The sequence below is a fragment of the Heptranchias perlo genome, chromosome 3, assembly GCF_035084215.1.
Source record: "Heptranchias perlo isolate sHepPer1 chromosome 3, sHepPer1.hap1, whole genome shotgun sequence".
Taxonomy (NCBI): domain Eukaryota; kingdom Metazoa; phylum Chordata; class Chondrichthyes; order Hexanchiformes; family Hexanchidae; genus Heptranchias; species Heptranchias perlo.
The window spans coordinates 39,663,000-39,951,357 of NC_090327.1; the positions used below are offsets into that span (position 1 = coordinate 39,663,000).

The 288,358-nt window shown below is 44.2% G+C and overlaps 1 protein-coding gene and 1 long non-coding RNA gene across 4 annotated transcripts; one reads left to right on the forward strand and one right to left on the reverse strand.

The window, feature by feature from the left end:
• Positions 1-8,449: 8,449 nt before the first annotated feature.
• LOC137312586 (UDP-N-acetylglucosamine transporter TMEM241 homolog) lies at positions 8,450-151,480 on the reverse strand. 3 transcript variants are annotated; one of them, XM_067979118.1, is made up of 15 exons: positions 151,250-151,476; positions 145,277-145,323; positions 145,089-145,169; positions 139,472-139,553; positions 136,562-136,639; positions 130,256-130,281; positions 128,568-128,619; positions 123,089-123,137; positions 112,829-112,874; positions 103,534-103,569; positions 98,547-98,581; positions 94,065-94,134; positions 83,494-83,587; positions 43,056-43,120; positions 8,450-10,191 (listed from the first exon to the last, which is right to left on the reverse strand). In XM_067979118.1, exons 1-15 carry the CDS (start codon positions 151,313-151,315, stop codon positions 10,119-10,121), a joined length of 900 nt encoding a protein of 299 aa, XP_067835219.1. In that variant the 5' UTR covers positions 151,316-151,476; the 3' UTR covers positions 8,450-10,118. The 3 variants fall into 3 exon arrangements, with proteins under 3 accessions (XP_067835219.1, XP_067835230.1, XP_067835224.1); XM_067979129.1 differs by lacking the exon at positions 43,056-43,120 and having other exon boundaries at positions 151,250-151,479; XM_067979123.1 differs by lacking the exons at positions 8,450-10,191; positions 43,056-43,120 and adding an exon at positions 82,766-82,965 and having other exon boundaries at positions 151,250-151,480.
• Positions 151,481-218,373: 66,893 nt separating this feature from the next.
• Positions 218,374-255,039, forward strand: LOC137306157 (uncharacterized). The gene is made up of 4 exons (XR_010958828.1): positions 218,374-218,499; positions 240,756-240,786; positions 244,139-244,473; positions 254,390-255,039. It is a non-coding gene; the product is annotated as an uncharacterized lncRNA (long non-coding RNA).
• Positions 255,040-288,358: the final 33,319 nt, after the last annotated feature.

The window sequence follows — 288,358 nt, forward strand, 5'->3', positions numbered from 1 at the left end:
GCAGCTGATTTACTATCACCCAGCGATAATTATCTCTAATTAGTGCTATCACAAATGGCAATGATTAAGACTACTTGTACCAAGGATTTGCTGTTTATTTTTGCTCAGTCACTAGAGATTGCTGCTTTCAGCACCATCACACTGATTTAGGAATTGATGCAAATGTATATATTATTAACATAATATACGGAGCGGAAAGGGGATAGTTGAGGAGTTAAATTTTCACTCATTTCTGGCTACAAGTGTAAACTTGCTCAGAAAGGCATGTATGCCTTGGCTGAGCTTGCTGTTTAATCATTTCCAGACAAACCTCCAGGTTCTTTTGATTCAAAAATCATGTTGAATCACTCCAAGATTGTGGCCAGAGCCTCCACTATTTCCACCCTTACTTCCCTCGGCAACCTAGGATGCATCCCTTCCAGACCAGTTGACTTTTCTACTTTTGAGCGCTGCCAACCTTTTAAGTACTTCCTCTTTATTTTTATCCTAGCCAATTTCTCTACCCCCTCCTCCTTTTCTGTGATATTAACTTCATCCTCTTCTTTAGTGAAGACAGATACAAACTACTCATTCATTACCTCTGCCATGCCCTCTGCCTCCACAAGATAATTTCCTTTTTGGTCTCTCATCGACCCCACCTTTCCTTTGTCTATCCTCTTACTCTTTATATATTTAGAAAAGGCTTTAGCGTTCCCTTTCCGCTAATCTTTTCTCATACACTCTCAAAATTAAAATCGGCCGGGCCTCCCATTGAAATTTGGCGGCTCCCCCATGCTTTCCCCCCGGGCTTTAAAATCCACCCATTAGTTAAGTAGCAGACAGTTGCTACAGTGGAAAATACATAAGAAATAGGAATGTGCAGAGCAATGTATAATGAAAGGATGGAAACTTGTGGGTAGTACATACCAAGTTATTCATTATGAAGTCCTGGCATGCAAAGCTTTGTCAAAAATGGTGAAATGAAAATTTACCCCAAAATTTCTTGCTCTCAGTGCCATTCCTGCACAGTTCAGAGTTCCGGAAGTGTATCAGAAGCTTGCATTCATTTTCTGTATCTCGACCAATGACTGGATCAGAGTTTCAAAAAATATTGAGTTAGTACTTCTTCTCAATATCAAAATGTCTCAAAACTGACAGTTAAAATACAATAATGATAGGGTACTTTATAATAATGTTATTGTAAAATTACTCAAAATTGGGAAATAAATATCTGTGACTGCGAGCTGCTCGTCTGGGTGCACTATGTAATTTATTTGTTGTTCTTGGCTGTTCCAAGGGGGACGATGGTTTTCTGAATAAAATCAGACATATTTCTCTGATGCAATCACTAATTCAGTCTCCCAGCACAGCCAGCACCTCCCTGTGTGGACAGCCTGCCTGCCGAGGGACTAAACAGGGCTGCTGTTAAGGTTTACTGCCATTGTACCTCTTCCCTCTCGAACATTAACCAACGACAACAACAACTTGCATTTATATAGCGCCTTTAACATAGGAACATGTCCCAAGGCGCTTCACAGGAGCGTAATCAGACAAAAACTGACACCGAGCCAAAGAAGGAGATATTAGGACAGGTGGTCAAAAGTTGGTCAAAGAAGTAGATTTTAAGGTGCGCCCTAAAGGAGGAGAGAGAGATGGAGAGGCTTTGGGCCTAGATGGTACGGGGTGGGGGGGAGGGGAGAAAGGTCAGGAGAGCAATAGTGATAGGGGATTCAATAGTTAGGGGAACAGACAGGCATTTCTGCGGTCGCAGACATGATTCCAGGATGGTATGTTGCCTCCCAAATTTAGCATGGTTATGGAAAAGGACAAAGATAGAACACAAATAAAAGTTCTCAACTGGGGAAGGGCAAATTTTACTAGGCTGAGAAGTGATTTAGCAAAAGTGGACTGGAAACAGCTACTTGAAGGTAATCAGTAGGAGACATTCAAGGGGGAGATAGTGAGGGTTCAGAGCAAATATGTTCCCACAAAGAAAAAGGGTGGGAATGCCAAATCTTGAGCCCCCTGCGTGCCAAGGAGCATACAGGGTAAGATAAGGCAAAAAAGGGAAGCTTATGTCAGACACCGAGAGCTCAATACTGCAGAAAGCCTAGAGGGGTATAGAAAATGCAGGGGTGAAATTAAAAAGATTAGGAAAGCAAAGAGGGCATGAAAAAATACTGACAAGTAAAATTAAGGAAAACCCAAAGATGTTTTATAAATACATAAAGAGCAAGAGGCTAACTAAGGAAAGAGTTGGGCCTATTAGAGACCAAAAAGGTAACCTGTGTGTGGAGGCAGAAGATGGGGTATGGTTCTTAATGAATACTTTGCGTTTGTCGTCACAAAACAGAGGGACGATGCAGACATTATAGTTAAGAAGGAGGAGTGTGAAATATTGGATGGGATAAACATAGTGAAGGAGGAAATATTAAGGGGATTAGCATTTCTGAAAGTAGATAAATCACCAGGCCCGGATGAAATGTATCCCAGGCTGTTAAGAGAAGCAAGGGAAGAAATGGCGGAGGCTCTGACCATCATTTTCCAATCCTCCCTGGATACAGGCGCAGTGCCGGAGGATTGGAGGACTGCTAACATTGTACTGTTGTTTAAAAAGGGAGAAAGAGATAGACCGAGTAATTATAGGCCAGTCAGCCATACCTCAGTGGTGGGCAAATTATCGGAAACAATTCTGAGGGACGGTATAAATCGTCATTTAGAAAGGCACAGATTAATCGAGGACAGTCAGCATGGATTTGTTAAGGGAAGGTCGTGTCTGACTAACTCAATTGAATTTTTTGAGGAGGTAACAAGGAGGGTTGATGAGGGTAGCACGTTTGTAGTCTACAGATGTAGATGTAGTCTACATGGATTTTAACAAGGGTTTTGACATGGGTGACTGGTCAGAAAAGTAAAAGCCCATGGGATCCAAGGGAAAGTGGCAAATTGGATCCAAAATTGTCTCAGTAGCAGGAATCAAAGGGTAATGGTTGGCGGGTGTTTTTGTGACTGGAAGGCTGTTTCCAGTTAGATTCCACAGGGTTCAGTACTAGGTCCCTTGCTTTTTGTGGTATATATTAATGATTTAGACCAAAATATAAGGGGTATAATTAATAAGTTTGCATATGACACAAAAATTGGCCATGTGGATGATAGTGAGGAGGAAAGCTGTAGACTGCAGGAAGATATCAATGGACTGGTCAGGTGGCAGAAAGGTGGCAAATGGAATTCAATCCAGAGAAGTGTGAGGTAATGCATTTGGGGAGGGCAAACAAGGCAAGGGAGTACACAATAAATGGGAGGATACTGAGAGGTGTAGAGGAACAGAGGGACCTTGGAGTGCATGTCCACAGATCCCTGAAGGTGGTTAAAAAGGCATATGGATACTTTCCTTTATTAGCCAAGGAATAGTATATAAGAGCAGGGAGGTTATGCTAGAACAGTATAAAACACTAGTTAGGCCTCAGCTTGATACTGCATACAGTTCCGGTCACCACATTACAGGAAAGATGTGATTGCACTAGAGAGGGTACAGTGGAGATTTACAAGGATGTTGCCAGGACTGGAGAATTTTACCAATGAGGAAAGATTGGATAGGCTGGGGTTGTTTTCTTTGAAACAGAGGAAGCTGAGGAGTGATCTAATTGAGGTGTACAAAATTATGAGGGGCCTAGATAGAGTGGATAGGAAGGACCTATTTCCCTTAGCAGAGAGGTCAATGACCAGGGGGCATAGATTTAAAGTAATTGGTAGAAGGGTTAGAGGGGAGCTGAGGAGAAATTTTTCACCCAGGGGGTGGTGGGGGTCTGAAACTCACTGCCTGTAACCCTCAACTCATTTAAAAAGTACTTGGATGTGCACTTGAAGTGCCTTTAGCTACAGGGCTATGGACCAAGTGTGGAAAGTGGAATTGAGCTGGTTAGCTCTTTTTCGGTCTTCACAAACACAATGGGCCAAATGGCCTCCTTCTGTGCTGTAACGTTCTATGATTCTATGATAGACGGCTGAAGGCACAGCCGCCAATGGTGGGGTGAAGGAACAAACAAGAGATATAGGCGTCACTGAATAGTCATTAAAAACGGTTGTTGATCTTGAAATTTAGCTTTTGCCTGAGAGTTAACAATTTACCTTCTGTAATTTAGATGTATGTTCATACATTGCATTAGACACATAACGGGCTCAAAAATCTATGACTGTTCTTGCTGGAACTTCAGCTGGAATCCACCAGAATGGCTGGAAACTAGGCAGGAACTCAGTTATGCCAGGTCCCAGCTTTAAGTGGGGATTTTCCATGGCCTGTTAGGAGCAGAGCCTCCATTTGCCCCAAACACAGCCATCATCATAGGGGGAGGGCCGGGAATTAGGATTCCCTGAATTTGGAGTTCCCTTGCTCTAGGTCTTCAGTGGGATCCGGCATATGATCAGTGGAGGTATAACTGTCAGACCAGACTGACAACCAGTAGTTGTGGGGACCACCTGGGCAGTGAATGTGGCCAATAGGTTTATTGTTTAAGTTTTACAGTGTAGGCCAGGGGGGCTGGGGTGGGTGGGTGGAGAGGCATCGCTTTGTTAGTTCTGGAGCCAGCACCCTTCACCCTGGCCAGCCTCTTGGGCAGGCAGGTGCCCCAGATGTGCCCAAGTGATGCAGACACTCACTATTGGGATGCAGATCAGGGACCTGGAAAGTCCACCAGGGTCAGCGCTGGAGATTCCCGACAGGCGCACAAGATGCGCCCAATCATAGATTTTTGGGGCCATATACTCATTCAAAAACATACACTGGAAGCAACTAGTGCACTTTGCACATTGACCCATATCTGTGTTTGTACAAATTAGCTGACATGTATGAAATAAAGAACAAAGCAAAATGATTGCAATGTCATAATCAAATTTGATTAAAATTTGATTAAAATTTTGAGAAATAGGTTATTTAAAATGGTGGTCTGCTAAAGTGACAATAACTTTTGGGAGTATGTCAAAACCATCCTCACCCTGTTAAAGCAGTACATTGCAAAAAAAACTTGTACTATCTAGAGGGCAGTAAAAATATAGTGCAAGGTCTATTTAATTCTGGCAAACTGGCCCTTCACCTCCAGGACCTAGGTTTGAATCCAGCCCAGACTAATGGAATGAAAGTCTCCTCTCTCTGCTTAGTGTGTCCTAAATGAAATGAGTTTTCATAGTCCCAACCCAGTTCATAATAAGCACAGGCTCCCAGCTTAACACTGCTTTAAATTCACCGTAAATGAATCGCCTCATGAACAGAACTTATAAGGTTGGGATAGTGTCTGAAAAATGCAAATTGACCCTGATTCAGTGTGTAGTGTTCTTTTGAGGTTGGGGCTAAAATACATTGTTGGAGCAGAACAGAGAAATCTTTCCTGTGCATCTGGCTTGTGCAAAATCTGACATGAATGTTTGATGCTGAAGAGGACGGGGGGTGGGGGGGTGGGGGGGGCAGTTGAAATTAGGGCAGCGACTTACCCCCTCTGATCCCGCTGCATTCCCGCCGTGTCCCAATGTTGAGCAGCCGTCCATCAGGAAGGCAGAGGGGTCCTTCTTTAAATATGCAGACCGGGTCCCGATATGTCTCTGCATTTTCAGCATCTTCTGTTTTGATGGCAAACCCCAAGGGGCTATTAGAGAAGATCCTGGTGAAGGGAAGTGCTATTATATTAACTCACAGTAGCGCCTTTCACATCCTCAGGACATCCCAAAGTACTACACAGCCAATAAATTATTTTTGAAGTGTAGTCACTTCTGTTCCGTAGGCAAATGCAGCAGCCAATTTGCACACAATCAAAATCCCACAAACAGCAATGAGATAATGATCACTTAATTTGTTTTTGGGGCTGTTGGAGGTTGAGAGATAATTGTTGGCCAGGGCACCTCCTTTGGTTTTGTTCAGTGTCGGGGATGTTTTATGTCCACCTGAACAGGAAGAGGGGGCCTCAGTTTGGCATCTATCCAAAGACAGCACCTCTAACAGTGCAGTATTCCTTCAGTACTACAATGAAATGTCAGCTTAGAATATATGCTTAGATCCTGGAGTAGGGCTTGGACGTAAGACCGTCTAAGTCAGAGGCAAGAGTACCAACACTGAGCAAACTACTACAATGAAAGGCACTCCTATTAAGGTCTCAGGGAACCTCTAATCTTCCAATCTTTTCTTTCAGCCACAATCTTTTTTGAGCAATCTATTGTTCATTTTCATTTTACGCACAGATGTTTATCCTAATTATACCTTAAATTGCTAAACATCCCAAATTCTGTTCAATTTATTTATTCACTACGATTAAAAGTCCAATGTAGTAAACACATCTGAACCACAATATGTATTATTTCTTTTTTAATTTATTTTTTGTTTTATCTCCTTTGGAGTTTTGTATTGAGCTTCCTTTATATAAAAACTCCTTTAATTTTGACTGTAATGTTAGATTACCTACAATCACGATAGTCGCCAACTTCTTTTAAACAAGTTCAACCTCTACATACAAGGATATTGCAGTTATTCGCAAGGGGGGAAAAAATCACCAAGGAGTGGTTTCTCTTTAAGAAATCTGTAGTACGGTGCTGCCATTTTATTCAGGTGATCTTTGCCTGCTCTATTATAGAAAAGGCCTCATATTGAGCTGGTCCTGACATCCTGTTCGGTGACACTTAACCAGTTGCCACCTGTCCAGCTTTGGACTGTACGGTCAGGTGTTTCGCTTTGGAATCTCCAAAATCTAAACCGGACATCGAGGAGCTGATTTTTGTATTGGTTACACCCCGTGTGTGTCATTTCATCAGGAATAACAGAGTGGCATTTCGGTCTCCGGCCCTTTTGTGCATGACACCCATTTCCAGTGGGATTGGGTTGCAGGCATAGAATTAACTTTCAATCAGGCCTTTAAATGGGCATCCAGGAGGACCCCAATTTCAACATTAAGGCAAAGCATACACGACGCATGATAGTCCCATTTTCTCCACGTGTTTAAAGGCCTAACCAGCAGTCTTTAAAGGGACACTTGGAGGCCTCTCCCATGAGGTAAGGTTTTTTTTTAAAAAAAAGACCTCTGTGGGGCCAGGAGGAGCAGGAGTGCTCTTCCAGCCCGCTGGCAGCCCCCCCTCCCCCACCCCAGCATTAGTTCCCCCCAAACAGACCTTACCTAATGGCTGGCTGTGTGCAGCAGCCAACTGAATTTGCTCCTCACCAGACTGGCGCGCTGCAGTGGGAGTGCCCTTGGATGGCTGAACAAATGTTAATGAGGCCTGAATCTAAAAGTGGTTTGGGCCTCCTGCCTGCCATGTAGGGTGAGTGCTGCGGGCGCACCACTGATATCGCACCCGTTTGGCGTCAGACGCGAATGTCTCTTCTGTTTCATTTAACATTTACCATGGAGATAAAAAGAACAAATCTAAAATTTGCTGCTACACAAACTCTTTCAATTGAAATTAATCTTTCATTGGCTTGTTTAAGATATGATTATTACTACTGAATGCAGAGACGGTCATTTTATGGTGAGTTGCTGATAGAAAACACACATTGTGTTTTATAAAATTATTTATTGAACCATCATCATTCAGTTCGAATCAGAACAATACAAAAGTGAAGATTTTACATCAGATAAACTCCAAAGAAGTTCCTGCAACTACATCCTATTCATAAACTATAGTATGAATACAGGGGGAATATTAACTCCTGGGCTGGAAATCAGCAGGAAGCATGGGAGCTACAGTGTGAGGCCCAGTCCATTTTAATGGCCTGGCCTCAAACATCCCCCTGGCCAATTGCCTACCTAAAATGGTCATTCAGAGACAGCTTGCCTGCTATGGACCTATGAAAATTGCGTGCTTGGGGAGCTGCCAGGCCAGCAGTCAGGTAAGTCACGGGGGAAGCCCGGGGTGGAAGGGCGGATGGAACATGGGGTGAATAGGGGGGGGGCACGGGTTTGGAAGGGCGGGGGGGCACGGGTTTGGAAGGGCGGGGTGGGGCACGGGTTTGGAAGGGCGGGGGGGGCACGGGTTTGGAAGGGCGGGGGGGACACGGGTTTGGAAGGGCGGGGGGGACACGGGTTTGGAAGGGCGGGGGGGACACGGGTTTGGAAGGGCGGGGGGGACACGGGTTTGGAAGGGCGGGGGGGACACGGGTTTGGAAGGGCGGGGGGGACACGGGTTTGGAAGGGCGGGGGGGACACGGGTTTGGAAGGGCGGGGGGGGCACGGGTTTGGAAGGGCGGGGGGGCACGGGTTTGGAAGGGCGGGGGGGACACGGGTTTGGAAGGGCGGGGGGGACACGGGTTTGGAAGGGCGGGGGGGGCACGGATTTGGAAGGGCGGGGGGGGCACGGATTTGGAAGGGCGGGGGGGGCACGGGTTTGGAAGGGCGGGGGGGCACGGGTTTGGAAGGGCGGGGGGGGCACGGGTTTGGAAGGGCGGGGGGGCACGGGTTTGGAAGGGCGGGGGGGCACGGGTTTGGAAGGGCGGGGGGGCACGGGTTTGGAAGGGCGGGGGGGCACGGGTTTGGAAGGGCGGGGGGGCACGGGTTTGGAAGGGCGGGGGGGGCACGGGTTTGGAAGGGCGGGGGGGACAGGGGTTTGGAAGGGCGGGGGGGGCACGGGTTTGGAAGGGCGGGGGGGGCACGGGTTTGGAAGGGCGGGGGGGCACGGGTTTGGAAGGGCGGGGGAGCCCGGGGTGGAAGCGCACGGGGTGGAAGGGCGGGGGGTGGAAGGGCGGAGGAGCATGGGGTGGAAGCCCACGGGGTGGAAGGGCGGAGGAGCACGGGGTGGGGAGGGCGGGGGTTGGAAGGGTGGGGGAGCACAGGCTGGCAGCGGTCTAAACTTTGTGGGGTTCAGGGGAGCACTCCTGCTTCTCTGGGTCCCACAAAGATATGTTTTACACTTACCTTACAGGGCCTCCTCTCAGCAGGCAGTTCAAGTTACATCAGGGTCCTATCTAAGTGTTAAGACTTAGATTTGTATATATATATTTGTATATATTTATGAGTCAGGCAGGCGCCTCAGCTGCCCGAGAAAACAGCGATGTTAAAATGGCTGTGGGATGGGAAAGAAGCAGTAAGTGTACAGCTTGGGTTTTTAACTCCTGTTCCTGCCAGGCGGAGGGAGTTAATTCCCCCAAATGTTCAAGTTTCAATTTGAAAATAGAACTTAAGTGTGTGATCGATGGCTGTATGTTTTTTTTAAAAAGCAGTGAGTCATCTGATAATATCTGCTATACAACAAAATAAACCAATATTTAAAAAATAAGATTTATCTTATGTCGAAGTACATGCTGCAATTCCACTTTAACCCTTGGATACCAAATACATGTTTTTATAAATCATACCACCTCATTTCAAGAGTTTTGCCTCTTGGTCTTTTAAAACTTGGCTCTCCACAATATAAACAGAAGTTTAATAAGATATCATCTGTTCTTGGAAGAAAATATGTCAGTATTTACGAGAAATAAACAGAAAATTAAACTTGGCTTAACGATATCATTCAAGATATATTTGTTAATATTTTATGCACCATGATGCATCTGAAATCAAAAGCCGCATACAATTCATGAAAGACAACCCTCCCAGCAGTTTTCTTCTATTGTATCTTATTTAGCAGAGTGACTTCAGGGCAATGAGAAGGTCTATTAAAAAGCATATTCACATTTATACCTCTGGGAAAAAAACACAATCTATTTAAATGATCTTTATTTGTGTTACTTCATTGTTCACAGTAACCCTTTCTGAGGCCTTGTTGCGGGGTTGGGGCATCCAGAGGAGAGCAGTACATTTCCTGTTTCTGCTGTGAAAAGACTTCAGAGTTCCAGTTCCCAGCATGAGAAGGTAAAGCTAAAAGTGGTTCTCACACACACACTGTTGTCATCAGACACAATGCAGTTTTTTTCCTCTTTAGGTTCTCACAGGGCACAGTAAAACATTTTGTTGTCCAAAGCCTCGAGGTGAAATCTTAATCACCATGCTGTGTATGTTTTCTTCAATCGTGTCTATTTGTAGAAAGAGAGGAAAGGAGGGAAAGAGGAAAATACTTTCCCATGGAAGATTGTAACCTGCACATCATTTCCTTTTTCCGTTACATCAGGTAACTATTGAGAAATGGACTTCTAAACAAGATGATGCATGGCATCTGTCCTGGCACCATCTTCATCCCTTTATTTCTGGTCCACTTCCCTCAGCATAAACAAGTAAGGCTTCTCCAAGTACACCAACCACGAGGCTAGAAAGAGACCAAATTACATTATTAGTTCAAACTCAATCAATTGGAGGCGATAAACTGAGGTAAGGATGCAATAATCGTGGAGGACTTTAATCTTCATATAAACTGAACAAATCAAATTGGCAAAGATAGTTTGGAGGACGAGTTCATGAAATGCATTCGGGACAGTTTCCTAGAATAATACGTCGTGGAACCAACCAGGGAATGGGCTATTTTAGATCTTGTCTTGTGTAATGAGACAGGGTTAATTAGTAATCTCATAGTAAGGGATCCTCTGGGGAAAAGTGATCATAATATGACAGAATTTCACATTGAGTTCAGGAGTGACGTACTTAAGTCAGAAACTAGAGTCTTAAACTTAAATGAAGCCAATTATATAGGTATGAGGGGCGAGTTGGCTAAGGTAGATTGGGAAATTAGATTAAAAGGTATGAAAGTAGATATGCAGTGGCAGACATTTAAAGAAATATTTCAAAATTCTCAACGAACATCCATTCCATTGAGAAATAAAAACTCCAGGGGAAAAGTGGTCCATCCGTGGCTAACTAAAGAAGTTAACTATAGTATTAGATTAAAAGAAGAGGCTTATAATGTTGCCAAAAAGGGTAGTAAGCCTCAGGATTGGGAGAGTTTTAGAAACCAGTAAAGGATAACCAAAAAATTGATAAAGTGGGAGAAAATAGAATTTGAGAGTAAATTAGCAAGAAATATAAAAACAGATTGTAAGAGCTTCTACAAGTATGTAAAAAGGAACAGAGTAGCAAAAGTAAACATGGGTCCCTTAGAGGCTGAGACAGGAGAAATTATAATGGGGAATAAGGAGAGACATTAATCAAGCATTTTGTATCTGTCTTTACAGTAGAAGACACAAAAAGCATACCAGAAATGGTGGGGAACTAAGGGTCCAATCAGAGTGAGGAACTTAAATATTAGTGAAGAAAAGGTACTGAAGAAATTAAGGGGACTAAAAGCTGACAAATCCCCTGGACCCGATGGCCTATATCCTAGGGTTCTAAAAGATGTGGCTGCAGAGAAAGTGGATGTAATGGTTGTGATCTTCCAAAATTCCCTAGATTCTAGAACGGTCCCCATGGATTGGAAGGTAGCAAATATAGCACCGCTAATATAACATATAAAATTCTTAGAGGGCTCGACAGGGTAGATGCTGAGTGGCTATTTCCCCTGGCTGGAGAGTCTAGAACTAAGGGGCATAGTCGCAGGATAAGGAGTGGGCAATTTAGGACTGAGACGAGGAGGAATTTCTTCACTCAGAGGGCGGTGAATCTTTGGAATTTATGGAACTCAGTCGTTGAGTATTTTCAAGACTGAGATCAATAGATTTTTGGACTCTAAGGGAATCAAGGGATATGGGGATCAGATTGGAAAGTGGAGTTGAGGTCGAAGATCAACCATGATCTGATTGAATGGCGGAGTAGGCTCGAGAGGCCGTATGGCCTACTTCTGCTTCTATTTCTTATGTTCTTACGATACATTGGTACTTCTGGGGTGGGTGGGGGAGTATCTAGTCTCTAGTGTCAGGTTAGCACCTTGATAGCACACTGGCCTCTGAGTTAGAAGATTGTGGACTCAAGCCCCACATAATCTAGGCTGACACTTCAGTGCAGTATTGAGGGATGTAAAATAGTCCATGGCACTGTTCAATGAAGAGTAGGGGAGTTCTCCTGGCCAACATTTATTCCTCAAAAAAACACAAAGATTAATTGGTCATTTATCTAATTTGCTGTTTGTGGGATCTTGTTGTGACTACACAACAGTAGTGACTGCACTTCCAAAGTAATTTATTGGCTAGAAAGCACTTTGGACCATCTCCAACAAGAAAGAGTCTAACCACCTCCCCTTGACATTCAACGGCATTACCATCGCCGAATCCCCCACCATCAACATCCTGGGGGTCACCATTGACCAGAAACTTAACTGGACCAGCCACATAAATACTGTGGCTAGAAGGGCAGGTCAGAGGCTGGGTATTTTGCGGCAAGTGACTCACCTCCTGACTCCCCAAAGCCTTTCTACCATCTACAAGGCACAAGTCAGGAGTGTGATGAGTGCAGCTCCAACAACACTCAAGATGTTCGACACCATCCAGGACAAAACAGCCTGCTTGATTGGCACCCCATCCACCACCCTAAACATTCACTCCCTTCACCACCGGCGCACTGTGGCTGCAGTGTGTACCATCCACAGGATGCACTGCAGCAACTCGCCAAGGCTTCTTCGACAGCACCTCCCAAACCCGCGACCTCTACCACCTAGAAGGACAAGGGCAGCAGGCACATGGGAACAACACCACCTGCACGTTCCCTTCCAAGTTACACACCAGCCCGACTTGGAAATATATCGCCGTTCCTTCATCGTTGCTGGGTCAAAATGCTGGAACTCCCTTCCTAACAGTACTGTGGGAGAACCTTCACCACACGGACTGCAGCGGTTCAAGAAGGCGGCTCACCACCACCTTCTCAAGGGCAATTAGGGATGGGCAATAAATGCTGGCCTTGCTAGCGACTCCCACATCCCATGAACGAATAAAAAAAGTCATGAAAGGCACTATTTAAATGCAAGTTAGAACCATAGAATCATACTGCACAGAAGAAGGGCATTCGGCCCATCGTGCCTGTGCCAGCTCTTTTGAAAGAGCTATCCTATTAGTCCCACTCCCCCCAATCTTTCCCCATAGCCTTGCAAAAAAAAGGAAAAAGGAAAAAGAAAACCGGGTGTAAAACGAGCTGCCGATTCGCCCATTTTGCACCACTCTAAGACAAATTTATATCCCCAAGTGTTCTTCAACAGGAAATTATTTTTGTTATTCTACAACAACAAGTTGCATTTATGTAACACCTTTAACGTAGTAAAACATCACAAGGTGCTTCACAGGAATGATTTTCAAACAAAATTTGACACTGAGCCACATAAGGAGATATTAGGACAGGTGACCAAAAGCTTGGTCAAAGGGGTAGGTTTTAAGGAGCGTCTTAAAGGAGGAGAGAGAGGTGGAGAGGTTTAGGGAGGGAATTCCAGAGCTAAGGGCAGAGGCAGCTGAAGGCACGGCCGCCAATGGTGGAACGATTCTACATCTTTTTCTGTCCTGTTCTAATTCTGATTGACTCAGTAACCACTGGTGCAGTCACAGCCTGTGAACTTGGGATTTTTATAAACCGCTGGCGTAACTCAGGCATGGCTTTCAACTTGAAAGGATTGTAACAAGATTCTGGAGTTACTTTTCAGACAAGCTGCAAGTCACTGTCAGCATCACAGGCAACAGCTTACAATCATAGAATCATACAGCACAGATGGAGGCCATTCGGCTCATTGTGCCTGTGCCGGCTCTTTGAAAGAACTATCTGATTAGTTCCAATCCCCTGCTCTTTCTCCATAGGCCTGCAAATTTTTCCATTTCAAGTAGCAGATTTTCATTCAGAATTAGCAAAATAATGAAGAATCAGCACTATACTAATCATCGAATTCATCAGTTTTAACTTTGAATAATAAATTTTCTTTCTTGTTAATTCAACACAATCTGTGACTAATTTACAACAACAGCTAAATCACAGATAATTCCTTTGACCACAACATCCACAATTTAACAAGGTGATATTGTATGTCATGAGATTACAAAATATCTTTGACTTATCTCAATAGCATTTAGCTTGTAAAACCAAAAGCTGATTACTCTAAATCTTCTTACTCTAAACTGCAAATGTAGAATCTCACATACCAATATTGTATTTCTATTTAAAATGGCTAACACACAATCATACTATGGCCGTTTTAGTGTAGATTTTCTTAAATTCTTTAATCCGGGTAATCCAACTAATTGCTCCCTTCTTCCAATTTTTAAATTTAGATTACATAGAAGATGGAGAGTTCATTGCTAGATGAAGAGCATTGCAACATTCTGTTCTGTCAAACATCACGATGTATCTAATACTATATACTGCATAAATAGGTTCTTATCAATGACTACTTACCATATTCTAACTAAAGGTTAAAAAATACAGTCACCCTTGTGCTCACCTTCCACCCCACCAGCCTCTACATTCAACAGATCATCCTCCACCATTTCTGCCACCTCCAGCTCGATCCCACCACCAAACACAACTTCCCCTCACAGCATTCCAAAGGGACCGTTCCCTCCGTGATACCCTGGTCCAGTCCTCCATCAAACTCAAAACCTGCTCCCTTTCCCCTGACACCTTCCCATTCAAGTGCAGGAAATGCAACACTTTGCTCTCCCGGGGGGTATTTATCTCTCAGTTGCTCTCACTGGGGGTATTTATCGCTCAGTTGCTCTCACTGGGGGTATTTATCTCTCAGTTGCTCTCACTGGGGGTATTTATCTCTCAGTTGCTCTCACTGGGGGGTATTTATCTCTCAGTTGCTCTCACTGGGGGTATTTATCGCTCAGTTGCTCTCACTGGGGGTATTTATCTCTCAGTTGCTCTCACTGGGGGTATTTATCTCTCAGTTGCTCTCACTGGGGGTATTTATCTCTCAGTTGCTCTCACTGGGGGTATTTATCGCTCAGTTGCTCTCACTGGGGGTATTTATCTCTCAGTTGCTCTCACTGGGGGTATTTATCTCTCAGTTGCTCTCACTGGGGGTATTTATCTCTCAGTTGCTCTCACTGTGGGTATTTATCTCTCAGTTGCTCTCACTGGGGGTATTTATCTCTCAGTTGCTCTCACTGGGGGTATTTATCTCTCAGTTGCTCTCACTGGGGGTATTTATCTCTCAGTTGCTCTCACTGGGGGGTATTTATCTCTCAGTTGCTCTCACTGGGGGGTATTTATCTCTCAGTTGCTCTCCCGGGGGGTATTTATCTCTCAGTTGCTCTCACTGGGGGGTATTTATATCTCAGTTGCTCTCACTGGGGGGTATTTATATCTCAGTTGCTCTCACTGGGGGTATTTATCGTTCAGTTGCTCTCACTGGGGGTATTTATCTCTCAGTTGCTCTCACTGGGGGTATTTATCTCTCAGTTGCTCTCACTGGGGGTATTTATCTCTCAGTTGCTCTCACTGGGGGTATTTATCGCTCAGTTGCTCTCACTGGGGGTATTTATCTCTCAGTTGCTCTCACTGGGGGTATTTATCTCTCAGTTGCTCTCACTGGGGGTATTTATCTCTCAGTTGCTCTCACTGGGGGTATTTATCTCTCAGTTGCTCTCACTGGGGGTATTTATCGCTCAGTTGCTCTCACGGGGGGTATTTATCTCTCAATTGCTCTCACTGGGGGGTATTTATCTCTCAGTTGCTCTCGCTGGGGGTATTTATCTCAGTTGCTCTCACTGGGGGTATTTATCTCAGTTGCTCTCGCTGGGGGTATTTATCTCTCAGTTGCTCTCACTGGGGGGTATTTATCTCTCAGTTGCTCTCACTGGGGGTATTTATCTCAGTTGCTCTCGCTGGGGGGTATTTATCTCTCAGTTGCTCTCACTGGGGGGTATTTATCTCTCAGTTACTCTCACTGGGGGGTATTTATCTCTCAGTTGCTCTCACGGGGGGTATTTATCTCTCAGTTGCTCTCACTGGGGGTATTTATCTCTCAGTTGCTCTCACGGGGGGTATTTATCGCTCAGTTGCTCTCACTGGGGGTATTTATCTCAGTTGCTCTCGCCGGGGGTATTTATCTCTCAGTTGCTCTCACTGGGGGGTATTTATCTCTCAGTTGCTCTCACGCGGGGTATTTATCTCTCAGTTGCTCTCACGGGGGGTATTTATCGCTCAGTTGCTCTCACTGGGCGTATTTATCTCAGTTGCTCTCACGGGGGGTATTTATCTCTCAATTGCTCTCACTGGGGGGTATTTATCTCTCAGTTGCTCTCGCTGGGGGTATTTATCTCAGTTGATCTCGCTGGGGGGTATTTATCTCTCAGTTGCTCTCACTGGGGGGTATTTATCTCTCAGTTGCTCTCACGGGGGGTATTTATCTCTCAGTTGCTCTCACGGGGGGTATTTATCGCTCAGTTGCTCTCACTGGGGGTATTTATCTCAGTTGCTCTCACGGGGGTATTTATCGCTCAGTTGCTCTCACTGGGGGGTATTTATCTCTCAGTTGCTCTCACGGGGGGTATTTATCTCTCAGTTGCTCTCACTGGGGGTATTTATCTCAGTTGCTCTCACTGGGGGTATTTATCTCAGTTGCTCTCACGGGGGGTATTTATCGCTCAGTTGCTCTCACTGGGGGTATTTATCTCAGTTGCTCTCGCCAGGGGTATTTATCTCTCAGTTGCTCTCACTGGGGGGTATTTATCTCTCAGTTGCTCTCACTGGGGGTATTTATCTCTCAGTTGCTCTCACGGGGGGTATTTATCGCTCAGTTGCTCTCACTGGGGGTATTTATCTCAGTTGCTCTCGCCGGGGGTATTTATCTCTCAGTTGCTCTCACTGGGGGGTATTTATCTCTCAGTTGCTCTCACGGGGGGTATTTATCTCTCAGTCGCTCTCACGGGGGGTATTTATCGCTCAGTTGCTCTCACTGGGGGTATTTATCTCAGTTGCTCTCACGGGGGGTATTTATCGCTCAGTTGCTTTCACTGGGGGGTATTTATCTCTCAGTTGCTCTCACGGGGGGTATTTATCTCTCAGTTGCTCTCACTGGGGGTATTTATCTCAGTTGCTCTCACGGGGGGTATTTATCGCTCAGTTGCTCTCACTGGGGGGTATTTATCTCTCAGTTGCTCTCACTGGGGGTATTTATCTCTCAGTTGCTCTCACTGGGGGTATTTATCTCAGCCTGGGAGAATCTCTGAATGTTACGCATTCTTGAAAGTGTTTCCAAGGAGCTACACAGTAAACAATGAGTTTCGGCCTGAGTCGGAAGGGGGAATCTGCAGCTCTGGCCTGGCCAGTCATTTAGAGAGAGATAGAAAATCTGCTGGTTCCTAGCAACCTCTCGGCCACAGGAATCTGCAGTACTGACATCAGTCTTTGGCTTGCAGATCAGCCATGATCTAATTGAATGGCGGAACTGGCTCGAGGGGCTGAATGGCCTACTCATGTTCCCATGTTACATTCCAATGAAATACTGGCTTTGAGCTGTTCTGCCTGAAATTAAGGGAGCACTAAAGATGATATAACCAGCAACTTTGAAATTGACGTTAATGCAAATAGCTAATGGCTTTTGCTTTTTGGCCGATATAAGTGACTGCGCGTTTTTAACGTGGACGTTTTAAGTGGTGGGGACTGTAGTAGCAAACTAGAAGTGCTTTATGAATGAGTTCTCAAGGGCTGAGCAAATCTTCACTACATTCCCTTTAACTGCCGTAATGCTGTTACTGCTTTCTGCCAAACTAGCAGTTTTTACGAATTCATTCAAAGACAATAACTAAAATGGGTGAAAAATTCTGGTAGATATGCCTCCAACTTTTATTTCAAGCAAAACATATTTTCAAAGAGTAAGAAGGAATGCAATGAACAATATATGAATTACATTTCTGAACTGTTCTGGACTCTAACCCAACAGCAAGCATTTTTTAAACTGCCAGTACAGTATTTATATTAAGCAGGCATTGTATGAATGATTACATCTCACAAATCTGGTACAAATAGCAAGAGATTTAAATTTCACAAGCAGAACTACATTTACAACTCCACTGAAAATTTGGAAAGTTTTTTTGGCAGTTTTATATCTGGTATTTGCTGGTTTGATTTTCCCCACAAACTAGTATCAAAATCTTGCCTTTTTTTATTGTCTAGAACTCTGCAACTAACATTTTGACTGGTTTGAGAAAACTAAAACACTATAATCTGTTGAAGGTCCCTAACCTTTAGAAGATGACAATGATATACATGTAAAGCTAGTTCTTCATGCTGCATGGCTTTTCATGTGAAATGATTCTTGCTCACTACTAGTGGTGTAAAAACACTATTGTTTGCAAAAACCCAGATGTTGGTGCTAAGTCCCATCTTGCTCCACTGTGATATTATTCAGACAAGTAATCAAGCTCCCTCAACTATTGCATTTTCCTGCAAAGTTGACATACAACTGCTGCTTGCAATTCATTAATTTGCTTCTCCGCCTCCAAAACATCTTGCTTGACATAAAACAATCCATCTGGAGCAGTCGACTTTTTGGCTTCTGCAAAGTTGTGATTCTCATATTCAACTAGAACTGGGTGTATGAGGTGACATAATAAACAAACATACATGCAAATAGGTAGTGATCGCTACAATATGCCTTTGGAATTACTTTTTATAATCTGACTGGGAGTAGTGGTGTATAGAGAATTGAACCATAATGGCATCAGGCCTGATCCCAAGGTGCCTTATCTCAATAAACCATCGTGCCGGGTCCTGTACTGCATATATAATCACATGTACAGTGACCACAGTATATTAAAAAAATCTTTTTTCAAGTAAGAAAAGTTTTGTGGATGCCTACACTTTACAAGGTTGTGTTAGTAGTTTCCTACTTTCTGATGGAAGCTCCTGTCAATTTGGAGCAACTGGTGTAATGATCATATCGTGGAGAGTTCATGGATAGTGGGAATAAACAACTTGCACTGCTTTTATTTTATTATTTGTAAGTGGCATGTTCATAAGCTGCAGTAATGCTTACAATCCAGTCTACCCACAGATAACAGGATCAGCAAACTGATTTATCCAACTACTACATGTTGTGTAACTGCACCCTATGTTGGCATAAATATAAACAATGATTACGCTATGGTGTAAATGATGTGCTTCTTTTTCTTCAAAATATAAATCTTAGTGACTGTATTTGTGTTTTTTGTTGACAGTTCTGCTTTGTGAAAAGCCCCTTTTTAAAATCTACTCGTAGTTTCTTTTTACATTTAAAGTTTAATTTGGCCTCTCCTCCTTCCAGCCTCACATTTCAATATGTAGTCATACAAATTGTTATCCTCTGAATACCATGGATAAGATAAGCCATTCAACTCCTCAACTTCCCATTTGGAATGAGCATACCTGCCCCTTATATTTTGAACCCTTTCCATGTCGTACAACAGCAACCTCTCACAGATCCTCTGACCAGAGGAGATTGGTCACATAAAGATAAATGATAAGACTCTCGAGTTACATTTCCTTTACATCAATAGGTCTCCTGGTTTCTCTCTCTTTCTCTTTTATTTTGAAGTAAATGGTTAGTCATAACAAAAATTGTAACAACAAGCTTGGTTTAAAGAAAAACATTCACAACACTAGGCCCATAACCCAAACACAATAAAAGTTGAAAAAGTGAAAAATGCTGGTACGGTTCATGTATTAAGAGTCATAGGCCAGAATTTTCCATCCCATTGGTGGGTTTGTGATGGGGCAGTTCAAACACCTGCCAATGGGAAACTGCCACTAACCCGCCACAATTTCCTCCCAGAACCCCATTAGCCATTAGCAGGTGGTTTGGAGGCCAGAAAACCACCTTTCCTTGGCTTACTTCCACTGGGAGGAAGGAGAATACAGTTCTGGTAAGATTGCACCCAGTTAAAGCGCAACAACATTTATCAGCAAAATGGAAAAAAGAGATGGTGCAGCACCACCTTTCCCAGAATTTCATGATGTTTCCATGAAAGTCTTATTGGAGCAAGTTTGGCATTGTCCACACGGGGCAGCAACAAAGAATGCTTGGTAGAAGGTGGTAACATATGTTAATGCTGTCAGTCAGGAAGAACAACTGATAAGCATAAGAAACTAATGAGATGCAAGTACCATTTGCACCACAAAGTGCCAGGCAATCCCCATCCCCAACAAGGGAGAGTCTAACCACCTCCCCATGATATTTAATGGCTTTACCATTGCTGAATCCCCCACCATCAACACCCTGGGGGTCACCATTGACCAGAAACTTAACTCGACCAGCCACATAAATACTGTGGCTACGAGAGCAGGTCAGAGGCTGGATATTCTGCGGTAAGTGGCTCACCTCCTGACTCCCCAAAGCCTCTCCACTACCTTCAAGGAACAAGTCAGGAGTGTGATGGAATACTCTCCAATCGCCTGGATGTGTGCAACTGCAACAACACTCAAGAAGCTCAACACCATCCAGGTCCACTTGATTGGCACCCCATCCATCAACTCCCTCCACCGCCGGCGTACTGTGGCTGCAGTGTGTACTGTCTACAGGGTGCACTGCAGCAACTCGCCAAGGCTTGTTCGACAGCACCTCCCAAACCCGCATCTCCACCACCTAGTAGGACAAGGGCAGCAGGTACATGGAAGAACCATCACTTCCAAGTTCCCCTACTAGCCATCCCGACTTGGACACATATCGCCGTTTCTTCATCTTTGCTGGGTCAAAATTCTGGAACTCCTTACCTAACAGCAACGTGGGAGCACCGTCACCACACAGACTGCAGCTGTTCAAGACGGCAGCTCACCACCACCTTCTCAACAGCAACTAAGAATGAGCAATAAATGCTGGCCTTGCTAGCAACGCCCATATCCCGAGAAGGAATAAAAAAAAAGTATTAGAGACCTCAGTGTAAAATAGGGCTGACAAGCAGAATGTTATATGAAGTAGCATCCAAACACAAATGGCACAACGAGTTTCCTCCCCTCACACTATCTTACAGTCCTTTGAATGCTTACCATACATGGCCATTCTAGAGCAGTGCAAACTTTATTAGTCACAAATAATTAGCCAAAAATAATGCTTCTATGTTAGTATAGCTGCATGATGCATATAGATGTAATCGTATCCATTGTGGGCAGCACAGTAGCACTTGATTATCATAGTAGGTATAGCACAGGAGGCAATTCAGCCCATCGTGCCTGTGCTGGCTCTTTGAAAGAGCTATCCAATTAGTCCCATTCCACTGCTCTTTCCCCATAGCCCTGTAAACTTTTTCCCTTCCAGAATTTTGACCCAGCAAAGATGAAGGAACGGCGATATATGTCCAAGTCGGAATGGCTAGTAGGGGAACTTGGAAGTGATGGTTCTTCCATGTACCTGCTGCCCTTGTCCTACTAGGTGGTGGAGATGCGGGTTTGGGAGGTGCTGTCGAACAAGCCTTGGCGAGTTGCTGCAGTGCACCCTGTAGACAGTACACACTGCAGCCACAGTACGCCGGCGGTGGAGGGAGTTGATGGATGGGGTGCCAATCAAGTGGACCTGGATGGTGTTGAGCTTCTTGAGTGTTTATCTAATTCCCTTTTGAAAGTTACTATTGAATCTGCTTCCTCCACCCTTTCAGGCAGTACATTCCAGAACATTACAACTCACTGCGTAAAAAAATGTTTCCTCATGTCGCCTCTGGCTCTTTCGCTGATCACCTTAAATCTGTGTCCTCTGGTTACTGATCCTTCTGCCACTGGAAACAGTTTCTCCTTATTTATTCTGTCAAATTTCCCCTTAACCTTATGAACATATGAACTTGATGGGCAAGAAAAGGCCAGCTGGTTCATCAAGCCTGGCCCACACCATGATGACCAGACCATCATGGCTAAACACTTCTTCTCTCCCCCGACCTCCCACCCCTCACAGCCATGTAATCTCCTGAGATAGGCAAAAAACAGAAAAAACCCACGGCCAATAAGGGAAAAAATACTCTGTAAAATTCCTCTCCCACACCCTCAGGCGATTGAAACTAGTCCAGAAGATCACATGGACCAAGTGTTATTTATAAAGACAAATACCGTCCATATGATACGATCTCTGCCCCAGTCAGGAACTGGTCCAGCTGCCTCTTGAAGGCATGCAGAGAGTCAGCATCCACCACACCAGCCGGCAGCGCATCCAGAGGCTCACTACTCTCTGGGAAAAGAAGAACCACCTAACATCCAGTCTATTCCTACTCTTCCATTGTTTAAACTCGTGTGCCCTGGTCCTCCCCAACCTACTAAACTGGAATAATCTATCAATGGAGATGCTATCCAGCCCTTTAATTATTTTATAGACCTCTAAGTCCATGCTGCTCTAAAGTAAATAGACCAACGTCCTTGAGCCTATCTGAGTAGCTGAAGTTCTTTAAGCTAGGAATCATTCTTATAGCTCTCCTCTGGACCTTTTCCAAAGCTGCTATATCACCCAACATGTGGGGGGACCAAAACTGGACACAGTACTCTAGATGCGATCTGACCAGCGACCTGTATAGTGTCAAAATGGTGTCCTTTGATTTATAATGAATGGCTCTATTAATACAACCCATTACCTTGTTAGCTTTACCTACAGTTTCTCTACATTGGTCTTGAAGCTTTAGTGATCTATGCACAATAACACCAAGATCTTTTTGTCGCTCAACCTCTTTCAGTATTGTCCCGTGTATTCTGTGTTGGCCCTACCAACATGCATAACACTACATTTATCTAAATTAAACGCCATTTACCAATGTGTGGTCCACTCCCCGAACACATCTAATTTTTTTTGGATTTGATTGCATTCCTCTACTGTTAATGACTTGGACTTGGGTGTACAGGGCACAATTTCAAAATGTGCAGATGACACAAAACTTGGAAGTGTAGTGAACAGTGAGGAAGATAGCGATAGACTTCACCTCTATTGTTTCTTAACTCTAACCAAATTTATTCTGTCCTTGACCCCTCCAGGACATCCTCTCTCTCCAGCACTGGAATATTCTCCTTAATCAATACTGCCACCCACCCCTCCTTTCTTTCTTTCCTTCCCTATCTTTCCTCAACACCTTGTATCCAGGAATATTTAGTACCCAATCCTGTCCTTTTTTGAGCCAGATCTCCGTTATCGCCATAACATCATATTCCCATGTGGCTATTTGCACCTGCAGCTCACCAACCTTGTTTACCATGCTTTGTGCATTTACACACATGCACTGCAAACCAGTCTTAGACTTTCCTGTACTCTCTCTCAGTCTAATCCCATCTAATACCGTACTATTTCTTGCTCTAGTGCTATCTTTCTCTCCCGATCCTTTGTGTCCCTTGTTTCTCCTTTCTAATACTACATCCTGGTGCCCATCCCCTTTCCAAATTAGTTTAACCCCCTCCCCCCTAACACTAGCGAACCTCCCGGCGAGGACATTGGTCCCATCTCCATTGAGGTGCAACCTTTCCGACCTGTGCAGGTCCCACCTCCCCCAGAACTGGTCCCAATGCCCCAGGAATCTAACGCCCTCCCTCCTGCAACATCTGTCTAGCCACGCATTCATCTGCTCTATCCTCCTATTTCTACATTCACTAGCGCGTGGCACTGGGAGTAATCCGGTGATTACTACCTTTGAGGTCCTGCTTGTTAATCTCTTTCCTAACTCCTTAAAATCTGCCTGCAGGACCTCATCCCTCTTTCTACATATGTCATTGGTACCGATATGGACCACGACCTTTGGCTGTTCACCCTCCCCTTCCAGAATGTTCTGCAGCTGCTCAGTGACATCCTTGACCCTGGAACCAGGGAGGCAACATACGATCCTGGAATCAAGTCTGTGGCCGCAGTAACGCCTGTCTAGTCCCTTAACTATAGAATTCCCTATCAGTATTGCTCTCCTGACCTATCTCAACCCCCCCCACCCAACGTACAGCTGAGCCACCCATGGTGCTATGGTCTTGGCTCTGGCTACACTCCGCAGAGGAACCCTCTCCCTCACCAGTATTACTGAATACTCGTTAGAGAGCGAGATGCACTCAGAGGACTCCTGCACTACCTGCCTGGTTCCCCTTGTCTGTCTGGCGGTCACCCAGTCCCTCTCTGCCTGCACTCTCTTAAGCTGTGGGGTGACCACCTCATGAAACGTGCTATCCACATAGCTCTCAAGTCTGTTACTTTCCTCCACATTACTACATTTCCGAGTTTCGTGTCATCTGCAAACTTTGAAATTATACCCTCTATACCCAAGTCCAGGTCATTAATATATATATCAAAAAAAGCAGTGGTCCTAATACTGACCCCTGGGGAACACCACTCTATACCTCCCTCCAGTCTGAAAAACAACCTTTCATCACTACTCTCTGCTTTCTGTCCCCTATCCAATTTTGTATCCATGCTGCCACTGTCCCTTTAATCCCATGGGCTTTAATTTTGCTAACAAGCCTATTATGTGGTACTTTATCAAATGTCTTTTGAAAGTCCATAAACACATCAACTGCACTACCCTCATCAACCCTGTCCGTTACTTCATCAAAGAACTCAATCAAGTTAGTCAAACACGATTTTCCTTTAACAAATCCATGCTGACTTTCATTTATTAGCCCATTCTTTTCCGAGTGCCAATTAATTTTGTCCCGGAATATTGTCTCTAAAAATTGCCCCATCACCGACGTTAGGCTGACTGGCCTGTAATTGCCGGGTTTATCCCTCTCACCTTTTTGAACAGGGGTAAGATTTGCAATCCTCCAGTCCTCCGGCACGATCCCCATATTTAAGGAGGATTGGAAGATTGTGGCCAGAGCGTCCACAACTTCCACCCCTACTTCCCTCAGTAACCGAGGATGCAGCCAACCTGGACCGGGTGACTTTTCCCACTTTGAGTACTGTCAATCTTTTAAGTACCTCCTCTTTATCTATTTTTAACCTATCCAATATCGCCACTACCACCTCCTTTACTGCTACAGTGGCAGCATCCTCTTCTCTAGTGAAGACGGACGTGAAGTATTCATTTAGTAACTCAACCATGCCCTTTGCCTCCACAAGAAGATCTCCTTTTTTGTCCCTAATCGGTCCCACCCTTCCTTTGACTACCCTTTTACTATTTATATGTTTATGAAAGACTTTTCGGTTCTCTTTTATGTTAGCCGCTAATCTATTCTCATACTCTCTCTTTGCCCCTCTTATTCCCTTTTTTAGATCTCCTCTGTACTTTCTGTATTCAGCCTGGTTCTCTACTGTATTATGAACCTTACATTCGTCATAAGCCTCCTTTCTCTGTTTTATTTTAATCTCTGTATCTTTAGTCATCCAGGGAGCACTAGCGTTGGATGACCATCCTTCCCCCTCGTAGGGATGTGTCTACTCTGTACCCGAACCAACTCCTCCTTGAAGGCCTCCCATTGTTCAGTTACTGTTTTGCCTACCAATTTTTGATTCCAATCCATCTGGGCAAGATCCCTGAAATTTGCCCTCCTCCAGTTAAGCATTTTCACATTTGATTGTTCCTTGTCCTTTTCCATAACTATCCTAAACCTAATGATATTATGATCAGGAGGATAAACAGCGACTGTGAGACTGTTCCCCAAATGCTCCCCCACTGTATCATGCTCCATCTGCCTCATTTCATTCCCCAGAACTAGATCCAACATTGTTTCCTTCCTGGTTGGGCTGGAAACACACTGTTCCAGAAAGTTCTCTTGAACACATTTCAGGAATTCCATCTCCTTTTTGCTCCTCACACTATTACTGTCCTGTCTATATTGGGATAATTGAAGTCCCCCACTATCACTACTCCATTGTTCTTGCTTCTTTCTCTAATTTGCCTGCAAATTTGCTCCTCTATCTCCTTCCCACTATTTGGTAGCCTATAGGATACACCCAGTAGCGTAACAGCTCCTCGCATGTTCCTTAATTCTAACCAAATAGATTCTGTCTTTGACCCCTCAACTACATCATCCCTTTCCAGTGCTATAATAGTTTCTTTGATCAATATTGCCACCCTCCCTCCTTTCTTTCCTTCCCTATCTTTCCTGAATACCTTGTAGCCAGGAATATTAAGTACCCAATCCTCCCCTGCTTTGAGCCAGGTCTCTGTTAATGCCACTGTATCACAGTCGCTGTTTATCCTCCTGATTATTTCAACGTCTCACTTTTTCTTCCCTGTTTTCAGGACAAGGCTGCACTTAATAGGCAGGTGAAAACCCACATGGGAGGATGGCTCCATAACTTACATCGCTTGAGTGACATTGAGGAGACTACCCTCCAGAATAGTGGATAAAAGAGCAAAGAGGGAGTAGGGGGTGGTGAAATCAGAGGCCTACCCCCAGCTCAGCACTGATACCATCCTTCTCTTTATTGTTCTCATTCTTCTCACCTACTTACTCAGTCACCAGTACATACAATGAGCATAATACAGTCTGAGTCATTCTGCAGTAAGCCATATTTAAATGTTATCGTGACAGCATCGTCTTCTCTTTCTCCACAGGAACTTGTACAGAAGTTGAGTGGTCCAGACCTGCTGAACATCTCTCAGAATCCAGCATCATTCACTCCTACCCACTCAAGTAACTCAGGTACATCAGCTGGGGATTTAGAAAGTGAGAGACTGGGATACGATGAGTGATGCACAAAGGAAAGCTACACTAGTAGCAAGAAGAGAAGCAGGAACCAGCTGTCCAAAGGGCCAGCTCATGCCAATTCTCAGCTATTGAGCCTGGGGATTCGGACCTGAAAGGGCCTACTTTTAAAAGGATGCTTTCTGAGCACAGAACTTTGATAAGAGTCATTGGAAACTATGCCAAACAAACTGCAACAGCGGAAAGCTAGTGCGGAGAAGACCACTATCCACAGTAACGTGCTGTGGTGATCGCCGGATTCCCAGCATTGCAGGCCAATTTGAAGCCAACTTCATGGGCATCTACAGCAGCATTGCCACTGGCACAGGCCTTAAGGCCCATCTTATTGTCCCTCATGAATGCACAGACTGCTGCTTTAGCGGCTTGGGCTCCAAAATATTACTGAATACAATTGTTGTACCAGAAGCTACTTGTACAATCACCACTATCGTACTAGCCAGATACATATTCACCTTCACCATCACAATTTAGTGAATTACTGGAACATGGGAGATTCCTTAACTAATATGCATGGCAATCAGATTTTCTGGAACCTCCTGTTAGTCATGCTCATCTTAAACGATGATTGGAGCCATATAATGACTAAAATTCATGTTGCTGTCTTCTTGCTCGGTTTGATGAAGATTTTCCCCCTGTTATCAATAGCTCTAAGTTCAACTTATAAGTGAATTGTACACAGGCTCCTCAAATTACAGTGTTGCCTATTTAATGAGCTTAACTGGTGTTTTCACAGCAAGTATGCCAATCTGTTTGACATTTTAAGACTATATTTTGGGATCTGATAACATCTGCTAACCATGGACAACTGATCTGTGTGCACAGCACTACTGTTTCTAGTTGTGCTTAAAGCCATTGAAAATATTGCTGCCACCTGGATGCTGGACCCAGTTGCCCTTATCCTCAGGTACATCAACAGTTCTGATGTTATTTCAATGACTTCCTTGTCAATTTCAATAGCTGTAAACAATTTTACAACACCAAGTTATAGTCCAGCAATTTTATTTTAAATTCACAAGCTTTCGGAGGCTTCCTCCTTCGTCAGGTGAACGATGTGAAAATTTCAATAGCCACCACTATCGCTCTGCAGCAGATACAGATTAGATTGCTCAATCTCAGGCATTAACGTCTCAATCACAATATTTAAGAATTTGAGCTCTGAAACATGGGCTTTGATTTTAATCCCCCTCCCCACTCCCCCGGGTGACGGACGGAAGACGGTCAGGAGTTAAAATATCGGGATTGACCAACCTGACCCCATTACCGGCTGTTTAAATTTTTAAAAACCCAAATCAGTCCATCGACAAGGCTCCCGCAAAAGGCAGGTGGGGGCCTAATTAACATTCAAAAGTCACAGCCCGACTTAAATCTAACTGCACTTGGTGGGGTGGGGGCGTTGTGGGATTCCTGGCAGCTGATCCGAGGCGGGGGGTGCCGACTGCATAAGATAAGTATCAGGTCTGCTCCTTTTAGCACTCCTTGTGGGCCAGAAGGAGCAGGCCTGCTCCCTACAGGCCTCACAAGGAAGCCTTCGCCCTCCCCCAGCCCTGACCACTCAGCCTTCAACTCCCTCTCGATGACAGCTCTGAACCTGCAGCCTCACCCCCCGCCCCCTGAAGACAGCTCCAATCAATCAGCCTCTCCCCCCACCCCCCCAACCCGACAGCCCCGATCACTCAGCCTCACCACCCCCCTACCCACCTAACCCCGATTGCGGCCCAGAGCTTCTGCCTCCCTACTGACTGCCGGGGACCGTTCTCACGGGACTTGGGCTGCAGCCTCCTGCCGCTACTTACCACTCTTACCCGCCAGCCATGCAGCCAAGCTGGCCGCCCAAAATTGTTCAAATGAAGCCCTGCCATTAAAATCGACAGGGCCTTCAGATCCCTGGTCTTGCCTGGGTTCTTCGCCAGCTGCATGTATGTAGTGACTATGCTGTTTTGTCACATGGGGCACGTTGGTATGGTCAGTACACCGTAAGTGTGTTGGGAGAAGTACACTATTGGGGGCAGAATGATTTGACAACAGTCCCTTGGGTTTGGGGTCAGAGGACATTAACGGTCTTGTATGTATAATAATGGCCCTCATAGGGTTGGGGAAATCATTCTTTTTGTGACACATTGGACTTTGTGACACGGTAGATTTGAGCGGATTCCTATTTGAGTACTGTATCTTCAACTGAATCCCAATCGTCAACAATTGCTACAAACAAATGCCAATGACTGTACGTGTATCTGTAGTTTATAATCTATATTTATGCAGCTGGAGAACTTTGTTTACAGGGTCCCTGTGCCTTAATTTGGGTTTTGTATTCTAATCTGTGATATTGCATTCAATGATAGTGATTCATTTATACGGCTGACATTCGCAAGGCATAGACACAATTAAATTTTACATAACGGTCATCATGTGTCAAATTGACAGCGCTGTGAGGTTGGGGGGGGGGTGGGGCATAACGGTGTTTTGTAACATCAGAATGGCAACGTGATAATGCCAGGTTGTCACTCAGGGTGATGGGCAATGGTTAACATGGCAGCATATTCAACATTAGTTTACACCGTCTCGGATTTGGTCATTTATCTTATTTTCGGTTTGTGGGATCTTGCTGTGCACAGACTGGCTGCTGTGTTTGCCTACATAATGGTGATGACGCTTCACAAGTAATTCATTGGGTGTGAAATACTTTGGGATGAACTGAGGATGTGAAAAGCACCATATTAATGCAAGTTCTTTTCTTTCCATCACCAAAAGTTGATTTATTTTGTAACCAATTTGCAGTGCAGAAACTGTGACATCTTTGCCTAAGAATGATTAACCACGGGGTTTCAGTTATTGTCACAAGAAATTCAGCATTGCTGGCAGTTATTTGTAATTTATACAATAGTGCTCACTTCTGAAGGGAAAAAATGCTTTCCTGGCAGAAAAGTAAAATGTTATGCAGTATATGAAATAGGATCTAATGCTGTTTGAGGTTACAAGTAAACAGCACTATAAATCCAGTGCATCCTGGCTCTTGGGGCATTCTTCATAATTCAAATTGATGTGTACAATTTCCAATCACCAGGGAGTTCTTTTCTTTAAAGATCAATCACCCTAGCTCACTCTTGCACATCTCCTTGTTTGTCACATCATCCCTCACTAAGGGGGCTGCACCTAAACCACTTTATAAATCACTGGTTAGGCCTCAGCTGGGGTATTGTATCCAATTCTTCCACTTTAGGAAGATGTCAGAGGGTGCAGAGGAGATTTACTAGAATTGTACCAGGGAGGAGGGACTTCAGTTATGTGGAGAGATTGGAGAAACTGGGTTTGTTCTCCCCTTAACCTTCTCTACTCTGAGATTTAATAGAGGTGTTTAAAATTATGTTTTGGTAGAGTAAATAATAAGAAACAGTTTTCACTGGCAGGAAGGGATGGTAGCCAGAGGATACAGATTTAAGATAATTGGCAAAAGAACCAGAGGGGCGATGAGGAGAAATTTCTTTACTTCCAGAAAGGATGGTGGAAGCAAATTTAATTAACTTTCAAAAGGGAGTTGGATATATACTTGAGAAGGAAAAATTTGCAGAGCTATGGGGAAAGAGCAGGGGACTGATACTATTGGATAGCTCTTTCAAAGAGCCGGCACATGCACGATGGGCCGAGTGGACTCCTCCTGTGCTGTAAGTTTCTATGATTCCACTTATGCCAATTTTTAAACCAGTCACTCGGAGACTTTGCAGAGGGGAAGGGGAGAAAAGTGAAAAATAGCTTACCATTAAAATGTTTGATTTTTATATGGAAACAATCAAAAGACCTCAAAAGTTATTGTGATCAAAATAAAAACTTTCTCTGACATGTATGCAACCCTCAATTTCATAGAATCATAGAAAGTTACGGCGAAGGAGGCCATTCAGCCCATCGTATCATGCCGGCCAAAAAAGAACTATCCAGCTTAATCCCACTTTCCAGCACTTGGTCCATAGCCCTGTAGCTAAAGGCACTTCAAGTGCACATCCAAGTACTTTTTAAATGAATTGAGGGTTTCTGCCTCTCCCACCCTTTCAGGCAGTGAGTTCCAGATCCCCACGACTCTCTGGGTGAAAACATTTCTCCTCAGCTCCAATCTAATCCTTCTCCCATTTATTTTAAATCTATGCCCCCTGGTCACTGAACCCTCTGCTAAGGGAACTAGGTCCTCCTTATCCACTCTATTGATTCCAGTCATAATTTTATCGGTGTGCGGATATTACACAGTGTGCTGAGAGTTCGGTAAGTGTGGGAGTTTGGTGAAGTGGGGGAAGGAGGTGCTGCTTTGCCTTGCTTTTCCAAACTTTTCCTGCAGAGCGGTAGTGGACCTGAGAGTAGAAGACTGAGATTGTGGAATAAAAGCAGCAGCAGACCTGCACCAAGAGACAACTACTGTGCGACATCACAGGGACTTAACTCCTGGACCTAAGATAAATAAGAAGCAAAAAGTAATCCAAGTGGGACGTCACCAAGGAAGAGGTAAGTGATTGGCTGGTGAGTATTTTCCTGCTGAATTTGTCTAAGGTTAGAGTTTGTGGATTCTCTGGTCTCTGTTGTGTAGTGGGGGACTGCTGTTCAGCAAGGGCCCTTGAGTATACCTTTTTAATTGAAGTGAAATTGGTGGGATTCATTTAATTTGAATTAATTAGTTAAAGGGTAAGTCATGTCAGGACAGCCCAGCCCCGTGTTATGCTCTTCCTGCTCTATGTGGGAAATCAGGGACCCTTCCGGTGTCCCTGACGACCATGTGTGCGGGAAATGTATCCAGCTGCAGCTACTGACAAACCGCATTGCGGCACTGGAGCTGCGGATGGATTCATTATCGAGCATTCGCGATGCTGAGAACGTCGTGGGCCGGAAATAAAGGTTCTAAATTGGGGGAAGGCCGATTTTAATAGGATAAGGCAGGATCTGGCCAAAATGGACTGGGATCAGCTGCTTGTAGGAAAATCCGCATCGGAGCAATGGGAGTCTTTCAGAAGGGAGATTGAGACCATACAATGGCAACATGTTCCCGTAAAGGTCAAGGGGGGTTCCAAGAACTCCAGGGAACCTTGGATGTCAGGGGATATACGAGAATGGATTAGGAAAAAAAGGAGGGCTTTTGGCAGATACAAAAGGCTAAAGACGGAGGAAGCCCTAGAGGAGTACAAAAAGTGCAGGGGGATACTTAAAAAAGAAATTAGGAGATCAAGGAGGGGCCATGAAATAACACTGGCGAGCAAAATAAAGGAAAATCCTAAGATGTTTTATAAGTATATTAAGGGTAAGAGGATGACTAGGGAAAAAATAGGGCCCATTAGGGACAAAAATGGCAATCTGTGTGTGGAGCCGGCAGATGTAGGAGGGGTTCTAAATGAATTTTTTGCATCTGTTTTCACTATGGAGAAGGACGATGTAGACATAGAAATACGGCAGGGGGACTGTGATATACTCGAACATATTAACATCGAGCGGGAGGAGGTATTGGCGGTTTGAGCAGGCCTAAAAATGGATAAATCCCCAGGCCCGGACGAAATGTATCCCAGGCTACTGTGTGAGGCAAAGGAGGAGATTGCGGGGGCTCTGACACATATATTCAGAACCTCTCTGGCCACAGGGGATGTGCCAGAGGACTGGAGAACCGCTAATGTAATACCATTATTCAAGAAGGGGAGTAGGGAAAAACCGGGGAACTACAGGCCAGTGAGCCTAACATCAGTGGTAGGAAAATTATTGGAAAAAATTCTGAAGGACAAAATTAGTCTCCACTTGGAGAAGCAAGGATTAATCAGGGATAGTCAACATGGCTTTGTCAAGGGAAGATCATGTCTGACTAATTTGATTGAATTTTTTGAGGGGGTGACTAGGCGTGTGGATGAGGGTAACGCAGTGGATGTGGTATACATGGATTTCAGTAAGGCCTTCGATAAAGTCCCCCACAGGAGACTGGTCAAGAAGGTACGAGCCCATGGAATCCAGGGTGCCTTGGCACTTTGGATACAAAACTGGCTTAGTGGCAGAAGGCAGAGGGTGATGGTCGAAGGTTGTTTTTGTGACTGGAAGCCTGTGGCCAGTGGGGTACGACAGGGATCGGTGCTGGGTCCCTTGCTGTTTGTGGTCTACATTAATGACTTGGATATGAATGTAAAAGGTATGATCAGTAAGTTCGCTGATGATACAAAAATTGGTAGGGTGGTAAATAGCGAGGAGGATAGCCTCAGTCTGCAGGATGATATAGATGGGTTGGTCAGATGGGCGGAACAGTGGCAAATGGAATTTAACCCGGAAAAGTGCGAGGTGATGCACTTTGGAGGGACTAACAAGGCAAGGGAATACACAATGAATGGGAGGACCCTAGGCAAGACAGAGGGTCAGAGGGATCTTGGTGTGCAAGTTCACAGATCCCTGAAGGCGGCGGAACAGGTAGATAAGGTGGTAAAGAAGGCATATGGGATACTTGCCTTTATTAGCCGAGGCATAGAATATAAGAGCAAGGAGGTTATGATGGAGCTGTATAAAACACTGGTTAGGCCACAGCTGGAGTACTGTGTGCAGTTCTGGTCGCCACACTACAGGAAGGATGTGATCGCTTTGGAGAGGGTGCAGAGGAGATTCACCAGGATGTTACCAGGGCTGGAGCGCTTCAGCTATGAAGAGAGACTGGGAAGATTGGGTTTGTTTTCCTTGGAGCAGAGGAGGCTGAGGGGGGACATGATTGAGGTGTACAAAATTATGAGGGGCACAGATAGGATGGATACTAAGGAGCTTTTTCCCTTCGTTGAGGGTTCTATAACAAGGGGACATAGATTCAAGGTAAAAGGCGGGAGGTTCAGAGGGGATTTGAGAAAGAACTTTTTCACCCAGAGGGTGGTTGGAGTCTGGAACTCACTGCCTGAAAGGGTTGTGGAGGCAGGAACCCTCACAACATTCAAGAAGCATTTGGATGAGCACTTGAAATGCCATAGCATACAAGGCTACGGACCAAATGCTGGAATATGGGATTAGAGTAGACAGGGCTGATGGCCGGCGCGGACACGATGGGCTGAAGGGCCTCTATCCGTGCTGTATAACTCTATGACTCTATGACCTCATTTAAATCTCCCCTCAGCCTCCTTTGTTCCAAAGAAAACAACCCCAGCCTATCCAATCTTTTCTCATAGCTAAAATTCTGCAGCCCAGGCAACATCCTCGTAAATCTTCTCTGTACCCTCTTTGGTGCAATCACATCTTTCCTGTAATGCGGTAAACAGAACTGTACACAGTACTCAAGCTGTGGCCTAACCAATGTTTTACACAGTTCTAGCATCACCTCCTTGCTCTTATATTCTATGCCTCGGCTAATAAAGGAAAGCATCCCATATGCCTTTTTAACTACCTTATCTACCTGTCCTGCTACCTTCAGTGATCTGTGGACATGCACTCCAAGTTCCCTTTGTACCTCTACACCTCTCCGTATCCTCCCATTTATTGTGTATTCCCTTGTCTTGTTTGCCCTCCCCAAATGCATTACCTCACACTTCTCTGGATTGAATTCCATTTGCTACTTTTCTGCCCACCTGACCAGTCCATTGATATCTTCCTGCAGTCTACAGATTTCCTCCTCACTATCAACCACACGGCCATTTTTTGTATCATCTGCAAACTTCTCGATCAAGCCCCTCACATTCAAGTCCAAATCATTAATATATACCACCAAAAGCAAGGGACCTAGTACTGAGCCTTGCGGGACCCCATTAGAAACAGTCTTCCAGTTGTAAAAACACCTGTCAACCAATACCCTTTGCTTCCTGCCACTGAGCCAATTTTGGATCCAACTAGCCATTTTCCCTTGGATCCCATGGGCTTTTACCTTTTTGACCAGTCTGCTATGTGGGACCTTGTCAAAAGCCTTGCTAAAATCCATGTAGACTACATCAAATGCATTACCCTCATCGACCTCCTTGTTACCTCCTCAAAAACTTCAATCAAGTTAGTGAGACACGACCTTCCCTTAACAAATCCATGCTGACTGTTCTTGATTAACCAGTGCCTTTCTAAATGACGATTCAGCTATGATTTTTGAGGTTGAGCTGCCTAAATGTAAAACAATGCATTTCCCCCCTACCCCACCCATGTGGAGGAGTATAATCCTCCCCACATGTGGGTGAAACATCTGTGGGACATATGCACCAGAGATAGTAATGTATGGACTTGCCTAAATCTCAGGAAATCTGAAACGCATTGCTGGAAATCACACCCACACAAATTCATCAAGAAAATCAGAACGCAACCATAAACTGACCCAACCCCTGCAAAATGCAAATAAGGATTTCCCAATAGAATCATAGAATCTTACAGCACAAATGGAGGCCATTCGGCCCATTGTGCCTCTGCCAGCTCTTTGAAAGAGCTATCCAATTAGTCCCACTCCCCTGCGCTTTCCTCATAGCCCTGCAAATTTTTCATATATTTATTATATATTCAATTCCCTTATATATTCCACCACCCCTTCAGGCAGTGCATTCCAGATCATAACAACAATATATGCAGGAATTTTGATGCCTCCTAACCTAGCCAAACTCGAGGGACTGTTACTAAATCATCCTGTCCCTCCAAAAGTGCACTGTTGCTAACATACACGCAGTGTACTGATCACACCAAGGTACGCATCGAAAAGTACCATGTGACAAAACAGTACATTACCTCATACATTTTTTCATAAAGAAAATTAATACTTTTTAATTTCACTGATTTTTTTGCAAATTGATAATTTCAGATTCGTAATCTGAAGAACTGGCATGTGGTTGCATATGCACACACGCAAACTGAGAATTATTAGAAGAACAAAGTGGGAAGTTAGAAGAGATTTGTTCACAGAGTCATTAGAACATGGAATGCTTTACCACAAGTGGCTACAACTACATCATTTAAAATGATTTCAGATAAGTATTTGGAAAGGAAGAATAGAAAAGGATGTGGAGAAAGAGCAGATAAATAGGCTTAGAGTACATAGCTCTAGTTGAAAAGCTGCACTGGCATAGGAGTGATGGGCCAAGTAGCCTCCTCTGCTGTAATTTTTAAGATTCTACATGCTCATGTTGTCAGGCCCTAACAATAATCTGTCTTTTCTCTTTCAAAAGCTGATAGAATTGTTGTATAATTATTGCATTTCTGTGTTTTGTTATTGCATTATATTCAGTCCTGGTGGAGTGAAAGCAGTTACAGCATAGCTCTTCTAGCACAGTAATACTGAAACAGAACTAGAAGCAGGAACATGGAGGGTGGGGGGAAGGAACAAAGTGAAAAGAAACTCATAAAAGGTTATATACAAGATTATATATTTTTTTAAAGTTTTACTTTCCACTGCCTGAAGTCAAAGGTCATGAATAATATTTAGAGACCTGGCGGAGTGAAGCATAGTACTGCTGGCAATAGTGTCTCGCCTCAATGATTAATGCACCACTGAGTCCTTTACTTGTCATATAGCGAAGGCACATGTGCAATAAGCTTCACATAAAAACCAATGTAAAACTTTCAATGAGATTGAAGTTTTGGCATCTTTGAATCCCACAGTGATGAAATAATTGAACTCTGCAAATAAGTCCTGTAGTAATTTGCTGCTGCCATTAACTCCTTCCTATCTTCTGGCCTGCTTTGAGTGGCCAGCCTCTGAACAGTCCGTTGTTTTTAAAGCGGGCCTGGATGGACTCTGCTTAAGTGTCAATGAGAGCGCATTCTGTAGGAGTCTGGAATTACTTTTTATGGCTGATTGGCCCAGGATAAGTAAACACAGAAAATGACTGGTCTTTGCTAGTTACTGATTACTGTTTTATATAATTTTCCAGTTTGTGCACCCTCTGACCCCTCAGATCTGCACTTGATCTTCACATAAAAACAACAGGCCAAAGACCTTGAACCTATGCAATGTGTATAATATATAATTTAGGAGTAATGAGATGTCATCAGGAGACCAGCAATTTCCACCTTCTTTAAATGCCATTCATGATCTTGTGACGTTAAATGCAAAGTTTGAAAATCTCACTAGGTTTTGAATTTTAAAATGAACAGAGTGCTCTTCCTTTGAGTGCTAGCCTCAGCAGTGCACTCCAAACATGCACTGTTTATTTTGTTTGTTTCCTATCTCTTTTTCTACATGACTGTTTCAAACTTACACTTTTTTTTGTCTCCCTTCTCTCTGAGTTCAAGGTTTTCCATATTCTCATTTTTAAAAAAAAATATTGTTCAGCTGTTCACCCTCCACATCTCCGAGATCCCGCTGGCCTGTCCCCACTAGGGCCATGTGGTTTCCTGCCACCAGTTTCAGTGTATTCACTGGATTCTCCTCGCAACTTGCTCAACCCCCAGGATCTTGTGTTAAGGAAAAGAAAACTTTGCTAAGTCTGGTGGCTAGCTCCCATTAATTCACCTCAGCTGCCTGTCCTCTGCTAACCTGGCCTCCCTCGGTGCCCGTGGAGTTTTCACCCAGATCTCTCTCCACAATAATTATTGCAATGAACAAAATGGGGGCTGTTTTTCTTGAACTCCAGACACCACACTCTGCTTCTTTTCAGTTTAATTTGCCTTCTTGATAACAGCTTTTAATGCTTTTGCTGAAGCATTTTGATCAATTTAAACCAATGTTTAATTTTCACTTACTTCATTATTCTTTGTGAATGCTTATGTTTCAACATAGGGAGGCAGGGTTTGTTTTTAAGTAATAAAATTAATACTCCAAAACAATAATGCTCTCAAGCAGCAAGTGATTAAAAATACCAAGATAATACAAGTTAATTAAAATTGCAAAATGGATATGGTTAATGCAAAAGGAGCAGGAGATTTCTACATTTAGAAGGTTGACACTACCAATACCTGCAATCTGTGAATGCGGATGAGGAACAGTTTGCGCTTGGTTGCCTGATTTATATCGAATCCTAAGCCTGGATTTTAACACGGCCTGCCCGGCGCAAATGGGACAGGCGGGTAGCTAAAATGGCGGGAGGAGGGGGCTCCTGACACATTCCTCCACATGCCATTTTTACTGCCAGGTTTCCAGCAGGGTGGAGGTCGCCTGCTTCAGGCAGGCAGGGGCCTAATTAAAGTGGGAAAGTCGCGTCCTGATGATGTCATTGGCGCCTCAACGCGATTTTACCTCCAGGGATTAAGAGGCCTGCACGGTGCCGAACCCACCAGCAAAACCTGGCAGCAATCAGCATCGGGTCAGTAGTTATTTTTAACTTCTGGTCCAACAAGAAAACCTTGGGCCTTCTCTCTCCCGGACTTTCCCTCTCCCTTCTCCGGCTGTGAGAGACTGCACCGCCGCTACCCCCCCCCCCCCCACCCCCGCCACTTACCTTACCTAAAACCGTTCTTTAGGGTCCCCAGCAGCACCGGCCTCCCGCCTGATTTTCCGACCCCGCCCGTCAGCTCTTACATTATTCCCGCCAACTTTGGCAGGAGACAGTCCAGAAAAATACAAATGAGGCCCGGTAGTTAAAATGACCCAAGCCTCAGGCTCAAGTGTCCATAGGCGTTTCCACCCCACCCAGAGTTAAAATTGGGGCTCTAGTATCTGGGCTCAGTATGAAAATCCACAATATTCTATGCAGTGAAGGTATCCTATTTAAATTTCTGGCTCCTAGAATGGCACTTCCATGGAGTGAAAGTTTTAAAAAATGTTACACAAGTGCAAATTGGGATGCTGAAATTGTGCTGATATTATTGTATACTTGATGTCAAGCTATTAATACAATTAATGATGAGGGACAGGTTTATTTATCCATCAGTTGAAAGTACAGTGCTTCCAAATTGGTCTCAAAATTAAACTTTATGGTGGATTCATTTTAGATACAGAAATTCTACAATGAGGCTTGATTTTTGCAATGTTTGGGGTCACACTAACTTGTATGACATCTCTGTGGCATTCTTGCTACATTCAGGGGAATAATGAAAACAAGAACAATTCCAGACTACGTATTTTGCATCAATCTGGATTAGATTCAAATTTAGGCCCCATTGGTAAAATGGGAGCGTACAAGCTCATGGCCATCCACTCTCCTCAATGTTTTTGTTATCATAATTCTTTTCTGCCACTTTCTCAAACAGTCCTCCTTTCACACATGAATCCCTCCTTAGAGAGCAGACAGAATTCCTGCAAACAAGCCTCCAAAATGCCTGTCTTTATCCAGTCACTAAAGGTGCTTTTACTTTGGTGCATTCACATTGGATTAAGAGACTCTGGGGTAGAAATTGTTCTTGGGTGCTAGTACAAAACGGTGGGTACCACGTCCGCCGCCTGTCATATACCCTGTCTGATGTTCAGTCCCACTGACTTCAGTGGAATTGAATATCTGACGGGGAGTCTAACAGGCAGCCGAAGCAACACTGCCTATTTTGCACTAATACCCAAGACAAATTTCTACCCCTCTGTTTCAGGTGAGTAACCTTCCTGAGCTAGTCTCCCAATTTTGCACCCTGCATCAGGAACCATCTCTGTAGGGATGCCATCCTCTGTTGTACAATACGCAAACCCTGAGAGCAAACAGGCAGAACCAAATCCCCATGTTTACTGAAACAGGCAGCCTTAAACTGATGGCAGATTTGTACTCCTATATTTTCATGGGTCTACAATGCAATTTGTTCCCTGAATTTCAAGTATGGAATGCAGCCATAATCCATACTATCACATTATGGACCAGATTGGTGTATGTGGCTGCCATGGGGATCAAATCAACACCTCCTCTAGTGTAAAAATGCCTTAAGTAGTGCATGATGCGTGACCTGACGCCGTAAGATCAAGTTGCGTGTTGATCAGAAGTTGTTCAATTCAATTTGCAATACAAATTCCTATTTTAGGAGTTGGGTTGCACAGGATTTACAACACTATTTGCTTTTAACCACAAGGAGCTTTAAATCTCAGTCCATCTTCATTATTACTGACAGTTTACTTTGCACATGTTAGTCTGAGTTTGTTCTGCAAGACACATGGTTTATTGTTGTGGTAACTCAAGTGAATATTATATTTCACATCAACTTACAAACCCTGTTAGTAGAGGGGAGGATAACGGGTGGGAAAGGAGGAGGGGCGGGGAAGGAGGAGGGGCGGGAAAGGAGGAGGGGTGGGAAAGGAGGAGGGGAAAACGGGGGGGGGGGGGTGGAGAGAGGAAAACGGGGGGGGGGGGGGAAGAGAAGGAGGGAGGATAACGCGGCGGGGGGGGGCGAGATGGAGAGAGGATAACGCGGCGGGGGGGGGCGGGAGAAGAGAGGACAACGGGGGGCTAAGGTATCCGGTCTACTTGATAGTGGGTAGAAGCACTAGATCTCTGGAATGACTAATGTCAAGATGAGCAATGATGTGTTAGTACATCGCATAGAATTTCATTCCATTGCTTCTAGTCTATACCCAATACCTGGGGGTGCGGAAGAGGGATAGACTACCATACAACTGAACATGAAAGACGCCATTGGGTTGGGGAACCGGACAGCCTGACAGTTACTTCAGCCAGAGGGGTTTTTTTATTATTTAAAACCCTGTAAGTATTTATTAGCTTAAAGATCTTAGGTGAAAAATTAAAAAATTACTTTATTTTCAGTTTTAATGAACATTTTTGCACTTAACCTTGACAATGCTTAGCAAAACGTTAAGATGACAGCCAAGTTGGCACAGACAGCTTAGAAAGCTGCCCCACATGACACCTGTGAATGCACAATCAGCATGACAGGCTTACATAGCGTTTTCCATTAGAAATGGGGATATAGGATCTTATAATAGAAAACGTTGGCATACAGAGGCTGACAAAAATATATCTAATGGGGCATACAGAAAGTGTGCACAGACGCAAGGTTTTATAATATATTACTGTTGATCTCCTGTGGTATTGCATGTAGGAGTCAAGACCGGGTATAATCAGAGAATCACAGAGCACAAGAGGTGGCCATTTGGCACATCGTGTCCATGCTGGCTCTTTGAAAGAGCTATCCAATTATCACTGAGCTATCACTGCAGAAAGCAATGCAAGAGCTATCACTGCAGAAAGCATGGAGGAGTATAGAAAGGGCAGGGATGAAATCAAAAAGGAAATTAGGAAAGCAAAGAGAGGGCATGAAAAAATACTGGCAAGTAAAATCAAGGAAAACCCAAAGATGTTTTATAAATACATAAAGAGCAAGAGGATAACTAAGGTAAGAGTAGGGCCTATTAGAGACCAAAAAGGTAACCTGTGTGTGGAGGCAGAAGATGTGGGTATGGTTCTTAATGAACACTTTGTGTCTGTCTGCACAAAAGAGAGGGACGATGCAGACATTGTAGTTAAGGAGGAGGAATGTGAAATGTTGGATGGGGTAAACAGTGAGAGAGGAAATATTAAGGGGTTTATCATCCTTGAAAGTAGATAAATCGCCAGGCTCGGATGAAATGTATCCCAGGCTGCTAAGAGAAGCAAGGGAGGAAAGAGTGGAGGCTCTGACCATCACTTTCCAATCCTCTCTGGCTACAGGTGTGATGCCAGAGGACTGGAGGACTGCTAAGGTTAGACCATTGTTTAAAAAGGGAGAAAGGGATTGACTGAGTAAATACAGGCCAGTCAGCCTAACCTTGGTGGTGGGCAAATTATTGGAAACAATTCTGAGGGACAGTATTAATCATTTAGAAAGGCACAGATTAATCAAGGACAATCAGAGGGAAGGTTGTGTCTGACTAACTTGATTGAATTTTTTGAGGCGGTAACAAGGAGGGTAGCGCTTTGGATGTAGTCTACATGGATTTTAGCAAGGCTTTTGACGATGTCCCACATGGCAGACTGGTCAGAAAAGTAAATGCCCATGGGATCCAAGGGAAAGTGGCAAGTCGGATCCAGAATTTGCTCAGTGGCAGGAAGCAAAGGGTAATGGTTGACGGGTGTTTTTACACCTGGAAGGCTGTTTCTAATGGGGTCCCGCAAGGCTCACAATAAATGGGAGGATACTGAGAGGTGTAGAGGAACAAAGGGACCTTGGAGTGCATGTCCACAGATCCCTGAAGTTAGCAGGACAGGTAGATAAGGTGGTTAAAAAGGCATACAGGATACTTTCCTTTATTAGCCAAGGCATAGAATATAAGAGCAGGGATGTTGTGCTAGAACTGTATAAAACACTACTTAGGCCACAGCTTTGAGTACTGCATACAGTTCTGGTCATTGCTCATTACAGGAAAGATGTAATTGCGCTAGAGAGGATACAGAGGAGATTTACGAGGATTTTGCCAGGACTGGAGAATTTTAGCTATGAGGAAAGCTTGGACAGGCTGGGGTTGTTTTATTTGGAACAGAGGAAGCTGAGGGGTGATTTCATTGAGGTGTATAAAATTATGAGGGGCCTCAATAGAGTGGATAGGAAGGACCTATTTCCCTTAGTAGAGAGGTCAATAACCAGGGGGCATAGATTTAAAGTAATTGGTAGAAGGACTAGAGGGGAGTTGAGGAGAAATTTTTCACCTAGAGGGTGGTGGGGGTCTGGAACTCACTGCCTGAAAGGGTGGTAGAGGCAGAAACCTTCATCGCATTTAAAAAGTACTTGGATATGCGCTTGAAGTGCGGTAACCTACTAGGCTACAGACCAATAGGCTGGATTGCTGTTTCTTAGCCGGCACAGATACGATGGGCTGAATGGCCTCCTTCTGTGCCGTAAATATCTATGATTCAATTAGTCCCACTCCTTTGCTCTTTCCCCGTAGCCCTGCAAATTTCTCAATTTCAAGTATATATCCAATTCCCTTTTGTATTCCAGATCAAAACAACTCACTGTGTAAATTTTTTTCCCCCTCATTTCCCCCTTCGATTTTTTGCCAATTATCTTAAATCTGTGTTCTCTGGTTACCGACCCTTCTGCCAGTGGAAACAGTTTCTCCCGATCTATTCTATCAAAACCCCTCATAATTTTGAACACCTCTATTAAATATCCCCTCAACCTTCTATCCTCTAAGAAGAACAATCCCAGCTTCTCTAGTCTCACCACATAACTGAAGTCTCTCATGCCTGGTACCATTCTGGTAAATCTCCTCTGCATCCTCTCCAAGGCCTTCATGTGAATCTTCATGTGAAGTGGAGTTAGATGGTAGGGATAATTGCACCAAGGCACACAAATGTAATTCAGCCCCTTTTTTAAGGCATATATTCTGTCCTTTTTTGTATATTTGTCATTATAATTACTTTCCACATTTATAATGGAAACTGTCTGTGTGACCTTGTCACACTGTAATTACACCTTCCCTCCCCCCAGCGGAGGTGTTGTAGCATCACCACTGGCAGCAGGGTGTATCTATACTGTTACAAGTTTGCATAGGCAGTTTCTAGTGCCTATGGACAAACAAATTTATTACAGAAAAAAGTTAATAGGAAGTGCATGTAGTTGTAAGATTAAGATAATAGATATAGAGACGTTGCCCCTGTCCAGCACTCTTATTTTAATTCCTGCAAATATATGAGCACCATTGGGATATCACAAGATTTGTATGATATATACCTACAGTACAGTGGGCCTGTTGAGTGGCAATATATAATTACAAGGCTTTGTGACAGAAGTGCATGTACGATATAAAATATTGCGATTTAAGTATATGATGGGTAGTGTTTCAATTTTGTCTGTGAAAAAGAAAGGTTTTAAATCATTTGTTTTGTGCCAACTATAGTTCATCCTTTATATGCACATTAACTGATTGCACTGTCTCAAATGTATTTAGGTAATGAAGTGTTTACTCACCAGCAACTTGTAGGTACATTCAAAAGACTCTCAAAGACAACCAATGACGAACATGCTGCCAAAACCTAAAAACACAACAAAAAAATATTTACAGTTTTCTCCTCTCCCATCCTTCCCCCTTTCCATTGTTCTTCACCTTTGTGCCATTCTACTTGATCTGAAAGAGTGGCTGTGTAGCCTGTGCTGCGTCAAGGACCAACCTGAAGGAGTCATGTTGAACTATAACAAAAGTACTGACAATTCTTGGACTGGTCTCCTCCCCCACCTAATGATCCAGACAAGAACTGACAAATCTCACAATCACATGGGATGTGAAGCCAGTACTTTTACCACTACAATATCAAATTAACAGAGATGTTATTCTAATCATGTTTAACTAACTTGATTGAGTTTTTTGACGAGGTAACAGAGAGGGTTGATGAGGGCAATGCGGTTGATGATGTGTATATGGACTTTCAAAAGGTGTTTGATAAAGTGCCACAGAATAGACTTGTCAGCAAAATTGAAGCCCATGGAATAAAAGAAGTAGCAGCATGGCTACCACGCCAGTTAGCCTGACATCAGTTGTCGGGAAAATGCTGGAATCCATTATTAAGGAAGTGGTAACAGGGCACTTAGAAAATCATAATATGATTAGGCAGAGTCAACTGGTTCTATGAAAGGGAAATCATGTTTGACAAATTTATTAAAGTTTTTTGAGGAAGTAAGTAGCAGGGTAGATAAAGGAGAAACAGTGGATGTAATATATTTGGATTTTCAAAAGGCATTCAATAAGGTACCACGTAAAAGGTTGTTACGCAAGATAAGGGCCGATCAGGGACCAAAAAGGAGATCTACTTATGGAGGCAGAGGGCATGGCCGAGATACTAAATGAGCACTTTGCATCTGTCTTTACCAAGGAAGAAGATGCTGCCAGAGTCTCAGTAAAGGAAGATGTAGTTAAGATACTGGATGGGCTAAAAATTGATAAAGAGAAGGTACTAGAAAGGCTAACTGTACTTAAAATAGATAATTTACCTGGTTCGGATGGGATGCATTACAGGTTGCTGAGGGGAATAAGGGTGGAAATTGCAGAGGAACTCGCCATAATCTTCCAAACATCCTTAGATATGGGGGTGGTGCCAGAGGACTGGAGAATTGCAAATGTTACTCCTTTGTTCAAAAAAGGGTGTAAGGGTAAACCCAGCAACTACAGACTAGTCAGTTTCACCTCGATCGTGAGGAAACTTTTAGAAATGATAATCCGGGACAGAATTAGCGGTCACTTGGACAAGTGTGGATTGATTAGGGAAAGCCAGCACAGATTTGTTAAAGGCAAATCATGTTTAACTAACCTGATAGAGTTTTTTGATGAGGTAACAGAGAGGGTCGATAAGGGCAATGCAGTTGATGTGGTGTATGTGGACTTTCAAAAGGCGTTTGATAAAGTCTCCCATGGTAGGCTTGTCGTCAAGATTGAAGCCCATTGAATAATAAGGATATTCCAGGCTGAGCTAGATAGATTTTTGGACTCTAGGGGAATCAAGGGATATGGGGATCGGGCGAGAAAGTGGAGTTGAGGTCGAAGGTCAGCCTTGATCTTGTTGAATGGCAGAACAGGTTCCAGGAGCCGTATAGCCTACTTCTGCTCCTATTTATGTTCTTATGTTTCTTATGGATATGAAATGACAATGACCATCTCCAACAAGAGAGAGTCTAACCACCTCCCCTTGACATTCAACGGCATTACCATCGCCGAATCCCCCACCATCAACATCCTGGGGGTCACCATTGACCAGAAACTTAACTGGACCAGCCATATAAATACTGTGGCTACAAGAGTAGGTCAGAGGCTGGGTATTCTGCGGCGAGTGACTCACCTCCTGACTCCCCAAAGCATTTCCATCATCTACAAGGCACAAGTCAGGAGTGTGATGGAATACTCTCCACTTGCCTGGATGAGTGCAGGTCCAACAACACTCAAGAAGCTCAACACCATCCAGGACAAAGCAGCCCGCTTGATTGGCACCTCATCCATCACCCTAAACATTTACTCCCTTCATCACCGGCGCACAGTGGCTGCAGTGTGTACCATCCACAGGATGCACTGCAGCAACTCGCCAAGGCTTCTTCGACAGCACCTCCCAAACCCGCGACCTCTACCACCTAGAAGGACAAGAGCAGCAGGTACATGGGAACAACACCACCTGCACGTTCCCTTCCAAGTCACACACCATCCCGACTTGGAAATATATCACCGTTCCTTCATCGTCGCTGGGTCAAAATCCTGGAACTCCCTTCCTAACAGCACTGTGGGAGAACCATCACCATCTGCCATGTGTCTGCCCATGCCACCATGGACTGCAGCAGTTCAAGAAGGCGGCTCACCACCACCTTCTCAAGGGCAATTAGGGATGGGCAATAAATGCCGGCCTTGCCAGCGACGCCCACATCCCATGAACGAATAAAAAAAAAAGAAATTGGTTAAGTGACAGGAAAGAGAGAGTAGTGGTGAACGATTGTTTCTCTGTCTGGAGGGAGGTGTTCAGTAGCGTTCCCCAGAGGTCGGTCGTAGGACCTCTGCTTTTTTTTATATATATTAATGACTTGGACTTGGGTGCACAGGGCACAATTTCAAAATTTGCAGATTACACAAAACTTGGAAGTGTAGTAAACAGTGAGGAGGATAGTAATAGACTTCAAGAGGACATAGACAGGCTGGTGGCATGGGCAGACACATGGCAGATGAAATTTAATGCAGAGAAGTGTGAAATACAATCTCAGGATGCTTTTCTTATTTCTACTGGTGATTTGGTATCTTGCATGTTAGCTAATGAATACAAAGCGCATATCTTAGCATTTTTATTTTTCTAGTTTGCATTGACGTGGACTTCTGACTCACTACTGTCAACAAGAGTCCATATATTCTTTTTGCTTCCTACATTTTCCCTTTTTGAAACTCCAGCCATATTCTCACTGATGGAAAACTAATGGTAATTTTTCTAGTTTCCCGCTGTTACAGTTTAAGATCTTGCCTTAGATTTTCTGTCGAATACAGCAGTGCCAGTCCCATAAACAGTCTGAGCATTTAGCGGTATGGCCGTACTGCTCAAAATCCACCTATACCTGTGTATTCAGCTGCCTAGGCCCTAAGCTCTGGAATTCCTTCCCTAAACCTCTCTCTCTCCTCCTTTAAGTCACTCCTTAAAACCTACCTCTTTGACCAAGCTTTGGTCACCTGTTCTAATATCTCTATGTGGATCGGTGTCAAATTTTGTCTGATAATGCTGCTGTGAAGTGCCTTGGTTTTATTTTACTATGTTAAAGGTGTTATATAAATGAAAATTGTTGCTGTTGTAACCCAGGGGTGGAACAATAGTATCCCCTTGTGATCTGAACCAGATATTCGTGTCTTTCATACGTGCACTTCTCCAATCTCTTCAAAACCAGACTGAAGACATTTGATCAATCAGCATGCTGTGCTGTGGCTAGAAGCAACAATGCTGATAACCAGCATTTCTTACAATGACAACACATCTGTAATTGACTAGTAGACACACAGATTCCTCAGAGCTGAACTTTTCAGCAACTGTAACCAATTATTTTAATATCTGTACATTTAGGAATTCAAATGCATTCAGACATGATAGGAACAAAGGAATATAGGAACAGGAGTAGCCCATTCAGCGCCTTGAGCCTGTTCCGCCATTCAATTAGATCATGATGTGGAGATGTCGGTGATGGACTGGGGTTGACAATTGTAAACAATTTTACAACACCAAGTTATAGTCCAACAATTTTATTTGAAAGTCACAAGTTTTCGGAGGCTTCCTCCTTCCTCAGGGGGATATGGTAAATAACAGCCTTTTTGTTTTACACCTCAAATTAGAGTTTGAATTCAGTCTGGCAGAAAGCATAGAATTCTTCTCTCTCTGACTTTGATAAAGGCGTTTGATAAAGTGCTGTATGGTAGGCTTATCATCAAGACTGCAACCTGTGGAATAAAGAGGGCAGTAGCAACATGGATACAGAATTGGCTAAGTGACAGGACACAGAGAGTAGTAGTGAACGGTTGTTTTTTGGACTGGAGGGAGGTGTACAATGATGTTCCCGAGGGGTCGGTGCTGGGACCACTACTTTCCTTGATATATATTAATGACTTGGACTTGGGTGTACAGGGCACAATTTCAAAATTTGCAGACGACACAAAACTTGGAAGGGTGGTAAGCAGTGAGGAGGATAGTGATAGACTTCAAGAGGATATAGACAGACTGGTGAAATGGGCGGACACGTGGCAGATGAAATTTAATGCAGAAAAAGGCAAATTGATACATTTCGGTAGGAAGAACGAGGAGAGGCAATATAAACTAGAGGGCACAATTCTAAAAGGGGTACATGAACAGAGAGATCTGGGGGTATATGTGCACAAATCGTTGAAGGTGGCATGGCAGGCTGAGAAAGTGGTTAAAAAAGCATACGGGATCCTGGGCTTTATAAATATAGGTATAGAGTATAAAAGTATGGAAGTCATGATGAACCTTTATAAAACAATGGTTAGGCCACAGCTGGAGTATTGTGTCCAGTTCTGGGCACCGCACTTTAGGAAAGATGTGAAGGCCTTAGAGAGGGTGCAGAAGAGATTTACTAGAATGATTCCAGGGATGAGGGGCTTCAGTTACGTGGATAGACTGAAGAAGCTGGGGTTGTTCTCCTTGGAACAGAGATGGTTGCAAGGAGTTTTGATAGAGGTATTCAAAATCATGAAGTTTCTAGACAGAGTAGATAGAGAGAAACTGTTCCTATTGGCAGAAGGGTCAAGAACCAGAGGACATAGATTTAAGGTGATTGGTAAAAGAACTAAAGGTGACATGAGGATAAATTTTTTTTACACAGCAAGTGGTTGTGATCTGGAATGCACTGCCTGAGGGGGTGGAGGAGGCAGATTCAATCATGGCCTTCAAAAGGGAACTAGATAAGTACTTGAAAGGAAAAAATTTGCAGGGCTACGGGGATAGGGCAGGGGAGTGGGACTAGCTGGATTGCTCTTGCAGAACCGGCACGGACTTGATGGGCCGAATGGCACCCTTCCGCGCTATAACCTTTTTATGATTCTATGACTTTTAAGGATCCAAATTGAAATGAGTCAGAGTTGTCTGCATCCTTTCCAGTGGATGGGTGTTCAAAAGAAAATTCCCCATAATGTTACACTAATTGGCCAGTCTTAGAGAAACTATAATGAATGATGAGAGAAAAATGCTATACTGTAGTAGGGCATTTTTCTGAGGTTATGGAAAAGGTGTGTTTTCTGGGACAGTGTAGAGAAACCATATATTGTATCGACCCAGAACTCCAATTTTAAAAAAAATATTTGCGTACGGGATATGGGTGATGCTAGCAATGTTACATATATTGCTCATCCCTAGTTGCCCTGAGGTGGTGGTGATGGGCCTTCTTTGGGAACTGCTGTGTCCTTGTGGTAATGATGCTCCTACAATGATGCTAGGTAGGGAATTCCAGGATGTTGACCCAGTGAGAGCTGGATGTTGTAACGAGGAAAACATTTGCCATTTTCTCTCAATGATTATCTAATTTTCATTAGCATAAGATTCACAAAATTTAGGGAGATAAAAGTAGATGAGCACTTTCATTCAAATAAAGCTTCAGAACATTCATTTCCTTCCTGCTGGTTTGCAAATAAGTTATCTGATAGTTCCAGTGGTAGAATAACTGAATACCATTCAGGCAGCCTGGGTTTGAATCCTGGCTTCAATTGATATTCAAAGTCAGCTGTCAAATTCCATATCGCTTTCACTCCCTTCCTACTACAATGGAGACTTTTAAAACCCAAATTTATCACCTAACCACAACTTTTTGATTTATTTTATCTTCTCTCCTGAACAAGATAGGACTCTTTTCTCTAGAAAAGAGAAGGGTGAGGGGCTGACGTAATAGAAGTCTTTAAAATTATGAAGGGGTTTGATAGGGTAGACGTAGAGAAGATGTTTCCAATTGTGGCGGAGTCCAAAACTAGAGGACATAAATATGAGAGAGTCACTAATAAATCCAATAGGGAATTCAGGAGAAATTGCTTTACCCAGAGAGTGGTTAGAATGTGGAATTAGCTACCACATGGAGTAGCTGAGGTGAATAACATAGATGCATTAAGGGATAGCTAGGTAAGTACATGAGAGAGAAAGGAATAGAAGGATATGCTGTTAGTGTTAGATGATGTAGGCTGGGAGGAGGCTCGTGTGGAGCATAGACCAGTTGGGCCGAATGGCCTTTTTCTGCGTTGTAAATTCTATGTAATGCTTTTCAGATTTGGTGACGTCTATGCTTGGGCCTCAACAGTTCAGTTTTCTTTCACAATATTTAAAAATCTACACATCAGTGGGAGGACATTTCACTGATTCATAGCTGGATCGCTAGACAAATTCTCACAAAGTGATGAGGGTCTTCACCTCAGTCAGTGAAAAATGATCATGGCTATCTATCCTACCCCTTGTTGACTCAAACAGCATAATAACAGCAACCGCGTTCCCTGCTCAAAATATTATTGGCAGAAAAGTTCAAGGGGGGAAAAGAAAGTTTTTTAAAAAATCAAAGTATCAATCTTGAAAGCTGATCTAAAGGTTGGCTATACAGTTACATGTAGTCATTGTCTCACATTTTATTTTAACTAAGAGATGTATCCATAGAAATATAGAAAATAGGAGCAAGAGTAGGCCATTCAGCCCTTCGGGCCTGCTCTGCCATTCAAAATGATCATGGCTGATCATCTCACTCAGTACCCTGTTCCCGCTTTTTCCCCATATCCCTTGATCCCTTTAGCATTAAGAAATATATCTATCTCCTTCCTGAATATATTTAATGACTTGGCCTCCACTGCCTTCTGTGGTAGAGAATTCCACAGGTTCACCGCCCTCTGAGTGAAGAAATTTCTCCTCATCTCTGTTCTAAATGGCATACCCCGTATCCTGAGACTGTGACCCCTGGTTGTGGACTCCCCAGCCATAGGGAACATCCTCCCTGCATCTAGTCTGTCTTGTCCTGTTAGAATTTTATATGCTTCGATGAGATCACCTCTCATTCTTCTAAACTCTAGTGAATATAGGCCTAGTCGACCCAATCTCTCCTCATAGGTTAGTCCTGCCATCCTAGGAATCAGTCTGGTAAACCTTCGTTGCACTCCCTCCATGGCAAGGACATCCTTCCTCAGGTAAGGAGAACAAAACTGCACACAATACTCCAGATGTGGTCTCACTAAGGCCCTGTATGACTGCAGTAAGACATCCCTGCTCCTGTACTCAAATCCTCTTGCAATGAAGGCCAACATACCATTCGCCTTCCTAACTGCTTGCTGCACCTGAATGCTCGCTTTCAGCGACTGGTGTACAAGGATACCCAGGTCTCGTTGCACCTCCCCTTTTCCCAATCTATCACCATTCAGATAATAATCTGCCTTTCTGTTTTTACAACCAAAATGGATAACCTCACATTTATCCACGTTATACTGCATCTGCCATGTTCTTGCCCACTCACCCAACTTCTCTAAATCACATTGGAGGCTCTTTGCATCCTCCTCACAGCTCACATTCCACCCCAGCTTTGTGTCATCTGCAAACTTGGAAATGTTACATTTAGTTCCCTCATCCAAATCATTGATATATATCGTGAAAAGCTGGGGCCCAAGCACTGATCCCTGCGGTACCCCACTGGTCACTGCCTGCCACCCGGAAAAAGACCTGTTTATTCCTACTCTCTGTTTCCTGTCTGTCAACCAATTCTCAATCCATGCCAGTATATTCCTCCCAATCCCATGTGCTTTAATTTTGCACACTAACCTCTTGTGTGGGACCTTATCAAAAGCCTTCTGAAAATCTCCCCTATCTATTCTACTAGTTACATCCTCAAAAAACTCCAGTAGATTTGCTAAGCATGATTTCCCTTTCATAAATCCATGCTGACTTTGTCCAATCCCGTTAATGCCTATCACATCTTTTAGAATAGACTAGCATTTTCCCCACGACTGATTAGGCTAACTGGTCTGAAATTCCCTGTTTTTTCTCTCCCTCCTTTTTTAAATAGTGGGGTTACATTTGCCACCCTCCAATCTGTAGGAACTGTTCCAGAGTCTGTAGAATTTTGGAAGATGACCACCAATGCATCCACTATTTCCAGGGCCACTTCTTTTAGGACTCTGGGATGTAGATTATCAGGCCCTGGGGATTTGTCAGTCTTTAGCCCCATTAATTTCCCTAGCACTTTTTTTTTTACTAATACTGGTTTCCTTCAGTTCCTCCCTCACACTAGACCTTTGGTTCCCTAACATTTCTGGGAGGTTATTTGGGTCCTCCTTTGTGAAGACAGAACCAAAGTATGTGTTTAATTGTTCTGCCATTTCTTTGTTCCCCATTATAATTTCCCCCATTTCTGACTGTAAGGGACCTACATTTGTCTTCACTCCTGAATATAAAGCATTACTGGCTTCATACATTATGAAGGCAGTAATGCTTTATATTCAGGAGTGTACTGACCCAGTAACTCTAAAACAACAAAGCAGCTGGAAGCTTTAATGGGACAGTTAGGTTTTAATGCACTGAATGGCCTTTTTTCATCCTTGATTTTTCTTATGCACCAATGAGTTATGATTAGTGCTATGATTATTATACATTTATATCTATCTCATGGGTCTTCATAATTTCTGTTTATACCAGATGTTAAACAATAGTCAGTTAAAGAATTATGAGGGGAAAGCAAAGATTGGTTTAATGGTGCAATGTGTCTCTTTGTGGTTTGGTTCAGCGATGCTGGAGGCAGAGTACTCATCAGCCTGTTATTACAGAATGAGGGTTTTTAATGTTTATTCTCTGAACTATCTCTTACTCTATTGTTGTGGTTTTGGGTTTAGAATGCTTATTCTTTGAAATTCTCTTCAATTGGATTTTCAAAGGAAGTATATTTCTGGTAATTAGAACATGATATAATTTCCATTAAATATATGAAAACAAAAATCTTAGAAATAATATGCATGGCAAAAAATCAAAACAGTAATTGTTGTTGATAACTATATTAAAGACTATTGATAACACAGTATGATTATACAATATAATTGTTGTAAATAAGCTGGCAAAAGCCATGGTGACATGTTAACCAGAGTCTGGGGCCTCAGCTTTTCACTATGTATATTAATGACCTAAATGAAGGAATAGAGAATTGTATTTCAAAGTTAACAGATGACACTAAGTTGGGGGGCACAGTATGTAGTGCAGATGGGAGCAGGACTTTACAAAGGGACATAACTAGATTAAGCGAGTGGGCAAAACTGGGGTAAATGGAGCTGAATGTGGGGAAGTGAGAGATCATCCACTTTGGAGGCAAGAAAGATAAATCGGAGGAACTGTGGAGGAGCAAAGAAATTTAGGTGCCCATGTACACAAATCACTAAAAGCTAGTGGACCGATTCAAAAATCAATCAAAAGTGCTAATGGAGTGTTGGCATATATCTCAAGGGGGCTGCGGTACAAAGGGGTGGATGTTATGTCTCACTTGTATGGAGCCTTGGTCAGGCCCCATCTGGAGTACTGTGTTCAGTTTTGGGCACCACATCTCGGGAAGGATAAATTGGCCTTGGAGGGGGTGCAGAGCAGATTCACCAGAATAATACCAGGGCTTAAAGGGTTAAATTATGAGGACAGGTTGCATAAACTTGGCTTGTATTGCCTCAAGTATAGAAGACTGAGGGGTGATCTAATCGAGGTGTTTAAAATGATAAAAGGATTTGATAAGGTAGATACAGAGAAACTATTTCCTCTTGCAGAAGGGGACATAATCTTAAAATTAGAGCCAGGCCATTCAGGAGTGAAATCAGGAAGCATTTTTTCCAAACTGAAGTACTGGAAATCTGGAACTTTCTTCCCCAAAAGGCTGTGGATGTTGGGTCAATTGGTGCTGTCAAGACTGAGATCGATAGATTTTTGTTAGTTAAGAGTATCAAGGGATATGGAGCAAAAGTGGGTAAAAGGAGTTGAGATACAGATCAACCATGATCTATTTGAATGGCGGAACAGGCTCGAGGAGCTGAATGACCTATTCCTGTTTCTATGTTTCTAGAATAGGAACTACATTCAGAACGCTAAACTATCTTGCAATGCCACCTCAAAGTGTAAGATAGTTTAGCGTTCTGAATGTAGTTCCTACTCTAGAAACATAGAAACAGGAATAGGTCATTCAGCTCCTCCAGCCTGTTCCGCCATTCAATCAGATCTGTACCTCAACTCCTTTTATCCACCTCTGCTCCATATCCCTTGATACCCTTACCGATGTAGCAGCACACCAAGGTCCTTTGCTGCTCTACTATCATTTTATCTGTATTTCATTTCCTTATTCTTACTTCCAAAATGCAATATTGTTCTACATTGAACTGTATTTGACACCTATCTGCCCATCTTGCTAGCCCATCTATGTCCCCTTGTAGTCGTTCATAATCCTCATCACAATGTGGTGTTATTAGCAAATTTCAGTATTGTTCCTTGAATCCTAAGTCCAGCTCATAGTATCATAATTGGTACAGCACAGGAGGCTGCCATTCGGCCCATCATGCCTGTGCCGGCTCTTTGAAAGAGCTATCTAATTAGTCCCACTTCCCTGCTCTTTCTCCAAAGCCCTGTAAATTTTTTCCCTTCAAGTGTATATCCAATTCCCTTTTGAAAGTTACTGTTGAATCTGCTTCCACCACCCTTTCAGGCAGTGCATTCCAGATTATTACAACTCGCTGCATAAAAACATGTTTCCTCACGTCGCTTCTGGCTCTTTTGCTGATCACCTTAAATCTGTGTCCTCTGGTTACCGATCCTTCTGCCACTGGAAACAGTTTCTCCTTATTTACTCTGCCAAAACCGTTCATGATTTTGAACACCTCTATCAAATCTCCCCATAACCTTCTCTGTTCTAAGGAGAACAATCCCAGCTTCTCCACATAACTGAAGTCCCCCATTCCTGGTACCATTCTGGTAAATCTCTGCTGCACCATCTCCTTGACATCCTTCCTAAAGTGTGGTGCCTAGAATTGTACACAATATTCCAGCTGAGGCTAACTAGTGTTTTATAAAGGTTTAGCATTATCATTTATCATTTTATTAATATATGATGAAATCATCCAAACAGCAGCACATGACACAAAGGGAACAATATGGCCTATATGACCCAAACATTGCACACAGACTCAAACCAACCCCCAAGAATGAATGGGCCAACTCAGAATGGGGACACAAGGTATAAACCCCACCCACCAAGGGCAGTAACTTAATCCTTAAAGACCCTTCTCTATGTAGGCAGAACCCTTGATATGCTTCTGATCCAGGGATAGTCACTAAATTATCTTGAACTTCAGCAGCACTTTGATCCCAGAATGTGGACAACTGTACTGACAACTCGAATGTATTAAGGAGTTCTTCTGTAACAAAATTTGTGAGATAAAATTATATGGTGACTTCACAAAATATGTTTATATACTTTTTTTTGAAAAAAAGGAAGAACATTACATATTTTGCAACAATCAGCAGGCAAAATTTGGGAAATTTTGCAGAATTTTTCCTCAGGAGATTGGACACTACATGGAAACATCACCTTCAGAATGCAATTGGTCAAGGTTAACCAATGTGTGCTGTAGGTTACATGCATACATTATATCACTTGTGTGAGTTACAACTTTAGATTGATAAACTGTTCAATTGGAGTTGAGCAGACATTTTATCGTTTCATTTTCTTGGGAAGCTTAATTTTTATTTACCACATTTCCCTCAAGCTAGTGGCAATGCTAAAATGGCTAGTAAAAGGATCAGGGTTGAGAAAATTCAACAGCATTTTCTCATTCTGTAACTTCATACAGACCAATATAATTTGGCATTAATCTCAGAAACTACACCAGGCAATTCTAGCTCCACATCAGTCATCCTTGTGGTTTTGATTATGGGCCGTTTTACACTGCAAACTTACGTCCACTAGGAATTGAGTTGAGAATGTTCATAACTCTTAAGACCCTTACAGCTGAGAAAGGAGACTTTCACTCTAGTCTTGGTTGTATTAGAACTTAGGTCATAAAGTTGAAAGGATAGTGCTCAAATTCACTGTATCATTCACTCCACTTTAATACCTTTTATAACCAATGACTTCAAACTGTATGGCACATCTCCAACAGCTTTACATAACACGCTACCTTGAACTGATGAAGTCATCCATTTGTACATAACCACCCTGGAGAGTACAAATCATGTGTGTTTAAAAACACATGCAAGAAAATTGCATTTTTTATATTACAGAACTCAAATACAATAATTTCCTGCTTTTAGACCATTTCAGACAGAATTATGGGCAGCAGAGATGGGTAATAAGGCTGTAGTTTAATTTCAGGCTTTAGATAACATCACAGACCCTTGAGAACCTGGAGATCAAATTACAGCATTTAACTCAATCCCTCCCATCCATTTTTTAATATGGGAATTGGTATGATCTCAAAAATAAAAACCGTGGTAACATCAGTTACAAGTAGTAGTCAAATTACACGGGTTAGACGCTGTTTGTAACTGTGATATCATTACTGCAGAATTCTGGCACATGATTTACCTGAAGGGTATAATAAGGGAAATATTTTGCAATCAGGAAGAAAAATTAGATGAGAATCAAAGTACTTCACTATACAATTTTAACTGTAACAGTAAAACATGAATTTAAAACATTAACCTAAATAGCACTCTCATTCTGTAACTTCATACAGACTCCGTCTCATCTGCCCAATGTAAAAAAACTTCATGACTTCATAAAAATACTTGCACTAGTCAAATTTAATATCTTGATGGAATTTTTCTTGAAGAAATGGTTTCATTTGAAGCCCATGGAATTAAAGGGGCAGTGGCAGCGTGGATACGAAATTGGCTGAGAGACAGAAAGCAGAGAGTAGTAGTGAACGGTTGTTTTTAGGACTGGAAGCAAGTATACAGTTGTATCCCCTAGGGGTTGGTATTAGGACCACTGCTCTTTTTGATATATATTAATGACCTGGACTTGGGTAAAGTTTGCAGATGACACAAAGCTTGGAAATGCAGTAAAATAGGGACAGGATAATAGAAGACCTCAGGAGGACACAGACAGACTGATGAAATGGGCAGACACATGGCAGATGGAATTTAATGCAGAGAAGTGTGAAGTCATGCATTTTGGAAGGAAAAATAACGAGAGGCACTATAAACTAAATGGTACAATTTTAAAGGGGGTGGAGAAACACAGAGACCTGGGGGTTCACATACACAAATCTTTGAAGGTGACAGGAGTTGATAAAGCTGTTAAAAAAGCATACGAGGATGCTTGACTTTATAAATAGAGGCTTGGAGTACAAAAGCAAGGAAGTTATGCTAAACCTTTATAAATCACTGGTTAGACCTAAGAGTATTGTGTCTAATTTTGGACACCACATTTTAGAAATGATGTCAAGGCCTTGGAGAGGGTGCAGAGTAGAATTACTAGAATGGTACCAGGGATGAGGGATTTCAGTTTTCTGGAGAAGCTGGGATTGTTCTCCTTAGAGCAGAGAAGGTTAAGGAGAGATTTAATAGAGGTGTTCAAAATTATGAGGGGTTTTTATAGGGAGAAACTGTTTCCACTGGCAGGAGGATCAGTAACAGATTTAAAATAATTGGCAAAAATGCCGGGGGCAGATGAGGAGAAACTGTTTTACGCAGCGAGTTAGGCTGATCTGGAATGCATTGCCTGAAACGGTGGTGGAAGCAAATTCTATAGTTACTTTCAAAAGGGAATTGGATCTCTACTTAAAAAGAAAAAATTTGCAGGGCTATTGGGAAAAAGCAGGGGAGTGGGACTAATTGGTAGTGTTTTCAGAGAGCGGGCACAGGCTTGATGGGCCGAATGGCCTCCTTCTGTGCTTTATGATTCTAAGACTTGCTTGTCTAAGTGGCCAGTCTTCATGATTGAGCTAGATAGTGAATGCTGATAGCCGATTCACCTTCCTGGGACATCATATCCAAGCCTGACACTGTCCTCGACCAATGCCCAAATATACACATTTCAAGCTGGGGTCATTGGATAGCGATGGGTAGCGAAAACTACTGCTGATTTCATTGCTCTTGCCCAGTGGTGCTCAGGTCAATTGTAGTGCCCACACCACCACCACCACCCTAGCTGAAATCACCCAACTTCAGACTGTGGGTCGAACCTGGATCGAATCAGAGACTTGTGTCCCCCTGAGGTTACCCATTTGATTTGTTTTCAGTTGACCTACTGAGACACTGTAATAAACACCAATATTACTGTAATAAAGTTACACAAACATCAGGAGCAGTTTGTTACTGCAATATTAACCCTAAACTACTAAATGAAACATTACAAGCACAGGCCAGGAAGTTCCTTGGAGCTATAACTTTGCTGGAAGTATGGCAGAATCCCGCTTACACATGTAAACGGGGTTTCGGCTGCATGTTCAACAGTTAATGGCAGCGAAGCGGGAGCAACTCTGAGGAAATTCCCGGCCACAATTTTACATAAAATAAAAAAGCATCGGATCACCTTGTTATCCCTTTTCTTCCCGCTTCGCTATCTGCCTTGTTTTTCTTCATTTTAGCTTTAATTTTACTCTTTTTATGATGAAATGTCTTTTGCAAGTAAAAGCTTGCTGCTATCATCTCTTAGGAAGGTGGGAGCAAGCTTTTTCTTGCAAAAGGCATTTCACCAGCTTGAAACCAGTTGAAAGACCAAATTCTGAAAATTGATATGGTCAGTGTAACCAGATCAACATGTGACACGAAAACACATCTAAGCACAAAGAAACTGTGATTAACAATTATAAAATCATTCATAGCATTCAAGGAGTTTTAAAAAAAAAACCAGTGATTTAGTTCACAAGATAGTTATGGATGAAGAGGGCCATTTGGTCTAAGTTCACTGATCCACAAAGATCCCCTCCCCTCCCCCCATCCATTGCAACACCCAATTGATCCTTAAATGATTCCAGCATTTTTGCCTCCACTCTCCTATCCAGGAGTCTAATCAACAACAATGTGCATTCATATACTATCTTTAATGTAGGAAAAACATCCCAAGGCGCTTCACAAACCGACCATACTTACTTCATACAGGACCTTACACTTGTCAGAAACTGGAAACTTTCATTCCATCATTCCTTGGTTTAAACCCAAGACTAGTGGTAAACAAGCAGTGTCCTAAATCACACACCAGATTCCTTTGAGGTCAAATAATTGTAAGGGATAATAAGCAATATATAATGAAGACATACTCTTTTTTAAAATCATAAATCATCAATGAGATGTTTGCTATACTACAAAAAACAAGCCAACAGTTGTAGCCAAAAAATAACATTGTTATAAAAGTGAAAAACTGTACCAATTCACTCACACAGAATAGAGAGATAATGATCCAACATGCTCACATTTACCAGATTTTAAAATGGAGGGAAAAAAAACTTGGACAGCTGTTAAAGCTTTCAGAATCCGAAGCAATAAATGGAACACAGTTTATATAAGGCCCAAAACATCTTCTGAAACAACAGCCAGTAAAATAAAATATACATCTGAGTGCTACATGGGGATATACTATTTCTACTCTTTCTCCTGCACAAAAGCCTCAGGTTTTCCAATCTCAGATGAGGCAGAATTATATGGTCACAGTGAAGAGTTAGCATAGTGCAATGAAAGAATATTGTGGCTCAGTATCAAATTTTGTTTGCTAATGCTCCTGTGAAGCACCATGGGACGTTTTTACTACGTTAAAGGCACTATATAAATGCAAGTTGCTGTTGTTGACGACATGCATTATACCTGCTGTCACTGTGCACGAGGCAGGACTGTGATTCCCTAAACAGGATTCTCTTCTAGGTATTTAATGAGGAATGATTGTTTTTTTAATAAAAGGCAGAGCTTCTGGAATTTGATTAAATTGGAAAATAATTGCAAAACATGCAGCTATCAAATCAGCCTCAACATTCTTTATGGCTGTTGCCTGCAAGACCTTACGGAATAATTAAAAGTGATAGCGGTGAACAATTATCAGCGTGGAGGGGGCTATCATTTCTGCACATCACCACTTCAGGATACTAGTAATTTTTGCCAGCCAAAATTAATACCCAGCACTACCAAAGGCGTAGCATATTTTTCGCAAGTCCTTAACCCTTTCTGCACCATCAATCTACGAGTCTAAATAGCATACTTCCAAAACAAAACTACAGCTTATACAGAAAATAAAGTAGTAGCATTGTTACATTTTAAAACTTCATCCTAGTGTTGCATGTTTATGCATCACACATAGAATCGGATCCGATAGTTTAGTGTCTACTGAAGTGAGTCAAATCATGCATCAGCTTTACACTATATGCGTTGTGGGCAAGGAGAGTTTTAAAAGTGCAAATAAGTTTTAAAAAAAACAAAATGAGGCTGCAGACTGCCCAGCAGAGAGGGCAAAATAAATCAGGGCAGGGAATCATTCTGGTGATCTGGTGTTCACAACAGCCAGCAACAGGGGCAATAATTCATATGTTTGTATATATTAAAAGTCTTGCCTATAGCGACACACTTCCTAGAAGTGTCAAACTTACTTCCTGTCACACTTTAGCCACTTTGTTGACTGGTTCAAAGTAAAATATTAACAAATCAGAATTGGAGAGGAAACATTTGAATCAAAAGCAAGAAAAATGGCTAGAAAAAGAGTCAGTGCGCCTGGCATCCCTACTGCTAAAAAAATAATGTACCCTCCAACCTAACATGAGCAATGTCACAGGGGGTCTGCTAGTAATACAATATAAATGGTACGTCTGATGTCCATTTCCTGCAAATATCTGTCATACTTTTAAAAAAACGATTAAGAAATAAAGGAAGTCATTTGAAATGCACAAAGGCCCTCAGCAATTTAAAATACCTTAATTGACACAACAACTTGCATTTGTATGTTTATATGATTGCAGAAGGACCAGAATGTCTATAACCCATGACTGACCTTACCAATTATATCTTTAAAAAGGGAAAGAAAGCCAGGGTTGTGACCTGCAAACTGAAAAGCAATGACCACACCCAGACTTTGTGGTTTTAAAGAGGCAAAGCTTCACCCTAGTTGAGAATACGACATTATGCATTACACGGTATGATACTCTGCTCCTTATAAAACATTGTTGGATCCAATTTTCTGTGAGCAACCCCATGGGAGATCCACTAATACACTGAAGTCTTGCATCTCGCACTCGTTCTGTCTCAGACTTCAGATATCACACTTATCACATCTGCAAAGTTCTGTGTTGCACTTGCATCTGAATGGTTCAAATTTCATATTGATAAAATAGCAACAAATCACAACTGAACAGGAAGAAAACATACCAAAAAAAAGGGAAAAGTACGAATGAGAACTATGAATCAAACGCTGTTAAGAACGTATGAAAACATTCAAAATACACCAGCAAGAGGTTGTTAGGACCAATGAAATCACTCAATTTTTTTTGAAAATCTTTACCATCTTATTTGGATATGATGGTAATAAAAATGAGGTTGTTTAGCAAAGAAAAACATCATAATTTTTGTGAAATATTAATTTTAAGTTTACCAGAAGCACAGTTTTGATATTAGACAGTTAAGCCCCCAAATTTAAATTCTGTACCCTGTTCCTCAATGTGCTCTATTCTCTGGCTCCTTGCTTGCTCTATGCCCTAACCCCCCCCCCACCGTGTTCTACTCCCTGCTTCCTGGGCCCTGCGCTCATTGTGCTCTGCTCCTCAGTCCCCATAACCCCACCCCCCCTCACTCCCATCTTGATATACATAGTTTCCCCCTTCGTGTGCTGCTCCCTGGCTCCCTCCCAGCTATGCTCAGTTCTCCAGCCCCCACCCCACTCTGCTCTGCTCCTCGGCATCTGTTTGCGGCCTTGGAATGAGATCACGCTAAATATAGGAACATAGAAACAGGAGTAGGCCATTCAGCCCCTCGAGCCTGTTCCGCCATTCAATCAGATCATGACTGATCTGTACCACAACCCCATTTAACCGCCTTATCACTACTACATTCCAGATCCCAGACTAGCTATGCAGCAATCAGCTAGTAAAGACCTCTTCTGTCTCCTTTGAGAAGAAAATCTTGAATACATTGAATGAGTTTTGTCTACGCCCCTTTTGCACTTATGCAAGTGCTTCTTAAGCCAAAAATTTAATGTTTTCAAATTCAAGTGCCCCAATTCCCTTTCATTTTGTTGATTGGACTAACACTCCAATTATAAAAAAATCACCAGCTACACACCAAGCAAACTTGAACTGTACAATTTGTTGTACAGATGGACAAAAATTGCTTCCAGAGCAACGAACAATATTCCACATGATACCATCATTAAATTTCTCTTACATTTTTTTAAAATCGCCTCGCCAGAAGGTGCTACCTTTTATTTTGGTACAAGTCAAAGGACAACAGCTGCCCTTTGAACCTAGGCTGAGTAGCCATTCTTCACATGTGAGCCTAGAAACTGAAGCCTTGAAAATCCGTAGGGGTTTTGCCGATTCCTACTGTAACTCTGGTAGTAATCTGGCCAAACCCATTGGAAAAACAGCTCGGATACGTGGATTTTCCTGCCAGCCTTGTGAGGGATGTAACCTCCACCCATCCACCTCCATCCCCTCCATCACACACCCTTCGCTTACAACACAAATGATGACAAGCGGGTGATAACTCCCTACTTTGTTTTCCTAGTTCAGGTTGAGGGCCTGGTGTTGGACTGCAGGCTGATATGCTGAGTGAAATGAAGTGCATCAGCCTCCAGTGGGTGGTATTAGATCCCACCAGAAGAGTCTAGGTAAGGGAAGTAGCCTTAACCCAAATCTTTGAAGGTGGCAGGGCAAATTGATAAGGCGGTTAAGAAAGTGTATGGGATACTTGGCTTTGTAAATAGGGACACTGAATACAAAAACAAAGAATCACTGGTTAGGCCTCAATTGGAGTATTGTGTACAATTCTGGGCACCACACTTTAGGAAGGATGTCAAGGCCTTGGAGAAGGTATAAAGGAGGATCACCATGATGATGGACTTCAGTTATGTGGAGAGATTGGAGAAGCTGAGATTGTTCTCCTTACAGCGGAGGTGGTGAAGGGGAGACCTGATGGAGGTATTCAAATTAATGAGGGGTTTTGATAGAGCAAATAGGGAGAAACTGTTTCCTCTGGCAAATGGGTCAGTAACCAGCAGTCATAGATTTAAAATAATTGACAAAAGAACTAGAATGGAAATGAGGAGAAATTTTTTCACACAGAGGGTTGTTAATATCTGGAATGCAGTACCTGAAAGGGTGATGGAAGCAGATTCCATAGGAACTTTCAAAAGGCAATTGGACATGTACTTGAAGAGGACTCATTTGCAGGGTTATGGGAAAAGCTGGGATGTGGGACTAAATTGGACAGCTCTTTCAAACAGCCAGCATGGCCTCCTTCTGTGCTGTAAGATTCTATCCCACGAAAATATAGAGATTGGCCCATTTGCACAGGGGGATGATGGAAGACTGCACGGAATTTCGGGGAGGGGGGCGGGGGGCCTCCCCACCCCTAAAGGATGCCAGGATCGCATCCCATAGATTTTCGGAGCCCGAATGTCAGCAGGTTATTTGACTGTGTAGACATCATCAGACAAGCCTAGTTATAGCCTCACCTGATGTTGACACATGCACACTTTCCAGCAGGAATCATAGGAGAGCAACTAGGAGCCAGAACCCTGGCTGGTTTCCACCCTCCTCCCCCTTCCCAGCCTAAGGACCTTAGAGGCCAATTTTCATTGGCATTTTTTTTAAAAAAGCATTCATTCCAGTTCAGGTGCAGCTATCAGTCTTAAAGTCACAACCTTTTCACGAAGTGCATCTTAATTTCACGTCAGGATCCCGACCTGAAATAGACTTACTCACTTCATCAGTGGACATGAACTTGATGCTTTCTCAGTTTTGAACAGTACTAATGCTCATTAGGTTATGAAGGCAATTTTACAGGCACTCGTGATCTAGTACAGATCAACTCAAACAAAGCTCTGGAGCAATTTTATGGCAGATTTACCATAATAACAGTATCTCAATAAATTAGAGTCAGGAAATGGGCTTCAAGTTTTTTTTAAAAAAGAAAAGGAACATCAGACAAAAACACATTCAGACAACTTAAGTTTCAACAACAGTGATAGTTAAAAATGCATTAATAGGAATTTATTTTGGTCTTTAGGTCTAAAGGTCTTGTCCACTTCATACATCCTCTGGGAAACAAGTATTTAAAAATAAACAGTTCTCAGCCCAAATGACTAAGTAGGTACTGTCAAGACTTCTACATACTCCACCACAAGCTGGGACTGCATTCTGCAGCAGCCCACATTTTGTATGTTTATCTCCCTTTAATGATGTAATGGAAAGAAGATGACATGGTAAAGATTGCTAGAAAATATTGGTTCGGGTGCCTGAAACCTTCCATTAAAGACAATGGCTTTCATTATTCCTAAACAAGGCTCAAAATAGACAAACGTGAACAGATGGTTTTATAATTAAAAGCAAATATATCAAACTTGAAAATTACTGATATTTTAAAAGAAACTAAGTTATTCATATATAAAACATCTATAACAGAAAACATAACTTACAGTGAGTACAGTCATTTGCTAAACAGGAGTTTGTTATGCAAGGGTCTTGAGATAATTTCAAAACATGCATATTCTGCTAATCTGTAGTGTCAGCACTGCAGATCAACTGCAAAAAAGTTACACGAGTAAAAGGTGTTAATTTAAAAACACCAACAGATTTGATGCAAATCAAGCAGTTGCTACAGTAGCTAAGCAAGTTGTAAAAAGGAAAAAAAATGCAAATCTGAAATAAAAAGAAAATGCCAGAAATACATAGCAGGTCAGCCAGAATTCATATTCTGACAAAGGGCCTATACTCAATACATTAATCTGTATTTTCTCTTTACATATGCCAATGGAACTGCTGTGTAGTTCCAGCATTTTCTGTTTTAATTTTAAGTAACAAACTCTGCTCTGGTAACCTAACAATGTAAATCACCTATTCAGAAACAAATTGTTCACTTTACTGTTGCGGAGCTTTCACTGTTACTGGATCACTTTCATTTCAACTGTCTCACCCCTACAAATACTCTCAGATAGTATGGCAATGCTCAGACTACAACAGTTACTGATCTTATTCATTTGCTTTATACTCTTGCAGTTCATTTTCTTATATACACAATTACATTTTAGAATACTATGCAATGATAGTTTAGTCCCTTGGTCTTGTGATTGCCCTGGGTTAGGTACAATTCTCCCCCCACCCCCCCCACCTCCAAAAAAAGTGCACGAGTGTCATGATGCAAGCACATGAAAACTCAACCATTGAGCTCCACACTGTAAAGCTCTTTCTATGCTCGTCCACTTCTATTTCAGACTATTCTGAGCTGGACCAACCCAGACCAGTTCTTAGCAAATAGTCTCTGTGCAGTCACTGTCACCCAGCACAAAATAATCACAGCCTGCTAAACACAAAGATAGATTTTTAGACATCTTGCTTAGCTTACATTATTTATAGAAATATAGAAACTGCACCACTTTCAAAGTACCAACTGCATAGAACCCAAGAAGTTTACAGCATAACAGGCTATCTAACAGTGAGGAAGATAGTGATAGACTTCAAGCGGACATAGACAGGCTGGTGGAATGGGCAGACACGTGGCAGAGTAAAGGGTACGGTAGCATAGTGGTTATGTTACTGGACTAATAATCCAGAGGCCTGGACTAAAATCCAGAGTCACGAGTTCAAATCCCGCCACGGCAACTGGCGAATTTAAATTCAATTAATGAATTAAATTCAATTAATTAAATAAAATCTGGAATTAAAATACTAGTATCAATAATGATGGCCATGAAACTACTGGATTGTCGTAAAAACCCATCTGGTTCACTAATGTCCTTCAGGGAAGGAAACCTGCCGTCCTTACCCGGTCTGGCCAATATGTGATTCCAAACCCACAGCAATGTGGTTGATTCTTAATTGCCCTCTGAAATGGCCTAGCAAGCCACTCAGTTGTACAATCTCGCTACGAAAAGTCATAATAAGAATAAAACCGGACGGACCACCCGGCATCGGACCACTAGGCACCGGACACGACAACGGCAAAAAAACACCAAGCCCAGTCGACCCTGCAAGGTCCTCCTTACTAACATCTGGGGACTTGTGCCAAAATTGGGAGAGCTGTCCCACAGACTAGTCAAGCAACAGCCTGACATAGCCATACTCACAGAATCATACCTTTCAGACAATGTCGCAGACTCTTCCATCACCATCCCTGGGTATGTCCTGTCCCACCGGCAGGACAGACTGACCAGAGAGTGGTGGTACAGTGATCTACAGTCAGGAGGGAGTAGCCCTGGGAGTCCTCAACATTGACTCTGGACCCCATGAAATCTCATGGCATCAGGTCAAACATGGGCAAGGAAACCTCCTGCTGATTACCACCTACCGTCCTCCCTCAGCTGATGAATCAGTCCTCCTCCATGTTGAGCACCACTTGGAGGAAGCACTGAGGGTAGCAAGGGCACAAAATGTACTCTGGGTGGGGGACTTCAATGTCCATCACCAAGAGTGGCTCGGTAGCACCACTACTGACCGAGCTGGCCGAGTCCTGAAGGACATAGCTGCTAGACTGGGCCTGCGACAGGTGGTGAGCGAACCAACACGAGGGAAAAACTTACTTGACCTCGTCCTCACCAATCTACCTGTCGCAAATGCATCTGTCCATGACAGTATTGGTAGGAGTGACCACCGCACAGTCCTCGTGGAGATGAAGTCCCGTCTTCGCAGTGAGGACACCATCCAACGTGTTGTGTGGCACTACCACCGTGCTAAATGGGATAGATTCAGAACAGATCTAGCAGCTCAAAACTGGGCATCCATGAGGCGCTGTGGGCCATCAGCAGCAGCAGAATTGTATTCCACCACAATCTGTAACCTCATGGCCCGGCATATTCCTCACTCTACCATTACCAACAAGCCAGGGGATCAACCCTGGTTCAATGAGGAGTGTAGAAGAGCATACCAGCAGCAGCACCAGGCGTACCTAAAAATGAGGTGCCAACCTGGTGAAGCTACAACTCAGGACTACATGCATGCTAAACAGCGGAAGCAACATGCTATAGACAGAGCTAAGCGATTCCACAACCAACGGATCAGATCAAAGCTCTGCAGTCCTGCCACATCCAGTCGTGAATGGTGGTGGACAATTAAACAACTAACTGGAGGAGGAGGCTCTGCAAACATCCCCATCCTCAATGATGGCGGAGTCCAGCACGTGAGTGCAAAAGACAAGGCTGAAGCGTTTGCAACCATCTTCAGCCAGAAGTGCCGAGTGGATGATCCATCTCGGCCTCCTCCCGATATCCCCAACATCACAGAAGCCAGTCTTCGGCCAATTCGATTCACTCCACGTGATATCAAGAAACGGCTGAGTGCACTGGATACAGCAAAGGCTATGGGCCCCGACAACATCCCAGCTGTAGTGCTGAAGACTTGTGCTCCAGAACTAGCTGCGCCTCTAGCCAAGCTGTTCCAGTACAGCTACAACACTGGCATCTACCCGACAATGTGGAAAATTGCCGAGGTATGTCCTGTCCACAAAAAGCAGGACAAATCCAATCCGGCCAATTATAGCCCCATCAGTCTCCTCTCAATCATCAGCAAAGTGATGGAAGGTGTCGTCGACAGTGCTATCAAGCGGCACTTACTCACCAATAACCTGCTCACCGATGCTTAGTTTGGGTTCCGCCAGGACCACTCGGCTCCAGACCTCATTACAGCGTTGGTCCAAACATGGACAAAAGAGCTGAATTCCAGAGGTGAGGTGAGAGTGACTGCCCTTGACATCAAGGCAGCATTTGACCGAGTGTGGCACCAAGGAGCCCTAGTAAAACTGAAGTCAATGGGAATCAGGGGGAAAACTCTCCAGTGGCTGGAGTCATACCTAGCACAATGGAAGATGGTAGTGGTTGTTGGAGGCCAATCATCTCAGCCCCAGGACATTGCTGCAGGAGTTCTTCAGGGCAGTGTCCTAGGCCCAACCATCTTCAGCTGCTTCATCAATGACCTTCCCTCCATCATAAGGTCAGAAATGGGGATGTTCGCTGATGACTGCACAGTGTTCAGTTCCATTCGCAACCCCTCAAATAATGAAGCAGTCCGAGCCCGCATGGAGCAAGACTTGGACAACATCCAGGCTTGGGCTCATAAGTGGCAAGTAACATTCGCACCAGATAAGTGCCAGGCAATGACCATCTCCAACAAGAGAGAGTCTAACCACCTCCCCCTGACATTCAACGGCATTACCATCACCAAATCCCCCGCCATCAACATCCTGGGGGTCACCATTGACCAGAAACTTAACTGAACCAGCCATATAAATACTGTGGCTACAAGAGCAGGTCAGAGGCTGGGTATTCTGCGGCGAGTGACTCACCTCCTGACTCCCCAAAGCCTTTCCACCATCTACAAGGCACAAGTCAGGAGTGTGATGGAATACTCTCCACTTGCTTGGATGAGTGCAGCTCCAACAACACTCAAGAAGCTCGACACCATCCAAGATAAAGCAGCCCGCTTGATTGGCATCCCATCCACCACCCTAAACATTCACTCCCTTCACAACCGGCGCACTGTGGCTGTAGTGTGTACTATCCACAGGATGCACTGCAGCAACTCGCCAAGGCTTCTTCAACAGCACCTCCCAAACCCGCGACCTCTACCACCTAAAAGGACAAGAGCAGCAGGCACATGGGAACAACACCACCTGCACGTTCCCCTCCAAGTCACACACCATCCCGACTTGGAAATATATCGCCGTTCCTTCATTGTCGCTGGGTCAAAATGCTGGAACTCCCTTCCTAACAAGCACTGTGGGAGAACCGTCACCACATGGACTGCAGCGATTCAAGAAGGCGGCTCACCACCACCTTCTCGAGGGCAATTAGGGATGGGCAATAAATGCTGGCCTCGCCAGCGACGCCCACATCCCGTGAACGAATAAAAAAAAAGATGAAATTTAACACAGAAAAATGCAAAGTGATACATTTCGGTAAGAATGAGGAAAGGCAATATAAACTCGAGGGCTCAACTCTAAAAGGGGTACAGGAACAGAGAGATCTGGGGGCATATGTGCACAAATCGGGGCAGATTGAGAAATCTGGACTTTATAAGTAGAGGCATAGAGTACAAAAATATGGAAGTCTTGATGAACCTTTATAAAGTACTGGTTCGGCCACAACTGGAGTATTGTGTCCAGTTCTGGGCACCGCACTTTAGGAAAGATGTGAAGGCCTTAGAGAGGGTGCAGAAGAGATTTACTAGAATGGTTCCAGGGATGAGGGGCTTTGGTTATATGGATAGACTGGAGAAGCTGGGGTTGTTCTCCTTGGAACAGAGAAGGTTGCGAAGAGATTTGATGGAGGTATTCAAAATCATGAAGGGTCAGACAGAGTAGATAGAGAGAAACTGTTCCCATCGGCGGAAGGGTCAAGAACCAGAGGACATAGATTTAATGTGATTGGCAAAAGAACCAAAGGTGACACAAGGGAAAAATTTTTTTACACAGCGAGTGGTTAGGATCTGGAATGCACTGCCTGAGGGCATGGTGGAGGCAGATTCAATCATGGCCTTCAAAAGGGAACTGGATAAGTACTTGAAAGGAAAAAATGTGCAGGGCTACGGGGATAGGGCAGGGGGAGTGGGACTAGCTGGATTGCTCTTGCATAGAGCTGGCACGGACTCGATGAGCCAAACGGCCTCCTTCCGTGCTATAACCTTTCTATGATTCTATGATCTAGCCCACGTCTGTGCTAGATCTTTGCTAAACATAATCCCACTGTCCCGCTCTCTGTCCCAAAGCCCTTTATCTTCCTCTGCTTCAAATGTTTGTCTACTCTTTCCTTAGAAGATGCAGTAGTCTTTGCCTCAACTATTCCCTGTGGCAAAACAATTCCATTCCCCAACAACCCTCTGCATATTTTTTTGTTTCCTAACTCTGCTCTCTTTCCTAGTGACAATTTTATGCTGATCACCCTTCGTCACTCACTTCCCAACCAGAGGAGAGAGTCTTTCCCTGTTCACCCTACGAAAACCCTTCATAATTTTAAAAACCTCTATTAAATCTCCTTTTTATAATGGTGTGTCTGAAACTGCACAAAGTACTCAAAATTGTGGCCTAATCATTGCTTAATACAAATTTGCATCCTCAGTTTTCTTTGTTCTCCATGTACTTCAGCATTTATCCATTCAGTTTACACTCCAATTATTTGTAATTCCTCCCAAAATGCATTGCATCCTACTTCAAGTCCCACTCCAGAGGCCAGTGCAGTGCTGAGGGAGTGCTGCACTGTTGGAGGTTCCGTCTTTCGGATAAGATGTTAAACCGAGGCCCCGTCTGCCCTCTCAGGTGGACGTAAACGATCCCATGGGACTATTTTGAAGAGCAGGGGGTTTATCCCCGGTGTCCTGGCCAACATTTATCCCTCAACCAACACCACTAAAACAGATTATCTGGTCACTACCACACTGCTGTTTGTGGGAGCTTGCTGTGCACAAATTGGCTGCTGCCTTTCCTTCATTCCAACAGTGATTACACTTCAAAAAGTATTTCATTGATTGTAAAGCGCTTTGGGACGTGAAAGGCACTATACAAATGCAAGTCTTTCTTTCTCTGAATTAAATTGCATAGGAGAACAAAAGTGAAGCCAGCACTCACCTTTGGGATACATCACTTCCAACTCTTCTTTAATTCGAACATCCAACAATTCCAACCCTTTATTTCCTGTCAACCAACTTTCTGTTCATTTTCTCTTATACCTTATGCCTAAATTTTTGTAACAAGTCTCCTGTGAGACACCTGAGCAACTGCCTTCTGAAAATCCATACACACCACATCTACTGCATTCCCTTTATCTATACAATCAATCACTTCTTCCAAAAACTCTTACATTTGTCAAACACAATGTGCCTTTAACAAATTCATGCTGTCTGTCCTCGATTATGCCATGCATCTCAGCGCTCACTAATTTTTCTTTTAATTAAAAGCATCTTATTTTTGAAGAGAGGGGTGTGAAAGAGGTTTTGTAGAATCTTGGAAGCTCGCCAGATTTAGGTAGCTGTATATTACCATCGCTCTCCCCAGCAGTCTAAACATGGTACAGAATCAGACCCAACAGTGCACTACAACAATGTCCATTACTATCCCTGAAAAATCAATGGAAACAAACCAGCTACCAAGGTATCTCAAAAACTTTAATAAAAACATGCAAAACTATAAAAACAAATATTCTCAAAGATTCCCATTAAGAGGTGAGTACACTTGATTATTTATGTAAAATCCTCAGCCAGACCATTTAAGAAATCATAAAATACCAAATGCAGCTTTGGCTAGGATAAAGTCTGTGATCATCTCTTAGGGGACTAAAATTACAGTTGATTTAAAAGAATGAATTTAAATTTCTATAGCACCTTACGATGTCCTCAGGATGTCTCAAAAGTGCTTCATTACAATGAATAACTTGTAATTGCAGACACTATTATGCAGGCAAACGTGTCAGCCAATTTACACAATGCAAGGTCCCGCAGACAGAAAATGAAATGAATACTCCACAAAAGGAAAATCTATCACAAGTTTTAAAATCCTATTTCTCTTATAAAACCTGCTACAGTATTCTCTGATGCCTACTTAACACCATTGTGGGAGCTCCATCACCACAAATACTGCAGCAGTTCAAAGAGAAGATCTACTACCACCTTCTCAAGGCAACTAGGGATGGGCAATAAATGCTGGCCTTGTCAGTGACAGCTGTATCCAGAGAATGAATACAAAACAAAATCACAGGCCTTTTAGCTCTAATTCTATCGTTTTTAAACTTATTTCTGCAAAAGAAACTGTGATGACTTGTTTTCTTATATTATTCTTTATAAGAACTTTTCTTTGCAACACATTTGAAATCCTCAGGGTGATGGAAAAGTTGGTTTACAATCAATCTTGAGTTCTTGTAATTTAAAGGGGTACAGTGGAACCGAGTTACAGTGACCATTTTAACAAGCAGCTCAAATAATCACTATAATCGGCTGATGTGTTCAATGCTCACTGGTACTTTCAACAGCCAATTAAACGCTGGTCAGGTTCACTTCCCCAATACATTGTGAAAAGAACTTCAGTATTTTACATTTTATTCTACTCATTGCTCTCAACCCAAAATCACCATGCTAACTGAAGCAACACTCGGGACTTAGCAGCACTTTAAATACAGGCAGTGCTCCATTCAGTTGAGAGGATTGAATAAAACAAAATAAAAGTGCTAACATTCCTTTTAAAGCACTAACAACACAGTGCATCAAGGGGGAGAGGCTATGTGGTTAATTAGCTGATTGCCAGTGAGTACTCAGCAGCCCAGTGGCGTAAATTTTCTAAGCACGCACCAGCAGTGGGGAACCTTGCCCAACACCAGTGCTTAATTTAAAAATTACAGACATGATGCTTGCGATTTTCCATCCTTTGAAATGGCAACATACCCGTGAGTTTCTGGTATCTCACCGACCATGAACAGAAAAATTACGCTATTGAGTCGTCCCAGGGTCCTTTACAGTTAACCATTTAAGGCCAATTATGAATAATTAAGAACTTATTATTGTCACAACTCATTCATATACTAACGGGTGTAGATTAACAATATTACAACTGAACCAATATATTTTCACCAATAGGGAACAGTCACTGAAGTGATTAGTACAACCAAACTGCATTGATCACTAGATACTATGTTATTGTGATAATTTCAAGTAGTTTTGGAAAGCAGATTTTGATCATTGTAAGCAACTGATCGCTAAAAGTGGTGATCGGCACACACAGATTTCACTGTATAGAGTTACGGCTTGACTGATTGATCATGTTCCCGAAGCTCTTTAGTACTTTCCCCATGTGATTGAGAGGTGAAGGAAAATGAAGTAAATGGGAGGCTATTGAGCACTCTGCAGAGTAGCCAAGCTAGAGGTCAATCCTTAGCCGTTTGTTCAAAGCTGAAATCTGTTGTAAAATGTACAGACTGTGAGATCATAATCTGCAGGGAGGCAACAGACCCCAGCCATGAGCATCAGTGACAGGAAATACCTCGCTGCAGTTTACAGATAACAATGTCAGGACTTTGCATTATTTCATCTTGACAGCCCAAAAACAAAATACAATATGGCTTCTGCAAACCAATGCCCACAGGCTGAAAATAGACGTAGTGCAGACACAACTTCCTTCACTAATGCAAAAGCAGAGCAAGGCAAAGAGTGATAAAGAAGTGAGTAGGAACTCAGGCATTGACAATTTGGGAATAAACATAGCAGAAGGGGAAAGGTTACATGACTGGCTAAGACAATACAATATTCTCTCATGGGCTATACCGTCATGAGAGCAAATGGACAGAGAAAATAAAAGTACACAGAAAAGAAATTAAAACTGTCAAAAATATATTCTTTTCTTTTCCTCCCTCTAAGGAGACAGCATTAGGACCTTGATCTACTGATCATGTGGTGCAGCCTGAGTGAAGTTGAGGCAGGCTCCCTCCTATGGACAACGTAGTAAAGAATGACATAACTAGCCCGTAAGGAGAAGACGGAGTAGGTACAACAGCTAGGGCTAGGATCTGACTTCAAGCTCAATTAATGGCTAACACTGGGTTATTTCCTATTGAAAATTTCATTAGATTAGGTTTCTTTGTGATTCCAACAAAAAGAATTTGCCTTTTCTATAAAAAAAGCAAAAAATAAAATACTGCAGACATGGAAACCTGAAACAAAAACAGAAAATGCTGGGAGATACTCAGGAGGTCAGGTAGCATCAGTTGAGAAAACACAAAATAGTTGATGTTTTGGGCATAAAATCTTTCCTCAGAACATCTGTACAGAGGGACAAAGAAGCTGTGACATCTTTATCACAATTGCCAGGCCAGTGCCACAGGCGAGTACAGACGGGGTATGATGTCAGTCATGGTCTAGATGGTAGTTTACTTTTAAATTTGGAGCAAAGCTGAAGAAAGTTGTTCAAAGCATTTCTGTATTAATTAGTTCTTTCAATTTCTTTTTTATTATTTGTTCTCGTGATGTGGATGACATTGGAAAGGCAGCATTTACTACCCATCCCCAGTTGCCCGTAGAAGTTGGTAGTAGGCCTTCTCCTTGAACCACTGGGATCCTTGTAGCAATTGTGCTCCCACAGTGGTGTTAGGTAGGGCATTCCAGATATTAACCCACAGATGATAAAGGAATTGTAGTATAGGTCCAAGTCAGGAGGGTTTGCGAGGGGAACTTGCAAGGCGATGATGTTTCCACGACATTTCTTTTCCAAATTTTAAACATCTATGGTTTGGTAGCTCTTTGTTAGAATCTGGATGTTTTTCGTCCACAGTTAACTGGAATGACTAACTTTAATGAGTTTTTAAATGGGACAAAGTGGACAAATCCCATATATTATTTGCCCCCCCCAATGCAGCAATGCATATGGATTTCAAATCATAAAGGATCGTCGGTCTGTCTATAATTATCCTCTATGCAATTAAGTTAATGGGGTAGAACTTGCTCATAGTGTAAAAATTGCACAATCAAGTCTAATAATCCACTTTCCACATTATTTGAATAGTTTTTAAAAAAAAATTTGTTCATGGGATGTGGGCGTTGCTGGCGAGGCCGGCATTTATTGCCCATCCCTAATTGCCCTAGAGAAGGTGGTGGTGAGCCGCCTTCTTGAACCGCTGCAGTCCGTGTGGTGACGGTTCTCCCACAGTGCTGTTAGGAAGGGAGTTCCAGCATTTTGACCCAACGACAATGAAGGAATGGCGATATATTTCCAAATTGAGATGGTGTGTGACTTGGAGGGGTACTTGCAGGTGGTGTTGTTCCCATGTGCCTGCTGCTCTTGTCCTTCTAGGTGGTAGAGGTCGCGGGTTTGGGAGGTGCTGTCGAAGAAGCCTTGGCGAGTTGCTGCAGTGCATCCTGTGGATGGTACACACTGCAGCCACTGTGCGCCGGTGGTGAAGGGAGTGAATGTTTAGGGTGGTGGATGGGGTGCCAATCAAGCGGGCTGCTTTGTCCTGGACGGTGTTGAGCTTCTTGAGTGTTGTTGGAGCTGCACTCATCCAAGCAAGTGGAGAGTATTCCATCACACTCCTGACTTGTGCCTTGTAGATGGTGGAAAGGCTTTGGGGAGGCAGGAGGTGAGTCACTCGTCGCAGAATACCCAGCCTCTGACCTGCTCTTGTAGACACAGTATTTATATGGCTGGTCCAGTTAAGTTTCTGGTCAATGGTGACCCCCCAGGATGTTGATGGTGGGGGATTCGGCGATGGTAATGCCGTTGAATGTCAAGGAGAGGTGGTTAGACTCTCTCTTGTTGGAGATGGTCATTGCCTGGCACTTGTCTGGCGCAAATGTTACTTGCCACTCATCAGCCCAAGCCTGGATGTTGTCCAGGTCTTGCTGCATGCGGGCTCAGACTGCTTCATTATTTGAGGGGTTGCGAATGGAACTGAACACTGTGCAATCATCAGCGAACATCCCCGTTTCTGACCTTATGATGGAGGGAAGGTAATTGATGAAGCAGCTGAAGATGGTTGGGCCTAGGACACTGCCCTGAGGAACTCCGTTACAGTGAATGTGCTACTCGCCTACAGTGAGTATCTGAACTCAGGCCGTCAAAAAAATAACTTTGTTAAAAATACTTACCTGAATGTGGAGCACTACCATCAAATTTTTTCTTGTTTATTAGCAAAAGTGAATGAAGCAACATTTGGGCTTAAGCTAACTGATGTAGTTTGAAATTCCCTTAAAATATCACAACAGTCGAATACTTCACCCCTGCTTTGCTCGTAACCACATCAATACTTCCAGTAAAGTTAAAAACAGTGGATGTCCAAAGGGACTTAGGGGTTCAGGTACACAGATCATTGAAGTGTTATGAACAGGTGCAGAAAATAATCAAGAAGGCAAATGGAATGTTGGCCTTTATATCTAGAGGACTAGAGTACAAGGGGGCAGAAGTTATGCTGCAGCTATACAAAACCCTGGTTAGACCGCACCTGGAGTACTGTGAGCAGTTCTGGGCACCGCACCTTCGGAAGGACATATTGGCCTTGGAGGGAGTGCAGCGTAGGTTTACTAGAATGATACCCGGACTTCAAGGGTTAAGTTACGAGGAGGGATTACACCAATTGGGGTTGTATTCTTTCGAGTTTCGAAGGTTAAGGGGTGATCTGATCGAAGTTTATAAGATATTAAGGGGAACAGATAGGGTGGATAGAGAGAAACTATTTCCGCTGGTTGGGGATTTTAGGAGTAGGGGGCACAGTCTAAAAATTAGAGCCAGACCTTTCAGGAGCGAGATTAGAAAACATTTCTACACACAAAGGGTTGTAGAAGTTTGGAACTCTCTTCCGCAAAAGGCAATTGATACTAGCTCAATTGCTAAATTTAAATCTGAGATAGATGGCTTTTTGGCAACCAAAGGTATTAAGGGATATGGGCCAAAGGCAGGTATATGGAGTTAGATCACAGATCAGCCATGATCTTATCAAATGGCGGAGCAGGCACGAGGGGCTGAATGGCCTACTCCTGTTCCTATGTTCCTATGTTCCTACATGGAACACACTGCATCAAAAGTGCTTAAACTACTTCATGGTTTATGTCAGTGTGCATGCTATACTGGAATTTGAATGGGGAACTGATATCCTAGGAGTAATCTAGATTAAAAGATTGCTACATGCCTTAGAACAGGAATATTGTCAAAAGAAATCTGTTTATTACACTAGATAGTTAAGAACCTGTTCCAAGACTTCAACTGCAACCAAGAGAGTCAACTAGTATCATAAACCATAAGGCAAGGCACATAAAAGGCTACTGGCCTATATAAGAGGCAGGAGTCGAAGGCCCGAGAGCAGCAGTAGCGGAAGAGGAGAGTGGGAGAACGGCCTGTATAAAGGCTGGAGTCGTAGGCCAGAGAGCAGCAGCAGCGGAGGAGGAGAGTAGGAGAGCGGCCTATATAAGGTGGGAGTTGGAGGCCCGAGAGCAGCAATAGCAGAGGAGGAGCGCGGCCTGTATAAGAGGGGGGAGTTGGAGGCCTGAGAGCAGCAGTAGCGGAAGAGGAGAGTGGGAGAACGGCCTGTATAAAGGCTGGAGTCGTAGGCCAGAGAGCAGCAGCAGCGGAGGAGGAGAGTAGGAGAGCGGCCTATATAAGGTGGGAGTTGGAGGCCCGAGAGCAGCAGTAGCGGAGGAGGAGAGCGGTCTGTATAAGAGGCGGGAGTTGGAGGCCCGAGAGCAGCAGTAGCGGAGGAGGAGAGCGGTCTGTATAAGAGGTGGGAGTTGGAGGCCCGAGAGCAGCAGTAGCGGAGGAGGAGAGCGGTCTGTATAAGAGGCGGGAGTTGGAGGCCTGAGAGCAGCAGTAGCGGAGGAGGAGAGCGGTCTGTATAAGAGGCGGGAGTTGGAGGCCCGAGAGCAGCAGTAGCGGAGGAGGAGAGCGGTCTGTATAAGAGGTGGGAGTTGGAGGCCTGAGAGCAGCAGTAGCGGAGGAGGAGAGCGGTCTGTATAAGAGGTGGGAGTTGGAGGCCCGAGAGCAGCAGTAGCGGAGGAGGAGAGCGGTCTGTATAAGAGGTGGGAGTTGGAGGCCTGAGAGCAGCAGTAGCGGAGGAGGAGAGCGGTCTGTATAAGAGGTGGGAGTTGGAGGCCTGAGAGCAGCAGTAGCGGAGGAGGAGAGCAGTCTGTATAAGAGGTGGGAGTTGGAGGCCTGAGAGCAGCAAGGCGGAGGAGGAGAGCGGTCTGTATAAGAGGTGGGAGTTGGAGGCCTGAGAGCAGCAAGGCGGAGGAGGAGAGCGGTCTGTATAAGAGGTGGGAGTTGGAGGCCTGAGAGCAGCAAGGCGGAGGAGGAGAGCGGTCTGTATAAGAGGTGGGAGTTGGAGGCCTGAGAGCAGCAGTAGCGGAGGAGGAGAGCGGTCTGTATAAGAGGTGGGAGTTGGAGGCCTGAGAGCAGCAGTAGCGGAGGAGGAGAGCGGTCTGTATAAGAGGTGGGAGTTGGAGGCCCGAGAGCAGCAGTAGCGGAGGAGGAGAGCGGTCTGTATAAGAGGTGGGAGTTGGAGGCCTGAGAGCAGCAGTAGCGGAGGAGGAGAGCGGTCTGTATAAGAGGTGGGAGTTGGAGGCCTGAGAGCAGCAGTAGCGGAGGAGGAGAGCGGTCTGTATAAGAGGTGGGAGTTGGAGGCCTGAGAGCAGCAGTAGCGGAGGAGGAGAGCGGTCTGTATAAGAGGTGGGAGTTGGAGGCCTGAGAGCAGCAAGGCGGAGGAGGAGAGCGGTCTGTATAAGAGGTGGGAGTTGGAGGCCTGAGAGCAGCAAGGCGGAGGAGGAGAGCGGTCTGTATAAGAGGTGGGAGTTGGAGGCCTGAGAGCAGCAAGGCGGAGGAGGAGAGCGGTCTGTATAAGAGGTGGGAGTTGGAGGCCTGAGAGCAGCAAGGCGGAGGAGGAGAGCGGTCTGTATAAGAGGTGGGAGTTGGAGGCCTGAGAGCAGCAAGGCGGAGGAGGAGAGCGGTCTGTATAAGAGGTGGGAGTTGGAGGCCTGAGAGCAGCAAGGCGGAGGAGGAGGAGAATGGGAGCGTCAGGGAGAAAAAAAAACAAAGTGACATCAGCACGAGGGATGGAGCTGATTGGTGAGTAGCTGGAGAGTGTTTCTTTTTTTAAGTCTTTAATTTATTTTTGTTTAATTTAGTTAATAATCTAATAAATAGAGGCATGGCAGGGCACCTCAGTCCCGTCGAATACACATCCTGTGCAATGTGGGAACTCCAGGACGCATCCCCACAGGTGCAGGAAGTGTCATCAGCTAAAGGAGCTCGAGCTCTGGATTTCGGAGCTTGAGCAACAGCTGGCGTCACTACAGTGCATCCGCGAGGCTGAGAGTTTTGTGGATGGCACGTTTCAGGAAGTGGCCACCCCGCAGCTTAAGAGAGTGCAGGCAGAGAGGGACTGGATGACCGCCAGACAGACAAGGAGAACCAGGCAGGTAGTGCAGGAGTCCCCTGGAGGGCATCTCACTCTCTAATTCTGAATACTGGTGAGGGAGAGGGTTCCTCTGGGGAGTGCAGCCAGAGACAAGTCCACAGCAACATGGGTGGCTCAGCTGTACGGGGGGGGGGGGGGGGGGGAGGAGAAAGGTCAGGAGAGCAATAGTGATAGGGGATTCAACAGTTAGGGGAACAGACAGGCGTTTCTGCGGCCGCAGATGTGAATCCAGGATGGTATGTTGCCTCCCCGGTGCCAAGGTCAACGATGTCACTGAACAGCTGTGGAACATTCCGAAGGGGGAGGGTGAACAACCAGAGGTCATGGTCCATATCGGTACCAACAAAATAGGCAGAAAGAGGGATGAGGTCCTGCAAGCAGAATTTATGGAGTTAGGAAAGAAATTAAAAAGCAGGACCTCAAAAGCTAGTAATCTCACGATTACTCCCAGTGCCACGCGTTAGTGAGTATAGAAATAGGAGGATAGAGCAGATGAATGTGTGGCTGGAGAGATGGTGCAGGAGGGAGGACTTTAGATTCCTGGGGCATTGGGATCAGTTCTGGGGGAGGTGGGACCTGTACAGGCCGGACGGGTTGCACCTCAATGGAGCCGAGACCAATGTCTTCGCGGGGAGGTTCGCTAGTGCTGTGGGGGAGGGTTTAAACTAATTTGGCAGGGGGATGGGCACCGGGATGTAGGAATGGAAAGGAGAAGCAAGGTACACAAAGGATTGGGAGAGACAGATCGCACTAGAGTAAGAAATAGTACAGTATTAGATGGGAACAGATTAAGAGAGAATACAAGAAGGTCTAAGATGGGTTCACAGTGTATGTGCGTTAACGCACGCAGTGTAGTAAACAAGGTTGGAGAGCTGCAGGCGCAATTAGCCACATGGAAATATGATGTTGTGACGATAACGGAGACCTTGCTCAAAAAAGGGCAGGATTGGGTACTAAATATTAAGAATATAAGAAATAGGAGTAGTCCTTACGGCCCCTTAAGCCTGCTCCGCCATTCAATCAGATCATGGCTGATCTTCAACTTCAACTCCAACTCCACTTTCCCACCTGATCGCCATATCCCTTGATTTCCTTAGAGTCCAAAAATCTATCGATCTCAGCCTTGAATATAATCAACGATTGAGCATCCACACCCCTCTGGGGTAGAGTGTTCCAAAGATTCACAACCCTCAGTGAAGAAATTCCTCCCATCTCAGTCCTAAATGGCCGACCCCTTATCCTGAGACTATGCCCTCTACTTCTAGGGGCATATTCCTGGATACAAGTTGTTCAGGAAAGATAGGGAAGGAAAGAAAGGAGGGGAATGGCAGTATTGATTAAGGAGAATATCGCAGTGCTGGAGAGAGAGGATGTCCTTGAGGGGTCAAGGACAGAATGTATTTGGTTAGAGTTAAGAAACAACAGAGGTGCCATTACACTACTGGGTGTACTCTATAGGCCACCAACTAGTGGAAAAGATACAGAGGAACAAATCTGCAAAGAAATTACAGAGAGGTGCAAGAGCCATTCAGTAGTGATAATGGAAGAATTTCAACAATCCTAATATAGACTGGGATAGTAGTAGTGTAAAGGGCATAGAAGGGGAGAAATTTTTGAAGTATGTTCAGGAGAATTTTCTTGACTAGTACGTTTCCGGCCCAACGAGGAAGGAGACATTGCTGGATCTGGTTCTGGGGAATGAGGTGGGTCAAGTGGACCAAGTGTCAGTGGGGGAACATTTACGGAACAGCGATCATAGTAGCATAAGGTTTGGAATAGCTATGGAAAAGGACACGGACCATTCTAAAGTAAAAATACTCAATTGTGGCTACAAGAGCAGGTCAGAGGCTGGGTATTCTGTGGCGAGTGACTCACCTCCTGGCTCCCCAAAGCATTTCCACCATCTACAAGGCACAAGTCAGGAGTGTGATGGAATACTCTCCACTTGCCTGGATGAGTGCAGCTCCAACAACACTCAAGAAGCTCAACACCATCCAGGACAAAGCAGCCCGCTTGATTGGCACCTCGTCCAGCACCCTAAACATTCACTCCCTTCACCACCGGCGCACCGTGGCTGCAGTGTGTACCATCCACAGGATGCACTGCAGCAACTCGCCAAGGCTTCTTCGACAGCACCTCCCAAACCCATGACCTCTACCACCTAGAAGGACAAGAGCAGCAGGCACATGGGAACACCACCACCTGCACGTTCCCCTCCAAGTCACACATCATCCCGACTTGGAAATATATCGCCATTCCTTCATCGTCACTTGGGTCAAACTCCTGGAACTCCCTTCCTAACAGCACTGTGGGAGAACCTTCACCACACGGACTGCAGCGGTTCAAGGCGGCGGCTCACCACCACCTTCTCAAGGGCAATTAGGGATAGGCAATAAATGCTGGCCTTGTCAGTGACGCCCACATCCCATGAACGAATAAAAAAAAAACTGGAGGAGGGCCAATTTCAGTGGGATGAGACCAGATCTGGCCTGGGTAAATTGGAATAAAAGATTGTCAGGCAAAACTGCAACTGAACAATGGACAGCCTTTAAAAAGGAGACGTTTCGGGTACAGTCTAGGTACATTCCCATGAGGGGGAAAGGTAGGGCAACTAAAGCCAGAGCTCCCTGGATGAAGAGAGAGAGAGAGAGCGAGGGAGAGAGTGCGAGAGAGAGAGAGAAAGCAGAAAAAAGGGGATACGACAAGTGAGAATCAGGCTGAATATAGAAAGTTCAGTGGGGAAGCGAAATAATAGGGGCAAAGAGAGAGTATGAGAATAGACTGGCGGCCAACATAAATGGGAATCCAAAAGTCTTCTATAGGCATATAAATAGTAAACAGGTAGTAAGAGGTGGGGTGGGGCTGATTAGGGACCAAGAAGGAGATTTACGCAAGGAGGCAGAAGGCATGGCTGAGGTACTAAATGAGTACTTTGCATCTGTCTTTACCAAGGAAGAAGATGCTGCCAAAGTCACAGTAAGTGAAGAGGTAGTTGAGATACTGGATGGGCTAAAAATTGATAAAGAAGAGGTACTAGAAAGGCTGGCTGTACTTAAAGTAGATAAGTCACCCGGTCCAAATGGGATGCATCGTAGGTTGCTTAGGGAAGTAAGGACGGAAATTGCGGAGGTACTGGCCATAATCTTCCAATCCTTGGATACGGGGGTAGTGCAAGAGAACTGGAGAATTGCAAATGTTACACCCTTGTTCAAAAAAGGATGCAAGGATAAACCCGTCAACTATAGGCCAGTCAGTTTAACCTCAGTGGTGGGGAAACTTTTAGAAACAATAATCCAGGACAGAATTAACAGCCACTTGGACAAGTGGGGATTAATTAAGGAAAGCCTGCACGAATTTGTTAAAGGCAAATCATGTTTAACTAACTTGATTGAGTTTTTTGATGAGGTAACAGAGGGTTGATAAGGGCAATGCGGTTGATATATTGGAACAGAGAAGGTTGAGAGGAAATTTGACAGAGGTGTATATGGACTTCCAAAAGGCGTTTGATAAATTGCCACATAATAGGCTTGTCATCAAAGTTGGAATAAAAGAGGCAGCGGCAGCATGGATACGAAATTGGCTGAGTAACAGGAAACAGAGAGTAGTGGTGAACGGTTGTTTTTCAGACTGGAGGGAGGTGTACAGTGATGTTCCCCAGGGATCAGTACAAGGACCACTGCTTTTCTTGATATATACTAATGACTTGGACTTGGGTGCACAGGGCACAATTTCAAAATGTGCAGATGACACAAAACTTGGAAGTGTAGTGAACAGGGAGGAGGATAGTGATAGACTTCAAGAGGACATAGACAGGCTGGTGGCATGGGCAGACACGTGGCAGATGAAATTTAACTCAGAAAAGTGCGAGGTGATACATTTTAATAGAAAGAACAAAGAGAGGCAATATAAACTAAAGGGTACAATTCTAAAAGGGGTTCAGGAACAGAGAGTGGTTATGATCTGGAATGCACTGCCTGAGTTGGTGGAGGCAGATTCAATTGTGGCTTTCAAAAGGGAATTGGATAAGTACTTGAAGGGAAAAAAATTGCAGGGCTACGGGGAGAGGGTGGGGGAGTGGCACTAGCTGGATTGCTCTTAGAGAGCCAGCATGGACTCGACAGGCCGAATGGCCTTCTTCCTTGCAGTAACAATTCTATGATTCAACCCTCAGTATCATGGTCAAATACGCTCTGAGAGCTTGCATTTTAATGCAGCGGACAGAGAGGGGGCCATTTTAGTTTTGATAAAGTGAGTGTACAGCAAATCTGTGTGACTGGACTGTGGAAGCTCACTGCTTCACTGCTGTTTTTGAGCAATAAAAAAGTTCATGTAAGATTTTTATCCCTTTGCAATCTTGATCGTTCCCCTCAATAATCAATCGTTATTGTGATTCTAATTATGCCTGCGGTTTCTGGTGATTCTCAGAGGGGCAGTGCTAGTTTACCATAGCACTGTGGGAAGATATCGGTGGGCTTTTCCCTTTTATTTTCAAAAAGTACAATGCTGTGCCAAATAAGATGATAATGCATCAAGTAACAAGTACTCCGTACTGATTTTGCTGTAGATTGGCTCAGTTTAAAAAACACATAGCTACTGATAGTATGGTTGCTCTTACCTCATTACAGTGAAATCTTGCACTGAGCAAGGCAGGTTTACTAGAAATTTATATGCAGTATAACAGTCCATCTAAGGCTTTTTTTTTTCTTCCATGTGGGCTTTCAGCTTTGCATAACCTCCCTTGGCTAACAGGACATCTCTAAGGCCACCAATAACCAGATAACAGGTGGATGCAGCAGGTTTGTACTAGTTCATAGCTCCTTTCACTATGTTCCTTCAACAGAAAAAGCAGATTCACATAGCACAACTTGATTGAAACCCCAGCACTGTTTATAATAGTTCACTAGACCATAATATTGGCTTTTTATTTAGGAGACAATTTTGTTCGAAATCTAACATTTTAGATTTAATTAGTAAAATAAAGTATTCTGTATTCAATTTATTGCCTAGTGGCAAAGCAAAAGCTATCAAGCACAGTAGGCCTGCCCTAAAACAGGATTTGAATACAAAAGAGTGGTATAGTGAAGAACTGGGTTACAGAGATGGTGTTTCTTATTAGGTTCCCCATAAATAGTATGACATTTGTATAATTTTGAATGACGGATATTTAAAAAGATTGTGGTGTAATAACTGGCCAAGGACTGCCTTATAATGAATGGCAGTTAATAAGTTTGGTGTCAGATCTGAGAGTTCGGACAGTTCTGTGTATCTAATGTTCTGTGAAATGAGTTACCACGTTTGACCATTGATTAACACTCAGTTAAGTAACAACCACCCAAAGTGCAGAGTTTAATTTCCATACCTTTGTTAACAGTATCCATACACCATACCGCACTGTGGACAGATAACTCTTCACCTTTAGAGTGACCAGCATTAGGGAAACCCCCAGAATTCCACTAAATAAAAAGAAAAACAGTATTTATTGTTTTAGAAATCCTTTCATTTTACACAGAACACTGGATGTGGCACAAATACTAATTTGTTAATGTACAACTCTTTATACATTTGATGGAAAAAGAAACAAATCATTAAAATGTTGACCTCAGCTAAGCTCGGTCAAACCAAAACCAAAATTAAATTTAAACTTTCTATTTGAGCTCTATGAATCACCAAATGGATGAAGCCCCTGCCCTGTGTATTACTGAGCTATACAGGACAAAGTTTGCAGGTTCAATTCTCGCTATCGGCCAAGTACTGGGGGCATTAATTGGGGCCCTACAACAGACCTAGGCACCCTGCATTAGAAGAAAAATCTGGCAGGATTCCCGGTCCTATCATTATTCCAGCGACCCCAGTTGAAAACATACATGCGTGGAGGTCAAGTGAAGAGAGGATTGGGGTTAGCTCTGGTGCCTTCCATCTCCAAGGCCACTGTTAGCATGGATTTTGGACTGTTGAATTAAAGGCAACGATGAAGTGACAAATGGGTACATGACAGTGGTATTTACCCTAAAACCAAATGTGTAAACTGTCTGTTGTTGCTGTGCGGACTTAATTGGTTAATGTGTGTAATCAAGATTTATGATGTAAAAGCTACTGAAATCTGTATTTCAAAGGTATAAAAAAGCATGACAACCATTTTAAAGTTGAGAAGGTATATGCGTACATTGCGGAATGTCCAGCCTTCTCCCAGAGTACTTTGTCCAATAAACTGCATGTTGAATCTTTAAGTCTGATTTTTTCCCACAACAGCCACCAATAACCAGACAACAGGTGGATGCAGCAGGTTTGTACAAGTTCATAGCTCCTTACACTATGTTCCTTCAACAGAAAATTCAGATTCACATAGCACAACTTGATTGAAACCCCAGCACTGTTTATGATAGTTCACTAGACCATAATATTGGCTTTTTATTCAGCAGACAATTTTGTTAGAAATCTAACATTTTAGATTTAATTAGTAAAAAAAAGGTATTCTGCATTCAATACATTACCTAGTGGCAAAGCAAATGCTATCAGGCACAGTAGGCCTGCCCTAAAACAGGATTTGAATACAAAAGCCAGCCAACATTCCTAATTTAAACTCGTGCATCAAGAATGAAGTAGTAACAGAAAGGGTAGACAAGGGTAATGCAGATGTAATATATTTGGATTTTCAAAAGGCCTTCGGTAAGGTAGTAGACTCATGACTAAGGGCAGAACATGTGGAGTCAGGGGACAAGTAGCAGAGTGGATAGGAAGCTGGCTCCAAAACAGAAAACAGAGAGTAGGAGATAAAGATAGTTACTCAGACTTGCAAAAGGTGGGAAGTGGTGGTGTGCCACAAGGATCAGTGCTGGGACCACTGTTGTTCACCATTTATATAAACAATTTGGACTCGGGAATCGGAAGTACAATTTCAAAATTTGCGGACGTCACCAAATTGGAGAAACTTCTTTACCCAGAGAGTGGTTAGAATGTGGAACTCGCTACCACAGGGAGTAATTGAGACGACGAGCATGTGTTTATCTAGCATGGGGAAGCAAGGAATAGAAAGCTATGCTGAGAAGGTTAAATGAAGTAGGGAGGAAGGAGCTCATATGGAGCATAAACTCCGGCATGGACCTGTTGGGCTGAATGGCCTGTTTCTGTGCTGTGCATTCTATGCATGATGTGGAGATGCCGGTGATGGACTGGGGTTGACAATTGTAAACAATTTTACAACACCAAGTTATAGTCCAGCAATTTTATTTTAAATTCACAAGCTTTCGGAGACTTCCTCCTTCCTCAGGTAAATGTTCAGGAGCTCCTCGAAGCCTACGCATTTATACATATAGAACAATACATGGTGTTTACAGAATGCCCCTGCAACTGCCCGTTGCCAAGGCAATCACCGTGTTCAGACAGAGAGGTGTCACCTGCAGAACCCCCGAATACACATTCAACAAAAAAACAAACAGGAAAAAAAACAGAGAGAGGCAGAAACATCCGGAAGGCAGAGAAAGCCAGCAAATGACCCATTATATTAAAAACAGATAACATTTGTTCGCTGGTGGGGTAATGTGTAGCGTGACATGAACCCAAGATCCCGGTTGAGGCCGTCCTCATGGGTGCGGAACTTGGCTATCAATTTCTGCTCGACGATTTTGCGTTGTCGTGTGTCTCGAAGGCCGCCTTGGAGTACGCTTACCCGAAGGTCGGTGGATGAATGTCCATGACTGCTGAAGTGTTCCCCGACTGGGAGGGAACCCTCCTGTTTGGCGATTGTTGCGCGGTGTCCGTTCATCCGTTGTCGCAGCGTCTGCATGGTCTCGCCAATGTACCATGCTCTGGGGCATCCTTTCCTGCAACGTATGAGGTAGACAACGTTGGCCGAGTCACAGGAGTATGAACCATGCACCTGGTGGGTGGTGTCCTCTCGTGTGATGGTGGTATCTGTGTCGATGATCTGGCATGTCTTGCAGAGGTTACCGTGGCAAGGTTGTGTGGTGTCGTGGACGCTGTTCTCTTGAAAGCTAGGTAATTTGCTGCGAACGATGGTCTGTTTGAGGTTGGGTGGCTGTTTAAAGGCGAGTAGTGGAGGTGTGGGGATGGCCATAGCGAGGTGTTTGTCCTCATTGATGACATGTTGAAGGCTGCGGAGAACATGGCGTAGTTTCTCCGCTCCGGGGAAGTACTGGACGACAAAGGGTACTCTGTTGGTTGCGTCCCGTGTTAGTCTCCTGAGGAGGTCTATGCGATTTTTTGCTGTGGCCCGTCGGAACTGTCGATCGATGAGTCGAGCGTCATATCCCGTTCTTACTAGGGCGTCTTTCAGCGTCTGGAGGTGTCCATCGCGTTCCTCCTCGTCTGAGCAGACCCTGTGTATTCGCAGGGCCTGTCCATAGGGGATGGCCTCTTTGACGTGGTTAGGGTGGAAGCTGGAAAAGTGGAGCATCGTGAGGTTGTCCGTGGGCTTGCGGTAGAGTGAGGTGCTGAGGTGCCCGTCTTTGATGGAGATTCGTGTGTCCAAGAAAGAAACTGATTCTGAGGAGTAGTCCATGGTGAGCTTGATGGTGGGATGGAACTTGTTGATGTTATCGTGTAGTCTCTTTAGTGATTCCTTGCCGTGGGTCCATAGAAAGAAAATGTCGTCGATGTATCTGGTGTATAGTGTTGGTTGGAGGTCTTGTGCAGTGAAGAAGTCCTGCTCGAACTTGTGCATGAAAATGTTGGCGTATTGGGGTGCGAATTTGGTCCCCATGGCTGTTCCGTGTGTTTGGGTAAAGAACTGGTTATCGAAGGTGAAGACATTGTGATCCAGGATGAAGCGGATGAGTTGTAGGATGGCTTCCGGAGATTGGCTGTTGTTGGTGTTGAGTATTGATGCTGTCGCAGAGATGCCGTCATCGTGGGGGATACTGGTGTATAGTGCCTCTCTAGGTCATTCTATGCAATTCTATGTGGATTTTAGAAAGGCTTTTGACAAGGTCCCACATGGCAGACTGGTCAAAAAAGTAAAAGCCGATGGGATCCAAGGGAAAGTGGCAAGTTGGATCCAAAATTGGCTCAGTGGCAGGAAGCAAAGGATAATGGTTGAAGGGTGTTTTTGTGACTCGGAGGCTATTACCACTGGGGTTCCGCAGGACTCAGTACTAGGTCCCTTGCTTTTTGTGCTGTATATCAATGATTTAGACTTAAATGTAGGGGGCATGATTAAGAAGTTTGTAGATGATACAAAAATTGGCCGTGTGGTTGATAGTGAGGAGGATAGCTGTAGACTGCAGGAAGATATCAATGGACTGGTCAGGTGGGCAGAAAAGTGGCAAATGGAATTCAATCCGGAGAAGTGTGAGGCAATGCATTTGGGGAGGGCAAACAAGGCAAGGGAATACATAATAAATGGGAGGATACTGAGAGGCGTAGAGGAAGTGAGGGACCTTAGAGTGCATGTCCACAGATCCCTGAAGGTAGCAGGACAGGTAGATAAGGTGGTTAAGGCGGCAAATGGGATAACTTCCTTTATTAGCCGAAGCGTAGAATATAAGACCAGGGAGGTAATGATAAAACTGTATAAAACACCACTTAGGCCACAGCTTGAGTACTGTGTACTGTTCTGGTCACCACATTATAGGAAAGATATGATTGCACTAGGGAGGGTACAGAGGAGATTTATGAGGATGTTGCCAGGACTGGAGAATTTTAGCTATGAGGAAAGATTGGATAGGCTGGGGTTGTTCTCTTTGGAACAGAGGAGGCTGAGGGGAGATTTAATTGAGATGTATAAAATTATGAGGGGCCCAGAAAGAGTGCATAGGAAGGACCTATTTCTGATAGCAGAGAGGTCAATAACCAGGGGGCATAGATTTAAAGTAATTGGTAGAAGGATTAGAGGGGAGTTGAGGAGAAATTTTTTCACCCAGAGGGTGGTGGGGTCTGGAACTTACTGCCTGAAAGGGTGGTTGAGGCAGAAACCCTCATCGCATTTAAAAAGTACTCGGATATGTACTCGAGGTGCCGTAACCTACAAGGCTACGGACCAAGAGCTGGAAAGTGGGATTAGGCTGGATAGCTCTTTTTCAGCCGGCACAGACACGATGGGCCGAATGGCCTCCTTCTGCGCTGTAAATTTCTATGAACCTATAAACCTAGTAAAGATGCAGCATCGGTTCTATGGTTGAGTGTTGAGAAAATGTTGAGCACACATTACAGAAAGTCAAGATTTTAAAATAGTTTATACAAAAACATGTGTGGGATGTACAAACATAAAAGAATTTCCACATGAACAGGCTTTTTGGAAAAGAAATCAGACATGCAAGTTAAGAATACTAAGGAAATGCTTATGCCAAATAGTGAAAACCTATGCTGCAGAATTCAGAAACAGTCTGTTTGATCCACAGATGTATTTTCAGCACTTTCTGGATGAATTCTGAAATTGATTTTGTTTTGGATACGAAACTAAATCAACTGTAAAAATGTTAAATTGCTTTTAAACGTCTTTGTTGTCTACATTACTCCACGACACCCCTGCACGGTCAGGTTGGAGCTCCAAGGAAATCTGTAGCTTTTGCGGCCCCACCCAATCACATGCCCGCCCAGAGTTCATGACATTACTCTTCGGCTTGAGTGCATGTTCTCACTGAAACTCTGCCCTTTGCTGCAGTTGCCACGTTATGAGGACTGGTTGTCTGTGCCGCCAATCCCACAGTTTCCTGTCACTGCTAACTTGAAATACAAGGAAAGGGAGAGTCATCGTTCTGGAGATGATCGGCATGAGCCCACTGAATGGGCCAATTCAACATTTGTACAGGGCTTGCAGCCAAGAAAAATCTTAACTGGGAGCCAAAAATTGACTTCTAGACTCCAGGTTACCCACCTGAGTATTGTTCTCATTAAATATTAGTAAATTCTTCCATATAATTTTAACTTAAAATTATGGAATATGATTCATTCTCCCTCTGGCTTTTAGGAGACCTGTGACAATTGTCTTTTGGGGAGTCATTTAAAAAAAAACTTGTAATGTAATCCCTTTGTAAAATATAATTTCTGTATGGCTTCCAAAGACAGCATTATAATAGGGTGGAGTGGAGGTCTCCTGTATTAAAGAGTCATTTAAAATAAAAAGGCTGGTTCCTGCCAGAAACGATGAAGTAAATGTTTTCAAGGGTACTCTGAAGAAAAGCACACAAAAAGTGTTGTTTAGTCAGAAAACATTATTGAGAAAGATTTCCTTTCAGCAAAACTCAGTTACTACCAAAACAGGAAGTGATAGTCGGCAAGAGAACAGAGTTCTGCCAGTGCCTCCACCATTTCTCAACAGTGTGCTACACCCAGTGTTTGAAATGCAGATCATTCTCGCTGCTTTCCTTCCCCCTTCGATTCAATATATACCACGATTCTAGCTATTTCTCACCAAAGGGTAATGTGATGAACTCTGGGCGGGCACGTGTTCGTGCGGGGCTTTCCTTGGAGCTCCAACCTGACCGTGCGGGGCTTTCCTTGGAGCTCCAACCTGACCGTGCGGGGCTTTCCTTGGAGCTCCAACCTGACCGTGCGGGGCTTTCCTTGGAGCTCCAACCTGACCGTGCGGGGCTTTCCTTGGAGCTCCAACCTGACCGTGTGGGGCTTTCCTTGGAGCTCCAACCTGACCGTGCGGGGCTTTCCTTAGGAGCTCCAACCTGACCGTGCGGGGCTTTCCTTGGAGCTCCAACCTGACCGTGCGGGGCTTTCCTTGGAGCTCCAACCTGACCGTGCGGGGCTTTCCTTGGAGCTCCAACCTGAGCGTGCGGGGCTTTCCTTGGAGCTCCAACCTGACCGTGCGGGGCTTTCCTTGGAGCTCCAACCTGACCGCGCGGGGCTTTCCTTGGAGCTCCAACCTGACCGTGCGGGGCTTTCCTTAGGAGCTCCAACCTGACCGTGTGGGGCTTTCCTTGGAGCTCCAACCTGACCGTGCGGGGCTTTCCTTGGAGCTCCAACCTGACCGTGCGGGGCTTTCCTTGGAGCTCCAACCTGACCGTGCGGGGCTTTCCTTGGAGCTCCAACCTGACCGTGCGGGGATGTTGTGGAGTGATGTAGACAACAAAGCAATTTAACATTTTTACAGTTGATTTAGTTTCGTATCCAAAACAAAACCAAATTCAACATTCAGCCAGAAAGTGCTGAAAATAAGTCAATTGTTGAAATACTGTTGCAAATCAATGAAAGATTTCTTTTGGACGCTAGGCTGTGAAAATTTAAGTGTATTTACCTGTCATCTTTTGTCCCTTCCTTTAGATCCCACAACACCATGCATCTATAACTTAATGAATCAGGCAGACAAAACAGATAGGACTCCAAAGGATTAATCCACGATTTAACCAGTGTCTGCTCTTTATTGGTTCAGCATACACCATCTTCAAATCGTGCCTCCTAGTGGTTTGGATGGGATCAAAATCTTCCCAGTGGAAGAATCCCGGTCACAAGTCGATGTCAAATCAAACAATTTTGTGAGCATCGCTTATCAGGACCCGCATTTTGCAGATTCAGTCACTTGGAGCAGTTGTGTCAGGAGCTGTGAATGTGGCAATAGGGCAGTGAATGTGCATTAGAACATAGACAAATCTTCCCCTATATTTTGGCACAATGGCCTAAATTTTTACTCGGAACCGAGAAGACGGCAGGTCGGGGGGGTTGAATTCCTGATGGGAAACCCGGAAGTACGGAATTCCCAGACGTTCTTACGATTTTGACGTAAGAACATCTTTTATTTTTTTTTGCCGGTTTCCCGCCCGACAGGCCAGGCTAATTGACAGGCTGGCCTCAGTCAGACAGGAGAAGTGGAAGGATGCAGATGCGAGAATCTTGGAGGTTTCGGCGGGGGGTGGGGGGGGGGGGGGGCGGAGATCGTTGCAGGGGTCGGAGATCGTGGCGGGGATTGGAGGGAGGTGTCGGTCGCTGCAGGTAGGCTTGTTGGGCCTGGGGGAAGCACTCCTGCTCCTCCAGGCCCCCAAACAGTACAATAAAGGCACTCACCTGCAGTTTCGGAAGTGAAGTAGACTACCCGGGAATCCCAGCCCCCAGGAGTTAAAAACAAAAAGGCTGTAAAAATGGAGGCCTGCAGCCTCCTTGAAAGCATTCAGTGACTGACTCGTCTCCTGTGAGCAGGTTGGTCGCCCACCCCTCGTCCGTTAAAACTGGAAATGGACGGGTTGGAGGCGGGTTTAAGATTTTTACCGCCCCGCCCCATCTGTTTATCCGAGTTAAAATTTAGGCCAATGTCTTTCCTCAGATTCTTATTTGTGACTGTAAATCTCACACCTCTGATTTACCTAATATTGACAGCCGTGCCTCGGAGACCCAGGTTCGAATCCACCCCAAAATGATGGGATGAAAGTCTGCCATCTCTCTGCTGACTGCAAAGGTCCTATATGAAATGCTTTTGGGAATCACAAGCTGAGCTAATACAGGGCAGATACTGGTTGAAGGATCTCAGCCTCACTTGCCTGTTTGGCTCATTAGTTGCATCTAGTCAATAAAAATTAGCCTTTCATTTATTTGGGTCAATATTTCAACAACTGAGTCATGAAACCTATCGTGAGAAATTGCCACAACTGTGAGACAAAGTAAATAATGAGGGGTTAAAAAAGCAGTAAAAATTATCTGCATTTCACAAATGGAGCACCAAACTGCCTATAATTTGGAAGTAAATAGACAATCTCATTCTAAGTTGCCATAGAGGTGACAGGTGTTGAGAGTGTAAAAGTTCACATCGAAGCATTAGTGGGTACTGTTCTGAATTAGTGATTAAGGTACACTGTTGAGCGTTTAACTCTACAGCTGGCTATACTTAATTTGGGAATGCTTGAAACGGATACTCGGTGACAAACATAAAAAAAATGTTCCATTCCCCACCACTGAAATTCCTCAAATTTAGTAGGCACAGTTCACCCCCCAAAAATAAAAGCACTACACATGTCTCCTGGTGAACAGGGTAATTGCGATGATTTTTTTTAAATAATAAATTTTAATGCAACTTTTTTCTTAAGTTCTATTCATTTCATGAAAAAACCATAACAATTTAAATTTACAGTAATTCTCCTTGTGGGATGCTGCTACAACAAAGTCAATGCTCATCTCAGCCCCAATTTAAAAACATCAAAACGTCTCTTTTCAGTCTTCTCTCCCAACTCTTCTGCTACAGCTCAGTGTCAGTATCTAACTAGGAAGTACTTTTGGAACATTTATGAAAGGCACTAGATAAACATAAGCCTTTGCTCCTGCTCACTGCCCAGTGAGAGAAAGCAAGGGAAGGCTATTAAGAAGCAGAGTCATCCTAGCTTCTGTACAGCGAGTATTTAAAGTCATGGAGCTGCAGTTTTTTTGTTTTAGTTTTCCTGTTGGGAGTGTATCTGGCCTTCATTCAGTAATTGCCTAGAGTGACAGGTTCGGAAATCTGAAGTTCAGTATGTGGGGAACTGCGGTGCAGTGCATCAGGCCGTCGCCGCGCGGCGCAGTGCATCAGGCCATTCTAGAGAGAGGCCCTTGAGCAAGACACTGCTTTGAATTGTAGATTCCGACAAAAGGACAAAAAAGTTAACGAACGACACCGGTCTAAATGGCACCTTCGTCCCGCCATTGGTTGCAGCGTTCAGCTGCTCTACTATCTGGAACTTTCTTCCCAAACCCCTCCACCTTTAAAAACCTTCTCGACACCTACCCGCCACCACCACCCCATCCCCCCAACCCCAAGTAAGCTTTTGTTCACTCCTCCTAATCTCTCTCCCCATTGCTTGCGTCTGTTCCCTTGTTCTCTGTAAAGCACCTTGGTACGTTTTCTACCTTAAAAGGTGCTATGTAAATACATTATTTAAAGCATTTCTCTGCACTCAACAGTATGATTTCTGCCTTTTCCAGCATGTTGATGTTATACTATGACTTGACCTCACAACAACAACGGGGTATAGATGATTAAACCCACTTCAATTTGAACTGGGTAACTCAAGTCAGTTGCACATCTTACTCAAACCAAAAAGACCTGGGTTTTGAATCTCAAAAGGGTTCACTCAGCCTTTCATCTTTTCAAGGTGGATAAAATGAGTACTTTACTATGTATTAGGATGTGGAGAGAAAACAGAAGACCGCACAGTGCTTACTACCTGACCACCGTATCAGCTCTCAGACACACTCGATCAGCAATGGAAGAAAGGGTCAGCATTGCATCCAATTGACTGTGGATGCACATTCCTGCTCACTGGCAGCTCGACTGCATTCCCTATGTGACTTGCGATACAGTTACAGGCACTTTAAGCTATGTGTCATTTTATTCACTCCAGCTGATCTAGACGGAGGTGATAAGCCCACTGAATTTTTTTTTCTCAAAATCAGAAATGATCCGGGTTTGCTGAAAAGGACTTGACACAGATGCATGGAAAATTGAAGTGAACTCCTCAGAATGAAGGCCTTTTTTTTAATATGGGAAAGGAAGAAACACTTTTTTCAATATATCAGGTATAATAGAGGCAGGGCCAAAAATTTTTTTTATTCGTTCATGGGATGTGGGCGTTGCTGGCGAGGCCGGCATTTATTGCCCGTCCCTAATTGCCCTCGAGAAGGTGGTGGTGAACCGCCTACTTGAACCGCTGCAGTCCGTGTGGTGAAGGTTCTCCCACAGTACTGTTAGGTAGGGAGTTCCAGGATTTTCATCCAGCGACGATGAAGGAATGGCAATATATCTCCAAGTCGGGATGGTGTGTGATTTGGAGAGGAACGTGCAGGTGGTGTTGTTCCCAGTATTACCAGTAATAATTTTCATAAGCTCCACAGTATGCTATACAAAGAAACCGCAGAAACAATAAGTTCTAGTTCCCACTGTTTATAAAAAGGAGAGTTTCACCTTTGATCATCCATTGAGGAATTGTATATAGAAGCAACAAAGTCTATTTGTGAATGAACAAACGTGCCAACTTTGGCTAAGCAAGATAACAGATCGAGTATTACCTTACGCAACAGCCACTGTGAAATCGGTAAGAATAGAGGAATGGGAACTCCAAGGCACCAAAAGCATCACCTGGGAACAAAAAGGAAAACTTCTGTCAAAACAGTTTGTAGATATTCAAGCCTTTATATCAATGCAAATGTTATTTAATAATGGATTTATAACATGAGACAAGAATTTGCCACTGCAGTGCACCAAAATAATTATTTTCTTGGAGTCATAAAAAATGCACAATTGGACATTCTGGATTAGGCTTTTTATTACTGCCCATCATGTAGCACAAAACTGAATTTCAAAATGTAGAATGTGGGTGTGGGTGTCTTGTGTTGCATTTTATTACAGGGATACGAGTCAAGAACAGAATTGCAAAGGGAGCTACTGCCATTGCACATTTTGTCCGATATTGTTGTAATTTTACATGTTTTGCGTATGAATCAAAATTTAAACTGGTGCAAGAAAAAATCATGGCCCAGAATTTCCAGAGGGTTCCACAGATCTCCTGGTGTAACATCAGCAGAAACTCTGGAGAAATGGTATAAACGGCCATTTTCTCTACTGGTTCCTCCATGGAAATTCCAGGCACTTCTCCTACGTGGGAATTAAATACCTTTCCTTCTTTCATACAGTGACACCAACAAACACTCTCATAGCCAGGTACAGCTCATGTTGGATGAAGTGAAGGCTCCTTGTACAGTGATATCAAGAAACGGCTGAGTGCACTGGATACAGCAAAGGCTACGGGCCCTGACAACATCCCAGTTGTAGTGCTGAAGACTTGACCTCCTGAACTCTGGCCAAGCAGTTCCAGTACAGCTACAACACTGGCATCTACCCGACAAAGTGGAAAATTGCCTAGGTATCTCCTGTCCACAAAATGCAGGACAAATCCAATCCAGCCGATTACTGCCCCATCAGTCTACTCTCAATCATCAGCAAGTGATGGAAGGTGTCATCGACGGTGCTATCAAGCGGCACTTACTCACCAATAACCAGCTCACCGATGCTCAGTTTGGGTTCCACCAGGACCACTTGGCTCCAGGCCTCATTACAGCCTTGGTCCAAACACAGACAAAAGAGCTGAATTCCAGAGGTGAGGTGAGAGTGACTGCCCTTGAAATCAAGGCAGCATTTGAGCGAGTGTGGTATCAACGAGCCCTATAAGACCATAAGAGATAGGAGCAGGAGTAGGCCATTCGGCCCCTCGAGCCTGCTCCGCCATTTAATGAGATCATGGCTGATCTGATTTTTATCTCAACTCCACTTTCCCGCCCTTTCCCCATATCCTTTGACTCCCTTGCTGATCAAAAATTTGTCTAACTCAGCCTTGAATGTATTCAATGACTCAGCCTCCACAGCTTTTTGGGGTAAAGAATTCCAAAGATTCACGACCTTCTGGGAGAAGAAATTCCTCTTCATTTCCGTCTTAAACAGGTGACCCCTTATTCTGAGACTATGCCCCCTAGTTTTAGATTCCCCCATGAGGGGTAACATCCTCTCAGCATCTACTCTATCGAGTCCCCTCAGAATCTTGTATGTTTCAATAAGATCTCCTCTCATTCTTCTAAACTCCAATGAGTATAGACCCAATCCGTTCAATCTTTCCTCATAAGACAACCCTTCCATACCCAGAATCAACCTAGTGAACCTTCTCTGAACTGCCTCTAATGCAAGTATGTCCTTCCTTAAATAAGGACACCAGAACTGTACGCAGTACTCCAGGTGTGGTCTCACCAGCACCCTGTACAGTTGTAGCATGACTTCCCTGCTTTGATACTCCATCCCCCTAGAAATAAAGGTCAATATTCCGTTTGCCTTCTGGATTACCTGCTGCACCTGTATGTTGACTTTCTGTGTTTCATGTACGAGGACACCCAGATCCCACTGTACTGCAGCATTTTGTCGTAAAATGGAAGTCAATGGAAATCAGGGGGAAAACTTTCCATTGGCTGGAGTCATACCTAGCACAAAGGAAGATCGCAGTGGTCGTTGGAGGCCAATCGTCTCAGCCCCAGGGCATCGCTGCAGGAGTTCCTCAGGGCAGTGTCCTAGGCCCAAGGTTATTGCTTCATCAATAACCTTCCCTCCATCATAAGGTCAGAAGTGAGGTTGTTTGCCGATGGTTGCACAGCGTTCAGCTCCATTCGCAACCTCTCAGATAACGAAGCAGTCCGTGCAGGTGCAAGACCTGGACAACATCCAGGCTTGGGCTGATAAGCGCCAAGCAACATTCGCGCCAGACAAGTGCCAGGCAATGACCATCTCCAACAGAGAGAGTCTAACCACCTCCCCTTGACATTCAACGGCATTACCATCAACGAATCCCCCACCACCAACATCCTGGAGGTCACCATTGACCAGAAACTTTTCTGGACCAGCCATATAAATACTGTGGCTACTAGAGCAGGTCAGAGGCTGGGTATTCTGCAGTGAGTGACTCACCCCCTGACTCCCCAAAGCCTTTCCACCATCTACAAGTCAGGAGTGTGATGGAATACTCTCCACTTGCCTGGATGAGTGCAGCTCCAACAACACTCAAGAAGCTCGACACCATCCAGGACGACCTCTACCACCTAGAAGGACAAGAGCAGCAAGCACATGGGAACAACACCACCTGCGCATTCCCCTCCAAGTCACACACCATCCTGACTTGGAAATATATCGCTGTTCCTTCATCGTCACTGGGTCAAAATCCTGGAACTCCCTACCTAACAGCACCGCAGGAGAACCTTCACCACACAGACTGCAACGGTTCAAGTAGGCGACTCACCGCCACCTTCTCAAGGGCAATTAGGGATGGGCAATAAATGCTGGCATTGCCAGCGACGCCCACATCCCATGAATGAATTAAAAAAGTGCCTAATTTCAGAATATCCCTCTGCTACACCAATACAATTTTTCTTTTTCCTCGGATCTTTATTTATGGAGTGAGATCTCTCAACTACTGCCAGATTATAGAAGGATTTGCGTTCTGAATTTATTGGAGTCTGCCCGCTCCTATTTTATTTAGGATCTTTAAGAAACGCTGAAGGAGGGAGCACCTCAGACATTTTAGACTGCATCTGAAAGGTCATCTGGGTGAAAGAACAGTGTTCTAACCCAATGACCTTAATAAGAGTGAGCTGCAGAAAGTCATATGTAGTGCAAAGCTTCCCTTACAGTGCTTCCAATGTATTAACGCTCCTTCACCCACTGCAGTAGTGTGTTGTTTTGTTTTTCTTAGCAGCTAGTTTAAATAAAGTGAAATTACTCAGTTATTGCCAAAGTGACAAGTACACAACTGTAGAATTACATTCACCGCATTGGTCATGTACTTATCCATATGATGCAACTAAAGCACAGAACGTAACTCACATAATGTCTGTGAAACAATAGCACCGATTTTGACGCCGGTGTAGAGTGCAGCGGGCAGGGCATGAGGCGAGCAGCAAGCTCACATCACGGTGCCGTATGAGGCCTGGTGAGATTTTAACTCCCGGGCCTCACTTCCAAATTTGAGGTTGGACTCCTGTCCAAATCTGATGGTAATCAGTAGGTGGCCAGCAGGTGGGAGCGGGATTTCAGGCGGTAGAAGGGCACTGTTGAGGGTGCATGAGAATGGTTCCCAACACTAAGGCAAGTGGTTAAGGAGTGTTGGGAGGTTGTTTGCGGGGGCGGGAGGGGGTAAGCCCAGATAGGGGAGGCCCTAGGTTTCCTTGCAGGGCCCAGGGGAGCACTGCTCCTCCACCTGGTATACAAGGAAACCATAAAAAAATTAAGAAATAATTTACCCTTCTGAGCTTCTTCTAGCCCTGATCCTGTTTGATGCCGGGTTTCTCTGGCGGCGTTGGCACCGGTTGAGACTCTCACGATTGCGAGTTAAAATCTCGTCATGGTCCTATTTGTGTCATGGGATCCCGGGGTTTGCATATTTATGAGGTTCTTGTCTGTCGATGCCTCCCAAAACCCGGTGCTTAAACTGGTGGCAGGCAGGAGCGCAGCATGAACTGGGAGATAAGTACTCTGCCCCCATTTTCACCCTCCACATGCCCTGTTTTCATTGAGCGCGGGGGTTTAAAATCGGGGTTAACGTAACTGTTGCATTTCAGGCTTTCAGTGTCCATAATCACACTCGAAATGGGGAACTATGTTGAGGAAGGATCAGGCCCACTCCATTACTCTAAGTGTGAGAGAGGGCTGTCCTCTTACATTTCAATGTCATTTTCCCTTCATTTTTATGTTGTGATTTTTCATTCATTGTGTGATGTGAGTAAAGTGCAACATTTGAAAATCTATGCCACATAAATGCTTAAATCCCTTTAAAACTACAAAAATGTGCACTGCAGGAATCTAAAGCAGGGTAAATGGACTACTTGAAAGAGAACAGAATGAAACTATTTGTTAAATGATCTAAACATGAAAGTGAAAAATATTGTTAAAAATACTTCCAATTTCTGTTAACATTGGTTTTAAAATGAAAGTTTCTTTAAATAAAACAGGACATGTACCTGATGGATGAGCAGCAAAGGCCAATAACACCACACTGGAATCAGAGCAAAGATAAAGAATAAGTTGCAAAACTATCCATTGCTTTCACTTACTATAAAGCAATACTAAAACCTTACTGCAGTCATGTAGCTCATCGGTCATTGTTTTGATTAAATAGTAAGACAGTAATTTGGGAAGCAGAGACGGAGAGTTAGTTGGAACGCAGGATATTTTATGCAGTGCAAAGAGAGGCTAGGAGACATGAAACTGAAGCACAATTGCACCATCATTGGTGGGAGGGTGCAATAATAATGACAAGTTTATAAAGGCAGTTTCCATCATAAATATGGACAATGGAATTTATAATGGCAAACAGTTGACACAAAAGTGCGACAAAGTGTGACAACGGAGTAAATTTCTATAGACAGGAAGTGCACGCAGACATAAAACTTTTATATAAATTTTATAAATAAATATTAAAAAATATATATATCTTGAGAGAGATTGAGATTTGACAAAATGTTAGTTGGTCACCCTGTTGTATTGGTTCAAGGAATAGAACTGTGACAGGTGGGTGAGTTTGTCCCTCTCCCCCTTTTATTGATATATTAACTTTGCACTGCATCGACATCATGGCCGTGAAGCAAACCTGGCTGATGGGTGATGATACCTTCCCCCTTAATGAAGCCTCGCCGCCTGGCTATATCTTCCACCGCTTGCTCTGCCTAGACCACCGCGGTGGCGGTGTGGCCCTTATCACCAAATTACTCTTGGTCTGTCTCCCTACTCCTTCTCTTCTCTTTGAAGATCTCACCTTGTTCCACCCCTCTCGCCTCTCCTTTAAAATCATCGTTCTCTACCACCCACCCAAGTACCACGCCAAGGTTCTCAGAGAGATATCTTCACTGCTTTTCTCCCTCAGCATCTGCACCGAGCAACTTCTCATCGGTGATTTCAACCTACATCTCAACTCTGAGTTCACTGTCATCCTATCCTCCCTTAATCTCTCCCTCCATATAAAGTCCCCTACCCATATTCACGACTACCCCCTCGACCTTGCCATCTCACGTGGCCTCTTTACTCCCATCGTATAAATCACGGATAAGGCCATCTCTGATCACTTCCTTGTATCCCTCTCCACTCACATCCCCCTCCCCCTCCCAACCCCACTTCCTTCTGTGTCCGTCCCTGGAAAAAACTCTCCCCCAAGTCAATAACAATGACACTTTCAAATTCCCAACTGTTTAGCCTTTGACCCTCCATTCACCACGACATTTCTGCAGCTACCGATCTGCATAATCACAGCCTCACCTCCACCTTTGATACCCTTGTCCCCATTAAAACTATTACTCTCTCTCTCGCCCTGGATGTTCCCCCTGTTACGGCCCTCATCTCCGCTTCCTTAAGTCCAAGGGATGCAGTTTTGAATGCTTATGGCTGATAACTGGTTTAGCCGTTCATTGCCAGATCTGGCTGGACCACATAAAGCACTATCGGGTCCTGCCAAAACTGCTCACTATTCCAGGATCATCCTGGAATGCAGAGATAACCCCGGGCTTCTCTTCTCCACTGCAAACCATCTTCTTAAATCCCTCTCCCCTGTCCCCTCCACCCTCACCTCCAACGAAAAGTGCGAGGAGCTGATGAACATCTTTGTCATTAAGATTGAGACCATCCGTTCAGCTGCCTCTGCCGCTTCATTCCCTTCCGCTAGCCCACCAAGCCAAACTTCCCCTTAGGATCCCCCCTGCCCTAGCCCTGAACTCGCATCTTTCTCTAGTTTCTCTCAACGCCTCATGCCCTGTCAGAGTTCATCTTGACCACAAGACTCACCTCCTGCTCCCTCATCCCTATTCCCACTAAACTGCTTACCGCCCATCTTCCCTTCCTGGCCCCCCTGATACTGTTAACAATTCCCTCTCCTCAGGTACTGTCCCCCATCATACCCCTCCTCAAAAAACTCACCCTTGACCACTCTGTGCTTGCAAACTACCGCCCCATCTCCAACCTCCCTTTCCTTTCCAAAGTCCTTGAACGTGTTGTTGCCTCCCAATTCCGTGCCCATCTTGCCCACAACTCCATGATTGAATCCCTTCAATCAGGTTTCCACCCCTGCCACAGTACCGAAACGGCCCTTAACAAAGTCACAAATGACATCCTATGTGACTGTGACGATGGTAAACTATCCCTCTTCACCCTTCTCGACCTGTCTGCAGCCTTTGACATGGTTGACTATACCATCCTCCTCCAACGCCTCTCCTCCGTTGTCCAGTTAGGTGGGACTGCGCTCGCCTGGTTCCATTCTTATCTATCCAGTCATAGCCACAGAATCACCTGCAATGGTTTCTCTTCCCACTCCGTTACCTCTGGAGTCTCCCAAGGATCTATCCTTGGCCCTCTCCTATTTCTCATCAACATGCTGCCCCTCAGCGACATCATCCGAAAACACGTCAGATTCCACATGTACGCTGACGACACCCAGCTCTACCTCACAACCACCTCACTCAACCCCTCCACTGTCTCTCCTTTGTCACATTGCTTGTCTGACATACAGTACTGGAAGAGCAAAAATTTCCTCTAAATATTGGGAAGACAGAAGCCATTGTCTTTGGTCCCCACCACAAACTCCATTCCCTAGCTACCGACTCTATCCCTCTCCCTGGCCACTATTTAAGGCTGAACCAGACAGTTCACAACCTGGGTGTCGTATATGACCCTGAGATAAGCTTCCGACCACATATCTGCTCCATCACCAGGACTGCCTACTTCCACCTCCGTAACATCGCCCGTCTCCGTCGCTGCCTCAGTTCATCTGCTGCTAAAACCCGCATCCATGCCTTTGTTACCTCCAGACTCGACTATTCCAATGCTCTCCCTGCCGGTCTCCCATCTCCTATCCTCCATAAACTTAAGCTCATCCAAAATTCTGCTGCCCGTATCCTTAGTCACACCAAGTCCCGTTCACCCATCACCCCGTGCTCACTGACCTACATTGGCTCCCGGTCTAGGAACGCCTTGATTTTAAAATTCTCATCATTGTTTTCAAATCCCTCCATGGCCTCGTCCCTCCCTATCGCTGTAACCTCCTCCAGCCCTACAACCCTCCGAGATCTCTGTGCTCCTCCAATTCTTGCCTCTTGCATATCCCCGATTTTAATCACTCCACCATTGGCAGCCATGCCTTGAGCTGCCTAGGCCCTTAGCTCTGGAATTCCCGCCGTAAATCTTGTTGCTGTCTATCTCTCTCTCCTCCTTCAGTCAAAACTCAAGCAAACACTAAGACTCAGTGGACTGGGGACCAGGACCAAACTAGATCACTGAAGGAACATTTAAATAACTTCAAAACAAGACTGAAAGGATGACCTAATCGAGCTTAAATAAGAGGCTGCCTATTGTAGATTGTAGGCCTATATTTTCATTTTATTTTAAACCTAAAAAGCAGGATATGAAACGGTGTAATTTAAAGAAATCATTATAAGTCACTGACCATCTACTCTGTCATTAGATACTGTGATGGACAGACATTGAACAGTTACTGCCTGCTGTTACCAGATGATGGGCAATGTCTGAAAAAGGTTTCCAGTAGCGATGACACTGAAGTACCTGCATCATAAGCATACTGCTGGACAGACACAGACTCAACATGATAAAGTATTGATGGAAACAAGTTCTAGAAATCATACAAAAAAAAAGAAAATGTGACAGGAAGCAATGTACACACAAAAATGGTAAGATCACTACAAAATACAAAAAAGGAAGAAAGAAAGAAGAGGGAAAAAAAAGAAACTTGCATTTATAAAAGTACCTTTCGCATCTACAAAACACCCAGAGCTGGACCAACGGAGGAGAGTTGTTGCAAGAAGATGGCTGCAGAGAGGTCGAGGAGGGATAGTGCGCCATGGTCACAGTCACAGGGGTAAGGTCTATTTCAGTGCCCTGGGAAGGGTGGGAACCTGATTGGGGAAATTCAAGCAGAGAAATGGGCTCAGACACAACAACATGTTCCTCTGGCGAGGAAAGGGAGGTTGGAGATGGGGCAGTAATTTGCAAGGACAATGGGGCAGAGGGTGTTTTTTTTTGAGGAGGTGGGGGTGGGGGGGGGGAGGGGTCATGGCAGCAATCTCGAAAGTGTCTGAGGAGAGGGGACCGTTTACAATGTCAGGTTGGGTCTCACGCCACATCCTGAAATTGTGCTTAAAAAAATACAAAGCAAATTTGCACCACAGTTTGAAAGGCAAGAAACATTTTACGGTTGTGGATGATAATGTGAAGACGTTTGCGCCAGCCCCATTATTTTCCTTCTCTTTTTCCACTACGTTATAAAGTAACAGGCTACACAAAGCATGAAGGAGTTAGGAAACAGTTATGTTTAACATGGGCTACACACTTGTTTTTATTTGTGTCTAATTTGTCTCAGAAATGTCACAACAAAACGTTTGGAGAACAGGTAACTTTTAAACCCCTCTCCCATGATGGTTCAGTGGGTAAATGTACTCTCCAGTATTGTAATGAGCCATACAGACCAGGAGGACCAAGGTTCAATGGTTTTGGTGTACTGAGTTAGCTGGTCTGTGCTTGGGCAGCAATCAAGTAATTACAAATTCATCTCAACATCATCAGGCTCGGAAAAGAGGGGGTGGGGTGCGGTGGGAGGATGGGGAAGGTAGTCTTCGTGTTAGTGATTGCTATCTAGTGATCCGCGATGGAAAGTGTATATGTCTCCAGTGAGGCCAGGGTTGTTCTTGGCTTTGATCCCCCAGCCCATTATAGCAAATAGCCTGCCACTCACTGTGCAGGCTCATATGAAGAATAGCCACTTGGGCAAGGTATCAGAGGTCTGTCACTGGCCACTGTACATTACTTGGCAGGAGTCAAGTGCAAGGAGAAGAAAAATTGGTAGGAACAAAAAGAGAACCTGACGATCTTCAATTTCTTGGAATCTGAAAAGTTTACTGGTGTAAAATTGTACACAAACTAGGTGCTTTTAGTAGTCACAGTGATATTTACCTGTATAAGTAGTTTAGGTACTGCTGCTCAAGGTCACTGAAAGAGAAAAAAAGAGAAAAAGTCAGTATCTTAAAGCTGATAACACCTGCAGACATTAGAGGCCGTGTCAAGGTTGCACAAAGTGGATAATGAATCACACATTCCACTGTCAAACCCTTCATTAGTGATGGAATTTTAATACTAAAACACGATTTGTAATACTGTGTTTCTGGAATATAATGGAGTGAGTAATGTTCCTTAGTTCCCATTAGAATCTTTTCATTGCACAACTCTGACGAGGTAACGTGTTTCTGGGGGAAAGAGGGCTGGGTTTGTTCACGTGATGTCACAGTAATGGACAAACATCCTTCAACAAATAGGTCAATAAAAAAAAGTATTGCATGGTTACGATGCATGAAGGAAAGAAAATTTAACATAATGCGGAACTTTACTAGGAAATCATAAAACATTTGGATTTGGTGCCACTGAACCTAGTAATGCATTCAGTTTTTCCCACTAGTAAAACCTTTGAAGAAGTGGTTCTACATGGAGTTCTTGACCTTAACAACACTGCATGGGAAGGCCCCAGTCACCACCTCATGGCCAGTTAGGAGTGGCACTAGTGGAATCCTAGCTGTAGGCTGCCCAACCTGCCCCTTTGGCTGCAGAAGCCCAAGCCATGATTTATGTGGGGAGATACAGGAAAAAGAGGTTGCAAACCCTTCACTGGAGAGCAACTGTCCCTCAAGTAAGTTTTTTTTGAAGACTACTACATTATTGACCACAACGGGAACTGGCTTTTTAAATAACACATTTTTCTCGCTCCAATTTGCTCCCTTCCTCTCCCACTGGTGTTGATTCCTAGCTGGACTACATTTCAAGGATGCCAGTTACCTTTTGGTGCCTCACCCAAGTGACCATCATGTGTGAGCCTCGACAGTGAGTGCTGCACATCTGTTCAACCATTGGGGGCATCAGACCCTGTCCTCACCTGACATCTATACACTGAAGAGTTTCTGAACATAACAGGGTTGACTTTTCCAGAAGATATCAAATCCAAGCCCAATTAAGCTGTAGCACCACTATATTCGATTGGATATGCATTACAAGGCCTGTCACGATAACGTATTCATTTAAACCATTTTTACAAGGGGGTGACGTTCCACAGATATTGCAGCCCCCTTGAAACCTCACACAAACTTCCACTCTTCAAGTGTTGGCAAGCTGTTTGTGTGACATTATCCTACTCTAATGTCCTCATACTTTTCAGCAGGTATATCAATAAAGGTGACCAATAGTGGAAACCCTGGCTAATTTATTCCCTCCCTTACTTGGGGGACCAATGATGCAATCTGTTACACCCATACTGACTCCCTAGCTGGGATCAGCTACGAGCACAGAACAGAGACCGATCCTGAGACCTTCCTGGTCTGTATGGCTGATTTACCCAATTAAGCAATTAGGAGAAACCGTGGCTTTTGTCAAAAAAAAGCTACAATTTCTATAGCTTCAGGCTAGGACTGCTACTGTGATTTTTTTTAAAAACTCGTTCATGGGATGTGGGCATCGCTGGCGAGGCTGGCATTTATTGCCCATCCCTAATTGCCCTAGAGAAGGTGGTGGTGAGCCGCCTTCTTGAACCGCTGCAGTCCGTGTGGTGAAGGTTCTCCCACAGTGCTGTTAGGAAGGGAGTTCCAGGATTTTGACCCAGCGATATATTTCCAAGTCGGGATGGTGTGTAACTTGGAAGGGAACGTGCAGATGTTGTTGTTCCCATGTGCCTGCTGCCCTTGTCCTTCTAGGTGTTGAGAGATTGCGGGTTTGGGAGATGCTGTCGAAGAAGCCTTGGCGAGTTGCTGCAGTGTATCCTGTGGATGGTACACACTGCAGCCACGGTGCGCTGGTGGAGAAGGGAGTGAATGTTTAGTGGGGTGGACCAAGCAGGCTGCTTTGTCCTGGATGGTGTCGAGCTTCTTGAGTGTTGTTGGAGCTGCACTCATCCAGGCAAGTAGAGAGTATTCCATCACACTCCTAACTTGTGCCTTGTAGATGGTGGAAAGGCTTTGGGGAGTCAGGAGGTGAGTCACTCGCCGCAGAATACCCAGCCTCTGACCTGCTCTTGTAGCCACAGTATTTAGTTACTTGGGGCACCAATGATGCAATCTGTTGCACCCATACCGACTCCCTAACTGGGATCAGCTACGAGCACAGTATCCAGTTAAGTTTCTGGTCAATGGTGACCCACAGGATATTGATGGTGGGGGATTCGGCAATGGTAATGCCGTTGAATGTCAAGGGGAGATGGTTAGACTCTCTCTTGTTGGAGATAGTCATTGCCTGGCACTTGTCTGGCGCAAATGTTACTTGCCACTTATCAGCCCAAGCCTGGATGTTGTCCAGGTCTTGCTGTATGCAGGCACGGACTGCTTCATTATCTGAGGGGTTGTGAATGGAACTGAACACTGTGCAATCATCGGCAAACATCCCCATTTCTGACGTTATGATGGAGGAAAGGTCATTGATGTGAGATAAAGAAAAAAGAAAAAAGCAGGAAAATATTAGTTCGGAGTACAATTATTTATTATTAAACGAGGAATGCTTTAGAACAAGTAACAATTGAGGGAAAGGTTATATCATTTAAAATGTAATTGGATAAATATTTGAAAAGGAAGAATATAAATGAATATGGGGAAAGAGCAGGCAAATGGGATTCGACAGCTTCAACTGCCCCATCCTACTCTCTCAGTGACTTTACCACCCAGCGCGCCCGATGAGGTCTAATCGTGCTAAGCTCCTTCCCGTCTCAATCACCCATCCCAGCGCTGACCCTGTGGACTCTGCCAGCAGATCAGCTAGCACCGCCCCTCTCTGCATCTCCCTCCAGAATGTCCGTTCACTTGCGAACAAGGCCCTTGCCATCCATGAGCTTATTGTGGATAATTGCACCGACATCAAGGCCTTGACAGAAACCTGGCTGACAGGTGATGACACTTTCCCCCTTAATGAAGCCTCTCAGGCTGGCTATTTCTTCCACCACTGTCCCACCCAGACCGCCCTGGTGGCGGTGTGGCCCTTATCGCCAAATCACACCTTGTCTGTCCCCCTACTCCTCTGGCACCTTCTCTTCCTTTGAGCATCTCACCTTGTTCCACTCCCTCGTTAGCCACCCAAGTACCACGCCAAGTTTCTCACCGAGATATCTTCACTGCTTTCCTCCCTCAGCATCTGCGCCGAGTGACTTCTCATCCTCGGTAATCTCAACCTCAACCTCAACCTCAATTCATCATACTCTCTCTGCTGAGTTCACTGCCCTCCCATTCTCCCTTAACCTCTCCCTCCATATAAACACCCCTACCCATATTCACGGCCACCTCCTTGACCTTTCCATCTCACGTGGCCTCTCTATCCCCATCGTGTCAATCACAGATAAGGCCATCTCTGATCACTTCCTTGTATCCCTCGTCCACCTCCCAACCCCACTTCCTTCTGTGCTTGCCCCTAGCAAAAACCCTCCTCCAAGTCACTTACAACTGCACTTTCAAATTTCCAACTGTCTAGCCTTTGGCCCTCCATTCACCGCGATATTTCTGCAGCTACCGATCTGTTCTATCACACCCTCACCTCCACCTTTATGCCCTTGTCCCTATTAAAGCCATTACTCTCTCTCACTCTGGTATGGCCCTCATCTCTGCTCCCTTAAGGCCAAGGGACGCAGACTTAAATGTTTATGGCGGACAACTGGTTTAGCCTTTCATCGCCAGATCTGGCTGGACCACATAAAGCACTATCGGGTCCTGCTCTCCCCTGCCAAAACTGCTCACTATTCTAGGATCATCCTGGAATGCAAAGATAACCACTGGCTTCTCTTTACTATAAAACATCTTCTTAAACACCTCTCCCCTGCCTCCTCCACCCTCACCTCCAACAAGTGCGAGGAGCTCATAGACTTCTTTATCACTAAGATAGAGACTATCCGTTCAGCTGCCTCTGCTGCTTCCCTCCTTTCCCCTAGCCCACCAAGCCAAACTTCCCCTACAATTCACCCCTGCCATTGCCCCGAACTCCCATCTCTCTTTAGTTTCTCTCCTATATCCCCTCGTGCCCACCGAGTTCATCATGACCACAAGTCCCACCTTCTGCTCCTCGACCCTATTCCCACCAAACTGCTGACTACCCAACTTCTCTTCAGGGCTCCCGTGTTAGCTGATATTGTTAACAGTTCCCTCTCCTCAGGTACTGTCCCCTTCCCCTTCAAATCTGTTGTCAGCAGACCTCTCCTCAAGAAACCCACCCCTGTCCCCTCTGTCCTTGCAAACTACCACTCCATCTCTAACCACCCTTTCCTCTCCAAAGTTCTTGAACGTGTTGTCACCACACAAATCCATGCCCATCTTGCCCATAACTCCATATTTGAATCTTGCCAATCAGGTTTCCATCCCTGCCACAGTACTGAAATGGCCCTTATCAAAGTCACAAATGACATCCTATGTGACTGTGACCATGGTAAACTATCCCTCCTCATCCTTCTTGATCTGTCTGCAGCCTTTGACACAGTTGACCAGGCCATTCTCCTCCGTCGTCCAGCTGGGTGGGACTGCGCTCGCCTGGTTCCATTCTTATCTATCCAATCATAGCCAGAGAATTACCTGCAATAGCTTCTCTTCCTGCTCCATTACCTCTGGAGTCCCCCATGGGTCTATCCTTGCCCCCCCTCCTATTTCTCATCAATATGCTGCCCCTTGGTGACATCATCCGAAAACACAAATTCAGGTTCCACACGTAGACTGACGACATCCAGCTCTACCTCAACACCACCTCTTCAACCCCTCCACTGTCTCTCAATTATCACGCTGCTTGGCTGACATCCAGTACTGGATGTGCAAAAATTTCCATCAACTAAATATTGGGAAGACCGAAGCCACTGTCTTTATTCCTCGCCCCAATTCTGTTCCCTAGCACTGACTCCATCCCTCTCCCTGGCCACTGTTTGAGGCTGAAGCAGACCGTTTGTACCCTTGGCATCCTATCTGACCCTGAGATGAGCTTCCAACCACATATCCGTTCCATCACCAAGACAGTCTACTTCCACCTCTGTAGCATCGCCCATCTCTGCCCCTGCTTCAGCTCATCTGCTGCTGAAAACCTCATCCATGCCTTTGTTATCTCCAGACTTGACTATTCCAATGTTCTCCTGGCCAGCCTCCCATCTTCCACCCTCTGTAAACCTGAGCTCATCAAAAATTCTGCTGTCTGTATCCTAACACGCACCAAGTCCCGTGCACCTATCACCCCTATGCTCACTGACCTACATTGGTTCCCGGTCTGGGAATGCCTCTATTTTAAAATTCTTATCTTGGTTTTCAAATCAATTAGATGCAGCAATGTGGGGGGAGGGGGTCTAGGATTGTTCTGGACAGGTGACTTAAGATGGGATCAATGTCCTTCCTAATGTATTTTGTAATCTAGCATAGTAGATTCAATAGTCTTCTCTCCTCTAAATACTGTGATTTACTGAAGATGACTATCTCGGTGAATCAGAACTCAGTACTGAGATTAAATAACTGCACCAGAGGACTACATCTACATTTGTTACCATTTCACAAATATCTTGACACTTACGAATGAAGCTTTTTAATCTCTGACAAAGGGAAAAGTGATCCACCCGTGGCTAACTAAAGAAGTTAAGGATAGTATTAGATTAAAAGAAGAGGCCTATAATGTTGCCAAGAAGAGTAGTAAGCCTTAGGATTGGGAGAGTTTTAGAAACCAGCAAAGGACGATCAAAAATTGATGGGAGAAAATAGAATATGAAAATAAACTAGCAAGAAATTGTAAGAGCTTCTACAAGTATATAAAAAGGAAGAGAGTAGCAAAAGTAAATGTTGGTCCCTTAGAGGCTAAGACAGGAGAAATTATAATGGGGCATCAGGAAATGGCAGATGCGTTAAACAAATATTTTGTATCTGTCTTCACAGTAGAAGACACAAAAAACAGACCAGAAATAGTGGGAACCAAGGGTCAAAGGAGATTGAGGAACTTAAAGTAATTAATATCAGTAGAGAAAAAGTACTTGAGAAACTAATGGGACTAAAAGCTGATAAATCCCCTGGACCTGATGGCCTACATCAGAGGGTTCTAAAAGAGGTGGCTGCAGAGATAGTGGATGCATTGGTTGTGATCTTCCAAAATTCCCTAGATTCTAGAATGGTCCCAGCAGATTGGAAGACAGCAAATGTGACCCCGCTATTCAAGAAAGGAGGGAGAGAAAAAACAGGAAACTATAGGCTAGTTAGCCTGACATCAGTTGTCGGGAAAATGCTGGAATCCATTATTAAGGAAGTGGTAACAGGGCACTTATAAAATCATAATATGATTAGGCAGAGTCAACATGGTTTTATGAAAGGGAAATCGTGTTTGACAAATCTATTAGAGTTTTTTGAGGATGTAACTAGCAGGCTACATAAAGGGGAATCAATGGATGTTGCATATTTGGATTTTCAAAAGGCATTCGATAAGGTGCCACATAAAAGCTGTTACACAAGATAAGGGCTCATGGGGTTGAGGGTAACATTAGCATGGTTAGAGGATTGGTTAACCCTCAGAAAAAAAGAGTAGGGATAAACGGGTTATTTTCAGGCTGGCAGGCTCCAACTAGTGGGGTGCCGCAAGGATCGGTGCTTGGGCCTCAGCTATTTACAATCTATTTAATGACTTAGATGAAGGGATCGAGTGTAATGTATCCAATTTTGCTGACGATACAAAGTTAGGTGGGAAAGTAAGCTGTGAGGAGGACGCAAAGAGTCTGCAAAAGAATATAGACAGGTTAAGTGAGTGGCAGATGGAGTATAATGTGGGAAAATGTGAGGTTATTCACTTTGGTAGGAAGAATAGAAAAACAGAATATTTTTTAAATGGTGAGAAACTATTAAATGCTGGTGTTCAAAGAGACTTGGGTGCTCTCGTACAAGAAACACAAAAAGTTGGCATGCAGGTACAGCAGGCAATTAGGAAAGCAAAGAGAATGTTTTTTTTTTATTCATTCATGGGATGTGGGTGTCGCTGGCAATGTCGGCATTTATTGCCCATCCCTAATTGCCCTTGAGAAGGTGGTGGTGAGCCACCTTCTTGAACCGCTGTAGTCCGTGAGGTGAAGGTTCTCCCACAGTGCTGTTAGGAAGGGAGTGCCAGGATTTTGACCCAGCGATGATGAAGGAACGGCGATATATTTCCAAGTCGGGATGGTGCGAGACTTGGAGGGGAACATGCAGGTGGTGTTGTTCCCATGTACCTGCTGCTCTTGTCCTTCTAGGTGGTAGAGGTCGCGGGTTTGGGAGGTGCTGTCGAAGAAGCCTTGGCGAGTTGCTGCAGTGCATTCTGTGGATGGTACACACTGCAGCCACTGTGCGCCGGTGGTGAAGGGAGTGAATGTTTAGGGTGGATGGGGTGCCAGTCAAGTGAGCTGCTTTGTCCTGGATGGTATCGAGCTTTTTGAGTGTTGTTGGAGCTGCACTCATCCAGTCAAGTGGAGAGTTTTCCATCACACTCCTGACTTGTGCCTTGTAGATGGTGGAAAGGCTTTGGGGAGTCAGGAGGTGAGTCACTCGCTGCAGGATACCCAGCCTCTGACTTGCTCTTGTAGCCACAGTATTTATATGGCTGGTCCAGTTAAGTTTCTGGTCAATGGTGACCTCCAGGAAGATGATGGTAGGGGATTCAGCGATGGTAATGCCGTTGAATGTCAAGGAGAGGTGGTTAGACTCTCTCTTGTTGGAGATGGTCATTGCCTGGCCCTTGTCTGGCACAAATATTACTTGCCACTTATGAGCCCAAGCCTGGATGTTGTCCAGGTCTTGCTGCATGCGGGCTTGGACTGCTTCATTATTTGAGGGGTTGCAAATGGAACTGAATACTGTGCAATCATCAGCGAACATCCCCATTTCTGACCTCATGATGGAGGGAAGGTCATTGATGAAGCAGCTGAAGATGGTTGGGCCTAGGACACTGCCCTGAGGAACTCCTGCAGCAATGCCCTGGGGCTGAGATGATTGGCCTCCAACAACCACTACCATCTTCCTGCGTGCTAGGTATGACTCCAGCCACTGGAGAGTTTTCCCCCTGATTCCCATTGACTTCAATTTTACTAGGGCTCCTGGGTGCCACACTCGGTCAAATGCTGCCTTGATGTCAAGGGCAGTCACTCTCAACTCACCTCTGGAATTCAGCTCTTTTGTCCATGTTTGGACCAAGGCTGTATTGAGGTCTGGAGCCGAGTGGTCCTGGTGGAACCCAAACTGAGCATCAGTGAGCAGGTTATTGGTGAGCAAGTGCCGCTTGATAGCACTGTCGATGAAACCTTCCATCACTTTGCTGATGATCGAGAGTAGACTGATGGGGCGGTAATTGGCCGGACTGGATTTGTCCTGCTTTTTGTGGACAGGGCATACCTGGGCAATTTTCCACATTGTCGGGTAGATGCCAGTGTTGTAGCTGTACTGGAACAGCTTGGCTGGGGTTGGAGTACAAAAGTAAGGAAGTCTTACTACAATTGTACAGGGCTTTGGGGTACCTCATCTGGAGTACTGCGTACAGTTTTGGTCTCCTTATCTAAAGGAAGGATATACTTGCCTTAGAGACAGTACAGTGAAGGTTCACTAGGTTAATTCCTGGAATGAGAGGGTTGTCCAATGAGGCGAGGTTTAGAAGAATGAGAGGTGATCTATTTGAAATATAAGATTATGAGGGGACTTGGCAGGGTAGATGCTGAGAGGTTGTTTCCCATGGCTGGAGAATCTAGAACAAGGGGGCATAGTCGCAGGATAAGGGGTCAGCCAGTCAAGACGGAGATGAGGAGGAATTTCTTCACTCAGAGCGTTGTGATTTTCAGGAATCTGTGGCTGCTGAGTCATTGAATATATCCAAGGCTCAGATGGACAGATTTCTGGACTCTAGGGGAAATCAAGAGATATGGGGATCGGGCAGGAAAGTGGAGTTGAGGTCGAAGATCAGCCATGATCTGTTTGAATGGCGGAGCAGGCTCGAGGGGCCATATAGCCTACTCCTGCTCCTATTTCTTATGTTCTTAAAGATAAGTAATTCATTGTTTGAAATGATTTAAGGCATTTCAACATGATAAGGAGCCATATAAATGCAAATATATCATTATTAAATAAACAGGAGCTGAAGGGATTCAATTGTTACCTGTTCTATCCAATATTATTCTCCTTATCTACCAAGGTTGCGAATGCTACTGTACCAGGAGAGTACAGCTGAAGGGTTTTGCTGACCTGTGTGCGTGCAACAGTCTGTACAACTTTACCTTAATGAACAAGATTTTGGTAACTTCTGAAATACTTTGTATCCACCTGTAGCACAAAGAGAACATGGACAGTAAACTGCACTCTTTTAAACATCACATTATTTCATTGAAAAATTGAAACTTGAGTTTTGCTGGTAAATTAAACTTTATCTGCTGTGTACTTATTATTTCATTACAAACAGTAGCTAGACAAAAGTGCAGTGTGGCAAAAGCAGTTTGGTGCTTGTAGAGCTGTGTGACAAATGTAAGTGAGGAATGAGTACATCCATTGTGGCAATTTTAACAAACTGCTGACATTAAAAGAGCAAGAAATTATTAACTATTGTTAGTTCAAACACAACACACATGCTGTGTCTACAGATGAACTTTCAGTTAAATATGTCCCTGATGCAATGTATAGTTCCAATGTACCACGTGCAAATAATTTACAAGCACATACTCTAAGTTGAAATACTGTGCAGTACTGAGGGAGTGCTGCATCATTAGAGATGCTGTCCTTCGACGACAACAACAACTTGCATTTATATAGCGCCTTTAACATAGTAAAATGTCCCAAGGTGCTTCACAGTAGCATTATCAGACAAAATCTGACACCGAGCCATAGAAGAGATATTAGGACATGTGACCAAAAGGTTGGACAAAGAGTTAGGTATTAAGGATTGACTTAAAGGAGGAGGGGAGAGACATAGAAAGGCAGAGAGGTTTAGGGAGAGAGTTCCAGAGCTTAGGGCCGAGGCAGCGGAAGGCACGGCCGCCAATGGAAATCGGAGACATGCAAGAGGCCAGAATTGGAGGAGCGCGTAGATCCGGAAGGTTGTAGGGCTGGAGGCGGTCACAGAAATAAGGAGGGGCGAGGCCATGGAGTGATTTGAACACAAGGATGAGAATTTTAAAATCCAGGCATTGCCAGACCGGGAGTCAATGTAGGTCAGCGAGCACAGGGTGATGGATGAATGGGACTTGGTGAGTTAAGATACGGGCAGCAGAGTTTTGAGTGAGCTCAAGTTTATGGAGGTAAATGTTAAAGATTCCATGGCACAATTTGAAGAAGAGTGTTTTCCCTGGGGTCCCAGCCAACATTTTACCTCAACCAACGCCACCAGTGATAGATACTGCACATAAAAAGCAATTCATTGTATGCAAAGTGCTTTGAGGCATTTATGAGAGATGTAATTAAGTGTTGTATAAATGCAAGTCTGTCCTTCTTTTACACAAGATCTCTGACACCCATTACAGACATGATCCAAACACCACACTTAAACTAGTGTTATAAACCAAGACTGAAGCTCCCCAGATGGTGAATGTGTAAACGCATTGCCAATATGGCACTGATACAGACTAAGTAGATCCCAGGTTTGATCCTTGGTCTGCAGGCAGCAGAAGGGGTGGGGGTGGGTACAACTGTCTGTGTTCCATCAGGGTTGGAAGGGGGTAAATTTGCTATGGTCCCCACTCCTGACGGACATGTGGCTCTGAAATCTGGATTGGGTTCATCTGTACCGTACACTCATTGTGTGTAGACTCACAGAAGAAGAATGGTTATTAAAATGGGGCACTGGAGAGCTGCTGATGGCCAGAGAACCAAACCTTAACAAGAGTAACTGCTTTCCGTGAGGATGACACATATAGAGAACAGAATATAAATGTGGGGTCTGGTGTCTCACTCACACACACACACACACACACACACACACACACACAGTTATACTGTCCGTCCGCAGGCAGTGGAACCCAGTTTCACCAGAGTCTCAGAACACAAATCAATTGCTTCAGGAGTTAAGCTTTTACTGCAAGGGTTAGTGCTAGGGTCATTTTTATTTACAATGAAAACAGAAAATGCTGGAAATACACAGCTGACCAGTCAGGATCTGTTAAAAAAAACTCTTCTGCTGAAGGCTATACAACCAAAACATTAACCTGTCTTTTCTCTTTACAGATACCATTTCCAGCATTTCTTTCTCTATTTACAATTTACATAAATGATTTCAAAATCGGGTCAGAAATAAAACTGTCTATATTTGCTAATCAGGGCAAGTGGGAGGGGGAAGGAGGGGTTGAAAAGAACAGGGAAGAGAATCTAGATAGATTGGAGGACTGTGTGGACAAGTGGAAGATATTTTTGAATGTAGATAAATTCAAAGCGATGAAACTGAAAAAGGAGAATAAGCAGTGGGAATATAAGGTGAAGAGTCATAAATTGGAGGGCATAACACAGGAGAGCAATTGAGGATACTGATGGATAGTTGTTTTAAACTATTAATGCAGAGTGCAACAGCAGTAAAAAAAGGTAAAAAGGTGTTGGGGAAATTAGGCAGAGGGATAGAACATACATCCTGGGTACAAAGGTGAGCTTCTATGGAGCACTGGTTCAAGATCCCCCATGGAACTGTGCAAAATTTTAGTCACATGTGGGAACATCACAGCTTTGGAGAAGACAGAGGAGTGGAGCCAAACTGTTTAACACGGTAAAGCACCCAAGCTATGAGGAGAGAGCAAAGAAGCTGGCAATATTTAGCCACGAGAAAAGGCACTTTAGAGGTTTTCAAAAATTCTAAGGTGTATAAATAAACTAACCCTAATAATGTTTGACATGATCAGAAAGCATGTGACCAGGGGCATGGACTCAAACACAAGAGGGAAGGTGAACAAATAGGTTAAATTTGTATTGAGGTTGGTAAATGTGTGGAACAGCTCAAGAAGACAGTAGAGGTGAATAGTTTCTGAAAATTAAAGAAGGAGCTGGCAAAAAGTACAAGAGACACTCTAACAATTGTATTTTCCAGTCCTGTGCCTTCCTACTTGCTGCATCCAAAAACCTGCTCATGCATACCCAAAGTTGAACTAAATTTCACAGGAAATGGGAATGTCCAGTGTGTACAGCCAGTTTCACCTACATGTACAAACATTCGATATACTTACCAGAACAGGACTAATCGGGCCAGAATAGGGTTAGTTTTTCTACTGGGAAGTAGATATGAACATTCCCATCTATGTCATACACCATGGTGTACACTGGCTCCTAAGTCACTCTGCTGGCTTTACCAATTATAATGGAGATAGCACAGTCTTGCAGCAAAACTAAGCCCTTTACCTGAAAGCACTGACCTCCTCCGGAGTACATGTGGGAACATCACAGCTTTGGAGAAGACAGGAATGGAGCCAAACTGCTTTCCAGGGTAAAGCACCCAAGCTATGAGTAGAGAGCAAAGAAGCTGGCAATATTTAGCCACGGCATTATATGGCTTCCAAGTACCAGGTTTAGGGATGGGCAATAAATGCCGGCCTCACCAGCGACACCCACATCCCATGAATGAATAAAAAAAGGTTTTTGTCCAAGTGGCCATTCTTCATGTACGAGTTGAGACAGCAGTCCATTCAACAGTGGAAATCACAACCAAGCCCAATTTGGTCACCCAATATCCACTATCCAACAGGTATCACTGGACAATGATCAAGAATGGGAACACTTGCTGATTTTTCCCCTTCCTAGTCCAGAGCTACTGAGGCCGATTGCAATATGTAAAATATTGCTCAAGTGGAATCAGCTTACTCAGCATCACATTATGGTTTTTGTGTCAAACTTATTCTGTTAGGGGAGTAACTTTGATGCAAAATCTATTAAGATGCAGGCATTAAAAGGAAGATCTAGAACCATGACAAAACCTTCCTTAATTATCCAGTCTTTTAAACAGTCAATGAGTGCCACCACCCTACCTCATCTGGAGACAACAGCGCATCCCAGCAGTCTCACCACTTGTGCGTAAAGTGTGAATTCTGCTGTAGCTCTTCTCCTTTCCCCTTTCCCCCTTCCCCCATTTTGTTTGGACTGAACTGCGGAAGGAGCGATTACACGGCTGCAGTAGAAAGATCTGAAAATACTTGTTTTCATCGCGAGTTCGTAGAGATTCTGATCCAGGCACAATAAGGTTTCTTGGCAAACTGGCTGCGTATTTATCAGGTTTCCGTGGGACCGTGTTTAACAAACAGGTGGGTGCAGGCCAGTACTCTTTATTGGTTGGATTTATTGCGGTACTGATTTTTTAAATCAAGGTGCGCACATGTTAAACCAAAAATGAGATCTTCAGAAGCAGCTCTGTATTTAAAAGGAACTCTTCAGGCTCAACTTCTGTTGAATATGTAGGTACACCTCAGTTAGCCAGTTTCTAGGACTCATCCATTTTATCTATAAAGTACAAGGTGGATTTTCCACCCACCAGCAAGTAGCTGCAGAAAATGAAACTATCAATCTAGTCATACTTTCAGATTACAATAAAATAGATTTTGCTAGTAATTAAACAAGAGGTATCGTATGGGTTTTAAATCATCTTCCCTTCTCTCCTGAAGGCGCCAACTCATGACAGCATACAACTCTACAAGTACCAGCTTTGCAGTGCTTCATTTAAGTGGCCATTTTTCTTCTCATGGCCGAGACAGTGAAAGCTAGCAGATAATTTGATCGTGGCGAGCATCTCAGCCAAGCTCGATCTTGTCCACATACACTTGCTTTTCTGGTGGACATAAAAAATCCCATGGCACTATTTCAAAGATGAGCTGGGGTGTTCTCCCCGGTGTCCTGGCCAATATTATCCCTCAAACAACATTACTAAAACAGATTATCTGGTCATCACATTGCTGATTGTGGGATCTCGCTGTGCACAAATTGGCTGCCGTGTTTCCTACATTATAACAGCGACTACACTTTAAAAGTACTTCAATAGCTGTAAAGTGTTTTGGGATGTCCTGAGGCCATGAAAGGCGCTATATAAATACAAGTCTCTCTTTTTTTCTTTTTGCAAAGATCACCATCTAACAACAAAGAGCATTCACCCTACCAATCTTTCCCTTCCCCAGGTGCCAAAGCCAACTGTGATGCCCTTCTGCCCTTCCGACTGAGATCATTGACTGAGGTTTAAACCGAGAAGCTTCCCAGTTTCTTTCAGCCCAGTATCGCACCATGTGGTATATTTCCCTTGAAGCATCAGGGGAATTATTGCAATGTATTTCAACCGGCAGTAAACAGTGTGACAATATCAGGTGACCAAAGAGCCAAAACTTCTTTTTCCAAAATTGAATAATGATCCCTACCAACCAGTAGAAATTGTGCAGCTCAGGACCTGGGTTTTATATTAATGCTAAAGCAATAAAAGGGAATTAGTGTCAGAGGCTAGATGTTGAAAAATTGTGCGCATTGAATACAAGTCTGGAATCTGAAGATATCTTTGAAGATGCTGATTAAACATTATGTGGGGGAGGGAAGATCCTGTTGGAATTCGACTGTTTATAATAAATGCAAAAACAACAAATGAATTTCCTTCTTCACTTGCTGCCCACTGGAAGAAAAAAAAAGGTTGTACTTCACTTCAGTGCACACCTCCTGCTACCTAATCCACAGGACGGCTCTCGATTTTTGTCTGATTTATGCCTCCGTGAAGTAGCTTGGGACATTTTCCTGTGTTAAAGGTGCTATATAAATGCAAGTTGTTGCTGTTGTCGTAGTAGAGTTAAGAGTTCACAGCCTGATTACACATGTTCTGAGCTGCTGCTAAGTTACTAAGGGAAAAGGATGGATTTAAAAGTTTAAAAACCGTCTTTCAGGAAAAAGCGAACCTTTTACTCGATCTTCAATTAAAAAATAAGTTCTTCCAGAGGACTAAACACTTGCCTTTCACTTCTAAGATCTGGCTCAAGTCCACCCCAGAATGATGGGATGAAAATCTCCTCTAGAAAGGTCCGTTGTGAAATGAGTTGGCAGCTTCTAGTAGGCACAAAATTGCTGCTAATTTAATTGCCAGTCTCACTCAGAGAAATCGCAGGATGGCTAGTGTTAAATTGTCATGGAGGGGATGCCCTAGGATTAGGGATGGGCTTGCCACACGTTGGTGGAGTGGCAGATTAGAGAGCGCTTTACTCTGCATCTAATCTATGCTCGACCTGACATAGGAGGGCTTTAAGTTGTCCGTACATGCCAACCGAGAAAACTGGTAAAAGCTGATCAACAGCTTCAAAAAAGCTGACACAGCCCCCAGATAGCTTACAACTCAAGAGTAGGAGCCCATGACATGTGCAAACTAATAGTTACATACACTTTGTAACTTAACTGGTAAACCCAACATTCCTTCAATTGGGAAAAATCAAATAAGTACATATAAACCTGAAGGGAGAAGTACAAAGGCTAAAGCATCATCAGTGGTGCATTGGGAGGTGGCGGCACTCTCAGGGACATGCTTCCTTGGACAATTTTTACATTAAAAGTTATGCATGTTTCATTTTAAATACTTTTATACTTTACAATTGATAGCTTTGTGATGGAAAAAATGACACTTAGATTTCAATAAACCAACCAAACCATCATTTCGCCAAAAGTTACCTCAACAGCACTACCACATCAAACAATCCCCTCTCTGCAGTTCACAAAGCCACTCTAACCCCTCTGGATCTAGTTCAAAGACACTGTACCCTAGCCAACCCCCCACCTTTTCACAGAGGCGCTCTCTCCTTCAACTCTCCCAGTACCTACTGCCATTCTTCTCCCACTTTCTTCTCGATTCAAGCTGACCCTTTTCTCTACCCCTCAGCGTAACCAAGCACTTTTCTCCTCCATTCTCAAAATAATGTGGTACTCCTCCCCTCAACCCCCAATTCAAGCAGTCACTTTCCCTTCCTCCCCCACTCCCCCCACCCCCAATTCAACCTAGCAATGTTCTGCTCTGGCCCAGTTAAAGCTGGCTCTCATCTTCCACCCCACCTCATTCTTCCTTGTCCCTTTTCAAGTTGGAACTTTTCTATCTCCTCTCCTCCCTATTCAAGTTGAAACACTTTTTTTTCCCCATTAGCCAAAGCTAAAATGCTCCCTTCCCCTCAGTATAAACTGGCACTCTCCTGTCCCCTTTTCAATTAATGCTGGCACTTTCTCTCCTCACTCCCCCCTCAGTGCCACTCTCCTTTCTCTCCCACTCTAAAGCACCATTCTCAGATGCTCCCCTCTTTTCCCAATAGAACTGGTCCCAGCCTCTGCTCCCTTCATTTTCCTTTGCCTCTCCCTTTCATTACTATCTACTTTCCTCCTCTCTTCCTATCTGAGTGCTACCATTAACGGAAGTGATTCCAGCTCAACTCCCATTCTCAAGAATCTCTGGCCATTGTATGTAGGTACTGGAATAATTTCCATTAACAGCAGCACCGAGGTTGAAGCAGTGTTGAGATAAAAGTGGTGTTTGGAGAGGAGTAGCCTAGTTCATGCCGATTTTTGTCAGTAAACGACGACAGCTGGACCAGGCACCCAAAATGCTAATGCTTGGTATGTATGGTTGACTCAACATACCTCACACCTTGGTAGAGCACAAATCCACAAAAAAGGAAGGAAAAGAGTAAGAGTGAGAATTTTAAATAGGGCTCACAGATCAGGTTTAGCACACAGAACATAATTGTACTATTAGACATTACTGGAATCTCCAGACAGAGAAATTATGTATTTCCATGATATTTAGGGTTTGTGGAAATTGTGGGAAATTTGGCACAGTAATTGGCCAAATGGAATTGATTCAAAGGAAGGGCTGGGGAAAAACCATGCTGTAAAATACTTTGATTAGTAAGCATTATAGCTTAACATCCAAGAATGAGCCTTCACAAATTTATGTAAAGAGATGCAACAGTTTTCCTTTGTGACCACTACACCCAACTCTTCCTCCCCACATCCTCCCACCACCACATTCAACCAAGAAGGGCCAAGATGAAAAGAGGAACAAGAGTAGGTCAAATCCTCAGCACCCTCCTACGTGCAACAAAATACCCGAGCCACAGTGGCTGCGACTGGCACTCAGTAACCAGCACACCCTGACACTGCATTCCGCTTTGCTCAGCTTGCACCCACTGGCCAAACGTAAAGAAATAAGGATAAGGTTGAAACTAAAGAAAAAGGCATACTCCAAGTACATAGACAATAAAAGGAGGGGATGGCAATACGGAATATGAAGAGGTTAGGAAAGAAGTAAAAAAAAATTAGGAAAGCAAAGAGGAACTACGAGATTAAATTATCAAGGAATATAAAAATAAATAGTAAAATATTCTACAGACACATACATAACAAATGAAAAAACAGAATAGGGATAGGGCCACTAAGGGATGCATAAGATAAACTCACAGCTAATGACAGCGAAACGGCAGAAATATTGTCTAGTAAATAGGATTTAAGGGAGAAGCATATTGTTTACTTGAAATATACATCAATATTACTTACACACACACGCATGTGCATGCTTAGCAATTACTATTTCTGATGTTTGTATATTACCAGAGGTAACATCTAAGTGAAGGAAAGTCCTACGAGCACAATAAGGATTCGTCTGCTAACATTGCCAACAGCAATTCTGTGAACCTTGCATCTACCTAGCTAATCTATGGTACGGTACTGTGGTGGTTATAGTACTGCATTACTAACCCAAAGGCCTTGATTTCAATTAGCTATGATGGGATTTGAACTCAATCAACCTGGTAAATCGTGGGTTAGCAGAGAAAATAAAACGATCAGGAAAGTTAATGGATCATCATAAAAATCCAACTGGTTCTTTAATGTCCTGCATGAAAGGGAACCCCTATCCCTAGCTGTGACTCCTGTCCTACCCACACTACGTTCTTGGCTCTTAATGCTCCCTGTCGTGGCCTAGCATGCCACTCATAGCATCATACAGCACAGGAGGCCATTCAGCCCATCGTGTGTGTGCCGGCTGAAAGAGCTATCCAATTAGCCCATTCACCTGCTCTTTCCCCACAGACCTGCAAATTTCTCCTTTTCAAATATATATCCAATTCCCTTTTGACAGTTACTATTGAATCTGCTTCCACCACCCTTTCAGGCAGTGCATTTCAGATAACAATTCGCTGTGTAAAAAAATTCTCATTTCACCCCTGGATTTTTTGCCAATCATCTTAAATCTGTGTCCTCTGGTTACCGACCCTTCTGCCAGTGGAAACAACGTCTTCCTTAGTTTACACGCAGTTGTGAAAAAAAAGCACAATTGCTACAGAAGGCATCACTTCCTTCTCATGGCCACCAGGGTGAACGATATATGCGGCCCTAGCAACGTTGCCCACATTCCAACAACAAATAATAATAATAATAATAAAGAAAAATAATGGTTTAATATTGAGTATGTATCACAGGGAAACACTGTGGTGGCAGTATTAAATGTGTAAAAATACTGCAATATTTAATAATTGTAAATCATGTGATATGGGGCAATCTGACAGATTAATTTTGCTGACGTGAGCTTCAACAGTAAGATTGTACGCCAATTCTCTTAAAATAATTATAAAATGGAACATCCTTATCGGTTATGCATTTCAGTATAGCTGTTCATGTACAGAGTTATTTTTAAAAATGTGAAACACTCCCATATTATGGGTTTAATCATACAGTTCAGTAATACTATGGGGTTGCTCTAATACTAACCAATGTCATCTAAAACAAACTTGTTTTTGTGCAAAGCCACAGTGATTAAGACTGTCTTCTACTTTGAAAAGTGTATGTTAACTGATTTAATGCCCACAGCTTGTTCTCAGAGGGGTCAGTTGAAAATGCTCCACTGCATTCCATTAAAAATTGCTTTTCAGTACAGACTGCTTTGTTTATTTTCTTTTGATGAATTAATACACCAAAGCATGCAGTAAGTTAAAGAAAGGAGAAAAATTGATGTATAGCTATCCTGATAGATTAGCAGGTAAAATCATAAGCTGTTGAGTTAGCTACTAACAGCCAGGATAGCAATTGGGGCGATACAAAAGGCTTTAGTGCCTCTGGTCTAGGGAAGGGAGGTGGGGGGTGGGGGGTGGGGGGTGGGGGGTGGGGGGGGGAAGAGAAAGAGGGGAAAATCAGCCAGGGGGGTTCCTACTTCTCAAAGCTATTCAGTGACTTCTGCTGAAGAGTACATCTGTGTGGATGTAGAGAACAGGATTGTTTGGCTCCAATGGCCCCTCCCCTTTGTTAAATAGCCTGCTGACAGTCATTGACAGTAACTTGGAAACAGCACTGGAGGGCTGGCAGCACCTGTGGAACTGTACCGCAGCAAGCAGTGACGACTTCATAAGGGGAGGAAATTAGAAAAAATAAAAGTACTTACCAATCTCAAACTGGAATACAAAACAGTGTAGTGCGAGTCTACTTTTTTAAAAATCCAGTGAACACAGAATGTTTATGATTATTAACACAGATCTCAGCCTTTTTAACGATGTACTGGAAGGTCATGGTAAAATCATTTAACTCACCAGCACACGCAAAGTGTATCGCTGCCCAGAAATAGCCTCCTGGGTCAAACTGAAACAGAGGAAGTACATTTTTTTTGTGTGAGAAAATACATATTCATTGCTCTGTAACTCCCCTACATGGGGATTCCAGGAAATTGCAGTAGGAGCAAACTATGCAAAATTAGAAAATAGAAATATTTACAACATGTACTGTCTACACACTGCTCTCAGAATACTTCATTGTTAACGTAACAATTTTTACAAATAGGAAAAATCCATCAGGACAAACAAACCCATCCCTTTTTGATAGATCAGCCCCACTTATCTTCTGACCACAATTTAGTTACAACACACCCACTGCATCAAAACTCAAGCACTGCTAATGAGCAGATTTACCCGAGAGACCGCAGGCCAATTAAAAAATAAATGACTCCCTCTACAATGAACACTTAGAGGGCTTTTTAAATAAAAGATGGTTAGAGGAGAAAAAAAATTACCATAATGGTTACATTGGACAGAATATAAGTAGCTTTCTACATGTAATGATTTCCAGAATCTTTAAACCCAAAATACACTGTTATGGCTTCAAATAAAATATCCCAATATCAACTAACAAATCTGAAATCAATAGATATTGTTAAGCCAAAGACTGGAAGCGGAAAGGGCACACTTTAAGCATTAACTCATCTCTCATGGGCACAGTAACTGGCTGTAAGTGGATGTACATTATTACATCATGTATACTTAGACCCAAACCAGTGACCTGAAGCCCTGGAGATTATACATTCCTAAAGATCCCTAGTAAAGTCACTGCTCTATCTTATGCAGGTAGAATCTGTCACCCTACCCAGAATTAGGTTAGATGGTTTTCAGTTTAATTGTTTTACAACACAAAACAGAACACTTCAAACACTTTTGAAATCAGAACATATGTTAACCCAATTTAATGGGGAACTTGCTGTAGTGGCCTTATTCTAAATAATTAGCTAATCAAAAGAGATGATGCACATTAGTAAGGAACTGCATCATACAGACCAAATGGTCTCAGATTCGTCAGTCAATCTCAGATGGTGGCAGTGGGCATGCTAAAACTGTCTTCTGAATTCCCCCCCTCCCCCCACCCCCGAGCTAGGGGTAGAAAAGAAAACTGGACAAGTTTCTCACTTCCATCAAGGGAAGCTTGTCAGAATCTTGGGCAGGGGCTTGGAAACAGGTCACACTCACACAAGAGGTGGATTGCAGCACAGGAAGACATGAATTTATGGTGTTTGAATCTCACATTATGCAAAAATAATTATAAGCCACAAGAATCCTCAAGGCTTGATTAGAATAATTTTGGCTTAAAAGGCACTGTAATTAGCACGTTAGAGCATGGGCTTGCTGCAGCCTGAAGGAATAGAACGCTGCTTCTCTAATGTAATTGCCCACACAATGTGCTCCTGTTCTCAATTGAGGTCATATGGAGGGACAAGAATAAGATCTTGTGTCAGGAATCAGTTCAACTCCATGATGCACTTAATTCAGACAGCATGGAAATTATTAATTCATTACCAACTGAGCTTAACTTTTCCCAATTCAGCACCCATGTACATTCAGTCAAGTTCATTCAAAGAGATTGTCTCCTATTGGGATATTATTGTTAATAAGGTTTGGTGACAATTTGTGCACAATTTTCTTCTCTCTGAAATATGGAGCATTGAGAGATAAGTGTGCTTAACACGTCCAGTGCCGGAAATTAGTTTATTCTTCCAGGTACGGTGGACTCTAGGAGCAGGGATTGCCAATGATCAGCTGCTACATCATCTTGTGAGTTTTACTGATTGGCAGAATCTCTTGCTGTTCTGGATTATGAGAACATCACAAACTTCTAAGTCTGTGCTTCAGATTAGCTGAAAAATCACCCCTTAATGTTATTTAGCAATGGGAAACATTTATAACAGTGATCAACACAGTCCAGGAAAAATACATTCCACTAAAAAGCAAGAACAAACTAGCCAGTAATGATACATCATGTATGAAGAAAGAAATAAGGGCAAAATTGAAACTTAAAAAAAGGCTTACACTAAGTACATGGACAACAAAGATGAGGATAACAAAAGGGAATGCGAAAAGGTTAGGAAAGAAGTTAAAAAAAATTAGGAAGGCAAAGAGAAACTACGAAATTAAATTATCAAGGAAAATATAAAAATAAATAGTAAAGTATTATACAGACACATAAATAACAAAAGAAAAATCAGGATAGGGATAGGGCCACTAGGGGACGCACACAATAAATTCAGAGATAATGACAGCAAAATGGCAGAAATATTAAATAATTACTTTGCCTCAGTATTTACCAAGGAGGCTAACAAGGTGGGCATGATGTTAGAAGATGAGATCAAAAAAGATATAAAGACATTTAAGATAGAAAGGGGGGAGATAATTGATAAACTAAATCAAACTTAGAGAGGATAAAACCCCTGGTCTGGATGGATCGCAACCACGCATCTTAAAAGAAGTTAGGGAAAAGATGGTAGAGGCACTATTGCATACTTATAAAAATTCATTAGAAAAAGGGGATAGTGTTAGACAACTGGCAGACAGCTAATGTGATTCCTATATTTAAAAAGGGAGATGGAACCAGTCCAGGGAACTATAGACCAATTAGCTTAATGTTGGTGGTAGGAAAAATAATGGAATCAGATGTAATAGAAAAAACATCTAGAAAATGAAAATATAATGAAGAATAGTCAGCACAGATTTCAAAAAGGAAGGTTGTGCTTGACCAACCTTATTGAATTCTTTGAAGAACGAAGAGAAAGGATAGATGAGGGTAAAGCAGTAGATGTAATATATTTGGATTTTCAAAAGGCCTTCGATAGGGTACCACATAGTAGACTCATGACTAAGCATGTGGAATCAGGGAACAAGTAGCAGAATGGATAGCAAGCTGGCTACAAAACAAAAAACAGTGAGTAGGAATTAAAGGTAGTTACTCAGACTAGCAAAAGGTGGGAAGTGGTGTTCCATAGGGATCGGCGCTGGGACCACTGTTGGTCAGCATTTACATAAACAATTTGGACTTGGGATTCAGAAGTACAATTTCAGTATTTGCAGACGAAACCAAATTGGGGGGTATAGTTAACACCGGGGAGGACTGCGACAAAATACAGGAAGACATTAATAAACTTGCAGAATGGGCATGTAATTGGCAAATGAATTTCAATATAGGTAAGTGTGAGGTATTACATTTTGGTAGGAAGAATAAGGCGGCCACATATTGCTTGGATAATAAGAGTCTAAACGGGATAAAGGAGCGGAAGGATTTGGGGGTGCAGATACTAAAATCACAAAGTAGCAACCCAAGTTAATAAGGCTATTAAAAAAAAGCAAACCAAGTACTAGGGTTCATTGCTTTTCATTCTGGTCTCTATATTATAAAAAGGATATAGAGACACTGGAGAAAGTGTAAAACAGGTTTACTAAGTTGATACCAGAACTGAGAGGTTATACCTATCAGGAAGGATTGAGTAGGCTGGGGCTCTTTTCTCTAGAAAAGAGAAGACTGAGTGGTGACCTGATAGAGGACTTCAAGATTATGAAAGGGTTTAATAGGGTAGACGTAGAGAAGATGTTTCCACCTGCAGGGGAGACTAGAACTAGGGCTCTTAAATATAAGATAGTCACTAATAAATCCAATAGGGAATTCATAGGAACAGGAGTAGGCCATTCAGCCCCTCGTGCCTGCTACGCCATTTGATAAGATCATGGCTGATCTGTGATCTAGCTCCATATACCTGCCTTTGGCCCATATCCCTTAATACCTTTGGTTGGCAAAAAGCTATCTATCTCAGGTTTAAATTTAGCAATTGAGCTAATATCAATTGCCGTTTGCAGAAGAGAGTTCCAAACTTCTACAACCCTTTGTGTGTAGAAATGTTTTCTAATCTAACTCCAGAAAGGTCTGGCTCTAATTTTTAGACTGTGCCCCCTACCCCTAAAATCCCCAACCAGCGGAAATAGTTTCTCTCCATCCACCCTATTTGTTCCCCATAACCTTCTAAACTCTAGAGAATACAACCCCAATTTGTGTAATCGCTCCTCGGAAATTAACCCTTGAAGTCCGGGTATCATTCTAGTAAACCTACGCTGCACTCCCTCCAAGGCCAATATGTCCTTCCGAAGGTGCGGTGCCCAGAACTGCTCACAGTACTCCAGGTGCGGTCTAACCAGGGTTTTGTATAGCTGCAGCATAACTTCTGCCCCCTTGTACCCTAGTCCTCTAGATATAAAGGCCAGCATTCCATTAGCCTTATTGATTATTTTCTGCACTTGTTCATGACACTTCAATGATCTAAGTACCTGAACCCCTAAGTCCCTTTGGACATCCACTGTTTTTAACTTTTTACCATTTAGAAAGTACCCTGTTCTATCCTTTTTTGATCCAAAGTGGATGACCTCACATTTGTCGACATTGAATTCCATTTGCCACAGTTTTGCCCATTCACCTAATCTATCAATATCGCTTTGTAAAACTTCTTTACCCAGAGAGTGGAACACACTACCACAAGGAGCAGTTGAGGTAACTAGCATAGATGCATTTAAGGGGAAGCTAGATAAACACACGAGGGGAAAAAGGAATAGAAGAATATGCTGATAGGGTTAGATGAAGTAGGGAGGGAGGAGGCTCGTGTGGAGCATAAACACCAGCATGGACCTGTTAGGCCGAATGGCCTGTTTCTGTGATGTACGTTCGATGTAATATTTTCTAAACGATGAAAAGAGCTTTTATTCACAAAATCGATCCCACCTAGAAAATAGGTGTAGGGAGTCCACAGTTTTTTTTTGGGTGGGGGGGGGGGGGTGAAATCAAGAGAGGAAAACGTTTGAAAAGAAAGCATAGCTTCAATTATAAAGAAAAAACTAAAATTAAAGGTAGCAAAATAAAAAAGGTGGGAAGAAGCTCGTGTGGAGCATAAACACCGGCATTGACCTGTTGGGCCAAACGGCCAGTCTCTGGGCTGTAAAATTCTATGTAATTCTAAGTAGGGCAAAGAGACACTCGGGGAAGGGATGACAGCACAAGCAGATTGAGTGTTTCAAGTATTCAATTGCATTTTATAATGTTTGTTTTTGCTCTGAAGGATTAAATGTTACTGAATTAAAGCTACTCAGATGGTGGCAGTAGAGTAGCTTTATTACTATGATTCAGTGTTTATTTCAGCATCACAGTTACTGCAGGGAGGGGGGTGGCAGGCAGGGGGAAAGAGTAACTTTCTTTAACCTACCAACAGTCTTAGAATTAAGGAAGATCTGTCAACTGGTAAAGTTCTGGGGAGAACGTTAGATTGTTCTGCTATTTTAATCCCTGAAGCACGAGTTAGCAATTTAATTAGACTGTAACACTTAATCTGAATTCATACCAGGAACATGTGTGATGGCTAAAGAATCATGCTGTAGCACACAGAAATCACTTATCCTGATTCACCAGTAGTGCATAGGTCAGAGGTCACTCACTTACCTGAGGGTCGTTTAATGGTAAATAGACAGCAGCTATGAGAATCATCGACAGACTAAAAAGGAATGGGGCAGAGAGAAGAAATTAGCAAGCACCAATTGTGATTACACCTTGTAACGTTGAGATCAGCAGCTAAAAATTCCATAGCAATAGAATTCTGTGCATTTTTTATGGTATAGCTAAGTAGCTAGCAGTTTATTTTGGGCTGTGCTAGGTTACTTCCCGAATATAGGAACAAGATAGGCCATTTAGCCCTTCAAGCTTGCTCTGCCATTTTGTTACCCAAGGCATGCTTTTATCTTTTTAATCGTAATTCCCTGCCCCTTTTCCAAAATCCTTATTTTCGGGTAAGTTTCTGACTTCTTTGTAAACCTCAATTGCTCTGCACCTATCGCCTGCTTTGGTAGCTCATTCGATTCTCAAAAGCACTTTGCTAAAAGATGTTTTTCTGGATTCACTTTTAACTGGCTTAACCTGCACTCCTGAAGACACTGACTCGTGCTATGATACAGTTCCACGGACAAAGCAGCCCTCCAGGTATCTTGCTTCGGTGGCTTCCCACACGAGCCTGGACAATGATTGTTGGCACGATTGTACTGTGGGGGTATTAGAACAAAACCCAAAACTGTATTCACCTGTCTACACGTACACAGACTTTCCAGCAAGGGTCACTGAACCGTAATCAGAAGTGGGAATCCTGGTGATTTTTTCTCTTCCATTGTCCAGTGGCACTCAGGCCCAAAAAGCACTGGGGTGAATTGTAGCCTCCATCCCTTTAACATGAGATCAGCTAACACTGCACAGGTCAGGGATTGAACTGGCATCTCCCTGGCTGTATAGTTCAGTAACACACCAGGTGGTGGATTCACTCACTGAGCTCTGAGGGAAGCCCTAATCAAATTAAATTAACTAAATATGCTGTTGAATATTGTGTCAAGAAATAGGATAGTTACCCCAGATGATTTTTAAAAAAGCATGAGAACTGAAGGCAGACAGACAGACTTGCATTTATATAGTGCCTTTCACGACCTCAGGACGTCCCAAAGCACTTTACAGCCAATGAATTACTTTTGAAGCGTAGTCACTGTTGTAATGTAGGAAACACGGCAGCGAATTTGTGCACAGCAAGGTCCCACAAACAGCAATGAGATAATGACCAGATAATCTGTTTAGTGATGTTAGTTGAAGGATAAATATTGGCCAAGATACCAGGGAGAACTCCCCTGCTCTTCAAATTAGTGCAGTGGGATCTTTTACATCCCCAAGAGGGCAGAAGGGGCCTCGGTTTAATGTCTCATCCGAAAGACGGCACCTCCAACAGTGCAGCACTCCCTCAGTAGTGCACTGGCGTGTCAGCCTAGATTTTGTGCTCAAGTCGCTGGAGTGAGACTTGAACTCACAATCATCTGATTCAGAGAGTGACACTGCATCACGGCTGACACCTTAGTCTAATTGCTGGTTCCAAAATCCCTTTGGTGATCAATTCAAGATTTTACAATTTGAACTTGCATCTGGAGGTCACCCAGTTAATTTTTCCTTACTTCTTTGACAGTTTCCTAAGTTTACTCAGTTTTAAACTACACTACTCTCCAAAACAGCACAACATTCAGCAAAAACTCATTCACTGGTAATCCTGATTTGGCAAATGTGTAGATGGGCAAGACATAACCAATGGCACTGAACAAACCTACCTGAGAAATTTAGTGCAAGACAATTTCTGTATAAAAAAGAAAAAGAGATGATTTGTAATCGCAATTAAAACCTAGAGTGTTAGTAGTCAACTTTTTTTTTTTTATTTACTAAGCACAAAATTAACATTTAAAATGGTACATGGACAAATGCAAAATATGGAAATTCCCACACAGGATAAAACCTGGCCTATCGTGCCTGTGGTGGTGATGGCTCTACAGTAGAGCTATCTACTCTAATCCCATTCCCTTGCTCTTTCCAAATATCGTTTAATATTTTTCTTCATGTGTTTATCTAATTCTCTCTTAAGTGTCAGAGTTCACTCAGTTTCAAAAACCACTTGATGTATTGCATTCCATATTTTAATAACCCTTTGTGTGAAAACATTTCTTCTAACCTCCCCATATGGCTTTATCTCATATTTCGTGTTCATCAGGGTGAGAAGCGTCAAAATCTGGAGCATACAGGGTAAGATAAGGCAAAAAAAGGGAAGCTTATGTCAGACACCAAGAGCTCAATATTGTAGAAAGCTGAGGAGTATAGAAAGTGCAGGAGTTAAATTAAAAAGGAAATTAGGAAATGAAAGAGAGGGCTTAAAGAAATACTGGCAAGTAAAATTAAGGAAAACCCAAAAATGTTTTATAAATATATAAAGAGCAAGAGGATAACTAAGGAAAGAGTAGGGCCTATTAGAGACCAAAAAGGTAACCTATGTGTGGAGGCGGAAGATGTGGGTATGGTTCTTAATGAATGTTTTGCATCTGTCTTCACAAAAGAGAGGGACGATGCAGAGATTGTAGTTAAGGAGGAGGAGTGTGAAATATTGGATGGGATAAACATAGGGAGAGAGGAAGGTATTAAGGGGCTTAGCATCTTTGAAAGTAGATAAATCACCAGGCCAGGATGAAATGTATCCCAGGATATTAAGAGAAGCAAGGGAGGAAATAGCAGAAGCCCTGGCTATCATTTTCCGATTCTCCCTGGCTACAGGCGTGGTGCAGGAGGATTGGAGGACTGCTAACATTGTACCATTGTTTAAAAAGGGAGAAAGAGATAGACCGAGTAACTTTAGGCCAGTCAGCCTAACCTCGGTCGTGGGCAAATTATTGGAATTGATTCTGGGGGACAGCATAAGTTGTCATTTAGAAAGGCATGGGTTAATCAAGGACAGTCAGCATGGATTTGTTAAGGGGAGGTCATGTCTGACTAACTTGATTGAATTTTTTGAGGAGGTAACAAGGAGGGTCGATGAGCGTTTGATGTAGTGTATGTGGATTTTAGCAAGGCTTTTGACGAGGTCCCACATGGCAGACTGGACAGAAAAGTAAAAGCACATGGGATCCAAGGGAAAGTGGCAAGTTGCATCCAAAATTGGCTCAGTGGTAGGAAGAAAAGGATAATGGTTGACAGGTGTTTTTGTGACTGGAAGGCTGTTTCCAGTGGCAAAAGGCTCAGTACTAGGTCCCTTGCTTCTTGTGGTATATATTAATGATTTGGGCATGAATGTAGGGGGCTTGATCAAGAAGTTTGCATATGATACAAAAATTGGTCATGTGGTTGATAGTGAGGAGGAAAGCTGTAGACTGCAGGAAGATATCAATGGACTGGTCAGGTGGGCAGAAAAGTGGCAAATGGAATTCAATCCGGAGAAATGTGAGGTGATGCATTTGGGGAGGGCAAACAAGGCAAGGGGGTACACAATAAATAGGAAGCTACTGAGAGGTGTGGACGAAGTGAGGGACCTTGGAGTGCATGTCCACAGATCCCTAAAGGTAGCAGAACAGGTAGATAAGGTGGTTAAGAAGGCATACGGGATACTTTCCTTTATTAGCCGAGGCATTGAATATAAGAGCAGGGAGGTTATACTAGAATTGTATAAAACATTGGTTAGGCCACAGCTTCAGTACTGCATACAGTTCTGGTCACCACATTACAGGAAAGATGTGATTGCACTAAAGATATGGAGGAGATTTACGAGGATGTTGCCAGGACTGGAGAATTTTAGCTATGAGAAATGATTGGATAGGCTGGGGTTGTTTTCTTTGGAACAAAGGAGGCTGAGGGGAGATTTAATTGAGGTTTATTAAATTACAATGGGACTAGGTAGAGAGGCTGGGAGAACCTATTTCCCTTAGCAGAGGAGTCAGTGACCAGGGGGGCATAGATTTAAAGTAATTGGTAGAAGGATTATATGGGAGCTGAGGAGAATTTTTTTTCACCCAGAGGGTGGTGGGGGTCTGGAACTCACTGCCTGAAAGGATGGTAGAGGCAGAAACCCTCAACTCATTTAAAAAGTACTTGGATGAGCACTTGAAGTGTCATAACCTACAGGGCTACAGACCAAGTGCTGGAAAGTGGGATTAAGCTGGAAAGCTCTTTTTCGGCCAGCACGGACACGATGCGCTGAATGGCCTCCTTCTGTGCTGTAACTTTCTATGATTCTATGAGTACAGAATGCAGTATCATTCCAAATTTTGGATGTGATGCCACAATGAAATAGCTCCAGGTGGGAGGCAAAGTTCTTCTGCTTTATGCAACAACATGCCCTGACCCTGGTCACAGAAGAACACTACCTTATACACCAGTACAACACTTCTGCTTGCCATCCTTATGACTCCTGTGAGGGACAAGTACTAATTCAATCCTGGGCTTTGCAGAGTTTTGTGCTGTGTACTTGTGCTCACTGCAAACTAGATTGAGGCTGTCTCATTTTACCTTGAACCCTAAAAGTCATTAGTGAGTGAAGATGTTCAGCAAACAATCTGGAGAAGATTCAAAACCATGTCCCAGAGTGAAAGTTGAGCATTATAACCATATTGTACCATCCATCTTCTATTGCCGATTTTAAAAAGTGTGTAATTCTGTTCTTGGGATGTGGGTGATACTGGCAACTCAACATTTATCATCCATCTCTAGTCACCCTAAGATAATGGTGGTGGGTCTTCTTGAACCACTGCAGTCCTTGTGATCATGGTGCTCCCACAATGGTATTAGATAGGGAATTCCAGGTTTTTGACCCAGTGACAATGAAGGAATGGCAGTATATTTCCAAGTCAGAATGATGGTGTAACTTGGAGGGGAGTGGAGGTGATGGTGTTCCCACAACATTGCTGCTCCTGTCCTTTTTGGTGGGACTGGGAAGATGTGTTGGAAGTAAGCTTAGTGAGTTGCTGCAGTGCATCCTGTAGATAGTACATATCGAAGCCACAGTGTACTGGTGGTGGAGGAGGTGGATATCAAGTTCAGTGACAGGGGTGGCAATCAAGCGGGGACTGCTTTGTCCTGGATAGTGTTAAGTTTCTCAAGTGTTGTTGGAGCTACACCCAACCAGGCCAGTGGTGAGTATTCAATCACACTCCGGGCTTGAGTTTTGCAGACAGTGTTGAGGTTTTGAGAGTTTGGACTCATTGCAGAGAATCCAGCCTCTGTCCTGCTCTTGTATATCTCATGGTGTTGACATGGCTGGTCCAAGTAAGCTTCTGGTGACCCCCTGGATGTTGATAGTGGGTGATTCAGTGATGGTGGTGCCATTGAAGGTCAAGCAGAGGTGGTTTGGTCTTTTCTTTTGGTAATGATTATTGCCTGCCACGTTTGTGGCATGAATGTTACCTGTCACTTGTCAACCCAAGTTGTATGTTGTCGGCTGCTGTGGGCTGGCATGGGTTGCTTCATTACTGGAGGAGTTGTGAATGCAGCTGAACACTTTGGAATGATCAGCGAACAGCCCAACTTCTGACCTTGACTGTGGGAATGGTTAGCACTGACATACTCTGAAATCCCAACAACTTTCCTTTGAGGCACACATCAATCATAATCATAAACTCCAAACTGTTTCACCCTCATTGCCCCTCTGGCCTCCCAAACTGTTCTAACCAAGCACAATGCAAACTCCAGAAACAGCATTTCATTTTTCCTCAAGGCACACTACAGGACTTTAGTCTGAACAGTAAATTTCATCAACTTTAGACCTTTGCTTTCTCCCTACTTTTAGAAATAGGAGTTGCTGGGAATGTAAGATGGATCCATCAGCATCTATAGGAAGTGAAGGTGGGTGTTGACCCTTCATCAGAATACAGTTCTGGTAGAGTCTGCACCCACGGCATTGACCTGGCTTTTCTCTTTTTTGGATGCACTGCAGCAACTCAAAAGTTATTTCGACAGAAGCTCCGTCCTCTACACCAAGAAGGACAAAAGCAGGACCGTTGTGGGAACACCATCACCTCCAAGTTCCTCGTCAACTCACACACCATCCTGATTTGGACATATATCACCATTCCTTCATGATTATTGTGTCAATATCCTGAAATTCCCTACCTAACATCATTGTGGGAGCACTATGACCACAAGGACTGAAACAATTCAAGAAGAGCCACCACCTTCTCAGAGCAACTAGGGATGGGCAATAAATTCAGTCTTGTCAGCATCACCTATATCCTAAGAAAAAAAGGGTGCTGACGATCTACTGCGTGTCTCCAGCATTTTCTGTTTTTATTTCTGACTTCCTGCATTTACAGGTTTTTTTATCCCCCCATTTTATTTCCCATATTTTCTTGCCCGGTTTCATTCGCCTCCATTTTGGATTTTTTTTGTGTGTGTACCTTTAACTATTTTATGTGAGCTATTTTTATGCGAGCTATTTTTATGCCCTATTGTTCTTTTAATACTTTTTCACTGCCTTACTGAGAAACTCTGTGTGTTATCGAACAGTTTTTCACCACTTTTCAGAAAAGCTGCTGGCCATTCAACCTAATCAACTCCTGTGACAGGTGTCATCACTACTGACTCTTGATTTCTACCTCGTTCTCTCTCACCCTCCCCTTTTCAAATTGTTCAATCCTATTAAGGGTCACGCCTATCTTCTATCATTCGACACCTGAAGTATTAACCTGTCTTTTCTCTTTTCAGATGCTGACAAACCTGCTGTCCATTTGCAGTGTTTTCATTTTTTATTTCAGGTTTTTTCTTTTCAGTCTAACCATGTTGATTCAGTTCTACTTATAGCTGGCAAATTATACTTGACCGACTTTGAATATTGGTCAAATCATAGCTCTCAATGGATTTGGCTCATCTTCCCCAGCACACACATACATCAATCTCATTACCAGCACCAGTCTAATAGCCCGAGGGGTGGGAGGTTACACTTGTATTGTTAATGAGGTTCACCGGACTCCAATCACATGTTAGCAACAGCTGCTGAACTGGAGCTGACATAACATGAAAGCACATTCAAACAGTTGTTTGTGGAGGGTGTGAAAGGAAGTAAAACAGGGGTAGAGATTCTAGAGGAACTGGTACACCCTGTTATACTAACAATTAGATGTTCGATCTATGCTAGAGGCGACATGAGGAAACATTTTTTTTAACACAGCGAGCTGTAATGGTCTGGAATGCACTGCCTGAAAGGGTGGTGGAATTCAGATTCAATAGTAACAATCAAAAGGGAATTAGATAAATACTTGAAGGGAAAAAAAAATTACAGGGCTATAGGCAAAGTGCAGGAGAATGGGACTAATTGAATAGCTCTTTCAAAGAGCCAGCACAGGCACAATGGGCCAAATGACCTCCTCCTGTCCTGTACCTACTATGATATGATATTATGATACTGAAACCAGGATGAATTGGTAATAAATTGCTAGTATATCAGCATTTAGACATTTTGACCATCAAAACATTATTTTCTAGAAATGCAAAAGCACTCATCAATGCATTCAGGAATTTAATTTTGGACACTACAAAAGGGTTCATCTCGACATATGACTTTACAACAAAAATAGCTTGTACTTATATAGTACCTTTAACACAATAAATGTCTCGACAACAACTTGCATTTCTCTAGTGTCTTTAACGTAGCAAAACATCCCACTTCACAGAGGCATAATCAAAAAATGTACTCAGTCTCAAGAGACTTCATGGAGGCAAGAACAGGTCGCAGAGTTAGGTTTTGATGAGGGAGAGGGAAAAGGTCTAAAAAGGAACACAAGTTTCTGGAAGGGATGCAAAAGTGATCCGAGATGGCTCCGCTTTATTACCCAACTTTTTGGGGAAACACTTAAGCCCCCAATTGGTGACGCCCCACAACACCACGCTTGAGATCGGAATCTCATCATATGGAAAATTTTAGGTGCAAACGCCTATCTTACAATTCTTTAGTACACAGCAGTGACCAGCTGGTAGAGTGTATTTCCAGGCTCTGAATCAGCTTTCAGGCCAGCGTGAAGTCTGATGTTACTCTCCATTTCTACATTGTAAAAACTGTCCAATTGCAGCTCAAATATAAAAAAGAAAATGCTACCACTATTAATCTGTACCTCTCTTCTGGTAATTTTCAGCAAGATGCTGGCAACAACCTCAGATGCATTCTGAAGCACTAAGAAGAATGGAATCGGCTGGAAGAGATAAATAATAAAAGTAAATTAAAAGATCAAGACCATCATTTTCAAAACAAATAGTAATCTGCTGGAATTCTACTACTTGGTTCAAATCTCAAAAAGCAGTTGAATGATGTGTTTATTTATTTATGAGAGAGGAGTTTAAGGAGGATTCATGATCAAATAGGAAGTGACCAGTCTTTTGTGGATTTATTATACGTAGTTTGAATAGTGGAAAGGGAAAGTGAAAGAAATGGCCTTGAATTTATTTGGATATGTACGCTCGCAACCAAATGACTGTAAATCTGCCCAAGCTGTTTTCATTTGTGCTATCAGCAGGAGACAGACCTTTTGAAAGCCAGTTAAGTAGACAGAAGTACTTAGCACTCCACCTAGTGGCACAGTTAAGAACAGAAGGACCAAAATAAAGTATTTTCATGAAAGGGCAACAACTGGGACTGTATCTCACGTCTTGGGAAGTTTCTACATTTTTACTCTATATGGACTTTCCTTTCAGTTTCCTCTTTAAACTCAGGAGTCAAAAGACAGACACTCAGCAACTCTGGAAGCAAACTGGGAGCGGTCCAATGTGCTGACAGCCAGCAAGAGGGAGAGCATAGCCAGGATAGAGCACCTGCAAAGGCAACAGGAAATAGACTACAGATGCTGTTAAGAAAAATCAAGCCTGGAGGCAATGAAACATGAATGAGGGTTTCAGTGACATTAGGGTTGGAGTAATCACTCAGGTGGGAAATGCTGCAGAGATGGAAATAAGCAGTCGAGGCCAAATTTTTTTAATCACTGAATGATAAGTGCGGAGTTAGAGAAGGTGAGCCTAAGTGGGATCTGGGGTGGGTGGGAGGGAAGCGGACATGACGGCACCAGTGTGAGACCCAGGCCACTTTTTAATCCCTAGCCTCATCTTGCAGCACGGACTCCTGCCCGGACCCAGTGGGAATGACGAGTAGGCTGGCAAGCAGGCAGGGAGATTTAGCATGGCAGGAGGCTGCCACTGGGGTCCAGAGAGAACATTCCCTGGCACTAAGATAAGTTTACACTAGATATTCTCAGGTTCAGAGTCACTGGTTACTCCTTTAAGCAAATCTTGAGTACCCTATTATCCCAAGTGTACTTTTATATGCCCAAGAACTGGATGACCAGGAATTCTAACAGAGAAACCTATTCCATACACCAGCTATTGAAATATAACACTTGCATACATGTGAATTTTTCCCTCTTTGCAGAAGGCGGACTGAATAAGTGCTTTACCATGATGAGGCACAGGCTTCGGACCAATTGTTGGTTGATTTACATGAAATACATGAGTGAACAGTATCCAGTTTCCACAGTGAGAACACACATTTCCCTACACACTTGTCATGAAGACAATAAAGATGCAACTTGCCTTCTCTCTAAATTTAAGCTCACCTTCTCTAACTTAACCCTCCAAAATCGCGCTGGATCAGACTTTAAAATACAGACAGCCTTTTCCTGCTGGCTGCCCAAAATCATGATACTTCATGACAACGCCAGAGTTAGATGGCTTGTCTTCAGAATTGTGCAAGAAATCTTACAACACCAGGTTATAGTCCAACTGTTTTATTTGAAAATCACAAGCTTTCGGAGGCTCTCTCCTTCGTCAGGTGAGTGTGGCACTCACTTGACGAAGGAGAAAGCCTCCGAAAGCTTGTGATTTTCAAATAAAACAGTTGGACTATAACCTGGTGTTGTAAGATTCCTTACATTTGTCAACCCCAGTCCATCACCGGCATCGCCACATTCAGAATTGTGGGCAGACAGTATATTAATTAGCCCAGAATGGATGTCTTCATTCAAAATTGATTGAAGGCAATCTTTATTGATAATCCAAGATGCTTAACAATGAATGCGACTATTTCAGTTAACTGACCCCAGGGAACTTCACAATGTTCACATCCACAGTGACTCGCATAAATAAGCAACATCAATGCTGCCAGGTCTATGTTAGAATTACTGAGATCTCCCTCCTCCCATCGAATAACTAATTAACACTTCAAACCCCTCTTGTAATCAGACCGGTTCCACAGTGTTGGCTCACTGTGAAGAAAAGATGCTGTGTGCATATATTATTATACAAGTTACAAATTACAACTGAGGCGACCCAGGCAAATTCTAATTTACTACAGGTTAAATAAAAAGACACTTACACTGCAAAAGATTACATTTCTGCCACTCCAATGTATTGAGAGAATAAATGAATATTGAACTCTACAATAACTTTGCCAATTCATATCAGCACAAAACTAACAGCTGGAGAGTTTTGTTATTGCTCCCATTAAATCAAGATTTTTTTCCTCTGCTAATGTTCAATCTACAATTGAATCTACACCAGATTCACTCTGGAATAAAACTTAAGTGCTGATTTTCCGAGTTCGTGCTGCTGGTGGAGAGTCTGACCTAAGAATGTGCGTATCAAGAATTTCTGGCACTTAAAATTTTCAATTCATTTTGAGTGGATTGAAAATCATGAATAGCACAGCCGTGATTTCCCGCTACACGTGTTGGTGGGTGAGGCTTCCCGCTGGCGGCACGAACTCCGAAACGCGGCCCTATAATACAAACAGCAGTTAAAATGGCTGACTTGGCTATTCTGGTGCAGCTGGCTTCTGTTGAAGTTACAAATTATTCTTAGATCGCACTGTTTTATATATAAATACACCATTTAATGTTTAGTTTTTATTGCTACAACAAATGTCTAAACATCAGTAAATTACACCAACATGGGATTCAAATGCCTAAATACAAAAGTTAATCTAAGTTTTCCTCCTCACCCCAAAGCTCCCCTTCCAAAACCAAAAATAATTTCCTTACCAGCTTAGATAATGCCCGGGAACCCGCATAGATATTACCAACAGACAGTAATGCACCAGGAAACCATGAAACCTTGGCAGACCTATCAAAGTTTAAATAACATGGTTAGCTATAAAAATCAATTATTACTGTAATGTATCTAGATATGTCATTTCTTGAATCTAATGTTACTTGACTAATAATGTTCATCCTTTTGTCCCTTGGCTAGTCAGAAGTCCAGTTCCCAGCAACATTTTGCTAATCAGGTTCATAATGTTTCAGCTTCTAGATTCACTAGGATATATTGAGTTACACTGAGTCTTTTTTTTTTATTCGTTCACGGGATGTGGGCGTCGCTGGCGAGGCCAGCATTTATTGCCCATCCCTAATTGCCCTCGAGAAGGTGGTGGTGAGCCGCCTTCTTGAACCGCTGCAGTCCGTGTGGTGACGGTTCTCCCACAGTGCTGTTAGGAAGGGAGTTCCAGGATTTTGACCCAGCGACGATGAAGGAACGGCGATATATTTCCAAGTCGGGATGGTGTGTGACTTGGAGGGGAACGTGCAGGTGGTGTTGTTCCCATGTGCCTGCTGCTCTTGTCCTTCTAGGTGGTAGAGGTCGCGGGTTTGGGAGGTGCTGTCGAAGAAGCCTTGGCGAGTTGCTGCAGTGCATCCTGTGGATGGTACACACTGCAGCCACAGTGCGCCGGTGGTGAAGGGAGTGAATGTTTAGGGTGATGGATGGGGTGCCAATCAAGCGGGCTGCTTTATCTTGGATGGTGTCGAGCTTCTTGAGTGTTGTTGGAGCTGCACTCATCCAGGCAAGTGGAGAGTATTCCATCACACTCCTGACTTGTGCCTTGTAGATGGTGGAAAGGCTTTGGGGAGTCAGGAGGTGAGTCACTCGCCACAGAACACCCAGCCTCTGACCTGCTCTCGTAGCCACAGTATTTATATGGCTGGTCCAGTTCAGTTTCTGGTCAATGGTGACCCCCAGGATGTTGATGGTGGGGGATTCGGCGATGGTAATGCCGTTGAATGTCAAGGGGAGGTGGTTAGACTTTCTCTTGTTGGAGATGGTCATTGCCTGGCACTTATCTGGCGCGAATGCTACTTGCCACTTACGAGCCCAAGCCTGGATGTTGTCCAGGTCTTGCTGCATGCGGGTTCGGACTGCTTCATTATCTGAGGGGTTGCGAATGGAACTGAACACTGTGCAGTCATCAGCGAACATCCCCATTTCTGACCTTATGATGGAGGGAAGGTCATTGATGAAGCAGCTGAAGATGGTTGGGCCTAGGACACTGCCCTGAAACAGGCCATATGGCCCAACTGGTCCATGCTGGCGTTTATGCTCCACCACAAGCCTCTTCCCTCCCTTCTACCTCAATCTTTAAAAAAAAAATTTGTTCATGGGATGTGGGCATCGCTGGTAAGGCCAGCATTTATTGCCCATCCTTAATTGCCCTTGAGAAGGTGGTGGTGAGCCACCTCTTGAACCGCTGCAGTCCGTGTGGTGAAGATTCTCCCACAGTGGTTAGGTAGGGAGTTCCAGGATTTTGACCCAGCGATGATGAAGGAACGGCGATATATTTCCAAGTTGGGATGGTGTGTGACTTGAAGGGGAATGTGCAGGTGGTGTTGTTCCCATGTGCCTGCTGCCCTTGTCCTTCTAGGAGATAGAGGTCGCAGGTTGGGAGGTGCTGTCAAAGAAGCCTTGGCAAGTTGCTGCAGTGCATTCTGTGGATGGCACAGAGCGCAGACACGGTGCGCCAGTAGTGAAGGGAGTGAATGTTTAGGGTGGTGGATGGGGTGCCAAACAAGTGAGCTGCTTTGTCCTGGATGGTGTCAAGCTTCTTGATTGTTGTTGGAACTGCACTCATCCAGGCAAATGGAGAGTATTCCATCACACTCCTGACTTGTGCCTTGTAGATGGTGGAAAGGCTTTGGGGAGTCAGGAGGTGAGTCGCTCGCCACAGAATACCCAGCCTCTGACCTGCTCTTGTAGCCACAGTATTTATGTGGCTGGTCCAGTTAAGTTTCTGGTCAATGGTGACCCTCAGGATGTTGATGGTGGGGGATTCGGTGATGGTAATGCCATTGAATGTCAAGGGGAGGTGGTTAGACTCTCTCTTGTTGGAGATGGTCATTGCCTGGCACTTGTCTGGCGTGAAAGTTACTTGCCACTTATCAGCTCAAGCCCGGATGTTGTCCAGGTCTTGCTGCATGTGGGCACGGACTGCTTCATTATCTGAGGGGTTGCGAATGGAACCGAACACTTTGCAATAATCAGTGAACATCCCCATTTCTGACCTTATGATGGATGGAAGGTCATTGATGAAGCAGCTGAAGATGGTTGGGCCTAGGACACTGCTCTGAGGAACTCCTGCAGCAATGTCCTGGGGCTGAGATGATTGGCCTCCAACAACCACTACCATCTTCCTTTGTGCTAGGTATGACTCCAGCCACTGGAGAGTTTTCCCCCTAATTCCCATTGACTTCAATTTTACTCGGACTCCTTGGTGCCACACTCGGTCAAATGCTGCTTTGCTGTCAAGGGCAGTCACTCTCACCTCACCTCTGGAATTCAACTCTTTTGTCCATGTTTGGATCAAGGCTGTAATGAGATCTGGAGCAGAGTGGTCCTGGCGGAAGCCAAACTGAGCATCGTTGAGCAGGTTATTGGTGAGTAAGTGCCACTTGATTGCATTGTCGATGACAACTTCCATCACTTTGCTGATGATTGAGAGTAGACTGATAGGGCGGTAATCGGCCGGATTGGATTTGTCCTGCTTTTTGTGGACAGGACATACCTGGGCAATTTTCCACATTGTCGGGTAGATGCCAGTGTTGTAGCTGTACTGGAACAGTTTGGCTAGAGGCGCGGCTAGTTCTGGAGAACAAGTCTTCAGCACTACAGCCGGGATGTTGTCGGGGCCCTTCTACATACCCTTATATTCCTTTCTCCTTCGTGTGCTTATCTAGCTTCCCCTTAAATGCGTCTATACTATTTGCCTCAATTACTTCTTGTGATATTGTGTTTCACATTCTTACCACTCTTTGGGTAAAAACGTTTCTCCTGACTTCCCTATTGGATTTATTAGTGACTATCTTACATTGATGACCTCCAGTTTTGGACTACCCCATAAGTGGAAATATTTTCTTTACATCTATCCTATTAAACCCTTTCATTATCTTAAAGATAATGGTCACCCTGTGAGAATTCTGGGAATTCCACCTTTTCCCTGAGTATGTAAAACTTTGGCCATTGTCCAAAATCCTAAGTTGGAAGGATAGGGGAGAGGTCACCAGACGAATCAACTACACACACAGTGGAGCCATGCCTCGGTTCTGATGCAAAACCAATCGACACCTAGGACGTGGGATGAAAAGGGAGCCTTGTGTGGCAAGTGCTCGACGATTGGAATGAATTCGAAGAACAATAGCCCATCGAGAGAAGCAATTGCAACATGATGAGAGACCATCAAAAGCCATCAAGGACTCTAAAGGACTTTGTAAGAACTGTTTAAACAGACATAAAGAGCCTCATTTAACGACGAAAACTATTGTAAGAGAGGGGTATACAAGTGGAAGCTCGAAACCCCTCTCGCTTGTTTGCTCTCTTGCTTTTGGTCTCTTGTTTTTGCTCTTGTTTGCTGTGTCTGGTTCTTGCTCTCTTGCTTCTTTGCTCTTATCTCTTTTCCAGCTCTCTCTCTCTTTTTCTCTTTGTTCCTGCTCGCTCTTTTTTTTCCACCCGAGCTCTCCAGGGAGGAGAGCAGCTTCCAGCAAAACCAACGAACCCTACGTGAGAGAACCGGTTAGCCAGACCTGCAAGTGAAAAGGATTGGTGAGCCTCGACCACACATGTGTGTGCGTGTGATAGGTGTCTCCAGGGTCCCCACCAACCTCTTAGTTTAGCGGGATAAAGTACTGGAGTGGGTGTGTGTAACTCAATGTACTGTGTAGGACCGTTTTTATCGTTATTTTCTTCGTGTTGACGGTATAATAAAACCAACATTCCAATTCAATTCAAACACCAAGTTTGTGTGTTCTCTGTGCGATTCGGCTATGTGATCCATCACCGGGTGCATTAGCATAAGTCCCGTTTTCCTGAACCCCCGATCTGTGAGGTTTAAGCGTTCCTTGGCTAGACCGGGGACCAGATATCTGCACCGATCAATAGGGTGAGAACAACCCCAAAACACCCTACACCCCTCAGCCTTTTCTTTTCTAGAGAAAAGAGCCCAAGCCTGTTTAGCCTTTCCTGATAAGTATATCCTCTCAGTTCTGGTATCTCCTTGTGAATCTTTTTTGCACCCGCTCCAATGCCTCCATATCCTTTTCATAATATGGAGACCAGAATTGTGCACAGTACTCCAAGTGTTGTCTAACCAAGCTTCTATACAAGTTTAACATAACTTTTCAACTGTATCCCTTTAGAAATGAACCCTAGTGCTTGGTTTGTCTTTTTTAGGGCCTAATTAACCTGTGTCGCTACTTTTAGTGATTTGTGTATCTGTCCTCCCAGATCCCTTTGTTCCTCTACCCCATTTAGGCTCTTATTATCCAAGCAGGATGTGGCCTCCTTACTCTTCCTACCAAAATGCACCACCTCACACCTATCTATATTGAAATTCATTTGCCAATTACACACCCATTCTGCAAGTTTATTAATGTCATCTTGCATTTTAACGCATTCTTCCTTTGTATTAGCTACACTCCCAATTTGGTGTTGTCTGCAAATTTTGAAATTGTATTTCCGATTCCAAATTGTTAATGTAAATTGTGAACAACAGTGGTCCCAGCACCGATTCCTGTGGAACACCACTTCCCACCTTTTGCCAGTCTGAGTAGATACCCTTAACCCCTACTCTGTTTTCTGTTTTGTAGCCAGCTTGCTACCCATTCTGCAACCTGTCCCCTGACTCCACACGATCTGACCCTAGTCATGAGTCTACAATGTGGTACCTAATCGAAGGCCTTTTGGAAATCCAAATATATTACAGCTACTATATTGCTCGTCTACTCTTCTTGTTACTCTTCAAAAGAATTCAATAAGGTTGATCAAGCATGACTTTTCCCTTCTGAAACCGTGCTGACTACTCTATTATATTTTCATTCTCTAGATGTTTTTCTATTACATCTTTGAGTAAATGTGGATGCTGGAAATTTCCTCGGAGTTCTCCCGATTGGCCACCGTTACTTCAGCAGATCAGCTGAAACTCCGTTTATGGAGTCTATCCAGTCTTTTCCATCGATCTTCTGTCGAAGTTACGACAACAGATCTGGAGAGGCCCCAAGGAAATTCCCAATGAAAATTTACCTTCCTCTGACTATCCAAAAAAAAAAATAGGTGGGTTGCTAGAGATCAGACCTGAATTTCCACACAATGAGCTACACCAGATCCCTAGTTGCCTGAGGTGGTGGCGGGCCACCTTCTTGAAAGCGGTTTGATACAACTGAGTGGCTTGCTAGGAATTGGGAGTTTCTTTTTTTAAAACTTGAATTGTGATTTATGTATTAAGCTTAAATCTGTAATTCTATGCAATGAAGGTGAAATGCTTGTCAACGCTGGTTCCGAAGCCTGGACCCAGCATGTGTTTTAGTTGGAGTGAACGGTGTATTATCATAATTCCCTTACCATAGACCAGCACTTCTCATCTCCACCCATCCGAGTTTCCAGGCTATCAGAAGCAATAAACTTCCCACAAACGTCTGCCAGCTGTAAAAAAAAGGGGTGGGGGTGGGGTGAAGTAATTATAATTCAGTGAATCATGGACCATTTCAAAAGTTCTAAACTCTGTAAAATTACCTTTGGAAAATACTTACCCTTGAAAAAGTGTGGGATACGTAAACTTCAGTACTGAAAGGACATACTGAAAAAAAAAGACTTAATTAGATATTTGATTGTTACAATAATACCAATTACAAAAGTTCAAATCAAAATTTCTGAAGTGGTGAAGCTCTGGAAACATGGATGTTCAAACTCTGACATCCCAGTGGGTGAGTTTTGTCAATTCAAGCAATGTCTTCTACTGCCCCTCATTCAGCACAGAAATTAACCATTAGGTTTACTCAGTGCTGCATATCTGGCTTTCAGGTTCATTGTCCAAAGGCCCATGTTGTTAATTCTTACAGCAAATGTGTCCTTTATCTAGAAATTATCAGTAGCATAATCTTTTTAATGTTGAGTCTACAAACACAATTATCAGCTTTCAGTGGCCCAACTAACAACAACTTGCATTTATATAGCACCTTTAACATAGGAAAATGTTCCAAGGCACTTCACAGAAACATAAATCAGACAAAAATTGATACCCAGCCAAAGAAGGAGATATTAGGACAGGCAACTAAAAGCTGGGTTAAAGAGAAGTTTTAAAGAGGGTCTTAAAAGGAGGAGATAGAGAGGTAGAGAGACAGTGAGGCTAAGGGAGGGAATTCCAGAGCTTAGGATCTGGATGCCTGAAGGCACGGCCACCAATGGTGGAGCGAAGGGAGTGGGGGATACACAACAGTTCAGATTGGAGGAAGGCATTGTTCTTGGAGGGTTGTAGGGATGGAGGAGGTTACAGAGATAGGGAGGAGCGAGTCCCTGGCGGGATTTGAACACGAGGATGAGAATTTTAAAATTGAGAAGTTGGTGGACTGGGTGGCAACGAAAGTCAGCAAGCACGGGGCGATGGGTGAGCGGATCTTGGTGCGGATCAGAATACGGGCAGCAGAGTTTTGGATGTGCTCATGTTTATTGAGGGTGGAAGATAGGAAGCCGGTCAGGAGAACATTGAAATAATTGATTCTGGCGGTAAAAATCACACGGACGCGGGTTTCAGCAGCAGATGGACTGAGGCAGGGTGGAGATGGACGACATTATGGAGGTGGACTTTGTGATGGAGTGGATATGGAGTCGGAAGCTCAGTTCAGGTTCAAATAGATCACCTATGTTGCAAACAGTCTGGTTCAGCCGGAGACAGTGGCCAGGGAGGCGGATGGAATCGGTGGCGAGGGAACAGAGTTTATGACAGGGGCCGACGACAATGGCTTTTGTCTTCCCAATGTTTAATTGGAGGAAATTGGGGCTCATCCAGCACTTGATGTTGGACAAGCAGTCTGACAACACAGAGGCATAGTAAGTCGAGTGACATGATGGTGAGGTAGAGGTGGGTGTCGTCAGGATACATGTGCTCAGATGATGTCGCTGAGGGACAGCATGTAGATGAGAAAAAGGAGGCCAAGGTTAGACCCTTGGGGAACCCCAGAGGTAACGGTGCAGGGATTGGAAGAGAATCCATAGCAGGAGATTCTCTGACTATGACTGGATAGGTGATAGTGAAACCAGGCGAGGGCAGTCTCATTCAGCTGGACAATGGAGGAGAGGCTTTGGAGGAGGATGATGTGGTCAACTGTGTCAAAGGCTGCAAACGGGTCGCGAAGGAAGAGGAGGGATAGTTTACCACAGGCACACAGGATGTCATCTGTGACTTTGATTAGGGCCGCTTTAGTGCTGTGGCAGGGGCGGAAACCTAAGTGGGGAGATTCAAACATGGAGTTACGGAAAAGATGGGTACAGATTTGGGAGATGACAACATATTCAAGGTCTTGAGAGGAATGGTGGTTGGAGATGAGGCAGTAGCTTGCGAGGACAGAGGGATCAAGGGTGCTTTTGTTTTTGAGGGGGTAATGACAGCAGATTTGAAAGGGAGGGGACAGTACCTGAGGAGAGAGAACCGTTTAGAATATCAGCTAGCATGGCCATCAGGAAGGGAAGTTGGGTGGTCAGCAATTTAGTGGAAATAGGGTCAAGAGAGCAGAAAGTGAGTCTCATGGGCAAGATGAGCTCAAAGAGGGCATGAGGGGAGATAGGAGAGAAACTAGACGCATGTTCAAGCTAGGGCAGGGGGGAGACCTAGGGGAAAGTTTTGCTTGGTGGGCTAGGTGAAGGGAGTGACCTGGCAGAGGCAGCTGAACAGATGGTCTCAATCTTAGTGACAAAGAAGTCCATGAGCTCCTCACACTTGTTGTTAGACTGGAGGCTGGAGGGGTAGATGAGAGGAGTTTAAGGAGACAGTTGGTAGTGGAGAATAGAAGACACGGCTTATCCTTGCATTCCAGGATTATCTTGGAATAGTGAGCAGTTTTGGCAGAGGAGAACAGGGACCGATAGTTCTAGTTGTGGTCCAGCCAGATCTAGCAATTAATGGCTAAACCAGTTGTGCGCCATATACGTTCAAGTCTGTCTCCCTTGGATTTAAGGGAGCGAAGATAGGGGCCGTGGCGGGGTAACGACCGTGGTTGGAGAGAGCAAGTGTCTTACTGGAAAGAACAGATTCAAAGGCAGAAGTGATGGTGCCATTAAGCAGATCGATAGCTGCAGAAGTATCATGGCAAATGGAGGGCCAAAGGCTAGATAGTTGGGAGTTTGAAAGTATCATTGTAAGTGACTTGGGGGAAGTGTTTTTTCCAGGGGCGGATGTTGAAGGAAGTGGGAAGGAGGAAGGGGATGTGAGTGGTGAGGGATACAAGGAAGCAATATAGTGCCTTTCACACCCTCAGGACATTCCAAAGCGCTTCACAGTCAATTAATACTTTTGAAGTGTAGTCACTGTTATGTTGGCAAACAGGGCAGCCAATTTTCACACAGTAAGGGCCCATAACACTTGACTAACTTTTTAGCGATGCTAGTTGAGGGATAAATATTGGCCAGAACATTACCCCTGCTCTTCTTTGAATAGTGCCATGGGATCTTGTACATTCACCTGAAAGAGTAGATAGTGCCTCGGTTTAACGTCTCATTGAAGTATCAGTATAGATTATGTGCTCAAGTCCTGGATTGAGGCTTGACCCCACAACCTTCTGACTCAGGGGTGAAAGTGCCACAACCGAGCCAGGACTTTGCTGTTAACTCCAGAGACTCCCTGCAAGCATTCCAATCCAAACTCTATCAATCCCTGGTTTTCAAGGTTCTGAAAGCATGAATTATTCACATTCATTTACTCAAATCAAATACTATACATGGTATGTATCTTCTTTCTTAAATGGAGAAAACCACAAACCAAATTTAATTTCTTAGATTACAGAACTTCTAAAGAAGTTATAATGTTGTTCACATGCAGTGGTGTCTGCTCTAAAAAGGACTGATTAATTAGGGGCCAATGGATTCCTGAGAATCATTTCAAAGTAATAATATATTCAAAGGTGATGAGGTAGCATCATAAATGAGAGCAAAGCTCACATGGTTTATAACCATATGAATACCATGATGAGAATTACAGCCTTGAAATCACTCTAGGTAATCCAGTACATTCTGTGAATTCCATGGGATAGTTTTATTCTTCTTTTCCTGTTACTAACAGTGCCGTTCAGTGTGCCTATGGTCAGACAGAATGTTGTGTTGTGTTGATTATGTGACTGCTTCCACATTAACTGTGACGTAATCCCATTAACTTTAAACTGAGAAATAATCAATTGGTTACCAGGAAACAATATGGCTGGTATGCATTACTTATAAATATCTATATTAAACATCTTGCATATGGATATAAGAGTTGCACTTCCTGTAGGCATTACATTTATTTCCTCTCACACTTCAGCATTTCCTGACTAACTGTGAGCAATGCCACAGGAGATTTGCTAGTAATATTAAAGTTTGAAGTACAGCAACAATTCTGGTGAGTGTAACACTTAACTCCTGTAAATCTTTTCTGTTATCTTTGTCAAATTTATTGCGACCATCCTAACTTTATGCTAACTTGGCCAAATTTATTCCACCACAACTGATTGAATCGTTCTTCCCACATGACGACAACCAGCCTTGAGTTCCACTTTCTCAAGTGAAGGCCACAGAGATGCAAGTTAAAAACAAATTACAAAATACTGAACTGCTCCAGGCAAGGTGTAAATGTAAGAAAATTTACATTTTTTATACAATGAACTCTTACAAGTAGAATAATTTACAGTTTCTGTTACCTGAACCCAGCTCCCTTATAACATAGAAACAGAAAATTTACAACACAGAAGGCTATTCAGCTGATTGTGTCTGTACCTGTCGAAATAGCCTAATCCTACTTTCCAGCACTTCATCCGTAGCCTTGTAGGTCATGGTACTTCAAGTGCATATCCAATTACTTTTTAAATGTGATGAGGGTTTGTGCCTCTGCCACCCTTTCAGGCAGTGAGTTCCAGACCCCCACCACCCTCTGGGTGAAAAAATTTCTCCTCAGCTCCCCTCTAATTCTTCTGCCAATCACTTTAAATCTATGCCCCCTGGTTATTGATCTCTCTGCTAAGGGAAATAGGTCCTTCCTATACACTCTATCTCGGCCCCTCAGAATTTTGTACACCTCAATTAAATCACCCCTCAGCCACCTCTGTTCCAAAGAAAACAACCCCAGCCTATCCAATCTTTCCTCATTGGTAAAATTCTACAGTCCTGGCAACATCCTCATAAATCTCCTCTGCACCCTCCCTAGTGCATTACTTCCTATAATGTGGTGACCAGAACTGTACACAGTACTCAAGCTGTGGCCTAACTAGTGTTCTATACAGTTCTAGCATAATCTCCCTGCTCTTATATTCTATGCCTCGGCTAATAAAGGAAAATATCCCACGTGCTTTCTTGACCATCTTATCCATCTGTCCTGCTACCTTCAGGGATCTATGGATATGCACTCCAAGGTCCCTCTCTTCTACACCTCTCAGTATCCTCCCATTTATTATGTATTCCCTTGCCATGTTTGACCTCCCCAAATGCATTACCTCACATTTCTCCAGACTGAATTCCATTTGCCACTTTTCTGCCCACCTGACCAGTCCATTGATATCTTCCTGCAGCCTACAACTTTCCTCCTCACTATCAACCACACAACCAATTTTTGTATCATCTGCAAACTTCTTAATCATGCCCCCTGCACAATATAGATGCAAACCAATTATAAAATGCTGCTTCAGCTCCCTCTCCAAGAGAATATCAGTTCCACAACATGTATCACTTAATTCAGTGTTCAATAATACAAAGCCAGGACTGTCATCTGCAACCTAACCCATTATTCCTTTCAAGAATACAGAGCCTTAAAAGCAAATAACTGTAGTTTATTTTACATGCTACAACCCCTCTTTATAGCATAGTGCATCTTCTGGCTTTGCAAGCAGTACCACAGGCAATTCACTGGTATGTTTTATATACTAAAACTACAAGTAGTGTTAGCATTTGAATTATACAATTGGTTTTTCTTTAAGCAAAGGTAACTTGAAATTTCTATTATGCAAACAAGGCACCAAGGTGAACATTTTCCTCTACTATAAACCTGTTTAAAATGACTCACTTTATGATTCTGTCACACAACCCACGGAGGAAATCATTCCACCAAAAGTGTTTTTTTTTCCCTAAATAGAGGTCCCCTACACTCCCCCTATCAAATGTTTTGTCCTTGACGTGGAGGCAATCGTTATGAGTTTCACTAATGTTCAGCAGCAGAAAAGATAACACCAGAACCAAGAACCTCTCTTCAGCAGACACTTGGTTCAATATTGTGTCCCTCTTTGTACAGTGATTCTGGCTCCGAAGAGCTGCACTACTGTTAGAAGCACCACTGCAAACTTCGGTTGAGCGCCAGAGCCAATGAAGGACTTTTATTTAGACTGAAATACTTGGATTATTTCAAGAGCCCATAAAGGTTGTCTAAACACCAACCCAGGCTGGGAGGGCACTGAACACAGCAGGAGGCGAGGCTGAGCTGAGCTGGTCTGTAAAGTGCTGGTAAAAGTTGAGCCCGACTCCTGCTCGCCGCTTGTTCCCATCCACCTCACCTTATTGGTAAAATAGGAAGCGACGAAGAGGAGCGGGAGGCAGAGCTCGGGTCCCTTTAACCACATCTGTTTATTACAAGCCGTCCAGCCGCCTCGACGGCCCCGCGTTACGGTCACACTCGAACCCGCCGCTTCTTATTTGCTGGAAGCCGCATCCTTCGCACGGAGGGGGAAGCGCTCCGAGGCCATCTTAGAGACACGTCTCTCCGCCGATCAGCCAATCGGCGGCACGTCCCCGCTCCGGGCCAAGCTCTTAAAGGGGCAGCCCGACTGCATCAGCCCCGACTGCGGCTCGGACCTGCCGACTGGACAGGCGGCAATCGGGCAGAATGTAAAATTCGAATTGGTGTAATGTACCTGTAATGAATCTGTAATGAATCTGTAATCCAAAATCTGCATTGAGTGTAATGCAAAGAGACACCCTAGAGTTTCATGAACTGTAATTATGTACAATGTTTTCATTGAACTGTACTTGATGTAACCTGCAAATTGTATAATCTGTATTGTGTACATTTGGAATGTAATATGACAACTGTTTTGTATGTTTTGCTATAAATTTTATGAATAAAGTTTATTTTATGAAAAAAAATCACACTGGGGTCATAGCAAGAGCACCGGGGCCATCTGCACCACCACTGTCCGTACCAAGGCCGGCCGAGCCACCACCCCCTAGCACCGTCAGTGTCAACACGGATACACCGAGGAAAAACTTATTGACACAGCGAGTGGTTGGGATCTGGAATGCACTGCCCGAGGGGTTGGTGGAGGCAGATTCAATCATGGCTTTCATATACTGGCTGCACTTCAGTCCCACGCTCCTGATCTTTGCCTGAAGGGTGGTGGGCAGGTCGGTGGGCGTCCTCCTGGGCCTGTCCAAGGTGACTATCCACAGGTCCAGGTTCGACGCGGCCGCTCTGTGGGGGCGGTCGCTCCGACTGTCTGCCTCTCTTCCGCGGCATTCTTCGCCCCCAGGTAGCCCCGGAGAGGGAGCATGCGGTGTCTGCCGGTACGCTTGTGAGGCTTTCTGCGACCGGTGGGCACCGCAGCGACTGGAGTGCACCCTGGACCGGGATAATAAAATCTTAATTTGACACTGGTTTTGGTTTTCTTTGGGTTTTTTGCACATAAACACACCCTTAACCCCCCTTATAAAAGGGGGGCCTAAAAACACAAAAAAAAAGAAAAAAATCATGTCTTTCAACAGTGAGCTGGATAAGTACTTGAAAGGGAAAAAAAATTGCAGGGCTACAGGGATCGAGCGGGGGAGTGGGATTAGCTGGATTGCTCTTGCATAGAGCCAGCGCAGACTCGATGGGCCGAATGGCCTCCTTCCGTGTTGTAACCTTTCTATATTTCTATGACAACCTTCATATGGCTCTATTCCTTTATCCCTACACTTGGCAGAATACAAGAGTTAGATCCCTTGTGTTTAAGAAGCGGGTTACTGTGTTGCACAGGGAAGTGCAAATTAGGGCTCAAGACTGCTTGAGCTGTAATAGGCAGCCAAAAACAAGTCTTTTTTTGTTTTGGTCATTTGTCTCTAAGTTTTGTGGGGCAGGTCCTTGATTTTGCAGTTCAGAGGTTGTGAAGATTTGATCTCCACAGCTTTCTAAGGGGCAATGAAAATCTTGTTTCATTCAATTACTCTAGCGTAGAAATTTCAGAGGTGCCATCCCAAATTTTGGAGAGGGGTCATTAACATATCGGGAATAGGCAACTGTGCCTGTACCGGCGGAGTCGGGGGTGAACATCAGCACTTTGGAGAGGCACCATGCTACTCTGAAGGTGAATGCAGCAGGCCGTCAGGCCAAAGATTAAAGGATGGAATTTAATACTTCTTTTGTCACTCCCATGCTAGCAGAGCCACAATGCAATTCTCACTGTGAGGTTCACATTCAGCCCAGAACAGCACCTACAACTGCTCCCAGCAGACATAGGTATCACTGTGTCTACCGGTGACATAGCTGATGGATTCCTGGGTGAACATAACATAAGAATATAAGAAATAGGAGCAGGAGTAGGCCATGCAGCCTCTCGAGCCTGCTCCGCCATTCAGTAAGATCATGGCTGATCTTTGGCCTCAACTTCACTTTCCCGCCCGATCCCTATATCCCTTGATTCCCCTAGAGTCCCGGTGGCCCCGGAATGGCTCCAAACATGCCTCCAAACAGCTGTCAAGATATGAGGGGGAGTGGAGGGGAAAACATAACAGCTGCACCCCCTCGATTGAAATTTGCTGTGGCCATGTGAATGAGATAGAAAACTGCCAGATCCGGGTTCCGCCCCGAATTCAGATGTCTCGGTCTCCACTACACCAGAAATCCGCCGTGAAGGAGCAGAGTTTGTAGCCTGGTTTCTTTATATCCAGACAGCAGCTTCCATCTCTTACCTTTGATGGTTCCACTCCTTGTCCTTCATCTCAACATATTAGGCCCACTACCCTTTCTGATCTCAAATGGAACACCCACAGCCCCTCCATTGCTAAAGCTGCCTCTGAGAAGCTTGTTTTCCTCTTTCATGCCAAATATTTATTTTTCTTAATAGTTTTTAACTCTCCATAAAGTGCAAGTTCATCCACGCGTGAACTCTTTTCTCAGTACTTCTCTCACGCTCTTGGACTGGTTACAAGAAAATTATTATATTTTTTGACTCGCTAATGCGCCAGTATTTGTTGGACGATTTCTGGAATTTATTTTATTTGTTCTTGGGATGTGGGCACACTGTCATGACTGCATTTATTGACTATCTCTAGGGGCCTTCTTCTTGAACCACTGCAGCCCTTGTGTAGCTCCCACGATAGTGTAAAGCAGCCAATTCCTGCATATTGACCCAACGATGCTGAAGGAACAGTGATGTCCAAGTCAGGATGGTAAGTAACTCGGAGCAGAACATGAAGGTGTTGTTCCCATGATATTGCTGCTCTTGTCTTTCTCAGTGGTAAGGTCAGAGGGAAGGAAATGTTGTCGAAATAAACTTGGTGAGTTGCTGCACTGCATCCATAATGCAGCCACAGTACGCCTGTGATTGAGGGGGTGGATATTGAGTTCAGTTGCAGATTAAGCAAACTGCTCTGCCATGAATGTTGTTGAGCATATTGAATGTTTTTACAGCTGCACCTTTCCAGGCTATTTGTGAGTATTCCATCACACTTCTGAGTCAAGCTTTGTAAATGGTGGAGAAGCTTTGCGAGGTCAGGAGGTGAGACACTTGTCACAAAGCACTCAGCATCTGCCCTTCTATTTTAGCTACAGTGTTGATATGGCTGGTCCCATTAAGCTTTTATTCAATGGTGACCTCCCTCCCCAAGATGTTGATAGTGGGGAACCCGGTGATAATGATGCCATTGAATGTCAGGGTAGATGGCTGGGCTTTCTTTTGTTCAAGAGGATCATTACCTGGAACTTAATTGGTGTGTATGTTATATTGTGGAGATGCCGGTGATGGACTGGGGTTGACAATTGTAAACAATTTTACAACACCAAGTTATAGTCCAGCAATTTTATTTTAAATTCACAAGCTTTCGGAGGCTACCTCCTTCCTCAGGTGAACGATGTGGAAATCATTTCCACATCGTTCACCTGAGGAAGGAGGTAGCCTCCGAAAGCTTGTGAATTTAAAATAAAATTGCTGGACTATAACTTGGTGTTGTAAAATTGTTTACAATTGTATGTTATATGTCATTTGTTAGTTCAAGCCTGGATGTTGTCTAGATCCTACTGGCATGGGCTGCTTCATTATCATTGGAGTTTAAATGGAGCTGAACATTGCTGATCTTATGACAGAGCTGAAGATGATTGGGCCGAGATCTCCTGCAATAATGTCCTGGGGCTGCGATGGTTGGCCTCTGATAACTACAACCATCTTCTTTTGTTTCAGCCACTAGAGGGTTTTCCCTTTGGCACCCATGGACCTCAATTTTGCTAGGGATCCTTGGTGCTGCTTTGATGTCAAGGGCAACTACTCTCACCTCTCCCCCAGCATTCACCACTTGCGCCCATGTCTGGATGAAGGCTGCAATGAGGTCTGCAGCTGAGTGGTTTTGATAGAAGCTGAACTAATCATCAGTAAGTAGATTATTGGTGAGCAGGCGTTGCTTGATGGCACCATTGATGACACTTATAAACTGTAAGAGGTAAGCATGGTTACTTACCACAGAAAAAATTTCAATTACCCCTTTAATGTTAGGATGAGTACACTACGGGAGACTGACAATCTTGTCTTTGCTAATTTTAACAAAAAATGTAGACATGATTAACAGTATATTGAAGTTCATAATCTCAAATAATTGAATCCATAATTCCCTCTAAATATCACAGGGCTCACAGTCTCATAGGAACCTAATACCACTTTTGATTCATGCCAACTTTTTGACTAAAATTAGTGACAACAGGAATTTCAGCTGCTTAGGAAAGGTGTACACATCAAACAGTGACAAGAAGTTGGAGCTCACAGGTACACAAAGCTGGAGTAATATTGTATAAACAAGATATTTGTGCTTTCATCGTATGAGAAAGGTGAAAAATGAATGAAATAAAGTACTTTAAGATATAAGAAACCTATTAAAAACAGGAAAAAATCCTACCTAATTCATTCTATTCATGTTTAATCAAAAACGTGTTTGCCATAAAATTCAATTCAATTTTCATGAGTCTTTGTACTCAGGTGTTAGTGTCATGCTAATTGTACGATTATGTTGTAAGTCTGGACTGGAGCCCATCGCTTCAATTTCCACTTTTTTCACCTTTTTTCTTCTTTTCTCTTTAACCCTCCTAGGCCCCTCCTGTCGCCATGCCTCCTTTCATTTCTCCCCTCTCGGCTACTCTGCCCCCTAAATCCCTACCCCAAACCTTCAGCACTCCTCAATCTTCCTACTCTCCTGCTGGCATCCCAGGCTTGATTCCCTCTTTGATAAATCTGCAGCTTCCCTCTGTGCCTCTCTTGGCATCCTCCAAAGGGCCCATCGAGGTACTCGTCGCTGTCTCCTTACAAGCAGCAACCCCAACTGCCCCATCCTACTTTCTTACGGACTTCCCCAGCCAGCACAACCGCAGGGGGCTAATCTTACCAATCTCCTTCCCATCCCACTCACCCCTCCCAGTGCTGATCCCGCAGACACTATCAGTGGATCAGCTATCACTGCCCCTCTCCGCATTTCCCTCCAGAATGTCTGTTCACTTGTGAACAAGGCCCTTGCCATCCATGAGCTTATTGTGGATGATTGCATTGACATCATGGCCTTGGCAGAAAACTGGCTGACAGGAGATGACACTTTCCCTTTAATGAAGCCTCCCCGCCTGGCTATATCTTCCACCACTTGCCCCACCCACACCTCCGCGGTGGCGGTGTGGCCCTTATCATCAAATCACACCTTGGTCTGTCCCCTTACTCCTCTGGCACCTTCTCCTCCTTTGAGCATCTCACCTTGTTCCACCCCTCTCACCTCTCCTTTAAAATCCTCATTCTCTATCGCCCACCCAAATACCATGCCAAGGTTCTCATCGAGATATCTTCACTGCTTTCTTCCCTCAGCCTCTGCACCGAGTGACTTTTCAATCTCTGTAATTTCAACCTCCATCTCAACTCATCATGCTCTCTCTTCTCTGAGTTCACTGCCCTCCAATCCTCCCTTAATCTGTCCCTCCGTATAAACTCCCCTTCCCACATTCATGGCCACCCCCTCGACCTTGCCACCACATGTGGCCTCTCAACTTCCACCGTGTCCATTCTGGTCTCTTCACACACAGCCCCCACCCCACTCCCAACCCTACTTTCTTCTGTGTTGGCCCCTGGAAATAACTGCCCCAAGTCACTTACAATGGCACTTTCAATTCCCAACTGTCCAGCCTTTGGCCCTCCATTCACACGACATTTCTGCAGCTACCGATCTGCTCAATCACACCCTCACCCCCACCTTTGATGCTCTTGTCTCTATTTAAAACCATTTACTTTCTCTCTCCCCGGTCATTCCCCCTGATACGGCCCTCATCTCCATTCCCTTAAGTCCAAGGGAAGCAGACTTGAACTGGAATGCAAAGATAACCCCCAGCTTCCCTTCTCTACTACAAACCATCTTCTTAAACTCCTCTCCCCTGCCTCCTACACCCTCACCCCAACAACAAGTGCGAGGAGCTCATGAACTTCTTTGTCACTAAGATTGAGGCCGTTCGTTCAGCTGCCTCTGCTGCTTCCCTCCCTCCGAAGCCAAACTTCCCCTAAGGCTCCCCCCTGCCCTTGCCCTGAACTTGTCTCTTCCTCTAGTTTCTCTCCTATTTCCCCTCATGCCCTCTCCAAGCTCATCTTGACCATGAGACCCACCTCCTGCTCCGTCAACCTTATTCCCACCCTGCTGACCACCCAATTTCCCTTCCTTTCCCCCATGTTAGCTGATATTGTTAACGGTTACCTCTCCTCAGGCACTGTCCCCTTCCCCTTCAAATCTGTCATCATCAATCACCACCCCGCTCAAAAAAACCACCATTGACCCCTCTGTCCTTGCAAACTACCACCCCATTTATAACCTCCCTTTCCTCTCCAAAGTCCTTGAACACGTTGTCGCCTCCCAAATCCATGCCCATCTTTCCCGCAATTCCATGTTTGAATCCCTCCAATCAGGTTTCCACCTGGCCACAGCCATGAAACGGCCCTTATCAAAGTCACAAATTACATCCTATGTGAATGTGACCATGGTAAAGTATCTCTCATCATCCTTCTCAAACTGTCCGCAGCCTTTGACACGATTGACCACGCCATCTTCCTCCAACGCCTCTCCTCTGTCGTCAAGCTGGGTGGGACTGTGCTCGCCTTGTTCCATTCTTATCTATCCAGTCATAGCCAGTGAATCACCTGCAATGGCTTCTCTTCCCGCTCCCGCACTGTAACCTCTGGAGTCTCCCAAAGATCTATCCTTGACCTCCTCCTATTTCTCATCTACATGCTATCCCTTGAAGACATCATTCAAAAACACGTGTACGCTGAGGACACACAGCTCTAACTCACCATCAGCTCTCTCGACCCCTCCACTAACTCTCAATTGTCACACTCCTTGTCTGACATCCAGTAATGGATGAGCAAAAATGACCTCCAACTAGATATTGGGAAAACGGAAGCCATTGTCTTCGGTCTTCGCCACAAACTCCGTTCCCCAGCCATCGACTCCATCCCTCTCCCTGGCCACTGTCTGAGGCTGAACCAGATGGTTTGCAACCTTGGCGTCTTATTTGATCCTGAGATGAGCTTCCGACCCCATATCCTCTCTACCAAGACCGCCTACTTCTACCTCCCATTACATCGCCCGTCTCTGCCCCATCTGAGCTCATCTGCTGCTGAAACCCTCATCCATGCCTTTGTTACCTCTAGACTCGACTATTTAAATGCTATCCTGGCTGGCCTCCCACCTTGCACCCTCCGTAAACTTAAACTCATCCAAAGTTCTGCTACCTGTATCCTAACTCGCACCAACTCCCGTTCACCCATCACTCCAGTGCTCGCTGACCTACATTGGTTCCTGGTCCAGCAACGCCTTGATTTTAGAATTCTCATCCTTGTTTTCAAATTCCTCCATGGCCTCGCCCCTTAGTATTTCTATAACCTCCTCCAGCCCTACAATGCTTCTCCAATTCTGGCCTTTTGTCCATCCCCGATTTTAATCGCTGCACCATTGGCGGCCGTGCCTCCAGCTGCCTAGGCATTAATTTCTGGAATTTCCTCCCTGAACCTCTCCACCTCTCTACCTCACTCTCCTCCTTTAAGATGCTCCTTAAAACCCATCTCTTTACCAAGCTTTTGGTCATCTCCTTATGTGGCTTGGTGTCAGTTTTTGTTTGATAATGCTCCTTTGAAGCACCTTAGGACCCTTTACTATGTTAAAGGTGCTATATAAATGCAAGTTATTGTTGTTGCTGTTGAGGGGCGAACAGCCTCTTCCTGTTCCTATCTTCACATACTCACTAAAAATGACTGTTAGCCTGGACAATTTAGTGTCACATGTTCTCTCAGATTCCTCTTTCCAAAATATACTTTTCCATCTGTTTGCAGGAGAAGGCCACACATATCATGCAGCAGTGCATGAAGCCTGGTGGGTGAGTCATGCATCTCCTTAAGAGAAGATCCTGGGCAATAGAGAGAGTGGGGGGAGAATGAGGTTAGAGGCTTCTCCTAGGCTTATGGCAAGTATTATCCTTTGGTTTTCATCTCCTTATTCATGCAGTCCTTCAGCTCCTCACACACAAGCTTGTGTGTGAGCATCACACACTGGAATATCTTGCCATCTAAACCATTTTTCAAGGGTTTCTTATTGACAACATTTTAAATGTTTTTCTTCTTCTGCTCCTGTAGAGGAGGAGATTCCAGGGCCCAATGTGTGACGTCAAGCAAGCACCTCACAGCATTCTGTGGTAACCATTCCTACAGTGGCACCACCATCACAAGTATATCCACAGCATTGCAGGAGGGAAGCAATTAGCATGTGTGAGGATGAGGAAGTGCAGTTGGAAATGAAGCAGCTGCAACTTGCTGGCCAGATGGTTATCTCAAGGGCATCAGCAGCTACTGAACTCAGGGCTTTTGACCCAATACGACCTGACGACCAACATAGTTTGATTGCACAGCATCAGCAGTTCATGCAGCCATTTGATAATTTGCCAGTTCGGATGTATGCAGGAGTCCACAATCCGCATCTGCAGAGAAGTGCTTGATCGCCTGATCGAGCTGCAGACCACCATGAGGAGTACGGCCACTCCAGGACTCTACAGCGAAACACGATCCTAAGTTCACCCATAGTTTCCTTAACGAATGCTATGACTGAGGCTTTAGAGACCTAGGGCTTCAATCTACATCAGTCAGTTTCCTCTGCATTCACGATTTTGGAGAAACAGATAAAACTGAGCTTCAGCAACCTCATAGTTACCGTTGCTCTGCTCCGTACAGACCTATGGTCATGCTGAGGGATTCTCAGCAGGGAAATAACTGGAGCTGAAACAGATGCTATTATTTCTCATGGTGATGCCACATGCATTTCATCCAACTGCTCAATTCAAATGACTATAGATGTGTTACACTGAGGTGCAGGCAGCCACTGCATCAATACCTATGGTGCCTACAGTTGTAGGATCTTCTGCTGGCCCAGCACAAAGAAGCTATGGGCTCTATCCTTGGAAGCAAGCACAGGGCATAAAACTAGTGGCATTGGATCAACTTCAATGGAAAGGAAAGTTGGGGGGGGGGGGGGGGGGTATATCGGGCGGCTGATCCAATACTGCCAGTTTTAACCACCCCCCTACCCCCCCTGTGGAAGTTGAAAGTTCTGCTCACTGACACCCAGCAGCCATCACACCTCACTTCCTCCTCTCATCGGGGAAACATTAAGAATGAGCACCTAGTCAGAAATTAGAAAACACACACCAAACACTTTCAGTAAGGGGTGCACCAGGACAAAATGCACTGAACACACCTGCATCGTACACTGTAAGGGTTAATAAAAGTTCAGATGACTGACACTGTAATGTGTCTTGACCGTTCTTTTGGTATGAAGCAGTTTAAGATTAAGATTTAAGAAGTTCTGTTGTTCTCATTGGGTTTGATGTACAGCTGGGACTAATGGAGGCACTGCATTGTTTGGCAATGATATGTGCAGATGACTATCGTGCCTTGTATGTTTCAGGCAGACCATTATGGATTTATCCATAAATCCTATTTAGGCAAAGGTCAATTATAGTTCTGTTGGCTAATAAACACAGATGGCAGATGGACTGCAGCTTTAAGAAGATGTGAATAGTTGCAGTAGCGAAACCAAGTACAGCATGAAATAAACTCTGAAATCAGTGGGTCTATGTTCAGCTGTTTGATGCACCTATCAGGCACACACCCCTTTAAAGAACATCAACTACTATGGCTGAATGGGCCAGCCATCCAATGTCTGTTTTATACGGGCGCTGAGTTTCAGCGGTGCTGTTTAGGCACTGACACCACATTATGGGAGAAGAACTTCATTAACATTTGTCCTTAGCTTTAATGAGCCCAGCACACGTCTGATGTGCGAGGTCTTGGTGCTACAGACCCACTGTATGATACTGAACATCATACAGTGGGTGCTCAAGAGGCCTTGGTACCTAATAATGCGAGTCGCCTGCACCTAATATGCATCAACACAAGAATTGCATTGGCCCCATGTGTTCCTTAGATTTCTGCTTCAGCTCAAAGAACCTCCAAATTTTCTTCATGATTTTTCAAAACTTGGATTTTGCCCCTTTTGCCTGTTATTTTTTTAACAATGAGTTCAGAGTTTGCTCCCATCTCAATGTGAACAAACAGTAAAGAGGGACATGACCCAATCTCTCTCAGCTGTTTGAACATAAGAACATAAGAAATAGGAGCAGGAGTGGGCCATCCGGCCTCTCGAGCGTGCTCCGCCATTCAACAAGATCATGGCTGATCTTCTACCTCAACGTCATTTTCCTGCACCATCCCCATATCGCTTGATGCTTTTACTATCTAGAAATCTATCAATCTGTTTTGAATGTACTCAATGACTGAGCCTCCACAGTCCTCTTGGGTAGAGAATTCCAAAGATTCACCACCCTCTGAGTGAAGAAATTTCTCCTCATCTCAGTCCTAAATGGCCTACCCTTCATTCTGAGACTGTGACCCCTGGTTCTAGATTCCCCAGCCAGGGGAAACATCCTCCCTGTATCTACCCTGTCGAGCCCTGTAAGAATTTTGTATGTTTCAATGAGATCACCTCACATTCTTCTAAACTCTACAGAATACAGGCCTAGTCTACTCAATCTCTCCTCATACGACAATCCCGCCATCCCAGGAATCAGTCTGGTGAATCTTCACTGCACTCCCTCTATGGCAAGTATATCCTTTCTTAGGTAAGGAGACCAAAATTGCACACAATACTCCAGGTGTGGTCTCACCAAGGCCCTGTATAATTGCAGTAAGACATCTTTACTCCTGTACTCAAATCCTCTTGTAATAAAGGCCAACATACCATTTGCTGCGACATGCTCTTTTTTTTTGCTTCTTCCTAAAACTTTATGGTTGGGATATTCTGCTTCTGCACTCACCAGCTCATGATTTTCCTCTCATTAAAGTGAATGGGCAGAAGATAATAGGCTGGCGAGCACAGATGTGGACAACCCTGGCCTGGTGTCTTTTATAAGTACAGTAAACAAAACCCATACCATTCTAATTTTGTTGGAAATTGCTGCGTATGTTTTGATATTTTCAACATTCGATCAACTATTGAAGTCAACATCTTTATTCCAGCTGAACCTTATTTACTATTTACACTTAATATTTGCTTAATAGCATAATATTTGCTATTTTTAACACTGATATGCACTCCCTTAAATATTTTGTTATCAAAATCTATTTTCCATCATAGATGTTAAAATAAAATCTCTTGGAATGGCAGCTTCTCTAGCATCTACACAACTTTGAGATTCTACTTAGAATATATTTGTTTATCATTAACAAATATGAACAGCAAGACTCTCAGGAACATTCCCGGGGGGAGGAGCACGGTGGTCATTGTTACTCATTCATCGCATTTGTGACTTTTGAACAAATCTTGCACATGCTCAGATATTCCAATGTTGTTGTCATTGTTACAAGTCTACCCCCATATATAAATGAGACAAGTTCAAAGCACCAAGTAGCCCTGCCATATCATGTAACTGCTTCAACTGGTAGTTTCTATAACATAAATGGCCATAAAGTTACCGAACCCAAATGGTTCATTTCCTGGTCAAGTATCAATCCATTCATTTTTAAAACATTTTCTAACCATTTTTACACATGGGTTCTCACAATGACACTATCGGTGACTAGTTCCGCAAAGACTCCCTCCTTTGTAACTTAAATTCATAAGTTGAATTCTGTGTCTCCACAGTTTTTTAGTTTGTGATGCTCCTGGAATAAATTTCATCCATGAGGTCCAGGAATTTTACAAGGCAGCATTCGGAAGTATCTGCGAGTAGATGTGTACAAGTTGTGGAAGTGTACAAGGTATAGTTTTGTACAAAAAGGGATTCTGGGATGACAGAACTCACTGTCACGATTACCAACATCGCACAGCTCGTTGCAAGTTCGAAAGGTTAAATCCCTTGGTGTCCGTGGGTTCAATTTACAATTATTGTAATTGTACATTTCTCTACAAGTGTGATAAAAATAGCATTTTGAAGCAGATCAGAGAGGAGAAACAGTAAAAGTTTTTAGGAGAGATGCTGCTGATCAATTTTTGAAGGCCATTTATTCCCTGTTCAAATTCAGAGCAATTTACTACTGGCGATCTGCAGTTCTAATTTCAAACAACAGATGGCACAAGAACGCTATCCTCTCAAGTTAGAGCTTATTCAGAGTTTAGAAGTTCTGTTCAAATGTCTGTTTAGAACAAGTACCATTGTGTCTGGGCTGATACTAGGGTTATCAACTCCTCCTGGATTGTTATAGGAAGATAGGAACAGGAGGAGGCCATTCAGCCCCTCAAGCCTGTTCTGCCATTCAATTAGATGACTGCTGATCTGCCCCTCAACTCCATTTACCCAACTTCGGTCCATATTTCTTGATATCCTTACCTAATAAAAATCTGTTGATCTCGGAGTCTCCTGGAATTGCTGATCGATCTCCTGGGTGCCACTGCTGGTAATCCAGGAGGAAAGTATTTTGTATGCACTGTTCGCGCCTCGGCCGCCTCCGTGAGTGAAAGCATTCCGGTAAATAGCGGATAAAAGGGCGAGATATCCAGGGTGTCAGCTGTAAAACTGAAAATGCTAATATTATCCTCAAAGGTAAATCATTTTAAACTTAATTTTCAGCTTTGAAATATAAGATTTTTTGTTTTGATCTTGACTCCACTCCATGTAGTTCCCCCTCATTGCAGAGTCAGCTGTGACCCTGGCTCTGAATTGCCACTGTTGTCCTCTCTCTCCTCCCCCATGTAGTTCCCCCTCATTGCAGAGTCAGCTGTGACCCTGGCTCTGAATTGCCACTGTTGTCCTCTCTCTCCTCCCCCATGTAGTTCCCCCTCATTGCAGAGTCAGCTGTGACCCTGGCTCTGAATTGCCACTGTTGTCCTCTCTCTCCTCCCCCATGTAGTTCCCCCTCATTGCAGAGTCAGCTGTGACCCTGGCTCTGAATTGCCACTGTTGTCCTCTCTCTCCTCCCCCATGTAGTTCCCCCTCATTGCAGAATCAGCTGTGACCCTGGCTCTGAATTGCCACTGTTGTCCTCTCTCTTCTCTAAGGAGAACAATCCCAGTTTCTCCAGTCTCTCCACATAACTGAAGTCCCTCATCCCTGATACCATTCTGGTAAATCTCCTTTGCACCCTCTGCAAGGCCTCAACATCTTTCCTAAAGTGTGATGCCCAGAATTGAACACGATACTCTAGCTGAGTGATTGATAAAGGTTTACCATAGCTTCCATGTCATTCCATTAAGTAAATGCAATAGCATTCATTTACAGATGCAGCGAACATCATGTGACCAAATATCATGTGACCCAACCCCCAGGTGTACGTCCAACCAGAGTTGGTAACTCTAGCTGACAGAGCGGCATTGGGCATGTTCCCAATTCCATCAGGACAAATACAACTGCCCCACCTTCTGAAGGAGGGTACCACAAATACAAAAAAGTGACCCAAGCTATCTAAAAGTGTTTCTTGGTAATGCTTAAGGATATTTTGGTTCTCATCATCAATAAGACAGATAATGCGCTGCAGTGCCCCTCAGTTGCAGAAGGCTTCAAGTGACCCAGTGGGCAGCCCTTGAACATGCTTCATGATCACCTGCAAGCGCACTAGGGCAGAGAACAGCTGAAAGCAGTCAGATAAAACCTCCAATGGTCCTATGTATTCTGGACCTGTGGATGGCAAATTTTGCCAGGCCCTGGAGGTCATCTGATCTGCTCACCCCTTTGTGCAACAGGTGACCAAAGATAAGGAGCATAGGCAAAAGTGTAACCAGAAATTGAGAACAGTCCCTTCAGTTAATGGAAAATTACTGTTACCTTCAGCACTGTATGTAAACATGGGAGGGATGTAGCTTTACTAGACCTGATTTTAAGCAGCTCCCACACATAAAAATATATAGGGCTAGAAATTTGGTCATGTAGCGCCTGTTGTTTCGCTGCTACGCGGCCTCCTGAAGTTCCAAAATGGCATCCAGAATGCGCGCACACGCTTCTAGTGGATGTGGGCCGGACACCATCTTGGAAAAGGGTTTCCCGCACACGCAGATAACGAATGCCGGCACCACATGAAGTAGGGAGAATAAGCGTTAGATCAGTGTGCAATGCTGATTTAAAGTGATAGACACCATTTTGGCACTTAACGCTCCACTCAACGTATTGCTTTAACCATGGACACCTGAACATGTCTTAGAGTGCCTAAGACCCCCCCAGCAGCGTTATTTAAAGGCACCATACAGGTGCTGCAGGTTAGTTGCTGGATTATTGTTTCTGGCTGCTGGAAGAATAGAATGTGCTTGATGAAGCTTCCCATACTTACAGAGAGTTGCTATACTATATTTGAGAGTGGTTTGCCAGGTCCTGCATTACGGTTGGTGTAATTTACAACAGTGTTTGAACAAGATTCCGGCAACCATGGGTGGTCTGCTAGGGCTCCCGCTGGGCATAGAACATGACTGGGAGCATGCAGAGAGGCCACGCAGAGCAGGACAAGCTGCGAGGAGAGGGAGGAGGAGGAGGAGGAGGAGGAGGAACTGAGCAGGAGGCCGTATCCCATGAGGGCCTTCAGGGAACACCACTTATACCTCCAGATGAGTAAGGATCAGTGAATCCAACGGCTGAGATTCACCAAAGAGGTCGTGACCGAGATCTGTCACCTGCTGCAGCCACAACTACAGCCTCAGAGCAGGGCATGGACGCATTGCCTGTGGCTGTCAAGGTAACCGTGGCGCTGAACTTCTACGGCTCTGGATCCTTTCAGGCCACTGCTGGCGAGCTGTGCAACATCTCACAGTGTGGAGTGCACTGCTGTATAAGGGAGGCACTCTACGAGATGCGCAACAGGTTCATCACGTTCCCTCTTGATAGAGAGAAGCAGAATGAGCGAGCACGAGGGTTTGCTCACATTGCAGGCTTCCCCATGGTGCAGGGTGATATTGACTGCACGCATATTGCCATTCATGCTGCACATCATGCAGGTCAATGCCCGTTATCCTGGCATCAGTCATGATTCCTTCATTCTGCGGCAGTCCAACGACCCCCTATCTTTCAACCGGCACGGCAAGTCAAAGGCTGGCTATTGGGTGACAAGGGCTACCACCTCATGAGGTGGCTCATGACCCCAGTCAGGAACGCACCCACATGAGCAGAGCGTGCCTACAACGAGAGCCATGCTGCCACATGCAATGACATTGAGCACACCATAGGCATCTTAAAGCAACACTTCCGCTGCCTGGACCATTCTGGAGGAGCCCTGCAGTACTCTGCTGAGCGGGTATCAAGATTCGTCGTGGTATGCTGCATGCTGCACAACCTCGCCATTATGAGGGAACAGCCCTAGCTACCGATTATCCAGCAAGATCCTGAGCCAGCGGAAGAAGAGGAGGAGGCTGAGGATGAGGGGGAGGAGATGGAGGGGGAAGTGGAGGAAGACTCAAGGGGGCAACAAGGAACACTGGCTCTGTCTGCCAACGCTCTGCATGCTCACCTAATCTATGAATGATATCAATCACGTGAACGACATCTCCCAAGTCACCAAGAGTCCTGCACTCCCACCTGTCCTCTCCCACATGACCATCAAATCGCCCTCCATATGATTACACACTGCTTCCTCCCTCAGCTCATTGCAGAAGTAAAAAACATCACCAAATGCAAATTCAAATACACATTTATAAATTAACAAATGAAATGTTGCAAACAAAATGAGACTATTCACCCTTGTGCATTGCCTTAGTGCCTGTCGTTTGTGAGCCTTCACCTGTCCTGGTGCTTCTACGAGGTGCTTCCCCAGTGGCTGGAGCATGGGTGGTGGGAGGCTGCTGACCTTCAATGGAGGGGCATGCAGATGGCCTTGGACGATGACCTCGAGCAGCTCTGAGCCGGGAAGGCCTGGCTTCAGAATGGACCATCTCAGCATGGGCTGCAGCAGTCTGGCTTGGCTGGCTGATAGGCAACAACAAGGGCACTGGCGGAGTGGCAGGGGTGGGAGCAGGAACGCTGTCGTCTGGAGAGAGGACTGCAGGTTCGACTGCCATGGCGCCAATGTCACTCGCACGGGGCGGCGCCTCAGTGCTCCTGGCGATCAGCTGAAGAATGAATTGCTGGAGTACTGCGATGCCCTGGAAACCCCGTTCCACAGTGATACCCAGAGCCACGATAGCAGCAGTCAGCGCTTCCATTGCAGCAGTCTGAGCTTCAAGCAAGGCTTGCAGACCTTTGATGACATCGGTTTGTGCTGCAATGGAAGCCGCAACGTCGGCCATCAGACGCTGCATCATGGTGGGTCCTTCAGGTGCGCTGATGGAGCTGACTACCCATTATATGTGGGTAAAGATGGGCTCCAGGCCCTGATCAAAGCCCCATGCCTAGTTCGAGGTGGACTCCTCCATGCCCCTTGACATTATGCACAGGCTTTGTGGCAGGCTTTCCAGTGCCCCGAGCATTTGGTTGTGTATGTCCATCAGCCGTCTTCTGTAGCTTGGCCCATCGAAGTCATCATCTGACACCTCGGCAGGAGAACCATTATGCGACCTCGCCCTCCAGCAAGCTGGCAGCTGTGGTATCGGCTCCCCCCACCCCGGCTCCTGCGCACTTGTGCTCGGTGTCTCACCACGTGCAGATCCCTCCTCTAACCTAGCCTCTAAAGGATGAGCATTGTCAGTCTCTGAGCTGGTGGCTGCGAGTGTCAGATCGAGTGACAGTGTTGCTTCATTATCACTGTCTTCCTCCTCCTGCTCCTCCTCCATCTCCACCTCGGACGGTGCCAGCTCCAGTTTTTGGGTATCTGCAATGACAAAGGGAAACACGTTGAGTTTTGCAATGAGGAGGGGAGCAAGTAAGATGTGCGTGCTGACACCATCTGCAGCATGTGCGTCAGAAAAGATTGTGGGAAACAAGAAAGAGCATTAGGTATGGAGGGACCCCCTTCATCGGGACCTCCAGTGCTGCCAGTGTCCACGGCTGCAGCGACAGCCCACCCAATGATCTGCAGCACCGTCTCCCCCATGGGGATGAGGATGTGTAGGCGTGCCTGTCCTCCCTCAGGTCTCTCCTGCTGCCGGCTGTTCTGCGCCACCTTCTCCTGCGAGATGGAGGGAAGTATGACAGTGAGTATCCTGCAAGGTGTCTGGTTGATGTGCCTGTCATGGTTGAATAGCTGCCAGTGTGTGTGACCTGTGAGTGATGGTTGTGTGGCCTGCAAGTCATGAGATGCAGCATACGAAGCATTGCGTACAAATGGGCAGTGTTTGTTGGTGGGTGGGTGACGGGGAGTGGAGCAGTGGAGCAGTTGCTAGGATGTGCCACTTGACACTTGCATTCACTCGCCTTGACCACTCGTGTCAAATCATTGAACTTTAGTCGGCACTGCACCCATGTGCGTGGTGCATTGCTCCTGGCATTCACCTCTTCGGCCACAGCCTCCCATTGCCTGCGCAGCTGGTATCTGGAGGGTTTCCAACCACCCTGCAGGTACAGGATGGCCCACCTCTCGTCCACTCCCTACACTAGATCCTCCAGTGCATCGTCAGAGAACCTTGGGGCGCGCTCTCTTGCCGGTCCAGCAATCCTTCCTGCCATCCTGCACTGCTCTCATTGACTGTGCACCTCCCCTTTAAGAGGTGCAAGCTGCCTTTAACAGGTGCTGGCCACACCCCATTTTGGGCCTCCGCTTGTGCGTTCAACCTCTCAACTGCGCGGGTAGTGCTGGCTGCATATGCAAATCATGTTAATGACCAGGCAGCACGAATCCTATGGGCTGCTTGCATCGCAAGCAATAGGATTAATCGTGAATTGCGATGTCCACGCCCGGTTTCAGGGGTTATCGAATTTAACCCCCATGGGATTTAAAGTGTTTGCTTAAAATTAGACAGTAGATAAAGAACAAGTGAAGAATAAGAGAATCTTAAAAATCTGTTTTTGACTGAGAAACAAGAAGGTAAGAAAATTATAAAGTGTAAAATTTCTTATATAATGATTCAAAAATTAATTAAAATTTACACTGAACCCAGTGATATATACTGTTGAGGGCATTTTTGTTGCAAGGATAACTATAGAGCAGCAAAAAATGGTAAGCAGGCTCCATTTTCATTCCACCCTAAGCATGTTCTGTTCCCACCTATTTTGAAGTTGTATTTTTATCACTGTTCCTTTGAAATAGGAGGGATAGTAAGTGCTAAAAGGAAGTGCCTTAAAAAATGAGGGCCTCAGAAAGACATGAATTGATTTTCACTTTTAACAATAAGTCTGTGGGTTAAAGAAAATAAAAAGGCCTCTGCTTCTGTTCAGTGCTCAGTATACCCCAATAAAGAGATTCTACACCATTTTGTTACATGTATCGAGATAATATAAACTTGATAGGAGTTCTGCTAAATCGAATATCAATTTAGTTGGAAATTGTAATTTTACATTTGCAAATGAACAATTCTGGGCTGTTTAAAGGGCTTGCAGATCGGTTAGAGTCTAGTAGTTATATACAGGCAATTAACAGATTTGCATTTGGAATTGTAAGAATTAGAACATAGACTGTAAACCTATACATTTAGAAATGAAACATCAGAGGCTTTGGAATAGTGCAGCAGGGAAAGAAATAGGGACCTTTTTTGACTTTTGAAAAAATATAGATTTAAAAACAGTGTAAATGCAACAGACATACACTTAAGTGAATTAGAGTGTAATTAAATGTGCTTAAATTTAAAAAAAGAAGGCCCTTGCTCTTTTGTAAATAAGAACTGCATAATTAGAGAACATTAAAGAGCCTTTTGTTTAATGCTTTTAAATTAAAAACAAATGAACAAACTGAAGGTTTCTGAATTTTAAGTTTTATAAATGTTCAAATCATGTGGAGCTGGCTGTGCTAGCCAAGTCCTGTTTACCTGCAAAACTCTCAGCAACAACCTTGCTCCCATTCTCTACCAGACTGCCTCCTTACTTTCAGTTGTGTGCAATTTATTGTTTCATCCAAAGGGTCTTGGAGTAGTTTAACTAAACCTGAGACTCACCATCGATCATTGTACCTTTCAAGATGCAACCCCACTTTGATTACTGCCGTAATCAACAACTTGTATAGTGCTTTTAACATAGAAAAGTGTCCCAAAATGATTCACAGAGGTGTAAGGAAAAAAATGGGCATTGAGCCAAAGAAAAACAACTTGCATTTATATAGCACCTTTAACGTGGTGAAACATTCCAAGGCACTTAAAGAAGGAGAAATAAGAAGGGGTAACCAAAAGTTTGCTCAAAGAGGTGAATTTTAAGGAGAGTTTTAAAGGAGGTGGAGAGGTAGAGGGATTTTATGAGGGAATACAAAACAATGGGGCCTAGGCAGATGAAGGCATAGCCATCAATGATGAGGCAAAAAGAGTCAGAAGAATGTAGATCTCGGGGAGGGGGGTGGTGGGGGTTAATGCAGGTCTGGAGAAGGTTACTGAAATAGGGAGAGGTGAGACCAAGGTTGGGAATTTTAAATTTAAGGCAATATTGCCAATCTTTATTTGGTGGTGGTGATGGGGAAGGGGAAACTAGAGACTGTTACTGAAAACCAAAATTGATTTTCTTTGTTTAAAAGTTAAAGATTTTACTCAGCATCAAACAACGAGTTACATTTAAATGGGCCACATGTGGCTTTAAGTGCCTCAAAGTACAAGCTACTCAAATTCTACAATCACTGTACAAGTAAATGATCATCTTATTCTTCATAAAATCATGGTGTGGAGATGCCGGTGATGGACTGGGGTTGACAATTGTAAACAATTTTACAACACCAAGTTATAGTCCAACAAATTTATTTTAAATTCCACAAGCTTTCGGAGGCTTCCTCCTTCGTCAGGCTTCCTCCTTCCTCCTTCCTCCTTCGTTCACCTGACAAAGGAGGAAGTCTCCGAAAGCTTGTGGAATTTAAAATAAATTTGTTGGACTATAACTTGGTGTTGTAAAATTGTTTACAATTCATAAAATCAGACATAGCCTGAGCAGATGGAACACCCGTCCCATATAGAGTCAGTGTTCCTGATGTAAGTCAACTTCCTCAGATCCTATCTAGTTTGAGGTAATTGGAGTCTCTTTGGGGTTGATTTAGCACCATGACAAGTTAGGTCAATAAGAAATTAGAAGTTAGTCAATCTTCGGTGGCAGACGAGGTGATCCATTACCTGAGGTCGGTGACTCCATAGTACTCTGGGGGCAGAGGGGTGTTGATAATTAACCAGCCAGTCTGGAGGTTAGATCTATCATTGGTGGTCAGGATTCTTCCTTTTTTGCTCCATATCCATGCAAGCAAATGCGCTTATGGGTAGGATGGTCCTAGCTGGACAAGAGGCAGGGAGCTCAGCAGTTCTCTGTGCTGGTAAACTGTATGGTTTTGGCCTGTTAAATTGCACCAGTATCCCTGTGCTTAGGGGTTCCTAAGTCTGGGCTCTTGTCCACCAGTGCTTAAATTCTCTGCCGCAGGTTATGTGCTCCATATCAGGCAAGCAAAAACTACATATGAGGATTTCTCAGTAGTTTGAGTTGAACACTTCTGCGCACGGTGATGGGTTTCTACTAACGTATGACCACAAAAAGTAGGGGTGGAAATTTGTTGCCGCCCAGTTTCGGGCGCGAAGGTGGCGATGTAGCCTCAATGTACGCCTGAACCTGGAAGCTCGAGGCTAGCCTTGTCTACATAATATGGGTGAGCTACCAGTGCCTGTTACGCCTCCACATGCAGCTCACCCTTTTCCAGCAACTAATTTCAAGCTGTGTGCCTCGCCAGCAGTGGCCTCAGGTAATTCCTGAGGGGGGAGGGTCAGGGCACTGGAAGGGGGCTGATCGCAGCCGGCAGAGGCTGTCAGGAGTGCTGTGGAACCAGGAGGAGCACTTTTTAAATTCACCTTTAGTTGGCGGCCGCTGCCCGGGCTGCCTACTCATTATCAGCCATTTTACACTATCACACGAAATTAAGATCTACTCCAGGTTGTCCCCATAAAAACTTGTTGCTAATGCTTCCTCAGCTGCCATTTATCTTAAAGGACATGCTGATTAAGAAAGGACTTCATTTTTGACATTTTGAATAAAAAATAGTTTTGCTGCTTTAGTACTTGTTGAATAATATTAGTTTTTTACTATCTTATCTTAATTCAAATTACTGGATAATTCAAAATGACTGCATTATCAGGAATATACTATAATCCACCAAACTAGTTACTAGTGAATTAATTGTTCTCTCGTACTTTCATGTAAAAAGATTTAGGGGTCAAGTTTCCGTTTGTTTCCTCCAGTTCTATCAGCGCAATCCGGGCCACAAAACGGGCCACACCCCCAGGTCAACACTGCGAGAATCCACCGATTGTTAGGGAAGGCTCTTCAAATTGCATTCATTTTCTTAGGTGCACAGGCACTAGTAGGCACGTTTTAAAAGTTTTCTCATCAAAAAATATTTAATTTACTAAGAAACTGACTAGTGTACACCAATGAAACTATTAAATGGTTCAATAAGTCATTTTCAAAGATTTTAAATCAGGTTACTCACAGGTGGAGGACTGGACACTCTTATTAAAAAAAATTATTTTTGGTAATAAACCCATTTTCAGTTGTATTAATAAAACCGCACCAGGTTACCACTCTTAAATACATCAAGGAGTATTTTTTAATGGACAGAAAAAGAAAGAAAAATTACGTTCTACTACACTGCCCAATTGCATTGGTTCATGGAAGATTTTAAGTTTGAGATTATGCAAATGAATTTTAGCAGAAAGTTGAGGCCTAACCTAACCAGCGTAATTTCAAGTGCATTTTGGGTGCAATTTCCCGATTGCACCCAAAGTGGAAACTCTACCCCATGAAATTCATCTTAAAATACACGGGTTATCTGAATCTCATGGGTGTAAATTTCCTTGGTAGTGTTCCCATGCCAATGCCATAAGTTTGCCGGTAGTGTGGCAGAAACCTTGTTTACTGAGAATTTAGAGCTAAAAATTGTGAATGATTACATAATTTGAATTAAATAATTGGAATTACAAAGAGTAAACCGTAGTGCTTAAAACATGAAACTTTGCAATGCAAAACATGATTATTTCTCAACTGAGAAACAGCTTCTCAGATTCAGAACAATTACTGGATTAGCAAAACTATTCTTAGAAAACACAAGGGCTGATTTTAACCCCCACCCCGGCCTGGCGGGAGGAGAGGGTAATGTGGCAGGGGAGGTCACGCCGCGTTCCCACGCCCGCACCATTTTTACTCGCCTGAATTCAGGCACGGGAAGGCCAAACACCCAGAAGAGTGGGGACCTAATTTAAATGGCAGTGCCTGATCCTGATGCCAATAGATAACCAAGTGGGCAGCAGTACTCAGCTGGGGTTGCATGCTCCCAGATTGACCCAATTGACACTCACTTCAGGGAAACTTGCTGATCTGTGGCACTACCTGTACCTGTGTTTTGCTGATTCCTCTAGTGGGCATTTGCTGAGCAGCTTCCCACTGAGAAGGGAGATCCAAAGGTGACTATCCACGGGAAGAAAAAATAACTGAATTTAGGAAGACTCCCAATGATGTAGGACGTTTGTTTATTTTCCATGCATTATATGATGGAAACGCCTTGTATTGGAACCAGCCTTAGTCTTCCTACTCCTTTTATGAGTCAGGAATCTGGTTCCAATAAACAGATGTCTGTACGTGTACAAAAGAAAACCTCTCACAATCACTTAGCAATTACTACCCTGAACAGTCAATTCTTGCAGACTGATAATTGATAAACAAATGCAGATTCCCATTACATTTTTAATGATTACTGAGAAAAGAAGAATCCCTTTAGTATTGATAAACATTTATCAAACATAGTTTGAGGATTCTATTACACCCAACACAGATACAATCTCTAACGGGACTTGAACCCATGACCCTGTGCCTAACAAGCATAAAATCTCGGTCTTCAATCATTGGGCTTCCCATATTGTTGAAAGGAAGGTTATTTTCTTTGAACTTCGTTCCAATTGTGCTCATCAAAATGGTAAGATGATTAACTTATAATTGCATGATTGGTCTGAGTGTAGTAGAATGCTTTTACTTGGAGTATCATAACTGCCCTGCAGATTTGTGATATCCTGCTAGAGATTGACTGCATAGAAGCTGAAACCCTTGATAGATTCTGATCAATGCACAAAGATCTCAATAAACATGAAATATACAAAGGAATCTAATCTGCAAATAAAAATGCAATTTCCCATTCATAGTATACGGATTTCTGGTTGACTAATCTTAATGGTCTTGTAGTTGATAATGAGTAAAGCTTTGTATCATCATTATCTGACATACACATAACTGACTACCCATGTATTTTGCGTATCCTGACATTAATTAGTTTGTTGCTTAATTTTTCAACTAGGTCACACTTTATGTTCAAATTTTTGCAGGATTGATTTGTGACTGATGCTAACTTCACGATTGCACCTTCATCCCGAACAAGGCTATTAAGGAAAGAGTAGCCAACTTGTCCATCAGTGCGCTCTCTCCTTAAACGCAACTCCCTACCCCAATTTCTAGACTTTCTTCTCTCTTCTGATGCAGGAGTCAATTGTTGCATCTGATTCACCCTTCTTTCCACTGCTATTTTACAAAACAGGTTTTACACCTACTTTGTGGATGTTAAAGGAAGTAGGTGAGCACATTGCGGATGCCCTAACTATAATCTTTCAAAGTTCTCTAGATTCAGGAACTGTCCCTCTAGATTGGAAAATTGCACATGTCACTCCACTTTTTAAGAAAGGAGAGAGAGGGAAACCGGGGAATTATAGACCAGTTAGCCTAACATCTGTTGTGGAGAAAATGCTGGAGTCTATAATTATAGGAACATAGGCACAGGAGTAGGCCATTCAGCCCCTCGTGCTTGCTCCGCCATTTGATAAGATCATGGCTGACCTGTGATCTAACTCCATACACCTGCCTTTGGCCCATATCCCTTAATGCCTTTGGTTGTCAAAAAGCTATCTATCTCAGATTTAAATTTAGCAATTGAGCTCGTATCAATTGCCGTTTGCGGAAGAGAGTTCCAAACTTCTACAATTAAGGATAGTGTGACTGAACACCTCGAGAATTTTCAGTTAATCAGAGAGAGCCAGCATGGATTTATGAAAGGTAGGTCGTGCCTGACAAACCTGATTGAATTTTTTGAAGAGGTGACTAAAGTAGTGGTCAGGGGAATGTCAATGGATGTTATTTATATGGACTTCCAGAAGGCATTTGATAAGGTCCCACATAAGAGACTGTTAGCTAAGATAGAAGCCCATGGAATCGAGGGAAAATTACAGACTTGGTTAGGAAGTTGGCTGAGCGAAAGGCGACAGAGAGTAGGGATAATGGGAAGGTACTCACATTGGCAGGATGTGACTAGTGGAGTCCCGCAGGGATCTGTCTTGGGGCCACAATTATTCACAATATTTATTAACAACTTAGATGAAGGCATAGAAAGTCTCATATCTAAGTTTGCCGATGACACAAAGATTGGTGGCATTGTAAGCAGTGTAGATGAAAACATAAAATTACAAAGTGATATTGATAGATTAGGTGAATGGGCAAAACTGTGGCAAATGGAATTCAATGTAGACAAATGTGAGGTCATCCACTTTGGATCAAAAAAGGATAGAACAGGGTACTTTCTAAATGGTAAAAAGTTAAAAACAGTGGATGTCCAAAGGGACTTAGGGGTTCAGGTACATAGATCATTGAAGTGTCATGAACAGGTGCAGAAAATAATCAAGAAGGCAAATGGAATGCTGGCCTTTATATCTAGAGGACTGGAGTACAAGGGGGCAGAAGTTATGCTGCAGCTATACAAAACCCTGGTTAGACTGCACCTGGAGTACTGAGAGCAGTTCTGGGCACCGCACCTTCGGAAGGACATATTGGCCTTGGAGGGAGTGCAGAGTAGGTTTACGAGAATGATACCCGGACTTCAAGGGTTAAGTTACAAGGAGAGATTACACAAATTGGGGTTGTATTCTCTAGAGTTTCAAAGGTTAAGGGGTGATCTGATCGAAGTTTATAAGATATTAAGGGGAACAGATAGGATGGATAGAGAGAAACTATTTCCGCTGGTTGGGGATTTTAGGAGTAGGGGGCACAGTCTAAAAATTAGAGCCAGACCTTTCAGGAGCGAGATTAGAAAACATTTCTACACACAAAGGGTTGTAGAAGTTTGGAACTCTCTTCCGTAAATGGCAATTGATACTAGCTCAATTGCTAAATTTAAATCTGAGACAGATAGCTTTTTGGCAACCAAACGTATTAAGGGATATGGGCCAAAGGCAGGTATATGGAGTTAGATCACAGATCAGCCATGATCTTATCAAATGGTGGAGCAAGCACGAGGGGCTGAATGGCCTACTCCTGTTCCTATGTTCCTATGTTAGCAGTTCTGTTCACTTAGGGACTGAAATTTCTCTGAGTATACAGAGAATGCATTAAATGAGTGCACAAAAAAGGGGAGAAAAATACACTCAGGAACGCACAACCTTAGGATAGAATTTCCAGGGCAGGGCATGTGTGTAGTAGGGAATCCACCTAACATAGAGCAGCTGGCCATTTCCATATAAAATTCTGTGTTTGGCGCTCATTGTGTATCCCATGTGAGTCCCTAGTCACAAAGGGGGCTGCATCCAGGAGCTCCCATACAAGAGGTAGGACTTGTGATGCTGCAGCAGCTATTTCAAGTTTCTTTCTTATTGTCCAGAATAAGATGGCCGTGATCAAAGAATGAACATGGATGGTAGTTGGGTTGGTGCAGAGGACAATGGTGATGACAGTATTATTGGCCATTTGACTGAATGCATGTGAACAAAGTTCATCAAAGTGCCAGCTCTGGCTCTCAGCACTAAAGTTCTCAACCTTGTGTTTCAATCCCTCCCTATCCTCCAGCCCAACAAAACCCCCAATCTTTCTGCACATTCCTCTCACTTCACCCCACCACTGGTAGCCAACCTTTCAGCTGCTTAGGCAGGATGCTCTAGAATTACCTTCCGAACACCCTCCATCTCTCCACCTTTTTCTCATCCTTTAAGACCCTCCTTAAAAGATTGGAGGGAAAGTGGAGAGTGAGGAGGACATAAAAAATCTACAGGGGGATATAGACAGGCTGGTTGAGTGGGCGGAGATTTGGCAGATGCAATACAATATTGAAAAATGTGAGGTTATGCACTTTGGCAGGAAAAATCAGAGAGCAAGTTATTATCTTAATGGCGAGAATCTGGAAAGTACTGCAGTACAAAGGGATCTGGGGATCCTAGTGCAAGAAAATCAAAAAGTTAGTATGCAGGTGCAGCAGGTGATCAAGAAGGCCAACGGAATGTTGGCTTTTATTGCTAGGGGGATAGAATATAAAAACAGGGAGGTATTGCTGCAGTTATATAAGGTATTGGTGAGACCGCACCTGGAATACTGCATACAGTTTTGGTGTCCATACTTAAGAAAAGACATACTTGCTCTCGAGGCAGTACAAAGAAGGTTCACTCAGTTAATCCCGGGGATGAGGGGGTGGACATATGAGGAGAGGTTGAGTAGATTGGGACTCTACTCATTGGAGTTCAGAAGAATGAGAGGCGATCTTATTGAAACATATAAGATTGTGAAGGGGCCTGATCGGGTGGATGCGGTAAGGATGTTCCCAAGGATGGGTGAAACTAGAATGAGGGGGCATAATCTTAGAATAAGGGGCTGCTCTTTCAAAACTGAGATGAGGAGAAACTTCTTCACTCAGAGGGTAGTAGGTCTGTGGAATTTGCTGCCCCAGGAAGCTGTGGAAGCTACATCATTAAATAAATTTAAACAGAAATAGACAGTTTCCTAGAAGTAAAGGGAATTAGGGGTTACGGGGAGCGGGCAGGAAATTGGACATGAATTTAGATTTGAGGTTAGGATCAGATCAGCCATGATCTTATTGAATGGCGGAGCAGGCTCGAGGGGCCGATTGGCCTACTCCTGCTCCTATTTCTTATGTTCTTATGTTCTTAAAACCCACCTCTTTGACCAAGCTTTTGGTTACCCCTCCTAATATCTCCTTCTTTGGGTCGGTATCCATTTTTCCCTTTGCCTCTGTGAAGAGCTTTGGCACATATTTTCTACGCTAAGGACACTATATAAATGCAAGTTATTGTTGTAGTTAGCAAAATGTTCTCTTACCCATTGCGTGGTACAGTGATCTTCCTGGCAACACATGTGTTTTTATAGCAACATCCTCTTGGTCAGTGTCTGCATCCTCCTCTGGCTTTGGTTGCAAGTAGACCTCCTCCTTCTCTTTGTATTGCAGAGTTGTGCAGCATGCAGCAGATAATGATAATCTTGGAGATGATGGTGGAGCTGTACTGTAAGGTGCACATGATCTGTGCAGGCATCTGAAGTGCTGCTTAGAAATGCCTATGGTATGATCCTGATAGCATGGGCCTTGTTGTACCTTCACTCAGCGTGTCTATGCCTGGCACAAGGGTATTATTAACCATGGCCTTGGTCCCTGAGGAGTCATTACCTTCACATAAGGGCGGCACAGATGATTGCCTTAGAATAAAAGCACTGCAACTGTTGCTTGGGAAGTGGGCGTAACCTTGTATGATCTGGTGTTCCTGATCACTGAGCATGCTGCACATCGATGGAGAGGAACATTTTTCACTTCATATAGGCTATGGCATGTGTTTAGGATCATCATATTGCTGCCAATAATAACCCCTGAGCTTTGGGGAATCCACCAATGCTGCTTTTGCTATTCCGTGGGAAAGGAACTGCATGTGCCGGGCCTGCTGAATAATACGTCAGTCATTTGTTTGATACATCTGTGGGCAGAAAATCGTTTCATATTACAAATGATTCCTACGCTAGTCTGGTTGGCGGTAGAGACGGGTAGAAAAGTAGAGGGAGGAAGTGATCCTGCCTGCAACTGGCCGTGCTGTCACTGGAGTGTGGTCACCATGAAAGCAGATGTCGGTGCCCATACAGCTGATAGCACAATTCTGCAACTGCTTCCATGTTGACCCAGAACAACTGTATCTGCTTGCACTGGCATACTTACCTGGCAACGACCAAGAAGAACTGCCTCCACAGCTAAGTGCAGACAATCCAGTTTTTGTGCAAACAGATCACAGAATCATAGAAAGGTTACAGCACGAAAGGAGGCCTTTCAGCCCGTCGAGTCTGCGCTGGCTCTATGCAAGAGCAATCCAGCTAGTCCCACCCCCCTGCCCTATCCCCGTAGCCCTGCATATTTTTTCCTTTCAAGTACTTGTCCATTTTCCTTTTGAAGGCCATGATTGAATCTGCCTCTACCACTTCCTCGGGCAGTGCATTCCAGATCCTAACCACTCGCTGTGTAAAAAAGTTTTTCCTCGTCACCTTTGGTTCTTTTGCCAATCACCTTAATGTCTATGTAAGAGCAATTCAGCTAGTCCTACTCCCCTGCCCTATCCCCGTAGCCTTGCAAATGTCCTCTGGTTCTTGACCCTTCCGCCAATGGGAACAGTTTCTCTCTATCTACTCTGTCTAGATCCTTCAAGATTTTGAATACCTCTATCAAATCTCCTCGCAACTGTCTCTGTTCCAAGGAGAACAACCCCAGCTTCTCCAGTCATTCCACATAACTAAAGTCCCTCATCCATGGAATCATTCTAGTAAATCTCTTCTGCACCCTCTCTAAGGCCTGCATGTCTTTCCTGAAGTTCGGTGCCCAGAACTGAACACAATACTCCAGTTGTGGCTGAATCACTATTTTATAAAGGTTCATCATGACTTCCTTGATTTTGTACTCTATGCCTCTATTTATAAAGCCCAGGATCCCGTATGCTTTTTTAACCGCTTTCTCAACATGCCCTGCCACCTTTAACGATTTGTGCACATATACCCCCAGATCTCTCTGTTCCTGTACCCCTTTTAGAGTTGTGCCCGCTAGTTTATATTGCCTCTCCTTGTTCTTCCATCTGAAATGCATCACTTTGCATTTTTCTGCATTAAATTTCATCTGCCACGTGTCCACCCATGCCACCAGCAGGTCGATATCCTCTTGAAGTCTATCACTATCCTCCTCCTTACTACCCTTTCAAGTTTTGTGTTATCTGCAAATTTTGAAATTGTGCCCTGTACACCCAAGTCCAAGTCATTAATATATATCAAGAAAAGCAGTGGTCCCAGTACTGACCCCTGGGGAATCCAGATCTTCCTGGAATGCATTGTTTGATCCCCTTTGACTTCAAGCATTAATACCTGTACCTTTGAAAGCAAACAGTCGCCATTGTAAAAATGGGTGAGTACTTTTAAGAGCCCTTTACCCCACCTGCAAAATTGTTGCTGGCCTTTAATGCTCACTTTCAATCAACAGACTTAATGCTAGGCTGGGGATCGAGGGTGGGGTGGGGTGGGGTGAGGCAGATATCTGGGGGGCCAGAGATCGGGGCCGAGAGTGCGGGAGATTGGTGGTCGGGGCTGCGAGTGGGAGAAATTGGGGGTCGGGGCCAGGAGCGGCGGAGGTGATCAGTTTCTTTAATGTGGGGTCAGGAAGAGCACTTCTGCTTCTCCTGGCTTCACATTCTGGTAATATTTTTTTATTCGTTCATGGGATGTGGGCGTCGCTGGCGAGGCCAGCATTTATTGCCCATCCCTAATAAGTTATTTATATTCTTGGTTGGGGCTAGCAGGCGATCCCTAGGCCTGGTTTCCTTAAGTGCAAACCAATCTTGGAGAGAGGGCCTCAAACAGGCTTGAAAAGCGTGACGGAACTCGGGGAAATGTTTTAAAGGTGCACAGTGGGTGGAAATGACTTCCAACTGGCTCATAGCACTTCCTGCATCTTTTCTGCACTGCTAATGTGCTGAAAATGGCAAAGAAATTACCCCGATGATGCCATTTCTACAAATGTTAAGGTATATCAGAGTGCAGTACAGTATAGGGATAATTGATTTAAGTTTTTGAGATTTGGCTTTGGAGACCTTAAGATTCAGAATCTCTCAGTAAACTACCAGTGAATTGGAAGGTCCCTAGGAGACTGCTTAGAATCATAGAATCATAGAAGTTTACAACATGGAAACAGGCCCTTCGGCCCAACATGTCCATGTCTCCCAGTTTATACCACTAAGCTAGTCTCAATTGCCTGCACTTGGCCCATATCCCTCTATACCCATCTTACCCATGTAACTGTCCAAATGCTTTTTAAAAGACAAAATTGTACCCGCCTCTACTACTGCCTCTGGCAGCTCGTTCCAGACACTCACCACCCTTTGAGTGAAAAAATTGCCCCTCTGGACCCTTTTGTATCTCTCCCCTCTCACCTTAAATCTATGCCCCCTCGTTATAGACTCCCCTACCTTTGGGAAAAGATTTTGACTATCGACCTTATCTATGCCCCTCATTATTTTATAGACTTCTATAAGATCACCCCTTAACCTCCTACTCTCCAGGGAAAAAAGTCTCAGTCTATCCAACCTCTCCCTATAAGTCAAACCATCAAGTCCCGGTAGCATCCTAGTAAATCTTTTCTGCACTCTTTCTAGTTTAATAATATCCTTTCTATAATAGGGTGACCAGAACTGTACACAGTATTCCAAGTGTGGCCTTACTAATGTCTTGTACAACTTCAACAAGACATCCCAACTCCTGTATTCAATGTTCTGACCAATGAAACCAAGCATGCCGAATGCCTTCTTCACCACCCTATCCACCTGTGACTCCACTTTCAAGGAGCTATGAACCTGTACTCCTAGATCTCTTTGTTCTATAACTCTCCCCCACGCCCTACCATTAACGGAGTAGGTCCTGGCCCGATTCGATCTACCAAAATGCATCACCTCACATTTATCTAAATTAAACTCCATCTGCCATTCATCGGCCCACTGGCCCAATTTATCAAGATCCCGTTGCAACCCCAGAACAGGAGCCATAGCGGTGAGGTTGAGTTACTAAAGTTTTTTCATGGATGTGAAAGATCTGTAACCAGGGTCGTCACTTTGTCATGGAATTATTTTTCTTTTAAAGGAAAGGAACCTCAAAATGTATTCAGTTGACATGGGCCAATTTCACAGGCTCAATTTACAGACTGAATTCTGTTCCTGTTATTCTGACTCCCCCGTGGTAAACATGAAAGAACCACTACATAAAATGTTCTCAAGCGGTATTTTCTTTGGAATTTGTACAAATATTTTATGGTTCATATTAAGCATATTTATGCTCTGAAAATAAATAAAGGGTACACTTTCCTTACTGTACTTTTACCAATTATAGCAGCAAATCTTTCATGGAAGCCTTGTGGACTCTTGGCTCATTTTTAGTTGGATGTGCTTATTTGTGCAATATTCATTCGCTCTCCCCTTCTCAGTTTTTGCCATGGAAAGAACTATCACAGTGAGGGCAGCACTTCACAGCATCTGTGACCTTCCTCCTCGATAGAATTACATTCTTGCCCATCACACATAAGCTGCTTTAGCTGCCTGGCGTTTCCAGCACTAACGTCATTGCTCAGCTGGCCTGAGCCCGACCCCCACCAAAAAAAAAATTACCATAAAGTTAAGTGATCTTTAAGCTGGCACAAAGCTATTAGTTGGTGTCATTTTACTTTTAAGGGTTAACAATATTAATAGGTATTGAATAAGTGACCTGCTAATGGGTAGTATATGAATCAGACAAAAAGCAGTGTAAGAGCAACAAAACTCTAATCTATCCTTTCATTTCAGGATCAGCAGTTAAAGACTCACTAGTCTCATAGTTACCCGGATGAGGGAGTATTTCAAAGTACCCCCGTTTTTATTTTACTTTCCTGTTGAAATCCGCGTACAGTAAAAACTGAAAAATTTAATTTGGTCTCTGTGCTTTGACATTGAAATCATACTATGAAAGCCAAAGCTATGGGGAAAAAAAACCCAAACATAAAACCCATGAAAGGAAAGGAATCTGGCATTATTTCCAGATATGCTGCTGCAAATCCAACTGTACTGACTGAATAGGATTAGACAGCAAAAAGTTATAGAAGTACATTTATATTCTCATCATCAAATCTAAGGTGGCTTTCAATATCTGCAAAATAAAAAATTATTACAAACCTAACTCAATTTAATTTTTAAAAAATTAACACTGATTCAATTCTGTAACGGTTTCTAAATAATCTCTATTTGGCTTGAAAGCTATGTTGGTTTCTGGATTTAATCATCCAGCGACAATAACTTAGGCTTTATCTGGTGGAAATTAAAGCTGGCAGCTGGTTTCAGACATCCAGCCACTAAATGAAAGTACTTAAAATAGAATGTCCATGCAAACTGTGTCATCCTCAGTCTGCCTGTAATATTTTAGTGATACAACGAAGAGACCCAGTCAGCTCCTATCACTCTATAGGGAATAGAAACGTGGAATATAAATTAAAGCTTATCTTAAAACCGCACACAAATAATTATTTTTTGTTGTTATCAATGACATCAACAAATTAATGAGCATCATCTAAAGTGGCTGCTGATTGTTCAGTTATCCTGAGACCTGATGCCGTATACAAAAGTGCTAAAGGTGGATTCATGGAACTGTCCTCGTCATGCTGAATGCTTCCAGCTAGGTAAATCCAAACGAAACTTGTACATTTTTGGCCTCTTTTGCCCATGCATGGCCATTCGCATTGAGCGACATTTTAGTTGCCCACTGAATGATTAGGGAGGTTGTGGTGAGTGATATGGGATTACAGCGCTCAGAATGGAGGGACGGGGAGAAATTCAATTCATGGCTACCCGCTTTGTACCTGAGAAATGGGTGGCCAGCAGTTGAAAATTGGGGGAGCACCTCGGCCACCTACACTGAGGCCCAAGGTCAGTCTGATGTTCAGACAAGTATAAGAGTACTTAAATATGCAAATCTGAGTCCCACGACAGTTGTCGGACACAAATCCAGGTAAAGCGCACGCTTTGCATTGTCGTAGCAGGAATTGAGAGGCTGAACCAGTTAAGTTTTTATTTTTGTGGGCCCAGGAGAAGCAGGAGTGCTCTTCCTGGGCCTACAGAAACAACTCTGGCCTGCCCCGCCCCAGATTGCTTCTTGCCCCCTCCGACCCAACCTCCCATCTGGTTCAGCAGAACAGCTGGCTAATTTCCCAACCATCCACAATCGGCGAGCTGCAGTGGTTTGCCCGTTTGGCACCCACAGTTTGCCAGCGGAATTCAAATGAGGTCCGAACCTGAATTTGGTTTGAGCCTCACGCCAGCACGAGCCAGTGGCCGGAGCTTTTGCTCTGGGGACATCGCGCCCGCTTTGGGCAGAAGTTGAATTTTTAGATCGAGTAATGTGGAGGTCAGAATGGAAGGAGTTAGTTTGGAGTTCACTACTGAGTATGAATCTGAATCAATACAAGCATGTAACCAACCTGTGAGGTCGCTCCGATTCCCACTGACTGGTATAATACATATAATTTAGATAGGATAAACTGCACTTTGAAGGTCATATTGTGGCATTTCTCAGCTGACCTGTCCCCTGATGTACAGCATAATCAGAGTATTAAATCACTTATATTCACTTTTTACTTATCCGCTGCTCACAGTCCAGCCTATCAATCATGATATCTGGGATCGGTGCCAACAACCATTTATTTTTTAAATTAAGCACCAGTCACACATTCTAGATTCTCTGTGATCTTTGTGACTAGGAGTAAGTGGATGTGACAGGAACTGCCATCATTTTTGTTTCTTTCAGTAGGGAAAAGTATTAAAATAAAGATTGTAGCTATAACTTTTTTCAGTGTTTTATTGCTTAGCCTCTTAAAAGTCAGAGAACAGCGGGGACTTAGGGAAAGGAAGTTAAGTAATGCAAAAGATCATGCTTGCAGGTGTTGTAACCCTTGATTTGGGACAAAGATATCAACCCCACCCAGGAGACCAGCCACCATAGTGAACTTTTTTTGAAATTAAAAACTTTTTTTAGATAACACAATTCCAATGATTATTCAAGGACAAGGCCATTTCAGGTTGCTTTAGTAGAGGGATCCTTCAATTTGAAATGGAAAGAATTTCACTGGAGGGTGGGAGCCAACTTGACATATTCAGTGACTTCTAAATAAGAGTATCAAAGCAATTTGTACTCTCAGTGGGTGTCACTGTCCTCCAGTTTAGTTTAGGAACATCCAGGGCAATGGCAAAATCATTCATTTCTACATTTTTTTTTATTTGGTCATGGGATGTGGGTGTCGCTGGCGAGGCCAGCATTTATTGCCCATCCCTAATTGCCCTTAAGAAGGTGGTGGTGAGCCGCCTTCTTGAACTGCTGCAGTCCGTGTGGTGAAGGTTCTCCCACAGTGCTGTTAGGTAGGGGGTTCCAGGATTTTGACCCAGCGACAATGAAGGAACGGCGATATATTTCCAAGTCAGGATGGTGTGTGACTTGGAGGGGAACGTGAAGGTGGTGTTGTTCCCATGTGCCTGCTGCCCTTGTCCTTCTAGGTGGTAGAGGTCGCGTGTTCGGGAGGTGCTGTCGAAGAAGCGTTGGAGAGTTGCTGCAGTGCATCCTGTGGATGGTACACACTGCAGCCACAGTGCGCTGGTGGTGAAGGGAGCGAATGATTAGGGTGGTGGATGGGGTGCCAATCAAGAGGACTGCTTTGTCCTGGATGGTGTCGAGCTTCTTGAGTGTTGTTGGAGCTGCACTCATCCAGGCAAGTGGAGAGTATTCCATCACACTCCTGACTTGTGCCTTGTAGATGATGGAAAGGCTTTGGGGAGTCAGGAGGTGAGTCACTCGCTGCAGAATACCCAGCCTCTGACCTGCTCTTGTAGCTACAGTATTTATATAGCTGGTCCAGTTAAGTTTCTGGTCAATGGTGACCCCCAGGATGTTGATGGTGGGGGATTCGGCGATGGTAATGCCGTTGAATGTCAAGGTGAGGTGGTTAGACTCTCTTGTTGGACATGGTCATTGCCTGGCACTTGTCTGGAGCGAATGTTACTTGCCACTTATCAGCCCAAGCCTGGATGTTGTCCAGGTGTTGCTGGATGTCAACTTCTTCAATCTTCTGCGATATTAGAGTTAGGGTCATACTGTGTATAGATATGTATTAAGGGACCAAGCACTGAGGAAACATATATGCAACAGAGCAATGGCTATAAACTTTGAGCAGTTAATATTATAACCTAAAAGGAACACAATTTTATTCAATTTTGTGTACATGGTATAGCATATGCTGGATTCAACAAAAACAACAAGGTATCGTCAATAGAATTATATTTGGTTTTCTGATGGTAATGCAAAATCTTTCTATTTGAGCCAAGCATAGTCTTTGCTACTAAAGGCTTCAGAACAAAAAAAGAGGCACTGAGGAGAAATACTCTTGATGGGCATTCATTTCTAGTGAAAATATGATCCTATCCCTTGGATTTGAATCCATCCACTGGATTGTGCAAAACTACAAGACTGCAATCAATAAGATCATTCTATTTTACCAAAGGAGTTTTCCTATATTGGGACTTTCTATATGTAGTATCATTAAAAAACCAATATGATGACTTGAAAGAAGAAAGAGTTGCATTTATTTAGTGCCTTTCGTGTCCTAAGAATGTCCCAAAGTGCTTTACACCCATTTTGTTTTTGAAGTGTAGTCACTGTTCCTATGTTACTATCAGTGGTATAAATGAGAAAAGTTAGAGGCTGGTTTTATTCCTTCCTCAGTAATGCACTAAATACCCTCTCCACTTCTCTATCCATAAAGGCTAATGGAAAGGTGCTGTTAGTAGCATTTCTACATAAATATAAAACATACACACACAAAAATGGAAAGATGGACCTCACAGCTTTCAGTCAGCTAAATGCCTGTGCACAGCAGATATTGTTGGCATAAGAGTAATGAGCGGATGTGAACTTATATTTATATTTTTAAAATCTGCAAGGAGAAATTAAGTATCATTGTAATTGAGTCATAGCCCCCGGCCAGATTTTGTATAAAATGTACGTGTATGTACAATCTGGGTTAGGATTGATATTAGTAAAATATAACACCCTCTTTAAAGGTGATTGCTTTCAGATGGCGTGGGAGAGGAGAATTATTCAATTGCTGTCCAATTATCATAGTAACATCTGGATAGAAGCTCACCAACAATGGACATGATTTGGCTTCTTTACCTTTCATCTAATTTTTTTTGTACTTTTCTAGTTTTTCCTCTTTTGAGAATTTTATGTGCTATTAGATGTTTGAAATCTAATTAAAAGCAAAGGACAGACTAGATAGATTTACCCTAACGTATGATATCCTTTTAGAGAAATGGAAGATAGTACACTGGGGGTTATTAAACCCGGAGGGTTTTCAAATGTTCCGCTAGTCTACAAGACGTTAACTGGTGGATTATTTTCAACCTTGCAGGTTTAACTGTTTAGGTGCAATTCTTTGTGAGTTACTGTGTATTACACAAGCCCATCAATGAGAACATTTGCTTTGTCCTATTTGTACTGCAGTTATACAATATAAGCAAATGTTTTAAAAAATATATTAGAATTAATTGACTATACTTTCCACCTGTCTTCCATCAATGAATCTGCTAGTGTCCACAAACAGTAAAACCACACTAACAGGTATGTATGTAAGGGTATCTATTTGTTCATGGGTTTCTATGTTCAGTTATGGGCCTCTAATGTATTTGTAAGTGATTTGTTTTGCAATATATAAGGATAATTATCTTGTTGAATCATGTGGCATGGCTAGACTTACTACGCTGTACTTTTAAAAGAGAAAACAAGTAAATTGTATATCATTAAAAAAAAGGAAAAAAAAGGCTGAAATATCCTCGGGTCTTCTCCATTTCTGGCATCGTAACTTCAGCAAAAGTCTGGTGGAAACTTTGTTCACATTTACGCACATAAACAGGGTTTCTGCCAAATGTCCACCAAATTTATGACGGCAGAAAGGGAGAAGTCACAAGGAAATTCACCCTCCATAGTCTAGGAATTGCAATATTGTAGCAAGTATCTTTTACATGTATAACCCTTCTAGTGTGGGAAAACCTAAACAGATATTAATAAAACTACTTGGCAAAAAAAAAAATTCTAATCAGACAACCAAGGATTAAATGGAAGCAGGGAAATTGAATTTAGTGCAAATAGAGGTTTTGATATTTACACAGAGATGGAATCAAATCTCGCTGCATCATTTAAATACACATCTTTAAGACTGTTCATGATGTATTATTGTGTAGGTGTTTCTGCTTGTATCATTTTAATTTGATTCCTTTGGAGCTAGCCTGATCAGAACAGCCACTGTATAGTCAAAAAGCATTGTAATATTAAACAGTAAAATTGTAGCTATAATTGGTTTTTCAGGGTACACACAGTCAGAAAACAATTATTTCTTTTTACCAATTTACTGTTCAACGTGAAGTAATTTTTAATTAGAATTCACTGTGTAACACACCCTAGCATCACCAGGAATGAGTAAAAGGTTATGGAGGCTTCAAGGGCAATGTGTTCATGTGTTCGCCATGTCTCCGTGGTAGCACTACTCAGAAGTTTGTGGGTTCAAGTTCCACTCCAGGAACTTGAGGACAAAAAAAAATTTAGGCTGACACTCCAGTGCAGTACTGAGGGAGTGCTGCACTGTCGGAGGTGCTGTATTTCGGATGAGACATCAAACCGAAGCCCTGTCTGCCTCCGCAGTTGGATGTAAAAGATCCCATGGCACTATTTTGAAGAAGAGCAGGGAAGTTTGCCCCAGTGTCCTGGCCAATATTTATATCACAACCAACATCAATAAAACAGATTATCTGGTCATTATCATCTTGCTGTCTGTGTGCAAATTGGCTGCCATGTTTCCTACATTACAACAGTAACTACATTTGAAAAAAAGTACTTCATTTTCTGTAGAGTGCTTTGGGACGTTCTGAGGTTGTGAAAGGCACCATATAAATGCAAGTCTTTCTTTCTTTTTAAGGGTAGTACCTGCTGAGGTCTGTGAATGCCACTTACCTGATTAGGTGCAAATAGTTTTACAATAGCTGGGCAGATTTTGACCAAATTAATCAAAAAAAATCTTTTGTTTATTTCCCTCATTTTGTTTCTTCCTGAATAGACTCGTCTCACAGAAGTGTGGAAATATGGCAATTCAGCTTGAATAGAGTAATGTATGGCATATTTTTGGAGGAACAATGGTTGTTTTTTAGTAGCAGAAATAAAGCTGAAGATTACTGGAAGTAGCTTTCAATCACAGATGATGATGATTTTGGGGACTTTGGCTGGACTGTACACCAGCTGAGTGCTCTAAGCAATGGGATCATTGCTTCAGCATCCCACTGGTATGCTCCACAGTAACTCAGGTGGTGGCATGGGCCTCATTGTATCTGTGCTCCATTGCTGCATGGTAGTTTCCAATTGGGATCATGAGCTCTGGTCTCCCAATAACCATCTCTTCATGCTGCTGAAACTTTCATATATGGACTCAAATAAATGAGACACCGCAGTCTGCTGCATCATAAAAGCAACATGGCTGCTCTCTGGGTAATGGACGTTAACATGCCATATTACTTTTTTATGATTAGAAACCATCTGCATTCTTGTGGAGTGGTGCCCCCTCCCTGTTGATGTATGTATTCAGGTTGACCTGTGAAGTCCTGATGGCCACGTGGGTTCCATCTATAAAGCCTTGGACTCTCGTTAAGCCTATTCGGTGCTAAAAGTTCTATGCTCACCCTAGTTGGTGTCTTCTTTCCGATGGGAAAGTTATTAGGTGTTTCCACTGGCAAACATAGCATCAGCTACTTGCTTTAATCAGGAATGAACTGTAGTCTGGCTATTTTGGCAGGTGTCCCCTGCAATAGTCTGGAAGAATCCTGTTGCATGGAAGTGTAATGCTCAGTGACTTGAACAGCTATGGAAGAGCTATCCAAATCTTGAAGTTGTCTGTAGGTCAATCTGTAGAAGGCATAGCTCGGTTATTGCAGTGAAGCTGAAGCAGGAGGAAAGATAGCATCTGACATACCCAGGTAAGAGTCGTGTGGTCTATAAAGGTCCTTGGATATTTACAGCAATTAACATGGATACGAAATTGGCTAACTTATAGGAAACAGAGTGTAGTGGTGAACGGTTGTTCTTCAGACTGGAGGGAGGTATACAGTGGTGTTCCCCAGGGGTCGGTACTAGGACAATTGCTTTTTTTGATATATATTAATGACTTGGACTTGGGTGTACAGGGCACAATTTTAAAATTTGCAGATGACACAAAATGTGGAAGGGTAATGAACAGTGAGGAGGATAGTGATAGACTTCAAGAGGACATAGGCTGGTGGAATGGGCGGACACGTGGCAGATGAAATTCAATGCCGAAAAGTGTGAAGTGATACATTTGGTAGGAAGAACGAGGAGAGTCAATATAAACAAAAGGGTAGAATTCTAAAAAGGGTGCAGGAACAGAGAAATCTGGGGGTATATGTGCACAAATATATGTGTATTGAAAGGTTGAGAAAGCGGTTAAGAAAGCATATGGGATCCTGGGCTTTATAAATAGAGGCATAGAGTACAAAAGCAAGGAGGTTATGATGAACCTTTATAAAACACTGGTTTGGCCACAACTGGAGTATTGTGTCCAGTTCTGGGCACTGCACTTTAGGAAAGATGTGAAGGCCTTAGAGAGGGTGCAGAAGAGATTTACTAGAATGATTCCAGGGATGAGACTTCAGTTACATGCATAGACTGGAGAAGCTGGGGTTGTTCTCCTTAGAGCAGAGAAGGTTGAGAAGAGATTTGATGGAGGTATTCAAAATCATGAAGGATCTAGACAGAGTAGATGGAGAGAAACTGTTCCCTTTGGCAGAGGGGTCAAGAGCCAGAAGACATAGATTTAAAGTGATTGGCAAAAGAACCAAAGGCGATATGTGAAAAAACATTTTTACGCAGCGAGTAGTTATGATCTGGAACGCACTGCCTGTGGGGGTGGTGGAGGCAGAGGCAATTGTGGCTTTCAAAATGGAATTGGATAAGTACTTGAAGGAAAAAAGTTTGCAGGTCTACGGGAGAAAGGGTAGGGAAGTGGGACTAGCTGGATTGCTCTTGTAGAGATCCGGCACGGACTCGATGGGCCGAATGGCCTCCTTCCGTGCTGTAACCTTTCTATGATACTATGATTCTAACATACTACTTGAGGTGTAGTTGAATCTAATGTTGTTGTCCCCTCACAAATTGGTCCTCCTCATCCAATTCATGCAACACTAGGCAGACCATTCCTCCCTGCTTTATTAGCTGCAACTTGTAATGCAGCAGCAATGAAAAAGAATGCAGGGTAGAATCTGTAGTAAACTGAAGACTTTAGCACAGAGGCAGAAACGCACAGGGAAAGCAAAGTATGTAATGCGGTCAATGATAAAATGATACGGTCAAAAAATAGATAAATGTTCACTGCTAAAAAAAAATGTAAAAATACTGCATTTGGGGACAATGGGGACAACTGGATCACAATTACAATAATGGGTGGGGGGGGAGTGTGCTGATTAAGTTCACCCCTGTAACATCACAGAGCAACTTTGAGGGTGTGTCTGGAGGTATTTCCGAGGGATCGATTATCTTAAACAAGCCTCAAAGGAAATCATAAAAATGAAGCGAACAAGTTTCTGTGACCCAAGGGCTCCTCCTCTTGGAACCACACTGAGCTCTGCCTCCTCCGTACATCAGGTGCTCCTCTTGTGCCACCACAGGTGCAGGTGCCTGCCCCAGTTACGCAAATGGCCCTGCCCCCAGGATTAGGCACGGGGCTCAGCAGTGGGTGAAAGTAGAACGCTGATGTCCCTCCGCACTGCAGTCTGCCACCCCAAATAGTTCTACAGAACCTGCAAGCTGAGATTTCAGCATTCACTGACACTCCAACAACCCTGCTTTAGCAATTACTCCAAAGAAGGCCGTGTCTGTTAAGCTGTTATGCACCCATTTTGAATGGGTGAGGTGTGCACTGGGGATTGAGCTTCACCTCATGTTAGGAAATTCAACTTACATAATTGTTCCATTTAAATGAGGTTCCACAGACAGGGAAAATATTTTTGTGAATGGATCAGAGCAGTAACAAAACACTATCCTGGCAATAGAGAATGCAATCGGCAATGAACAATAAAAAATATTTACAATATTACCATTCAGTCGGAAAGGCTTTCTGACAATAATAAAAAACCCAGTAAAGAATATTTTCATACAATCTCTATGGAATGTATTAATGTTTGAGCAAGTTGCAATGAGTGGAATGACAGGGCAGAGATGAGCATGGGTCTGAGAAATGTTTGCATGCAGCAAAAGTGCTTCCCTCCACTTACTTTAAGAAAAACTTGCCAGACTGATTAATATTTCATTATCATAACACTGACAATAGCAATCTGTGTTTTATGAAGAGAGTTCAACCTACCATCTATAGTGCACTGTGGCAACTAAAACAATGTGCCTTGCCTAATAAGGGTCAGTTCTAGTTCAGTGTCAAATGGATATGAATACTGACGATAAAATGATATTTCAAGTGTTTAACATCCCTGCAGCGAATGTGTATTTTCTTCTGCCAAAGGTGTTAATTTATGTAAAAGTTGCAGATAAGTATCTACACCTTTCTCTCAAATTGTCAAAGAACTGTGCTGCTAAAGACTGATCATAATAGGTGTTTTGTTTCCAGGTTTCAGAAGCAAATGCAGTTACGAGTGTGTTATTAATGCCATCACATTGTAGAAATTTCAGAGAACAGGATGGCTTCCTAGGAGGAGGCCACGGCCCAGCAGCAGTGCCAATCAACCTACTCAACTGAGTATTTGGTTTCTTCTGTTTTAGATCCACTATAACATTATAATGAGATGTTAATTAACAGTAGGAGACATTTGAAGATTGTTGGAATGTATTATTATTGCATTTGGGAGCTCTTATAGTAAATTACAGGCACTTTGTGGCTTCTGGGCAGACCACGTAAGAGCATGTGTTGACAAGAATGGTTTCATGGGTTGTAGAAATTCTGAAATGACTCTTCCAAGTGTATCTTGTAAGATATAATCAAGACTGTATAGGGTATGATACAGTGCACAGTATACTTCCCAGTAATCCGCTGCTAAAATAGCAGCTAAAATAGGATAAAAGATTTCACTGGTTGTTGGAAGTCAATCAACTGACCTTGAAGTATATTTTTACGTACGTTTGTGCAGAGCTTCGCTTCGGCTGAGTACAGAGATGAGCAACTGGCGGTATAACTCAGTGCTTCTGTTTCACATTTCTCTAAAGTACATAGAATCATAGGGTCCGATATTACCATGGCGGCGAGTTCGCGGCGGGGGGTCTATTCGCCCGGTGAAATTAGTCAGCTCCGCGCGCAATTACAGGATAATTGGAGCCACTTACCTTTGGCTCCGGGTTTCCCGCTGCTAAGCTGCGCGTCGGGCGGACTGCGCATGCGCAGTAACGTCTGACAGCTGGAGGAGCTCTATTTAAAGGGGCAGTCCACCAATGCTCCTCCTGCTACAAACAACGAATGCGACATCATGGAGGACTCCAGGGGGAAGGCTGCCCCAAGATTCTCGGACTCCTCACTCCAGCTGCTGCTGGATAGGGTGAGGAGGAGGAGGGAAATATTGTTCCCGTCGGATGGGAGGAAGTGCCCTCCCTCCACCACGAGGAAGGCATGGTTGGAGGTGGAAGAGGAGGTCAGCAGCTGCGGCAATGTTGCACAAACCTGGGTCCAGTGCCGCAAGAGATTTAATGATCTAACCAGGTCAGGCAAAGTGAGTATACTTACGCATTCTCCCACACTCCGTCTTCCACATCACCTCCACCACCACACAACCCCTTCTGCACTGTCACCACAATGCTCTCGCATCACTCAACTATCATCCTCACCGTGCCTTCACGTACTCACCGCCCCTGTCCCCATTCGAACACCACCACGCACCCCAATCCTCATACAATGTCATGGCCATGTTGCACACGGACCCTCCCATCCATCTCCCTCATGCTCAACCCACCCACACCAATGCATGCAGCGTCTCACCATGCAAGCATCACTCAATCACGCCTCTGTGTTCTGCCTTGATAGGATAAGAGATGCCAGAACACCCGGGAGAGGGCACGGACCGGAGGGGGCCCACCACACCAGGTGGTGCTAACGGACGTGGAGAAGCAGGCATTAGAGATCAGCCGCACGCTGGAGTGCCTGTCCGTGGCGGATGCCGAGGCTGGGATTGCACAAACGGCCGGTGACAGAAAGCTAACACTCAGAACTCATGATAGCGAATGATCTTAGCATCACTTGGCATCTGCCGCACATCAACATTTGTCCACGTGCCTAATATTGCTTTCTGTTCTCTTGCAGGGCCGTCTGCGAGCAGCCAGGTGAGCCGCTGTTCTGCCCATGGGTCGTTCCTCCTCCCCCTCCTCCAGCGGCACCCTTCTCTGTTGTGCCATGTTGTGCAGGGCACAACAGATGACTATAATGCATCCCACTCTGCGTGGTGCGTATTGGAGCGCTCCCCCAGACTGATCAAGGCACCTGAAACGCATCTTGAGCAGCCCTATAGCCTGCTCAATTGTGGACCTGGTAGCGATGTGGCTGTCGTTATACAGATGCTGTGGCTCGGTGGTGGGGTTCCTCAGAGGTGTCATAAGCCACGTGTGCAGGGGATATCCCTTGACCCCGAGGAGCCAGCCCTTGCGGGTGTTGGGTGAGTGGAAGAGAGGCGGCACGATGGACTCCCTGAGGATGAAGGAATTGTGGCAGCTGCCAGGGTATCTGGCGCACACGTGAAGGAATCTCTTGCTGTGGTCACAGATGAGCTGAGTGTTCATGGAGTGATACCCCTTCCTGTTAACGAACAGTCCTGGCTCATGTGGAGGTGCCCGTATTGCTATATGGGTGCAATCGATTACACCCTGCACCCGTGGGAAGCCAGCCACAGCATGGAATCCAACTGCCCTCTCCATCTGGCTGCGCTCATCCATGGGGAAGTTGATGTAGTGCGAGGCTCTGTGAAACAAGCCGTCGGTGACCTGCCTTATGCACTTGTGTGCAGACGACTGAGAGACACCGGTGATGTCCCCGGTGGCACCCTGGAAGGATCTGGAGGCGAAGAAGTTGAGGGCAGTGGTGATTTTGACAGCGACAGGTAAGAAGATGCTGCTCAGGCCAGCCGGGAGCAGCTCGTCATTAAGGAGGCTGCAGATGTCCGCAACTACCTGGTGACTGACTCTGAGCCTCTGTATGCACTGCTCCTCAGAGAGGTCCAGGAAGCTGAGCCTCGGTCAGTAGACCCTATGGCGAGGGTAGTGCCTTCTGCGACGCATCTCTCTCTGCGGTTGCCCTCCCTCCTGCTGTGCAGGTGGATGTGCCACAGCACCATGTTGTGGAGCTCCACGTGTCAGGGGCGGACAGCGTGGCTGGCGAGGCTGGTGATGTTGTTCGTCCTCCGAGGAGGTCATGACTGCAACTACGGTGGCCCCCATCTGGAAGGTGTACGTCTGAGGTGGTCCGCAAGGTAGGTAAGTGTGTCTGCACACCAGGGTTGAGGTTCCAGGTCGGTGAATTTTCTTGTTAGGAGGAGGGTGGTGGAGGCCAAACTTTGTCCAAAGTGACGGAGTGGCCTCCTGCAATGGTTAAGGGTCTCCCCCCCCCGCCAACCTGTGGGATGGACCTTTGCAGCTGCCACAGGCTGCTGACTGCAACACGTCCGTTTGAACTGGGAGTGTTTCCCCAAGTACGGGAAACAGTCTCTGTCAATTGCAAAATCCCATCCCTGCTAATATATCAGGTCAATCAGGTCTGTAAACAACCTGAAATACTAAGATAAATACTTTAAGTGGCACCCCGCCGGCTTTAATTGCTGGCGGGAGTCCCACATGCGGGGGCTGCGCGCGCATGTCAACGCGTCTGTGGGAAACCCGGAAGTGGGCGGGTTGGAGCCGGGCTCCCGCCCCGCCCCGGGAATCCCCGATTTTTGGAGCCCCCCCGCCAGGAACGCACCCGATGGCGGGTGCTAAAATCAACCCCATAGAATCTTACAGTACAGGAGGAAGCATTCGGCCAATAGTGCCTGTGCTAGCTCATTATAAGAGCTATCCAATAAGTCCCACTCACCTGCTCTTCCCCATAGCCCTGTAAATTTTCTCCCCTTCAAGTATTTATCCAATTCCCTTATGAAAGTTACTATTGAACCCTTTCAGGCAGTGCATTCCAGATCATAATAACTCGCTGCATAAAAAATTTTCTCCTCATCTCACGTCTGGCTCTTTTGCCAATTACCTTAAATCTGTGTCCCCTGGTTACCGACCCTTCAGCCAGTGGAAACAGTTTCTCCTTATTTACCCTATCAAAACTCTTCATGATTTTGAACACCTCTATTAAATCTCCCCTTAACCTTCTCTGCTGTAAGGAGAACAATCCCAGTTTCTCTAGTCTCTTCGCATAACTGAAGTCCCTCATCCCATGAACAATATCAACTGAGGCTACTTCTCCACTGGGTCTTTAGGCTGGCAGCCATTGTTATAGGTACTAAATCTGGTGGAGAACAAAAGTCGAAGCAGCAACTGCTGCAGTAGAGAATAGTTGGATTTCTCCATCGATTCAAAACAGGAGCTAAAGTCTTTAACGGGATTTTTTTGGTATCAGACTTATGAAGGCCAATTAAGACCTGTTTATTATATTACTGGTTCCTCCTGCATTACTACTCACCTTGCCCACCGGGAGCACATATCAGATTGGGCTGCCAGCAGACAAGGTCCACTGCTGCCAGCAGGTACTTGGACAATTACTTCCTCGAGGTTTGCTCGCATTGGGTCAAAGCTAACAGTGAGGTATGACCCCTAACTGAAGCGGATAACTATCAGGTGTTTCCTAGCAGTTAACAGCAAAATTCCTGTGGGAAAGTACTGATCTCATCTAGCCCCTTTTAAAAGGCTAGCCATTCTGCTGCCTGTGAGGATTTACACATGTCTGTGGTGCCTATAGCATGAACCCCTGGACTGTTGATATTGTTGCCCCCATTTACTAGGATTTAGAGCTTACAAATCAGAAAATCACTCAAAACTGTGGCTATACAGGGGACTTGCTAACAGCTTGTGACATCTGTGTGCAGGCACTACTCTGCAAATCAGTGGATAAAGGCGTGGACAGTGCTTGGATCTCTGACAGCAGTGATTTTTGCAGCTGCACGAACTCCAGCTTTCCCTTCATAAGATGCTCCACCCTTTTCTCCCAAAGAGTCAAAACTGATCTTGACAGCTTCTTGTGCTCTGATATAATGCATCCGGAGCAGCTGTGTCCGCAGATGTTATGCTTGCATACACTTTGGCTGTCCCCTCAGAGGCTGAGGGCGTAATGTGAATCATGTCACCATACATCCCTGCAGTACGGTTCTAGCTAGTTGGTCTTTATTGGTGGATATTTAAGTCATGAACTCCTACATATATGTTCACTCATACTGTGCTCCATGGAGCTGAGTCATCTTTCCATATTCCAGCATCCTCTGCTCCAAAGGATATGTAGAAAGATCTTCGATCCCTAGGCAACACAGTAATAACAGTAGATGACATGGACCTTGGCAAAGAGTTTGCTGCTCTTTCTGTAGACTTTCCTAGATCTAACCCCTTGACCTTGTGCTGTGTATCCTTATTAACATGTTTAAAGGGCCTAACGCTTGTTTAAGGTGGCTGCCAAATACACCTCTACAGCGTCTGAACCAATACGGTGTCGGACATGCTTCCGATGCAGCTCGGGCACGGGAGGTTGAGCCCCTAAATTGGACTTCTTTTTCATGGGTTTTCCACCTGGAGGTCTGATTTCACACCCAGAGCGAGAGAACAAAAGAGGAAGATGTCAAGAGTGGAAGACATGCAAAGACTGAAAGGAAGAGACAGAAGAATGAGAGATTGGGAGAAAGGTAGGGAGCCAGCTACAGGAGGAGAAACACAGATTATTTTTCCAACTTTTATCTGTGAACAATGCCACAAGATATCAACGATATATAATGATACATCGGTGAAGTCAAAAGGTATTAATTTTCTTTATGAAAAATGCATGGATGAGGTCAGTGTACCGTTTTATCACATGGCACTTTTCAATGCGTACATTGGTATGATCAGTACACTGCGTGTATGGTGGCAACAGTGCACTTTTGAGGGGTCAGGATGATTTGATAACAGTCCCTCGGCTAGGTCAGGAGGCATCAGAAATCATGCATATATGGTTGTTATGATCTGGAATGCACTGCCTGAAAGGGTGGTGGAAGCAGGTTCAATAGTAACTTCCAAAAGGGAATTGGATAAATACTTGAAAATGAAAAATGTGCCGGGCTATAGGGAAATAGCGGGGGAGTGGAACCAATTGGATAACTTTTTCAAAGAGCTGACACAGGCATGATGGGCCGAATGTCCTCCTTCTGTGCTGTAAGATTCTATGTTTGGGGAGATGTTGAGGTCCCCGCCCTTGCAGAAATGGGACGGTAGTGCCCTGAAAATGGTGAAGAATGACTTACCAGCGTTGCTGTGGCCGCCGCAATCTTCCCCTGGGCCTATCGCTGGGTGGTAGGCCCTTTTGACATGCAGGTCAGGGTCCCATGTCGAACATAAGACCCCATTTGCCATTTTAGGACAGTACTGGGCTGACCGTCCACTATTGGAGTCCACAGGTGAGTTTTACTGTATTTTTGTGGGGCCGGGAGCAGCAGGAGTGGCTGCTGCTGCTCTGGATCCCCCTTCCTGAGAACAGACCTCCCCCATGGACCTCCCTTACTTTGGCCCGGAGGCCAGCAGGATCGCCCAATATTACAGCAGCCTGTAGTCAGTGGGCTGCCGTAGGGCACATGTTTTCCACCACAGCCGTTGGCCAAATGCTATTGACGCCCGACCCTTAAAATGGACCGGATCTCCCACCAGGACTATCGGGTGGCTGTGTCACATGGTGAAATGCTTCTGTTGATATAAACAGCATATCCTCAAACATCGTGAACAGTGTCACAGGACATCGGCTAGTATATTATACAAAACTCAAAAACCTGGAATTGCCTCAAAGCTGTTCCTGCTCCGCTGCCGTAGCTTCGTCAGAAGTACAGCGGGAATACCGTAAATTGGGTTTCCGTTGCACTTCCAGCAAATCAAGAGCAGCTCCGAGGCCATTCTGGGCCAGTATCTTCTTTTGCTTAACTCCAAGAAAAGCTGTTAGCTCTGTGAAGACTCCAACTTTTCAAAATTCGGCCACCTGCACCCTATCCTGTACCAAGTTCCACTCACCCATCACCCTGTCTTCATTGATCTTCACAAACAGCTTGTCCTCTAATGCATTGAATTCCAAATCCTTGTTCTTGGTTACAAATCCCTTCAAGGCATTGCCTCATCCTACCTTTGCAAGCTCTCCTAATGTAATTTACCATTTGGTCCTCTGATTCTAGCCTTATGTGCATCATACCTCCTGCCACTTCTCTGATACGTGTCAACTGTGGCTCAGTGGTAGCACTCTCACTTCTGAGTCAGAAGGTTGTGGGTTGAAGTCCCACTCCAGAGATTTGAGCACACCATCCAGGCTGATACCTCAGTACAGTACTGAGGGTGTGCTGCACTGTCAGAGGTGCCATCTTTCAGATGATGAGATGGTAAACTGAGACCTTGCCTGCCCTCTCAAGTGTACGTAAAAGATTCCATGGCACTGTTCAAAGAAGAGCAGGGGAGTTCTTCTCTGTGCTGTGACCAATATTTATCTGTCAACCAACATCAGCAAAACACATTAACTGGTTATTTATCTCATTGCTGTGCGCAAATTAGCTGCCACGTTTCCTAGCATTATAACAGCGACTACACTTCAAAAGTACTTAATTAACCGTAAAATGCTTTGGGATTTCCTGAGGTCATAAAAGGCGCAATATAAATGCAAGTTCTTTCTGCCTATCAGTGGCAGAGCCTTCAGCCACCTCAGTCCTACACACTGGAACTTCCTCCTTAAACCTCTTTTCCTTGCTGCTTCTCTCCCTACTTTTCACCATGACTTCAGCCATCTCTCCTAATTCTTTTAAAAATGCTTAGTATCTGTTCTCTTATGTGAAACACGTTGATGCATTTTATTATGTTAAAGGCATTAGAAAAATGCATATCTTTGAGTTATGTTATGGATTTTTCACCCCCTATCATTGATTGTCTCTGATTAACTGAAAGGTTGTACTGTACCCCTTGTTGCATTTGGCCATTGACTACTGGTTTTCTGTCCTGTCACCTAACAGAATACAGAAAGTTAGGGTTGAAATTTACAGGAAGGCGGGGTGGGAGCGCTAGGTGAGGGGGTGGTGGGCCGGGAAACCCAGAAATGCAGAAGTCCTGCTGAATTTAATAGCAAGACATCATTTGAAATTTTTTACTCCGTTTCCTGGCCGGCAGCCAGCCAGATTAGGAGGCTGGCTGGCTGGGGGGGGTGGGGTAGCCTGTGCTAGAAGGTCGCAACCAGGGAGCAGAGAGTTACCTCTAGTTAAAGCAAAACTACAGCACAGAAACAGGCCATTCGGCCCAACTGGTCTATGCCAGCGTTTATGCTCCACACAAGCCTCCTCCCTCCCTACTTCATCTAACCCTATCAGGATACCCTTCTGTTCCTTTCTCCCCCATGTGCTTATGTAGCTTCCCCTTAAATGCATCTATACTATTGGATTTATTAGCAACTACCTTATATTGATGACCTCTAGTTTTGAACTCCCCCACAAGTGGAAACATTTTCTCTACTTCTACCCTATCAAACCCTTTCATTATCTTAAGGACCTCTATTAGGTCACCCCTTAGCCTTCCCTCTTCTAGAGAAAAGAGCCCCAGCCTGTTCAGCCTTTCCTGATAACGATATTCTCTCAGTTCTGGTATTATCCGTGTTAATCTTTTTTGCATCATCTCCAATGCCTCTTATATCCTTTCTATAATATGGAGACCAGAGCTGTGTGCAATACTGCAAATGTGGTCTAATCAAGGCTCGATACAAGTTTAATGTAACTTCTTTACTTTTCAATTCTATCCGTCTAGAAATGAACCCAAGTGCTTGATTTGTCTTTTTTATGGCCTTATCAACCTGCGTCGCTACTTCTAGTGATTTGTGTATCCGCACCCTAGATCTCTTTGCTTCTCTATCCTGTTTAGACTTATTATCCAAGCTGTATGTGGCCTCATTATTCTTCCTACCAAAATGCACCACCTCACACTTATCTATAATGAAATTAATTTGCCAATTACACGCCCATTCTGCAACTTTATTAATGTCCTCTTGCATTCTGATGCATTCTTCCTCTGTACTAAGCACCCCCAATTTGGTGTCTTCTGCAAATTTTGAAATTGTACTTCCGATTCCTGAATCCAAATAGTTAATAGGGCAGAGATCACTCACGAAATAACAGAGAGCTCAACAGAGCTCTTGGTAGTGGTAAAATGGAGGAGCAAGTTCCGGTATTCACACATGTGTTGTGAAACGCGGAAATCCGGAAATTGCTCCTATTGGTTCTCCGGCGATATGACAGCTTCGAATTAAAGGTACATTGCACACTGCAATCAGACACATCACTGAAAAAGTGCAAACTTGCTTATCTGCCCAGCTGGAAAGTAACTAAGGACGCCACAAAACAGGTACGCTTAAAAATACAGATCTAAACTAAGTTTTAACAGCACGGCAAATCTTAATGATTGCCAAACAACTAAAAATTAACTTTTAAAAATGTGGAGTCTCATAGTATCATATGTTACAGCACGGAAGGAGGCCATTCAGCCCATCGAGTCCGCGCCGGCTCTATGCACAAGCAATCCAGCTGGTCCCACACCCCCGCCCTATCCCCATAGCCCTGCACATTTTTTCGTTTCAATTATTCAATTATTTCTTACCCTCTTTTTATTCGCTGTCTATAACTGTTTTTACATTGATTTAAAATGTTGTACCTTTCCCTTCTTTGTTTAACAATTCAAGCCGGCAGAGACAGTGAACACAGATTGTCAAAAGTGCGACGATCTAGTTGGTCGAGGGGAGAGCTCGATTCTCCCAGGATCCTAGCTTCACCTGAACTGACGCCGGGATCTTCTCCACCTCCTATTAGAGGAAGTGAGTGATGAAAAGGCTGCGGTAAGTTAGTGGGTCAGTATAAATCTATGAAGCTGCGAGCAGTGTTGGTTCACTACTCCGAGCAATTTCTGCCCCATTATATCCAGCGATGGAATTCCCAAAACATTTCAACTTTATTTTCTTTGTAATTTAGGTACAGAACAGAATAACATAATTATGGAATTGAAGGAATGAAGGAAAATGTACTGTTCTTGAATTCTTGACAGAATAAATTGTGGGCTGTTGTTTTAATTAAAGATAACAATTAGGAAATAGCAGAGACTCGACTGCGCCAAATATGGGTGAACTGGATGACCTCATCTGTATTTTATTCACACTAATGCTTCACAAAAGAACAAAACACACTTACCTGTTACAACCCAGTGGAAGTAACTACAGTTTCATGTAATATAATTTCATACATGATGGAGATTAAAGCACCCAGAGGTTGTGTGTTAAACAATGCTTTTACTTCCTGGGCTTCTGTTTTCTAAGTCCAAATAACAGCTGCATCGTACAGAATGGTATTTGTCTGGCTCCTGTTGTGTGGCCTGCACCTGTAAGTACCGACCCTAACCTGCTCCCAGGCTCCATTCATTCAGATACATAAAGCACTCCTTTGTTGACCTGTCTCTATAGTCACTTGTGGGCTTGGGCCAGAGAGTACCATCTGGTTTACTTGGAGAAAACAGATTCTGCACAGCTCGTTTTCTTAAAATCATAACGAAGTCCACTGTTAATCGTGGTTTGGTACCATTTACACAAAGTTTTCAGGAAATTAGCTCAGCATTGGATTCTTGTACAGCTTTCTGAATACTTGAAAAGGAATCAAACCCAACTGTGCTACATTCATTGCTCATGTGAAAATATGGTACACAGAGAAAGTCAATGCTTTTGCCAAGCACATCTATTAAGTATAAGGTCAAACTTTGATTACATTCTCTGGTAATGTAGGAAAGAACTTTGTTTTAATTTGCTTGCTCTTGCAAGGCAGCATTTATTGCCCATCCCCTAGTGGCCCTGACGTCATTAAGAGCCAAGCACACAGTGTGGGACAGGAATCACGTCTTATCCGAAAGACTGTGATACAGCAAGTTAGAAATGTAGCACAAGAAGACATTTTGAGAATCCAAAGCTGCATTCAAAACAATTTCATTCTAGGTTTTCCTGTATTTAGTTTTTAAGCCTTTAATTTCTTATGTCATATATATTAGAAATAATTTCCTCATGTGAACGATAAATACCAACGTGAACTGGTTCGGCTGAACAGTCAGTTTCTGTGTTGCAATTTACAATTACATTTAATGCAATCACAGAATAAATTATAGAAAGGTTGAATGGGTAACAAAGGAAAGATAATGCACTAAAAGCATCTGTTAGATAACAAGCATTTCCTTAGATTCTAAAGGAAAAGGAGAGGAAAGAACTAGTACTTATATAGCGCTTTTTATGACTTCAGGATGTCCCAAAGTGCTTTTCAGCCAATGATGTAGTTTTGAAGTATAATCACTGTTGCAATGTAGGGAAACGCGGCAGCCAATTTGCAATCAGTTATGAAATACATGACCAGATAAATTTTTTTTGTGATATTGAGAGATAAATATTGGCCAAGAAACCAGGGGAAATCCCCTACTCGTCAAAGAGTGCCATGGGATCTTTTACGCCCACCGGAGAGGACAAAATAGGCCTTAGTTTAATATGTCACCTGAAAGACAGCACCTCCGACAATACCGCACTCCCTCAGCACTGCACTGAAGTGTCAACCTGGATTATGTGCTCAAGCCCCGGCGGTAGGGCTCAAAACCACGACCTTCTGACTCAGAGTCAAGAGTGCGACCACGGAGCCAAGGCCGACAGCTAAGAAGTCTGACATTGTAACAATACATGTAATTTTTTTAATTCATTCATGGGATGTGGGCGTCGCTGGCAAGGCCAGCATTTATTGCCCATCCCTAATTGCCCTTGAGAAGGTGGTGATGAGCCGCCTTCTTGAACCGCAGCAGTCCGTGTGGTGAAGGTTGTCCCACAGTGCTGTTAGGTGGGGAGTTCCAGAACGGCAATATATTTCCAAGTCGGGATGGTATGGGACTTGGAGGGGCACGTGCAGGTGGAGGTGTTCCCATGCGCCTGCTACCCTTGCCCTTCTATGTGGTAGAGGTCACGGGTTTGGGAGATGTAGTCGAAGAAGCCTTGGCAAGTTGCTGCAGTGCATCCTGTGGATGGTACACACTGCAGCCACGGTGCGCTGGTGGTGAAGGGAGTGAATGTTTAGGGTGGTGGATGGGGTGCCAATAAAGTGGGCTGCTTTGTCCTGGATGGTGTTAAGCTTCTTGAGTGTTGGAGCTGCACTCATCCAGGCAAGTGGAGAGTATTCCATCACACTCCTGACTTGTGCCTTGTAGATGGTGGAAAGGCTTTGGGGAGTCAGGAGGTGAGTCACTCGCTGCAGAATACCCAGCCTCTGACCTGCTCTTGTAGCCACAGTATTTATGTGGCTGGTCCAGTTAAGTTTCTGGTCAATGGTGACCCCCAGGATGTTGATGGTGGGGGACTCGGCGATGGTAATGCCATTGAATGTCAAGGGGAGGTGGTTAGACTCTCTCTCATTGGAGATGGTCATTGCCTGGCGCTTGTCTGGCGCAAATGTTACTTACCACTTATGAGCCCAAGCCTGGATGTTGTCCAGGTCTTGCTTCGTGCGGGCACAGACTGCCTCATTATCTGAGGGTTTGCGAATGGAACTGAACACTATGCAACCATCAGCGAACATCCCCACTTCTGACCTTATGATGGAGGGAAGGTCATTGATGAAGCAGCTGAAGATGGTTGAGCCTAGGACATTGCCCTAAGGAACTCCTCCAGCAATGTCCTGGGTCTGAGAAGATTGGCCTCCAACAACCACTACCATCTTCCTTTGTGCTAGGTATGACTCCAGCCACTGGAGAGTTTTCCCCCTGATTCCCATTGACTTCAATTTTACTAGGGCTCCTTGGTGCCACACTTGGTGAAATGCTGCCTTGATGTCAAGGGGAGTCACTCTCACCTCACGTCTGGAATTCAGCTCTTTTGTCCATGTTTGGACCAAGGCTGTAATGAGGTCTGGAGCCGAGTGGTCCTGGCAGAACCCAAACTGAGCATCGGTGAGCAGGTTATTGGTGAGTAAGTGCCGCTTGATAGCACTGTCGACGACACCTTCCATCACTTTGCTGATGATTGAGAGTAGATTGATGGGGCAGTAATTGGCCGGATTGGATTTGTCCTGCTTTTTGTGGACAGGACATACCCGGGCAATTTTCTACCTTGTTGGGTGGATGCCAGTGTTGTAGCTGTACTGGAACAGCTTGGTTAGAGGCGCAGCTAGTTCTGGAGCACAAGTCTTCAACACTACAGCCGGGATGTTTTCGGGGTCCATAGCCTTTGTTGTATCCAGTGCTGTCAGCTGTTTCTTGATATCACATGGAGTGAATCGAATTGGCTGAATACTGGCTTCATTTTGGGCCAGCTTGTGATATGTCAGTTAATTATCAGTTTAAATCCCTCAATTTTGTTAAATTTGCTCTCAGGATATGTAGCTTTGAATAAACTGCAAGCTGGATGCATTTTTAAATTTGTTTTCAGGATGTGGGCAATGTTGGCAAAGCTGCATTTATTGCCCATCCACAGTTGCCCTCGAAAGGTGGTGGTGGACCTTCTTCTTGAGTTGCTACAGTTCTTATGCTGATGGGACTCTCACAAAGGTGTTACGGTTAAAATCCTGGAATTTATCTATGATAAAGAAGGAAGGGTAATATAGTCCCAAGTCAGGCTAGTATGTGACTTGGGGTGGAACTTGGAGGTGATGGTGTTCCCATGATCTTGCTGCATTTGTCCTTTTTGGCAAAAGTTACAGGGTTGAAACATGCTGTCAGTGTCCGTCCTGTAGCCTGAAGCCACAGGTGGTGGAGGGGGCAGATATGACGTCCAGCAGCAGGGATGTTAATCAAGTGAATTGCTCTGTCCTGGATGGTGTCAAAATTCATGAGTGTTGTTGCAGCTGCACTCATCCAGGTGAGTGGTAAGTATTCCACCACACTCCTGACTTGGCCTTATAGATGATGGAGAGGCTTTGAGGGGTCAGGAGATGAGCCACTTGTTGCAGATTACCCAGTCTCTGACCTGCTCTTGTAGCCACATTATTGATATGGTTGGTTCAGTTAAGCTTTGGTCAATATGACTCTCCAGGATGTTGATGGTAGAGGCCTTTGAAGGTCAGGAGAAGATGGGGTTGGGTCTTGTTGGAGATGGTCAATGCCTGGCACTTAAATGACACAAACATTATTTGTCTTTTGTCAACCAGAGCCTGGATGTTGTTTGGGTCCTGCTCTAGGCTGGCATCGGCTGCATCATTATCTGAGAGGTTTTGAATGGACCATTGTGGAATCATCAGCAAACAGCTCAGCCCCATACCTCATGATGGAAGGAAACTCATTGAGGAAGCAGCTGAAGATTGTTGGACCAAGGACCCATTTATTTGTTCAATTAATAAAAAAGATCGATTACACAGCCTTGAAATTCTATCACGCTCCTAATGTAACTCCAGCAGTAGAATACCCATGGAATTTCAGGGCCCACATCTTTAGGTGCAGTATTCATAATTATTTGAATGACTTTCCATCACATACCATTGTTTGAGAACTATAACTAGGTAAATCACAAGGGAGCACCTGCTTCTTTAAGTATTTTAACCTCAAACTAAAGAATTTGCATTTAAGTAGTGCCTTTCAGGACATCCCAAAGCATTTCATAGCCAATGAAGTACCTTTGAAGTGTAGCCACTGTTTTAATGTAGGCAAACGCAGCAGCCAATTTGCAAGCAGCAAGGTCCCACAAACAGTAATGAAATAAATGACTAGAAAATCTGTTTTAGTGATGTTGATTAAGCGATAAATGTTTGTCAGGACATCAGGAAAACTTCCCTGCTCTTCTTTGAAAAATGTCATGGGATCTTTTACATGCACCTGAACAGGAAGATCGGATCTTGGTTTAACCTCTCATCCAAAAGGTGGCACCTTCAACAGTGCAACGGTCCCTCCATACTGCACTGAAGTGTCAGCCTAGATTTTGTGCTCACGTCTGTTGAGTGGGCCTCAAATCCCCAACTCTGACACAAAGTTGGGAGTGCTACCATTGAGCCAAGGCTGACACCTAGCACCACTAACTCCCCATGATTTAGCCCCATAAAAGATGCTTCAACCTTTGCAATCAATTCTTTTTCCAGATAGCTTGAAGGTAAATGAAGAAACCAGTAATATTTGTACTTTATTTTCTTTTGCATTTTCCCCTTTGCTCTCCATGTCTGCTAATCTTCTCCCCCTCTCCTGGAGGCATTGATTCCTTGCTGGGTGCAATTCCATAGATGATGGACATCTCACCTGAGTGGCCATTCCTCAAGTATGAGCCTGGACAGTGAGTGTTGATGGGCTATTTGACTGTGGGGTTGTTGAGATGGTTTCACAGTCAAAGCTCATGCTTTCCTCACCTACCTTCCATACGTATACTTCCAACTGGAGCAGCTGGATAGTGACCAGAAACAGGTCCACTAGGCCAGCTTCTTCTCCCTAATCCAAGGGAACTGAGGTCAACTGTAGCATCTCTACCATCAGCCCAGCTAAAATCAGTTAACTCAGCACAAGTCAGTGTTCAACCTGGGACCTTCCTGGTCTGTTTGGCTGTGCTCCTCTTGGCTTTTCCTTCTTTCAATACAGTGAGATAATTAAGAAACTTGTTAACAATAGTTTATTGTTTTTAATAAATTTGTGAAGCATTGCATAACTACTGGATTAAAGATTGTTTTTCTATTTTTAAATTTAAATTTACCAAAATCACAATTACAGTAGCAACCTAACTAGCAATATAGGCATAGTATATCATATGTAGATAAATCCAGGCTAAGGAATCTAGATAGCAAAAGATTAAGGCACGTATAAATGGAGAATGAGGTGTTTGTTATGCAGAAAATTATTTCGTTTTAAGAACAAGAAATGGTTCCCCTCTGCCTGGTGAATAAGTTCACAGTATAGTACTGAATCATGAGAACAAGATGATCCAGCATTCAATTGCTGGTTTGTGGTGAGCTAGCTGAGTTCAGCCAGACAGGATGGTGGGGAAGCTATAATTAGTCACAGAGCCCTTGGGCTAGCTTGGTAAAAAAATCAGCCAGGGTTTCTGCTCCTGATCATTATGCATTGACTCCTTCTGGAAGTGTGTATGTATAGATGTTGAACAAACATCACGATTGAGCTCTGCAATGATGGTCCCCATGGTGGAATCGTATGCCAACGCTCACTCATTGTGTAAGCTCATCCATGAAAATAAGTGAAGTACCGGACAGTCATGGATCCATACCCAGCATGGCACCACCCTGAGCAAGGGGATAAAGTTAGATGGTAAAATTGTAGGAGAAAAAAAATCAAAAAGCCCAACAGATTTGATCCTCTCAAGCTGATGCATTGACAATCTCAACTGTGCTGCTGTGGTGAGGAAAAATTAGAGAGAGAAAAGAGTCATCCCCAGACAGTTGATAAGTGTTTCCAGCACCTAGCTCAGAGCTCGGTTTGTTGGGGTCTGTCTTTTCAGCTACAGCTGGTATATGATCTATGAAGACGACCGGGATCAGGAGTGGGAAATACTACCCTAAATATCCTTCTTCATATACCGTGATTACTTCTTCTGGTGTAGCATCTTTTTAAGGCAACAAAGGAGCTGCTTGCTTAAGGTTCAAAGTATAGAATAGTATAGATCTGCTAAAATGTACAGCATTCTTTGCAGCAAAATCCAATCAGTAATGTTTGGTACAATGCAAAATGCTTAACATTAGCTTACATAGTGGCTACAGCTGTTTTAAAATTGTCTCTACTCTTGCCTCAGGATACTTACTGTAAGTTAAGAACAAAAGAAAGTACTCTCATTTATATAGCTACTTTCACATCCTCAGGAAGTACCAAAGTCCTTCACTGCCAATGAAGTAGTTTTGAAGTGTAGTCACTGTTATAGTATTGGGAAATGTGGCAGTCAGTTAGCACACAGAAAGGTTCCACAAACAGCAATGAGATAAAATGACTAGATAATCTGCTTTTTGTGATGTTGGTTGAGGGACAAATTTGGCTATGACACTAGGAGAACTCCCCTGCTCTTCTTCGTTGCTGTTGGATCTTCTGAGAGGGCAGACAGGACCTTGGTTTAATATTTCATTTGAAAGAAGGCAGCTCTGACAATGCAAAACTCACTCAGTACTGCAAAAAAGTGTCAGTCTAGTGTATGTGCTCAAGTCTCTGGTTGGTTTTGCAGCATTGCATAATTTACCAACTATTCATTCTCTAGTTTCAAAGATTTATTTCTGTGAAGCACAGAGTAGAGTGATTTTTTTGGCTCTGTTCATCCTGTCTGCCCAGTCACATCTATCTGATGGAATTTGTACTTCCTTTTTAGATATGCATAGAACAGATAGAAAAAAAATTAAATTCTTTGGGCCAGATAGAATCTATATACCAGCTTAGGCAAATGTTTTTAATGTGATGTCAGGATTACTCTCTCCTTATACCATATTAGATAGGGATGTTCATTCAATTTTCTGGCTGGTACTAGAACCATCAGAATGTAAGCTTTTGATGCAGTAACTTTATGCCAATAAGCATAAATGATCTTATGCTATAGTCAGGAACTTGTTATGGAGCAGAGTTTCTTACAATCCTTTCAAAAATCTGGACACTAGGGTGAGTTCGTCAACTAAATTAGCAGCTTAAAGAGAGTGGTATTGCGGTATTATTATATGCACCATCTTGAACTGCGTTTCAATCTAATAAATGTTGTACCTATCACCATCTTAGCAATAACAGACACAACAGGACCTTCTTCTCTACCCAAACATTAGATAGCAAAATCCTCCCCTTTTCTATTATAAGCCTTGATATCACATCTATCATCTAAATTGATAACTCTTTGGTCATGTAGAGGAAAGGCCTTAAAAGTCTTATTTGGAGGCAGATCTTTCCTATGTGACATAGACTTAAGAGATTTCTTCAGGAGGAATAGGGAATCTGAGAAACATAAGGCTTGAAATCACATTGTGTGGTAACAACATCTTGCATTTATGTAGTACTCCTCAGCTCTCAGGAAAGGGATACATTGGACAGAGCATAGGAAAGGGGAGCAGAATATAGAGGCTAGGATAGGGAACTGAAGGCATAGTTCAAGAGATTTGAGGAGGTTTTTGAATGCAGGGAGGGAGGTAGTAAGACAGAGGGAAACAGATTAGGGTTGCCAACCCTCCTGGATTGTCCTGGAGTCTCCTGATATTAATGATTAATCTCCTGGACACTCCTGTGAGCAATCCAGGAAAAGGCACATTTTCTTCTGTTTCTGCTCCGGCCAAAGACACAACAAAGAGCAGGGCCACAATATGCCAAGGATGCAATGCAGCATTGGCACATGATGGATAGAGCAGATGGAACGAGGGGGCATAATCTTAGAATAAGGGGCTGCTCTTTCAAAACTGAGATGAGGAGAAACTTCTTCACTCAGAGGGTGGTAGGTCTGTGGAATTTGCTGCCCCAGGAAGCTGTGGAAGCTACATCATTAAATAAATTTAAAACAGAAATAGACAGTTTCCTAGAAGTAAAGGGAATTAGGGGTTACGGGGAGCGGGCAGGAAATTGGTCATGATTTTAGATTTGAGGTTAGGACCAGATCAGCCATGATCTTATTGAATGGCGGAGCAGGCTCAAGGGGCCGATTGGCCTACTCCTGCTCCTATTTCTTATGTTTCTGAAGCACAGGATTCTGGGTATTGTAGCCACCTTTGTTGTCTGATTGACGTGCCGAGTGACCAATGGCAGGAAAATGGGGGCAGGGTTGTTGGAGGCAGGAGGTCATGTGATGAAACATCGCAGAATACGGTCCAACCAGAGTTGGTAACCCTAAAGTAGGTACAGAATTTCCTAGGTCAGCAACACAACGGTTGAATGATTGTCCACCAATAATGTAGCAGAGACCACAAGGGGGAAGGAGTGTAAAGGTTTGCAGCCAATTTTAACCACACTCTAGACTGCCTGCAGCATGTCTCAAACTTTATTCAAAATGTTTGCTTCGTTCTCTGCACACGTATTTATATATCAATCCCATCTCTGACCACGAGGTGGCCCTGTGCATCATTTTACAGATCACTACATCTATATTTCAGGAAACAGCAATTTTTTTAACTAAACTCAAAATTCAAATAAAATCCAAATTGTATGTTAGGGAATTATTATTATTATTATGCTATCATACAAGTAAACCGTAAGGTGGATTTTGGATTTGAGTTGGGTACTGCCTTTCTGGTTCACTCTTGCAACTCTCAGGTTTAGTTTGTTGTTGCAGTGTTTTAGTATCCTCAATCAGCTCTTCTTGCACTGGTTGCAACCTTTCAGACATTTTGATAAACTGTTTCCACTGGCAGGAGGGTCAGTAACCAGAGGAAACAGATTTAAAATAATTGGGAAAAAAGCCAGGGAGGAAATGAGGAATTTTTTTAATCAGTGAGTTGTAATGATCTGGAATGCGCTGCCTGAAAGGGCGGTGAGAGCAGATTCAATCGTAACTTTCAAAAGGGAATTGGATCTCTATTTAAAAAGGAAAAATTTGCAGGGCTATGGGGAAAGAGCAAGGGAATGGGACTAATTGGAGAGCTCTTTCAAAGAGCTGGCACAGGCATGATGGCCCGAATGGCCTGCTTCCAAGCTGCATGATTTGATGATAAGATTTCTCCTGTGTCTTTTCAACTGTTGGTCACTTGGCTCGTCACTTTATTGCAGAACAATTGTCAGCTTCCATTCATTTTGCCCTGGTACATTCATTCTCGCTGCGTTTTCTGGTAGGAGTGGTATTAAAGGATGAGATTCGTGGTCATCTTTCACTTTCATTGGTTTACTTGAGCTGTTGTGAAAGTCCTTTGATGATTTTTGGTTTGCGCAGTTGTTCTGAGTTGGAAGTGCTGCTTTTATTCTGTGGGTCAATCAACAATTGTGCTGGCGACACTATACCATAGGTTTTTAACTTTGTAATGACTGGTTATCATTTCCTAATCTTGCTTGCGACTCCTTCTAATTGACATAAATGTCCCGGATTCATAAATTCAATGGAAAGTGGTCAAATTTGGAGGGGCAGTGAAATCGGAAGATGGAGCTCAGAAATTGCAGAATGAGTTGGACAAGATATTTAAGAACATAAGAACATTGGAACATAAGAAATAGGAGCAGGTGTAGGCCAAACGGCCCCTCGAGCCTGCTTCGCCATTCAATAAGATCACAGTTGATCTTCTACCTCAACTCCACTTTCCAGCCCTATCCCCATGCCCCTTGATTCCCTTAGTGTCCAAAAACCTATCGATCACAGTTTTGAACATACTCAACGACTGAGCATCTACAGCCCTCTGGGCTAGAGAATTCCAAATATTCACAACCCTCTGAGTGAAGAAATTTCTCCTTATCTCTGTCCTAAATGGCTGACCCCATATCTTGAGGCTATGAGCCCTACTTCTGGACTCTCCTGCCAGAGGATGCAGCCTCTCAGCATCTATCCTGTCAAGCCCTCTAAGAATTCTATATGTTTCAATGAGATTACCTCTCATTCTTCTAAACTCCAGAGAATAAAGGCCCATTCTACTCAATCTCTCCTCGTAGGACAACCCTCTCATTCCAGAGCTCCATCTAGTGAACCTTCATTGCACCCTCTCTAAGGCAAGTATATCCTTCCTTCAGTAAGGAGACCAAAACTGTACACAGTACTCCAGGTATGGTCTCACCTGGTTATACTCCAATCCCCTTGCAATAAAGGCTAATATACCATTTGCCTTCCTAATTGCTTGCTGTACTTGCATGTTAACTTTCTGTGATTCATGTACAAGGACACCCAAATCCCTCTGAATACCAACATTTCTTAATCTCTCACCTTTTAAAAAAATATTCTACTTTTCTATTCTTCCTACCAAAGTGGATAATTTCACATTTCCCCGCATTATACTCTATCTGCCACCTTCTCACCCACTCACTTAACCTGTCTATATCCCTTTGCAGCCTCTTTGCATCATCCTCACAGCTTACTTTCCCACCTAGTTTTGTATTGTCAGCAAACTTGGATACATTACACTTGGTCCCCTCAACTAAGTCATTGATATATATTGTATACAGCTGAGGCCCAAGCACTGACCCTTGCGGCACCTCACTAATTACAACCTGCCAACCCAAAAATGATCCATTTATTCCTACTCTGTTTTCTGTCTGTTAACCAATCCTCAATCCATGCTAATATATTACCCCAACTCCATAAGCCCTTATCTTGCGTAACAACCCTTTATGTAGCACCTTATCCAATGCCTTTTGAAAATCCAAATTTACTACACTCACTGGTTCCCCTTTATCTACCCTGCTAGTTACATCCTCAAAAAATTCTAATAGATTTGTCAAACATGATTTCCCTTTCATAAAACCGTGTTGACTCTGCCTAATCATATTTTGATTTTCTAAGTGCCCGGTTACTATGTCCTTAATAATAAATTCTTGCATTTTCCCTACCACTGATGTCAGGCTAACTGGCCTATAGTTCCCTATTTTCTCTCTCCCTCCTTTCTTGAATAGCAGGATTACATTTGCTACCTTCCAATTCATGGGGACCATTCTGGAATCTAGGGAATTCTGGAAGATCAAAACCATTGCATCCACTATCTCTGCAGCCACCTCTTTGAATACCCTGGGATGTAGGCCATCAGGTCCTGGGGATTTGTCAGCTTTTAGTCCCATTAATTTGCCCAGTACTTTTTCTTTAATCTTAATTACTTTAAGTTCCTCACTCTCATTAGACCCTTGGTTCCCCATTACTTCTGGTATGTTTTTTGTATCTTCTACTGTGAAGACAGATACAAAATATTCGATTAATGTCTCTGCCATTTCCTTATTCCCCATTAGAATTTCTCCTGTCTCTGCCTCGAAGGGATCCACATTTACTTCTGCTAATCTCTTCCTTTTTACATACTTATAGAAGCTCTTACAATCTGATTTTATATTTATTGCTAGTTTACTCTCATATTCAATTTTCTCCATCTTCATCAATTTCTTGGTCATCCTTTGCTGATTTCTGAAACCCTCCCAATCCTCAGACTTACTATTCTTTTTGACAACATTGTAAGACTCTTCTTTTAATCTAATACTATCCTTAACTTTTCTAGTTAGCCATGGTTGGATCACTTTTCCTGTGGAGTTTTTATTCCGCAAGGGAATGTATATTCATTGGGAATTATGAATTATTTCTTTAAATGTTCGCCATTGCTTATCTACCATCATATCTTTTAATCTATTTTCCCAATCTACCTTAGCCAACTCACCCCTCATACCCACGTAATTGGCTTTGTTTAAATTTAAGACCCTAGTTTCAGACTTAACTACATCACTCTCTGAAATTCTATCATATTATGACCACTCCTCTCCAGAAGATCATTAACTATAAGATTACTAATCAACCCTGTCTCATTACACAGTACTAGATCTAATAGCCTGTTCCCTAGTTGGTTCCTTGACATATTGTTCTAGAAAACTGTTTTGGATGCATTCCATGAACTTGTCCTCCAAACTACTTTTGTCAATTTGGTTTGCCCAGGGAGATTAAAGTCCCCCATGATTATTGCGTGCCCTTGTTACATGCTCATCTAATTTCCTGATTTATACTCTGTCCAACACAATAACTACTGTTAGGGGGTCTGTAAACTACTCCCACCAGTGTTTTCTGCCTCTTGTTATTTCTTAGCTCCACCCATACTGATTCCACATCCTGATTTTCTGAGTTAAGATCCTTTCTCACTACTGCCTTTATCTCATCCTTTATTATCAGGGCTACCCCCACCTCCCCCTCCCCCCTTCTTTTCCATTTTTCCTATATTTTCTAAAAGTCAAGTACCCTGGAATATTTAGTTCCCAACCTTGGTCACCCTGCAACCAAGTCTCAGTAATGGCTACTAGATCAAGCCCATTTATCTCTATGTGTGCCATTAATTCATCTATCTTGTTACGAATGCTTCATAATTTTATCTTTTTACTATTTTTCCCTGATATGACCTTAGTCACTAATGCCCTATTACCTTTGTTAAACTCTCTGTCCCTTCCTGATACACTCTGTTTGCTTTAAGTGGGCAGAAAAATGGCAGTTGAAATGTAGCGCAGACAAATGTAAAGTATTACACATAGGAAGAAAGAAATAGATGACATGCATACTCCATGAGTGATATTTCAGCACTGGAAGTTCTGTCACCATCATGCTCACCAGATCAATGCCATTCTGTGGCCGGGAATTCCTTGCAACGTCTCCAGTTCAGCCCCCGTAACTTCGCCGGAAGTACGGCAGAAATGCTTTCCACTGCACTTCTGGTGAAGTTACAGCATCAAGGTAATTCCCAGCCTGTATCTTTAGCAAGTAACTTTCCTAGTAATTTTTGACAGCTGGCAAAGTAGTTACTAATTAGGTCTTTTTTGTTGCTTGTTTTTTTTAACACGTGTTTGATTGCTTCCACCTTTTTTTCATCAGCATTGAGCCATTCTTCTGAATGTGTTATGTCACTTACTTCTTGTACTTTGATCATCTATTTGTTCATATTCAGCTTCAAATTATTCTGTTGCGCTGTGTAGGATTTTTCCCAACCTTTGGTCATTCTTCTTTTTGTTCGCTCCCTAAATCAGGATGTCATCTAAGATAACTTCCAGTGCTTCGATGTCATCTAGCATTTTAGAATTATACAGCACAGAAGGAGTCCATTCGGCCCATCGTGCCTGTGCCGGTTCTTTGAAAGAGCTATCCAATTAGTCCCACTCCCCTGCTCTTTTCTCATAGCCCTGAAAATTTTCCTCTTCAAATGACATTATGGCTGGGAATCTCCTCAAAGATGCTCCCTCTTCGCTGCCGTAACTTTTCCGGATGTGCAGCGGAAACCCCGTTTACACGCATAAAAGAGGTTTCCATTGCACCTCCGGTGAAGTTATGGTGGTGGAGTGGGAACAGTGCCATGGAAATTCCCAGCCCATGTGTTGGAAAATTTCGACAGCTAAGGTAACCTGAAAGAGACATCTGGTGTTAAAGGTGTGGAGGGTGTGTGCAGGGATGCAAAGCAGAAAAGGGTCACTACGGTAAAGTGGGTTAACGTGTTTGTCTGAAATTCCTCTTATAAAGCCTTTGTTAAAATAGTGGATAAAGGAATTTCATAAAATGTGTTTAGCATTGGGTAAGTTACGCCAGTCACTTCTCAATGTGGGGTCCAGTTCTGTGACATCACTCTCTTGCTGAGCAGTTCTATACCAGTGTTAAGAGTTTCTGGCTGATATTAACTTGTTTTTTGATATATATTGCTCCAGTGTAACAAGCACGGTGGGATGTTTTTCTACATTAAAGGCATTATATAAATGCAAGTTGTTGTTATTTTGTAACGATGTAGTTTGTCTTCTGAAGGACGAACTGACTTTGAATCTGACGAGCAATATGTTGTAAGTTTAACCAAATTCACTTTCAACTCCTAATAAATCATATGATTAATTTGATTCTTGGATATGACTTATTTTTCTTTGGGAGTGCCCTGCAACCAATAAAGAAAACATCTATTGTAAATGTTAAGGAACGAGAGGGGCCTAAATTCGATAACATTGTGCTCGTTTTACAGGTGTAGTAAGGGTGCAATGATGGCGAATTTAACAGAGCGAAGGCCCAGGCTCAATTTGCCCGTGCGTTTGGGCTGCTGCTGAATTTGTCAGGGCATTTCTTTAGATGGCCCTGGTGCTCCTCCTGCCTCTACATTAATACTGCGAGCTGCTGCCAGCCCACGCTTGCCCTCTTCCCGATTGCCTCACCGGTGGGTCAGCTCAGCATCCAAGCTGACCAAAATTTGTAGGGCCCAGACCAGCGTGCGCTCTATTGTAGCTCACCAGATGTACTGCAATGAGGCCCGAGGACAAATTTAGGGATGGACGCAGGCCTCTCTCTTCTGGCGCACCAGTTCAGCGTGATGATCATTTAGCTATTGAACGATCATCACGCCCCAGAATATCTTCAGTTGACACTCAGAAAGTGGTGGCTGTTTCTCTACTTCTGCTAAGCCAATATCAATATTTATTATTTGCAATGTATAATGACCTCTGCCTAGTAATTCAGTGGTGACACCAATTGGTAATCAATGTTTCAATTATTAATAGTCAAATCAAACTTGTAAAGGTATCAAATATTTAGACAACAAAGATCAAAACAATATTATCCCGTTTGATCTTTGGGCAGAGGTCGTAATTAAGTTGGTCATTTTGAGTTTTCCCATGATGAGGTAGCCTTTTGATAGTTGGATGTTCTTCTGACTGCGGTGTCATCTTTGGACAGCTAATTGTTTTTCGACAGCTGGTGGTCTTCGCTGATTCCTCTGCCCTGAGCTCAAAAGACGTTGAGTTTTTATGTCTCCCCAGCAGGAAACTCACACCATATATGGAACAACACTCAAAACACCTTTATAGATTATCAAAGTTGTTTTTCAAAGAAATCAAGATGGTCAGTTTGTTTTAATACTACTCATTTAACCACAAAGCCCTTTTGCAAAGTTGTTTTTCAAAGAATTCAAGATGGCCAATTTGTTTTAACATTACTCATTTAATCACAAGACCCTTTTCACGGTAGTACTGTCTAGCTATCTCCTCAAGGTCCTGGTCTTGTTGCTATCTTTGGATTATTGTTCTGCTTTTTGAGTCATTGTTCCCCTTTTATCACATAACTGCTATGTCTAGCGGGGAGGGTGACAATTTATAATTTAGCAAAATAGCTGCGCACTCAGCAAAAATACACAGCACAGCCTGCAGAGTATGATGGTTAGTAACTTTAAGAAAAAGATGACAATTTTTTCCTATTTCAAATATTCTTACAGATTCCCCACCCTGACGGGAAGAAGATTAAGTTCTCGACCCCTAGATTCAATCAATCTAGTCCAACAGGGGAATTGTTTGGAATGACGCACGTTCTGTTTTAACTTGGAGACCCACCAGCGGACCCAGCAGGTAGATACTATTAGGGATATGGTAACCAGGACTTGTATGATCAGGAAAGCATACGGCGCTAAACGTGCCCATGGACATTCACCAGCATTATAGACATTTTCCACCATGATTAAGCCCCAAGGGTTTGTATATCTTTCTCTATTTCCTTGTTATCCCACTGCATTTTGACCAGATATTTCTGAGAAGTAACACTCCTATCCAAGGCACTCTTAAGACTGAATGATAAAGGGGGAATGGGGTGCCCGAATCGAATTACAACCTGTAATGTCCCTCCATAAAGTCCCCAAAGATCTTCAATCTGGTGACATCATGATCTATGATAGTTGCCAGGGCAACCCGATGGGATCTGAGTTCGAACTCATGGGAGGGGGTTACACGTCCCATTGAACGTGTTAGTGGACACTCCCTACCTGATAGCACTTCTAAGTCCACTTACTGCTTTTGCAGCCAAAATTTATAACCACTTGTAAGTTTTCTGTCTGAAGGGTAATGTTTATTTGCACTTTTGTATCATTGTGGCCATAACAGGCACCAATATCTTCGCCCTAATTTAGTAATTCTGGTTGGTGTAAAGCAAGATGTTAACTGCCAAACCGGACTTATGGAGTTGCCTTGTGTGTAGTGTTTCTTATTAGTTGTAACGCAATACCTTCCTCTCTCCGAATAAACAACATTGGTTCTTCTCAAATTCAATAGTATAATTAGGGGGTTCTTCATCCAGAGTGATACCGCAAGCTGGCAGTGCACTTTGTAAAAGGTCATATCTGTACAACTAGGATCCACTTTTCCTGGAACAACATGAAGTGATTAAGCAATCCAGAACCCTCCTTTTCCCCTTTACTGATACCTTCAATCTTCGGATAATTTACAAATTCCTTATGTATATCATCCTCTAACAAGACCATCAACTCCCATTTAAATATTTCCATTGGCTTTACATCAACAGATAGCAATGGTATTGCCGCTACCACAGAAATCAGTCATGAAGCAATGTCGCTTTGCTTGCAAGGCTTCCTGGCATAATACACCAATCCAAGTCGATGCACCTTACACCAATCCATATTCTCATCTCATTTCCAGATTTTCATTTGTTTGTCCCGTATAAAATTTGGGATCCAATTGTTTTCTATGGCATTTAACCCTCTCTTTGAATCTGATCATTGTAAGAACCCTCCATACATAATTGCCTTTAAGGTCAGTTATCATTCTGTCTTTGCTATTCTGGATGATTGCCAATATCCCTAACCTTTCTCTCTACCAGTCGTTCTATTAAAACCAGGGACACTCCTTGTGGTGATATAACATCCCCCGTTTGCTTATTCATTCCTTTAAGTAATCTTTCCATTTGCTTGTGAATTGTTTTATCATGCTCCCACTATCTCTGTGAGTTCACCTAAATCTCTTCCCGATTAAGCTTAGTAAAACTGTGTACCATTTCTCTTAGCGTGATAAAAATCTACATACATTCAATTACATAAATCAGAAGACAAAAGATACAGAAGGAAAAATTTAACACAGCAGGAATAATCTCCAACTGCAAATTATAACAAGCTTCTTGTGTTTGCATCACCATAAGTTCGTTCATACATCTTTTCCTGCGCCTCCCATTTTAAAGTTTTAGTCTCAATTTTAGATCATGTCTACACCGTCTGCACTCAGGCGTGCGTGCAGGAAAACATCCACATCGGCCTGGGTATCGGTTCCGCTGCTTGACACAACAATCCTAATTGGGCACCTTCTACGATGCAGTTTTCCTGTCATACACCATTAACTTAGGCGTGTTTATCCTTTGCTTCTCCCTCTAAATAGCCCACAGAATGTGGTTCTGCCAATTTGGTAAGCACTTGGATCCACGATAGGTAAGGATAGGGTAAAAATCGAGGTTTATTCTTATCCCTAACTTGGCCCATTGGGTGAATAGGAGCATATCCCAGATTGTGGATTGTTGATACAGGAGGAACTTCAACCCTCACGTTTGTTTCACCATTTCTCTTAGAATACCAACAGACAAGGTCGTAGTCCCTTAACATATCCAGGACTTCACCTCGCATCAAAAATCCCAGTAAACAAAAGCACATATACCGTACACTGTACAAATGGTTGCCTGATCTATTCCCTATGCTCACTCATTGCCCTTGTATATTTTATCCTGCATCAGAGTGAAAAACTTGGCAGTGTTTTGCATGTTAAAGATGGTATAATGTTCTTCCTGTGCTGGCTCATTGATTGCTTTTAGGGTTGATGCATCGACCAGTTTGGCCCACGCAAGTTTATAATGACGTGTATGCTTCTCCTATAGTCTCAACATTTACCCGATTCCAAATTGACATTCCTGTTTCGAATATTCCTGTTATCATTCCCACTCATTCCACAGTGTCCGACTGTAATTGTCTTGTCCTGAAGATTCTGTCCTCCTCTGGTCTAATTTCTACCCCCGTTATGTTATCTATCATTCTCTACCTCTTGTTCCCATTTTATCTGCACATCTCTTGTGGGCGTTTACCACAGTACTGTAAATTTGACATTATTCACTTCGGGCACATTTTACAGTTTCAAAGTCCATATCATATTATACTCCCCAATAATAAATGTAATTAATATCACATTGTCCATTTCGCTTCATCTATGGAGAAAGCACAAAGAATTATTTCTTCCGCCTCTAATTCCTTCGGAGACTTGGAGTAGAACACGCTATACAATCGTGACCTGGTGTCTCAATTCTGTCTGTTGCCTTGAATGCTTTGTACTTTGCTACCGACTAAATTCCCTCGTTGGACGGCTGTGGACCCACAGAATCAAGGTCGTCCCAAATGTAGAACCAACTCTGTGTAAGGCAACATGATTTTAAAACTTCTTTGTAGTACTGACTGTGAAAAGAAGGCAGAGCCAACTTCATCACAGCAGCTCCATACCCAGGCAGATTTCAACTAAATTTAAAGAAACTTTGCCGAATTGAAAAGAAAACAATCGATTTAGATCTCAAATCTCACAATAGGACATAGTCCCGTAACTGGATAATAATTCTCCAAACTCATTTGACTTCTTCTTGTACATTTAACAGTGGTACTATTCTTAGAAAACACAATGATTGAAATGCCTATATTAAATGACCAGGACTACAATGGGTGAATGGTGCTTCAGTTTTGTGAAAAAAGAGGAAATGGAGCCAGCTGTAGCCTGCAATCTACAGAGTGCAACACACACAGACAGTACGCTAAAAACTAAAAAAAAATTCAATAGCTTGTAACAGTGGAAGAGATGGGATCTTCCCTTTTCACCTTTTCCCCCTGTTTTAAATCATCTACCCTTTATCTCTCATCTGAATTTTCAACCTCTGATGTTTCCTACTTAACTCAATTTTGTACTGATTTAAAATCTCATGTGGAAAAGACCATTTATCAGGCTTGTATTGGCACTCCTGTTTAAAAGTTTTCTCCTTCTTTTCCGTTGCTGGAAGGATGGGGTACAATGAATGGAGAGGGGGTCACTGGGGAACTAACGGAGAGTTCTAGTCTCTTTCTCGGTTCACTTTCTAGAACCTCTACAACTGCCTTTCTCCCTTCAGGTCTTTTACTCTGTAACACGCTTTGGGTTTGCTTAAATGATTCTTTGTCTTCTGCGCCTTCCATGTCGTAGTCCTCACCTAAGCTTTCACAATCTACTTTATTCTCATGTCATTGTGTTGTCTGGGGAGCGATAATTCGCAGCCTCCTCTGCCAACTCTTCCCCGTCTACCTCATATCCATCACCACCTGCTGGGTCATTGTACATATACTATCTCTCTTAACTCTCAACTGTTCTTGGAATCGTTGTGTCTGTTTCTGTTGTTGGGTAGTCAGGAGGGTTATTAATTTATCTAATATTTGTTCCACCTTTCCCGGTTTTTGGGGAGTCATGGTACGGCTTCCCTCATTGTTTCTCCGTGAGGGGGCGCTACATTACTCTGGCAGTCTACGGTGTAATGACCCATTTTTTGATGTCGGAAACACCTGTCGTTACAACCTTCTGTTCCTCCTATGACTCGTTGTGTTACAGCAGCCACCACAGCCCCTTGTCAGTTCAATTTGCCCTGTAACTCCTGAATCATTAACTTACACTGTGCGTGGTCTACCGAATTTATGGGCCATCATATAATTTCCCTTAAAGTCCCTCTACAGTTGGTGAGTTCCGACTCTAGTCTCCATTTTTCTCTAAGTCTATCTCTCTTGTAATATTTTCTGACTCTGTAGTCCCTGTGCTGTTGCAGTTTTAGCCGCCAACTGCGGACTCTCCAGCATCGTAAGGACATCAGTCAGACCTCTTTCAACCTCTCGTTTTCATATAACTGTCTCTTAATTTCCCTGTCTTTCACATCTGACTATTTCTTAATTTCTGTCTTTTCCATCTTAGTCTCCTCTAACTGATTCCTATTTTCCTCTTTTAATTGTTTAATGCGTTCCTCACTCTTAAGTGCACACACATTGGCCACCCGCATAAGGGTCCTTTTGCCAACTCTCACCTTCATCTTTTTATTTCAAACTTGAACCTCGACCCATTCTCTGGCCTTCTCATAAACCTTATCCTTCTCCATTATTCTGGAGATCGATTCTAAAGGTTCCTTGGACCCCTTTAGTTTCTTTTTCAGTTTCTTTTCTAACATTTCATAGATACTTGCCAAGATCACTTATACTAAACAAAACCTCACTCCTGGAATTTGAGCAATTCCCATCTTTTGTGATCAAATTAAGTCTGTCGATTTTTAAATATTTTTTCCTTTAGGTGTATGATTTTCTGTCAACACGAAACATTGATTAGTCACCTCCTGGCTGACTCGCCAAATTGTAACAGATTCAGTAGTGACACTAATTGGTAATCAATGTTTCATTTATTAATAGTCAAATCAAACTTGTAAAGATATCAAATATTTAGACAACAAAGATCAAAACAACATTACCCCATTTGATCTCTGGGCAGAGGTCATAATTAAGTTGGCGACGTGGTCGTTTTGAGTTTTTCCACAGTGAGGTAGCCTTTTGATAGTTGGGTGATCTTCTGACTGCGGTGTCATCTTTGGACAGCTAGGTGTCCTTTCGACAGCTGGTGGTCTTCGCTGATTCCTCTGCCCTGAACTCAAAAGATGTTGGGTTTTTATGTTTTCCACCCCCCCCCCCCCCCACACCGGCAGGAAACTCACACCATATATGGAACAACACTCATAAGGCCCTTATAGATTGATGAAGTTGTTTTTCAAAGAATTCAAGATGGTCAATTTGTTTTAACATTACTCATTTAATCACAAGACTGAGAAGTTGTGTCTCAATGTGTGTGAACAAAGACAGTTTGTAAAAGACAAAGGCTATGCTGAAACTTCAGAACCAAACACCCAAATGTCAAGAAATGGCCCATTTCTAAATGTTATAATGGCAGAAGGTGGTTTATACCAAGACATGTGGTTGCTAAAGAAACCACATACTGTAAACAATAGGCATCACAGGAGCCATATGCAAGGCTGACAGGGAACAAACAGTTTATACAGGAGAGATGAGGGATAAGGTAGCCACACTAACATAGTATAAACAATCCTTAGTGGTTTCTGAGAGACAGCAAAGTGGGATGGTTTACGAACAGGAGATTAGATCTGCGGTGCTTACATACAGAACAACGCAACTGGATATTATAAAGATAGAGCATGCTCCCTCCCAAATGTTAGAGCTCTCAAGAGGAAATGGTCAGAAGTCCATTGTCACAGGCAGTCCGCGTAGGCTAAGGTCTGATCTGCCTGGATTCACGGACAGATCAGGTTGTATTGATGGTTTGTCATTAATGTAAACTGTTGACAGTTGTATTATAACTATAATACTGTTGAATGTAATGTTGAAGACAGCTGTAGTGGAACTCTGTTGCAAGTCAATCTATTAAACTTGCTATTTTATAACCACTCAGGCTAGAAGCAAGCAGAAGTTATTGTTGAAGGATTAACAACCCATAGTTGCGACAGTAACGGGAGAAATCTGCTAACAATCTGCATACTGTATTTGGAATTCTAACAAGAATGAGAATTCCTGGCTATGGTATGTGGTGATTGAAAATAGTGGTCAGGTAGGAGAGGCGGTTGAGGGGATAGGGGAGGGAAAGCAGGAAAGTGAAGGGGAAAAAGGCAATAGCGTAGCAGCTGGGAGTGGTGTTTTGGGGTGGAGGAGGGAGAGTGCCGGCACTAACTGGGGTGGGGGCGGGTGGATGGGGTGGTTGTGTAATGGAGTTCCAGTAATAACTGAATGGAGAAAAGAGTGCCAGCTTTAACCAAGGAATAGGCGAAGAGTGACAGCATTAATGAGGGATAGGCGAAGAGTGACAGCATTAATGAGGGATAGGCAAAGAGTGACAGCATTAAGAGGGATAGGCAAAGAGTGACAGCATTAACGAGGGATAGGAGAAAAGTGACAGCATTAACGAGGGATAGGCAAAGAGTGACAGCATTAACGAGGGATAGGCGAAGAGTGGCAGCATTAACGAGGGATAGGCAAAGAGTGACAGCATTAACGAGGGATAGGCGAAGAGTGGCAGCATTAACGAGGGATAGGCGAAGAGTGGCAGCATTAACGAGGGATAGGCGAAGAGTGACAGCATTAACGAGGGATAGGCGAAGAGTGACAGCATTAACGAGGGATAGGCGAAGAGTGACAGCATTAATGAGGGATAGGCAAAGAGTGACAGCATTAAGAGGGATAGGCAAAGAGTGACAGCATTAACGAGGGATAGGAGAAAAGTGACAGCATTAACGAGGGATAGGCGAAGAGTGACAGCATTAACGAGGGATAGGCGAAGAGTGGCAGCATTAACGAGGGATAGGCAAAGAGTGACAGCATTAACGAGGGATAGGCGAAGAGTGGCAGCATTAACGAGGGATAGGCGAAGAGTGACAGCATTAACGAGGGATAGGCGAAGAGTGACAGCATTAACGAGGGATAGGCGAAGAGTGACAGCATTAACGAGGGATAGGCGAAGAGTGACAGCATTAACGAGGGATAGGCGAAGAGTGACAGCGTTAACGAGGGATAGGCGAAGAGTGACAGCATTAACGAGGGATAGGCGAAGAGTGACAGCGTTAACTGAAGGGGAGAGGAGTGCTAGTTTGTACTGGGTTACAAGAGAAGAAGAGTGCCAATGTAAATTGGTAGAGCTAGAGGAGAAATATGTATCTCTGAAAGGGAAGGAGTTGGATGGGTACAGTGTGTCTGTGAAGGGGGTGGAGTGCCTCTATGAACTGAGATGGGAGGTTTGAACATGGCAAAGTGACTGTTAAGGTAACTTTTGGGGAAGTGATCGTCTGGTTGGTGGGCTGAAAATCCAAATCTCACAATTTTTCCTTTTTTAAGATTAAATATCCATTAATTGTGAAGTACGAAAGTGCTTAAAAATTAACCATAATGCACCATTAATGTAAAAACTAACTTTTTTCCCAGGGGAGCACATTCCCCCTAGAAATGCACTACCAATATTGTGCTTTCAAGGCTTGGATTTTCCCTGTCAGATTGTCATGTATTTGTGTTTGTTTTTTCTGCGACACAAGTGAAGGAATAGTGGGTATACATGGTGGGTATACATGGTGGATATACAGGTGGGTATCCCTACAGTTTAAATTATAAATCTTATAAATCAAGAGCATTCTTGAGGTAAGAATATAAGAAATAGGAGCAGGAGTAGGCCATACGGCCCCTCGAACCTGCTCCGCCATTCATTAAGATCATGGCTGACCTTCGACTCAACTCCACTTTCCAGCCCAATCCCCATATACCTTGATTCCCCTAGAGTCTAAAAATCTATCAATCTCAGCCTTGAACATATTCAACGACTCAGTATCCACAGCCCTCTGGGGTAGACAATTCCAAAGATTTACAACCCTCTGAGTGAAGAAATTCCTCCTCATCTCAGTCTTAAATGGCTGACCCCTTATCCTGAGACTATGCCCCCTAGTTCTAGATTCTCCAGCCAGGGGGAACAACCTCTCAGCACCTACCCTGTCAAGCCCCCTCAGTAATCTTGTATGTTTCAATGAGATCACCTCTCATTCTTCTAAACTCCTGAGAGTATAGGCCCATTCTACTCAATCTCTCCTCATAGGACAACCCTCTCATCCCAGGAATCAATCTAGTGAACCTTTGTTGCACCGCCTCTAAAGCAAGTATATCCTTCCTTAGATAAGGAGAACAAAACTGGACACTGTACTCCAGGTGAGGCCTCACCAAAGCCCTGTGCAAATGTAGTAAGACTTCTTTACTCTTGTACTCCAACCCCCTTGCAATGAAGGCCAACATACCATTTGCCTTCCTAATTGCTTACTGTACCTGCATGCTAACTTTTTGTGTTTCTTGTATGAGAACACCCAAATCTCTCTGAACACCAACATTTAATAGTTTCTCACTATTTAAAAAATATTCTGTTTCTCCATTCTTCCTACCAAAGTGAATAACCTCACATTTCCCCACATTATACTCCATCTGCCACCTTCTTGCCCACTCACTTAACCTGTCTATATCCCTTTGCAGACTCTTTGGGCTCAATTTTGAAATGGTGGTGGGTTGGCAGCGGTGGGGGGGCAGTGAAGGTGCATGTGGCAATCCCGAATATAAAAAAACTTACCGCTTCAATTGATGGTGATTAAAGTTCTTTCTGGGTTTCGCGCTTGGCAGCCAGCCTGTCAATCAGGAGCTGCAACGCCGAGGCTGGGGGGGGAGAGAGAAAGAGAAAGAGAAAGAGCAAGACGTCATCCGGCGGTGGGGGGGGGGGGGGGAGGTGGGGGAAGATTGGGGAAACATCGGGGGGGGGGGGGGTGGTGAAGAGGGGGAGATCGGAGAGGGAGACATTGGAGCAGGGTGGAAAGGTGGGTTGATTTTGTGTTTTAACTTTGTGTAACGGTTTTTTTATTTAGTTTATTTTTGCCCGATCCAGCCCTCCATGCCTGGTGAGCCGCCCAGGTAAGTTAAAAATCGTTCTAACTACCTAATATGTCACAAGTAAAATGCCTTAAGTACCTCAATGAGGTACATTTGGTTATTTAACTATCAGCCGGTGGGACTTCCGGATTCGGGATGCCCACGCGTACACAGGTGCGTCTGTGGGGAACTCGGAAGTCAGCGGGTTGGAGCCGGTTTCCGAACCCGCTCTGCATTTCTGCAATTTTTGCAGCCCCCCCGCCCCCAACGCACCTGGAATTTAAATTTAAAATTGAGCCCTTTGTGTCCTCACAGTTTACTTTCCCACTTAGCTTTGTATCATCAACAAACTTGGATACATTACACTCGGTCCCTTCATCCATGTCATTAATATAGATTGTAAATAGCTGAGGCCCAAACACTGATCCTTGCAGCATCCCACTAGTTACATTTCTGTTCTTTAACCAATCCTCTATTTATGCTAATATATTACCCCCAACCCCATGAGCCCTTATCTTGTGTAACAACCCTTTGTGTGGCACCTTATCGAATGCCTTTTGAAAATCCAAATGTACAACATCCACTGGTGTCTGCTGTATTTTTGGGAGGAGGGAGGGTCAGCTTTTTGAAGCTGTTAGGCAGCTTTTGATAGTTTACTAGGTTGATGTGAATGCAGTCATCTGGCAGGGGATGACCAGACCTAAAAAGGTTTGGATCCAGACCACAGTACAAATAGTGACACTGAAGGGTTAATTATTAAAGCGAGCTGTCTGCAGCCTAGGACCAGGTGGATGGATTATAATATCTGCATGTCTGAGAGTTGAGGCTGGTCCAAAGCACAGTCACCTATTTTGGCAACACATGCTTGGGGCCTTAGGAACTTTGACAGTCCCAGATGGCTGTCTGGGATTAATCATGTTTTTGGTATATGGCTCCATGTTTGTTTCCAGGGTATACAGTATGTCGTTAACATACTGAAATTAGATGAATCGGATCAACCACCAAATTTCATGAGTTCGGGCCAGGCCCGACCCATAGCATTTGCTTTGCTTGTAAAAAACTGGGCACATCAATCGTTGGTAAGCAAGGCCTGCTCGGTGCAGGTTCTTAAAAGCAATTTGCTGTTGTTTCGGCTGCAATTACAATTTAGGTTTAAGTAATTGAGCTATGGTTTCTGCTGCAGCTTGACTTACAGACACATCAAAGACTGGGACAGCTCTTCCTGTTGCTATTCAGGTCACCAAGGCATTATGATTCAATGCAGCAGGATCCTTCAAGGCCAGATAAGAAAGTCTGCAATTCATTCCTGCCTAAAGCAAAGTGACCAATGCCATGTTCACCAGGGAAAGCACTTTTATCACTTTCCCAGTAGAAAGGAGACACCAACTAGAGAGAGCACCTGGCAGGCTTGCCAAGTCTTCGAAGTGTTATAGATGGAATTATGTGACTGTCAGGGTTCCTCACAACAAACCCAATGCTTACATTTACAGAAATGGGGTCCATCCATCCATCCATTGTGTTCTGCCCTAGGGCAGGTTTAACTCAAGCCTAACAAATGGGATTCTTGAGCTGCGTACTAGGGAAGAGTAGCTGAGATGGTTTCCCGTTGCCTTCCTCACTATTTTTATCTTCAGAGCACCTTCTCTTAGGTGGGCTGCAACCAAGGCTAAAGAGCCCCACTTTGTGATGGGGAGGGCCACCCACACCTATCGGATGCAGATTGTCAACCCAATATTCAGAGCTAACACTTCGGTCTGTGAGGCTGTCTGGAGTGGAGTCGAACCCAGCCTTTCTAATTCAGAGGCAGGAATACTGCCAGTGGTCACTCCATCTGGACACGAGTACCCCTCTGGATGTAAACCCAGTATTTAGAGACATTGGGCCACATTTTGCTGTAGCGGGGCATCTAACAGCATCTGCAGATAGTTAGACTTGCCTCTGCACCCTTCAGCTCAGAAATTTCTTGCCCACAAATTTGCTGAAAGTGTGAACTAATAATGGTGCAGGGAGGGAAACAGGCCATCTGGGACCTGAGTGAACAGGGCAACAAACAGGGTATCTCCTCAACCACTGAGATTTAAGGATTGGGAAATAAACAGTGGAAGGACTGAGAAGGAGGGTAAATTAAAGGGGGTGAATTCAAATCAGGTACAGAAAGAGAAATAGAGAGAGGGGAAAAGAAGATTGGTTTCAGAGAGAGAAAAAAAGAGAAAGAAAGGAAAAGTAAGAAAAAAAAATTAAATTTAAAATTTGACATTTTTAAATCTCCGCAAAAAATTCAAAACCTGAAGGAATGAGACTCTACACTTGTAATAGTTAATTTTCGGTGCCAGAGAAGTTGATTGGCAGCAATTAACATTTATCATGTCGTTAAGAGTACTTATGCATGTAATTTTTTTTATATTCGTTCATGGGATGTGGGCATCGCTGGCGAGGCAAGCATTTATTGCCATTGAGAAGGTGGTGGTGAGCCGCCTTCTTGAACTGCTGCAGTCCATGTGGTGAAGGTTCTCCCACAGTGCTGTTAGGAAGGGAGTTCCAGGATTTTGACCCAGGTTTGGGTCACGGGTTTGGGAGGTGCTGTCGAAGAAGCCTTGGCGAGTTGCTGCAGTGCATCCTGTGGATGGTACACACTGCAGCCACTGTGCGCCGATGGTGAAGGGAGTGACTATTTAGGGTGGTGGATGGGGTGCCAATCAAGTGGGCTGCTTTGTCCTGGATGGTGTCGAGCTTCTTGAGTGTTGTTGGAGCAGCAGTCATCCAGGCAAGTGGAGAGTATTCCATCACACTCCTGGCTTGTGCCTTGTAGATGGTGGAAAGGCTTTGGGGAGTCAGGAGGTGAGTCACTCACTGTGGAATACCCAGCCTCTGACCTGCTCTTGTAGCTGCAGTATTTATATGGCTGGTCCAGTTAAGTTTCTGGTCAATGGTGACCCCCAGGATGTTGATGGTGGGGGATTCGGCGATGATAATGCCATTGAATGTCAAGGGGAGGTGGTTAGACTCTCGCTTGTTGGAGATGATCATTGCCTGGCACTTGTCTGGCGTGAATGTTACTTGCCACTTATGAGCCCAAGCCTGGATGTTGTCCAGGTCTTGCTGCATGCGGGCACGGACTGCTTCATTATTTGAGGGGTTGCGAATGGAACTGAACACTGTGCAATCATCAGTGAACATCCCCATTTCTGACGTTATGATGGAGGGAAGGTCATTGATGAAGCAGCTGAAGATGGTTGGGCCTAGGACACTGCCCTGAGGAATTCCTACAGTAATGTGCTGGGGCTGAGATGATTGGCCTCCAAAAACCACCACCATCTCCCTTTGTGCTAGGTATGACTCCAGCCACTGGAGAGTTTTCCCCTGATTCCCATTGACTTCAATTTTACTAGGGCTCCTTGGTGCCACACTTGGTCAAATGCTACCTTGATGTCAAGGGCAGTCACTCTCACCTCACCTGGAATTCAGCTCATTTGTCCATGTTTGGACCAAGGCTGTAATGAGGTCTGGAGCCGAGTGGTCCTGGCGGAACCCAAACTGAGCATCGGTGAGCAGGTTATTGGTGAGTAAGTGCCGCTTGATAGCACTGTCGACGACCCCTTCCATCACTTTGCTGATGATTGAGAGCAGACTGATGGGGTGGTAATTGGCCGGATTGGATTTGTCCTGCTTTTTGTAGACAGGACATACCTGGGCAATTTTCCACATTGTCGGGTAGATGCCAGTGTTGTAGCTGTACTGGAACAGCTTGGGTAGAGGTGCAGCTAGTTCTGGAGCACAAGTCTTCAGCACTACAGCCGGGATGTTGTCGGGGCCCATAGCCTTTGCTGTATCCAGTGCACTCAGCCATTTATTGATATCACGTGGAGTGAATCGAATTGGCTGAAGACTGGCAACTGTGATGGTGGGGATATCGGGAGGAGGCCGAGATGGATCATCCACTCGGCACTTCAGGCTGAAGATGGTTGCAAACACTTCAGCCTTGTCTTTTGGACTCACATGCTGGACTCCACCATCATTGAGGATGGGGATGTTTACAGAGCTTCCTCCTCCCGTTAGTTGTTTAATTGTCCACCACCATTCATGACTGGATGTGACAGGATTGCAGAGCTGTGATCTGATCCGTTGGTTGTGGAATCGCTTAGCTCTGTCTATAGCATGTTGCTTCCGCTGTTTAGCATGCATGTAGTCCTGAGTTGTACCTTCACCGGGTTGGCACCTCATTTTTAGGTACGCCTGGTGCTGCTCCTGGCATGCTCTTCTACACTCCTCATTGAACCTGGGTTGATCCCCTGGCTTGTTGGTAATGGTAGAGTGAGAAATATACCGGGCTATGAGGTTATAGATTGTGCTGGAATACAGTTCTGCTGCTGCTGATGGCCCACAGTGCCTCATGGATGCCCAGTTTTGAGCTGCTAGATCTGTTCTGAATCTATCCCATTTAGCACGGTGGTAGTGCCATACAACACGTTGGATGGTGTCCTCTGTGTGAAGACGGGACTTCGTCTCCACGAGGACTGTGCGGTAGTCACTCCTACCAATACTGTCATGGACAGATGCATTTGCGACAGGTAGATTGGCGAGGACGAGGTCAAGTAAGTTTTTTCCTCGTGTTGGTTCGCTCACCATCTGCCGCAGGCCCAGTCTAGCAGCTATGCCCTTCAGGACTCGGCCAGCTCGGTCCGTAGTGATGGACATTGAAGTCCCCCATCCAAGTAGTGTTCAACATGGAGGAGGACTGATTCATCAGCTGAGGGAGGGCGGTAGATGATAATCAGCAGGAGGTTTCCTTGCCCATGTTTGGCCTGATGCCATGAGATTTCATGGGGTCCAGAGTCAATGTTGAGGACTCCCAGGGCCACTCCCTCCTGACTGTATATCACAGTACCGCCACCTCTAGTCGGTCTGTCCTGCTGGTGGGACAGGACATACCCAGGGATGGTGATGGAAGAGTCTGGGACGTTGGCTGAAAGGTATGATTCTGTGAGTATGGCTATGTCAGGCTGTTGCTTGACTAGTCTGTAGGACAGCTCTCCCAATTTTGGCACAAGTCAGCAGATGTTAGTGAGGAGGATTTTGCAGGGTCGACTGGGTTTGCCTTTGTCATGTCCTGTACCTAGTGGTCCGATGCCGGGTGATCCGTCCGGTTTTATTCTTATTATGACTTTTTTTAGTGAGATTTTACAACTGAGTGGCTTGCTAGGCCATTTCAGAGGGCAATTAAGAATCAACCACATTGCTGTGGGTCTGGAGTCACATATAGGCCAGGCTGGGTAAGGACGGCAGGTTTCCTTCCCTAAAGGACATTAGTGAACCAGATGGGTTTTTACGACAATCCGGTAGTTTCATGGCCACCATCACTGCTACTAGTATTTTAATTCCAGCCCTAAATATCTATGGCAGGTTTAGTCCATATCTACCGCTCAAATACAGCAGCTTGATAACGTTCAATGCATTTCAATGGTGAGGCAGACAGTGAAATGCCGTTTTCACTAAGCTAACAGTGGAGTGGTGCAACTCGGAAGGCAACTTTTGGATATTCGCATTTAACCATGCAACTGCTCCTTGCCTGAAGTTGCTGTACCATTTACGCGTAAGTAATTGCAAGTGTCATTAGCCTCACCGTTATTTTGACAGCAAAATCTCGCCCCATATTCTAGTCTCCACTCACTGGGGCAGTCTGGAATGGGCTTGAACCCTTCACCTTCTAACTCAGAGGTGGAAATCCTACCACTAAAGCAAAGACTTACTCCCAGGAAGTGGGTGCACTCCATAGGTGTGCAGGTGGTTTCCAACCACAACAGTATCATCCTCCATGTTAATCCCTGTTATCAGAGAGCGGCCACGATGCTTCAATTCTGCAGTAATCCACAGTGCCTGCATTGTTTGAAGGTGCTGAGAGAATGGCCAGATTGCTCTTGGGTGACTGGGACTATCTTTTTCACCATGGTTCCTGATTACATTTGGAAAAGCCCCTATCGCAGCAGAACCCAGAGATACTGAGGTCCATGCCACCATCTGAGACACTGCGCAGCAAACTACTGTGAAGCTGACGCATCAATTCCATTGCTTAGACTATTTGGGTGGGATGCTGCTGTGCAGTCCAAATAAAATGAGCAAGATCATTTTATTTGGACGCACATTTGTAACTCAAAACTGGATGAGCACCAGAAATGGGTTCTCTGCTGCACTGCTGGTGAAGGGATGGTAGCAGAGCGGGAGCAGCTCCCACGAAATTCCCAGCCATTGTATATGTAATGCAGTTGCTTAGCAAGTATAGCCCCAAGGGAGGAGGAAAACAGGGAGCATGGGAAAGTTGAGAGGGAAAGGGATCCACTTGCTGGGTGATAGAATCACACCTCCAAACTTGTCCTTGCCAATGCCTTCAATGTTTTTGCTTGGTAACAGGGTGAGTGCCGTCTTCTCATGTGGAGTTAGCTCCTTTAGGGTTGTAGGGTACTCACTCATCTCAGTCCTCGCCCAATGGTTATGTCTAAACTTTATCTGCAAACAGAATACAGTGAAGAAGATTAGAGGAACTTGTGCAGCACCCCAAACAGCACCCCTGTGATCACAACACCTCCCTCCTGAGGCCAACTCAGGAAGTGAAAGGATGCCACACTGCAAATATTCACTGCATCTTTAATTATGTGCAAGAGTGGTGTTTTGTATCCCCAAGGAGGCAAATGAGCAGAAAATCACATGTGCCACACCTTCTCTGAAGAAAGAGGTAGCAACTGTGTAAAGGAGAGTCCATTTCTGCATTTGCTCCAAGGTCCTGGGAGACCTCATTGACTTACTCCGCCAGCTACTTCCATGTGGCCTGAGCTGTCACCTTTGTAGTATGGTGACACAGTGCCTCAAAAACAGCCACACTCTTTTGCTGCACCTTTCACAGCAGGACATCCAATGTTTCATCACTGAAGTGGGAAGTGTTGCCCATGTTGCTCCTTGCAGTGATTTTTTTAATATATATAGATCATATGTTAGCTTGGTGCATAAACAATGTCTTGTCTTTGAGAGCAAGTACCATCCCTTCACATGCTGCTAGCGTGCCAAATTTTGTGACTGGCAGCTAGTCAGCCTGCTGCTTGACTCCCTCTGCATATGTACCATGCTCAGAAAGCCTAGACAAATGAAGAGGTGGCCTTAGATACAAAATTCAGCACTGACTCCTCCCCGTGCTATCAGTTAGAGTGCGAGTGCAAGTGTGCCTGTACCACAGGTCTGCGCAGCCTCAGTTTTTCTGGGATTGTAAAATCAGGGCTAATAAATCTATTCTGCCATATACACATAATATTTGTCAACATGCCTGGTATGGGACAGTGTGAGAACTGAGTGCTTTTTTAAACTAAACTCTATGCCCTATCGTACCTGGACTCCCTATTTGTGTTGGGGAAACCTTGGGCTCGATGTTACCAGGGCTGCGGGTTCGCGGAGGGAGGGCTATTGGGCGAGTGGGTAACACGCCCGGTGAAATTAGTCAGCCACCCGCGCGATCGCAGCCTAATTGGATCCACTTACCTGTTTTTCAGGGTTCCCCACTGCTGATCTGTGCGTCGGGCGGGCTGCGCATGCGCAGTAAGGTCTGTCAGCTGGAGGAGCTCTATTTAAAGGGGCAGTCCTCCACTGACAGATGCTGCAACAAATAGAAAAAATTACAGCATGGAGCAGCCCAGGGGGAAGGCTGCTCCCAGTTTAATGATGCCTCACTCCAGGTGTCAATACATGGGGTGAGGAGGAGGGGGAGGACAGAGATCTTCCCCCCCGGCGGGCGGGAGGAAGTGGCCTGCCTCTGCCACCAGGAAGGCCTGGCTCGAGGTGGCAGAGGAGGTCACCTGCACCACCAACATATCGCCCACCTGCATACAGTGCAGGAGGCGCTCCAATGACCTCAGTAGGTCAGCCAAAGTGAGTACACTTACTCATTCCTCTACACTCCGTCTGCCACATCACCGCCCCCACCCCACACCTCCTTCTGCACTGCCAACACTACTCTGTCACATCACCCCTCATACCCACTCAAACCTCATCCTCATCTTACCTGCACCTACTCACCTCGCCAGTACTCACCCCGCCACTACCACTCAACCCAATCCTCATACAATCTCATGGCTCTATCTCATACTCACCCTCTCGTGCATCTCTTTCACGGCCAGCCTCACTCAACCTGCCACTACCTGTGCTGCAGCCACAGGGCATGCATCAGATATGTGCAGTAGGCAGCGTAAGGCAAACGTGTCGTGAGCATGAAGGGGATGCACAAGGGTGTTTGAGGGTTTGTCATGGTTGTTACTTATATTGAATTTCTGACCAACTCACATTACATATTATATTGGCACCACTACTTCCATGTCTTTGCGAATCTTGTCTGGTTTGTGCAATAATGCCCTTTCCTGAGGATCACTATGAAGACATGAAGGAGGCTGCAGATGTCCACGACTACATGTCGAGTGACTGTGAGCCTCCGTGTGCACTGCTGCTCAGAGAGGTCCAGGAAGCTGAGCCTCGGTCTGTGGACCCTGTGGCGAGGGTAGTGCCCTCTGCGACGCATCTCTCTCTGCGGTAGCCCTCCCTCCTGCTGTACAGGTGGATGTGTCACAGCACTCTGTTGTGGAGCTCCACGTGTCAGATGTAAGCGGCTTGGATGGCAAGGCTGGTGGGGCTGGTGATGCTGTTCGCCCTCCGGGGAGGTCATGACTGCAGCTACAGCGGTCCCCATCCGGAAGATGTACATCTGAGGGGGTCCGCAAGGTAGGTAAATGTCTCTGGACCCCGGGGTAAGTGTGCAAGTTGGTGACTTTGATTGTCAGGAGGAGGGTGGTGGAGGCCAAACTTTGTCCCAAGTGACAGAGTGGCCTCCTGCAATGAGTGAGGGTCTCCCCCCACCACCTGTCAAATGGACCTTTGTAGCTGCCACAGGCTGACAGCTGCAAAAGGTCCATTTGAACTGGGAGTGTTTCCCCCAGTATGGGAAACAGTCCCAGTTTGCTATAAAATCCCACCCCTCCTCACATAATCCCTTAATCAGGTCTGTTAATGACCTGAACAAGCGAAATATATACCTTCAAGTGGAACCCCGCCGGCTTTAATTGCCTGCGGGATTCCCACCAGCGGGGCTGCGCGCGCACGCCGGCGCGTCAGTGGGGAACCCGGAAGTGGGCGGGTTGGAGCCGGGCTCCGGTCCCGCTCCAGGATTCTCCGATTTTCGGAGCCCCCCCTGCCAGGAACGCACCCGATAGCGGGTGCTAAAATGATGCCCCTTATTTTAAGCCTCTTGGTGAAAAGCCAGACTAGAAGTTTCTCACCAGACTTCATATTGGCAACATCAAATACCATACAAAAACAACCCGTTAAGACCAACCACATGACATATTTTCCTACACAATAATATTTTATATTGTTTATATAGTTTCAGGTTTCTGTCCGTATGTCAGGTTGGACACTGAGGGGTTCAGTGTTTCATAAATGGAAAATTCCTTTGGTTTGATACAACTGGATAATTAGTTAGGGTGTTAGCAGCAATTTAAATTGGTTTTATGAAGCCCTGTAGTCCAGCAATTACTGTTTGTGGTATTAGCGTGTGAATACTTAATGTATTCTAGGCTTATATATTTTATCCACTCCAGACAGCACTGAAGACTTCTGGGCAATCATGGTTTATACATAAGACTCACAAGGACTGTGCTATTAGTTGATGGTTTCCATTATCCACTGATGTCATCGGAGCCCGATCTGCGTATTTAAAGAGGACCCCACCAGATTTAAAATTGCAGTTAACCAGATCAGGGCAGGAAAGGATTGGGTTAGTCCCCAGCTCTATTTTGACTACCCCTCCCCCAGCCTGGCGGAAACCAGCTGCTGTAACTTTGATGGAAGATCAATGAAAACCCCTTTTACACGTGTTTCCTAGGGTTCTGTCAAATTTACAGTGGCTGATTGAGAGGCTGTTTCCCCTGGCTAGAGAGTCGAGAACTAGGGGTCATAGCCTCAAGATAAAGACCATTTAGGACCGAGATGAGGGTTGTGAATCTTTGGAATTCTCTACCCCAGAGGGCTGTGGATGCTCAGTCGTTGAGTATATTCAAGGCTGCGATAGATAGATTTTTGGACACTAAGGGAATCAAGGGATATGGGGATAGGGCGGGAAAGTGGAGTTGAAGTAGAAGATCAGCCATAATCTTATTGAATGGCAAAGCAGGCTCGAGGGTCCGTATGACCTACTCCTGCTCCTATTTCTTATGTTCTTATGTACCCCGGAGGAAATTCCCAGCATTAGGTTTTTTCTTCGATAAAGACCTAGCCAGTGAATTAAGGCTAGCAACTGTACCAAAAAGTTCCAACGACACTTTAAAGTTCAGCTTGATGTTCTCCTGTGCTTTGATAGTCAAACATGCAATGACTTAAAAGATTATTGATGAGATTCAATAATGAGACCATGATGCATTGATGGATGAAGCCAGTGCACATATATGCCTGCTTGGTGTAGGAAGGATGATAGAGATTTCAAAAACCTTTTTCCACTGTATGTCTAGCTCTTCAAGGTGTTCAATTTTCCCCTTGTATCCTATCCTGCATCAAGTCCCGTTTGTCCATTGCCCCTTTCTTTGCTGACCTACGTTGGCTCCCAGTCCCTCAATGCCTCAGATTTAAAATTCTTGCTCTCCATCCCTTCATGACCATGCCCCCACTCCCCCCACCCCCCGCCATCTCTTTCCTCCTCGAACTCTGTTCTTCTGATTCTGCCCTCTTGTGAAAATGTCTTCCCTTTGTCCCACCATTGCCAGCTGCATTTGGAGCCTCTAGATCCCATGGTTTGGAATTTTCTCTTTAAACTCCTCTACCTCTCTACCTCTGTCTCATCCTTTAAGAGCCTCCATAAAACCCACCTCGTTGACCAAGCTTTTGGTCGCCCCCTCCTAATATCTCCTTCTTTAGCTCATTGTCCATTTTTCCTTATGCCTTTGTGAAGTGCCTTGCCACTTTTTTCTACATTAAAGGCACAACATAAATACAAGTTGCTGTTGTTGTTATGCTAACCTTGAGATCCCAAGACCTATACAGATGAGGAATGTCACTTGCCCCTGCAAACTGCACAATGTAAGCGTCGAAAAAGAACATGAAAGCAATGAGGACCAATATGACAGCCCAAATGTGGTTCATTCTCTCCAATATTTGAGTGGTTTTCTAGCTTGAAACATGATGTGTGAAGAACTACATTGAGTCTTTGGGGGCTACAACATTGAAGATGTCACTGCTCCGACCATCTTAGATTTGACAATCCATTTTATCCATCTGTGCCAATGTTTTTTTGATCTTACCTTGAATTTGACAATATTTACATGATGCAAAGTCAAGGCTGATTGGAAGGCACAGGTTATGATTTGTCATGACAGTAATAATTTCCTGTAGCTCATACGCTTTAAAGTCCCTTTGTGGAATGAATTTGAATGATTTCAAACTATTTACTGGAAACTAATGTGCAAATAATTAGAAATTGGTCAGTTTGAGCCCATATTGACAGAAACAGATGCTCTATTGAACAAGAGGAGGGGACTTGGATTGTATCCCTAAAAGGATAGGCGTCCTGAAAAGTTTGTCCAAGGACTACACTGGGTTTAGATCACTTCCCTTGGTTCAAGAAAGGTGAACAAATGAAGATTTCTAATTTTATTTACTTAGAAGAAATATTCAATTAAATGGAGTTAGTTATACCAGTTAAAGCATTTATGGGTACCCAAACTAAAGGTTATAAGGTAAAGTGATAACTTTTAGAATCATATTTTAAACAGTTTTCATTTCTGAGTAATTATTGCTGTAGTCACAATTGTAACCCTAGAGGCTTCACAAAGCTAACAGTTTCCAGCTGTGCACTCACCAGATACATTTTCCACACCAGCTTCTTGCATAATCTATGATCAACTTAGCTGAAGGCCCCAGATGTGCTATTAACTTACTCTTAACCATCTGGGCCTTGGCATGGTCTTGTCACTGCGACGTGACAAACTAATGAGAAATCAGAATTAGCAGCCTCTTAGCAGACTGTTCTCATTGGCGACATCAAGTATCATTCAAAATGAACCTGTCAAGACTGAACACATGACGTCTTTTCTTACACAATGTTTTACGTGGATTCAGATTTCTGTGGTTTGTCAGGCTGGATACCAAGGGACTCAATGTTTTATAAATAGACTTGGCAAAATCATGTAATGTGAACAAACAGATCAGATATCGTTATTTCATTTGCAACATGTGACTAGGCTGGCAAGGAACAATAAGAAAGCAGTTGAAGAACTATTCAGTTACTGGATCACATGCTTGTGAATGACTGACTGACTGTTTTATTTGGTCAAATTGAATTTAGATGCTGCTTATTTGAAAGTCCATTGAAGTGGGTCAATTAACAAAATATGATGTGCTTTTATTAATATTAACAATGTAATGAATATATCTTCATTAAAGGGTATGTGCTTGAAGCCCATTAAATAGTTTATCTCTCTACTGTTTCAGCAACAAAGCACAATAAACAAAATATGGTTGGATGTGACGAGGGGAGAATTAATGTACAAGAGAAGTGAGCTTCATTAGGGAAACTGGCCTTTTCTCATCCCTAACTTTTCTTACTTTTTTTATATCTGCGCTTCGTAACATTCCAGAAGATGAGCAGTAGCTTTAATTTTGTTTTCTTATGGATACGAAGACACATTCATAATGCAAATAAGATCACTCCACTTAATAAATTTAGAACCTGCCTGTATTTAGTTCTTTCCAAGTATGCAAAGGAATTATCACATGAAAACCATGCACATATCTTGTTAATTGTGTGAAGTGACTATAAGTACATGTAACATGGAGACATATGAGACCTTTGAAAAGAAATGCGAGTAGAGATTTTTAAAATCTTTTTGGAGACAATTTTGTTTAAAGTTTTTGCTTAAAAAAAAAGAGTGGGTTGGTGGTGAAGGTAATTTTATTTTCTTCAGAATTTTTTTGTTTGGAAAGAGAGAATAAGATGTCAAAGAGGAAAATTCAGCATGTAGTCAAGTTTTGAGAAAACCAAATTATTGAATTTAGGTTTGTATCTAAGGTCACTTTTGGTAATAAATGTAAAAAAATAATTACAAAACCAACACACTTTAGTTTCAACAGACGTGACAAAGAACCAGCGCAATTTGTCTCAGGAGTCCTCAGTGGAAGCAATTTCATACATACAATTTCATAATCTTTGACTTTGATTGTCACCACAACTCTCAGTGACCAATTACATATATGCAACATTTAAAAAATGAACTGATAGAGTTTCTTCGTGGTCAATTAATTTTCAATGTTTATACTATCTCCTCACAGGAAATGTGGAGTCAAGAACCTCGCCCACAAGGTATGGTTAGAATGTATGGAATGAAAAGGAGGAACTCCAATAACTTCCAAGGAGGAGGTTACATTTTCTATTCCAAAATGTGAATTGCTTTGTGCTTTAAGAGGAATTGATTCAACCATATTCATAAAGAAACAATTATAATAAACATTAATTTTTAGTATTAAAAACAATTTATTCAATAAAGTTAACAATCTTTAAAACAATTTGACTTCCACATAGTCAATAAGATAAAGAAGAAGCTGCATGTACCTCTGATGGTGCAGTGGATACTTGTGTGGTGTGGTACCAAAGACCATTAAAGTATAAAGTTTGATCCCTCCACTGTGCTGAGTTAGCTGGTTAGGAGGCAGTGACAACAATTGACCTCGTCACTCTCGGTCCAGGGAGGAGAAAATCAAGCAAGTTTCCCACTCCTGATTACTATTCAGTGACCCCTATTGGAAAGTTGGTGTGTAGGTTGTGGGTAAGGGATTGGGTTCAGCTATGATTATCCCATGGTTGAATAGTCTTTTAAAAATCACTGTCTAGGCTCTCACGTGAAGAATGATTACTAGGGTGAGGTTATTGTAAAGCAGGACATAACATTGGAGGTCAGAGAAACTGCTGGTATAAAGACTTTCAGCAAACAATGTATGAAAATAATTTGGTATGGTGAGCATGTTAAACATAGTGACTAGTGGGTTAAAGTTAACTTTTAAAAATGTGAGAAAAATGACACATTACAATCACAGTGATAAGGTGGAGGTTTAATTTGGTTTAATTCTGTGCGACACACCATTGATTTCAGATTATACAAATGCCCTCCAGTAAATTTTTTTTTGAATCCACTACTTAAAAGGTAAAGTTTTCCAGATGTTTTGAATGTGAATAAAAACACTGAACATTAAAGGAAATCCACTTTCAGGTTAAAGAATGATAACAAAAAAAAAATCATCTTATTTGGCAAAGAAACTATCTACAGCTGCAGAACACATGCTTACATTATTTGCACTGAAAAAATATTCCACTGGCTTAGTACTAGCTTGGCTGCATTTCATCCATGTCAGCAACAACCTAAGGGATGACAGTCCAAACTGCTGCATACAGATTCAGCTTGACACAGTTTTGAACTGTCACTGTTTTACCATCAGTGTGGTGAAACTACCAACTAACAGACTGGCATTATTCAAGGACGAGCATTAGGTCTATTAACGTGCCCAGATAATACATAGAAAATGCACAAGTTTAAAGTTTCTTAACTTGTGTGAAATATTCCAAGCCAAATATGATACTGTATTTTCATTCCACCGTCTGTGTTCAAAATCAAAGACCCTAATCCTAATATCTGGGAATTGAATATCTACATGCACATAGTCATACTTTAATTTCAGGTAATGTGCGTATTCAGATTATGTGATTGTGATCCCAAACTAAGGATGTCACTCCTTCACCAGCGCATACCTTTAATTTAGGTACGGGCACACTTCACGCCAAATCCATTAACTACATCAGTGCTGTTACTTAAACAGAAGCGAATATCATAACAATAATAATATTACAACATAGTACGTGTGTTGATATAGTGCCTTATAACACTGAAATGTCTCAAAGCATTTCATATAATTAATTTTTTGTAAGAGAATGCAGTTGGTATGTTGTGCCAGTAACATTCTATGACCGGAATGCGATGAATTTCTTCAATTGTTTAATATAATGGGGACGTAAGGCTTGAGATTCATAAATTAATGGTAGTCAGGTGGTCTTAATCAAGCCCCAGTGGACATGGATTAATTGCATCAAAATTACCGAATGCCTTAGATTGGTCAGACCTACAATGAATAAGGTGGATAATTGAAAGGAATTCTAGCCAGGAATTTACTGTTGGTGATACTAATGGATGGAGGCTGATTGCATTTTGTCCACTATTTTAGTGAAGATATTAACCCATTGAAAATAAACAGGTTAACTCCGTGTTAAAATAGCAGACAGAGGAATGCTACACAGACATGTTTAGTATTTGTCCAGCAATATAGCCAGCAGCAATTTCTAGGTTTATATAACAAGTATGATAACTGCAAGATTAAAAGAACACCAAAAGCACACTGGCCCAATTGTGTCCTTTCCCTTGGAGGTGTGTCTAAACTTTATCTCTTCATCCACCTCACAAGATCAAAAATTTGCCATATTTGGAATTGTCAGAGTGATCCCACACTCTAATGCTTCAAACTTTTGTGCAATACCATGCTGCAGATCATAGAATCATACAGCACAGAAAGAGGTCATTTGGCCCATCGTGCCTAAGCCGGCTCTTTGAAAGAGCTATCCAATTATCCTCACTCTTCTGCTCTTTCCCCATAGCCCTGCAGATTTTTCCTTTTCAAGTATTTATCCAATTCCCTTTTGAAAGTTACCATTGAATCTACTTCCACCACCCTTTCAGGCAGTGCATTCCAGATCATAACAACTCGCTGTGTAAAAAAAAACTTCTCCTCATGTCGCCTCTGGTTCTTTTGCCAATCACCTTAAATTTGTGTCTCTGGTTACTTATCCTCCTGCCACTGGAAACAGTTTCTCTTTATTTTCTCTATCAAAACCCTTCATAATTTTGAACACCTCGATTAAATCTCCCCTTAACCTTCTCTGCTCCAAAGAGAACAATCCCAGCTTTTCTAGTCTCGCCACATAACTGAAGTCCCTCACTCCTGGTACCATTCAGGTAAATCTCCTCTGCACCCCTCCAAGGTCTTAACATCCTTCCTAAAGTGTAGTGTCCAGAATTGGACACAATACTCCAGCTGAGGCCTAACCAGTGATTTATAAATGTTTAGCATAACTTCCTTGCTTTTGTACTCTTTGCCTCTGTTTATAAAGCCCAGGATCCCGTATGCTTTTTTAACAGAAGCCTGTAGTTTTAACTCCGATGTAAAAGTGTTACTGGGATCTTCCGATGCTTTAAAAGAATCATGTAACATGTAGCAGCACTTGATTAATGGAGTAAGAAAATTCTTGATATCGTTGCAAAAGTACATTACTTCTGACAGAAATCATTTTAGGTTCAATACACCAGCCCCTGGTCATAGCTTTAAGGATGGAAATTGTGATCGGTGCTGTTAGGTGGATAATGCCTGTGCTAAAGCAGTACAGAGACGAATTTGGCACAATTGCATTAGTTGTTTGTATGAGAACAGCACTGATTATAACTTCTACTCTATTGTTGCAAGGGTAGCTAACATTAAAAATCGGTTAATTTATACGGTTAACTTTCAAACCCAGACAGGCCAGTCAAAAAAGCAATCATTCAATATGATTTTATTTGATTAAATTAGTGGAGTTTATTAGAATGATATTTTTTCTTTCTCCTCCTCTTCTGAAGGTGGTGATTCACGCTGGGATGTAGTTCCATGGCTGCTGGCCGCTCTCCAGTACCTCCTCCAGTGCTGTTTGTGAGTGAGCATCCGCAGACTATTCAGCTGTAAGGGAGGGAGGGGGAAAATCACAGCCAAGCCTCTTCCTATCTGACATCCTCGCACAAGTACTTTTCACCAGGCGTCACTGGACAGTAATTGATGGTGGGAACCCGGGCTACTTTCTCCCCTTTTAAACCTCAAAACAGTGAGGGCAATCGTGTGTTGTACCAGTCCCTTCCCCCCCACCCCAGATGTGATCGATTATGTACATCAATCAGGAATGGGACCCAAGATGTTTCTGGTATGTATGGCTCAGTATACGGCAGAATGAGTTTTCCAAAAATAGTTTGTTTGCAACTAAAGATCATAAATAACAAAACTGTATGGACTTTTGGGTCAACAGAACTAGCAATTTGCACAAAACAAAACAATAGCATAACATCACTTTGGTCATTTAGTTAATGTTATCATTTAAGTGTTACACAAACACAAAGCTGACAAAAGTAATTGACTCCTATATGTTCCTATAAATGCTTTGCTAAAAGACCTTTTTATCAGAAGGTTTTGCTCAACATTTTTGAATGATTCTTTTTCTGGATGACATTTTCTTTAACTTCCAGCAGGTTTTCGGGTCCAGTTTTTATATATTTTTGATACCAAAACAACTGTCTGATTTTACAGTTCACTGGAGATTGCGTTGCTATGACCAGACACGAGTAAGAGGAGGCAGCAGTTGCAAAGTCATTCAAGGGTCGATTTTAACTCAGTTCGGGAAGGAGGGCAATCGGGCCGGGTAGTGGGCGATCAGGTCAGGAAAGGGGGCGATCAGGTCGGTTGGTAGCTGTGGCCAGGGGGAGGTAGCAGTGGTGATCAGGGAGAGGGGGAGTAATGGCTTGGACCCTTGAACAGGAACCAATTTAAGGATTTTTCCCCTTGTTCGGGGGCCAATTGGACCAGTGCTGGGGTTGGAAATTTCCATGACCAGGTGACATTCAGATGCCAGAGAGGCTCCTATAACATGCGCTTTCACTCACCTGCCCCATCCTTATAAGATGCCCTCCCATTGACCCTGCAAACGCTGGTGAAATTGGTACTGGAGTGCACTGTCGGATGTAAACCCGGTGTAACTGCTGAGATCACAACCCAAAGAATTTCAGGGCCAAAGTGTTATAAGACCTACTTTTCCCATAAAAAATTCCTGTGTCACATACCCGTCCTTGATTGAGATTGCAGACTATAACCTCTTCCCAAGCTTGGCCAATGGGTCTCTATAATTAGTTTTAAAGAGTGGGTGTGAGTGACAATTCAACTCTCCCTTGTGATTTTCTGTCTTTAAAGGGAAACTTTCCAGATGACTCCACTTGAGATCAGCAACTTACTGCATCAAAAATATCAGGTTTATGTCAGAGTCCTAACACTCTGCCACATTGTGTCAGCTGCTCTATCATCCTGGCAAAGTAGTAAAGAACTATGAGGTCCTGTTAAAGGTAATGGAGCTGAGACGCAGGAGGAGAAAACCAATAAGGTGGATTATTCTTAACAACATTTTTTACCCTATAAAATGGTGATATGCTCTTTCGGGAGATGGATGCATTGGAAATACAACTAAGTTCATGGGGTCAATTTTGAAATTAAATTGCGGGGGCAGGGGGCTCCGAAAATCGCAGAAATCCCGACCGTGTTCGTAACCTAACTCCAACCTGCAGACTTTCCAGAGGTTCCCCATTGTCACATCTGGGTGCGTGTGCGCCTCCTGAATGCGGAAGTCCCACCGGCAATTAAAGCCGACGGGATGATAGTTAAGACACTTATTTAGATACTTAAAGTACTTACTTTTGTCCACATTTTGACACGGGTCCAATTTTGGAACATCCTCACTGTGTTTCCCGTGCTGTGGGAAACACTCCATGTTCTACCAGACGTGTTTCAGCCAGCAGCCAGTTGGACATTCAAATGCTTGTTTGACAGATGAGGGAAAAAGGTGAGTTCTTGCTGCAGGGCACTCTGTTCTTTCACACAAACTTCTGGCTGCAAGATCTTTGTGTTTTCACTGAAAATTCTTACTTTCCACTCTCAATTCTTATGTTCACACATATTTGACAACTTTTCGGACCCCCTCAAACTCACACCATAAGGATGGGGGGAGCGCCATGGCTGAATTCACCACTACATCCGAGGACGAGCAACATCACCAGCCTCGCCAGGCACGGCGTGCACGTCCGCCACTTGCAGCTCCACAACACAGTGATGCACCATAGGCAACTGCAAAAGGGCACAGAGGGCAACAACAGAGAGGGGTGCCACTTGAGGAGGCCCCATCCACATCTGCCACCCACATGGAGGAGGAGGAGGAGGAGGAACCCATGGGCAGAGCAGTGGCTCACCTGGCTGCTCGTGAGGCCAGGGAGTCACTGATATGTGAACGGTTCTCCTAACACCAGAAAGTGTGAAGAGTCCAGTCATCACACCACCCGGAAAGAGCAGCGCTCACACCAGGCCGCCCACCCCTCCCTGCACAAAACAGTCCTGCAACTACATATATACCCACTGTAAAGTGACCCAATGGGTGGCATCAAGTGTTGCCGTTCATGGTGAACCTCATGAAAGGGTCCTATCACAAAAGCCAGTCAAGAATGGACAAGACGTGGCAGCAGTGGTGACAATCATAAAATTTAATGTGACTTTAACAAAAACTAAATATAAATGAAAAACACGACAGTCCATCAAACTCCCTTGGGCATACCCTTCGTGATCACAAAACCTTCGCCTTTCTCTTCAGACTACTTCTACTTGGTGCATCCCTGTGGCTGCTGCAGAGGTAGTGGCAGGTTGCTCGTGTTCATGCCCGGACTGTTTAGATGCTTTCGGCCTACGCCCTCTGAGTTTTGGAGTCCATGAGGGCCCTGTGCAGGGGCAGACTTGGCCACCTCCTGGAGAGTAGGCAGCATTGCGGGTACTGGTTGAGAGGGGGGCAACGGGTGAGACGTGGGAGCGCTTTGAGTGGCATCCCCGCTTCCATATCCCCTTTCGCCATCATCCCTCTCCTGGGCCAGGCCCACATCACTCCTACCACCCTGCTGGAGAACAGTTTGGAGGATATGTATGATGCCTTGGAAGCCCAGTTGTAAAGTTCCTGTCCGCCTGTTTAAGGCGGCAGAATGTTGTTCACCCTGAGTCCGAACAGCCTTTGTCAGGGCCTGAATGGACTTATTTGTGAGCCGTGTTTGAAGCTCAATGGAGGCTAGCCTTCCCTCCATCGCAGACATTCTCGCACTTACCTGTGTCATTATCTCAAAAGGTTGCTCATGTCCCTATCTCACAGATTCCCTCCCGTACCTGTGCCACCATTCCACTCATGCAGGAGTTGGACTCCTCCAGCCTCTACAGTATTGTGGAGAGTGCGCATGGCACCTGTTCCAGCACCTCGCAAATGTGCTGCTGTCCCTCGATCATTCTTCTTTTAAAGGACGGCCCCCGGGGTTCAGCATCTGCGTCCAGCTGAGCAGAGCCTGGAAATGAGTGCTCCTATCAACACGGATACTCCAAAGCTGCCCCTGCCACCACACACAAGCTCATGCTCATTTGTGTGTGGTGACTCACCAGGTGCCAACCCAACTAACTGAGGACTAGGACCCACCGAGGTGTGAGTATCTGCGCTGGTGGATGGCTCGCTAAGATGTGACGGTTCACCCTTAGAGGCCGGCAGGTCCTCTGAGGAATCACCCTCTGCCATCACAGCAGTCGCTGAAGGCCCTGTAAGAGAACAGAAGGCAATATTAAGCATCATCACAGATGTGTCATGTTGTGATGAGCATACTGAGATGCTGAAGATGACAAGGCATGTTAACATCAATTCATATTGTGTGTGATAAACGTCACCAGATGTTTGTCGGGTGCTAGTCTCACCGCCCCCAACAGTCAGGCACTCGAGGGTGCGGCTCAGCTCCAGCGCCTCCTGCTCCGCGTCTGTGAGGACCAGTGTTTGTGGAGGCTCCCCTCCAGACCTCGCCCTCTCCCGTGCATTTTGCGTTCTCTTCTCCTAGAAGGGGAGAAAGAACTAACGTCTAAGTGAGTGATGGTGAAGAGGCCAACCGATGAATGCATTGCTTTAGGTGAGGCTGACCGTGAAAGAGATGCATCAGAGGGTGAGTATGAGACAGAGTCATGACATTGTATGAGGACTGGGTTGAGTGGTAGTGGTGGGGTGAGTACTAGGGAGGTGAGGAAGTGCTGAGGAAGTGCAGGTAAGTTGAGGGTGAGCTTTGAGTGGGTGTGAGGAGTGATGTGATAGAGTAGTGCAGAATGAGTTGGGGGGGTGGGGGGCAGTGATGTGCAACATGGAATGTAGGAGAATGAGTAAGTGTACTCACTTTAGCTGACCTAGTTAAGTCATTGAAGCGCTTCCTGCATTGGATCCAGGTGCGGGAGATGTTGCTGCTGCTGGTAACCTCCTCTGCCACCTCAAGCCAGGCCTTCTTGGTGGCAGAGGCAGGGCACTTCCTCCCATCCGTCGGGTAGAACTCATCCCTCCTCCTCCTCACCCCATTCCAGTAGCACCTGGAGTGAGGCATCGTTAAACCTTGGAGCAGCCTTGTCCCTGTGCTGCTCCATTGTGTTTTTTGGTCTTTGCTCCAGCAAAAGCCTTTGGAGCAATGGCCCTTTAAATAGAGCTCCTCCAGCCGACAGCCTCTGATGTGGGTGCGCAGTCCGCCCGCTGCGCAGCTTTCGGACGGCAAACCCGGAAGCCACGTTAAGCGACATCAATTGAGTCACGATCGCGTGCAAAACGGACATTTTTTATTGGGCGGGTTAGCCACGTGCTCAATCACCCTCCCGCTGCCATCCTGCCTCCATTCCAATATCGGGTCCCATGTAACAAATAGAGATTAGTAATAAGTTAGTCATTAATAAAGTGGATATAAGCCAATGTAAGAAGCTCGATTACATTCAAGAATGCTTAAAGAATTTAAGATGTGGAGATGACGGTGATGGACTGGGGTGGACAAATGTAAGGAATCTTACAACACCAGGTTATAGTCCAACAATTTTTTAAAAAATCATCCTACGCACTCTCATCCCACGTACTCCCCGCATGGGAGACTTCTACTGCCTCCCAAAGATACACAAAGCCAACACACCCGGACGTCCTATCGTATCAGGCAACGGAACCCTGTGTGAGAACCTCTCTGGATACATCGAGGGCATCCTGAAACCCATCGTACAGGGAACCCCCAGCTTCTGTCGCGACACTACAGACTTCCTACAAAAACTCAGTACCCACGGACCAGTTGAACCAGGAACACTTCTCACCACGATGGACGTCTTGGCACTATACACCAGTATCCCCCACGATGACGGCATCGCTGCGACAGCATCAATACTCAACACCAACAACAGCCAATCTCTGGACGCCATCCTACAACTCATCCGCTTCATCCTGGATCACAATGTCTTCACCTTCGATAACCAGTTCTTTACCCAAACACACGGAACAGCCATGGGGACCAAATTCGCACCCCAATACGCCAACATTTTCATGCACAAGTTCGAGCGGGACTTCTTCACTGCACAAGACCTCCAACCAACACTATACACCAGATACATCGACGACATTTTCTTTCTATGGACCCACGGCAAGGAATCACTAAAGAGACTACACGATAACATCAACAAGTTCCATCCCACCATCAAGCTCACCATGGACTACTCCTCAGAATCAGTTTCTTTCTTGGACACACGAATCTCCATCAAAGACGGGCACGTCAGCACCTCACTCTACCGCAAGCCCACGGAAAACCTCACGATGCTCCACTTTTCCAGCTTCCACCCTAACCACGTCAAAGAGGCCATCCCCTATGGACAGGCCCTGCGAATACACAGGGTCTGCTCAGACGAGGAGGAACGCGATGGACACCTACAGACGCTGAAAGACGCCCTAGTAAGAACGGGATATGACGCTCGACTCATCGATCGACAGTTCCGACGGGCCACAGCAAAAAATCGCATAGACCTCCTCAGGAGACTAACACGGGACGCAACCAACAGAGTACCCTTTGTCGTCCAGTACTTCCCCGGAGCGGAGAAACTACGCCATGTTCTCCGCAGCCTTCAACATGTCATCAATGAGGACAAACACCTCGCTATGGCCATCCCCACACCTCCACTACTCGCCTTTAAACAGCCACCCAACCTCAAACAGACCATCGTTCGCAGCAAATTACCTAGCTTTCAAGAGAACAGCGTCCACGACACCACACAACCCTGCCACGGTAACCTCTGCAAGACATGCCAGATCATCGACACAGATACCACCATCACACGAGAGGACACCACCCACCAGGTGCATGGTTCATACTCCTGTGACTCAGCCAACGTTGTCTACCTCATACGTTGCAGGAAAGGATGCCCCAGAGCATGGTACATTGGTGAGACCATGCAGACGCTGCGACAACGGATGAACGGACACCGCGCAACAATCGCCAAACAGGAGGGTTCCCTCCCAGTCGGGGAACACTTCAGCAGTCATGGACATTCATCCACCGACCTTCGGGTAAGCGTACTCCAAGGCGGCCTTCGAGACACACGACAACGCAAAATCGTCGAGCAGAAATTGATAGCCAAGTTCCGCACCCATGAGGACGGCCTCAACCGGGATCTTGGGTTCATGTCACGCTACACGTTACCCCACCAGCGAACAAATGTTATCTGTTTTTAATATAACGGGTCAGTTGCTGTCTTTTCTATGTTTCTACCTCTCTATCTCTGTTTTTTTTTTGTTTGTTGTTTTTTTTTGGTGATTTGTATATTCTGTGAGACCTGGCAGGTAACACCTGTCTGTCTGCACACTGATTGCCTTGGCAACGGGCAGTTGAAAAAACTGTCTGTACTCACCAAGCATTGTTCTGTGAATTATAAATGCGATTTCATTTCGAGGATTTCATTTTCACATCGTTCACCTGACGAAGGAGGAAGCCTCCGAAAGCTTGTGAATTTAAAATAAAATTGCTGGACTATAACTTGGTGTTGTAAAATTGTTTACAATTGTCAACCCCAGTCCATCACCGGCATCTCCACATCATTAATAAAGTGGATATAAGCCAATGTAAGAAGCTCGATTACATTCAAGAATGCTTAAAGAATTTAAGATGTGGAGATGACGGTGATGGACTGGGGTGGACAAATGTAAGGAATCTTACAACACCAGGTTATAGTCCAACAATTTTATTTTAAAATCACAAGCTTTCGGAGATTATCTCCTTCGTCAGGTGTTGTAAAGAATTTAAGGAAGAGGTATAGAGACTGAGGCTCAGATTTTACACAGCTTATTAAAAACAGGGTAGTATCAGAAGATTGCAACACAGCAGGTGTAGTTTCCAATTTTTTTTTAAAAAAGATCGCAAACCTGATCCTAGGAAATTACCAGAAAAACCGCCTGACCCGATTTCGGGTTAGAAGTCTTTCAGCTATTCTTGGGGTGCAGGATTACGGTCACTGAAATTGCCTCTTGTTCCACCCATTTTATGTCCGTAAAATGGGTGCAACAAGGTCCAATTCTACCCCGATATGTTTCAATAACTCTGCTAATGACCCTCAAACTGGACCAGTGTCTGTAACATGAACTTACGTGTGATGGTGAAACTATCCCACAGAGCCTTCTTGTGTTCACTTCCACATCAATGGAGCAAGAACAACTGCTGAATTGGCAAAAAGCTGCCAAATATATTTCTCTGCCAAGGTAAGGAACTGTCAGTCAACCCCTTACACAAAGAAAAAGGACATCAAATGTATTTTTCACAAATAAATAAAGGTGTCAACTTCGCTTAGGATTTAATAAACAGAGACTGTCTGCTGCAACAGACTGACACCCACTGGTGTGGCAGCAACCCCAAATGGTTAGCTCTCTTTTCTTCCTGTGATCAGATTTAACTGTTCTAAAACCTGGATTGCCTGTAAATCTTCTCTCACTGGCTAAACAATAAAGTGATAGACCCTTAGGTCTATCACTTTATTGTTTAGCCAGTGAGAGAAGATCTATGCCCATTAGCAACAGGGCTGTGACAGCCAAAACTCACTTTAAACACTTAGTGCAGCATAAATGTCAGGATTGGTCTGCTGCAATCTTTGGCTGCACCACTATGGGCCCTCCCCCGTGGGTGACCACCAGAACAAAGAGGGCAGGTATTGTAGTGGAGTCCTGCTGCTTCAATAGGCAGAAGTAGCTGCAGCTCCAGGAGACTTCTTTTATTGGCCTATATGCTGTATTGTAAAGGGATTTGATTACTAAATTCTGCCTGCATTTTGTCATCTAGGGTCTAGGCCTGGACCCCGATCAAAGTGGGCCTAACTTTTGCTAGCCACGAAGCCAATATGCCTGTATTTATCCAGAGTACCAGCTGCTCAGTGGATCCCAGGCCATGGACGAGGAAATTCCTGGCCCAGGAGTTCCCTCCGTCCATCCACAAGCCTCTGAGGTAGGGGACCATGCTTGAGATAAGCAGAGGTTCCGTTCCGAAAAGGTTCCCGAGGAAACGCTCAGTGTAGGTCAGGACCTTGTGTGTCCAGATCCAGCTTAATTTACAGGCCTCCTGCTGCACTCCCATCTGGATTATGCTTCTTTATCTTGTGCGGTTTGACTAACAACTAAGCCCTTCTTTCTAAGCAGGAAGATAATCCTCTCTCAGCACTGCATTGTTTCAGAGAAGGATGCAAAGTTAAGCCATTTGTCCAATGTAACTGCATTCTAAGCTCTGACATCTGCTGTATCATACATACAAGAATGCATACACCATAATCACCTCACGTACTAGATTAAATGGGGTATAGCGTATAAATGGGTAATTTTGAAAATAGTACTTGACAAATATAATAGCATTAACTACGAATAATAGCAGAATACTTTTTTGCCAGAAAGCATTTAAGCAGTCTGGAATTTTTTCATGCTTTAAGGTATTCACCCATTTTGCTGTCAAAAGCCATTAGCCTGATTGAAGAATGTGATTTCTGAACCACAATGGACAACCAAACTAACAGACCATTGTGAAATGCATTTCGAGATGAATCTTTAGGGAGGAAAAGCAGCACTCTGTTTCATCATAATGCATGAGAGTAATGAAATCAAAAAATGTAATTTGCAATTTCCTTCGTCAATCACCAGCTGCTTATATGTTTTGAGATAATAAATGGAAGCTATTGACAGTACCTAATGCTCTGACTTGGACACTTTAGATAAACAAGTAGTTTTATTGACATCCTTGCAGCTGGAAATGCAAGCGAGTGGCATTTTTAATACTACATCGTACAACTTTGACCAGGGAGTGGTAAATGCAGGCTATAAAAATATATATATACTTTTACATTTCTAGAGTTTATAAAATGTGATGAGTTATAGCACATATAATAACAACAAAACAAAACCTTGCATTTATATAGCATCTTTAACACAGAAAAACGTCCTGTGGCACTTCACAGAGGCATAGTTAGAGAAAAATGGATGCCCACACAAAGCAGATATTAGCTTGGTCAAAGAGGTGGGTTTTAATGAAGGCCTTTAAGGAGAAGGAGGTAGACAGGTGAAACAGTTTAGGGACGGAATGTGGGGCCTCGACGGCTGAAGACACAACCGCCAATGGCGGGGTGCAGGGATGGGAGTTGCACAAGAAGCCACAGTCGGAGGGATGAAGAGGGGGCGGGTTGTAGGGCTGGAGGAGGTTATAGAGATGGGGAGGGGCAAAGCCTTGACTGGATTTAAACATGAGGATGAGAATTTTAAATTTGAGGCATTGGCTCCCAGTCCTCCAATGTAGGTCAGCAAGGACAGGGGTGAGCGGGACATGGTACGGGATATGATATGAGCAGCAGAGTTTTTGATGAGTTAAAGTTTACAGAGGGTTGAGAATGGGAGGCTGGCCATGAAAGCATTGGAACGATTGAGTCTGGAGGTGCCAAAGGTATAAGATGAAGGTTTTAGCAGCAGATGGGCTGAGGCAAGAGTGGCAGTGGGTGATGTTTGGTGCCCCGAGTCTTAAGAACATAAGAAATAGGAGCAAGAGTAGGCCATGCGGCCCCTCGAGCCTGCTCCGCCATTCAATCAGATCATGGCTGATTTTTGACCTCAACTCCACTTTCCCACCTGATGCCCACATCCCTTGATTGCCCTAGAGCCCAAAAATCTATCCATCTGCTTCAAACATGTCTCTGTTTTAATGCAAAACCTACAGCAGGTGGTCAACACTCAGCACTAATTCGAGAGGCATCGGCCATTGAGAGAGGCAACTGCTCCAGAAATGGTGAAGCAAAACCGATCAACAACTAGGACTTTGGATACAAAAGGAGCCTTGTGGCAAGTGCTCTACAAATCGGAATGAACAATGGCCATCGAGAGAAGCAATTGCAACATCATGAGAGCCCATCAAAAGCCATCAAAGATTCTTAAGGACTTTGTAAGAACTGTTTAAACAGGCATGGAAGTGCCTCATTTAAGTGACGAAGACCATTGTAAGAGAGGTGTATATTAGTGGAAGCTCGAAACCCCGCTCCCTCTTGTTTTGCAGTCTTGCTTTTGCTCTCTCTTGTTCTGCTCCTCTTGTTTTGCTCTCTTGCTCACTCGAGCTTTCCAGGGAGGAGAGCAGCTTCCAGCGAAACCAACGAACCCTACGTGAGAGAACCGGTCAGCCAGACCTGCAAGTGAAAAGGGATTGGTGAGCCTCGACCACACGTGTGTGTGTGTGTGTGTGTGGTAGGTGTCTCCAGGGTCCCCACCAACCTCTTAGTTTAGCAGGATAAAGTACTGGAGTGGGTGTGTGTAACTCAATGTACTGTGTAGGACCGTTTGTATCGTTATTTTCTTCGTGTTGACGGTATAATAAAACCAACATTCCAATTCAATTCAAACACCCAGTTTGTGTGTTCTCTGTGCTATTCGGCTATGTGATCCATCACCGGGTGCGTTAGCATAAGTCCCGTTTTCCTGAACCCCCGATCTGTGAGGTATAAGTGTTCCTTGGCTAGACCCGGGACCAGATATCTGCACCGATCAATAGGGTGAGAACAACCCCAAAACACCCTACACCTCCTCACAGCTTGCTTTCCCACCTAGCTTTGTATTGTCAGCAAACTTGGATACATTACACTCGATCCCTTCATCTAAGTCATTAATATAGATTGTAAATAGCCCAGGCCCAAGCATCGATCCCTGCGGCTCCCCACTAGTTAAAACTTGCCAGCCCAAAAATGACCCATTTATTCCTACTCTCTGTTTTCTGTCCGTTAACCAATTCTCAATCCATGCTAATATATTACCCCCAACCCATTAGCTCTTCTATAGCAGCAGTATGAGTGTTTTTGTGGAATTCTCTGACTGGACTTACGACATGCACTTTGGACTCCACTGCAGAGGCCCCCGGAAAGACCATACACTCAAATTGCAGTGCAGATAACCCTTCCTCCACAACTGCAAAGATGCAGCTAGTGGACTCCTTCGCACCACTAGAACAGACTTTGCAGAGTATTTACGGCAGAGTAAAGTGACTCCTATAGATGAATCTACTTAGACCGGGACCATGGCCGGCGTGGACACGATGGGCCGAAGGGCCTCTATCCGTGCTGTATAACACTATGACTCTATGACTCTATCTTTTATATGCAGCCCCTATAAGGTCTGAGTCCCTGGCCACTGTAGTTGAGGAAGTAACCAAGGTGGCCCTCCAAACAGCAGGTGCCTACTGCTCCTCATCTGTGTTGTGTGAATCATCTGGTGGTACCTCCTTAAGCTCATTATCTACATTCTACTGGGTGTGTATAGCTGTGCTAGTGCTTGCAAAAGTTGTTTTGCTTGTGGCCACTGGCAGACTGTTCTTCCAGGCCTACAAAAAACAGAAGAGTAGCATATGTCAAAAGGCTTGTGCCAAGAGACACTTTCAAACCCTGCTTGTCTTGCAGTTTAATGCATGTTATTTTTTATGGTTGAATGTATGGCCTGGATTTTCCTGTGCTATCCTACCCCAAATCAGACAGGATGGCAGGGCAAACAGCAGGGAAAATGGGATAGTGGGGCCTATCGTCCAGACCTTAATTTTCCTCACCCCAACCCAGCTGAGATGGCGACTGGCTGCCCCTCCCACACATCTCACATGTAAATAGAAGCAGGAAGGCTGGATCTGGCAAGCACCCCATTTCCCTGCCTTCTGTCAGGGACCATGTTGGGTGGGGGGGGTGCGGTGGGGTGGAGGCGGTCTTTGATGCAAAAGCAGATGACCTGGTGATGCCCGTTTTGGAGGGAGAGGGGCAAGTGTTGGGCACCCCTACTTTGGCTCAGACTCCAAAAATGTAATTTTGTTAGGCCTCAGCTCAGTCCACGGTCTAACATTAAAGTCTTCTAGCCCAAATTTCCCTGAATTTAAGATTTTACTTTTTAACTTTTAATTCTGACCCACAATAAAATGCCTCCGACAAACTGAAATCCACAACATAGTGAAATGAGCTGAACTTACTGGATTGAGTGAAAAGAAATGTGCTGGCAAAAGCCAGAGATGACCAGCCAAAAATGTTAACATCAATAAGTCGATTGCTCTGGCTACAGTGAAATGTGACAACGTGTCAAGTAAGTGAACACAACTTGGATGCTAAACTTTTGTACATGGCTTTCAATTTTGATGAAAATCACAGACTGTGATCCGTTCTTCACTGTATGACATGAAAAATTTCAAAGGTCACATCACCATTTTTCCTGCAGATTTCAGCACCACATTTTATACTGGAAAATCACCATCTAGATTGTTTCAAGAGCATTTCTAAGGATGTACTGTCAGTGATGTATTCTGCAATAAGAGGTTCACAGCCATGAAAATCTGTAAACAATTTTACAACACCAAGTTATAGTCCAGCAATTTTATTTGAAATTCACAAGCTTTCGGAGGCTTCCTCATTCCTCAGGTGAATGCTATGGAAATGAAATCCTCGAACCTCTCGCATTTATAAATCACAGAACAATACCTGGTGATTACAGACATTCTTTCCAACTGCCCGTTGCCAAGGCAATCAGTGTGCAGACAGACAGGTGTTACCTACAAGGTCTCCGAATATACAAACCACCAAAAAAAAACACAGAGATAGAGAGGCAGAAACATGGAAAAGACAGCAAATGACCCGTTATATTAGAGTCATAGAGTCATAGAGTTATACAGCACGGATAGAGGCCCTTCGGCCCATTGTGTCCGCGCCGGCCATCAGCCCTGTCTACTCGAATCCCATATTCCAGCATTTGGTCCGTAGCCTTGTATGCTATGGCATTTCAAGTGCTCATCCAAATGCTTCTTGAATGTTGTGAGGGTTCCTGCCTCCACAACCCTTTCAGACAGTGAGTTCCAGACTCCAACCACCCTCTGGGTGAAAAAGTTCTTTCTCAAATCCCCTCTAAACCTCCCGCCTTTTACCTTGAATCTATGCCCCCTTGTTATAGAACCCTCAACGAAGGGAAAAAGCTCCTTAGTATCCATCCTATCTGTGCCCCTCATAATTTTGTACACCTCAATCATGTCCCCCCTCAGCCTCCTCTGCTCCAAGGAAAACAAACCCAATCTTCCCAGTCTCTCTTCATAGCTGAAGCGCTCCAGCCCTGGTAACATCCTGGTGAATCTCCTCTGCACCCTCTCCAAAGCGATCACATCCTTCCTGTAGTGTGGCGACCAGAACTGCACACAGTACTCCAGCTGTGGCCTAACCAGTGTTTTATACAGCTCCATCATAACCTCCTTGCTCTTATATTCTATGCCTCGGCTAATAAAGGCAAGTATCCCATATGCCTTCTTTACCACCTTATCTACCTGTTCCGCCGCCTTCAGGGATCTGTGAACTTGCACACCAAGATCCCTCTGACCCTCTGTCTTGCCTAGGGTCCTCCCATTCATTGTGTATTCCCTTGCCTTGTTAGTCCCTCCAAAGTGCATCACCTCGCACTTTTCCGAGTTAAATTCCATTTGCCACTGTTCCGCCCATCTGACCAACCCATCTATATCGTCCTGCAGACTGAAGCTATCCTCCTCGCTATTTACCACCCTACCAATCTTTGTATCATCAGCGAACTTACTGATCATACCTTTTACATTCATATCCAAGTCATTAATGTAGACCACAAACAGCAAGGGACCCAGCACCGATCCCTGTGGTACCCCACTGGCCACAGGCTTCCAGTCACAAAAACAACCTTCGACCATCACCCTCTGCCTTCTGCCACTAAGCCAGATAACATTTGTTCGCTGGTGGGGTAACGTGTAGCGTGACATGAACCCAAGATCCCGGTTGAGGCCGTCCTCACGGGTGAGGAACTTGGCTATCAATTTCTGCTCGACGATTTTGCGTTGTCGTGTGCCTCGAAGGCTGCCTTGGAGTACGCTTACCCGAAGGTCAGTGGCTGAATGTCCTTGACTGCTGAAGTGTTCCCCGACTGGGAGGGAACCCTCCTGTCTGGCGATTGTTGTGCGGTGTCCGTTCATCCATTGTCGCAGCGTCTGCATGGTCTCGCCAATGTACCATGCTCTGGGGCATCCTTTCCTGCAACGTATGAGGTAGACAACGTTGGCTGAGTCACAGGAGTATGAACCATGCACCTGGTGGGTGGTATCCCCCATGATGACGGCATCGCTGCGACAGCATCAATACTCAACACCAACAACAGCCAATCTCCAGACGCCATCCTACAACTCATCCGCTTCATCCTGGATCACAACGTCTTCACCTTCAATAACCAGTTCTTTACCCAAACACACGGAACAGCCATGGGGACCAAATTCGCACCCCAATACGCCAACATTTTCATGCACAAGTTCGAGCGGGACTTCTTCACTGCACAGGACCTCCAACCAACACTATACACCAGATACATCGACGACATTTTCTTTCTATGGACCCACGGCGAGGAATCACTAAAGAGACTACACGATAACATCAACAAGTTCCATCCCACCATCAAGCTCACCATGGACTACTCCTCAGAATCAGTTTCTTTCTTGGACACACGAATCTCCATCAAAGACGGGCACCTCAGCACCTCACTCTACCGCAAGCCCACGGACAACCTCACGATGCTCCACTTTTCCAGCTTCCACCCTAACCACGTCAAAGAGGCCATCCCCTATGGACAGGCCCTGCGAATACACAGGATCTGCTCAGACGAGGCGGAACGCGATGGACACCTACAGATGCTGAAAGACGCCCTAGTAAGAACGGGATATGACGCTCGACTCATCGATCGACAGTACCGATGGGCCACAGCGAAAAATCGCATAGACCTCCTCGGAGACTAACACGGGACGCAACCAACAGAGTACCCTTTGTCGTCCAGTACTTCCCTGGAGCGGAGAAACTACGCCATGTTCTCCGCAGCCTTCAACATGTCATCAATGACGACGAACACCTGGCTATGGCCATCCCCACACCTCCACTACTCGCCTTTAAACAGCCACCCAACCTCAAACAGACCATCGTTCGCAGCAAATTACCCAGCTTTCGGGAGAACAGCGTCCACGACACCACACAACCCTGCCACGGCAACCTCTGCAAGACATGCCAGATCATCGACACAGATACCACCATCACACGAGAGGACACCACCCACCAGGTGCATGGTTCATACTCCTGTGACTCGGCCAACGTTGTCTACCTCATACGTTGCAGGAAAGGATGCCCCAGAGCATGGTACATTGGCGAGACCATGCAGACGCTGCGACAACGGATGAACGGACACCGTGCAACAATCGCCAGACAGGAGGGTTCCCTCCCAGTCGGGGAACACTTCAGCAGTCAAGGACATTCAGCCACCGACCTTCGGGTAAGCGTACTTCAAGGCGGCCTTCGAGACACACGACAACGCAAAATCGTCGAGCAGAAATTGATAGCCAAGTTCCGCACCCATGAGGACGGCCTCAACCGGGATCTTGGGTTCATGTCACGCTACACGTTACCCCACCAGCGAACAAATGTTATCTGTTTTTAATATAACGGGTCATTTGCTGTCTTTTCCATGTTTCTGCCTCTCTATCTCTGTGTTTTTTTTTGGTGGTTTGTATATTCGGAGACCTTGTAGGTAACACCTGTCTGTCTGCACACTGATTGCCTTGGCAACGGGCAGTTGGAAAGAATGTCTGTAATCACCAGGTATTGTTCTGTGATTTATAAATGCGAGAGGTTCGAGGATTTCATTTCCACGGCATTCATCTCAGGAATGAGGAAGCCTCCGAAAGCTTGTGAATTTCAAATAAAATTGCTGGACTATAACTTGGTGTTGTAAAATTGTTTACAATTGTCAACCCCAGTCCATCACCGGCATCTCCACATCATGAAAATCTGTGTGGGAGTGCATTTTGCCATAAATACCAAGATGCGCCTACATAGGATCTCTGCCACTGAACCTGACAAGTTTCATGGTATCTGGATGAGGAACCTCATTGGAAGAAGCCTGCACAACTAGGGACACATTTAGGATGCCCACCATTGGAAACATGCCGGAAAGTCCAGTAGAGGAGGGGAAGTGTGTCGACCATACACCAGGTCCCTTTGAGCTCTTAGACATTGGAATTCCCACGGTTAGGATTCTCCATCGTTGGCCCCACCACCTTTGACAACAGCCTTGTTTGGGGGCAGGAAGAGGGTTCGCCCTTCCCCTCTCAAACGTGCACACAAGGCCATCCAGATACTTCAGCTGTAGGTCAGGGCCCTGTGTATCCAGGTACTGGCCGAGTCCCTGGCTGTTCCGGTAGACTCCTACCGGGCTTACTGTGGCTCTTCCGCTGATGTTACAGTAGACGAGTGGGAGAACATCTGCAGATGTAACTCGATGTATAATGGCTGGCTCATAAGGAGTGGGTTGTTTCATTTATGAGTAGAATGGGCCTATACTCTCTGGAGTTTAGAAAAATGAGAGGTGATCTCATTGCAACATACAAGATTCTGAGGGGGCTTGACAGGGTAGATGCTGAGAGATTGTTTCCCTTGGCTGGAGAGTCTAGAACTAGGAGGTATAGTCTCAGGATAAGGGATCGGCCATTTAAGACTGAGTTAAGGAGGAATTTCTTCACACAGAGGGTTGAGAATCTTTGGAATTCTCTACCCCAGAGGGCTGTGGATGCTCAGTTGTTGAATATGTTCAAGGCTGAGATAGATATTTTTATAGACTCTAGGGGAATCAAGGGATATGGGGATGAGGCAGGAAAGTGGAGTTGAGGTTGAAGATCAGCCAAGATCTTATTGAATGCTGGAGCAGGCTCGAGGGGCCATGTGGCCTACTCCTGCTCCTTTTTCTTATGTTCTTATATTCTTATCCACCATTTGTTGCATGCTGTCATCATACATCAAGTTACATCGAGTCTACAGCAAAGAAACAGGCCATTCGGCCCAACTAGTCTATGCCGGTGTTTATGCTCCACACGAGCCTCCTCCCTCCCTACTTCATCTAACCCTATCTCCATATCCTTCTATTCCTTTCTCCCTTGTGAGCTTATCTAGATTCCCCTTAAATGCATCTATGTATTTGCCTCAACTACTCCTTGTGATAGCATGTTCCACATTCTTACCACTCTTTGCGTAAAGAAGTTTCTCCTGAATTCCCTATTGGATTTATTATTGACTATCTTATATTGATGACCTCTAATTTTTTACTTCCCCAGAAGACGAAACATTCTCTACGTCTATCCTTTCAAACCCTTTCATTATCTTAAAGACCTCTATCAGGTCACTCCTCAGCCTCCTCTTTTCTAGACAAAAGAGCGCCAAGCCTGTTCAGCCTTTCCTGATAAGGATATTCTCTCAGTTCTGGTATCATCCTTGTGAATCTTTTTTGCTCCTTCTGCATTGCCTTTACATCCTTTTTATAATATGGAGCCCAGAACTGTGCACAATGTTCCAAGTGTGGTCTAACCAAGATCCGATACAAGTTCAACATAACTTCTCTGCTTTTTTATGGCCTTATGAACCTGTGTTGCTACTTTTAGTAATTTTTGTATCTGTACTTCCAGATCCCTCTGCTCCTCTACCCCATTTAGACTCTTATTATCCAAGTAGTAAGTGGCCTCCTTGTTCTTCCTACCAAAATGGACCACCTCACACCTATCTATATTGAAATTCATTTGCCAATTACACACCCATTCTGCAAGTTTATTTATGTATTCTTGCATTTTGACACATTCTTCCTTTGTATTAACTATAGCTCCCAATCTGGTGTCATCTGCAAATTTTGAAATTGTACTTCCGATTCCCGAGTCCAAATTGTTAAAGAAAATTGTGAACAACAGTGTTCCTAGCACCAATCCCTGTGGAACACCACTTCCCACCTTTTGCCAGTCTGAGTAGCCACCATTAACCCCCACTCTCTGTTTTCTGTTTTGTAGCCAGCTTGCTATCCATTCTGCTACTTGGCTGCTGACTCCACATGCTCTGACCTTAGCCAAGAGTCCTCAATGCGGTACCTTATCGAAGGCCTTTTTAAAATCTAAATACATTACATCTACTACATTACCCTTGTCTACTCTTTCTGTTACTTCTTCAAAGAATTCATTCAAGGTCGGTCAAGCATGATTTTCCCTTCAGAAATTCGTGCTGACTATTCTTTATTATATTTTCATTTTCTAGATGTTTTTCTATTACGTCTTTGAGTAAAGATTCCATTATCTTTCCTACCACCGATGTTAAGCTAACTATAATTCCCTGGACTTGTTCTATCTCCCTTTTTAAATATCGGAATCGCATTAGCTGTCTCCAGTCCTCTGGCACTGTTTCCTTTTCTAATGAATTTTTATTTATATGTAACAGTGCCTGTGCTATCTCTTCCCAAACTTCTTTTAATATTTGCAGATGCAATCCATCCAGACCAGGGGTTTTATCCTCTCTCAGTTAGATTCGTTTATCAATTATCCCCCTTCCTTTCTATCTTAAATGTCCTTATATCTTTTTTGATCTCTTCTTCTAATGTCATGCCCACCTTGTTAGTCTGCCTGGTAAACACTGAGGCAAAGCAACTATTCAATATTTCTACCATTTCGCTGTCATTATCTGTGAGGTTATCTTGTGCATCCCTTAGTGGCCCTAACCCTATCCTGATTTTTCTTTCGTTATTTATGTGTCTGTAAAATACTTTACTATTTGGATGGAAAGGATGCTTACTAAATGCAAGCAGCACTAACAGAATCACAGTCGGCAGAATCTAATGTTTCAAAAACCTGTGATTTTGTTAGCAGGGGATAAAACACTCAAAAAAATGTTCATATCTCAGGAATTTTTTCAGAGGAAAATATATGTCAACTTATATCTACCTTGATCGCTTAAAGCAATCTTTAAAAAACATTTTCTTCTGGGTTTTTTAGGGTTGCTTCCCACTTAATCCTCCCTATCTTCAAGTCTTGTGCCTCTGTATTGCTATTTTTGGCCGAAACCTTTATTACGTTATCAGGCTGTACTGTACAATGATGCCAGAGCACAAGAGTTTGTCCATTTCCTGTTACGAATCAGTTGAGGTAAACTGCTAAATATTAAATTAAATAAAGCATCGATTATAGTGCTTTGCTTCGCATGCTGTGTTAAGAAGCATGTCACCAATTATCTCTGTGAAACTATGTAACTTTCACTACTTTCTTCCAGTTTTCCTAATTTGTCCTTTTCATCTTTGGGAAATTGAAGGCATCGTGATTATCATACCACCATTCCCTGCAGTTTCTCTTATTTGCCCATCTAACTGCTCACTATTATTGTTCTGTGTTCCCTGTCATTATTAATGTCTAACCATATTGTTTCTACTATCTGCCCTTCTGTTGTTATATCATATTTCCCATTGTGTTATATGAGCTGCCTCACACTTCTCTCCAATTGTGACTGGATATCTTGAAAATTGGCTTAGCCGAGTATGAAGTGTTTAGATCACGGAACTGCTTCAGCCTCAAATACTATTTCTTTCACAAGTGACATAGAGCTAGTATGAATGTTTAATTATGTGACTCACTTGTCAGCTCCCTGACTCACTACTATGAATATTTAGCTCAACAATTGCATACAATACAAAGCCAAAAATATTCCTTTAATTTTGCCAGTGGTCACTGTGTGAAAAAAAATGAAACATTCAATTTCATAACTATGGCAGTATCTGCATTATACATCTGAATATGTGTTTAATACAGGAGGTAGAGAAATGTAAATGGTTCTGGTATTAAGATTATTGCACTATAACATGTTATTACACTCCAGTGGGACATGAAATTTATCCCTGAGGACACCAATTTAATAAGTGAATGAATGACTAATAAAACACTTCTATGCCTGATAGAGTTTCTGGAGGATTAATTGTGTGATCATATTGTTTTACTGTTATCTTCTACACACTGCTATTCAAATATTTTTTGTCATTTTCTAAAAATGACATTAATTTTTATTTATTTTGAACTAAAGCATTTTACACACCTTTAATTACATTTCTTACACTGTTTATTACCCAGAAACCTATGCCAATGTCCTCCACATGATCATACAAATTTCTGACACCAACTGGTTGCAGCAACCACATGTTCTACTCGCCACACCTCCATTACTCGCCTTTAAACAGCCATGGGGACCAAATTCGCACCCCAATACGCCAACATTTTCATGCACAAGTTCGAGCAGGACTTCTTCACTGCACAAGACCTCCAACCAACACTATACACCAGATACATCGATTACATTTTCTTTCTATGGACCCACGGCGAGGAATCACTAAAGAGACTACACGATAACATCAACAAGTTCCATCCCACCATCAAGCTCACCATGGACTACTCCTCAGAATCAGTTTCTTTCTTGGACACACGAATCTCCATCAAAGACGGGCACCTCAGCACCTCACTCTACCGCAAGCCCACGGACAACCTCACGATGCTCCACTATTCCAGCTTCCACCCTAACCACGTCAAAGAGGCCATCCCCTATGGACAGGCCCTGCGAATACACAGGGTCTGCTCAGATGAGGAGGAACGCGATGGACACCTACAGACGCTGAAAGATGCCCTAGTAAGAACGGGATATGACGCTCGACTCATCGATCGACAGTTCCGACGGGCCACAGCGAAAAATCGCATAGACCTCCTCAGAAGACTAACACGGGACGCAACCAACAGAGTACCCTTCGTTGTCCAGTACTTCCCCGGAGCGGAGAAACTACGCCATGTTCTCCGCAGCCTTCAACATGTCATCAATGACGACGAACACCTGGCTATGGCCATCCCCACACCTCCACTACTCGCCTTTAAACAGCCACCCAACCTCAAACAGACCATCGTTCGCAGCAAATTACCTAGCTTTCAAGAGAACAGCGTCCACGACACCACACAACCCTGCCACGGTAACCTCTGCAAGACATGCCAGATCACCGACACAGATACCACCATCACACGAGAGGACACCACCCACCAGGTGCATGGTTCATACTCCTGTGACTCGGCCAACGTTGTCTACCTCATACGTTGCAGGAAAGGATGCCCCAGAGCATGGTATATTGGCGAGACCATGCAGACGCTGCAAAAACGGATGAACGGACACCGCGCAACAATCGCCAGACAGGAGGGTTCCCTCCCTGTCGGGGAACACTTCAGCAGTCAAGGACATTCAGTCACCGACCTTCGGGTAAGCATACTCCAAGGCGGCCTTCGAGACACACGACAACGCAAAATTGTCGAGCAGAAATTGATAGCCAAGTTCCGCACCCATGAGGACGGCCTCAACCGGGATCTTGGGTTCATGTCACGCTACACGTTACCCCACCAGCGAACAAATGTTATCTGTTTTTAATATAATGGGTCATTTGCTGTCTTTTCTATGTTTCTGCCTCTCTCTCTGTTTTTTTTGGTGGTTTGTATGTTCGGTGGCCTTTTAGGTAACACCTCTCTCTCTGCACACTGTGATTGCCGTGGCAACGGGCAGTTGGAAGGACTATCTGTAATCACCAGGTATTGTTCTGTGATTTATAAATGCGAGAGGTTCGAGGATTTCATTTCCACAACATTCACCTGAGGAAGGAGGAAGCCTCCGAAAGCTTGTGAATTTCAAATAAAATTGTTGGACTATAACTTGGTGTTGTAAAATTGTTTACAATTGTCAACCCCAGTCCATCACCGGCATCTCCACATACTGAATATATTGACCGCAGGCAACTGTATATCCAGAAACTGGGGTGCAGTGGGAAGGAGACAGCATTTAGCAAAGCACATATTCAAATGTTATTTGTAATTGGGCATTTCAAAAATGATGCACAAGGTGTGAAATTGCTCTTTTAATGAAAAACAAGAGAATGCTTGCTTTATTTGTGTAATGACCCACTAACAAAATCAGCTGCTCAGAAATCTCATGCTTCAAAGCCATGCAATTTCATTAGCGGGCAATCTGGAGAAAAATGTGCATTCTTCTGGGGTTTTTTTAAAAGGGGAATTTCACCCCATAGTTTTCTGCAGGGATGGAACAGTTTATTGGGGCTTCAACACTCCTTGTTATGGAGTGGTAGGACATGAGCCTTAAGGGCATGTTAATAGAAGCCAAGTGATTTTTTTTTTCCCAGGGAGAGAGGGAATATCAGAGGTAAAACCATTCTGGCCTATGCTGCTCTCATACACCTCTGTGGAACATTATCAGAGACAGGAAGCAGGGTGCCTGGCTTTCTTCTTAATCAGGGTATTGGCACAACATGAGGTGATGGAGACAATTTTTAATAAAAACATAAAACTGACAAAATTTCAAAAAAAGCAAACAAAAAAGTGATCAAAAATGTGTCATCTGTCCAACATATTTTGCTAGATTTTTCATACTTTAGGTCATATTTTAGTTATCAAAAATAACAAGATTTTTTATAATGCGGCACCGAAAATACCTATTGATCTGAAGTACTAGAAGCAAACTGCCCCTGAGGTTATGGACGACAGAAAACTTCAACATATTTATTTAATGTAGAACGGTGTATTTTCTCCTACTACAGTTAAATGTGCCGGCTGAATGACTTGATAGATTCAATTAATGGTTGAAAAATACATAATTGTATCCAGATGGCATTAATAACAAATGCTGTTTTTTTGTAGACTGCAATCAAACAACTCAAACTTGTTCCTTTTTAAAAAAAAAATCCTTTCATGTTACACATTTTTGTTCTCTGTCAAAATCAGCAAGAAAAACATAAAGGGACACTGTTTAATGGGTTTACTGTGATGTCGCCAACCTGGTGCTGCATAGCGCTATCAATCATCTGCTACTGCCCGGTTTTGCTGAGCCATACTGACTCTTGGCAATCTCCCCTTTTGCTAGGTCCATCTGAAGACCTGGAGCCTGCGGAACATCACTGGGAGGAAGGAGCACCAGCGCTCAATCTGCCCCTCGCAAGCACCAGCACGGAAATTGTCTCCCTTATTGGGATGGATAGTGAGTCAGAACACAAAGTGTGCAGGAGCAGCGGCTAGTGGAAAGGACATCCCAGGAGAGGGCACATCTCTTAGCTCCGCTGAGGAGGGCAGAAGTACTGACTTTAGGGGCCCAGCCTTCAAAAGACTGCCATGGCAGCAGCCAAGATGCTGCAGTCTACACCCGGGCCCGAGATCCTAGAGATTGCCAACCGCGACATCTCAAAGGCCTTCCTCTGAGCATCACCCATGCTGAAGACACGGGGAGAGCATCCCATGGGAGTGGTAGATTAGGCAAGAGATCATGTAAGAAAAACTCTATGGATTAAGACATGGGTGAAAATATGATGTTATGGCTCTTGCGTCAGCCATTCAAAAATCCCGCTTGTGACTGTGACGTTGTATCCTTATTAGCTACTGATCCTGCAGTGTTATGTATATGAATGTTGGTCAGAGGTTGGAAGTTCTTTATTGCAGGTGGAAGGACTGATAGGGGTAGTATTTTGGAGTGTTGTTTGGGTAGTAGATTAGTTGAAGCATTGGGCAGTCAACTGCTGGCAAATAGCTCTGGCTACAGGCTGTTGCTGTCGCCACCCCCCCCCCCCCCACCCCGCTTCTGCTCCATCCTCACCATCGTTGGCGTTTTCCTAACCAGATTGTAGAAGGCCTTCTTGATGTGCAGGATCCATGCGCTGACCCTGTTCCACAGCAAAATTGTGCAGAATGCAGCAGACAGCTGCAATCTGGAACACTGTCTGTGGGCTGTACTGCAGATACCAATTATCTGCGAGCCTGTTTAAATATGGGTTCCAACTGCGGTTTCATGCCTGTACCACCCACGAGTAGCGGGTGGATCTAGTGCTACACCCTACTTCCACTTTTATGCATAACAATAGCATCAGGGTCCTATTGGACTCGATTTTAGGAGCGTGTTTCCGGCGGGTTCCCAGCGGGGTGGCCCCGAAAATCCCGATCTCCGGTCACGTGACCGGATCGCGACGAAATCCCGGCCACTTCCGGGTACCGCGCTGACGTGCGGGGCTGCACGCGCAAGCCCCGCTGGTGGGAATCCCGCAGGCAATTAAAGCCAGCGGGGTTCCACTTGAGAGTACTTACCTTGCTCGTTGTGGTCAGTTAATGAGCTGAAGCAGCTGTCAAAAGAGGAAGTGTGGGATTTTAGGTTCAAGGCAGTGAGTTTCCCACACTGGGGGAAACAGTCTCTCTCCAACCAGGCGTCTTGCAGCCAGCAGCCTGTGGCAGGTGCCAAGGTGCGCTCCACGGGGGAGAGCCCTCACCCACGCAGGAGGCCACCGCGTCACATAGGGCAACCCCTGCCCTCCACCACCCCCCGCCAAGCCAGAGGACAGACCGACACGAAACCGCAGCCCCAGTCCGAGGAACCACACACCTACCCTGCACAACCCCTCAGACCAACACCTGCCAGTTGGGTCGTGTGTGGAGACCCTCGGAGGACGAAGAGCATGACCAGCACCAGCAGCCTCGCAGTCCACGCCGTCCGCCGCAGGGACGTGGATCCCCCCAAAAGGTGTTGTTGCACGCCCACCTGCACAGCAGGAGGGAGGGCTACCGCAGAGAGAGATGCGTCGCAGAGGGCACTACCCTCGCCACAGGGTCCACAGACCGAGGCGCAGCTCCCCGGACCTCTCCGAGCAGCAGTGCACAGGGAGGCGCAGATTCGCTCGACATGTAGTCGTGGAGATCTGCAGGCTCTTTCATGCCGAGCTGCTCCTGGCTGGCCCCAGCACCAACTGCTTACCTGTCGCTGGCAAAGTCACCACTGCCCTCCACACCTTCTCCTCCGCATCCTTCCAGGGTGCAGCCGCCTACACCGCCGATGTCTCTCAGTCGTCTGCGCGGACGAGCCCTGCAAATACACCTGCACCTACTCTGCAGTAACACGATGGGTGGCATCAGTGGTGGGTCCTCATAGTGATACCCAGGAGCGGGCATTATTGGACACAACGGACAGGATTCGCGGAGACATGGCAGTGGTGGTGTCAATATAATGTGTGCTGTTTGTTGCTCTGAAATTCAATATGGGTAACACCCATGACAAACCCTCAGACACCCTTGTGCACCCCCTTCATGCTGACGAGATGTTTGCCTTACGCTGCCTACTGCACATATGTGATGCATGCCCTGTGGCTGCAGCACAGGTGGTGGCAGGTTGAGTGAGGCTGGCCGTGAGGGAGATGCACGAGAGGGTGAGTATGGGATGGAGCAATGAGATTGTATGAGGAGTGGGTTGCGTGTTAGTGGCAGGGTGAGTACTGGCGAGGTGAGTAGGTGGAGGTAAGATGAGGATGGGGTGTGAGTGGGTATGAAGGGTGATGTGACAGAATAGTGTTGGCGGTGCCGAAGGAGATGTGGGGTGGGGGCAGTGTTGTGGCAGACGGAGTGTAGGGGAAAGACTTCGTGTTCTCACTGCGGCGGACCTACTGCGGTCATTGCAGCGCCTCCTGCACTGTATGCAGGTGGGCGATATGTTGGTGGTGCAGGTGACCCCCTCTGCCACCTCGAGCCAGGCCTTCTTGGTGGCAGAGGCAGGCCGCTTCCTCCCGCCCGCCAGGGGGAAGATCTCTGTCCTCCCCCTCCTCCTCACCCCATCTGATGATACCTGGGGTGAGGCATCATTAAACTGGGAGCAGCCTTCCCCCTGGGCTGCTCCATGCTGCAATTTGTCCCATTGGTTGCAGCATCTGTCAGTGGAGGACTGCCCCTTTAACTAGAGAGCCTCCAGCTGACAGATCGTACTGCGCATGCGCAGCCCGCCCGACGCGCAGGCCAGCGCCGTGGACCCCGGAGGAGCAGGTAATTGATTCCTATTAGTGGGTTGCCTGCTACGATCGCGTGGGCAACCCACTAATTTCGCCGAGCGTGTTGACCACGCTCCCGGAGGACCACCCGCTGGGAACCCGCAGGCCTGCTAAATTTGGGCCCATTGACACCATAGGACCCTGATTTTCATACTTTAATGAGGCTCTCACCTGCTTCAGGCAGGCACCTTGGCCACCCATGTGAAGGCCCCAAGCAAAATGACAGCGGGCAGGATCAGAGCGGGAAGGGCAGCGCCCCAATTTCAGGGCTGCTACCGCCCCGTTTTTGCCGGGCGGAACGAGTTAAAATCGGCCCTTATTTGAAGTAAAGAGGCTTCTAAACCCAGCATGGCGATTTTTACCTGCTTGGAACCTGTGAAGTAGCAGTGTGTGAATGTGTATCTCAGCTCTCCTGATAATTGTGTGTATCCAGTTCTACTAGATGATATTAGCATAACAGGAAGGAGCCAACTGGGCAGGGACTTTTTAAAATTGTCATCTCCACAGATGCAGGAAAGCTTTATTATTCATTAAAATAATCTACAATATGTCATAACAATTGACATAGATTGCTCCCTTTATGGCTCCCACATTAACAGAGAAATTCAACCACATTATTTTGTGTGACTCTCAGAGACAGTATTTTCTAAGACATTCCCTGTAATTAATTTTAAACCAAAGACTTTGGCCCCGATGTTTATAGGGAGACGGGGAGGGTGCGGGGCTGCCTGCCAGTGGCTGGGAAACCTGGAAATACCGGGAAGGCAGAGGTCCTGTCAAATTTAACGGAATGATGCCATTAGAATTTTTTTACCCCGTTTTCCACTCGGAAGCCAGCCTCTCAATGTACAAGGCCGCAGCCGCGGAACGGAGAGGAGGGAGAAGGGGAGGGAGAGATCGGATCATGGTGTCGGGGGGTGGGGGGGGGAGTCTGGAGAGCACGGGGGATGGGGGGAGCTCTGGAGATCACAGTTGGGTGTAGAGATCGTGGGGAGGGCTGTGGAGATCATGGAGGTTGTGGAGAGTGCGGGAAGGGGTGTGGAGATCGCGGGGAGGGTGTGGAGATCGGGGGAGGGTCTGGAGATCATGGAGGTAACGGAGATCATGGAGGTAACGGAGATCATGGAGGTTACAGCAATCGCGGAGGTTATGGAGATTGCTGGGCGGGGTCTGGAGATTGCAGGGTGGGGTATGGATATCGCGGGGAGGGGTCTGGAGATTGCGGGGTGGGGTATGGATATCGCGGGGAGGGGTCTGGAGATTGCGGGGTGGGGTATGGATATCGCGGGGAGGGGTCTGGATATCGCGGGGAGGGGTCTGGATATCGCGGGGAGGGGTCTGGAGATTGCGGGGTGGGGTATGGATATCGGGGGAGGGGTCTGGAGATCGCAGGGGGGGTTGGAGATCGGGGGCGGGGTCTGCAGATCACAGGGAGGGGTCTGCAGATCGCGGGGTGGGGGGAGGGATCTGCAGATTGTGGCAGGTTAGCTTGAGGGGCCAGGAGGAAGCACTCCTGCTCTTCCTAGCACATAAGCAGTGCTGGAAAAGCACTTACCCGCTGGATCTGACACTTCTCGCCTCCCTTTAGCTGTCGGGTTTCTTGAGCCTCGGGAAACCTGTGTTGCAGGTGTTAATTCCAAATGGCTGCCAAAATCTGAGGCACGGAGCCTCACTAATATATTATAATTAGCGACCCGCCCCTCGAGAGTGGGTTACTCACCCAACCCCCAACCCGCCCCGGATAAACAGGAAGTCGGCGCGTTCGCGGTGGGTTGGGGTCGGGATTTCCCATTTTTAACAATTTAACCTTTCTCCCCTCCCCCCCGCCACTGTTCCGCTCGTCCTGGGGGAGTTAAAATACCCCCCTTTGTTGCTAAAATTTGTTTTAAGTGTGCTTGCAAAAGAAAATTTCCATACAAAACTCAGCTTCAGGTTATTTTGCAAATTGTGCTGGTACAGATAACTGTCAGTGTTGTAACTGTGACCACAGGATTAATGTCATCAGCTAAATCTACCCCATTGCCTGCTCTCAAATTTAGTCAAATCTATAGCAAATAATATCAACCATCTGTATCTGCTTATATGTTACACCAGACTAATGTAAATCTGCCACTTGCCTAAAAACATACGTGGCATTGATAGGTGAAGATAACGACCAAGATGTTCCGAAACCCTGCACCATCAGCAGGCCCTCACCCGCAGTGGATGGTTTAATGAAAAGGTGCGGGTGCACAGCCTGCAGTTTTCCATCCATTGACCTCAGTTTGTGAGGTTTCAACCGGGGCCACAGAGCCTCAGAAGATCTCATTTCTCACACTTGGTTATGATGGGGATTTACACAATTGACAGTAGTTCATCCAATAACAACAACTTGCATTTATATTGCACCTTTAATGTAGTAAAATGCCCCAAGGTGCTTCACAGGAGTGATTATCAAACAAAAATTGACACTGAGCCACATATGGAAATATTTGGACAGGTGATCAAAAGCTTGGTCAAAGAGGTAGGGGTCGATTTTAGGATAGCCGAGTGGGTGCGTTGGGGGCTGGGGGGACTCATAAAATTGGGGAATCCTGGAGCGGGTCCGGAGCCCGGCTCCAACCCGCCCACTTCCGTGTTCCCCAGTGACGTGTTCGGGTGCACACGCAGCTCTCGCATGCGGTACTCCCACCGGCAATTAAAGCCGGCGGGATGATCATTTAAATACTTACTTGCCTAGTTGAGGTACTTGACAGACCTCATTGACAGGAGATTTTGGCAGGGCTGCAATTTTCATGGATCCTCAGCGTGTTTCCTGTGCTGTGGGAAACACTCCCTGCTGGAGCAGACGTGTTTCAGTCAGCAGCCAGTGGGAGATGCAAATGATTTTTTGACAGTTGGGGGGAATACCTCATTTATTGCAGCAGGAACATCACCACTCTCACTTCAGACAAAGTTTTGGCTGCAACATCTTTGTCTTTCCACTCAAAATTATTAATTTATAACCTAAACTCTGCTGTGCAAACACATTTACCAACTTTGCGGACCCCCTCAAACTCACACCGTCAGGATGGTTGGGCGCCATAGCTGCATTCATCACTCCATCCGAGGACGAGCAACATCACCAGCCTCGCCAAGCACGCCGCCAACCTCCGCCACGTGGAGCTCCACAACACAGTGCTGCGCCACAGGCACCTGCACAAAATAGTCGTGCAACTATACATACACCCACTGTAGGGTGACCCAATGGGTGGCATCAAGTGTGGGTGTACATGGAGAACCTCATGAAAGGGACTTATTGCACAGCCAGTCAAGAATGGCCAAGACGTGGTAGTAGTGGTGACAATATAATATTTAATGTGAGTTGAACCAAAATCAAATATAAATAAAAAACATGACAAACCATCAAACACTCTTGTGCCTCTTTGCCTTACGCTTCCTACTACTCATACGCGATGCATCCCCCGTGGCTGCAGCAGAGGTAGTGGCAGGTTGGGTGAGGGTGACCGTGAAAGAGATGCATCTCTTGCATGAGTATGAGACAGAGCCATGAGATTGTATGAGGATTGGGTTGAGTGATAGTGGTGGGATGAGTAGTGGGGAGGTGAATAAGTGAAGGTAAGTTGAGGGTGAGGTTTGAGTTGGTGTGAGCATTGATGTGAAAGAGTAGTGTTGGCACCCCATCCACCACCCTAAATATTCACTCCCTTCACCACCGGCGCACTGTGGCTGCAGTGTGTACCTCCACAGGATGCACTGCAGCGACTCGCCAAGGTTTCTTCAACAGTACCTCCCAAACCCGCGACCTCTACCACCTAGAAGGACAAGAGCAGCAGGCACATGGGAACAACACCACCTGCACGTTCCCCTCCAAGTCACACACCATCCCAACTTGGAAATATATCGCCGTTCCTTCATCGTCGCTGGGTCAAAATCCTGGAACTCCCTTCCTAACAACACCATGGGAGAACCTTCACCACACGGACTGCAGCGGTTCAAGAAGGTGGCTCACCACCACCTTCTCAAGGGCAATTAAGGATGAGCAACAAATGCTGGCCTCGCCAGCGACGCCCACATCCCATGATCGAATAATAAAAAAAAAGTGCAGAAGGAGTTGTAGGGTGGGGGCGGTGATGTGGAAGACGGAGTGTAGGAGAATGAGTAAGTGTACTCACTTTGGCTGACCTAGTTAGGTCATTGAAGTCCTTCCTGCACTGTATCCAGGTGCGGGATATGTTGCTGGTGCTGCTGACCTCCTCTGCCACCTCGAGCCAGGCCTTCTTGGTGGCAGAGGCAGGCTACTTCCTCCCGTCCGCCGGGTAGAAGATCTCCCTTCTCCTCTTCACCCCATCCGGTAAGACCCGGAGAGAGGCATCATTAAACCTGAGAGCAGCCTTTCCCCTGGGCTGCTCCATGCTGTAATTTTGGCTGTTTGCAGCAGGAGCAGCATTGGAGGACTGCCCCTTTAAATAGGGCTCCTCCAGCTGACAGCCTGTGATGCGGGTGCGCAGTCCGCCCACTGCGCAGGTTTCCCGGAAGCCAAGGTAAGTGGCTTCAATTTACTTGTGATCGCGTGGGGAACCCACCGATTTTACTGGGCAGGTTACCCACTCACCCAGTAGATCCCCCCGCTGCCAACCCGCCTCCCTGGTAATATCAGGGCCGTACGTTTTAAGGAGCATCTTAAAGGAGGAGAGAGAGGCGGAGAGGTTTAGGGAGGGATTCCAGAGGTGAACGGCAAGGCCGCCAATGGAGTGAAAAAAACTGGGGATGCGCAAGAGGCAAGAGTTGGAGGAGTGCAGAGATCTCAGAGGGTTGTAAGACTGGAGGAGGTTACAGAAATAGGGAGGGGCGGGACCTTGGAGGAATTTGAAAACAAGGATGAGAATTTTAAAACTGAAGCATTGCCGGACTGGGAGCCGATGTAGGTCAGCGAGGACTGGGGTGATGGGTGAACGGGACTTGGTGCGAGTTAGGATATGGACAGCAAAGCGAGGAAAACATACCAGCAGCTATGTCCACTGCTTGCTCAGCTGGTGGCATGTTTTCCTGGGGTTGGGCGCTTTGGATCAACCTTCGGATCAGCATGGCATTGCAGCTCTCGTTAAAATGACAGCAGAAACGCTGGGACAAAGCTGGCTCCTTCTCACCTGCGCAGATGCGCAATGTGCAGTCTGCAATGAAAGCTGAAACCCTAACTGAAGGGTTAATGATGGTGATGCAATCATTTATTGATCAATAGATAACCTGTGGTTGATTTCCAGAAAATAATGAAGTCAACATATATTATATCATTTTAAACATTGCTTAAAATGATCTTTCAGCTTTGGAATGAGTTCACTTAAATCAAAAGCACTCAATTGCTGTCAGGGGATTGCCATGAATTGTGTTCTATTAAACACAAACTATTTTTTTTACAACACATGATGAAAGGCATTCATACTCACAGTCTCATGACACCAGTTAAGCAGCATTCAATCATCAGTTAAAACGCTGTGGGAATGATGTTTAAATCATGCCTGTTGTTCTCAGCATTCATTGGCAAATAACGACAGGAGACAGCAAGGTTTGAATTTAATTATCTTTGGAGGTAGAACATTTTTGCTTCAGGCTACATGGCTCTAGCAAATTGTCTTTTTTCTGCAAACAAAATCCGTGGTGAAACTTGTTTTCATTACTGCGTGCATACTGCACAAATGATTTTGTTAGTGGCTTAATGGTTGATTTTAACAGTGGGGAAAAAGTAAGGATCACAAGCGTTAAATTAAATTGCGAGATTGTTGGTAATGTCATTATGTTCAAAGCATGCCCCTAAAGCTTTCTATTATTTTTTCCCTAAATGACGATTGAGCACTGCTATCAGAAGATATGGGATATATTTTCTGATGTTTGCTAGTTTTAGTAAAGAAATAGTGCAATTAGAAGAGTGTCCCAATTTTATACTCACTTTTACGTTTCTGCTAAAATTAGTCAACGCAGGAAAACAAAGGCTTCGATTGATATGAGTTTATTTTCCTGAACTGGTCACTAGGTAAATATGATGACATGCCCTGCAATTAATACTTGTTGATATGATAGTGCGGCAGCTGATGACAGCCTCAGCTTTGGCATTAGTGTTACAATATAAACGAGGTGGGGCTGCTGCCACTGGAAGAGCAGGGAACCACTTGAAGAGGTGGGGTTTGGCTGTTCCTCCACATGCAGCACCACTGTCACCTTTTTTTTTCTGGCCATCAGCCACCAACAGCTATCTGTAATATGAAGGGGGACAATACAGTGCTTCCACTTTCCTCAGGACAAGTGGGTTGAGATTTAACTCAGCCGTGGGTAATGCTTTATTGTCGTTGGTCACGATTAAAATTTAAATGAGCCGTGGCAGTTTTATTCTAGTAATCTGATGAGATTTGTACAAAATCGTGATTTATTTTGCAAGTTTGGGGGGAATTGGTTCAAAGGTTGATTTCACAATATCACTGTAAGCAGAACATGGGGATAAGGGACACTGGCTGTCCTGAGGAGAAAAATCACTAAGGAAAAGGCACTTCAGGACTAAAGATGCTTTTAGCTTTAAAAGCTGTAGTCATCAGCAAACATGCATGTCTCCCACCATCGACTGCAGTCAGAAACATAAATAACCTACTCACCTTGTTCCTTGTGGTAACAGAGATTCTTTCTTTCATGGGTCTTGCAAGTTTTAAATTTTCTTTTTAATCTTTCCTCATAATTTATTTCCTTTACACTTGGAATATTTTTTGCTGTTCTTCCTTAATGGCGTGCCGACCAAATCTGAACACAACAACAACAACAACAACAACAACTTGTATTTATATAGCGCCTTTAATGTAGTAAAATGGCTTCACAGGAGTGATTATCAAACAAAATTTGACACCGAGCCACATAAGGAAATATAAGGACAGGTTAAAGAGGTAGGTTTTAAGGAACGTCTTAAAGGAGGAGATAAAGGTGGAGAGGTTTAGGGAGGGAATTTTGGAGCTTGGTGCCTAGACAGCTGAAGGCACAATGGTGGAGCAAAGAAAATCGGGGGCGGAGAGATTTGAAATTGAGGTGTTCCCGGACCGGGAGCCAATGTAGGTCAGCGAGCACAGGGGTGATGGATGAACGGGACTTGGTGCGAGTTAGGATATGGGCAGCAGAATTTTGGATGAGCTCAAGTTTGTGGAGAGTGCAAGGTGGAAGGCCGGCCAGGAGAGCATTGGAATAGTCGAGTCTAGAGGTAACAAAAGCATGGAAGAGGGTTTCAGCACCAGATAAACTGAGGCAGTGCGGAGACACGCGATATAATGGAGGTGAAAGTAGACGGTCTTTGTGATGGAGAGGATATGGGGTTGGAAGCTCAGTTCATGGTCAAATAGGACGCCAAGGTTGCGAACAGTCTGGTTCAGCCTCAGGCAGTGGCCAGGGAGAGAGATGGAGTTGGTGACTCGGGAATGGAGTTTGTGGTGGGGTCCAAAGACAATGGTTTCGGTCTTCCCAATATTTAATTGGAGGAAATTTCTGCTCATCCAATACTGGATGTAGGACAAGCAGCGTGACAAATCAGAGGTAGTGGAGGGGTCGAAAGAGATGGCAGTGAGGTAGAGCTGGGAGTCATCAGCGTACATGTGGAACCTGACATGAACACAACAGGGGATGTTCCTAGGTCTGCACCCGAGCACACTGGATCGTCTGGGCACAGTGAATATCAGAGCATTGTGTTGGTCGGAATGCACGACTTTAAAAGAACCTGCCTGATTTTCCTTCTATTAAATTAAATGGAAGGAGAATTGGGTGGATTCTTGTACAGGCTGGTGCTCCAATCTGCCCAGTTTTCCAAAATTCAATGCGCCCAGGTGATCCAGTGTAATCTGACATTATTTCGACATATGTTTTATTGACTAGTTCCTCCATTTAGGGAGGAACAGTGCCAACTCTACAAAGATGTAGCACCAAAGATAGCGGGCTATAAATTGGGCCGTGTAGAAGGATCCAAAATGGAATGCGCGCGCAAACCTCTAGCGTGATGTGTGCTGGACACCATCTTGGTAAAGGTGTTTGCGTATGTGCAGTTAACGAATGCTGGAAGCATGTAAAATAGGAAGAATATGCATTAGATCAGTGTGCAAAGCTGATTTAAAGGGACAGATACGATTTTGGAACTCAACGCTCCAGCCAATGCATTGTTTTAACCTCTAACAGCTGAACAGATCGTAAACAGCTTGGAGGACCTCCCTCCCCACCCCTCCCCACCAGTGCTATTTAAAGGGATCATGCAGGAGTTACAGGTTAGTTGCTGGATTATCGCTTCTGGCTGCTGAAACATTTGTACCTGTTTTTGGAGATTTCCTATACTTGCATACTAGGGCGAGGGGACATAGCCTGAAGCAGGAAGTGTATCAGTGAGGGTCCTGCAAGATGTTTGGGTGGTGTGCCTGTCATGGTTGAATAGCTGCCAGTGTGTGTGACATGTGAGTTGTGGGTGTGCGGCTTGCAACAGTGGTAATTTTTGAGGGTGAGAGGACGCATCTGATTGGAAGAGCTTGTTGACATGTGGGTGATAGGGAGTGTAGTGCATGGAGCAGTGGATGCGACTAGTGGTGCAGTTGGTAGTTGCTGCCACTTGACAGTTGACCTCACTCACCTTGACCACTCATGTCAAAGCATTGAATTTCTTCCTGCACTGCATTCATGTTCATGGTGCTATGCGCTTGGCATTGACTTCATCCCCTACTGCCTCGGCAGCATATGTCTGGAGGGCCTCTTGCCTCCCCTTGCGGATATAGGATGCTCCTCCATCTGTGCACCTCTTGCACCAAGACCTCTAGTACATCAAATCAGGGAACCTTGCTGCACGCTCTCTCACAGGCCTGGTATGAACTCAGATCGGCAGATTGGTGAGGTCTGGCGTGCAGATTGGAGGAAGTGGGATTTAAATGTGTGCAACCTTTTTCAATGTTTTAACATAACTCAACAGTTTGTGAACATAGGGACGGGACCTGCATCTGTATTTTACGTGTGTGATGTCTGATCTCCATTCAGACTCCGTGCGGACCTGCATCGTATATTTTGAAAATAAGAGGTGCAGTCTGCCTTTAAGCCACTTGCAATACCGAGGCCCCCTTCTGGTGGGCAGCCACTTAACAGCTGCTCATCAGCACAGCTAGGCCTAGCTGCTCACCATGATCAGGTACATCACCAGGCAACTCCTACGCCCGGATTCGGGTCTTATCGAATTTAACCCCCAGCACCTTTCTATCATAGGTACTAAAGTTCTTCACAAACTATAGAGTATGAGGCTTTTATCACAATTTCAGATATAACAGTTGGTCAGGAGGTGTCAAAGCTATCAATTCTGAGAATCCTTTGAGAGAAACAGGAACTTAAAACATTTACAATCACTAGGGAAAGGGTTTTGAAAAATTTATAAGAACTAAAAGCTGACAAGTCCCCAGGTCCTGACAGTCATCATCCTAGGGTCTTAAAAGAAGTGGCTGCAGAGATAGTAGATGCATTGGTATTAATTTTCCAAAATTCCCTAGATTCTGGAAGGGTCCCATCAGATTGGAAAATAGCAACTGTAACTCCTCTATTCAAGAAAGGAGGGAGATAGAAAGCAGGAAACTACTGTCATCTGTCATAGGGAAAATGCTAGAATCTATTATTAAAGAGGTTATAGCAGGGCACTTAGAAAATCTTAATGCAATCAGGCAGAGTCAACACGGCTTTGTGAAAGGGAAATCATGTTTGACTAATTTATTAGAATTCTTTGAGGAAGTAACAAGCAACGTGGATGAAGGGGATCCTGCAGATGTGGTGTACTTGGATTTCGAGAAGATTTTGACAAGGTGCCACATCAAAGGCTACTACACAAAATAAGAGCTCATGGTGCAGGGGGTAACATATTAGCATGGATAAAGGATTGGTTAGCTAACAGGAAACAGAGAGTAGGCATAAATGGGTCATTTTCAGGTTGGCAAAATGTAACGAGTGGAGTGCCACAGGGATCAGTGCCGGGGCCTCAACTAATTACAATCTATATCAATGACTTGGATGAAGGGACCGAATGTATGTTTGCTAAATTTGCTGATGACACAAAGGTAGGTAGGAAAGTAAGTTGTGAAGAGGACATAAGGAGTCTGCAAAGGGATATAGAAAGGTTAAGTGAGTGGGCAAAAATTTGGCAGATGGAGTATAATGTGGGAAAATGTGAACTTGTCCACTTTGGCAGGAGGAATAGAAAAGCAGCATATTATTTAAATGGAGAGAGATTGCAGAACTCTGAGATACAGAGAAATCTGGATGTCCTAGTACATGAACCACAAAAGGTTAGTATGCAGGTACAGCAAGTGATTAGGAAGGTAAATGGAATGTTGTCATTTATTGCAAGGGGAATGGAATATAAAAGTGGAGATGTTTTGCTACAGTTGTACAGGGCATTGGTGAGACCACATCTAGAATATTATGTGCAGTTTTGGTCTCCTTATTTAAGAAAGGACATAATTGCTTTGGAGAAGGTTCACTCGACTGATTCCTGGGATGAGGAGCTTATCTTATGAGGAAAGGTTGGACTAGTTGGGCCTGTATACACTGGAGTTTAGAAGAATGAGAGGTGATCTTATTGAAACATATAAGATCCTGAGGGGACTAGAAGTGGTAGATGCTGAGAGGATGTTTCCCCTTGTGGGAGAGACTAGAACTAGGGACCATGGTTAAAAATAAGGGGTCACCCATTTAAGGCGGAGATGAGGAGAATTTTTTTCTCTCAGAGGGTCGTGACTCTGTGGAACTCCTTTCCCCAGAGAGTGGTGGAGGCAGGGTCATTGAATATTTTTAAGGCTGAGTTGGATAGATTCCTGATTAACAAGGGAGTCAAAGGTTATAGTAGGTAGACGGAAAAGTAGGGTTGAGGTCACAATCGGATCAGCCCTGATCTTAGCAAATGGCAGAGCATGCTCGAGGGGCCGAATGGCCTACCCCTGCTCTTAATTTGTATGTTCGTATGTAGAGGCTTTGGAATGTTTCCTGTCCTCAGCTGAGGAAACTTTATACAAGTGTTGATACTGTGTTTGAGCCCAAGGCAGTAGAGGTAACTATTATGCCCCTCTGTAACCAGTAACCAAGTCTTATACTTGAAGTGACAGTAAGACACTGTCTGAAAGGTTAACTGAAATGAATGATTATACTGCCAATGTTTTCAGATTGCAAAGGACAGGTGTTAAATGCCTACCCATGTAAAGGATAGTGAGACCACAGGAGGTTGTTTGAATCAGAGCTTTTGATTAAAGAACATCACAATATGAGCAACAAAGTGGGATTTAATTTAGCTGAGTCCTTCAGAAAACATTTTTTTAAAAGAAATACTATACTGACCGTGAAATCACTCTCCCAGCATCAGATTTTCTGTAATATAGCAGAGAGCAAAAGAATGAACTGATCTCTGATGCATGTCATCCGACAGTATTTGGTGAATTTTATATCATTTAAATGTACCAAAGAGGATCACATACTAATAGATCTGAATCCAATGTGTGTTTGAAGTATCAATCTTTTGGAATTCCTGAACTCCAAGATGGTCCAAACAAGTCTCAGCCTTTTATGAACAGAGTGTCTATTGACACCACTGTATCAGCCAATGAGTTAGAGGCGGGGTGGGACTCACAGCAGGATTCACAGCGAATAGTCTATTTTACAACAAACAAAGTCTATTTACTCAGCAAACAGAGTCTATTTAAACAGTGCACTGCAGCAAACAGTCTACGGAGTCTACTTAAAGAGTCTTTACGAACTACAGCAAGCGGAACTCATGACCGAAGCTACAGCAACATCTCCCGATAAAACCAGGGTGATTTCTCCAGCAAAATGCAGCGAGTGAAGGATAGGTACATAATACAAATTGGCCCGTAAACTGCTCCGAGCAGTGAACCAGCAGTGGTCGCTGCTCATTAGATTTAAATTCATCCACTAAGTTCTTTTTGGTGGCAACTTCCTTGAACTGCAACTTCAAAAATTATCAGCGTTCTTTCCCAGGCTGTGTGAGTGGTGAAAGGATCAGCAAGGCCCCTCAACCACAGCTTGAAGCAAGCCACACTGTGAGAACCAGGAAATGCAGTTCATTCACAAACCCTGCAAACTAAAAACCCGGCTGTGCCTGATAAGGTATTATAAAATGACATAGAGAAAGTGAAATAAAGAGAGGATAAGATTAAAAGACTGAGATAAAAGAGACAGAAGGAAAAAGTAAAAAAAAAATTACATTTTTAAATTATTTTTTTAAATGTCTAAAAACTATTAAAATCAGAACTAATGAGACTCCACATTTTTAAAAGTTAATTTTTTAGTGCCAGGCAGGTTGTTTGGCAGTCATTAAAACTGCTGTTAAAACTTAGTTTAGACTTAAAAAGTGTACCTGTTTTGTGGCGAGATTAGTTTGTTTCCAGCTGTGCAAGAAAGCAAGTTGGCGCTGATCCGTTGATTCTATTGATTGCAGCTGGTGATATCCCTTTAAGGTGAAACTGCCAAATCGCTGGCAAAGCAGGAAGAGTAAGTTCCGGATTTCCATGTTTGATTGCACGTCTGGTCGTCGGAACTTGCTGTTCGATTTTGCCACTAATAACGATGAGTGCTGTTGGGCTCACTGTTAATTTGAAAGCAATTTCCGGCCCATTGACTATTTCTTCAGCAAAATGCAATGAGTGGAGGATAGTTACATATGAATTATGTGCATAAAATCAATCCCAGTCACCTATAGCAGTACGGACTCCAGGCATGATTGACGAGGGAATTACCCAATCATTTCCATTCTGGCTGGGATTAGTGGTGTCACTATATGTAGCCTTGTTTGAAACCCAAGCCCATTTTGCATCTGAGACAGTAAATGGACATGTAAGCATCACACATCATCACCATATCACCATAAGCTGAATTCCATGATCCCATGCTCCCAGCAAGGAGCCACAATCAAACAGAAACACAGGTCAGAGATAGAACTACAACATTGTAGCAGTGATCTAGTACTTGAAGATAGCACAGCTCCCAACTGGGAGCACAGGATCGGGAGATATGCCCTCACGTATTTGGACAGGTGCTGATTGCTCCCATTCTCCCCTGCTCCCAGCAGATTTTCCTGAGTTATCTTAGACTGACTGAAGAAACCAGGAATAAAAATAAAAATTTTAAAATTCCTATGCATTTATAAGTACAACGTAAACAGGCATGTAAAGTATTGAAAGCTACATCTGCACGAAGGCAGAAGCAGCCATATTTTCTTATGCCACCGCCAGCTCATGAAACTGCCCCTTTAATAAAATGGGTGGTTACACAATCCAACTGAAATACAGAAGGTGGAGGGGGTATAGGAACAGAGAGACCTGGGAGTGTACGTACACAAGTCTTTGAAGGTGGCAAAACAAGCAGAGAAGGCTGTTAAAAAGGCATACAGGATCCTTGGCTTTATAAACAGAGGCATAGGGCATGATTTTAACCCCGAAGAACAGGTGGATTGGGGGCAGTGGGGCAGTAAAAATTTAAAAGTTGGGACCGGGAACGAGTCCTGGCTCCAATGCGTCAAAAAATTAATTTCACCCAGATGCGGGCGCTTCAGAAACCCGGAAGTCCCGTCGGCAATTAAAACCGTCGGGATGACATTTAAAGGGGGAATCAAGATAGTTGAAGTACTTAAATCAATTAAATTTGTGGGGATTGAGGCAGAGAAACAATTTTAACTCTACCTGAATGTGTTTCCTGTGACCTCTGAAACACGCCATGGAAACGGAGGTGAGTTGCAGCCGGCAGCCGTTTGGACATTTAAAGCAGTGATTGACAAATGGGGAAAAGGCCAGCTTTTGTAGCAGGGCAATCAGTTCTCTCAGACAAACCTTTCGCTGGGAGTTCTTAGTGTTTAGACTGAGATTTCTTTGTTCACACTCAGAATTCGTCTGTTAAGACATATTTACCTGCATTCTGGACCCCCTCAAACTGATACCATCAGATAGGGGGGGCGCAATGGATGTATTCAGCACTACATCCGAGGAGGAGGCATGTCACCATCCGCGGCAGGCACAGTGTGCAGTTCTGGGAGTTGCAGCTCCACAAGACAGAGATGCACCACAGGGACCTGCAGAAGAGCAGAGAGGGGAACAACGGAGGGGCCGAGGTCGCAGGAGGCACTACCCACGTGAGAGGGTCTACAGGCAGAGGCTGAGCTTCCTGGACCTCTCTGAGAAGCAGTGCCTACGAAGGCTCAGGTTGAGTTGCCAGATGGTTGCAGACATCTGCAGGCTCCTTCAGGCAGAGCTGCTCCCAACTGGGCCTGGTGGTCATGCTTGCCCGTCGCAGTTAAAGTCAACACTGCCTTCAACTTCTTCACCTCCGGATCCTTCCAGGGCACTACCAGTGACATCACCAGGATTGCTCAGTCGTCTGTCCATAAGTGTATATGACAAGTCACAGATGGCTTGTTTGCCAGGGCATCCGACTACATCAACTTCCCCATCAACGACATTAGCCAGACTGAGAGGGCAGTGGGTTTCCACTCTCTGGCTGGCTTCCCATGAGTACAGGACGCAATTGATTGCACACACGTATCAATCTGAGGATCTGCACATGAGCCAGGACTGTTCATCAATTGAAAGGGATATCACTCCATCGATGCGCAGCTGGTTTACGTCCACCGGAGGTTTCTGCAGGTTTGTGCCAAATTCCCTGGCAGCTACCGTGATTCCTTCATTCTACGTGAATCCAACATCCCGGCCCTCTTCCACGCACAAAACACACAAGGGATACACCCTGCAGACGTGGTTCATGACACCTCTGAGAAACTCCACCAGCAAGACATAGCAACAGTACAACCACAGTCACAGCACCACCAGGTCTGTCATTGAACAAGCCAGACCTGGTGGTGCTTTCGGTGTCTGGGTCGAACTGGGGGATCCCTTCAGTACTTACCAGTGATGGTGTGCAGAATAATACACGTGTGCTGCATTCTGCATAACATCACTCAACGGAGAGGGTTACCGGTGGATGAGGTCCCATGTGTTCCACAAGCAGCCGCGCCTGCCATCAAAATTGAAGAAGACGAGGAGGAGGACGATGGGCAAAGTATTGGGAAGCAGCGTCTCATTTGGCTGCTCGTCATGCCAGGGAGTCACTCATACCTGATAGATTCTCATAGGGAGATCTGCAAAGTGACTACAGCCAAGTACTCAGACCATCTGTAATGACCACCACAACCCCCTCCTCCTCCTACCCCCCCGCACCTCAGGTTGCACAAAACAGTCATACAACAACACATACACCCATTGCAAACGTACCCAATGGGTGGTATCAACTCACCTTTCATGAGCAACCACATGTAAAGGCGCATTCATAAAAGGAATTCAAGAATGGGCAAGACGTGGCAGTAGTGGTGAGAATTATAACATTTAATGTGATGTTAACATAAACCAAACAGAAATGAAAAACATGATAGTCTGTCAGACACCCTTGTGCATACCCCGGGAGATTACAAAACAGTTGACTTTCTCTTTCTACTACTTCTACGTGGTGCATCCCCTGTGGCTGCAGCAGAGGTAGTGGCAGGTTGCTCTTGTTCATGCCCAGACTGCTTAGATGCTTTCGGCCTACGACCTCTGGGTCTTGGAGCCCATGAAGGCCCCTCCAAAGACTGTTCCACCTGCACCTGTGCAGGGGCAGCCTCGGCCACCTAGAGAGGAGACAGCATTGCGGGTACTGGTTGAGGGGGAGGAACCAGGGTGAGACGTGGGAGCGCTTTGAGTGGCGTCCACACTTCCATGTCCCCTTTTGCCATCATCCCTCTCCTGGGCCACGGCCTCATCACTCCTACCAGTCTGCTGGACAACAGCTTGGAGCAGATTTGTGACGCGTTCGAAGGCCACAGCTAAAGTATCGGTCTGCCTCTTTAAGGCGGCAGACATGTTGGCATCCAGAGTGCACACGGCTGTTGTCAGGGCTTGAATGGACTCATTTGTGAGCTGTGCTTGAAGCTCAATGGAGGCTAGCCTTCTCTCCATAGCAGACATTCCCACACTTACCTGCACCGCCAATCCACTAGCGATGGAGTTGGTCTCCTCCATCCTCTCCGCTGTTGTGGAAGTACTAGAGGGACTGAAATCCTTGAAAGTTGATAAGTCACCAGGGTCGGATGGATTGTTTCCTAGGCTTGAAGGAAGCCAGGGAGGAAATAGCGGATGCTCTGAGGATCGTTTTCCAATCCTCACTAGATACAGGGGGGGTACTGGAGGACTGGAAGACTGCAAACATAGTACCATTGTTTAAAAAGGGTACGAGGGAAAGGCCTAACAATTATAGGCCGGTCAGTCTTAACTCGGTGGTGGGCAAACTATTAGAATCAATACTGAGAGATAGGATAAACTGTCACTTGGAAAGGCATGGTTTAATCAGGGATAGTCAGCATGGATTTGTTCAGGGAAGGTCATGCCTTATGAATCTGATTGAATTCTTTGAGGAAGTGACAAGGAGGATTGATGAGGGTAGTGCAGTGGATGTTGTCTACATGGATTTTAGTAAGGCATTTGACAAGGTCCCACTTGGGTAGACTGGTCAGAAAGGTAAAAGCTCATGGGATACAGGGAAATGTGGTGAATTGGATCCAAAATTGGTTCAGTAACAGGAAACAAAGGGTAAAAGTTGATGGATGTCTTTGAGAATGGAAATCTGATTCCAGTGGTGTGCCAAAGGGCTCAGTGTTGGGTCCCTTGCTGTTTGTGGTATATATTAATGATTTGGACTTGAATGTAGGGGGCATGATTGGCAAATTTGCAGATGACACAAAAATTGGCGTGTAGTTGATAGTGAAGAGGATAACTGTAGACTCCAAGAAGATATCAATGGGTTGGTGGAGTGGGCAGAAAAGTGGAAAATGGAGTTCAACCCGGAGAAGTGTGAGGTAATGCACTTAGGGAGGGCAAACAGTAAAAGGGACTATGCAGTAAACGGGGATATATTGAGAAGGGTAGAGGAAGTGAGAGACCTTGGAGTGCATATGCACAGGTCCCTGAAGGTGGCAGTACAGGTAGATAAGGTTGTGAAGAAGGTATATGGAATGCTTTCCGTTATTAGCCAAGGTATAGAATACAAAAGCAGGGATATAATGATGGAAGTGTATAAAACGCTGGTAAGGCCACAGCTGGAGTATTGTGCGCAGTACTGGTCACCACAATACAGGAAGGACGTAATTGCTCTGGAGAGAGTGCAGAGAAGATTTACAAGAATGTTGCCAGGGCTTGAAAATTGCAGCTACGAGGAAAGATTGGATAGGCTGGGGTTGTTTTCCTTGGAGCAGAGGAGGCTGGGGGGAGACTTGATTGAGGTATACAAAGTTATGAGGGGCTTAGATAGAGTAGACAGGAAGTACCTGTTTCCCCTACTGGGGAGTTCAAGAACTAGAGGACATAGATTTAAGCTCATTGGCGGAAGGATTAGAAGGGACATGAGGAAAAACGTTTTTACCCAGAGGGTGGTGGGTGTATGGAATTCACTGCCTGAATTGGTGGTAGAGGCAGGGACCCTCAACTCTTTTAAAAAGGTATCTGGACCTGCACCTAAAGTGCTGTAAGCTGCAGGGCTACGGACCGGGTGCTGGAAGGTGGGATTAGAATGGGCACCTGGTTGTTCTTCGAGCCAGTGCGGACACGATGGGCTGAATGGCCCCCTTCTGTGCTGTATCTTTTCTATGATTCCATGGTTCTATGAGTGTGCATGGAATGGTTTCCACTCCCTCACAAAGTTGCTTCCATTCTTCTATCATTCTCCTTCTCGAGCTTGGCCCCCAGGGTTCAGCATCTGTGCCAAGCTGAGAGAGCTTGGAGAAGAGTGCACCCATTGACACGGACTCTCCACTGCTGCCCCTGCCACCAGTGTCTGCTCATGCTCACTTGTGTGTGTTGATTCACCAGGTGACAACCCAACTACCTCTCTAATAGGACCCACCGAGGTGTGAGTATCT

What these genes read in the sequence shown, in the direction of transcription:
- LOC137312586 (XM_067979118.1), bottom strand. Translation starts at nt 151,315, where the DNA reads ATGTGGTTAAAGGGACCCGAGCTCTGCCTCCCGCTCCTCTTCGTCGCT. An exon ending in TACCATTAAACGACCCTCAG is followed by an intron (nt 123,138 to 128,567) that starts GTAAGTGAGTGA and finishes CCTCTGTTTCAG; the next exon opens with TTTGACCCAGGAGGCTATTT. An exon ending in TACCTAAACTACTTATACAG is followed by an intron (nt 98,582 to 103,533) that starts GTAAATATCACT and finishes CTCTGATTCCAG; the next exon opens with TGTGGTGTTATTGGCCTTTG.